Genomic DNA, 271360 nt, shown 5'->3' with positions numbered 1-271360 from the left:
GAATGGAAATTATTGCAAAAAATTAAAGAAAAAAAACAACCAGAAAAATCTTGAAGGGATATTATTTCCATTTGCTTTAACAGTATCTAATTGAAGCAAAGAACGCAAGAATCCTCCGCTTCTACGCTCGGTAAAAGAATTTTTTCATTTGTTTGCATTTTTCCTACAAACATTTTCTGCGGGTATTTGTTTGATGAGACACATTGTACTACTAAATGTTAACATACGGGAAAAATATATGTTAAAAAGGAATTAAAATTGTTCTTAAACGATGATAAAATTAATAAGAAGATCTACTTTTATTTTAAATATGTACTATCTAAAAACTTACGCATGTCACACACGATAGGATTCAGACAACAGTTTTATCAGTTAGAAAAAAAAACGCAGCACTTAACGTGTGAGGCCTGAGTTTGTTTTTTTTTTTGTTATCAAGAATTGATGTGAAATTAAAAAAGAATAAATTTAAAATACGACAAACACAGTACAGAAGTACATCGGTCAAATAATAAAAGGCAAATTTTGATCGATATATAAATATGAAACATTTTACGTTTTCGAAACAATTTTATTTTCTTGTATCGCGTATCATGAAATGTTTCGACGGCTGTTATTGGCATCTGTCTGTTTCCTTTCGTTTGTAACGTATTTTATAAAAATTACGTTCAGTTTCGGTGTAAAATTTTTGGTTTTAATTTTAGTATAAAAGTGAATTAATTTAATAATTATATATAACACACTAGCTGTTTTCCGCGACTTCGTACTCGTGGAATTTAAAAATCTTAAACTTCTTCTTCACTACTTAGACCTTTACCGGATAAATTTGAAAAAAACCTTAAACATAGTACGTAGAGCGTTCCGAACAAACATATAGGTATATATATGAAGGTAAACATGACTATAATGGTGTAACAAAAAAATTACGATTTTCGCAATTTTTCCTTCATCTGCGCTATAAGATGTTGCTTCGTAGCAAATTTCAAGATTCTGAGTTCACGGCAAGTATCCTGTACGTTTTGGTTCCTTTGCGAATGTCAAAAATTTGTGGAAATTTGCATCATAAACGGCTATATCTTTTGATTATGTTGATTTAGAAGTTTGTTTTTGTTACATCTCCAAGGGAGAATAGACCTAAGAATTAAGCATAAATTCCAGCTTGATAGCGTTCCTGAGAAAAAAGATCTTGACACACAGACAGACAAGAAAGTAATCATATAAGTTCCAGTTTTTTCTTTCGATGTACGGTACCCTAAAAACATTCTACCTATTAATAATTACAATGACCCTAACGATATTTTACCATTATTATGTCAAATAATCTATTTAGAGATACATCAACCCTTTGATATAAATCTGTGTAAGTTTTCATGTGTCATATCACCAATAGAATGTACATTACAGTAATTAATATCAAATTATGTACCAATGACTTGAATTAGAGCGTGAAATGTGTCAACAATTGTGGCACTGCTTTATATTGTGGCATTCAGATATAATTCTGATTAAATTTAATTCATTAACATCGCTTTCACTATGTCATTATCATATATTTTGATATAGTTACTTAATTTGTTGTAATAAACAATAAGTTTTAACTGAAAGATATGTGATACCTGTCCCCCACTGATCCTGAAAGTCCTTTGTTTTTAATTTTACCCGGCCAATTGTCAAAATCCGGTAAATTGCTAAATATAACACGTCATTTTGTTTCTCAATTCCCGAACCTTTACTATTTGCCAAAAAGTATAGCAAAATAACAGCATTCACGATCTGTTGGTGAAATAGACATAAGTAATTGGGCAATCAAAATTACGAGATATTCAAAATCTGGTCTGTCCTTTCTAAAATGTCCACTTTTAACTAAATAAGTTTAGATGATCTTAAGTTAAAATTCTATAAATATATTTTCTAATTTACAATAGACATCGAATACGGAATGTATTGTTAAATTGATACATAAATGTTTGTAACTCTCCGGCGTTCAACTGAAGCATTTGAATTCAATGAATATGAAAGCCCCAATAGTCTAATGCACTAAGCAATTGAAATGTTCCGAGTTTCAACTAGTGCAACCGAATTACTTAAGCCTCTCTTACTAATGGGAAAGGAATTTAAAGCCTTTTGGTAGCGGTAGAGTAAGACGATAGATTTAATTACTGTCAAAACTCAAATATTACTGTAAATATAAAAAAAACACTGCTAGAATATTCTTTTAACACACCTTAAGCTCATATTTCTTCTCGAGCGACATTAAGATATATAGCTAGTAATTCTTTAGTTTTAGATTTTTACAGTGACTTTTTTTTAAATAAATAGGTCTAAAAAACATGAAGAGGTGTTACTATCGGTAACAATCAAACGGCAACCGTATTATACACCGATTTTATATTTCATTGAGGTTTTTCTTAACCCTTATATAAAATATTTAGGTACAAACCCCAGGGAACAGTCACGCACGAATATACCGCCCGTAAAGATTTACAATGGAGTCACGCAGCGGCGGCAACACGCACCGACCTCTCAATTATGATCCCAGCGTGACAAGATCGGGACAGTGTCACGTGTCACGCATCATGTCACGCTCAGCCCGCAGTAACGGATCATGATAACTTCGTGTATACGTGGCGAAAAAAGTTTTACTTAATGAACTTACGAGATCATTTGCGTAAAGGTTAAGGGGACAGACTACCAATGTGGTCTTGGTCGGTTGTTTGAATCCTCTCTTTTGATTGGTGGGAATTATATCCTAGATACAAGCTTATTGTTGCACAATGTTGCCCAATATTTGCACAATATTTTAATCTATTATTTAAAAAAAAATTCGAACAACATTTCAGAATACAATCTCGATTACAATTTTTGTCATTAAATATATTAAAAATAAAATTACAAGCTAGATATTTTCTTGAAAATGTTCACGAGTGCAGTCTTGTACTTGCGAAATTTCAGTACAATGAAATATACCCGCTTTGGCGCGATTCCTTATGAATTTATTCATATATTAAATAGTTCCCATCTTAGTGCTGCTGAGTGTAGAATACGAACATTTAATACATCGCAATTCATAGTCACATTTAATAAGGCTTTGGAATTATTTGAAATACCTTTGTCAACGATACATAAAAACATCAATAATTAATATTATAAAATAGATCTGGATGAAATTTTTTAACATACACAAAACGTGTTATTTGCTTTTAAGAATGCATTACAGGTTATATTAAATCCCAAAATGCATGTTTTTTCACGTGGACGTAGTCGCATGCAATAGATAGTATCGGTATAAATTAAACATTTTCAATTATTTTAGCTTAATTATGTCGCTACATCCTATTTGTATTTATTTGCAGTCATGCGTAAAGTGGAATTATTTGAATCAAATAAATTCATTGAACCATAGATCCAATATCTAACATCGGATTCATTTATTTTATTGAACACTAGCTGCCGCCCGCAACTGTGTCTGCGCGGAATAAAAAACTTGATAAAAAACCTATGTGTTCTTCCAGACTTTGTTCTACATACGAGTATGCCAAATTTCAGCGAGACCTGTTCCAACGTTCTGGAGATACCTACTAACAAATACCCATCCATCTAAACTTTCGTATTAAGTATATTAGTATGATGCTCTATTTTAAATAAATTAAATAAATAAAATGAATATATATTTATTTTACAATATATGTTTTACAAATATATTCTAAATTTTTATTTTTATTCTTCTCTTATAAATAAATGTCACTGAAATTTTCGCTGATACAACACGATTTTTACCTGCAAAATAAGAACTTCAGATAAATTATAATAAAAAACACATTAGTATGTCAGGGATTGAACTCGAACCTTTAGATAACAAGACAACATTGATTTAACTTGCAACAGTTGAAAATCCATTGTCCTCGTCAATAATTGTCATTGTACTATTTGACCGCATAGAATCGAAACCTCGTTAACATGACGCTAAATTTGCTAAAAGCTCTTTATCAAAGGCAATAACCGGATCACTGTGACGGACAGACTAACGTATTTTCGTCTAATTATTGTTTTACTCTGAACTTTTATCTCCTATTCGAAGTTATCGTGATAAAGGATACTTTAAAATAAAACATCTAAGAAATGTTTCTAATATTATTAGAGAATATTTTACATGTATGAATATTATTAGAATACATTGAACGAAGAGCCGAATGCATAATAAATAAATGTATTGAGACAGTAACACGGGGCATAGCGAGACTGTGAAAAGATAAAAATATAACTTTAGGGAAAGTACAAGTCGTTTTGCAACATTTTTATATTTTCATAATATTTTAAGATTTCGAAAGCTTTCTGAATATGAATTTGTATTTGTGCGAATATTTAAGCTACCTTCTAGAAGTATTACTAATATTATTTAGGTTATTTTGTATAACAAATGTGCACAGTGAAAAAAATATAATTATGAGCTTTATCATCTTTAAAATTTCTTCATCACTTTATTAAAGGAATAAAGTCCTAAGATATTATTTAAAAACCACGCAAACTTATCTGCTCCAGTAAGAATGGTGTTGTTTTTGGGTTTGCTCATCTATAAAATATTTGCAATTCGCCATAGAAAATGACACAAGATATGACGTGACAAGGTGGCTATAAACCAACAAGGATATGAGGTCTATGCTATTGTAATTTTTTTTCTTGTGCCACGTATATCTATAACCCTAGCCTAGCTTATCACACTATAATGCTTCTTATGCATTGTCAAATGATTCTCTTTGACAGTTGAATTACTTATTACGTATAAGCGACTGCTCTCAGGCTGGACTAATGGTCCTTTGACCCGGATGGCACGAACAATCGGCTGCCACGCCGCAAGAGAACCATTAAATCCATTCAGCTGCGACAGAACAGCTTAGTCTAGATCTAGACCACTCATCTGGTCGAATTGATAAAGTAGATTACAGGAAATGAAAGATCTCGAATCGCTTGACTAAGAAGTTGACTGTCAGCAACACTTATATCATCTTATCATCGTTATACGTGTACGTTATCTCTCGTATGGAGTATACACACACTGTATATTTTAAGTGCAGAATGTACTTATATATTTAGACTTGTATATTACAGATACATAACTTTATTATGAACATAACGGAATACTTAACTTTACGGAGTACTTTTATTTAATTATGTGGGGTTGCAACCACCACGATTTTTAATTAAATAAGTAATAAATCGCATTAAATGCTTTTATCCACAGGTTCCTTTTCGAAAGTAATAATTAATTGAATACTTATATGTTAAGGAATAAGCGAAGTTTTTTTATATATGTTCCAAAATATTTATTGAACGCATCTATATCTAAAATACTAGCTGTCGCCCGCGACTCCGTCCGCGCGCATTTAAAAAAAAATGAAAAATAGATGTTGGCCGATTCTCAGACCTACTGAATATGCTCACAAAATTTCATGAGAATCGGTCAAGCCGTTTCGGAGAAGTACGGGAACGAAAACTGTGACACGAGAATTTTATATATTAGATTGCTAATTTTAATATATTTTCACTGTTTAGACACATGTACTAATACATATTGTTATCTCTATTTTTATTTAAAGAGACTGACAAGGACTACTATATATTTTACCAGTGTCACCAGTGAAAACTGGTGGTAATATTTTGAGCGCGAATGTACCACAAACATCGTATTTGATTCAATCACGAAGTAAGTGAAAACAAAACGTTATTGGAATTGCGAAACGATACATTTGTTTACATATGGATGTTATCAGAAAATATAGGAAAAGTTATTTCACCATAATATTTTCTATTTAAATACGAAGGCTTCAAGTCAAGGTTGGCATTTAATAAAGACAAAGCTTTATTTTTCTTAAAATAATAAAAATGAAACGTACGCACTTTTGTTTTGTTCTTTTATTTATTTATGTGAAAATGTTATAAATAAAAATATTGAAGGATTAGTAATAGAAGTAAAACACTGACTTATATAGAAAATATATTTCTAACAGGTTACAAAATACAAAATTAAAATACGTAACACTGCCAGTTGGAAACACAAAAAAGATTAAATTTGTTCCAAAGCTTTTCAGTAAGAGCATTTTATGATAAAAACTTTGTGACAACTGCAGTAATTTTTAATTAAAATAACAGGTTTTTAATGGAAACGTTACTTTATCTGATGTGTGTTTTAGTTAAAAATGTTTTATGTTTGTATTTGCTTAAATCTTAAAATACATGCTGGCATAAAAAAAATTTTTTTTTTTTTACTTTTTATGATTGTTCTAAAATGTAAACATAAACATCTTAATTATTTTTTATTTTATTTTAGTAAAACTAAACTTTATGAGGACATTAAATTGTCATATTCCCGAAATTAATTTCCATTAAAAAATAGGAATCCAAATCGCAAAAACGGATAAGGTGAGTTTGGAGGTGCTGGGATTTGAACCCAGGACTTTCAGCATGCGAAGCAGACACTCTACCACTGAGTTACACCCCCGATGAAAGTGACACCGAAATTAGTTATCAAATTTTTCAAGATGCACTCAGCTCCTACAAAACACAATTAACAATCAATCTGCATACATCTTCAGTACGTCAATTACATCATCAGGTTATCCATGAGGTATAGAAATTATAATACTAGCTATCGCTCGCGACTCCGTCTGCGCGGAATTAGCAGAACTTAATAAATAGCCCATGTGTTCTTCCAGACTATGCTCTACTTCTTTGCCAAATTTCATCAAGATTCATGCGGCCCTTCTTGAAATGCTTTCAAACAAACATCCATCCATTCATCCATCCATCTATCTAAACATTCGCCTTTATAATATTAATAAGATTTAAGTAAATTTATTTCCAAGAATAAATTCACAAAACAGCACATTTACAAATAAATACTGTTATAATTATGTAACATAAAATAATAACTAAACCAAGTCACTGTACATTTGACATGCGTTTAACTTAAACTTAAGTTCATAACTTGGCTTCTAGCTATAAACTTCTGAAGCTGCCGCGTCAAATAAGCGTTGCAACTAAGATTAATACAAGTTCAAAATGTCTTAACCCAATAGCAGTCTGAATTATGTACGTTGACTAAATCTTGTATTTATATAGACTAGCTGTCGAAACGCGACTCCGTCCGCGCAGAATTTAAAAAAACATAATAAGTAGCCTATGTATTCTTCCAGACTATGATCTATATCTATGCCAAATTTCATCGAGATCTGTTGAGCCGTTCTGGAGATAACTTCAAACAAAGATCCCTCCAAAAATTCGCATTTATAATATTGGTAATTTTAAATTATTGCTATTCCAGACTTCATTAGCGTCAAATAATTACATATTTATTTAAACCTACTAAAAGGGATACGTATTTAAATAAGCCATAATACGAGTAATCTTTTATGTACAGACGCTCAATAAATTTTATGTTCAAGAAAGTTTTATGATTGTTAAAAAATCGAACCGTTGATTTCTGAGACCAAAATCTCAGTATAAAACATATGATCAGTGTCATTATCTTTAACAAAGCAGATATAATTATCTTTTCAACGGGATTTTTAGTCTCAAAAACCCACGACAATTTATGTTAACTTACTTCGTATTCACAGTTGTAAGAACTAAATAGCACATTTTGTTTATTTTGCTCTGGTTTCAATTGACTTTCTATCCTTTACAATTTACGAACAGTAAAGCGACCCGCGCGTCCAAATGCGATGCTACGCGATTCATGTGTTAGGTGTCATTCAGCAAGTATTTTATTGTAATGTTCAGTTTTGTCGCGTGTTCTTACAAAACATATTGTACTGTATCACTCGTGACATGTTAATAACAAACAAAAGTTGTTATAACAAAAACAGGCTTTCAATGTCACATAACATTTCTAGGTGGTTTAAAACATCGATTGAAAAATAAAAGTCAAATTATTAAGTATTGTTAAGGATTAATATCGACTGTAATTCGTCGGAATCGTCACAGGGGGTGTAACTCAGTGGTAGAGTGTCTGCTTCGCATGCTGAAAGTCCTGGGTTCAAATCCCAGCACCTCCACAGATTTATTTTTGTTGCGAGTACACTTTAAATTTTTGCCCACAAAACGAGTAAATGTGGTTAACATAGAAATAGAATTTAAGACCTTGCTATCTTCCAAATTTTTTTTATGTTATATTAAATAAAATAACTTTTATTTCGGACCAGTTACATCCATAAAATGTTAGTAGAAAATAAAATTAAACAACAGATCCTACGACTATGTTAGTAAAATAAAACAGTTCATATTTAAATTATTTTGTTACTAGGTTATTGTTCGAAATGCATCTACGAACAATTCCTAGTAACAGCGGAGAGTCAAATCTCCATGCTATGGTGCCCAGGATGGAGTTGGAGCTAGCTCTCAGTCTGCAGAGCAGCGAAGCAGACTTTTTTCTTATAATGGCATGGCATCCATCAACTCCTGCCTGAGCGAGCATACCAGATGCAGAAACGAGGCAGCCCCATCAGCATCCTGAATCCATTATTGTATTGGACGCGTAAAGCACTGACAGCCCGCTGCGTATAGTTGGTCCAAAGGCTGCACGTATAGAACACTTGACAGTAAGCTTTGAAAAGCGTTACTTTTACTTGCTTGCTACAACGAGCAAACCTTCGCGCCACCATATTACATCGGACTGCCAGCGCCCTACGCTCCCTCTCTATATCCACTTGATCCTTAAGGTCGGCAGTCACATAATGACCTAGATATTTAAATTGATAGACGCGTTTTAGTTCAGTACCATTCAGTTTAATTACAGGTACGACCTCTGGATATTTACCACCACCTGCCCCAAAGACCAAGTATTCACTTTTTGCCACATTAAAGTTTAAGCGTATAACTCTTCACAATTACAAGAACTTGTGACTGCAATAATTTGGATAAATTATAGTAAGATATAAGATATCTCTTTTACTAGTTTCGAAATACCAATCACGAGGACGCAATCATGTAACGTAAAGCGTGTTGCACCGCCGCGGAGGTAATTAACTGAGGTCTACTTTTAATGAATAAGTGAAAGGCCAATGAATGTACGCTCGAATATAGAATGTTAATATTGCACTCACTCTACGTAATATCAGAACAAACGTACAAGAAGACTGAATTTCCACTCACAAAATATTAGTACAATAAAATTGGCAACACAATCCTCACACAAAAATGAAAAATTACAAAAAAGTTTTGGAGGTGCTGGGATTTGAACCCAGGACTTTCAGCATGCGAAGCAGACACTCTACCACTGAGTTACACCCCCTACATACAAGTATTCGAAAAGTCTTATCATTCTTAATACATGTAAATCTGTCTGCGAGTTCGTTTTACATTTACCTTCTTAATAAAACACAACAAATGCTTACATAATATGTAACTTTCTTAACATTTATAGCAAAAGGAACTTCAACTTCCGTACGTTTAAATGACACTTAAACACTCGCTTTAATAAGAGAATACACTAAGGGGCTATTCAAAGTTAACAAAGGAAGTCAGAGAAATAAAAAGGAACCAATATGAGATGCAGTGGTACGGAAAACCACGTACACAGTTCGTGGCAACAGATGTCGCATATTGAAATGTTAACCAACATTCTCATCACAGAATAATATTACATTTTTCCTTGATATCATAAGGAAACTGTCTTAAGGAAAAGAAAATTATGTTTATAAGTGGGTTAGAGAACCTACTCGTTATGTTCAAATCTTGTTATTAACAAAGTAACTAAATTTCCCGTTTGGTATATTTTTTTTAGTTTTGCAATATCCAATTATTAATTCATTAACTTTTCATAAATTATTTCTTTCCTTCATTATAAATCATCTCATCGGCTACGCTCTATTTCTTTATTAAAAATTGAATTACAAAATAATAAATAGCAAAACAAATACAAGTGGTTTGTTAATTAATAAAAAACAGAAATTTTTAATCAATTGGAGTAGAGTCGGGCAGCGCCCCGCGTCCTACATTCAGCAAGTTATGAACTCCTAACATAATATCAATATTACAAGTTATATACTTTATTGTACATCGATATGCCAAATACGTACTACCAGTTGAGGACGATTAATTCAGTGAAATTTCATTTAAGGCCCATCGTGCATAAAATAAAGTAGATGTTTAAAAATCCGGCATTTTGAGCCGCTAAGCGACTTAACCAATCTCAAGTCGTCGACATTTTTATCTCTCATTAGCTAAGATAGTCGCTATCAAACTTTTTGTCACAATCGTCGTAAAAAAAAGTCACTGCAATTTTCAAGATAGCGGAGTAAATTTATACGGTTGACATGTAGTCGTTATGCATGTACTGACCGAATAGACAATTTGTGTCAATGATTCGACGTTGTGTGTACGGAGCGCACGCAACTCGATTCTCGCGACGCGACGCAACCATACAATATTAGTTTCGACGATTTAATTTGACTTGTGTACGAAGGTCCTAAAAGGGTCTACAGATCGACATATTGTTTTAGAGGGTGATGGATTCACAACCTGTAAGCCTTCTCTAAATTAAATATTATTTATTTATAACCTACCATTGATATCAAAGTAATCATTTATAAATAAGAAAAGGAATCTTTTAATAATTGCTTATTTTACGTATCTAAAATAATCCAATACTTGTGCAATAAATCGACGCCGCGTTTTTATCGGATGGGTCGGCGTCGGCGCGCGTGCTGGCGCATACTAATCCATCGGAAGCGTTTTAAAAATAAAAGAACAGACTTTATTGATAGCTGTGGAAAGGAAAGGAATATCAAAGTATGGTAATTTACAGCGGAAATATCCTGATTATCTTCACTGACTTTACAAGAACGCTTCTGAATAAGATAGATTCAGTTAAGTAAAAAGCGACCGTAGATTATAATGAAGAACCAATTTTAAAAGCAACAAAGCTGGCTGACTATAAATTTCTATTGATGTCTGGCCTCACATACAAACATCTTGTTATCTCTCTCATTCTTTTTGCAAAAACAGAGATGACTATATTTTTGAGCAGGTTTTTTAGCATTGGAACTTCATGGTGACTAACATTATGGGGAAATTTATTAATTCAAATCGGACTCTAAAAAGTTAAACTACTATTTAACCTCACGCTATTTTCTCATATGTTTTAAACTTTCCTTTTGAAATTTGAAATTTGCTAATTTTTACTAACGAATATCATCACAACAATAAAACGACTCAAATGGAGGTGGACTGGCCACACACTACGCGGAGCGGATAAATGGAGCAAAGTCATTAATTACTGGTATCCTAAAAACGGTAAAAGGAAACGCGGAAGACAGCAGAAGAGGTGGGAAGACGAAATAAGAGCTACAGCTGGAAGGACGTGGTCTAGGAGGGCAAAAATAAGGGAAGAATGGAAGGGATTGGAGGAGGCCTGTGTCCACGGGGCAAACGGATAATATATATATTATGTAAATATAAATGTATAATAAATCAATTTAAATTAATGTCACGAATATTGTATCCGAATAAAGGCTATATTATTATTATTATTATTATTATTAATTTTTACTAAAGCTTTATTAACTACGTAGCCCAATATATCGATCATAACTGTTGGATGTCATAACAAAGTAAAAGGCACTCGATAGTTTCTCAGCAAACCGCACGTACCCGATGGTCGTGGCTGTGCATATTAATTTGACATTACCTCTTTAAATTGAAAGAAAGTTTATAAAACGTTTACACTATGCAATCTTCATTTTTATCGGTCAATCTTTTTAGAGGTAGTCTTCTAGAAGGTTACCGGTGCGTTCCTATGGGGATCTCAGAAGTCTACATAGTCGCGGAAGATGGCATCGACGGTGTTTTAGCACACATAAACCTGTATTCTTCCTGAATACAAGGTATTTGTTGAAGACATCCCCTACCAAAGGAAACACACAAAGATCTTATAATAGAACAGATTTCAGTGAATCGGAAATATGCCATAAAAATATCTGCGAAAAACTTGACCCTATTTTTGGGTCAGTTGGGTAATAAGTAATTGAAAATGATGGACAGTTGTTGAATTGGCAAAGCGGTCAAAAGACCCTACCAGAAGTTCCTTACCTGTCACCTTTCTTTGTGTAAAAGTAAGATCTACGACCGTCACGTACAACTCTTTGGCCCAGCGATTTGTAGCTGAGTCACGCAGCGATGCCCTCACGCGCCGACTACCTAATTATTACAAGTGCCGTGAAGCTGTGACCAAATGCGTACAAGAAGTGATTTCTTGCTTAAATAAATCTCCGGTCGTTATTATGAATTCCAATCGGTTTGTACCAATACTTTTCTGAATTCGGAAGCGATTTCGATATGAAAGAGGCCTCCGTATAATAGGCAACTTAATCTCCGATACCTGGCGATTTTACTCTTTAAGTGACTTATGCATAATACAATGTCATAGGGGTTCATGCACAGGCACGCATCGCCAACGTTTTGTTCTTAAATCGCCAAAACCTGTCGCTCGCGATAAGTATGTGTCTGTTATGCGTGTGCTGTGTGCCTAATATGTATGTATGTAAAACAGAAAATTAAAAAGGGTATTAGTGAAAAGAATCAAAATGGCATTTTTGCCTGCATTCAATTTTTAAAGCGCTTTCACCGCGCGAATAAATAAACTACTAGCAGACTGGCAATTTTGAAAGTAGTTGGAGCGGTAAATAAATATTTGTTTAATGCAATTAATGGATTCGTTGCGATCACTGTGTCTCCCTGTAGATTTTATCTGCCAATTTAGAAGCGGAATGGAATATATGCCAAACGTATACAGTAACATTTCTGTAAATAACAGCATGTTTAAATCATGCCAAATTAATTATTTAAAAAGAAATGTGCCTAATTCTTAGCTCTCAAGTGTGTTATTATCATCATCATAAACAACCTTTATTTGCCCACTGCTGGGACCTTTCCCAATGCCTTCCACAGTACGCGGTCCTCCGCCTTCCGCATTCAACGACTTTACCTTCTGTATATTATTATGCAATGTACTATTTAGCGAATATATATGTCTTACATTTTCGAGTTTTTTAAATAACAGTAAATCATGATCAGAGGAGAAACTACAGGGTGTGAAAAATATCAAATATCGACGGAGATAAAGTTACACAGAGTTAGGAAGTGCCGCAAAACATCGTGTATGATATATTTATCAACGTACGAGCCTGTCAGGAGTTGTCAATTAATCTTATGACGGAAATAGAACGTTGCATTCTGGAATAAATATACTAACCACATTTAATGTAACTTTAACATATTAAAACTACGCATCAGCGACTTTGGAAATAAAAGGACATTACCACTACAAAAGAGTAAATTTCAAACACAAGTATTTAAAAGACTATTGGTTTTGCTACGATATTTTTATAATTACAAACATAAATTAGTCCATTAAAATTTTCTGTATTTATTTTGTTACTTTTTATAACGAATAAAATAAGGCTTGACTATAATCTCACTTAATATTACATGGTGATATAGTGGAAAGATTGTAGGCGCTAGTTTCGTAAATACCTAATATTGAAGACACCTAGGTGGAAGGAAACACCAATGCCGGCAACTCAGTGTTTCAATTACTTTAGCGTTCATTTTTGTTATTACTACTAACAGACTCTACAGAAATTGTTTCCAACAAGTGGTCTGTAGAAGTCAAAATATAGGAAGGAAAAAATTTAAATTTAGAATTTAAACATCCTCGTACTATTTTTCGGTTTTCTTGATTACTCATTAAGGAACAAGGATTTTCGGCTTTGTTGTTAATTAAAAACAAGGCGAAGAATCGTTTAAGATTCGCATGTAACTTTATGTAACAATATTAGTCCTAGAATAACCGAACTCGTAAAGAAGAAGTCAACAGAAATAACATAGTTAGTAAAAATTACAGAATTTCATCGTGAAAATATCATTTATTCTTTTTATGTAATTTTCTATTGCGTTTTTATTAAAGTTTCACTTTGGTTATTACACCTACGCAGTAGTCCCTGCTAACAATGACCACGTAATGATCAAGGAACCCTTGCTCTATAATCTACCAGAATTAAAATCTTTTCTTAACGTTACCATGTTTTCTGATACCGTAATTTACTTCTGTCATACTCTCCTCGGCATAATAAACTACGCCTTGAAGGTATTAACGCCGCGGCCCGCGCGGAACATATCTTAACGAAAGTACTTCGACAGAGTGCAAAGGTTATGAATATTTCATATCTGGTAAAAGCCTTCATCAAATAAAGACTTTGTAAACGAAGTTAAATGGTTTTATAAAAGTTTGATGTCAAGTTGTGGCCACTAAAAATGAGGCTTAACTTAGTTTTCTTAACGTATTAAAGCAAATGCTCTTGCTGTAATTAGAACCACAATCAACTTACGAAGATCAAAAATGGTTTAAGTTACATTAGCAATGGTGCCCTTGGTCGTCCTTATCATCGTGTTGTCTATGTTAAACAATAAACAAATTTAATAATATTTTTGGCTGTGCTTTAATTTTATCAGTTTATTGTTTATTTCTGTTTTCCTGGCCCCACCCGGTATAGCAGTTAGGACGTAATACAATTACTAGTTTATGAGTCTGAAGCATGTCGTTGCGGCCTCAAGAACGGAAAATTCACAACCAAAAAAATAGTTGCTATACATATAATTTTTGTAAGTGCTTGGTAATATTATCCCGTACTTATTAAATGCCATTATTTATACTATAGTACATGTTACTAATTATATCATAAATGCGAAAGTTTTGATAGATGGATGTATGGATAGATGGATATTTGTAACAAGGTATCTCTAGAACAGTTGCATGGATTACGCTGAAATTTGACATAGATTTACAGCATAGTCTGGAAGAACATATAGGCTACAAATTAAGATTTTTTAATAACGCACGGACGGAGCTGCGCGCGACAGCTATTAGTACAACAAAGTAAAATACATTTTGAGATCAATCTAATCAAATTTACAAAAGCAAAACTAGTTTAAATGACAACATGTTGAATTCAGCATCTATCAATCTGTCATTTGGCAGTTGTCAGCCGCCATGTTGCCGCCGCCATATTTGCCGCGTCATCTGACAGCGTCGGTAACCGAGTGGAAGACGAATGATGGATTATCGAATGCGGAAAATCGTTAATAATGTTTTATCGTTTATTTATCGATGTAGTTCTCTCGTTTGAGTTTACTTTTATTAAGATAAAATGCCTTTAGTTGAGTGAAGGGCAAGATAACGCTGTACGATATTTATTTTCAATAAAAATAAGGTTTATTTGAACATATTTATGGTATTCACTTGCTTTTTATGTGACGTAACCATTATTTTTTAAAACAGAAAGCATAGCAATGCATCTTTACATATATCTCTGAGTTGAAACTTTTAAATTTCGAAGTTTTTAATATTTATAACTTGTGTTGCACACCTTAATTTTTGGTACGTGATGCTGGCTGGTTAGAATATATTGTGCGACAATACAGTAGCAGCATACAAAAGGTGGCTCTATACTGCAGCTACGTGAGCGAGGTTGTTGCACCGCTCTGGGATGAGCTCACATGCGCCAGCAATCGTCTTACGTGACCTTATACAGCCACTGTTTGTTTGCAAAACGAGGATCGTTCATATGCAGAATATCTACGCCTATGAAAATAAAATAGCAATAAAATAAATCACTAAATTTTAACGTAATATTATCCGTTTATATAGCTAACCTGTGCATTTTAGATTTTTATATTTATATGCGGAATCGATGCAAAATTTACCGATTGTTTTTTTTTAATTTTACAAAGTTTTTACAGGAAATCAATATATATTTAGTTTTTAAATGTAATATTCTATTGAATGCAATATGTTTTCAGTGAGACGAAATGGGGGGGTGCCATTACAGCGAGCACTGTAGGTTAAATATCTGTTAAGGCCATACAATCATACAACTTAGTACGGTCTAGTTTAATAAAGTTACAAAAGAAATTTCTCAAAAAACAAAAGAAAACAAAAGATTAACACAAGAATATTGTTCTAAAAAAATAAACATACAATTATGTTAATAAAATTATATTTAATCTTTAATTATAATTTGGATTGGAAATAATTCGATCAATTAACTCTGTCAATACAAAGAAAGCTTAAGCTAAGCTACTATTATATAAAAATGGTTTGTCAATCATTATATATTACTAGCTGTCGCCCGCGACTCCGTCCGCGCGCTGTTAACAAAAAACTAAATGGGGGGGTTATGAAAAATAGATGTTGGCCGATTCTCAGACCTACAAACCGTTTCGGAGGAGTTCAAGTTTGAACCCCGTGACACGAGAATTTTATATATAAGATTTTGTTTTACTACTAACTACTACAAACTTTTATTATTTCCTTAATGAAATGGTCACCTCTTAAAATGATGTTCTTTTATTTTAACGAGATATGAAATTGAATTCCGCGTCACTGGAAGCGGGGCCGAGTACACACGAGTATACCCGGTCGTGGCGAGACCGGCTTTAGCCGGATATAACCAGATATAACCGGGTATTGGATGGAATTGACGGGAGACGAGTCGTCTACGTGATTGCACGTCATGTTCACGACTTCATTCAAGCGCGGTTGCTATTCAGTAGGCTAAAATTTATTGAAGACTAACTGTCGCCCGCGATTCTGTACGCGCGTAATTTAAAAAAAACATAATAAGTATCCTAAATGTTCGACCAGGCTATGTTCTATATATGAGCCAAATTTCATCAATATACGTTACCCAACGTTCTTACGGTGTAGAGAAACATCGTGATGCAACTTGTACATATCTGAGAAGAAATTCAAAGATATGTGTGAAGTCAACCCGCACTTGGCCAGCGTGGTTGACTATGGCCTAGTCACCGCTAACTTAGGTTAGGCTCAGAGCTTTCGGTGGGGACATATAGTGAGCTGATGATGACGTTCAGCCGTTCCGGAGATATTTTCAAACAAACATCCATCCATCTAAACATTCCCATTTATAATATTAGTATGGTGTGTTATTATTTATTACTCGAATTGTATTATCTACGATTATAATGGAAATATTTTGATAACTATAATAATAGATTTTGGTAGTTGGGTTAACCACATTTAATCATATTTTATGAACAAGCAATTTTATTCTTGGAATACTGTTGTTTAACAAAAATTATCAAAAGCTATCGTAATAATTTAAAACAGCTTGTCTACATATTTGTATAATTTACAACAAAAATGTATTAAAACTACGAAAAAATTTCTTTTACAAATAAAGTATATACAGAAAAGTTTTAAATTAATTGATAAAAGCAGGGATTAACCGAGGACCCGATACGTAACTCAGTGTCACAGACAGACGGGTGAGCAAGACTCCACTGTAAATGATCTGACCTAGTTAGTAAGAAGAAAACTTAAGTGCTCTCAATATAACCACTTTCTATATTTAAATAGTTTATGATCTACTTCCTTAGAAAGCTTTAAAGGTATTTAAGACAAAAATCCTTTACAAATATATACATAAATATTCGATTTCTTTTATTCATTTCATCTTTAATTTACATGTACTTTACGGTTTTTTTTTTTAATATCTTAAGGTAGTAAATGTGCCAGCGGTCACTTGAGTCCGCCTAAACAGCGAAGCGACCGCTGCCCATACACATCCGAAATTGCAGATGCGTTGCCTACCTTTAATCGTCATATGGCTACCTACTTTTAGTATCACAATCGTTATGGATAAGTTTCTGTCTGGTCTAAAATAAAACAAAAAAAAAGTTTATAAAAATTGCATACTTTGTATAATAAAGACAACCACTGTGCAGATTTCTTAATCTTATTTGCTTTAGCTTTGTTCCAACAATGGAATCATTGTCACATGCTATTTGTTGCATACTTTGACATTTTATAGACATATGCTGCATTCTGTATATGTAAAATTGAATGGCCCATCGAACTTTATTAATAACCAATCAATTATCGCCTCACACTGGTTATGATCGGAAGCACTTGGACTAATTTGATTGGACATTTTAAGCTTCCTGTTTAATAATATTATATACTCTGTAATATGTTATTTTCACAGATTTCAATTGCGCCAAATGGAAATCCGGTGATCCGGCCTACGGCGCTTGTGCTGTATTTTGACCGCGATTATTATGCTGAATATGACATCACACTTATATCACAAAAATAACTATCCCTCTCATTCTTTTTTCAAAAAACAGAGCTAGCAAAAGAGTAAAATTTAAAGCTCGAAGTAGGTGGCGCTAGTGTCAAGAGTGGGTTGTCATCTGTCAAATTTCTATACGTCATTCTGGCAAAATAATAAATTTATTCCTTTTTTAATTTTTTTAAATAAACAATTAATGAAATTTGACGGAAGTCGTTACCATGACTACAATCCACAGAGTACTTTGTATATAAATTAAAGTGTCTTTTGTATATCTGTGGTATACTTGCACTCTTGATCATGTTGACATCTAGTCAGCAAAAGGCACTTTTTCTTTCGTGTAGACGTAATTAAATAGTACTTACAACTAAAAAGTTTTGTCGTCTGTACTTTGTACGAAGCCGATACGCGTACTGGTTAAATATAGTTTAATATTAAAATATCCACAAGGGAGGCCTCGTCCAATATGGCGCGTGTCGAATGTCGTCACACGTGACGTCACGCTTGTCAATGTTCTCTAACGTCCCTTGTGAATATTGAGTTACGCTGCCATTGTAGAATTACTTCGTCTCACTTCTGATATTATATTGCTTTTCTTATATTACATTATATACATAACGAACATATCGAAGTTTAAAAAGGTTTAGTTATTGGTAATGGTTTCACAACTACACTATTAGCGAGTATTTTCCTTGAGGGTAGGACACAGATCACTCCAGACAACCGAACACAACGAAGAACAAGCAAGCTCGATTTATATATGTATATTTTATCCAACCAACGTACACATATCTGTGAAGAAATTCATAGATATGTATGAAGTCAACCAACCCCTACTGGGCCAGTGTGGTTAACTACGGCCTAGTCACAACCGACTTAGGGTAGACTCCTAGCCCCTCAGTGGAGAAGTATAGTGAGATGATAATGTAACTTAATTATCATTATATTTCAAAACATTATAATTTATTCTGAATATGTACAAACAGATCGTTTATATACTTTATGCTAGAAAGTATATTAAGTAAAGTCATGGTGTACACAATTCGCTTGCACTTCGCGCCCGTCTCTGCCCACCCATATACTATTAATCATATGCTAATCTTCAGAGTGCTGTTGATTTTACGGTCGGTTACTTAAATGTTGGTACAAAAGTTTATTTTTTTTTTCCCATTTATATGATGAATGAAATGAATGAATGAAACAAATTCTACTTTCAAGTAAAACAGATTTACTTGAATGTAGAATTTGTTTTTTTACCTTTATATTACCTTTTTATTACCTCTGGGTAATTACAATTTATTTGTTTCCGTTAATTACGATTCTTGTATATTTATCAAGGTTTATTTATGTAAACATTAAATGATTATGTGTACACAACTTTTTAATTAAGCGACTCCAGTGGAAATGAACGCAACCAGTCCCACGGGTTACTAGTGGAAAAGAGGTTTTAATGGACCTTCTACATTTGTTTATATCGAATACACGCATACTTCATTATGTCGGGATTACCAACATAACGTTTTCACTATTGAAACATTATGACATGTAATTCTTCGTTCATTCTTAGGAGTCGTATATAATTGTAAAAAGTTGCATTTAAAAAAAAATAACGTAAACTTACAACATAAAGTTTTATATTTATCGTTGAAACGATATCAAGTTACGCGAAGTATAAGCGATAAAGCTCGCGAACTCCCTCAAGAAATAAACGTTGATCTTCAACGTCGACTTAAACAAAGATGGAATAACTTTTAACTTGAAAGATATAAACCTTTCGTCTGGAATCAGAAAGGATTTACAACAAAGTATGAGTTCTGTGAGAGATCCCTCAGCGGCAAGACACCGTCAGATTTATTGCTGCGAGCTCCATTAACTTGCACGAAGTGTCCAGTATCGGTTTAATTGCGGTGCATTCTGATTTGACTCATAATAAATTTACGAACCACTGTTTCATCAGAGATAAATTTTTACTGCCGAAAACAAAACACAGCTTTTGTACAAAAAAGTTATATTCTCAAGCATAGATTGTCTACATTTATAGAAATTGTTTAAAATGTTTTTTTGTTTAAGTCTAAGTTAAATGTACTTACTTTTGACGTCGAGTATATAACTCGTATATTGTCTTACATGCTTCAGCTTTAAGACGTTGTCCTAAATCCTTAACAATCCATCTAAGCTATAATAAATTGGTAAGGATTAGATTTTTAATGCGTCTTAAGGTTTCATCCTGATTTATTAGGCGGCATCGAAAAGCCTTTGTTTGAATGAGACTCGTATTTAATGTGATTCAATATATTTTAAAGTCGGAACAACAGAATCCTACATTCATCCCCAATTGTGTCCGGGGGCGCTAGGAGGGGGCGGGGCGGGGGCGGAGGCGCTGGCGTTTGTTTTGGATCGCAAATACGACGCGAGGATTGTGTCTTTGGGCACTGTTTGAATTGCTACTCTACTCGAATATTATTAAAACATCAACTCTTCTAGAATGCATATTGTGAACTTTTAAATCAACCATTATTTTTAGTTTGAATATAATATTCAGCAGTGGATATTTAAACTCACTTTAAGCAAAGAATCGTGACTTTAATTTTCCATAGTTTAATTAATTAATCATAATTTAAATTAGAAGACGACTTTAGAAGAGGATTTAACAATAACAGGAGATTTAAATCGTCTAGTAAAAGAAAATATAAACAATTTTGACTCGCTCAAGTAATGCGACACATACAAATGGTGCATCACATTAAATCTCGGTTAAAATTCAACGAGTTAAACCCGGCTGAGTAATGGTGGTCGGGCGCGGAGAGAACGTCTGTTATGTTTCGCAAATAAACCTCATAAACAAACGACAATTTGTGAGTTCGGAACTCACGCCCGCGCCGCGTAGCTGCCACCAACGTAGACCTCGTTTATCAGGATTTACTTCAAATCTATAGACAATGGCCGAGTTACGAGATCTTAATACTTCCTAATTCTTAATAAATCGTTAAAATAAAAGACTAATTAGGAAACTATGATTCCAAAAAATTAAACCTTACTTCACTAGGAAAAACATCGAAAGGAATAAGTTCAGAAAGCCTAACGATAAGTTTCCATGTGCAAGTTCCAAACTTATATCAAACGTCACAAGTATGGTTTTTAAACACTATTTCGTTGAACAACGAGTATTATCTATTACTCACGATTTCATCAGCAGTATTTATTTATATCAAAATTACATACAATTCTAAAAAAAATATGGTGGATGCAAATAATATTAGGATGTTTAAATTACAAGTTATGCAAAAAATATTGATGGCCTCCTTCCATACATTATAATACAATTATAAAGGTTTTTAAACACTTTAAATAAACAGATGAGTTAAAGAAAAATACAAATCTACATCACTAGGAGCACAGGAAGACGAGAAAGCCAGCTAATGTGTCTCGCGTCATTACACGCTATCTCCGTCGCGTCGCGGTGTTTGCCTTTACCACTTCTTAATGTCCTAGTAAATCTGTGCAAATGCAATAAAACATTTACCAGAATTAAACTATTACTCGGTCATCGTAAAATGTGATGAAATGAGAGCAATAATTGTGTATAATCTTTGAACTACTATAACATAACAAACACATTTTTTACTAAAAACTAGTTTAATTCTTTAACGTAAGTAAACATAGTAATCGTACAGCGATCGTCTCACTATCCGTGGGTTTCTGAGTCATTATCTCTGACAAAACAGAGTAACAATATGTTTTAAATAGACATTTCGGTTTCAGAAATCCACGGTGAGTTTCGCATGTTTTAAGGATTATCTTTTGTTAGTACGAGGACAAATATTCCCGTGCGGTTCGACCATTTTGTTAATTGCTTTAGAATTAATAAAGGGTTTGTTGTCATCGGGTGGCCTTACATCGAATCCCTTGCAGATTTCATGGATTCAACTAAGCCTTGGATTACGAATTTGGTGCTAATTAAATACCCTATTAGAAATGTTTGTAAATGTAATCCTTTAACAATTTGTAACATGCATAATTTTTGTTATTATGTCAACAAAATTAAATACTACTTGATGCGAAAATTTCACTTCCTTTTATTACTAAACAAGGTATCGCCCGCACCCGCATCTAAAAAAAAAACTAATTAAGTAGCCTATGTGTTCTACCAGACTGTGTTCTACATCTGTGCCTAATTTCATTAAGATCCGTTGAGCCGTTCCGGAGATGCATTCTTATAAACATGTATTTAAACTTTTGCATTTATAATGTTAGTAAAACTAGGTAACCACGGATACTGTTGCCAATTTCGTATACTGCGATTTTGGGTCAATATGTAATTACAGTAGTTTAGTACCAAAACCTACAGCAACAACCAGATTTTAGTAATAGTAACTTAAGCAATCTGTTTGAATAGATATATGCTCAGACTTAAATCTAAACTAGTGATCTCCATTAGCAATTAACTGAAGACATTGAGTATGACAGTTAATCCCGGAAAGATATATCTATCCGGAACACTATTAAAATTATTCTTTATTTTTTGAAATCTTTAATAATCTACCTCACGTCCATCGAATAATTACCGAACTAATTTCCGTGAAGCAGTCGCTGCACGTTTTATCAGAACATTAATGCAATTTCACGTTCGTGTGAAAAATGTAAAAACCAAATTACAGTTGACAACTTTAATAATGAACAGCGGAATGGAGAGTTTTTCCACACATTCAGTTCGGTGAAATGAGTATGGTATCATTTAATTTTCTCACAATAGTACTTACTTACTTAACTATATGGTTGAAATCTTTTTTGTTTGAAAAATAAAAATAAACATTATAAAGAAATATTTGTATCAAATATTAAAAACGAAATTGTTTATATTGTTTTATTTCTTAAATATATGAAACATGTTTTAAAAAACACTCCAAACCGATGAGAGTAGATATATAAAGAGGCGAAAGACTGGTTCCTTCTTTCACGCGTTTCTCCTTGCCAAATCCATAATTTCAACTCTCTGTTGTTCTCTGTTGTCTATTGTTTTTTAAATAATTCACGTAAAACATCTACAAAAAGTAAAAAAAAGCGTCAACAACAAGTAAATAGTGTCAAGACGATGTGACATGCAAAGTAAATAAAGAACAAAGAGAAATATTGAATTACACAAGTTGTCCAATAAACAGAGAAAGTTTGAAGGCGCGGGATAGAGATTTGTAATTTTGTATTCCGAGAGAATATCTGCCTCGTACAAAGAATATTTATTAGAAAAGTATCAGCTTATTACCTGTAAGATATAACCAACTCTTTATTATTTTTTTTATGATTCTTATGATATTACTAGCTGTCGACCGCGACTCCGTCCGCGCGGATGAAAATGAAAAAGTTGCCCATGTGTTCTCCCAGACTATGTTCTACGTTAATGCTAAATTTCATCGAGATCTCTTGAGTCGAAATCGAGATACCTTCTAAAAAACATCGATCCATCTAAACATCCACATTTATACTCGTAATATTAATAAGGTTTGCCTTGTGTCATATGTTTTTGGTCATTCCTTTCAATATTTTAAGGTCAAGATTGCTTTGACATTATTCTATTATAATCTTTAAGTAATCTTTGTACTACAGCTATTTCACAAAAAATCTATGTACATATTGAATTATTAGTTTGGTTAAGTCCTAAATTTGAAGGCAACGTGTCGAAACAAGTTGTTGCATAAGTCAAGTGGTAGGTCGTAAGTCTTCAGACCTCGTCTTGTGAATTGTTAATTATTTAGCTCCGCCTCAACCGCCGTAGACTGTGAGGTGTGAGGTATGTCAAAATATTCACCTAAAACGAGGTTCTCTAATCAGGTAGCAGCGGTTTAGTTTACATGTAGTTACACGTTACAAGTTAAGCTAGCTTTTTCAATACAAAAAAAAACGTAGAAATGAAGATAGTAATTCGAGGATAGTTATTTAAACAAAAAATTAACCCCTGTGACCAATATTGACAGCGATTTTCTTAATAATACAACTTCTGTAATATTAATCGACAAGCTTTCGAACGCGGCTTCGTCCGCGCGGTATTTAAAAAAATAACAATTAGTAGCCTATGTGTTCTTCCAGACTATGCTCTACCTCTAGGTCAAATTTCATCGAAATCCGTTGAGCCGTTTTGGAGATACCTTCAAACAAACATGAAATGAAAAATGAAAATGATTTATTGGCTTAACAATACATTGTACAAAGTTAAACTAGTGTTGGGAATTCCATTTAAGTATCCGGTAGGTACTTGTGATAGGAAGTCCCGCTCTTCCATGTAACTACATTATGATGGTAACTTAACCTGTACAATCTAAGAATTATACAAAAACAAAATATAATGAAATAAGTAATGTGTGCGAGAGTATGTGCGTTGAGTGTATATGAGAGTAAATTTCGTGTGTGTGTGTGTGAGTGTGTGTAAGTTTGTACCTATGTGTCAGTGTAATAAGGCGCAGATTTCATATTGTTGGTATTGTTTGAATCAACGTTTCAGTCTCATCATAAGTTTTAGTCATCAACCAGTCAGTTACAGTCTTTTTGCATTTTGAGAATTTAAGGGGGTAAATGTTAATTTCTTTGTTTATTAAATTGTATAAATAAGAGGATAGTCGTGGGTATTGTCTAGCAGCAAAAGTAGAATTTACTTCGATAACATTTACTACATTTCTTCTTCTTTTTTTATCTATCTTTGGGTCATATTTTAATGATTTATGAAATTTTAATATAGTTTGTAAGATAAATAATTTTCTGACAGTCAGAACTTCAGCAATTGTATAAAGGTTTTCTGTTGGAAATCTATACGGTTTAAAATAAATAACTTTTAGGAGGGATCTTTGGGACCTTTCAACTTCCAGGAATTTAACCTTGGATGCTCCACCCCAGATAGGTAAGCAGTACGTTATAACTGATTGGGCAAGTGAAATGTAAATCTGTCGTAAAATATCTTTTGGGGCTACATGTCTTAAGGTCTTAAAGGTCCACATAAGTTTCCGCAACCTGCACAAGATAAGTTCTATATGATCATGCCAAGAAAGGCGCTGGTCAACCATCACACCAAGATATTTAATACGCTTAACTTTGTCAATGGCTGTGCATGTACATGTGTGGTTATTAAAATCTGAACACTTATGAATTTTTATTGTAAAATTGTCTGGCGGTTGGGTTCTGTCATATTTGGTAAAGCAGACGTAGCTTGTTTTTTTGGTGTTTAAAGTTAACAAGTTAGAGTCCAACCAGCCTGCTATCCGCTTTAGCTCACATTCAGCATTTGTCCGCACACTATCCCACGTTTTACCGTAAAAAACTAGAGCCGTGTCATCTGCGTAGGAGAAAATGTGTCCATTATGAACCTTGATATTGCAAAGATGATTTATGTATAGGAGGAATAAAGTTGGACCGAGTACACTGCCCTGGGGAACCCCATAGGTGATGGTCTCCGATGAACTAATGAACTCACCTATTTTTACCTTCTGTTTACGATTAGTCAAGTAGTCATTGAAAAGACTAAGAGGTTGGCCTCTAATGCCAATCTCCTCCAGCCTGTGCAATAGTATGGAGACAGAAACAGAATCGAAAGCGTTTTTTAAGTCTAGGAAGACACCTAGACATTTGTCACCATTGTCTACTTTGTTAGTAACAAGAGAAGCTAGTTGCAAGATAGCGTCCTCTGTGGACATGCCTTGCCTAAACCCAAATTGTGATGACGATATGATATTGTTTTTACTAAGGTAATTTACTAGTCTAAAATTAATAATTTTTTCTAATATTTTTGAAAGGGGCGTTAGAACTGATATCGGTCTGTAATTTGTTATAACCGTCTTGTCTCCACTCTTGTGCACAGGGGTGACTATAGCTTGCTTTAATGCAGAAGGAAAAATACCCTGCTCAAAGCATAGATTGACCAGGTAGGTAATGATTGGGACAATAAGTTCATGTGCTTCTTTAAGAAAAGCAGTAGGAATGTCATCCGAGCCAGAGGCACTAGTTGACTTCAAACTCATCAGAACATTGCGCACCTCCTGATCATCGGTATTAAGAAGAACAAACGATGTAGTGGGTTGGGTTGAATTTTGAATTTGTTTATTAGTTGCTTGTGGTGAATGTTGTAGTGAAATAGCATTAGCCAATTTTTCGCCAACCATAACAAAATGATTATTTACTGTAGATACTACCTCATAAGGGTTTTTTGCCATTTCCAATAACTCAACGTTTTGTGTCTTAACTTGTCTCCGATTAGTAACTTCATTAATAGCCTTCCATAGCTTCTTAGAATCTTTACGTGCTGCAAGTAATTTTTCTCGTTCGTATTTACGCTTAATTTTTTTAATTAAACAGTTGCAATAGTTTCTATACCTTTTAAATGTAATTTTAAGGATATCGTTATGTGGGTCAAGTTTCAGCTTTTTTTGGATTAAGTTTCTGTTACGAATACATCGCAGTAAACCAATAGTCATCCATGGTTTTAGCATTTGATTTTTTAAAGGTATTAGTTTTTTAATAGTGTGGATCTTGAGACATTCTTGTATAGTTTTTATTAACGTATCTGTAAGTAAGTTTGGATTTTTTAGAGTTAACAGTTCAGGTAGATTATGTTCCAAATGATCAAGTGCATTTTTTGTATTTAAGGTCGTTTTAGTTTTAGTTTTAATTAATTTATTAGAATGTATTTTATTAGTTATTTTTAAAATATTCATGAAGTGGTCGGTAACAGTGGTATTAGCAATAGCAATAGTTGCCGTGTAATTTTCGGGTTGCAGCTTTAGGATGACATGGTCAAGACAGCTTGGACCTCTAGTTGGAAGTGAGTGTCCTGGCAAAAGTCCATGCATGGCAAGCATGTTTAGATAACCTAGTCTGTTTAAGCGCTCGTGTGATTTTTCTTCTACTCTATAGATTAAGTTGATGTTTATATCACCAACGATGATTACATTTTTGTTATTTTTAATATTTTCTAAATATACGTCCAGTGACAAAATAAAGTCATTTGCATTAGCAATAGAAGGAGAGCGATAAATAGAACATTCATAAACATAAAACATTCATCCATACATCCTTTTAATCATCCGCATTTATAATATTAGTAATTAAATAATAACAATAACATTTTAAACATAATTACACTTCGACTTCATAAAAAAATAAAAGTCTAATTCGATTCAAATAAATTTTGATTTGATCTCGTCACAGAAATGTCGAATTTCGGCGCGAGAATTCATTCGTTAACAAATCGGCAAATTGAGGCGGTTGAGGTTCTACGGCGTAGCAGATGCGCTCGTAACCGCACGCTACGCTCTGACAAACATTACGAACGAATATAACGTATAAATTAAATTGGATTCAAATTTTAAAAATATACTTTTAAATATTTAATGGATTATAACATAAATTAAAGAATTATTTTTCTTTTTAAATCCGATAACGTAGACTATACACAAGGTTCATTTATAAATACTATGTTGTCTACTGATTCAATTTAGTTGGTAAATTATTAACGACCATATTTCTGCTTCAAAAGATAAGAACTCTGTGATGTGCCTAATCCAAGCTCAGAGCGGCTAAGCTTAGATGATGCCTTTCCAAATAATTATCTTGCTTTGATTTTATAAAAGTATTAAAAATGGATTTAAACATGTTCATGAAAAAAGAAATCCCTTGAACATTTTTTTTATACTGGGTTAATTGTAAGTCTTTAGGCTTTAGGCTTTAAAATCACAATTCGTTTCGTAATATATTTTTTTTTGTTTTTTTTCAATGGCGTATCACCTTCTCAAAGGCCGTCGAAATCTGCGATTCCTCTGGTATTGCAGATGTCCATGGGCGTCGATGAACACCTTGGTGGTCCCGCTGCTCGTTTGCCCCCTTCTCTTATTAAAAAAAAAAAGTAAACTTAATGAATAATTTGAAGGATAATTCAAAAAGAGACAATATAAAAAATATAATTACAATAGAAAATTTTGAACTTCTTTTTAACCTTATTTTTATTGAACAGTTAATATCATTACGAATAATTCTTTAAGCGTTAATATACCAATGTAAAAATATATGAAATAAAAAATTATTTTACACAATCATATTAAAAGCTCGTCTGAAGTGGTGCGAATTTATTCAATTATTTTAAGCTGCCCATTTAATTTCATAACCGAATATAATTGAATCGGACAAAAAATTTTATCCAACTTTTTTACCAACCAATTCACAAAGATCTTTAACAAATCATCACATTAATATTACATTTTATTATTTGTTAGTAATTTTTTCTAACTTGGTAATTTTTATTTGTTCCTCGAGTACTCCATGAAAAGTAAAACTGAACGTGTGTAGCCAGCTTTAGGCAATAGACATTTATAATGAAACGGTTACACATGAGAAACATAAACCGCCTGTCTGTCGGACACAATTGTATTAATACTTAAGTTCGCAAATGTTTTTTCTATTATCTACGAACAGGCGCCCAGGGCGCTGAATAGACAGGGGCGCCCGAAATCTGCGAATTACACAGTCTCACAAACCGCCCATTCATGGTAAAGTAGAGCTAAATCCTTACTGTCTATGAACTTACTTTATTCTTAGTTTTTCAATTACATATATAACAATTTTAAAATCTTTAAAGTTCATAAACGTCACCATTAATTCCGCTCTATACAAAGTTAGTCCGGACAAGTTCGGGAGAGTTCACAAGTCGTGCATCACGGCCGCGGGCTTCGACTGGATTTATTGCCCCTCTGACGTCACTCTGGCACGCCGCTGTCTTATGATTCATGCTCTATTGCCATCTTAGAGTTCCACGTAACTCACTCCGCAAATATTCATGAGCACAGAGATTGAGGAGTACAACCTCGAATATAGCTCTTACTAAAGATAGACGTCTTTATTGCTTGATGATGCTATATTTTTAAGAATAGATTATCGTATAATTTCAAATAAGAAGTTCATAATAATTACAATTGATTTAAATATACCATTGAATCTTCAAACACCAGCAGTAACAAAAATAAGCGTAATAAAGTGTAATATTTTATGTTATAAAAATCTTCAACTTGTTAATATTAAACGATATTTCTCTAAGGAGATCAGACCTCATCAATTATTTCTTTTTCTCGTGCCTCTAATTAATTAAAATTTTAAGCCATTTGCGAGAAAAAAATATAATTAAGAAGATTACACATTTTTTCTTGATAGTAACACTCATTATCAAAAGAAAAGGTTAAAATAATTGGCCAAGATTTTCTTGTTATTTAATTTTTTTCTATTGATTCAATAGATCTTTTTATATTATATTCAATACGACCATTACGAAAAAAAATAACATGACGACAATGAAATTAGCATTATAAACACAATGCAATAATTTCCCTCTTACGAGGATCACAAACACGCATCATTATTCTCCACCTTTTATAGTAAACCACCACTTGTATAGACATATACTTAGTAATACTGTAAATACGAAAGTTTAGATGGATGTATGGATAGATGTTTGTTTGAAGGTATCTCCGGAACAGCTGAACATATCTCGAAGAAATTTGGCACAGAACATAGTATGAGTAACTGATAGGCTGCTTATTACGTTTTTTTTTTATAGAGAGAGATAGAGTCACGGGCAACTGCTAGTGAAATATAAATATTGAAATGCTTTTCTACAATATTGTGCCAAAAATTTGCAACAGTAATTTGGCAAACAGTTTGCGTTTGACAACAATTTATTTCTACAAACAACTATGGTGAAGTAAGTTGCGATGCCACATATTTTGTTTCAAATATTCACGATTTTGTTTGTGTTATTTTTTATTAATAAATGGCTATTCTTTGATATACAGGTGCTCAATGACTACGTATTCCTAAAAATATAATATATATCCCTCTAGGTACGACTTTATTCAATAAGAGACGAGGTAAATGGTAAGCTAATACACTCACATAGAATAATTGATAATTACCATCGCTCACCAGTCTGTTATCAATCAAGCTCCTTCCACACGCTTTAGCAAATAAGCAGACGGCAAGGAAACCACGGATTCGGACCTCTATAATATTAGGTAACCAAAGGTGGGCATTAACTCGTTAATCCGTTAATCGTTAATTAACGAAGTTAACATTTTCCTTAACGGATTAACTTTTAAGTTAAATTCAAAAAGTGTTAACGCTCTTGTTAACTTCCGTTAAATTCTACTTCCGTTAATTTAGTCCGTTAATTGTTACAATAGACACTTATTGACGTGTTGTCATTTTATTTAAATTATGCATCAGGCTACATTCGTAAGTTCGGCTATGTTCGGGGACCGTCGGCGAGTCGAATGGTGACCGAGAACGAGAGAGAACGAGAACGAGCGAGTGCGAGTGTATGTAGGTTATACAATACACCGATCGGCCGGGAAAGACTTGATCAAAAGAGTACCGCAGAATCCTTGTTAGAAAATAGTGACGATTTAAACAAACTTATCTCTTTCAAATATTGCGAAGTTTAGGCGCTTCAAAGTTTAATAATTATTTCACATTTACACAAATATCTCGAAAAGTCTTTATTACATTTTATTCACATTAAAACTTGTTTTCATTTATTTAACATCACTTTTTTTAGAACAAGACTTTGTTATAAAATCAACATAAGGTTCGAAAACATTTTACTCTTAATACAATGATTGTTATACGTGAGACGCAAAATCTATTAAAAAAGATAAACTCTGCGTTGAAATAATCGAGTGTGCATTACTCTTCAACGTCGTACCTAAAATACAACTAAACTTTGTTGCAGACAAAAATGTTTATTTTAATGTTGGAGTTTAAAGACAACAAAAAATATAAAAAAAAATAATAATTTATGGTTCATTTGAAAAAGCGTACAAATAGGATTTTTTTGTCATTGCGTAGATAAAAAACAAACAATGAAAAATAAATTTAAAAATTCGAAAGACGAAATGTGCACGCAATAAACGTTCCTCAAAAACAAAAGGGATTTAGGTGTTTATTACCGTCGTTTGTTTTTTTGGGGCTTCTTCATAGTCAACGAAAAATAATTTTAACAACAACAAAAATATGAACAAAGGATCAAATGGACAGCCGCACAGAGAATGCGATAACGAACTCGATGGATTTATGGCCCCAACCCTTCTAATTGTCGGGGATGCACGTGCGCTGCGCAAAGACAATAGCGAAGATAATTTGTTTGTTTACAAAAAAAAGTATACGACAAAACGAGAAAGAATGAGGAAAAAGATAAAATAATTATGTTAGTGAAATAATGTTAAACTGTATTATACTAAATTTAATATATGAAATGTCGCCACAAGTGACCTTTACAAAAAGACATCGATTTTTTTACGTATATCGAAAGTTTATTTTAAAATTAATCGAATATCGTTGAAAATAATTCAAAACCATATTCTTACTAATTAACTATAACGATTTTATAGGTGATAAGAAAGAGAGAAGACATCACCCGCGATCGGTTGTTTTCGTTATGTCGTGTAACTTATCCTCTATACACTGAGAGTAATTTAACTTGATTTAACATATAACAATAGATCGGACGATAGATCATTAGATGATAGAAGTTATCAAAGGCATCTCAGTTGTATAGTTTGATGCGTTGAGATGTATCACTGGATTGGTTATATAGTTTATTTATCAATGTTATAATAAGTTCCCTCTGATGTTAGAAGTTTTATTAATAATTCTATATTAATAAATAAAAAGTACGTAAAAAAGATAAGTCTGTTCGTGGGTCCTTGGCTAAAATAAAATAAAAAAATATTACCAAATTATACATAAAATTAAATGTTCAGTTGTTGAAGTAAGAGCAAATGAATATCCGGGTGCAAATAGTAACAGATAAATGTAAATACTGCACAAAAGTTTTGATTGTTTTCTTTTGAATATTTTCACATGTCTTACTGTTTAACAGAAAATTTGTGTTGTCTAAATATAGTTAGCTCTCTAATTCCGTGACGTCGGTTTGTCGATAAAAAAATTGACTGAAAAAGTCAATTGTCCATCATTGTCAATGTAGTATATAAGTGTGTGTAACTAGTGCATGCTATGTCATTATTATGGTACAGGCATTAGTACATCGCTCCTATTGTTTAACTTATATTTTAGTATATTATATAACTAAACTATAGATAGGATTAGCGATCGCCCGAGATTTCTTAAGCGCAGTAAAAAAATAGCCTAAGTTCTATTGAAAGTCTCGACAAAATCAGTCCATATGATTCGGAGATTATTCGTATGGCCATTTCCCGCTTGCGCCTTATACTCGTAATATAAACAAAAATTAACTTTAACTGTTAACTTTAACTTGCGTTAAATTTTCGTAAATTAAACGCTTTAACGATTAACGAAGTTAAATTTTTATTTAACGAATTAACGATTAACGGAGTTAACTTTTTGATTAACTGTGCCCACCTATGTAGGTAACATTCTATATTATTAGGTAGTACCTATAGTTATAAAAATAAGCTGAGAATTTTTTTAAAACATTCTTTAGTAACATAAACTAAACACCTATCGGATATAAAAAAATATTTTCCCGTTCATAAACTAATTATTCAAAAATATTTTACTTGTTTAATTTGATTCAACATTAGAACGCCTTTAAATGGGAAGAATATTATGTGTAAAACGCAGGTAAGAATAAAAGATTCTTTTTAACGCCTAAGGATCGCTGGAATTGGAAACATTTTGTCAATATACTCGTGTAATTATTACATGAATACTTGATAAATATTTATATCAAGAATCATGTCGATTTCTTAGTGATAAAAGCTAGCTAACGACGGCGGGAGTCATCTATCAACGCCCCCCACTGCGTCTCGAACGCCCCTACCCTCCTGACGTCAGTTAATCAGAGGACGCGCAAACAAAATGGCGACGACGCGTCATTTGCCGGATGTGTGCGGTGTAACACGAAACCCGCCGTATGCTTTACTACACGCAATTAATTCACATCTAAGACATAATTATATTATACGTATATAATATTTGCTTGTTTCCTGCGTTATATGTACTCTGTTAAATAAGAAATATTAAACGTCTAAGATACCAATTTGTCAATGAGAGCACTCAATGAGTACCACTAATATTATGCATCTTTTTCTTCACGTCTAAATCATAGACATTAAAAATAATTCTATGACACTGCCTTTACCTTCTCGTTTAAATAAATATTACTCTTATTAAAATTTTATTACTTTAACGTAATGATGTTTTTTTAAACCAGCTTCATTTTTTCTTATTTGTTTTTTCCTTATTAAAATATCAACGAAAAAATTTCGGGGATCATTTTTACAGTATGCGATGATAGGAAACTGACGACATACGAGAAACTGACAAGCCATGACTCAGCTAGGGGCTCGGTAAACACACGCTTCCTCTCTCTTCTACATGACGTCTTTACTAATATCGGATTGCACGATTTTTTTCCTTTTCAGCTGAAGGATAAAATTACTTTATAATATACTTACTAGCAGTTTCTCGCGACCTCAACGCGAAATTTAAAAAAAATCTAGTATTAAATATATAGTGTAGTTTACCAACAGTGAAAGAATTTTACTATCGGATCAGTAGTTATGGAGTAGGCTTATATTAGGATATAGAAAAAAACTATCAAATCTTCCTTTCCTTTCTTATCTTCCTTTATAACATTAGTAAACACACATGTTAGTATTATTTAATTGTAAAATTAGCCCTATTTTGAAGTAGCAATCATTCCCTCATTTCTAGTTTCCGACAACTGAACTGCATTGTGGAATCTAATACAACTACAAATTTCCTATGAAATCTTCGTAAAATTTCATTTGCTACGAAATTCTCATATTGCGACCGACTGTACCCTAGTACAGTCGGTCGCGATATGAGAATTTGTTATTCTGAACATGCGGGGGTTATTTACGAGGCGGTTGTACAGAGATGCGGTATAGAGCTCCGGATTTGACCGCTTTTTATCGCTTACGTGTCGTTAAAAAAATTACACATACACTGTGTTATATTTACAACTATAATTTAATCGCCAATAGCCTAGTTAACAGTACTACCGTTCTCCCAGTCGTAGGTACGAGTCCCGCCATTCACCTAATGTGAACTATATAAGTAAGCTTACGGCTCATTTGAATTGGTTACATTAAATATAATAATTTATTAGTAACTTACTATAATATGCTAATGTTTTTTTTAAAAAAGCGATTTCATCTTATATATAAAATTCTCGTGTCACGGGGTTCGAACTTGAACTCAGTAGGTAATATTCAGTAGGTCTGAGAATCGGCCAACATCTATATTTCATAACCCCCCCCCCCCCCCATTTAGTTTTTTTTTTTTTAACTGCGCGCGGACGGAGTCGCGAGCGACAGCTAGTATTTGTATAAACCAATGACCTCAAGGATGGCAATTAGGATTGGATGTCGAAAGTTTATCTTCAGCAATGGTCTAAAATAGAGATTCTGTTGATAATGAATACAGCTTTACATAAGATATGCTTACAAATTAACAAAAAAGATTCCACAACTGAAACAATAACTAACTTCTGCTCTCTGTTACTGATTATAAAATAGGTCGAGTTGAAAATTCAGCAATATCCATTTGACGGTAATTTGCGATGTGAGGTGGAGCAGGGGTACGGGGGACGGAGGCGCTCACCTGTGCACATATTGCCCCGCGCTCGGATTGCCGCCACATCACTTATCAGATGGCGGTATACTGCTATAAACTGTAACTACTAAATATAAGTTAGGATACTAAGATTAGCATTGCTTCTAAAAATATATCCACAGAACAATTTTGATGTGAAACATCTATAGGATCACTTGTAAACCGAATCGTTGGCGTGGCGACGCTTGCCGAGGCGACGGAATTTTTATCATTATTATCATTATCATTATTATCATTGTCATTATCATTATTATTATTATTATTTATTTATTTATTTAATATTTTATGCATATTACTTGTACGATGTTTCACATCTGCCAGGCGTCCCATGACGGCTCACATTTTTATTTATTAAAGACAACACGTGAATCTGTCAAGTATATTTAGAAAAAAAATAAAACAATGGTTCTTTTCTATCCCGAGGCAAGAGGTGTAGAGACAGCGCACAAATGAAATCGGTCATCGCTGCCTATTCCTCTGGGTTATTGGTGTTAGCTATGTTTTTTAGCTTCCTTTCTAACATCCTTTTCTTATGCTGCTCTCTTTCTAACATTATAACTAATATAGATTATTTACCATTAATTTTTGCCATTCCAGTTGCAAAGAACATACACACTCTAAAGATACTTTACCCGATTTGTAAGTTTATTCACGCTATCTATTTTGTGAATAAATAACATGATTGTACAATCGTCAAAAAATATTATTTATTCAACTTTCGATACAGATACTGTTTGTACACTTTTTACATTTCTAAACTGTCAAACTGTGCTTAGTTATTCGCCGCTCAATTTTGATTGGAATAGTACGAGTCCAGTTTATTGGAATAGGCTTCGAAAAAAAATTTTTAACTCCAGCCAACTGTTTGTATGCGAGTAACGTAATTTATTTATTTCTAAATGTGTTGGACACAGCTAGCGGTATCAAATATTCTATCAAAAAAAAAACTAACACTGGACAACTCCATGACACATCTGCTTGGAGTAGATAAAATTATCGGATTCTAAAAAAAATTTGTTAAATTTCATCTTTACACTAACATTGTTAGGCTATAAATCGTGATATTTTGTGCTTATTCGATCTTCTCCATTTTGGCGCTGATGGTTGCGGTTGGTAGCGGTGGTGAAAATTCACACTATTAATAGATATAGAATTAATTGTCAGGAACTTCAAAAGGCACGTTTAAGTTGGAACGACACAAAAGCTGTCATTTCTAAGTAATGACCTATCCAATTACAGAAATAAATGCGTTTTTAGCTATAATTATATTGAAGTTATAAATGACAAAGCTTTTAAAAACTAAGTTAAAATATCCGTATAACATTCAAAAATAAAAAAAATCTTTTCATTTATTTTAAAAACGGACCTAATATTTTTTTTGGCACAGGTCTTCAAAATAATTTTCTTTTTAATGTAAAAACTTAACATCAACCTATTCCAACCTCAATTGTTCATTTAAATAAAAGTCATATGCTATATTCGTTGTTACGTATCTCGCGTGTTCGAAATAAATATGGGGGCTTATCCTGATGTCGTGTGCGGTGATATTCGCTGTACGTTTTATCGCACGGAATGCATTTTTACATCTACCCCCGCTCTGGCACGTAAATGACATTAAGGTGTGCAGTAGAGAAGCTCGGAACTCTGTTATTTGCTGAAACTAACAAAAACTAATGCCGCGCGCGTCTCCACGGACATTTTGTTCCTTTTTTTTATTGTTACTACCTTTTTAGATGTTTCTTCGAGTTTAGGAATAGGATTTTAAGTTGTAAACTTTGAATGTAAGCTTACTGTTAAGTTTATTTTGTTATTTGTACATTAGAAGTACAGTCGAACCTGGATAACGTTGTTCAGTCCCGACGGATGACCTCCATAAGCGCGATACTCAGGGAGAGAAACCTCTTTAAGCGAGAAAAATATGATGTTCCCTTGGAATATCGCTTAACCAGTTTCGGCTCTACCCGCGCGCATTTAAAAAAAAACATAATAAGCCTATGTGTTCTTCCAGACTATGTTCTATATCTGTGCCAAATTTCATCAAGATCTGTTAAGCTGTTCTTGAGATATTTTCAAACAAACATCCATCCATCCATACATTCGCATTTATAATATTTAGTAAGAAGTAGAATAAGATTTAACAATCAATTCTGAAACAACGTAAACATTATTCAGATATAATTTCGTTAAGTAAAAAGTAAAAAACTTAGAAGTAAAAAAAATTGTTTTAGGTTTCAGATAAAAACAAACAAATTGTCATTTTATATTTTTATTAAAATAAAGTTTAACAACATTTTTTATTTCTCTTACTTAATAAAAATCTTATTTGATTACAAAAAATATGTACAATATCTAAAAATTAACGCTTGTACGTCGAGTGATTCCTTCTGGAAAAAAAAATTAAAAAATATACGTAAAAAAATACTGGAAAATTTTTTAATGAGTGAGGTGTCATTTAACATACTAGTGTCATTCCTGAGTGTCATAAGCGTAAGTAGTTGTTAGTATTTTTTATTATCAACTGGTTTTATTCCAATAGTCAAAATTGGATAGAAATTACTTTATAAAACAAAAAAATATGTAGGTAGTTTTAAATTTTTTTAAATTTGTTTTTTTTTTATTAACTGACCTGATAAAAATTGTTCTATTGCAATCCCATTGAAGAACTTCCCCTTCATATCAGGATTGATCTGCTCAAAGAGCTGCTGATGTTTTGCCTCAAAGTTCCACATCACAACTCTGCGACCTTCCTTCTCTAACTCTAATATCACAGTTATAATGTCCTACAAATAAATAACATAAATTATTAGACTTTTTACTATGAAAAAACCTAGAAAAACCTAATGCTAATAGTGTAATGGTTAAGTACTATCGATTTAGCAAGTCCTGGATTCAATTCCATCATTAAACTATTGTAGTTACGAGTATCTACAAAATAAGTTATTAGTTTTAGAGAACAGTATTTTTTTTTAGTATATTATCTTTAAATACAAGTATAATTTAATATAATTAAAAGAATATTAAACTTTTTAACCCTTCCCCTCCCCTTCCTCATCTTCTGGTGATAATCCGTGATTAGTCCTAAAAACTCCTTCTCTCTTCAAAATTTAAATGAATAGAGGATCCCTAAGATATGTCGATCTTTAAGAGCCTCGCTGGCTCAGGAGTTAAGCACTATGACTTGTAATCTGTAGGTCATGAGTTCGAATCCTGCCATATAGAAATGTTTTTCGATGATTTACATATGTACATTTATACGACGTTCTTACTGTGAAAGGAAAACATCGTGATGCTGCACATATCTGAGATGAAATTCAATGATATGTGTGAAGTCAACCCGCACTTGGCTGTGGTTGACAATGTCCTAGTCACCCCTAACTTAGGGTAGACTCCGAGCTCAATGGGGATGCATATTGAGCTGATGATGAAGATATGTATAGTAGATATAAACCTCAGCAACGCCGATATCTATGTGTCTGAGATGTTTGGCATCAAGAAGCAGCAGATGTGAGGTCTGAGTCCGCAGCCTCCGAGCTGTCCTCGTCCCGCACATGTACTGCAGCCGCGCTGGCAACACTGCGCGAGAGCACACCGCAGTACCCACCTATACCAACTTTTACTTAAACCATTTTTAAGATGGCAATTCGCCGAAATAGCGAAGCGTCCATTACCAACAGACATTCGCAACTGCAGATATATTGTCTACCTCCAATCACAGGGACGCACAGAAAGAGAATATTTTCTCCTTTCTGTCCTATCCTCCGTCAAACCCACTTTCCCTTCCCTGTACCTAATTTACACTGTCACCAACTATTTGAAAGAGGAAATATAATCTCATTTAAGATCAAATAACCGAGTGGTAAAAGATGACAAGCGAACAAAATATCATGTCTAAAAGTACGATCTCATATCTTCTCTATACATGTATATTCCACTATATTAAATAGTAAAATGTGTTCAGTTATTCAAAAATCAGCTGATACAAGATTATAATGTAAAGTTGATGTAGTCACCTTGCAGGGCTGCAGGTGTATGTGTGGGCGCGAGGCGTGGGCGAGAGTGCGCACTACGTCTGCGCCCACGCCCGCCGCTATACCGTACTCCAGCCCCACCGCCGCGCCCACACACAGAGTCAGCGCCCACACAAACACCTCGCTCTCTACATACACACGGAAAACAATGTTTAACACCACACTCACAGTTCTTTAATGGTCACTTAATGTAATGTTCTCTTACTAAATCCACACATTGTAAGAAAGCTATAGTCCGGTCGCGGAGCACGAAGAATTTCGTACATTGAACTCGCATTACCTGTCTCTGTCACTCCCGCGTAAATACAATTAGTCTCGCTCGCACAGAAACAAAGGCCGCCGTCCTCAGGAATTGTAAACTTTTAGTTTGTTTGTTTGCATAATAAAAATTTTATGGGCTCCGTTAGAAGGATTACCGAAAAGGTTAATTATTGGTTAGTTCGAAATGAACAATCGAAACGAATATTTGAAAGACGAAAGTGCAGGCAACATCATCTATTTTATTGCCGGCTTTCCGATAGTTACTTTTTGGTTTTAAAATATTATGCAAATGAATTCTTCACTTCTCGAAATTGAACAATAGAGCAAAGTAACAGTTACTCCGAAACAGAGGAATCGGATTCTGATTTTTGATTTTTTTATTATTAGATACTTGTCTAGATTTTTATTACTTGTATTATTAAATCTAAATAAATGATTTATATAATAATAATAACTATATTTTATAAGTTGGTAATTTTTCTTTCTCCTTCAAATAATTCATGTAAACCGCACTAAATACAAAAATGTTTGTAACCTCTGTCAGTAGGTAAAGAGGTACGAAATTCTTCGTGCTCCGCGACCGGACTATACCTCATTTATATGAACAATTTGAGTACAGTCAGAGTAGTTCGCGGTTGTACAGTTACAGAAAAAATATCCTTTTTCTGCTAAAATATTAGTAAAAAAAATCTTAACTACTTCATCTCCGGGAGCCTCACATAATATGTATCAACTCACTATTATTGCGCCAGAGCGTGGTAAGTATGGAGAAATCTATAATGGAGAGCATTGCCACCATGATGACGGCGGCGAGGGCCGCGCGCGGGATGAAGAAGAACGCCTCCGACATCAGCGTCACCGCCACCAGCACCAGGCTCGCTGACACACAACATACTGTACTTAAGTACATCCGAGAAGTCAAATGAGGTCAGAACCCTCACAAATGATAAGACAACATACATAGATATAGTAAAGAGATAGCCAGAGATAGAAAATGAAGATATATAGAGTCCATCCATGACATACATGATATCTGTACTTAAGTTTTTAAATGGCAACTCTAAAAATTGTGTCGCATCCCTTTCTAAAACTTATTTTGTGTAAAAACAATAAAGATTCTTTAAAATGTGTCATTTCAAAAGACGTTATTTTTCGGTACGGTACTAAAAAGTAGAAACCTTACTAATATTATAAATGCGAAAGTTTAGATTTCAAGGATGGACTATAACAAGAGAAAGAATCTCGTTAACATTTGGACTAGATGTAAAACATAGTCTGAAAGAAAACATAGGATATTAATTAAGATTCTTTAATTTAATGTGTAAGAAATCCATCATTGGAAACATGTATACCTTTGAAGAATGCACCCGCAGGTGTCATGACCCCACTGGCATGGTTGAGCGCGGTGCGAGTGAAGGAGCCAGTAGCGGGCATGCTCTGTGCGAACGATGACACCATATTGCAAGCACCTAATGCCAACATCTCCTGTGTGCCATCCACTGCTTTACTGCCCGCTAAAGATAAATCTCACTTAGGATTCTTTTATTAACTTTAATTAAAGATTTTAACTTTAATTACTTTAAATGCATAACCGACAATGACTTTCACTGTACTAACTGTTTTTTAAAGTATAACTTTCAGATAGATTTTAAAGATCGTATATTGATTTCGGCCGTTATTTTTAATTAAATATACATTAGTAATATATAAAAGAAAGTCGTGTTAGTTACACCATTTATAACTCAAGGACGGCTGAATCGATTTGACTGAAAATTGGTGGGCAGGTAGCTTAGAACCAGGAAACGGACATAGGATCATTTTTACCCCGTTTTCTATTTTTTATTCCGCGCGGACGGAGTCGCGGGTAAAAGCTAGTTAGTAATAGATCTAGTTACCAAATGCCTTAGCTATAGCAATGCTCTCCAATATAGCGACCAGTGGCATCGCGAGACCTTCAAAGCCGAAGGTCTGCAGCATGTCTGAGAATCCCAGGGTCTGGTTGTTGACAACAGTGCTGAAAGGAGGTGGACCGAACGTAGGCAGACCACCTTCTATCTTACCTAAAAATTTTACAATTATAACTTAAATTGTACAATTTTGGTTCCCAAAATAGTCAATAGACCGAACAATAAAACTATTTTGAATTAATAGATATTATTTCGAATTTAAAACACTTGGTCCTTCGAGCAGGATATTCAAGAATTAGTTTACTTAAACTTTACCAAACGACAATTTTAATTCAACTCAACTTACCAGTTAATGCAAAAGGTGTAATACCTCCTTTATACAAGAAGTAGGCGAGGAGTGAGGTGATGAAGACCAGCAGAGCATTCCTGCCTCTCACTACGTACTGACAAACTCCGGACAAATGACCGCGGACTTTAACACGCTGTAAATAATTAATAATAAATAAAATATCTAAATATCAATTAAATCTACTCTGAGTACCCTTAAACGTACCTTTAATAACAACAGGAATATAATAGACGCGATACCGAGCACGCTGTCCCATAAATGTACCGTCTTTATATTAGTAAAGAAGTTGATCAAGGCCTGGATGAAAGTGTTGCCTGAAGATCCTGACAACATAATGTACAGTTAATCTTTACTTTGTATCAACTAGCTGTCGCCCGCGATTCCGTCCGCGTGGAATTAAAACAAAACGTAATAAGTAGCCTATGTTGAAATGGCATCAAGATCTGTTTACCATTCTGGTGATACCTTGAAATAAACATCCATCCATACATCTATATATTAGTAAGATATAAGTACTAAATATAACATTGAAAGTATGCGACGTTATTTTAATCTAGTATTCAGGAATCTCTAGTATTATAGAAATTAGTAAAGGGCACTTTAATAAAGGTAAAAATGATACCTGTAATCCTAAACAATGACTTAAGCTGAGATGCAGAGATCTGAAGCGCAGCTGCCGTCGTGAATCCGCTGATCACTGGCTTCGAGATAAAGTCCAGCAGAAATCCTACAACAATAATACTATATTCAACCCTGAACATTTAAGAAATTATTTTTTTATATTAAAAAGTGGCAAAAGAGCAAGCGGCCACATGAATTCGCCGAAATGGCGAAGAGACCGCTGCCCATAGACATTCGCAATTGTAGATCCGTTGCCTACCCTCAATCGACGAAGGAGAAGACGCTCAAAAAAGAGACTATTTAACCTTCCTATGCATCTCCTCCTCCAACGAATCCACTTCCCCTTCCCATCCTTTCCTTATAAGAAAAGGGTGGGAAGGAAAAGAGGACTAAAATAATCCTCCGGTACCACACTCATCAGACTTTACGCGGAATTGCTTTCACTTGACGCCTGTCTTCTGCGTGGTTGTGGTATTGCACCGGTCGACCCGACCCATTTGTGTACCCAACAAATATTATTGTTGCGGGATCTACCACTGTTAAAATTATCATTAAAGAAGTCTGTTAGGTTTGACTATGAGTTTATACTGAAAGTCTCGTTTAGTGACGTCATAGTACAACAGCAAGTGTGATAACCGACCTAGGTATTGCTAGAAGGATATAGTAAAATTAAACCTGCCTGAGGTCAAACACGTCAAGTAGTAGCAATCTCACGTCTCGTGTAATGAGTGTGTTTGTCGGAGGCCTAATTTTAGTCCTCTTTCCCTTCCCATCTTATACTTGTAAGGAAAAGATGGGAAGGGAAGTGAATTGAACAGAAGATGCATTTGAAGTGAAGGTTTTAAGTGGCCGCTTTCTCGTTTGCCACCAAAACTCGCTTAGTGTTCGTTTTATCGCACTGACCTAGCTGCAGCAAGCCTAGCAGCATTATAACACAGCCGGAGAGGAAGGCGGCGAGGTAGGCGAAGTCCGGAGACATCGCTACGTACTTGGCGAGGAGAGCCGCCAGTATGGCCGTGGGCCCTACTGTCACGTCTTTACAGCTACCGAGAAATACGTAAACGAATCCTGGGAATATGCTGGAATATAAACCCACCTGGAATTGCAAATACAAATTTATTGGTGATTTAATCACAGGTCAAGTACATTTTGGGCGGAGGGATCTTCAAAAGGTCAAAAGTCTCCTTCCGGGTGAAAGACTGGGGTTATGTGAGACTTGACTGACTAAAAAACTAGTTTCTTGATAATGTCTCTGTCTTCCATCTAATGCAGACCAAATATCACTGTCAAAGATTATTTAGATCTAATCAAGGTAAATAAATGTAGTGTATATATAAAAGAAAGTCGTGTTAGTTACACTATTTATAACTCAAGATCGGTCGAACTGATTTAACTGAAAATTTATGGGGAGGTAGCTTAGAACTAGGAGACGGACATAGGAACGTTTTTATCTTGTGTGCATTTTTTTTTATTCCGCGCGGACGGGGTCACGGGTAAAAGCTAGTTTAATATAAAAATATGTGACTTTAGTTCATTTGCTATTCTCTTACTTAATTAACATACCTGTGGTGGCAAACCGGCTACCATAGCATATGCAATGCCTTGTGGAATGGATGTAAGACCAACCGTAATACCTGGAACCGAAATTACCGAAAAAAACATATATTAAGTATCAAAACTTTAATTAAAAAATAATTTAGTATTAAATAAAATAGTACTAGGTATATCAATTAATAAATCAATATTGAATAATTTAAAATGATCTAAATTCTAAAAATACGTTTTATGTCTCATATTAAAAGTATACTAAGGGATGGCCTTAGCATACAATTAACAACTCAGAAGGCGTCGGATTGGATTCGAACGCTGGACATCAATATGCAGAATTCGCTTCAATCTTACTAATATTATAAATGTGAAAGTTTTGATGGATGTTTGTTTGAAGGTATCTCCAGAACGGCTCAACGGATCTTGGTGAAAGTTTGCACAGATTTAGAACACAGTCTGGAAGAATACTTAGGCTACTTATTAAGTTTTTTTTTTTAATTCCGCGCGGACGAAATCGGGCAAAAGCTAGTTATGTATTAAACCTGTCTGATGACTTTCGTCGCCGTAAACAAATTCAATAAAGATTTCACTTTCATTGATTACGACAAAACTGACAAACAACTTTATATGTATACTAGCTTTTACCCGCGACTCCGTCCGCGCGGAATAAAAAATAGAAAACGGGGTAAAAATTATCCTATGTCCTTTTCCTGGTTCTAAGCTACCTGCCCACCAATTTTCAGTCAAATCGATTCAGCCGTTCTTGAGTTATAAATAGTGTAACTAACATGACTTTCTTTTATATATATAGATGTATTATCTCACAGTTATATAATAACACCAGTTGCCTGCGACTTTGTCCGCGCGGTATTAAAAAAAATCTAATATTATACATAGCCTTACTAGTTTTCACTCGCGACTCCTCCCGCACGGAGTTAAAGTAAAAACTTAATTAGTAGCTAGTTATGTCAAATTTCAGAAATATCTGTTTAGCAGTTCTGGAGATATCTTGTAACAAACATCCATCCATCTAAACATTCGCATCTATCTATATATATAAAAGAAAGTCGTGTTAGTTACACTATTTATAACTCAAGAATGGCTGAATCGATTTGACTGAAAATTGGTGAGCAGGTAGCTTAGAACCAGGAAAAGGACATAGGATAATTTTTACCCCGTTTTCTATTTTTTATTCCGCGCGGACGGAGTCGCGGGTAAAAGCTAGTTTATAATATTAGTAAAATTCTACAAAAATTAGTTACTATTTCAATTTAATTATAAATATTAATATGAAAGAAACATTGTTAGATAACATTCCGCATGATATGCACAAGTCATTTGAAGAGATTACAACTCGACACTTAAGAAGCTCTCATGATTAAAACTACATAATTGATATGTGGAATTAAAAGGAGGTCAGAATGTACGTAGTACTTTAAAATCGTAAGCATCATTCAATTCAAAAAAGTTTTTATGGTATACACCAAGGGGAGTGTTGTTAAAAGGCTGGCAACGCAGTTCCTCTAGTGTTGCGGATGTCCTCATCAAATTGCTTAAGTCTACGCACAGCACGTTTTATCCCTTCTCATAAAAAAAAGAATAAAAATGTATATTTTCATAGGTAACAAACCTGCGATGGCGTCCCTGCCCAAACAATGGAGGTTGTACGTCGGCAACCAGATGGTAATGGGCACCCGCCTGCGCCATGACTCCAGGCCGCACAGTTTACGCGCCACACGACCCACCCGGCTCTGACGCTCGTGACCTGCACAGTACGAACATGCTTCTTTAAACATAAATAATAAAAATATGTCTAACACATAGGAAACTTATATATTATATCCAAAATAAATAGAATAAAGCAATATGGAAAGACTAATATCACCAAAAAGATTCACAAAGATTTCAGGTCAATCGAGCTTCAATACAGTACCTTTTTGTAAGATTCAACTTTCCACATTCCTATATTCAGCTACAGAAATACATAATAAAAAGGTCAGTGAAAACATAGTCCTAGTTAATTAGCCACTAAATTAGATGCCATATTACAGAGCTATGAATTAAATAGAGTCGAACCTAGATAAGTGAGAAACGTCTACAAGCGAGAGATTTCCCGACGGACGACTTCCTTAAGCGAGAAACTCAGGTTACAGAGATAGAGAATTTTCAAAAAAAACAATTTTTTTTTGTTATATCTAAAAGGACATGTCCTTACCAGGTGTTAACATTGGGTACTGATTTTATGACATTCGTTTATATAATTCAAACAAAACTCTATACTAATAATGTGAACACAACACACTTCACAAGCTACGTTTAAGACGTGTCTATCATTGGGAATCTTGAACACGACTGTCAGATATGCATGTATCACACAACAAGACTCACATGTAAAGTTTAAAATTTCGAATGGCAGAATGAAAGGAAGTTCTTTCTTTGAACTACAAAAAAAAACATACAATTTCGTCATAATTTCTCGACTAAAATACATTAAATATTAGACGATCGGTGGTTGCGCCAGTGAAAATAGATGTTAGTCGTAAACCTCTATCCGCTAAGTGGAAATTGGATCTTAACATTTCAATATATTATTGACACATAATTGATGTTTCTAAAGAAAAAAATGGTTATTGTGAGAAAAATAATAGATAGATATATGCTATCGCGTACTTTTATTGAGCACATTTAAAGGGCTACAATTCTTCCATACATCATTATTATGAAGGTCCTATAGTTTAGCCTACGTAAGCGCTGAAAGCAAAAATGTCCCTAATTTTCGCAACACATTTTGAAGCTAAATTCAAAATCTACTAGTCTTCTAGTTATTTAAGAAAAAAACAAAAAAAACGGGACCCATCTGCAAGCACTTCCTTTCGATTAAAATAATTTTTATCAAAATCGGACCACCAGGGGCGGAGATTCGCGGTAACACACATAAAAAAAATACAGTCGAATTGATAACCTCCTTCTTTTTGAAGTCGGCTAAAAATGTCTCTGAAATAACTTGACCAAGGTTACTTTAGATCGCGCTGTTTGTTGTGATAGGTATGGATGATATGATACTCTTTGACCAACAATTAAAATAAAAAAATAAATTTATAATTACCGTTATAATCTCCCATTACAACAACCTCCAACTAAACACAACGTTTTAATAAAAAAATTTCTTGTGACATAAAAACGCAAAATAACACTAAACATCCCACGCAAGAAACTTATGACACGTGTAAAGTGTGTGCACACTGCAAGCGAGGCGATATTTGAGACGAATTTATAAAACTACACTTATCGTTATTTACTGTTATGCATAATATTAACAACATATGCATATCATTGAAATATTTTATTCATACAATGTTTGTGCTAAAACCGTGAGTCATTTCGGATCATTTGTTTTTAGTAAACTAAAACAAAATTTTTATATTTATCTATACTAAAAGATTTACTTTTATACATTACAAATATTATAAATACAAATGTTTAGATTGATGGATTTGTTTGAAGTTATCACTGGAACGGCTCAACGGATCTTTGGCACAGATGTAGAACATAGTCTGGACGAACACATAGGTTATTTATAAGGTTTTTTTTTTATTTCGCGCGGAGTCTCGGCTACAGCTTGTGTATAATAAACTCAAAAACAACTAATTCGAATTCAAAAATTATTTTTCAATTAGAAAGCTACATTATCCCTAAGTAACATAGGCTACATTTATTACTATTTTATTTCATTCCACGCGGACGCTATTGCGGGCAAAAAAAGCTAGTCAGTGGCTTGTCTTCAATACTGATGTACAAGGCTAAAATGATAACGACAATGAAAATGTAGATTTAAATATAAAGCCTTCATATTAATTAGATAAGAACTACACAAAGCTAAGCCTCTTAAGCTATTTAATCAAAATCTTATACCACAATTAATTTCTCCAAATCTTACCGAGTCAAGGAGTTTCTACATAATATAATTGCAGACAAAAACAATGTACAAATTAATATTTTAATGTTGGTAGAAGCTTCAAGGCCGACAACATATCTTGCTTTGATTGCTTTTCCTCTGTTATGGCAGATGTCCATGGGCGTCGATGTACACCTTGGTGTTCCCGCTGCTCGTTTGCCTCCTTCTCTTATAAAAAAAAAACAATAATATCTGTTGTCAAAGAAATCATCACATAACATTTGATGATTGACGTGTTAGAGACTTAATTCTAATGTGAATAATTCTATACCACACTATTAAAGAAAGGATGGGAAGGAGAAATGTATTTAATACAGGAAAGGGAATGGATAAGTTGGAAAAATAAAGATATCATACAAATTCACATCCAATAAAACTAAAGGTAGTTATTCAACAACAATACATATTTAAGCCCAAAAAAATTAAAAACAGTTTCATTTTCATAAATATTATGACACTACCTGTAGCCCAGAACTACATTGAATAAAAAAACTTGAGAGGTGTAAAGGGACACCCGGATGGAACGAAGTTCCTTTCAATTAATTAGTGAAGGAACCAATGTTTGTTCTATGAATAAAAAACTTAAGTCTTCACAAGTACATTTTATTTCTATGAATTTTCGTTATATATTGTCACGTCGTTGCCATGGTGAAGTAGCGCCCATTCGTCGTTAACATACCTACTATAGCAAAAAGTGTCGTGACAACTTATCGTAAGAATTATTTCCGTCTAGCCCCCTTTCACAACGCGCGATAAGGAACTTCGTTCCAAAAAAACTTAATTATTAGCCATTGTGTTCTTCCAGACTATGATCTACATGTGTGACAAATTTCATCAAGATCAGTTGAGCGGTTCCAGAGATACCTACAAACAAACATCCATCCATCTAAATATTCACATTTATAATATTATAAATAAGAAATAAATACATAAACATATTGTTAATGCTTCAACATTCTTTATTTAAATTAAGGTGAATGTACTAATATAGATAAGAAGTACTAAACTAAATCTTATACTTATGTTGTTGTCTATAACATAGTGTAAAAATTCTTACATCATAATTTAATTAAAATATTTTAATTTGTTTTTTTTCAATTAAGGGGGTAATTTGGCTTGATGATATTTTTAAATGTAACTTCCAGTAAAACTATTGATTTTATCTTTATTTTTGTAAATTTTTAAAATTGTACCTGGTTTTAATGTATTTGCATAAACTAAAATGTTCACACACAAACACCTGATTTCATGCACGAATAAATTTCAAATTAATAACTAATAATGTAGTTTATAATAAAACCTAGTATTGATATACATACTCATTTATATCTCATAGAAGTCTGAAAATAGATATATGAAATATTATTTATTATATTTAATAAAAATTGACTTTTATGACACCAAAGGGTCCAAAGGGATCTTCATCCCCAAGGGGTCGATATCGAACTTAAAGCAGTGCTAATTCTCACTCTGTCTTCTTCTATTGACCTAAGTCATAATGAATAATAATAATAATAATTGATCTTAAAGTAGGTCATTTGGTAATAAACAGTTCATTTTGGAAAAGGGATCACTTGTCCAAAACAGTTTGGGAATCACTGCTCTACAGTTTTTGTCACAATAACTGAACTGTCACCAAACTCTAAACTGGATTTAAAATAAAAATTACAAACATATTGCATCGTCCGTAAAACCCTTTACTCAATACCGAAGTCGATTAACAACAAAAAAGCAGCTACATAATATGTTATAAAATATTTAATGAAACACAGACATGACTTATTTCCTTTAAATAAAACGGACATCGTACACAGCGTGTGATTTTTATTCATTTTCACAATAAAACAATCTCTTCATAAACATACCTAAAAGCGGCGTTCGCGGATCATCGCTGTCCATGTCTTAGGCAAGTCTGTATTCATAAACGTAAACGTAAACAGGTTCATTGTCGGGCTCAGTACAAAATAGTAGTATGTTACGTAGCATTAGAGCATTGCTATCGATTGTTATTACTTTGTTCTGTTATCATGATTATTATTTGTTTTTGCATAAAGTGGCAGAAACAGAAACTACCTATTTTATTTTACTGTCATTGTCAATCTGACACTGACATAAAGTTGTCAAAGGAAATTGGCAAATATGGCATAAATTAAAAGTTTTAATCTTTCTGCCACAGAAATCATAAAAATACTTTAGGCTTTTATTAAACCAAAATTGTAAGTTATTGCCAATTCATATTTTTTATCAGTTTTTATCACTATATGAATAAGTATAACATGTTTGATAACCATGATACAAGTTTATTTGGCAGTGGATGCCCACAGTTATGGCTTTTTTTTTTGAATATAGAACATGATGAATAGGAAAATGGTTAATTTAAATTTTTACATAAAACTTGACTTGTTCAATGTTCAAAATTAAAGTCTGATAACAAATAAGTAAACGAATTCAAAATCTGTGAAAAGTTTATGAATATAATGTAATATTTTTTTATTGCGTCTGTTTTCAGCGAATATAGCGATGTAGTTAAACAATGCTACATATATAACACAAAGACAACGTAGAACAACACAAGCACACAAAACCTGTGTCGTGTCTTTTCGCATAGCAAGAAGTATCGAGTCGTAGGACAACGAGTTAATATCCTGTGCAAGCGTTAGGGGAGGACACGGTTTTGCGACCACCCACGGAACTAGCCAGAAAGGTGCGCCACAGGTTTGCGAATTACACAGTCTCGCATAACTAAGTAACCCAAGAAGTAATGATAAAGAAGGCGTGATTTATACGGCGGTAATAAAGCTAGAACTGCATCATTTTACATGTACATATTTTTTGTTTAATGCAAAGCAATAATTAAAATACAGATATTAAAAAGACGCACAGATAATGAGACGTTCAAGCTAACGATCTTTAATTGGGCCGATTGCAAATCTGACGTGCGTGACAGATAACCTATTGAATATCACAAATGAGTGCAGACCGCTTACAAGCGGCTGATGCCGACTATAACATTCATATTTGGTTTACACGTGTTTAAAATAACTAATTGCCTAGTATATTTTTCCAGGCGTCGATAAAAATTTCGGAAAATATGCATTTTTCAATTGTAATTAAAATATAAAGATACTATTACGTCATTTTTATCAATTCTTATGAAAGTTTATTATAAGCACGAAAAAAATAAAGTAAACAATAGCAACATTGTTGCAATTAGATAACTTATTGTAGATAAATTTCGATGCGTTGTGCCTATTGTAAAAATAATAAGTTTTCTTCGATATCCTCTCCCCGCGTCATATTGTTTATTATAAATTAAACAGCATAAGACGTACTGTAACATTAATAGACCAATTTCCATTCATATTTAGTAACAGTGAGGGAAAACTGATTTTTGTTGACATGTAAGTCATTAAACAAAATATATAACAATATAATTAAATAAATAAATTTAATGACATGCGACACATATCGTATGTTTAGATAAATAATTTAAGTTGTAACGTAAACATGTGCATGTTAAAATTCCATGATTTTATAAAAACAAACGTCATTTACGGATCGACTTTTCGCCCGACTGGGAAATGTTTTTAACTAGTATGTACATAAATTTCCTGGTATGTATGTATGTTTACCAATGTAATCCTCTTACATCGCTTTGCAGTAAACTTCTAAAATAATTTCATCATACATATTGGTTGTTGACGAAATTTTATAGTAGTATTATATATATTTATAGGGTTGTCAACGAATAGTTATAGGAATAATCTAATTCTTCTAGCAATTAATATTTTTTTTACATGTTTTCCTTTTTTAAATCTTAATACATTATATACTTTTTATGTGCTTACGCAACAAACATTGATATGCTTCTGCAAAAACAAATATATTTAAGGCTTAATGATACCGAAATACCGATAAAAATGGAACTCGTTTATTTATAATTGAATTTTCACTATTTAAACACGTGTTGAAAAACATATTGGAGTCTATTTCTTAAAGAGAATTACTATAAAACGACGTTAGGAAAGTCTTTTATGTTTCTAAACATAAATAAACACACGCGCTCGCGGCACGCTGAGGTCGCACGGTGCAAGACGATCGGCTGTTGCATCATGCTGTCACCAATGCCAACCATTTCTAATGCTCACATCACGTGAATGTCTAATGATTTATAATCTTTATTAAAATAATTTTAAAAAGCAGTTTCTTGAATAACTGTATCCTTAAAACAATCCGGATCAATTGTCACCCTACTCTGCAAAATCGCTGATAGCACGAGGGCAAACGCAACGACATATTATGTTCATTTTACTAATATTATAAATGCAAAAGTTTAAAATGGATGGATGGATGTATGTTATTGTGTATCTCTAGAGAGATTAAACGGATCTCTCTGAAATTTACCATAAATGTATTACAACCTAGAAGAATACATAGGCTGAGTAATTAATTTTTGTTTTTTAAATCCGCGCGGACGAAGTCATTGGCAGCTAATATCTATATAATTCGCGGCAATTATCCTAATTACAGTCTAAAACTCTGTAAAACCTAATTCAATCAAAATAATCTAATTTAATCTATACCACAAACAAAAAATCCTTTAAAATAACTTGAAACATTCCGAGTACAAAACAAAAGCCTTCATAATTCTGTTAAAACCCGCGAGAAATAAACAACACTTGTTTATATCGCCGTCCCTTTCATCGGAAGCGTTCACGCAAATCGACAGACTAGTTTCATCATAGTCCATGTCCAATTTAACTTGATCTCCATACACACCTTTCTGTCATATTGCCGTTATGGAAGTTAAAGTTTTCAGATGTTTATTTATATTAGTTACAAGACCGATCTAGGACAATATAAAGTATTACGTAGTTCATTAAATTGCTTCACTATTTGCCAAATATAAAATAATAGACCTGTTTAAAATTATAATAGTAAAACACAAATATAATTATTAAAAATAATTAAAAACTTCATTAAAATACATTTACTTGAAAACTGTATAAATAAGAAGCCTTAAATCGATTTTTTTTTTCTAATTTTCGACGTAAAAAAACCAATGGCGTGTTGGACCTATGTAAAAAATATTTTGCCATTGGTAAAACTACGTTATCACTGAGTAACATAAGCTATATTTAGTAATAGATTTTTGGTTAATTCCTTGCGTACGAAGTAACGGTAAAAAGCTAGTTTGACATAAACATAATATATTTAATAATAAGAGGCAAGGCCAATCGTTATTGTACCCGAGCAAAGATATCGAGAAAATTTCTTTGTTTCATACAAAGCGCTTCTTTCAATCTTTTTTTTTAATCTAGTATAAAGTGCAATTTGTACAAAAATACAAACCGTTAAGAACACTAAATTACACTAGGTTTGAAACTTTTCTAGGGAAAAAACGAAGACTATAACCATCAAACACTGTTCTTTTTTCAAAACGGAAAAAAGTTTGTTTCGATGTGTGTTTTTTGTTTCCTTCCTTTAATTTTAATTAAAACTGGCATAATATAATACATTTTATAATGAAAAAACTAAAAAAAAAATAAAGCTGTCATAAATAACGCTTGCGTGTTTCTCGCGCGACATAAAACCGACGCGAAAGGAAACTTCGCGCCATTTACGTTGCGTCCGTCAACACAACAAAAACAACTTGATCTCATATTGTTTAATTGACATTTAGATATTATCCAAGTATTACTTTGCGTTCTAGTGAGGCAGTGAAGTGCAATTTTATTCATTTTTTTAAGAAAACCAGGAATTACCTTTTAAAGGTATGTTTCAATTGTAATATTTCTTTTAAATGTATATTTGAAGTAATAAAATAAGTTTTTAATTAAATTATATTTAATAGAATGAAAAGAAAAAATTATATTAAAATTAATGAATACAAATTCGAACTTTAGTTCTCGGGTATCGAACCACTGAGCTATTACCTACAAAAATGCATCTTTTGTGACTTATTGTTTCCGTTTCATCGACAATTTTGTGATAAGTGATACTCTAATTATTTTTGTACAACAACCGCTGTTTACCTTGAAAATTGTAAAAGCATTAAAATTCACAAAAGTTATTTATACAACGACACGACAAAAAAATCTTTTGAAACAATGATCGGATCTCGAATGTTGCACGGGTAGAGTAAGGGTCCCATATTGTATCCAGGGAAAAACCTACCAATAATATAAGCCAGATAAAAGAGCGCGCAAATCCGCCACAGTAGCAATAGCCTCGCCATTTTGAACATGACAGAACTCGTAGGATCTACGACAGTATTTCGGCAACTTTTCATAGTTGATTATATTAAGACTAGGGATTTTGTGTTTTTATTCGTTTGAAGGACATTTGGCTATAGCCATTTTAGTATTCTGCTAATTGTTTCAGGGTTAATTCGATGCGTTTCTAAAATAAATTTGAATACACATTTCTCCTTATTCTTACCAATTTATTCCAGAAAGTTTTATACCATAAATACTAACTAATCCACAGATATGAGTAATAATTAAAAAAGAAAAAAGTCTCGAGTGTCAATGATAAAAACAAATTTTATCTAAGCGTTGTGAATTCGCTATTGCAACATGTCATCGACCCGCCATCTGACCATTATGTATAGATCTGTCAGTCAGCGAGCATTCTTACGACAGATCCCTTTATCTGTACCAGTTTTACAGCTTTCAACTCCAGATCAAAGGTCAACACATTCTAGTCACTGTATTATAAAATTTAACTAAAAGTCTAGAAGCATCTTTAATTAACTTATTAAAATGTGACTCCTTGACATGAAGGTTAGAGATTTCCGATTTCCGAAATAGATTTGTATGGTTTAGTTTTCATGAGCAATACATGTATCCAAATAATCTTAATTCTAAACTTATTTACCTCATTAACGTTAAATAGTATTACCACTAATAATCCAATACTATACTAGTATTTAAATGATACTAAGACCGTGTAATAGTTGATAAATAAATGTAACGTAGTTGTGTCAAGGTTACTAATGATTTTATTGAGTGAGAATCAAACCTGGGATTCAAAAGTATAGTTTTGTACTGCGTAGATAATGACAATTGAACTTTATACAAAACGGGAAGCGATATAGACAGGTTCAAAACAAGACCTTTAAATGATAGGACTACTTTTATTGTTATAAAACCTTGATATTAACAAAACATTTAACTATGTAAATATTATAAACTAATTCATGTGTATCTAGATGATAAATGAATTTGTATTACTACTGTTATACTAAATTTAGTGGATGCACACATTATAAGGTTCATATTACGCTACGTTGACACCTAAAGACACTCAGTTATCGAGAATTTCCTCTTGTATTAAAACTTTTTTTTGGAATTCATAGAAATAAAATGTACTTCTTGTGAAGACTTAAGTTTTTTATTCATAGAATAAACATTGGTTCCTTCACTAATTAATCGAAAGGAACTTCGTTCCATCCGGGTGTCCCTTGACACCTCTCAAGTTTTTTTTTTTTAATTTTTCAATGGGATTGGCATAAGTTCATCTGGTCGTATTCGGATTTATCTGGATATGTAAATAATATAATACGAGTATTAAGTTTAGTATAACAAAACATATCATAAACAATAATTAATTTGATTCTTAAAATATTCTCACCTAATCTTACTAATATTATAATTGCGAATGTTTAGATGGATGGATCAACGGACGTCGATGAAATTTAACATAGATGTAGATCGTAGTCTGGATGAACACGTAGGCTACTTGTTATATTTTTTTTTTAATTCCGCGCGAAAGTAATCGCGGGCGATAGCTAGACTTAGAAATAAGTTGATGAGTCGGCTTTTTTGTTCAATATAATATCGTCGAGACTTTACAAAAAGATCACAAACAAAACTGACCAAGTGAAAGATATTCTATAGTGATATTTTGACTAAATGAATTCAAACAACGAAAAGAATGATCATTTATCGAACCTAAACCCCGCGAATCTTAGCTCATTGTCAAGTGGCCACTGTTGTCAACCACCGATAACCGTACACTACTAAACCAAGGTCAAAAAATATATTACTCTTTTAAGATTATTATGTACAAAGCAATCATTTTACAACAATGAGAAGAACACTTAAGATAAATTAAATAATTGGATAAATTATTTATTTTAATATTAAACCAGATAACCTCCAAAAGTACGTGATATCTAATAACTAAAATTTTAGGAACATTACTTTTAGAACTTTCTGGGTAATAAAATTAAAAGTTCTTCGTAACATGATTTTGTCAGATAAGAAAAAAAATCGCTTGCTGAAGGAGACCCTTTTTAACAACGCGGTATAAAAAACAACTGATGTGGTGTGACTTCCTCAGTGCAAACAACGTAATATAGATAAAGTCGGGGCAGGCGAGTCAGGGCTGCGAGATTAGCCCTTAACGGCACAAGTTCGACACCCGCAGTTATTGTTGGTTTTATTTACATTTGTTTTACCCTGGGTTTCTGAGACCAAAACAGTTTAAAATTTATCGTTATCTTTGTTTTGTCAAAGATAATGATAGTGTTGACGATATGTTTTATACAAACATTTTGGTCTCAGAAACACACGGTTAAACGCCTATCTCTATCCAATACTAAAATTCTAATTTCTGACAACGTTTTAAAAGTTAAAAAAAAATAATTTGCGTTAAAACTTTCTTATTTTATAATCCTGGCTCAACTTTAGGAGGAAATGGAGTTTTTAAAGTGACATAGTGCAAACAACCTATGCGTAAAATAAAACTTCCGAGATTTTTTAATAATCTTCAAGAATGAATCAAGAAGAGATAAGAAAATATTCCTTACCAAACAAGGCTCATGGTTGTTTCCTTTGTATGCAGATTCTTCCTAGAAATTATGCCTTATAGGCATTTTTATGTTTAAAAGGAATTAATCTACAAATGTTATTTGCAAGTAATATCTAAGTTATCTACATTTGTAACTAACTTAGTAAAGTTTTATTAATTTTTTTTGAAAATGAATATTTAGTTAGTTACCAGTAACTCACTAAAATTCTCATTCACACTAAGGTTTACATGTGTGAAGCAGATCAGTGAGCCGGCTCGCAGCTCAGCTCAATTTGTAACCTGCACAGAGTGATTTGCTTTTCGAGTCACCGAACAGGTCGCTGCTCTTTGGATTTCTTAGTTATAGTACATCGCGATGAGCCGTGATCTAATAATTTCGTTGTTAACGGATCAAGTTTAAGTGACCGGAACTTTTGAACCGATTCAAAGCAGATTTAGCCGTTCATGATTTGAAAGAGATTTTACACCAGTTTAATACGAAAAAAAACTTGAGAGGTGTCAAGGGACACCCGGATGGAACGAAGTTCCTTTCGATTAATTAGTGAAGGAACCAATGTTTATTCTATGAATAAAAAACTTAAGTCTTCACAAGAAGTACATTTTATTTCTATGAATTTTCGTTATATATTGTCACGTCGTTGCCATGGTGAAGTAGCGCTCATTCGTCGTTAACATACTTACTATAGCAAAAAGTGTCGTGACAACTTTTCGTAAGAATTTTTTCCGTCTAGCCCCCTTTCACAACGCGCGATAAGGAACTTCGTTCCAATAATTCAATTTCTAGATTAAATTCGAATTAACACCTTAGCTGCGGCAAGTAAAATCTTAAACCTTCGTCTGGTGCGGCGGCGGGCCAAAGTGTGCCCCCAATGATTTTTCCGCCAGTGCGTGGCAGGCCTTTCTCGACCCACCAGCATAAGGTTAGATTAAATCGCTATAACATTGCGAAAACATAATATAGGTGTGTACTTTTTGGACTGTTAGAATAACCTTGAACCCACCTTCTTTAGAGTTGATTCGCCCCGGGATCTGCCAAACAGGAAATGAGAAATGAACCAGGGAAAGTGGCGGGTCGATATCGACCAGCACCGCACTAGAAAGTATTTTTAGTAGTGATGGGAAAGACAAAAATAAGGAGATATCGAAAATAAAATAGAATTGTAGAAAAGAAATGAAAAATAGTTTATTTAATTATTTATTTATGCTTGTCTTTAAAACATTTCGCACAAAGATTTTGTGTGCACATCCTATTTTTTATTTTTCTTGAAGGAAAATATCTATTTTTTTCTTGAAGGAAAATATCTATTTTTTTTCTTGAAGGAAAATATTTCCTCACTGCTGTCACTATCACTTTTATCTGCCTCGCGAATTAGTTTATTTTCCAAAATTTGTATTTTTCTTTTGTTTCCTGCCATCGTGCGTCGTTAATTTTACGAAAAGAAAAAACGCGACGTACAGTTCAGTGAGATGGCTCAACACTAACTAGCGAAGCGGGGCGCTCCGTGCGGTATCGGGTCGCCAACCGCCTGTTGGGACGGCGGGCCGCGATAGACCCCTGCCGCACCGAGTTGATATTTTTCACCGTCAGTGCGTGGTAGGCCGATAAAGGCCTGCCGTGATTTTTTATGAGATAATCGTTCCGCACCAGTGAGAGGGACATAGTTTTCTTCGTCCGCACCAGCTGAAATTCCGCGGCAGGTCGATCTAGGCCTGATCCGCAGTGAACGTGTTAACAAACAACTTAAGCTTGTCAATTATAAGTCTCAATTACATATAGTTATGTAAGAAGCGGTTGAAACCAGGTCCAGCGTTATCTTTCGCTTTCGCCTCGCAATAAATGGGTTATATCTTATCACATGCAACACGTTCTCGCACAAAATCCATACTTTTAATTAGCAATCGGTTGTGAAATCTAAATTAACTTTTACTAACCTAACAATACTACATACATTGCTTTATGGGCTTAATTCCTATCAGAAATGTTTACTTGTAGACTTCTTACTTCCTCTATTTCTCCTGCTATTCAGTCTCCTTCAGTCTCTTGCTCTTTCCCTCTCTCTCCACTTTGTTCTTTGTATCTTTCTCTTGTATGTCTGTGCAAAAGAAGTACCAGGATATCATAACCCTCCTTGTATTCTACAGCAATGGCTCGAGTGTGCGTGATCGGTGCGGGAGCCGCGGGTTTGTGTGCGGCACGCCATCTGCTGGTGGAGCCGTGCGTGTCGCAAGTGGACGTGTTGGAGCAGGCCTCGCAACTCGGCGGTACCTGGGTTTACACAGAGACAGTGGGATACGATGACTTCGGTCTGCCAATACACACCAGCATGTACAAAAGTCTCAGGTAAGTTTCGTTCACACGATCACTGTAGGTTTTTTTACAACTTATTTTGCAAATAAGATCAGAGCTACTAACTATCAAGTATTGATTTAAAAATTCTGCTTTGTTTGACGAGAGCAAACAAGACTCAAATATTATATACATAACTAACAAGTTTGTACTGAAGTCTTTTATTATAAATTCTACGTTGAAGCTAATTTTAAAGCATTAAAATGAAAGCTTTATTCTCTGTGTTATCCACCCAACCAATAATGTTGAAACTAGATACAGGTCTAATACAGGAATTAACATAGCTTATAACTCTTTGATAACAATTGCACTCAGAGTTTAAAGGTCAACTGATCACGTAATTTCATTGCATTTCGTTTTATCAATGCAATTATTACGGTATACTATCAGACGCATACAAAGTTGTAACGGTTTTAGTGAAACAATACACGAATTGTGAGTGCGTTATGATTATAACGTTCTTACTTACTTTAAACTACCTTTAATTAACGTGTTTTTATTACTTTTCCATTCCCATCCTTTTCTTATATGGAAAGTCTTCTTCTTCTTCTTCTTGAAGTGCGTCTTCGACTAGCGAAGGTTGGCGATCATGGAAAGGATGGGAAGGGGCAAAAGGTGGATTTGACGGAGCAGTGGACGCATAGGAAAAGGAAATATTATCTTTCTGTACGTCTTCTCCTCCGTCGATTAAAAGTAGGCAATGCATCGGCCATTACAGATGTCTATGGGCAGCGGTTGCTTCGCTATTTAGGCGAATCAAATGGCCGCTGACAGAACGTATTTGTTTTTCATCTTTTAACTATTTAACATTACATCTTATCTTAATAATATTATAAATGCGAATGTTGAGATGGATGGATGTTAGTTTGAAGGTATCTTCGGAACGGCTAAACCGATCATGATGAAATTTGGCACAATAGTAGAACATAGTCTGAAAGAGCACATAGGCTACGTATTAAGTTTTTTTTTGTCTCCGCGCGGACGGAGTCGCTGGCGACAGCTAGTATGACATATATTTGCAGTCCATATTTCCTAGGTAAAGCAACATTTGATAAGAACCGGCGTAACCATATTGCCAGCGCTGGCAAAGGTTATCGAGAAATAATTAGTGCAATCCATCAATACGTACATAACAAATATTTATATTTTCTTATAAATTGGAACTTCTAGAGTTATCGGGGGATCTCATTGAGGATGCGGCATATTGATTATGGAGTAGTTCTTGTTTATTAAACATACTTCGTGTTTACTATGAGAAATCTAAAATAAAGGAGCTTATGTAACAATTAAACGACTATGGGTGATGACAATTAGTAACAGAAACCTAAAGTCAAAACTCCCCAAACTATGTAAACCTTTTTTAGTATCTCCATACATTAAAGATTAACATCTTTTGCTCACACAAAAAGATACTGAATTTTAACATGTGTTTTGATCTCCAGAACCAACCTGCCGAAGGAGATCATGGGTTTTCCAGACTTCCCTGTACCGGAGAGTGAAAAGTCCTACCTTCCCGCCAAGGACATGCTAGCCTTCCTGCAGCTCTACGCAGACAAACATAACGTCACGCCTTATATTAAAGTAAGACATTTTGAATTAATTACCAATCCATGATTTTTCTCGTAGACCACTATCAAAATTTTACTTGTCTTGGAGAAGCCCCTAAAGCTAACTGTTTTCTAAATCTTGTGATCATCCTCGGACTTCATAAGGTCCATCTGGACTATTTGCCACGTCACCGGTGAGGAATGTACACAAAAAAAAATCAAGATTTAACTGACTCAGTTACTTATTTTGATTACAGTTCAAACACCACGTGCAACTGGTGAAGCCCAAAGCGGGTCCTAATGGCGAGCTATGGGACGTTAGCTATAAGGACCTCAGCACTGGTGTTTCAGTGACACGCGAGTATGACTATGTGTTCGTGTGCAACGGACATTATAACACGCCCTTTATACCTAATATACCAGGACTTAAGGAATTCAAAGGTCAGTACTTTGCTGACTGTCTATTTCCTAGATGACAAGTACGACGTGGGGGTACTTCAAGAGTAGAATGAATAGACCACATCATCACTTCATCAGGTGGGATCGTGGTCAAGCACTAGCTTATTCGGTTAATAAATGAAGACACTTATGGTCGATATCTGCATTCGATCAGCAGTATTTTTGATATATTTTCTGTCCATCTTGTTGTTAATCGATTTAATCCCAATGGTACTCAAAAGTATGGTGATTTAGAATACGATTCTATAACTTTTGTTCTCCGTTACTAATTTATCAGATCAATATCGAATACTGATTTTAGTCGTATGTGAATGATTAGCGAAATTGTCCAAACCTACTATTTCTTTTACAGTCTATTAATTTATTGCGCGCTCAATTCTAACAATAGAGTCTGAGCAATGCTACGAATGCTGACATCATCTTACTGAAACCACAATAAAATATTTTTTAAATTAAAAATGATCAGGTGACGTGATGCACAGTCACGACTACCGAGTACCGGAGATCTTCACCGGCAAGCGCGTGTTGGTTGTGGGCGCTGGTCCTAGCGGTATGGATATCGCGCTGGAGGTGGCCGGAGTGGCGCATCGGGTACTCCTCAGCCACCACCTCAGTGAGAAGCCTCGCTCCGTTTTTCCTGACAACATGCTGCAGAAGCCAGATGTGGTCCAACTGGACGGGAATACTGCCATTTTCAAAGATGGCACAGAAGAAGAGGTGGACGTCGTATTTCTTTGTACCGGTAAGTAGTTTTTTTTTAAACTTTGAACAGCAGCAATCACAACAGAAAAGTAGATAACAAAAAGATTGAAGAGTTATAAAATTTAGTATCATGCGTTAGGTGGAATTTAGACTTATATCTATTTTACAATTTTCAGTTCTCTTCGATCCAGTTCTCTGGGGGGGGAGGCAGGCTGCCCCCCCCCAACCCAATCCCTTCCCCCTCCCTCCCACTACTTTCCCCCTCCCCCCTACCCTCCATCCTCTACCCCTGGCGTGACCCATATCTCGACTCACGTTGGAGGTCACTGTTTAATAAAGTCAATCGGTACAAACAAGAATGACTTATATTTTTGCTTACAACTTTATATCTTTATCACGATCTATCCGCGACTTCCAGTCTTTTATGAGATCCTAGTACTTCATTCATATTGTATATCCGACTGGGCACGGGCTAGCACTCAGAGTTCTTAAATGCTCCCTAAGGGAGACTCCTTAAGAGCTATGAATGCAGCAGTAAAATGTTTGTAGGGTATTTATACAACTTCCCGTTCCTGCACGAGTCGTGCGGTATCGTGGTGGAGGAGAACTGCGTGGAGCCGTTGTACAAACACCTGGTGAATGTACGTCACCCCTCCATGTGTCTCGTCGGTGTTCCGTACTACGTCTGCGCATTCTCTATGTTTGACTTACAGGTCTGTACGATGCTGATATCTTAATTTTTACTAATATTATAAATGCGAATGTTTAGATGGATGGATGTTTGAAGATATCTTGGAAACGGCTGAACGAATCGTGATGAAATTTGTCACATATGGAAAAGATAGTCTGGAAGAACATATAGGCAGTAGCCTATATGTTAATAAGTATATTAAGTTTTGTTTATTTCCGCATAGACGGAGTCGCGGGACAAAAGCTAGTTTATTATATCTGGAGTTTGGTGAAAAATAATCCACATGTCACATGACTTTCCTTCTAGCAGAATTTCTAGATTCTATTCATTCATTTATCTAGATTTTTAAAGATATAAATTTGGCAAGTTGGTTTTCTGTTCTTTAGATTAGTGAAAGTTAGTGTGAGAATCCCAAAAGTCAAAAGACCTCAGAGTAGAATGAAATGAGCCTCATTTGAGTAAGACTGGCAGCAAATATACTAGATGATGAATTTCGGAGTGAGAATTCTAACCTTTACCTCCTAGAAAATGGAGGTGATTGATAAATAAAGTTCAACGTTTATGTCAGGTACGGTATTACGTGCGGTCGATGAATGGCAGCTTCAGTCTCCCCAGCAGTGAGGAGATGCTGCACCACTGGGAGCAGGAGAAGCTGCAGCGCGCAGCTCGCGGGTACACGCGCAGACAAGCTCACATGATGGGCCCCGACCAGGTGAGATGTTGTTGAACTCTATGAGACACTCACCAAGTGAACACTAAATATGGTTTTATTAGGTCTTTTAATGCTTGCATTTCATTTCTCTTACATATAAATACTAATATTATAAATGGGAAAGTTTAGATAGATGGATGGATGTTTGTTAGAAGTTATCTATAGAACGGCTCAAAGGATCTTGATAAAATTTGGGACAAATGTAGAACATAGTCTGGAAGAACACATATACAACTTATTAGGTGTTTTTTTTAATACTGTGCAGACAAAATCGTGGGCAACAGCTAGTTGTCATATAAAGTGCGACAGTGTAAAGTGAATGTGACAGTTATTGTTAAATACAACAGAAATTCAGACTTTTGTGAGATTTTTGGTCCTTCTAGTTGGACAAGTTTAGTATTTTCTGAAATACTTGAATTAAGCCTAGTAAAATTACGCTTAGACAATTCGATGGCTCCTACGAATAAGGGCCAATGTACAAATTGACAACTTTACAGTAGAGGCTTTCAAAATTTCAACCATATAGGAAAAGAGGCCGCATACGCCCTTTTACTTCAGTAAAAAATCACATTTACACCTGTAAATGTTTGTGTTTAGTGCATGTTAACTAAATTAAGAGGTAGTTTTTAACATAAAAAAGTAAAAATCATTATTTTTTTACTTTGGTCCTTATACATAAGACCCAAGAAGAACTATTTTTGCCCTTTAACTACGACTAATAGATAACTCAGATTACGATATTGATCTTTATTTATAAACTTGTTCAACAAGATTTTACAGCAAAATAAAGTCAATAAAACTTTATTTACATTATAGAGCAATACCGTTTAAGGTAAAATGTTGCCAACAGCTTGTACTATTTCTATATAAATTAAACATTTTATTGATTTCCTTATTCCTGCATTCTGAGCATAAAAAAATAACTTACGCAAATTCAATTTTCCGGTAATTTTTTTTAAAGGATATTCTTGCATTGCGACAACCTTTGATTAGCTTGCGCGTGTATTTTTGTATAGACCCTTGTTTCACTAATGTAATTAATCAGATCAATGTAATGTGCGATTTAAGCACCACTTCCACTGGTAGTACGTCGCATGATTAGTCGCTTAGTGGAAAATGGGTTATATATTTAGTCGGGTTGTATTAGGGCGGGTACTACAGCGAGTTGTCGCTTGAGTCGGGCGCCGCGCCGCTGCCCGCCGTGCTCACGGCCGTGCACAACGACAGTAGCGGCAAGTTCCTGCACAATCTGCCCTCCTACAGGCGGGACAGATACCGTCTTATTGACGATAATAACTTCATATGCTATTAGATCCCTAGTAGACATTATATGGTTAATTAATCAGTCCTTGACTCTAAATATATATAGCAAAATCAACACTAAGCGCAGCCCTCAGTAACAGAAATTATATAAATGATAAGATTTATAAAATTTTCTTGTAATGAAACGAATAAAATGTATTCATTAATATTTTCGTATTCTTTTTATTACATTTTTTATTTAAAATAATAAAAAAAATAATTATAATAAAAATAACTAATTAATTCATTTTGTATCTTTAAAACCATTTTACCGTAAAGAAATTTACAAGATCAATAAGATATGTATTTGATTAAAAGTAACTAGTGTCTAACCGTGAGTTTCTGAGACCAAAAACTCCGTTTAAAACACATCGCAATCTCTATTTTGTCATCGATAAAGATAGGGACGATATGTTTTGTACATAGATTTCAGTCTCACAAACCCACAGTTAGTATTCTAATCTATATTTAAACTGCAACTTCGTCCGCGCGGAATAAAAAAAATGCACACAAGATAAAAAAAGTTCCTATGTCCGTCTCCTAGTTCTAAGCTACCTCCCCATTAATTTTCAGCTAAATCAGTTCGACCGATCTTGAGTTATAAATAGTGTAACTAACACGACTTTCTTTTACATATATAGATTATAGTTAATTTTTGTTTCAATCATTTCATTTCAAAATTTATTACTATTACATTTATCTTTTGACAGTTCATATAACTGTTACTAAGATAAATTATTTAAAAGGTATGTTGTTTACCTCGATATTCCAAGTTCCGTGAAATACGAGTATGAATATTGCGTATTCCTTGTCTATCAAAGTACCTTTACTTATCATAACCAGGAATTATTTTATTCCACTCGAATTACGTCAGTTTTTTAACCGTAGAATACGACTCTATTTTCAAAGATAGGGAGTAGAATTCTACAGTTATGTTACGACTGTAACTTAGGGTTAAATAAACCCTAATACTTTTTGTTAAACTGTGCCACTCAGAATAGTTTGATAACGCCTTTAGTGGCAATTACTTAATAGGGAAAATAAAAACAAGATAAGAAATAAATTTATTAAATAACAGGAACATATACAAAAAATATATGCTATCTTCATGTCACCAACAGATTATTAATTTCGTCAGTTTGTAATCAAACTAGGCATATTATTAGATATCAAAAATTCACTGCATATTTGAACTGCCCTAAAAAAAATCAAACCGACCGATTTTTTTTTTCGCCATATTAATTATCACATCACTAATATAATCGTTTCTACTACAGAAACACGTATAACAAAAACATATTGTTATCTCTGTTTATTTAACAAGAAAGAAAGGGATGACACTATGTTTTTCTGCAGGTGTTTCAACAGTGTAAACTCACGGATAGACATAAAACATCACATACCGCGTCCGCACTCTCTTAGCTCCGTCCAGTTTATGCAGTCCTAGTACATTGTGCGGGTTGCTAGTGACGTTATCGTTGCCCGTTCGCCTTGATCCGGACGATGACATTCCGATATCGCCTACAATTGCCCGTTTCTTTGATTAAATTATTCATAATAACTTTCTAGAGTTTTTTTTAGATATTTTAAGTGTTATTCACATTAGGACTTTCTGAAAAAAAATCTGCCGATTTAGTCGTAGGTTCGAATCCCTTCATTGGTTTATTGTCATGAACCCATCGTGAACCATAGTCTAGCGTAAAGTTTAGAATGGTTACTAGAAACGTTTTTTAAAAAGCTCCAGGAATGATGAAAAGTTTTGAACAGATGTTCCAGCACGAGAATCCCATGATTACTTTATTAGTCAAACTAGCTGTATCTCGCGACTCTGTCAGCGCGGAATTAAAAAAAAAGTTAAATAGTAGCCTATTTGTTCTTCCAGGCTATGTTCTACATCTATGCTGAATTTCAGCGATATCAGTTGAGCCGTTCTGATACCTTTTAACAATAATTATACAAACTTTCGTATTTATAAGTAAGATTAAGCTACCTTTATATTGCCCTTATTTATCAAAAGACATAGTTTTCTTCTTAAATCTGTTAACTTATTTCCAGGACCGTTACTACTCCTCGTTAGCATCAGAGGCGGGTACCAAGAACCTACCTCCAGTGGTGACGAAGATCCGTGAGGAGAGCTCTGTGCGGTTCCTCCACAACTTGCAGCACTACCGCCGCGATATCTACCGCATTATTGACGACAACTCCTACGAGCTGATCAGTGATGGCAAGAGACAAGTTCTTTGTTGACCCCAACGAGGTAAAACAGTTTAGTGTCGGTTTCCATTGATGAAACACAAGTACAAAAATTAACATCTCTCATTGTGAATATCTAACCGAGGGTCAATAAAACATATTGATATCCCTGTTTTCTTCAAAAATAATGACAGAGATAACGATATGTTTTATTGAGAGTTTGATCTCAGAAACCTACGGTAAATGGTCTGACATTTGTATACAAAATCTGCTGTTATATTCAAATATCTAGCGCAATGAGAGAGGCGCTGCTATCGCGGTTCTATTCTGTCTGAAAATATTTATAATAATAGATATAGTATAAAGGATGTTTTGATCTTTGAGGGCGCTAGTGAACTATCAAAATTTAGTTTGACTTATGACCTGGTCAGATATTCTTATCAATTTACACCAGGTATTCTCAAAGTGGTCAAAAAACTTAAAGCATTGCTAATTCTCACTCTGTCTTCTATTGACCTAAATCCGAATGAAAATAATAATAATAATTGATCTTAAAAGTAGGTAATTTGGTCATGTGGGGGTCTGAGGTAATGGTTCATTTTGAAAAAGGGGGTCACTTGTCCAAAATAATTTGGGGATCTCTAGTTTACATAATTTTTTTCTTTAAATGAATGTAAAGGTTAGCAATATTTTAATACGACTGTGGATGCTCTCATATTATCTTTGGTAGAGATAAAACTATTTTTTTGTATCTGTGTTTGGTTAATAGAAACAGTTAACTCTTAAGTTAGATTTTATTTAAGTTGCATATTGATATTTATAAAAAAAAAGAAAAAAAATGAAGCAACTTTTAGTGTACAGACGTAATTTATATATTATACAAATGCAAAGAATTTTTTAATTTGAAGTTTTGAAGATAGGCTTACTTTTATTGAAGTCGGTTTGCAAATACTATTAATTATTGAGGCTTTATTCAAATATTTTTTTCTAAGGGAATTGTGAAGTTTTGACTAACTTTTAGTCGAATTACTATTTAGTTTAAGATTAATGTATCTATTTAGTTTATTAATAGACATAATAATAAATTGAAATATATGGTTGTCTCTATTTTTTCAAAGAGATCGTAAGGGATGTCAATGTGTGTTAATTTAACTGTCATTGCAATCCACACTAAAGATATCAAATTATGTCACTTTACGTAGATTATATGTTCAAATATTCCTTTTATGAAAAAATGTAACATTCTGTATAATTAAATTCATTGACATTTGTACTATCAGCAATAAAAGTGTTACACAAATAAACTAATATTTTAATTCCCTTATTAAACTTGAGTATGACAACTCACTGCTCTATGTTATATGGAGTTGATAATTGTCTACGTGATTGTACAAGACTATAAAGGATGTTATAATATTCACAGGGGGAACACTTGAACATTTATTATCCCTTTGGTTATATCTGACGTGATGGGTCATAGTTACTGACAATGTATATTACTATATACTTACTTATAATTATAGTTAAACATAAATTTTTAAGTTACGTATGAATTATAGGAAAATATGTCAATTAAATTATATTTTAAAGTTATATAATTTGAAATAAAACACTAAATTCAGCCAAAAATATTTTTATTTAAGCGTATTTATAATATTTATATTATCAATGCTTGATATATTATTAATCTTTAAATCTAATAATTATTATTTATGGCTTTCCATCATTTAACGTTACTAATATTTTGACATCGGCTGAATAATTTCAGCCATTTTCGTACAAACCACAAACTTTGTACTTATATTCGCTTCGCATTAGATATTTCAAAATAAACACTACTTTATAATAATACAAAAATACCACTCTGAATATCGTTTAGAAATTTTTTGTAATTTTTTTTTCGTTTCGTATCTTGTGTCCAAATTTAATTTCAAGATTTAAAGTTTTTGATATAATATTTTTTTTTTGTATATAAAATTAAAAAGATCTTAAAACTAGAACTTATTGTAAACTTAATAATAAAGCAATTCGATAACAAAAAAAAAGTACAATGCGGGCAAAAAATGTTAGAGTACGGTACGTTAACTATTCACAACAGAAATGTACTTATAAAGTCAACTCACAATGTTTCCTATAAAAGTACATTCGGCGACAAAATATTGTAAGTACTTTCAAACACACAACGCATTATAAAAAAAACTTAAACAGTTTCATGGTTTTACGTCAAATTATTGTTTGTAGAAGAGTTTTTAAATCAAACGGATAAAAAAATATTTTTAGTATTTATACTACATATATCTGTCGCCGAGTGTACCTTTTTCCATGTACAGTCAGCAACATTCGAGTGCCGCGGGATCATTCCTTCAGTTTTCTAACAGACACTTTTGGCAACGCCTCGTACAAAACCTACCTATCCTTGTTCGACCTACCTATATCCCTGTCTTTTCAGTACCTTTATTTACATCCTGATATGAAAAACATTACCAGCAGGGTCCAATAGTACCCTGTAAATTATACGCTAAGAAGAATAATAATAATAAAGTAGAAAAAATGGCAACATTAGTGCACCGGCCGTCTTGTGTATATACAATCTTAACTACGCCGAAATAAACCAATAGTATCAAGCGTTCTAGCACCATTTCCATATAAATTTTATAACCTCAAATATAAAATTATCAACCGAAAATATAAGAAGAATCATCGAATAAAACAATAATATAACAAAACATTTGCCCCCCCTAAATAATTTGCATTTCAGAAAGCCAATTCCCTGCCCCATTTACACTGGTTAATTTGCAATTAATATACGGACTAGTCGAAACAGTATTGCAATGAAATAATCATATAACTACACAATTACAGTGTTAGAATTAAATATACAAGAAGTACTAAATCAACTACTTACTGACATTAAGATCTAGATTATAAAAAAATAAATCACATATCACCAACTCTCTCGATCACAACTCCACGTCTCGACAACATGAGCCAATGGAAACTGGCCCAACAACACAACAACCGCAATAACGCCCCCAATCATAACGTAACAAGGGTAACTATAACTTAAAGTACCTTAATGCCCCAGCTGGGACAATGTCGTAGTATTGAGCCTCACAATCTACAATTGTACTTTATAAACCTGTATGTGGGTCCTCGCTACACGGCTACGGGGAGTGGTGACTACCGCTACCCTAACACCGAGAGATAAGACAACACTACGTGAAAAGAGTGCCTTATACAGAACCTCAATATATTATACATTGGATTTCAACTGCAACTGTCTCTATTTTTTTTACAAAGAATGTAAGTCACAAATTCTTCAATCGAAACCCATTATAATATAAAATGTTTGTACATTTTTATAGATAAATGTGAATTTTATACCATCTCTAAACTATCGCTTCTGAAAACATTTTGTCAGTTCAATATAGAACAATATAAATACCTAAAGAGCTTAAATGTACTTTTTCAAAGTGTATATAATAAATGTAAGAATTGTAATCTCTCTGGGACCAACAATCCCATTATGAAATGTAACTAAAGTTTTATTTGTCAAAACTACACATAAAAATTTTGTTCAAGTAGAAAATATGTAGAAATATTTTCTGAATAAATGATAGTAACGACAAATACAAATACAAATCCCTACAATTTTAGTTGACCTGGTTAAAGTCCTTTCGTAGATTTTTGAGTGACATTTTTTCATAATGTTTTTTTTTTTGGATTGGATAAGTTTTTTAATAAAGTTACCTTAGTAAGGTTCTTTTGTACACGGTCAAAGTTTAGAAAAATTACAAAAACCATACACGTAAATTATGACCCGGTCAAGTAAAATTGCAAGTAAACATATGTGTCATATTTATTATATGACCTGCCTGTACCCGGTTAAGTAAGATTGCGAGTATCATGGTCTCACTTGTCATGTACCAGGCGCACATGAGACGTGCAGGACTATGGAGCGGGGTCATCAGCGAAGGGCACATCTGGCTGCATGGAGAGCGCGCGCTGCGTTGGCTCATAGCGACCGGCCAAGTAGTAGAGGTCGTTGTTGTCGTCGGCGGCGCGCGCCTCCGCAGCCATGCGCGCCTGGTACTGCGCCAGCGGTACCACCTCGCACTTGTGCGATATCGTCTGCACGTCGTTCTCGTCCGTGTGCGGGGACTCGAACAAACCGCCCTGTAAAATAAACACCAATAATAAATAAGGATAAAAGGATAAGGATAATAAGGATAAAAGGATTAAAAATATTAAAAACCATTTTCCCAATTCAAGTTAGGAGTAGAAATTAACTTGGATTATGTGGGTTTGTTTAAAACTTGGTTCTAACAACTATTTTTAACGGTATATTTTCGAAGCGTGTCCACCGGTAGGTCAAATGAGGCAACGCAGAAGTAATATTAGGAGCAATGAAAAGAATAATTTTCCATTGAAGATTGGGGAACCGGGAGAGCATAACAAGAAAGCGTGCGTACCGGGTATTTGAGTGGTCCGCGGCAACCGACGGTCTCCTCGGGGTGGTAGAACCACTCGACGCGCACGGCCATGGCGCCGCGAGCTTCCCACAGCGCCACTATACGTCCGATGTACGGCCGGTCCGCGCGCCCCGTGGACAGAAACACCGCCGCCTCACCCACCTGCATCACATCATTACTCACAATTAAAAACCAATTATAATGCGGAAGAGTACATTTTGGAGAGATTATGCATGAAATTTGTTCAGTTTAGTCTGTCCCTACTTGGTACAGTAGTGTGGCTCCCTTTTGCCACACTACTGTACCAAGTTTGTGCCTTGTATGATGTGCATGTTTTTTCTTTTTTGGTTTTACATATATTCTTTGTGTGGCAATAAATGTTTTTCTTCCTTTCTTTCGAAAATTGGTCTCAGTAACCCTAGTAGTATAAGATAGACGACACGCGACCACTTTTAAGTTTTTTTAACCACTTGTAACCGCTTACGGAGCTAGTTCAAGAGTACCAAGGCTACATAAGCTATAGGTGCACTCACATGGAGGGTCTCCTCGCCGCGCTGTATGGCGCGGTAGAAGAGCTTGCGGTGGCGGGGGCGCGCTGTTCGGCGGTAGGCGGGGCCGAGCCAGCGCCACAGCGCGCCGCCCGGCAGGAACGCGGCCATCTTGCTCACCCCGGCCCCGCCCCCGCCACCCCCGCCTCCCCCGCACGCCGCGCCGCTGTCCGTCGATGTGGACGATACCGTACGCTTCTTAGTTTTCTGCAATCCCAGTAATGACACTTTTAAAACATGACAGGATCCTTTTAAAAATCATTTAACAAAAAAGAATACAGGTTTAGGTGAGTTTAGGGGAAAATATATACCTTTTTTGAGGCATCCATAGAAGTAGACGGCACATCCACTTCCAGTCCAATTCCACTGTCTTTTAGATTATCTTTAACATCTTCGTCTTTCTTCAAAGTTATCCTCCCGAGATTGGTAAAGTCCAAAATGGCGTTCTTCACAAGAGTTTTCTTTGACAAAACTGCTTTCTTGATGACCGTCTTCATTTTCTCATCGGGAGACTTTTCGACCGCAATCAGAGTGGACAGCCTGTCATTGGAGTCTCCGGAGTCCTCGTTTGATTTAATAGAATCGACATAATCTGTGGAAGACTTCCTCTTGAGGTGATCGTCTCCCGACGAACTCGAATGTTCCTTGCAACTCGAATGATGTCTTTTCTTATGTTTCCTGTGATGTTTCTTATGATGTCTTCTGTGCTTGCAGTGCTCCTCGCAACACTTGTGTTTCTTCTTTTTCTTCTTCACGTATTCGGTGGAGTTAGGATCTTCTTCGCTGGAATGGAGTCGTTTGAGTTTTTCCTTTCGATGCTTTTTAAGTTTCTTTCTATCTCTGTGTCTGTCTTCTTCTTCTGCTTTGTCTTCTGTTACCGTCTGCGACGGGGGTGCCGGTTCAGTTTTAACTTCTGTACTAGTCGACGGGACGACTGCCTTTTTATCTTCTGTGACACTTGTGTTTCTTCTTCGCTTGCCGAGTGTGAATAGAGTGTTCTCGTACTCTGAAAGTTACGAAAGTAAAGTTACTGTAATGCGATGTTGCCGTGATGAAGTACCCTGAACATCAATCAAAATGGAAAGACAAAATATAAGTTTCGACTCACCAACAATGGGATAGTTTGGTTCGAGGAAGCGTATGTCCTCTAGTGCGATGCGGCCGGAGTCGCCGTCGTCAAACTCTACGGGCACGAGGTGGTCGTGGCGCGGGTCGGGCGAGGCCAGCGCCACAGTGCCCGGGTACAGGCAGCGGTACTGCTGCGACCAGTACGCGCACACCCGCGTGCCCGACCCCAGCTCAGACACAGAGCGTGGACTCACTTCCAGAATCTGAAAGTTTAGGGTGGGACTAAAGTTAGGTAATGCTAATCCCATTAGTCACAAACCATTAAATACAAAAAAGACATACTTGATACAACTGTAAATTATTAAATAGGGTCAAAAAATTCAAAAAGTTACTCACAGCATCTCTTAAAGTCTCTTCCCTGGATAAGATATGGGGCTTGTTGCCTCTCTCTCCATCCAGCGTGATGGCGTACACATCGGGCGCCTGCACCGCGCTCAGCTTGCCGGCGTAGAACAAGCCGCCCATGGCAGTCAGCACCCGCGGTGATGAGTCCAGCTTGTCCTCGGTGAGAGTGCAGCGCGACACCGCCGGCGCCTGCGCACTCTCCTCCTTCGAGCTCTCACTCGGCCTCTCTTTCGATTTGAGACTCTTTCTCCTCTTCTTCGCGCGACGCCGTTCTTTATCACTTTCGCTCGATGCGCTCACTCTTCGTATCGCCAGCTCTATTTCCGGTAAATCGTCTCTAGAATGTTTTCTGACAAGACGATCCACCTTTTCCCTGTTCTTCTGTCGCACCTCGTTCAGACTCTCCATCGAGGAGCTGGCGGATCTGTTTAAGGACCCATCCACCTCCTCCTCCTCGGAGTATACTTTAAGTATCGGTTCCGCTTTCAGCTTAGGTCGGACTTTACTCGTTCTGTTTTCGTCTCTAGAAGGTTCTCCTCTGCTGCACAAAATGCCGCCTTTTAGCTTTCCTTTCGCTAAGAGATAGCCAACTAAACTGCTCTTCGATTTCGGTTTCTTCGCGACTATAGTCTCCGTTGAATCCGGACTGGAAACCTTTCTAGGCCTGCCAACCTTTCTTTTCTTTGAAGAACCTCTGTCTGAATTGGGAGACAGTGCCGGCGTGGATGGCGTGGGCGGTGTGGAGAGCGCCGGAAGAGGCGGCGTCAGGGCGTTCAGCTGCGCTCTCTTCTCGTCGCACTGCCTCTGCAGCTCCTGCAGGCGTTCCCTCATGTCTTTTTCCATGGCGTTGACGAGAGCTTTGGCGGAGGGCACGGAAGACGAGTGAGTGCACGTCATCGAGCCGCACGGACAGGCCGTCACACGTCTCAGGCTCGCTTCCAACTCTCCGCCGCTACCTTTCCCCCCTTCTCTGTCCTTCTCCCGCTTGTGACGGCGCATCTTTTCCAACTTATGCCTTAACCTTTCTTCCCGGTCCCTACTCCTTTTTCTTCTCCTTTCACTCGAAGAGTCGTCCCTGTGTCTATTATGTTTGTCTTTTTTAATCAATTCTGAGGATCTCTCCAACGGCGGAGGACTCAGCAGCGGTTCAGTTTTTATAAACGGTCGAGTGGGCAGTTGGAGGACAGGCGGAGGACTTTCCTCAACTTCTTCCATAAACCTCTGTTCAGCCAACGCGCATAAAATATCTAACCCATCTAGGGAAGGTTTCGTCCGTTCACCGGCAATAGGTTCGGCGGCCGGGAATTCAAATCTCCTGTGCGGTTCGGCGTCGGTCCTGGGAGGTGATTTAGGTGAAGTTTTGATCATAATGTTCAACTTAGTCGTCGGCCTCGTATCGATAGTTAGAGGCGTCTGATCTAATGTCGGCATGCTGATGCCCGGTGTAGTTCTCTCGAACTGCTCGATGCTGTTGGATAAGAGCTCGAGGCCGCTGACGTCGACCAGCGGGCCGGCGGGCTGCACCGCCGGTACCGGTGAGCTGACCGACGTATCGATCACCAAGTCGTGAGAGCCGCCGCTACTCGAGTTGTCCATCGAGTCGTCTCTTTCTATCGCATCTATCGCTTTCTCGACCGCTCCTACGACCGTCGAATTGGCCAGCGCTTCGGAGGACGACTCTTCTGCACTGTCTATGGGTGGCGGCTGCAGCTGGTGGCCGTGCTCCTGCAGCTGGAGTGTCGACGATTCTTCCGGAAAGTGTGCAACTCCCACACACGCGATCTCTCTTTCATCTTCATCGGCGTGATTAGGAGAATCCTCGTAGTCATCAACGTGATCGGTTTGATTGGAGGCGTCCTTGTGCGCCGGACCCTCGGCCGCGTCGGGGGGCGGAGTGGGGGGCGCGGCGGGCGAGGTGGCCTGACTCCTGCACGCCTGCTCCGAAAACTCGGGCTGATAGTAAAGATGCGTGAGTATCGGCTGCTGCACCGGCTCCGGTGCAAACGTCGGCGGAGGCTTCTCCTGCGGCGGCTCAGGCTCGATCTTGATGAGCGCGTGCGGCGTGATAAGCGGCTGCATGATGGGCTTGCGTTTGTCCACAGTGTGGGCGGGGTGAGGTTGCGGTGCGGGCGCGGGGGCCAGCGTCACCAGCCGCGTGGAGTGTGTGTGCGTGTGCTGCAGCGTGGCGGTGGAGGCGAGCAGCTCGCCGGGCGCGTGCAGCAGCTGCAGGTGGTGCGGTGCGTGAGGCGCAGGCGGCAGCAGCAACGGCGCGGGCGGGTAGGGCACGCCGCCCCACACCACCGTGTGCGGCAGGTCGGGCGGCGCCGGCAACAGCAGCAGCGCGCCCGACGTGGGCTCGCGCACCAGCTGGTAGCCACCCACCGCGCCCACGCCGCCGCCCACACCGCCCACGGAGCTCACGCCCATGCCCATACCACCCACCATCATGCTCTCCATTGACACTTGAGCTGAAAAACAAGCATAACATCATTAAATAATTAAATAACCCTTCCACATGTAAACTAATTAAAAGCATATCAAACTGCGTCCCGACACCAAAACTAGAAACGAACGTGAGACGTTCCAAGATAATGAATGATTCATTGAGTTCAACTTCATTCAACATACATTAATGCACTTAATCCAATTAAGTTAAGGTGTAAATTTGCATATCAAGTGGTAAACAGCCGGTCATGTATGTATTCCTGGTACGGTGGACAGCGGGCGCATTTGTATGCCGCGTACGATGCTTCCGGCCGGGACCAGTGTGTACTTGCCCAGCGGTGGGAATAAAAAAGGCGCCTTTTTGTATAATTCGATTAAATAACCTAATGAAGATCCGTTCCCAGAAACAAACCGGTTTAACCGATGTACCGATGAATAATAAATTAACATTTAACAGCACGTCTCTTTAAGTACGATAGATTTTAATTCTTTACGTTCTAATTGCCACCCTCAGTGTAGATTACATTTGAAAGGTTTTGTTTAAGTAACTGTTATTCGATTTGACTTCGGCAGTGAAAACTTACTATCAACTTTTTTACAAGAGAAAAACAAAGTTCACAAGAAATGACTTCTTTGAACATTGTAAAAATATAATGAGACGTCCTTATAGTTTAAAAAACAATTATTCCAAAAAAAAAGGAAATTATTTGACTAATATGAGGAACAATTGAATAACTTATAATAAATCAACATTAAGTAATGCATAAATAATTAACTGAACGATATAAAAACACAATTTGAATACAATTTAAAATACGATAATCGTTTCTAACGACCGATTCATTGCACTCGAGTGTAATTCCTGGCACGTACGTAAGACAGAGACAGCTATATGTAATGTATGTGCGTGAGACAAGGATGGATAGTTGAATTAAAAAGACGTCTGAAAAGCAAATCGTTTTAATTTGAGGGTCGCAGGAACACGACCTGCACACTACCACCCTTCTAATAAACCTTTGTTTAATATATATATAATTATAATTTTAACGTAGCCCTTTTATATTGGCCAATAACATACAGTCAGTTCGTAGGTTCTACTTTCTTACTAATATTATAAACTTCTTTTACCCGCGACTCCGTCCGCGCGAAATAAAAAAATATAAAACGGGGTAAAATTATCCTATGTCCGTTTCCTGGTTCTAAGCTACCTGCCCAACAATTTTCAGCTAAATCAGTTCGACCGATCTTGAGTTATAAATAGTGTAACTAACACGACTTTCTTTTATATATAGGTATATAGATATAGATAGATGCGAATGTTTGTTTGAAGTTATCTCCGGAACTGCTCAAATTATCTTAAAGAAATTTGGCACAGATGTAGAACATAGTCTGGAAGAACACATAGGCTGATTTTTAAGTTTTTTTTAATACCGCGCGGACAAAGTCGCGGGCGACAGCTTAAATGTCTTCGAAATTTAAATAATTTTTTTGTAATTACGTTGATACTCTAATTGTCTGCATTGATGAAAGTTTCCTTTGTTATAAGTTGCCATAGTAACGGTATTTGTTTTGACAATACGAACTTGTGACCAATTATTTCTTAACTAAATTACGAGAAAGACACTAGTGTCAGCTATATTTGATAAAATGTTGACATTTAACAACATCAGATGATTGCTGTTTTTTTTTATTTAGGTAAAGGTTCCTTTTATGGAATTTGACTACAATCCACCAACAATCATACTTATTACTTTAAAGTTAAAAACTTTAGATGTACTTTTTTATATCATAAGGTGATAAAGGAGCTAACGGTCACCTGAATTTACCTAAATAGCAATGCGACATTCGCAATTGCAAATGTCTTTAATCGACAGAGGAGAGGACGCACAGAAAGAGGATATTTCGTCTTTGTATGCATCCCCTCATCCGTCAAATTCATTTCCTTCCCGACTTTTCTTTATAAGAAAAGGATAGGAAGGGAACGTGGAATAAAATTAGGACTCCCGCACCACACTCATCAGACGAAACGCGTAATTGCTTCCACTTTACGCCTGTCATCTGTGGGTACTTACTGTGAAAGATTAAATTTTTCATTTAATAGGTATATTTGTTAGATTTATTTAATCGTAGCTTTGTTTGACGCCTTTTTCCATATCTATATATATAAAAGAAAGTTGTGTTAGTTACACTATTTATAATTCAAGAACGGCTGAATCGATTTGACTGAAAATTGGTGGGCAGGTAGCTTAGAACCAGGAAACGGACATAGGATAATTTTTACCCCGTTTTCTATTTTTTTTAATTCCGCGGGAAAGAAGTCGCGGGCAAAAGCCAGTAAACTATAAACAAACTGTGTGCAAGAAGATTAACATTTAACTTTTCAGAAAAAGATCTTATATCTATTATCTAGCTTGCGTGAGTTCAATAAACAAGTCAAATATATTTAATGAATGCTCAATTACTCACTACTTACAAACAAAGTACTAAATCGTGCTTCATTGCATTCTCAAACCGCTACGATTCCTTTTTTTAACATGGCAACTATCGCGTGAGGTGTCAAATTCATTACCGTAAACCGTTAAGAGTGCGAGTAATCGGTAAAAAAAATTGCAAAAACTAATTCACAACACTAAAATTAAGAGGCGGGGCTCCCTGCGACCACCTGGGCGCGAACGCAGCGCTCTGATTGGTCGAGAGTTCGCGTGGGCGGAGTTAGAGAGGCGGAGCATTGTGGGCGGGACGTGTTGAGTAGTGATGCCCACTTGGCCTAAGTTATCGGTAAATGAGTTTTATGATTTTTTTTACGGTTTATTTTTTTCATTTGTGATGACGGATTATTTATGGCAGTTAGACGGCAGCCGGCGTTTGGAAGCCGTTAGTGCTTGAGTGTAATGTAGAAATGACAGATAGACCGAACACAAACGATTACTTGATTATTTTTTTAATAATTTGAACAGAATTGTTTTGTACTATTTGTACATTGTTTGTGACGATTTTGAATTTAAAGTTTTTACAGAATATTTGTTTTAGTTTCTTCTTTCGGTACGTAAATAAATAAGAAAATACACGATTGTATTAAATGAAAAAAAAAAAAAATTGCAAAAATTACAATTTTATGAAGTTAACATAGATTTTTTGTTTTCTTTAGGCATTTAATACAAATACTATTAATTGTAAACTTTTCGATTTGTATTTTCGAAGCATTATTTCTTGACTTGGAAATGACGTGACATGAATTATTGAGCATTTTTAATACAAAAAAAGACGTAACACGAAAATTGTAAATTGAAAATATTATTAAAGATGTAGTAGCACAATCTAATTAAAATCTAAATTAAGGAAAGTAGGTTTTCAGAGATAAGACCTATTCAAGAACGATTTCAGTTATCAGAATAAAATGACCAACTAGCTTTTGCTCGCGACTTAATTAAAAAAATAACTGTTTAAGTAGCCTATGTTTTCTACATCTGTGTCAAATTTCATCAAGATCCGTTGAGCAGTTCCGGAGATACCTTCAAACAAACATCCATCTAAACATTCGCATTTATAATATTAGTGATAAGTGTGGTAGATCCCGCAACAACAATATTTGTTGGGTGCACGAATTGGTCGAGTCGACCGGTGCAATACCACGACCACACAGAAGACAGACGTCAAGTGGAAGCAATTCCGCGTACAGTCTGATGATTGTGGTGTGGGAGGACTAATTTTAGTCCGCTTTCCCTTCCCATCATTTTCTTAACAGGAAAAGATGGGAAGGGGAAGTGGATTTGGCGGAAGAGGGGACGCATAGGAAGGAGAAATATCCTCTTTCTGTGCGTCCCCTTCTCCGTTAATCAAAGGTAGGCAACGCATCTGCATTTGCAGATGTCTATGGGCAACGGTCGCCTCGCTATTGTGGCGAATCCAGGTGGCCGTTTGCTCGTCTGCCACCTTGTGATATAAAAAAAAGTAAAATAGACTTGAAAAATCTTTAGGTTGCTTTATAGTTAAGTTTTGACTAGGTATAACAATTTTTTGACTTAATATATTAAACGCAGAATTAAATAACAAAAAAAATCAACAGGAAAAAGTTTGAAAGTTCCCAATAAAACCGGTTCCTTTTTAATCAGTGAAACCTATTTCTTTGATTGATAAATAGCGAGGCGACCGCTGCCCATAGACGTCGGCAATTGCAGATGCGTTGTCTACCTTTAATCGACAGAGGAGAGGACGCACAGAAAGAGGATATATCGTCTTTGTATGCGCATCCCCTCCTCCGTCAAATTCACTTCCTTCCCTACCTTTCCTTATCAGAAAAGAGTAGGAAGGAAAAGAGGGCTAAAATGAGGACTCCGGCACCACACTCATCAGACTGTACGCGGAGTTGCTTCCACTTCACGCCTGTGTTCTGTGTGGTCGTTGTATATCACCGGTTGACTTGGCGCATTCGTGCACCCTACAAATATTTTTACTGCCTTTGCTGTTGCCTACGAGTGTCTCCTACGTTAAAAATAGTAACTTAGTAAAGCAATTTTTACACAAGATAACTTTAAACATTGTTACAATTATGTAGAGCATAAAACAACTTAGAATAGACAACCAAAATACAAAATAATTATTTTACTTTAATTTCAAAAGAACACAAACATTTTGTAAAATGTCAAAATTGTAATACACCATTATTTACGTAGGAAATCAAGGGGAGGACTAGCCGATGATGAAGGGGGGGGGGCTAATATTAAAAAATCTTATTTTATTCCGAAGAGAATGCGTATCAAGATTTTTTATTGAAAAACTGAGTAAATTTTGAGTTAGGTATATACGTAGATTTGTAGGGATTATAGACACCTAAGTATTTCGTAGTAGTTTATATATTTATTTTTTTGTTTTATAAGAGAAGGTTACGATTTAATTTAATTTTTTGGATTCTGAAGGAAACAAGAGAGCAGCTGATCCCTCCATCCTCATCCATGGTAGGAGTCATCGAAATTTTTTACTTGGAAACTTTCCTAAGAGTTCCTAAAACCTGACAACATAGTCTGTAAACTGTTCAAGCCTGTTTTTAGAACGCTAAAGTATAAGTTATGAAAACAAAATTGCTTAAACTTAAAGTTTAGATGACTGAACCAGATGATCAAATTAAAAAAAACAACTTTGTCTATTCCTAAACGTGACTTAACAAGTCACTGATTGTAAATATAAAAACTGAAACTGTACTTATTATAAACTAGTTTTACGAAATGATTAAAAAAAAGTTGTTTTCTCCAGAGCAAGGCCGCTTTGATCAACGGTACACTACGTGCAAAATGTTAGCCGTATTACATCGCGGCATACAATGCGGCTCTCATTACATTGGCCATCTAACGTTTTATTTGAATTACCAGCGTATAAAGAACCCCCGTTATTCGGTATTAAGTATTTTATGAAGCTCAAATTACAATAGACGTACTCGGAATATTTTAGTACCAGTGTAATGTGAAATCCCGCGCTACGTCTTTACAAAGCGATAAGAGATCTTTTTATATTGGAATTTTATACAGCCATTGATAAAACCATCACAAGTGGAACTTGTTTAGCTGTTGATTTTTTTTTTTTTTTTTCAGTTTCGTAATGAATGATTTGTTTCTTTTTAAAACTTATTTGATTTTTTGTCGCTAATTTAATTTTGTATAGATCACGACATTAGCTGTTTTCCATTAAACGTTTTAATAATTATGAACCTACTCCGGTTCCCTATTGTTCGTGTTAAGATTAATTCTGTGGTAATATTAGGTCCTTACATATGAAATTGGTGTTTTGTATGGGAGGAACAAAAAGTCGAATATTTTTTAATACAATATATTTAATTATTCAAAGTATGAACCATTGTTTTCTATGCATTTTTGCCATCTCATAGGTAGTTCATTGATCCCTTTACTAAAAGAACCAGTCGGACGGGAATCAATAAAATCTTTGAAGGCGATTTGGACTGCCCCATCGGAGTTAAATTTTTTCCCTTGCAAGAAGTTATCCAAATTTCGAAAAAAATGGTAATCTGTTGGAGCAAGGTCCGGGGAGTACGGAGGATGTCTTAGACTTTCCAATTGAAGCTCTTCTAATTTAGTAGCCGTCTGTTGCGCAGTGTGTGGTCTAGCGTTGTCGTGAAGCAGCAGTGGCGTGGAGCGATTGACCAGCCTAAGTTGTTTAGCCGCTAGCTTTTCCATCATGGTTTGCAATTGCTGACAATAGACATCAGCCGTAATAGTCTGGCCAGATTTGAGAAAACTGTAATGAACAATACCGGCACTAGTCCACCAAACGCTTACAAGTAACTTTTTTGGGGTTAATTTTCGCTTGAGGCAGGATTTGGCTGGCTGGCCAGGATCCAACCATTGCGCTGAGCGCTTCCGATTATCGTAAAGAACCCATTTTTCATCACAGGTAATGATTCGGTTTAAAATACCTTCATTATTGTGCCGGTTTAGTAATGTAACGCAACAGTCGACGCGCGTTTGCCGGTTTGCTTCAGTCAATTCGTGAGGTACCCACCTTTCAAGCTTTTTAATCTTCCCAATTTGCTTCAAGTGAATTAAAACAGTTTTATCACTAACATCGCAGCCTGCAGCTAACTTGGACGTGGTTTGCGATGGATCCGCTTCCACAATAGCCTTCAACTCTTCATTATCAACTTGAGTCTCAGGCCGTCCACGGGGCTTGTTCTGCAGATCGAAATATCCAGAACGAAAACGTTGGCACCAAAAACGAACTGTGTTTTCTTTTGCAACACTACCGCTATACACATCATTCACCCTTCGAGTCGTTTCCGCAGCACTAGTGCAACGGCGGAACTCGTACTCGTAAATAATGCGATATTTTAAGTTTTCCATTTTGTGAAATGAGTGACGCAAACAGAAAAAAACAGAAGAAAAAAAACAAATGAATGACGGTCATCGAACCACAAATACATGAGTCTATAGCTGTACAAATTTGAATTTGGAATTCCTTACCAAAGAGGAGAAATTCGTGATTAAAGTGGCCAGTACGAAAAACGCCAATTTCATATGTAAGGACCTAATAAATTATTTTTTAATTTTAATTTGTTATCCAAAAATCATGTGGTTAAAAAGTGTCATTATAAATAAACTTTTTTTTTGTAATACGGTTTATAAAACTTAGGATAAACAAAAAAGCAGGCACAAAAAAAGCTGATTAAAAACAAAAAAAAGAAAAGCGCGCGAGAGAGGACGTAAGCGGCGAGTTGCAATGTGGGCACCAGAGCGACATGAACGCGAGGAGGTGCGCGGCGCCGTTGTGTTGGGTAATGCGGGGACGGCGGGGGGCGCGGCGGGCGGGCGCCGAGCGTCGGCGGCGCGCACTTGGCGCGCAACTACCAGGCTCGCATGCGTCGGGAGGGACTTACCTGGGTATTGCCAAAGCGGTGCGGGGGGTGCGGGAGCGGGCGCCGGCCACGCCAGCGGGGCGGGGCGCTCGTCGCACAGCACGTTGGCCACGCCCACCGTCATGGCCGCCTGCGCCGCGTCTGCGGTGTGAGAACAGAATGACGTGGCGCCTGCAATGTGTCGCACGTGTTACTCACAACCACTACCTCCCCTCTTATGATGTTTTGGTCCTAAAATGTCAATTACAATACAACGTGAAATTATAAAAAAAATAGTTATTTCCAATTCTACGATTTATAAAATTAACACAGCCAGCTAAAGTTAGCAAGCAAGCTTAGTTAAGTCAAGAAAAAACTATTCTTCATTCGCAACTTATTTTTATTATACAAGCATAATTTAAGTAAGATGATAATTACTTAATCTACAACTACTAAGCATATATCAAATACGAAACAACTTTATATATAGTCCTGTCTTATAAATAACATTTGCAATAAATACAAAAGACATAAAAAGCCTTCGTTTTGTGTTTGCAGATAAAACAGTAAACTCTGTAAAAGCAAATATCTCTATTTAAACTCAATAATTTTATCTAAATTCTACTTCGTTCTGTTCTATTCTATTCATAAGTCTACATAAATAGTGGGAAGTAACTTTTGTTGGTGTTTTGTTATCACATGTACAGTAAGAGCCAATCGCGGTGTTCCACTTACAGAAAAATTGCGTGAAATTCTACAACTTCATACAAAATAACACTTCACGTAGCAGTATGTTGTGCGAACGATTGCACAATAGTAAAAATCAATTAGTCGTGTATCACTGACAGACCTTTCATACGGATATATTTAAGAGCTGAGTCTTAATGGATATTGTGTCTGCGTCGTTATTTACGCAAAGTTCAAACGAATGTCGCTCAAGGTGGAATAGCGTCAGATTTCCCTATAGTACCTACATGCGTAAGGTCCATACTATCATATCATAATTTAGAAAGTATAGGGTTTCTTTTGAACATGAACGTATCTTAAACATTTAAGAATTATATTGACATGTAGGTACTGTAAATAGTCAGGTTATTCTTTCGAGGTAAAGATTCCGAAAAACAAAAAAAATAAATATTTTTCGCACAATTGAACCAAAACACCGAGAATAACGTCGATATTTTGTGACATAACTAATCGCGATCGCCTCTGTCAAAATTCTATAAAGATATCACGCATGAATCCACGTTCCCTTTCCACCCTTGTCTTATACGGAAAGAATAGAAAGGGAAGTCGATTTGATGGAGGAGGGGACGCATAGGAAGAGGATATAAGCACTTTCTGTGCGTTCCCTTATCTATCTTATAAAGGTAGACAACGCATCTGTAATTGCGGATGTCTATGGGTAGCGGCCGCTTCGCTATTTAAGCGTATTCAGCGATGAAACCGATCAATTTGTATGAAACGGAATACAAAAATGAATCCATCGTCCTCTAAAGAAAAAACGATGTTTTCGATTTATATATCGATCCTTAGAAATAGTTTGAGATCGAATATGGATTTCAATACCTAGGTATTACCAACGGTGGAACTGGTCCAACCAACCGTTGGTATGAGCTATATTGTGCTATGAGCTCCTAGTATTATCGCTCGTTTCTCTTTCTGTTGATGAGGTAACCAAATTTTCACAAGTATTTTTTTATTCCATTTGACCTTGTTTAGTTAGTGGTTTTGTGAAATTTTAAACTTTTTTTTAAGTTACCACATTCCTACTACATTCATTTTTAAGTTAATGTTTTGATTAGGCTTTATCTTTCTTTATTAACGTTGATATATTAGTCAAATCTCATTTGATACCCATGTTAGGGTCGATTTATAAATATTTGTCATCCTCTATTTGGCGACAATGACCATTTGGATTTTCCTGTGTACCGTACTCTGCTCTTCAAGCCATTTCATTTGATGTCCTTGTTGAGTGAGTGCTGCAAAAATATGTCATTCGCCATTTTTTCGCGGCGGCCATCTTGGATTTATAATGAAAAAAGAAAAAATCCATTGTCATCAGGACTAATGGTGTGTGCCGAATATCGGAAAAATGTAACAACAGGTCTAATTTAGGTGACAAGATTTAAAGCTACCTAATCCTAAATACGTGCCGTTCGCGTGACATCACTTTTATTTTTAAGCAAGGAAACTTTTTCACTACTGAAACAATCACTTAATGATCGTGCGTGATCGATGATATTGACGCGGCATCAGTTTATGACTCGAGAAATATTACGAAAGGAAGCACGTGTTAATAATACTAACCCATTCTTACACATTGTTTATTGTGCATCTCTCTTCTCCCGCATCATTCGTCATAATAGTGAAGAGCAAAAAAATACCTTGTATTTACTATGAAAGTATAAAATTTAATTGTAAACTCCGTAAGTAGGCTTTAAACTAAAACACTGCTTGAAATTACATATTACAATTACATATACGGAAATAATAAGAAAAAAAAAACATTACATTCCCTCTTTTTTTCCTTTTTGTAGAATGTAAATAAATTAATCTAACGGTTCAAATGTTTAATGAATAAAAAATGCCTAGAATAAAATCAAAATAATATTTAAATAGGTCTGGTCTATCTTCCCGTTATCTGTACTCTGTGTCGCGTCGCGTATCATTTGACCTTCACCGCGGCGTCGTCTGTCCGTTGCATTCCAAGCGTGCGCCGTCTCGCTCGCACTCGTAGCGGATCGTGACGCGGCGCCTCGATGTAACTCCTCCTAGTTTCTGATCGCCTAGTATCACGCGCGCTGAAGAAAAGGGTTTATCCGACGCCAAATGACCACCGGTGAGCCCCTAGGATTTTCCAGCCATACTAGTTTTCCGCCATTACAAAATAGAAAAAAGCTATGTAAAATAAAAAAGCTAAACTAATTCATGTTTTAAAGTTGAAAACATAATATTGAAAATAGCTGAAGCTAAGTAGATTTGCATTAGCTTCATTTATTTGCTTAACTAATCCATAGTAGTTTTGTTATTTTGATGATAATATAAAATCTAGGTCAAAGATAAAACGCTATCCTAGAATAGAGTCGCGTCGCTTCGCGTGATGCGACGACGTAGACTTTGCCGTGTAAATATAGACTCGGCCGGCCCCACGCACGCCAACATTTACTACGGCTGCCCTAGACAACAATTCTTGTATTCTCGTCATTTTTTCCTGGTCAACCTCAACTATTCCAGAATTATTTATTTTTTATTGTTTCATCCTATTTAAAAATTAAATTACCATAACTACAAATAAAATCATGCCAAAATTATGAAGTAAGAGATACGACTAAGTTTGCAGTTGAAACATACCTGCCAACAAACGCGCAAAAGTTAAATTTAATAAGTTCGTTTAAATAAAGTATGCTTAAATAATTTATGATATACTTTACAAGTACAACAATAAGCAAATTGATCACTATCTATAATTGTGAGTACACAAGACAAACAATGCTGACATGCGCGCGGTAATGGCGCACTCCACAAAACCTATTTTTATGCAAACAAAATATATGGGATAGCAAGATAGCGAACCCTTGTTTAAACACCCCTTACATAAAAACTTACATTTTAACTGTTACAAGGAAATTCGTATTTATTGACATTCAGTTAAAGCTCAATTTCTCTTGTTGCAAAAAACAGGGGTTCCTAATACATTTTGATGTCAATTTTAGGCGTGCATTTGGCAAATTGAAAAGTTTACGGTTGGTGCAAACGCTGCGTAAAGTGGTGAGCTCGCCACGTAATATATTTACGTGGCGAGCGTATTCATTAATGTTACGAATTACGTTATACTCATTATTTGTACTAGGAAAGAAAAAGCCAGATACTTTATGAATTCATTATTCCTTTTAAATACATAAATATAAAATTTTATTTTATTTACTTTTTTTTTAATTTGAAGTTTGAATCGTGCATAGTTGTTAATGGTGTGATTTTTCAAAAACAAGTTTTGACAGCTAAGTTTAAATCTAGAAACCTCTATCTTATCGTAAGTCGCATATCAATTATTTTTTCACCTTGGAAAAAACCAGTTCAACAGTGGTTCGGTGCACAAAAGTATAATTTACTAGGCATGTTAGTGTGGCGAATAACATTATATGAAGCCGTAGTCTTAACATTTACGACCGCACGATAGAGTGTAACGACGTCAAATTACACACTCCTACGACTTCAAATTACAAACACGCTGGCCAACATTCAAACATAGACTTGCGGACAATGTTAGTCTCGACTCTGTCTTTCAGAGAACACCATAGCATCTTCTGATGGCTCCTTCTCAAACTATCGTAACTTGATAATTAATAATTTTTGTTGTGGTGTAATCGTAATAATCTTTAAAAGTTTTGTCTTGCAAACTTTCTACAATTGTTTGTTTACGTAGGAGCTAACGCTTTCTTACAAACAAAATCCGCACCAAATAGAAACTCGATAGAACCGTCACGGGTTGTACCAGGGGCGCAGCGCCGGTGATCGGTGAGCATTCCCTCGGCCCTCGCCAGCCGGGGTCACGTGGCCCGGGGAGAATTTTGTCTTACGCTCTCTTGTTTAGGGTTGGCGATTTTGTTTGTAATAATTTTCTTTTATTGTAATCTTGCCGATATGTCTTACACACAAGAATTTATGTCACCTTTACGATATTTTTAAGCATTGGCTTTGCGTAGCAAACTTACAGGCAAATGTCAATATGTCATCCGCCATTTTTTATAATGGACATCTTGGATATAACATAGTGTTCTATATTCTACTAGTGAAGGCCTTTTATTCAATACACATGTGACGGCGACATGAGTTTTTGATGCTTTCATGATTTGATATTATTGTCTAATGTGGAAAAATCCAATTCAAAACATTAACTAAAACTTAAAAATTAATCACTAAAAATATGCACTATCTTAGGCACAGCCCTGTGAGTGTGTAAAGCGCGCCAAATGTTTACAGCGGTTGTAAGCGGGGATAGAATTGGCGGGACGTGATTAGAAATACTGCGACTGCCCACCCCTGGAGGATTGTTATGTTCGCTATGCAACTGCTAGTCGTTTCTGATTCATTAGTAACGCAGTAGCACCAATAACGCAGACTATTGAGGAATAAAATACCTCTGAAGATAGTGTTAAAGTTAAAATGCAACTAACGTTTGTTCGCTAATTTAGGTGTAACGCGTACAAAATCCACCTTCGGTCTTACATTTATTAAGAGCTCAATCAACGTACCAGAATTTATTTTGTAAACCGTTTTATTTTCCAATCAATATAAATTGAGTGTGTTATGTAGAGCCACTTTATGTGTGCTATTAGAATCATTATAGACTCGTCAGTCATCGTCAGATAGCGATATGGTGGATGCTTGTTAACTTTGGCCTGCGTATGCGTTCCCGGTTACTTTCGGTGGTGTACATTGTAAAATAAACTTTACCACATTGGTTTAAGGTACTAAATTGTATGTGTTGTTTCATTTTTTATAGACAGCGATAAACGAAGATTTTTATCGGCGGTTTCTTTTCTATTTCGAGACGAGAGATTGGTGAAGGGATTTTTTAAATTAAATAATTGAACTATGAAAGTGTAAAATGAAATCTTTGCCTCATCTCCCTAATAGTTTCAAACATCATTTTGTAGCACAAGTAAAACGAAATACAGAAGATTAACGGCGTAGGCGATTTGCCAAATATTTATTGGTAAGTAGGGTAAGTGTAAAGGGTAAAGAGTAAATACATTTACAAATAGTAATTATTTTCCACTCATAAGCACAAGATGACTTAACCACTTGACTGCATCATGCGGGCGGCCATACTTTGATAAGATCCGAAATTAAATGTGACCGTGCATTAATACCAGAACCGAAAATCAATAATAATATGTCGGTGGCAATGGCGACCCTCTTCAATATTTGAACGCAACAATAAACACATAATTATCTCCCCCCACAGGCAAAATGCATTCTATTGTGAATGTTGTAGAGTTGACATTCAAGTACCAGGGTATTATGAATTAGAGAAGCATTCAGTGTTGCTTAATAACAATGTGACGTATGTCAAATGACGGCGCAGCCGAAAATAGTTACTGCCAGTAGCGAAATAATGATGACAATCAAGTGCAATGCTTAAAGGAAATAACGTAAAAATAGAAATAAAAGTCGCAAGTGGTCGAAAACTTTAGGGGATTTTTGATGACAGATAATATAATAAATATTTTTGATTTGTCCACTATCAACTTGTACCACGGGAAAATAATAAATAACTTCGAAAATAGTTTCATTTTGGCCTTATACTCCTATAGATAGAATACCTACGTTGTGCGAGTAGTAATAGTAATTACATTTTTTCAACAAAGGTTTTTAGCAAAAAAAATAAAATAGAAAAAAACTTGTAACAAACAAAATTTTCGAAATAGGTAAACATAAATTAACCGATGTAAAATACATTTGCTTGACTACTAGAAAGTTTGCATGTCTGTACATCATAAAGTAGTACCAGGCACGCAGCAGGTGACTTACAAAAAACCTTTAAAAAACAATCCGAAGCGAAGTAAAAAGTGCGCGCGATATGAAAATTCATTGCGGCGTAAATTGCCACCGCTAGTTCTAATCAACGTGATTAAACTAATTAGTGCGTAATTAAACACTGCAAGTTTTGAACTCTGTATTTTGTATTGTGGATTTGTTTAAATTAAAACTCCTGACTGTTGTTTGCGAATCTGAAATATATCGGGAACCGTATTTTAATTAGGAATATCTAAACATTTATGGCAAGTTTATAAAATTATAAAGGAAAACTGATGTGCCAATTCCAATTTGTTTGTGGTAAAAACGCGTTTCCATCAAATGCCTAATGCTGGGCACAAAACATTCGCTTACTGAGTTCGTTAGTCGCGCTTCCTCAAGAAAAAAAGTTTGGAAAAAAAATCAATTTCGTTCTTAATTTTCAAATGAGTGTTTTCTTCCGTTACAACTTGTTTTTCTTTTGTATGATATACATTATGTAATTTAATTTAATAATTTCGCAGATCAAATGCTAATTGGATTTAATTTAAAACAAGTTTTATGATCAGTTTATAATTTGTTTTATAGTCAGCAGGTGAATCCAGGTTATTGAGTATTGTAAAATTAAACGACATTGCTTGTGATTCTTCATTTATGAATTATCCTTTTGTGTTTTTATTCTAAAATATTACTAAAGTAAGGCTGTAAAATGCAACATTTTAGTAAAACCCATTCTTCATCTTTGACTAGTCGCATTTCACTAAGTGAGAAGAAAACAATTGATGACTGTATTATTTTTCTACAATTACATTTATTTTCATTCATTCAAGCCCCTCATTGACATGAAATAGTTATTCAGTTTTCCAGTCACGGTGGACGTTGATTAATAATTCCAATCAGATACGCAAGTCGTGAAACTTGTTGTCATGTGTTAAAACTGGTTTTCTTATGTACTTAAAATTTATAAATAAGTGTAGTTTAAAAATATATTTACAAAGTTGGTCAAGTTGTTTTCTTCAATGCCACTACATCGAATATGTACCTTATTTTGTAAGCCGCAAAGCTCAAATTATGTTTGTTTATTTATGGAAGATTTACGTTTTCCAAGTTAACGGACTCGTAGTAAATACATGATAGTACTAGGCTAGCAGATCCGATAAGGAGTTGTACAATTGAAACTCAGACGTTCTTGCGCCGAGATATCGGTTTAAAAACAAATTGGATGCAAAAACAAATTTATTTACATTTCTTATGTTTCTGCGCATGGAATATGACTCGTGTGAAACTGAAAAACAAGGTCCTTAACGTCAGCTCACTTACATTGTAGAATTGGAAATACATATATTATGCAATATAACCAAGAAAAAAAAATTAAAATTTTGTAAAATAACTCACCAATGTCATGTAATCGCTGGTTGTCTTTCTGCGAGAGCGCAGCCAGTAGGCCCGCGTCGCCCACGCGCTGCCTCGCCACCGCTATACCCACGGGAATCGAACCTGTCACGAACACTAGGCGATTTATTCATCTTGCTAGAGTTACTTTACAGCCACAACAGCCAAAACGACCAGGCAATCAAAACCAGTTTAATAGCTACAATGCACTAGGAAATCATGAATGTTTTATTCCAACTACAACAGTGCTAGTGCGATCGTCAGTCCAACGCCACAGTCACAGTAGCAATTTAATAATGTTAACTAATTTATTTCGTAATTGAGTGTAATTTACACTTTTTTATAATATGAATTATGAATACGTTGAAATGCGTACACAAATTTGAAAATATTGAAATCATAGTACATACAACCTTCTTTTTTAAACAAGTTTTAAAATTGGTACTTTTTACGCCTACGTCCGACTCTTGCGATTACGTATTATTACTGCGCCACAGTTACCAGGCAAACATAAACATATGCGTTGTATATATGTAGAGATGTAGTAAGTACATGTTATTACCGTTGTTGAGCGAGGCGGGTATGGCGGGCATGGGCTGGTCGGGCTTAGTGCCGGGCGAGGCCTGCTCCAGCTTGACGGCGACCAGCTCCGACACGTGCATGTGGTGCGGCTCGCGCTTTACCTGCACGTGCACGTTCTGCCCAACGCCCAGCCACGTGACCGGGTTGGTGCGGCTGCACCCGCCTTCCGCTTGCACCACCTGAATACACCGCTCGCTGTTTATGTCGCCCTGGTACACGAGTTGCGACTTGTTTACATAACTTTTCCATTGTACGTTTTGACCACTGAACCTATAAATACTACGCAATTCGATACGGCTAAATTCATTTTAATTAACAATGTCCTTGATAATCTTTAATCGGCTTGTATGTGTTGTACATTAATTAAATTACCCAAGTTCGTATTATATGTTCTACTATATAATCGATTTTGTTTGCTGTTCAAAATAAACTATTTAAACAGTTCAAATTATTATTTTCTAGACTAACAAACAAAAAAGTGTAAAAAAAGGTAACCCAACGAACCTTTTTAGGTGAGTTGGTGAGGCAAGTATTGCAGGTGCGTTTTGCCTGCTCAGTCTTGATGGTGAGCGGCTGCAAGACGTGGCCGTCCGCCCGGTCACCAGGACAGCAGAGTTCTGGCAGGCACGCCTTGCCCAGCTTGCCATCTTCCATCTTGTTGCCCTCCCTATTTAACATACAAAGATTTAATAACTTGTCCATTTATGCAGTTCCTAGTACCCACACGTACAGATTTTTGACCACAGTTTTGGCTTTTGACAGTTTGTTCTAATTTTTTGAATATTAACAGTGCAATTATTTACTACAATTACAATTACAATTTAAAATGGTAAACCTAAAAATAACAACACTATTCCGCGATATAACGAATGCCGCGTATTTCCATTAAACCGTTAATAAAAGTTTATTCCGCAGGATAACCAGTGGTAGTTATTTGCATTAAGGAAAACAAGTATTATTTTTATAATAACTACGCACATAATCGACCTCACAGAAAATGCCACTTTAGATTTTGGATGCCATACAATAAAGATCTTTGGTCGAGACTAGATCAATTTGATTATGTTGTCACGACGTTAGTTACAAGAATACTTATGAACTGCCTATTCTGCCAATGTTTTTGCCGATATCAGATAACCTCTAGGAATTATATCGGGCGCAGGCGCCGGTGTCAAGATTCTCAGAAGACTGCGAAGTCTGTTGACGTTATGTTTTTTGATACGATAACGACTAACAATGATGCAATTGAAACTTTATACAGGTCAAAATAATGGACTTGGACACGTAACGGATTTGATTTGAGCCTTCCACGATATATACGTCTTGGTCTTTGCTTTTACAACTGCTGGGCTCATAAAATCAATGATAGTAACGGAACAACCAATCAAAAGTTGCTTTTTTATGCGAAATTCCATTTATACGCCTTAAATCGGAGATTGCAGTGGTTCATATATGAATTAATTTTTTTGCTTTTGCCATCGGCAAATCGTGAACACCACCCTTTGCTTAAGTAAATGTTGTCCTATGGTATGAAGGTATGTTGTGTGTACTGACTTGTCAATAAGTAGCCGCTGCGAACAGGCGAGCAGGTCGAGGGGCAGCGGGGAGTAGGGCGAGTGCGGCGGGGGTGTGGGCGCGCCCAGCGCCAGCGACCGCGACACCACGCTCTCAGAAACTGCGCACAAGTAACATAGCATCTTACTGACAAATTATCACCAAATACTTGAGTTGCCATTGATATATATATATATATATATGATAGGAGCGAACAGTAGCAATAGAACAGTAGGTACTAGGACCTTAGAAGTAATCAGTAGATGTAGAAATGTGTTTAGTTTGTAGCTAGGGCGCGAGCTCATAAGACGCGATCCAGCGTTGGAATTCCCGGGCTATACCGGGCCATCACATCCTACTTCTAGCGTTACTGTTGTTGTTTTTTATTCCTAAATAATAGTTGTACAATATACCTAACATTTTTTCCACATGTTCGGTGTAAGTTATTTAATGTCCGGAGAGCTTGTTAAATATTAAACCTTGGATCTAAAACCATCTGTAATAAGTTATAAGAAGCAAAGCAGTCGTACATCCATCGTCGGATTATGATCATTTGGTGCGGTGTCGCGGAGTGACGTCAAGTTAGGGCTGGCTCCTGCCGTTGAAACATAAATAGACGTAATGCCCGGGCAATGCACAGCGACGCAAGCAAGAAACTTTGTAACCATACTACATTTTGTAACCATACTATCGTATTTACAAAACCTTTATTGCATTCCTAATTTGCATTTAGAACTGTTTAATGGTCGCTAAGGGACTACCTTAGTGTAGATTTGATAAGACAAACTGACTTATTTCTAATAACTAATTTCAGTAGTTAGCAGGACAATCATGACTTCAGTTCGACATATTGTTGTTTCTATTTTTTTTAAAGAGAACGTAAAGGATGACAGTATTCCAAAACTCATGGTAAAGATTATTAACCTTAACAATCTTGATACTTGTATCAATGAGCTGCATTTAGTTTTTAAAATGATTGCTACTAAGAGATAATCAGGGGGTCCTTTGAAGTGTTGATTAGTGCAGTTCTCAGCTGAGGGTCGTCCCCTCCGCCCTCGCTATCGATTGAGGCGTTGCGAGGGGGGCAGATGTAATGTGTTAGTACGGTCACTCACAATCAATAACCAATATACTACCGCACTCAGAGATATGATGATATGGTCGCTAATATTATAGTTACTGTGTGAAATCTAACCAAGCTACTGTTTAACCGAGTTTTGAAATGCCAATAGCCTTATGGTTTAGGATGCGGATTTCCGATCACGTAGTCGAGAATACGAGTCCCGTCTTTTGACTATTATCATAAATCATAACTTAGTACAAACCAAAAGTTTAGTTGGCATGGTACAAGAAATATTAGTAAATTGAAAAAAATCTGCAAATATTTTGTAAAAAAATAAAAATTTGTAAATAAATGACGTTAAACCCCCCTCTCCTCACCACCAACTATTAAGTTATGATGGAAATTTTAAGAACTCAATACCTATAATTTTAGTCCTGGAGCGTTTTTTATAAGAATTAATACAATTTCTTACGTAAAATTACATTTACATTTGAAGCATAAACAGTTAATGAACTCAAAACTCTGCGAATTAATAACTTTTTACTGATCAAAAGCTTACGAGCACAGTCGGACAGATGGCGATGTGTGCACTCGGCTTGTAATGACAAAGCTGCTGTCGGCCACGCGTACCGCCATCGCCACCGGCTAGCTAGCTGCTCATAGATCAAAGGGATATGTTACCAGCGTGTTATGCTCTCCCGGTATAAAGAATCCTACACTTGTGTGTCGGTTTGTCGTTGTTTCGATGTAGGTTTATTAATAGAAAAAAAAACATCTAGTGTTTCTGGAATATTCTAGAAGCTTTATGGGAAACTTTACCTGATCTTAATCCAAGATGAAAGATGGGACGACAATCAAAGTCCTAATTAATATAAAGTGAAGAAATAAATAGAATTAATTAAGTGCAGAGGGAATTTTCTATCGTAAGTAAACAAAAAGCTCGCTAATCAATATTTAACCTATTTGTTCGAAGTTTACTCATAGGAATATTAGATTTAGGGCAGTTAGCCTAGGACGAATTTTTGTGACGATCGCCTTCGTATCGCCATCGTCGATTATGTCAAAATTAGTATGAGATTTTTGGTGTACTTTACGCCCGATAGGGGGCGCTGCACAAATTTTAATAAAAATTTTGTTGTTGGCGATTGACACAAAATATTCATGCTAGAGCCTAGCACTGTTATTGCTTGTACGTTCAAAATATCATAAAGGTACTATATCAACGTGTTACATGTCTAGATAACAAGTAGGAACAGAACGTCGTGCAAACATGTGCCACCCTCAGGAGCTCGAGGCGATGTCGGTTAATCTAATGCAACCAAAATTAAGGGGTTGCTAGGAATTTAATCCAAGCATCCTAATGTGTACTCGCCTTAATATATTGTCAGAGTAAACTTTACTATTTCAAACATTACTTTTATCTGCATTTATGATTTAATTTTTTTTTGTTACCATCCAAAATATTCGATCCTTGAGATCAATTCTAAAAACAACTAACGTATTATTTATATAAATAATTGATCATGTTTTTTTTCGATTTGTTGTCTTTAGATCGGTTTAATTGATTAAACATGTTATAAAAACCTATACCTAATACCGAAAACCTAACTAAACACCATCATCTCTCTGTACTTTCATACTCTATGTGGGGTCGGAATACCAGATTTTTCGTCTTCCAGATAGATCTATGTTCTATCTCAGTCTTCACTCGGTCATGTCAACTTACACGCAATCCATCCATTACTTCCTAGGCTTACCCCTAACAAGCTACCCCTCCACATTCATATTTGAAGCAAACAAACATCGAGATTGAATATTGATTGGTTTGCAAACCCTTATCATACATTTTGAGTTAGTCACGGTGGGCTATCTTTATATTTGGGATGCAAGTTGTTCACGGCTGTCGCTCAGGGCAGTGGCAGGCGTCACAATGTAACCCGGTTAAGCGGAACGTTATTCGGTTATCATTTTATTTGATTCCGACTCGACGTTCCTTCTCATTGTTTACGCCCGAGGACATTAATTGTTTCATCTCGTTGGATTATAAGCTGTATGTACTCTTAGATATTCTGTATCTGGTGTAATGATCTTTTTTTATTACAAAGGAAAGCTAGGGATAGGAAAAATTAACAAATTTTGAGTTATCTATGTGGATAAATAGGAATATGTAAATATCCTTAGTATTTCGAGGTAGTTTTATATCTATTTTTTCGATTCTCTAGAGAGGGGCAACTGCCTCTACTGCCTTTACCACCCGCCACGCCCATGCTTCTGCGTGTCGCTCAACCTAAGCCAAAAATTTGCGTTTTACTCTTTATTTTATGTTTTTTTAATTCACTCAATAAATACTAATTTCTTTACAAATTTCTAAGCAATGTTAAACAGAAGAAGAACTATAAATTTTGTTGTATTTTCACATTTGACGCGTCGTATTTATTTTTAATTTTAGTCTTGTAAAATTTAAGTTTTAAACATACGATAGTTTACATCGGAGCCATTGAAATATGGAAATTGTAAGCAAATGTTAAAATAGCTAACTATAATTTCTCTAAAGAACTTATAGCGATAGCTGTCTTTGCGATTATTAACTCAGTAAAGTTAATTTATTAGAAAGGTTATAACTATTTGGTAACCATATAAGTACAGTAAAATGTGTGTTATAGACAAGATGGGAGGTCGAAGGAAAAAAAATATTTCATATGTTATACGTAAAAGAACTTCAATAAGGCTATGTAATTTGTAAAGTGCAACCAATGCGATGTTAAGCCCACTGTATCCGGTATCAATCCCGTATCCGCCGCGGGTGATGGGCAAACAATAAGCCCGCATACACTCTCACACTCGGACAAACTTCTTGTCGTTGCTGCATCTCTACTTATCTCACTGATTATAAAGCCCTCATTTTACGGCTGAAATAGATATTTCGTCGTTCTTTGAGATCGATCGGTAAATTTTTAAATCCTATGTAAAACTGAGTATAAAAAATTTTTCAACCACGACCACTATTACGAGCTTAGATCGGTTAAAAACAAATGGATCAAAACTGGTAATTAAACATACCACAGATAATCAAAAATGGTTAAAGATAGTTCGTTATAACTAACGAACTGAATCAATATTATTAGGCTCTAGTTTTCCATTGATTGTTGTTTACACCTTTAGCATAGGAATCTTTACGTAAAAACTAGAAATTGACTAAATGTTAGCTTGATAAAAAAGTACTGACCTTTGTGAACGGTTTGTCTATTTGTTTGTGTGGGGAACAGCGAGTACAGCGGGAACCGGCTTACACCTGCTGATCATAACACGGTTATTCCACTCCAGTTATATTGCTCGGTACTTATGTAGTATTTCTTTGTTTTTTATGCTTAATATATAACTAATTTGTCCACTGATGTCTGTTGATCTACGGCCGAAATCAATATACGATCCTTGAAAGCGTTCAGTATAACTTTAATTAATTTTCATGCAACAGAATACAAAAATAACTAGATAGATAATGTTTTTTGTTTGCTTATCGATCGACTCTGATCAAATTTGAACCAAATGTATTGATTACGACCGTAGGTGTTACCCAATAGCAAAGTTAAAAACAATTAACCAATATCTCCAAATCAAGCCATTTAACATCTGAGATTCATATTAGTTCAAAATAAAACTGCATTTAGGTCATCACGGCTTAAACGCAAAGGTAAAATTGGTTTTTGAGAGCTTAACCACAAAATTGGGCTGACGTTCATATTAATTAAGTTAGGTGAGTACCAGGGGATCATACCTTGCTGGAGGTCAGCGGGCGGGCGGGAGCGGGCGCCCCCCGCCGCCCCGCCCAGCATCGCCCCCCGCGTGGGCCCACCTCACCGCCTGTGGACAAACATCATTTAATTAAAACACAGAAATTCTGCAATCATACAACTACACAAATACGTGTATGGATGGATGTTTCAATGATACATTTCTACAACAAGGTATCATACAAACAAAATATCTATCGGTTATAGATTTTTTGAACGTTGGTTTTGATATCCTATCCTATAAAGTCTCTCGTCTTTCTTGCTGTCGTAGGTGACATCTTAAAAAGATATCCCACATTGGCTAAACCCCCTTCTCCTGCCAGTATTGTCTTTTATCTAGGCTAAAGTTTATTGATAAAAACATAAGAAGCCAAGTCAATCACAAGTCAAGAATTGACATTTAAACATAGCGTAAAGGTTACTCGTCCCGTACATCCCGTAAGGTAGGCCTGGGGTCAAATTACTAAGCGCAGCTTATCAGCTTCTACAAGCAAAAGCTTTTAGTCCGAGCGCAATATTTCCTTCAATCAATGCAATGCTCACGGCGCGTACAGTGCGATGGAAAAGCACATTTTAATATTACTCTTCTATTAAAAAGCTATCATTAATATTTGTTTTACATTTCTCTCATAATTATTTGAGTAACTCCACTTAGCAAACTCTAAACGATACTGTGATCGTCTTCCCTACCACTTTCATTAAAAAAAAAACTTGAGAGGTGTCAAGGGACACCCGGATGGAACGAAGTTCCTTTCAATTAATTAGTGAAGGAATTGTAATAATTTTTTTTTTTTTAAGTCGCGACACCACACTGTTCAATGCGAAATAGAAATGAAAATATCTGGCTTGCTTTCTATAAGAGAGAGAGAGACAGACAGAGAAACATGCGACGCCGCACAGCTTACAATAGCTCACTATAGCAAAAAGTGTCGTGACAACTTTTCGTAAGAATTTTTTCCGTCTAGCCCCCTTTCACAACGCGCGATAAGGAACTTCGTTCCAAAAGGAATTGTAGTGTCCCCCCCTATCAATTTAATTCGTTTGAACTTACCTACTAGAGAAAATTATACAATTATCGTAAAAAATATTACTTACAACATGAAATAATATAATTAAGGTGTCACAATAAATTTGAACGTGACTGTTTTCAAGTCAAAATTATCGTAATACTGTTGAGACTAATTATATGAAATTATAGCGTAGGTGTGACACAAGCACGGCGAGGCAAAGCGCTCCGCAAAGGTCACGCTGTTATATTTCACTTCGTTACGATTAGCGTTTAAATGACTTGGTAGAATCCAATAACCGTTGAGACGTACCTATCAAAAAACATATGGCCTCAACCCTATGGTTCAAACACATTCTTGTATAACACGCAACATGAATTCAACTCTATTTGTTTTGGCATAAAGTTTAGAATAGAATTTCAGTACGTGTCTATACGTAGGCGGTTCATCGGAACAGACAGACAGACGAAAAAAAAGCTTATATTGTTCCGCGTGCTATTAACGAGTGAGAGATGTTAAGAATAAATTACGTTAACCCATTTCAAAAGTTTTTAGGGCTCGAGTTGTAAACGGGATTAGAGCCTTCGGGGAATTTCGATGTCGGGCTCAACTCAGAAATTAATCCGAAATAAATATAGAATTTACTTTTTTAAAGTTTCGTTTGAAAGCCAGATATTTTGCTGTGTAGTTTGACTGATGTGCTGTTTAGAGAAATATATTTTCATGTTACATTCGCATACCTAAAAATTAAAAACAATCTAGTTATAAATATAGCCTAGGAGATCCAGGGATAGTATAACTTTCCAACAGTGAAAGAATGTTTCAAATATTTTCAGTAGTTTCGAAGTACATATATTCAATACAAACAAACAAAGATTTGCAATGCTTAAGTAGAAAAATCACGTCTCGACGTTAGATGTATAGGTATTATACATCAATCATATGTTTATTGTATACTAGCTGTCGCCTGCGACTCCATCCGCGCAGAATTAAAAAAGACTTTTTTAGTAGCCTATATGTTCTTTCAGACCTTGCTACATCTTTGCCAAATTTCATCCATCCATCCACCCATCCAAATATTCGAATTTATAATATTAGTCTGATTAAACGTGTATTTGTGACCAATAAACAGTAAAATTGTATGCGAATTACTGGTAGAAAGTCATAACTTACTATTCTTACTTAATTATAAACACGTAAGTAACTCTATCTGTCCCGCTTTCACTCCAAAACTACTGAACCTATTTAAATGAAATTTTTTACACAGATAGTCTAGAGCTTGTTAAAAGACATAGGCTACTTTTTAATGTTAGTGTGGAAATTTTAATGGAAGGTTCGTCATTTTTACATTTAAAAGCTTGAAACTTATTATTTCGGCTGTTATTTTGATATTTCGGCTGTTATTTTGATATTATTTAATTAACTTAAGTCATTAAAAATGCTACCTGTATTTCACACGGACGAAGTCGCGGGCACAGTTAGTGTTTATATAAATTTAGATGGAAATCTTGTTATTTTTGTATTTGTTTATTCATAAAATAGCATTGTTTTGGAAACAATGGTCGATGTGAAACGCTTTTACTTTGTTGCGCTTTGTTTAGAATTTACAACAGAATAAAATAATACATTTCATAAATGTACATTTTATTATATTGTTTATTTCTTTTTTATGTATTTACAATTAAGAAAAATCTATGCAGTTACTATTTTCAGATTTTATCTTAACAAAAAATAACATTTAATATGGTCAAGTAAAAGTCAATTTTGCTTACTGATGTTAATTAGCGGGTTTATTTTCTTTAGTTTGTTATAATTTTTGAAATCAGTAAATCTTCTGATTCTTTTTAAATGTAAAAGCATTTATTCCTTCTCCATGAAAGCCTCATAATACTTTTTTTGTCAATCGAAACCTTGAGATAGATGAAGAAGAACAACTAAGAACAACATTACTGTTGAATGTAGAAACAAGTTTTTGTATAAAAAACGCACTTAGGTACTTTAAAGATTAAGTTATCCTTCTGTTAAAAACATTAATTATACAATTCAAGTAATATTAATAACTGCCTGTCGCCTGCGACTCTGTCCGCACGGAAAATAAATCTTAATTAGTAGCCCATGTGTTATGGCTATGTTCTACATCTATGTCAAATACCTTCAATCAAACATCCATCTATACATCTAAACATTCGCATTTATAATATTAGTAAGATTTTAAATAACCTACAGAGATTGCAAAACTCAGTATAATATTTGGAAGAGATATTTTATCCTGAAAATCGAAAAATTTCTAATAAAACGCAGACAGAATGCAATATATTTAGGCTATACTTGTTCCGGCACGCGACATCCCTCGATATTAAAAATGTCTCACTGTTACAACTACAAGAACTTTTATATATCATAAAAAACTTATATATAAAATTCTCGTGTTATGTTATCATACTACTCCGAAACGGCTTGACCGATTTTTATGAAATTTTATATGCGTATTTAGTAGGTCTTAGAATCGGCTACTATCTATTTTTCATATCCATATTCAGTTTTTTTTAACTGTGCGCGGGCGAAGTCGCGGGCAACAGCTAGTAATACATTAGATATAGTTGACTCAGCCGTTGTTGTGACAAATTAATGAACTTTACGAATTTTAAAATAACTTTAATGTATTTTTTTCATCGCGTGAAATACATTTATAAAAAAAATCCTTTATTTCTGTTTCTTCAAAGAAGGTGAGAGGGTTAATTCAACTGTACAAATTATGCGAATCTAAAATTTTTAAGAACTTTCTAAGATCTAAAACTAAATTTCACTTTAAATTAAATATGACATCGATAATGTACATAATATAAAAAGAAATAAAAAAAGGTTCATTGATAAAAGTTTCGCTTCGCAAAAGATCTGCAGACGCGATGTAACTTGCGGCCAAAGTCGGAAATTCAACTCACTTTTGACGTTCGACGAAAGCAGGAAATTATTTCACACTTTATAATATTTGTTTATTTGTTGTATTTGGAAAGCAACGAACTTTAAATGTTTGTAATAAACAATTTCTTGCAGCTTTTCTAGGAATTATCAACTTTGTATTGAACCAACTAATTTTTATAAAAAAAATGCTAGTAAGAGCAACATAAGCACGCTATACGCCCGCATTGTACCAATTAAGTTATTTCAAGTAATGAACAATTGCCGCGTAAATGTAAATTAAGTAGTTAAAATTGAAGGCGGGACAATTTCATACTGACAGGCGTCTCATCTTTTTCCACTCAGAGATGATTACATACAATCTCACGTAAAACCGGATGAACGAAAAGTTTTTTTTTTCATGTTTATCACAATTTGAGGATCCGTTTCCGTCGCAAGCTAACATAATAAATGACAATCGCATACAAAATCATTGAGTTCCATCCTGTTACATATAAGCAAAAAATTCAAGCTTTTAGACATTATGGCGAAGGATTTTTAGTTTATAAAATACAAAGCTTTGCGAGCTTCTTCGTGTGTCCAGAATTCTAGTAATAAATATAGCCTATGTTACTCAGTGATAATGTAGCTTTCTAATGGCAAAAGAATTTTTGAAATAGGTCTAGTAGTTTTGAAAATTTCATCACAAAGTAATTTAAATTAAAAAACGTTAGGTTAGAAAGTTACGTTAGTACCTACATTTAAATATTTTTAGTTGCAAAACGAGACGATTTATTTACAAAATGGCAGCCAACAGGAAAATTCCCTTAAAAAATTCTAATTGTTTTACGCAATTACAAAGAAAGAACATTTGAAACATTACCGTGATGAAACGTTTCCAAATCACTTGTATTATATTATTTTCTCTGTTCTTTTCAAAGCGATTGAGAGGGATAGTAACACTTTTTGTAAAGGCTGTGATAACCAGTTACAGAAAGATATGATAGTTTATTTGTTCCTTGGCACAAATGTGTCAAATCTTTATACATTTATGCGGACCAGCCGCGGCCAGTCGAATGCATGCATCACTAATGTAAGTTCAACAGCATTGTTCCACCAAAGATCGAAACAGAGTAAAGTGTGTTAAAGGATATGCGGAGGAAATTAAATTGAGCTAGAAGTTTTAACGCATTATGTTACACACTTATTACTGCTAATTTTAGTCCTCTTTCTAGAAGGGAAAGAATCTACTTCAGATTTAGCGAAAGAGGTGACGCAAAGGAAGGGCAAATATCCTCGTTCCGTTGATTAAAGGAAACGCATCTGTATTTACGGATGTCTATGGTCAATCTCGCTATTTCGAAGAATTCTGGTGACCATTTGTTTATAAAAAAAAACACAAATCCGACTCGAAGGACCATTTGATACACCTAGGAAGTATGTAGCGCTGTTCTCGCTTGAAATGATGCGAAGTCACAGTAACATAAAACAGTCAGAACACAACAGGAAGGAAAAATTAAGCAATGATAGAATTGCTATAGGTAACATAATTGATAAAATATCCAACAATACGTAGAATAGAATAAACGTTTTTTGCCTAACTAAACAAATACAAAAAAAAAATGGGAATGTGACAAAGGCCAGCTCTGGTGCAGGGACAGTCTTGGCCATCCCTGCGCTGGTTTTCCGCAGGCCGCTTTACTCTCACAATATTTGCACTTAGGTTATAGGGTAACTGAACCTAAGTACAACAACAGTTTTACAAATTAGAAATACAGAAGTAAAATAAGTAAGAAACATTGATAACTATAATAATCTGGCAAAACAAGAAATTTAATTCGTAATTGCTTCAACGACCTTTGAATACGTATCCACCTACGGATTTTTATGTAAATTTATTTCACATAGTAAGATTATGTAGGGCCTGGTATACCTTTGAAATCCTAGCATCAGCAGTATAAATCACTTTGTTAAGATAACGGCCCACTATTCTCATCTCTGTCGATCTCTAGCGGTCACGGAATGGACATATTTTATTGGAATGTCCTGAAAATTGAGGTTTGAATAACAATAAATCGTACCTTTCTGTCTTTTTTTTAGGATGGGTAGACGCTTTAGTGACTGTATTCGTATATACGATGTGAAATTGAACTTAAAAACGAAATGTTCCTTTAATGTCCGACTTCCTAGGAAACTATAAATACAGAGTGTTCCAATAATGCTAATTCCAGACAAAGTATTTGAAATTTTAGAGAAAATTTAAATATAATCAAAGATGTTTAATCAATCGCATCTTTAAACTGGAAATGAGTCTCGTAATGTTTAAAAGTGTTCAATTAATTTACAGTTCTCGTACATTTTAATTTGTAATGTTATAGTCGGAAATGAAAATCCCTTTTAATCTTTAATTTCCCTTCTATTATTACTTCCTTTTTCCTGCTTGTCTATTATCTATGTTAGTGAGAAGTAGACGATGTCACTGAAAATAAATAACTATCACTATGCCGATCGTTTTATATAGGTCTAGAAAAGAAAAAGATACTGTTATCTCTGTTCTTTTCAATAATAATGAGAGGGATGACATTTTATTGTATTTTTTTATCACAAGATCACATGCAAGCAAAATGCAATTAAAAACTCACTACTTGTGTATACCCATTTAATTATAATGATAACTTCCTTATGTAAAAACATAACTAATTTGATATATAGATCGTTAATAGATGCTTTAAGTATATCCCGAAGTTGCATAACTTGCCGACAAAGTTGCCAACATTCTGAAAGTTCTGAACTTAAGTTTACGACATTTTGCCAGACAAGTTTCGTAAACAAACTTAGTTGCACAAAGTGGTCGTACAAGTTTTCTTACTTTTTTATTTGTAATCAACACTTAAAGCTAACTTTTTATTTACTTTCGTCACAATTTATATTCATATAAATAGATATAAAAATTAATACGAACGCATAAAGCCAATTTATCTTTGAAATAAAACAGAAAAATATGCATTTCTATATGTTCCTTTCATTGAAACCCGCTGTTATAATGTTTATATTTTATATGTTATAGCTTGTAATATGACTATGTACCATGCTGAATAAATGATAGCACTCTGATCAGGATACCAATTAGGCAAGTTAATTTAATAAAGTACTGAGTCCCCGCAACGCGGAGCACGGGATGAGGGGCGCGGGCAGTGGATGGGCTTTAATTGGGCCAATTAATTTTTGTACATTAACAATGAAAGAGACACGCTTATATAATCTACCTATATATTTTATTTTATATAATCTGTAAGTCTCTATTGCCTTAAACCTGATTTACAACAATATTATGACCACTCTAATACTCTTTAAAAATAGAGTTAGAACTAATATTACACACGATTGACAACTGAAACTCTGGGCAAGTATTCCTTGTTTACGTATAGGAGATTCGGTGACGCAGTTGTTAAGCGCATGACCGGACCGGAGCATTCTTCTTGTCCATCTTGATGTCCAAATCGATCCCCCCATGTACCAATGTATTTTGCGATATCCGTATTTTATGTACATTTATCCGTTCTTATGATGGAGGAAAACTTTGTGATGCAACCAGTACATCGATGGGTCCTATGTATAAGGGCCAAAGTAACAAATTGATGATTTTTACTTTTTTGTGTTAAAAGCTACGTATTACTCGTAGTCTACTTAACAACATACACTAAATACAAATACACATTTACAGGTTTAAATTTTTTTTTTTTTGCTGAAATAAAAAGGCGTATACGGTCTATTTTCCTGTATGGTAGAAACTTTGAGAGCCTCTCCCGAAAAGTTGTCAATTTCTACATGACCCTTATTCGTAGGAGCCGTCGACATATCAGGGAAGAAATTGAATAAATATATGTGAAGTCAACCAATCTGCACTGGGTCAGCGTAATTGAATAAGTCATCCCTAACATAAATTAAAATCTGAGCCCTTCAGTAGGGACGTATAATGAGCTGATGACGTTGACGAAACTTGAAACAGATTAAAAAAAATTGTCCATTTTACAACTTAGATAACTTCGTTTGACTTCATCATATGGACATCAGAATGAAACATAGATTCAAGAGAACATTTTACACCGTTGTTGTATGCGAAACTAACGCAATAGCAACGTAGTAAAAAGCGTTCTCTAGCACGCCAGCGCCATCTGCGGCGCATTATTGCCTTGGTTATGTTTTTACGCGAACTGCGCCGTGTTATGAGTGTACATCATGCAAGTGCAATGGCTTTTTATTAGAAAAAAACAGAATGGTTCATACTCACACTACACACATAAATCTCTGTTAGTTTTAGACATACTACGAGCAAGTATAAAGAATTAAATTCGCTTACCACTTAGAATTGAATTAGTATTACATTATGCCACCATAACAGATATAAGAAATCACGTTTTGTTGCTGAAATATACTGAAATGGTATAGTTAAAAGATTTATTTCTGGTTATCAAAATATCTAAGCAATAACTTAAGCATCCAAGTAACGACCTTAGCTATGTACACATTTTAATTAAGCTCTTAGGGTGCCTCCACCCTATCGAGTCGGGAATCTGAGGGATGTAACTTTAATAGACGTTATAATCTATTTTTTATCATCCCTTAAAATAACAAACGCTAATGGAATGATATAGAACCTTATTTTAGTTAAATAAAGACAAAAAATATGTAAAGATTTGCTTAATCTCTTATCTAATTAAAAGGTAAGTGTGATCAAGTGCAGAAATAAAATACTATACTAAGCAAATGCAACCATTAAATGATTCTGAGTGGCGCTGATAAACTTTATACTAAATGTTAGCAACTGAACTTTAAAATTATTACGTATTTAGCAAGAGAACTAAAAAGTATTATAGTAAAGAAGAACACGACTATGCTCACATACACACGGATCGCAATTTTGTTTATGTTCCGTTTTTCTGCTACTTCTGCTCTATGCCGCCCTGGTACCCGCTGATATTATTTGTGACTGAAGCGGGGACGAACATTATGATAAAAAACTGACTGGGTAGACTGTGTTTTTTATCTCGAGTTAATTTCATAGAAGTACTAGCTATTACCCGCGACTCCGTCCGGAATTCCGGAATAGAAAATAGAAAACGGGGTAAAAATTATCTTATGTCCGTTTCCTGGTTCTAAGCTAACTGCCCACCAATTTTCAGTCAAATCGATTCAGCCGTTCTTGAGTTATAAATAGTGTAACTAACACGACTTTCTTTTATATATATAGATATATAGATTTAGCAAGAGAACCAAAAAGTATAGTAAAAAAACTCTTTCTCTTTACATCAATCAACATACATTTTGACACGTAAATAACGTGTTGTTTAAAATGCGTTTATTTCGCTTCCAGGCAACTTCGAGGTAACTTTGAAGTGATTACGATATAATCACATTACAATGATATTTTATTTTTCTTTTGTAATATTATTATTATTTATGCAAAAAATTCAATATTACGAACAAATTTAGCAAAAATTTAATGTCATTTTTGTTGACAAAATTCCATTTTATTTATAGCTTCACAGAACATTCTTGGTCCTCCTAGCATCGGAAAAATAATTAGTTCAAAAACTTATAAACCAATTTTTACATGATCTTCATTAAAATTAATTATTAATAATTAATAAGACCACTATTCATTCACAAATTATACTATTAGCATATTAAACTAAAAAAAATAATAAAAATAGGCTTAAAGTATTTTCCACTAGAAGTCACAGTATACGAGTCAACTGTCCCCAATCGTCAGTTAGGATAAGGCAAGCGTCGATCTCCGGCCGTTAGACAAAAAAAGCCAGCGAGGAACAAAAAAGAAAATCTCAGTAAATAAAAAAAATTATCGCGTCTTACGGAAGTGTGGGTTATGCTCCCAATATCGATACTTCTCAATATATCGTATCACTTGAACCAAGAAATGATCAGACAAATTTAAATTGGAAATACTTGAAGTGTATTTTGTATTTACTTTAAAACGTTACTTCAAAGTATTTCTAATTCAAAATATTGTCTTAACTTAATATCAAATAATAAATTCTTCAAATAGCCACCTAATAGTCGAAATCGTTATTCGAATCTTGGGTTCGATCTCGAAAATTGTTTTATTTTGTACAATACATGTTTGTCGGTTGCAATTGATAACTCACGCCTGTAACCCAGAGTGGTAGACAGAGATCACGGACCTCCATTTGACGCGATCCTGACACTCTCGCTTCTACATTCATACATCTACGCATTCACATCGTTTTCGAGTGCTCTTAATACCACCCTTCTTGAATACTTCAACGATCTAGTTAAGTTTGAATCAAATATATTAAACATGTTAATCAAAAATAACGCTGATTAGCAAAAATGGTTCATATTGCCTTCATGTTTACGTGAATATAGCATAATAAATGCGTCAATAATCAATATGAATTCAATCTTATTGATAGCACTAATTGACAATAATTACACTTTTGTATGCCGCCGATAAATGTTTAACGTTTGTTACAAAAATCAACCATTTCAGTGTAATTGAAGTAACATCAAGCTGACAATCATCATCATCATCTGGGGCGCTACAGCCGCGGGTGGGCCTGGGCCTGGTCAAGTAAATTCATCCACACTGGTCTACTTTGTGCTGTTTGCGTCCAGCTCTTAATGCCGATATTTTTAAGATCGCGTTCGACGTCATCCCGCCATCAACGAGCTGACAATACTACGGAGAAACTTTTAGTTGAACATTTAATAGTAAGTAAGCCCATTTTTAGTGTACATTAGTGATACTTAAACGAAAATAAGATATTGAAATAAGCATAAAACGATTCTAAATGTAAATAATGATTAAACAGTTTTTATGCGAAACTTTAGATTATTTTTTGTGATTGTCCGATTCAAAAAACTTTTCCTCCATTATGCAACAAATCATCTAATTTTATAAAAGCACTTTATAAAATAAAAATAAAAATAATATAAGAATGTCGACATATTAGTTATATATGCGCATCACTAGTGCCGTAGTTTTAGGTCGGGCGCTACCCGCACCGCTACCCGGTGCCCGCTAGCCGCTACCTGGCGTAGGTAGACGGTTCCGAGAAGCCTGACACCCGAGCTCCGATGTCTTCCTCGCTGTTCTATCGCCTATAATACCCATTTGCCAACAACATTCAACTGATACCAATTCTGTGGCTCGGTCGTGATATCAACTGTTTCTTGGATACTGTTTAACAGTACCCAAAGTAGTTTAATCGTCACACTAGGGTTACTCAAATAAAGCTGCATTTATGTGGTATTTAGCAAACGTATATTGTTTAGTTACTAAACAAATTGACTATAATTGTATACGTTATCTAAAATTTCGATTTCAAACCAAGTATAATGTGAGCGTAATCTGGTAGTAAATAACTCTTTGTCTTTATTCAGGGAAGAAATTCAAGGAGAACTTTAGTAAAAAAAGGCTCGTCAGTATGTTCAAGGATCGTAAGTTCCGTATTCCAGTAATTATACATGATAGGTAGGAGCGCGTGGCAACAGCCCTCTACCCCCCGCCCCCACCCCGGCGAGAACGGCTGCAAAACGAATTCGCATTTACGACACGCACCTCGTAATGTGCTAATAAGGCTGCGTTCACCTCTAATTACAACCAACGCAAACGCAAGCCAATTACGATGCAATCTCTTCGGAGAAACAAGTGAAATAAATGCGTGTTTCGCGTGCACTTCCCGCCAGCTTATGATAAATTGATTTTTTAATTGCGCATACTGCAAATTACATCTTAATTGTAAATACATTTTTGCCATAAAATTTGCTATACAATGATAAAAGACGAAAATTAGTTTTTTAGCCGACTTCAAAAAGAAGGAGGTTATCAATTCGACTGAATTTTTTTAAATACCAAGGCATAAATCCACAATGTTTTGGTTCCGCAAGTACTTATTTTGATGTTACCGAATTTTATCACGTGAAGGATAATTTTTTTACATCATGTCCGATAACAAAAGAGCTATTATACATGCTTCAAGTTTCTAGTAAGTCAAATAAAGTTACGACAAAATATATTACGCTACAGGTTTAAGTGAACATGGGAAAGCTGTAAGGGTTCAGAGGTCAACCTTCATTACCAATCAAGTTAGAATGCAGCAGACTACGAAATTATTCTCTCGTAACTTATTACACGGTTAAGTTACCTTTCTGATAATATAACTTAAATATTGCTTATACTAAAATGTTCTTTAAAACACTTAAAAAGTGTTTTTGTCAAATTTTACGTATTTATAAAGTTATTTAATCGTTTGCTTTAGAAAAGTTTTATATTACTAATATTATAAATGCGAATGTTTAGATGGATGGATGTGTGTTTGTTTGAAGATATCTCCGAAACGGCTCCACAAATCCTGACGAAAATTGGTACAGATGTAGAACATATTCTGTAAGAGCACATAGGCTTAATATTTCTTAATATTTTTTTTAATTCCTCGCGGATGGAGTCGCTGGCAACAGCTAGTAACTAATAAAACAAATTTGACAAAAAATTTCATCGTTTAGGTACTAGAAACGATTTACGGAATCATCAAATGTTTTAAAATTGAACCTTTAACAAAGTTATTATAGTTACTTTTTCCGTATTTTTAAAAATCGTGGTATTGTTGCGGCAAATTTGTTCATAATTTAAGAACTGTCGTAAACCAAACACTAATAATAAATTAAATTAAAACTAATCTAAAAGAGGATAGATACAATAAAGATCGGCAACCGCTAAAGGTTTCCCGCACGACTAAAAGCTTTACATCTTTACTTTCATCCCACCTCGTAAAAGCGATTGTCTACGATTCCCTTCTAACATATAAACCTTATCTTTATAGATATACAGTTTGAAATCGCGTGACAAAAGTAATGTAAAAGTTTTCTAGTCACCACCATAGACTTGTAATGCATTCTGTTTCATAGACACGCCGCGTGTTTGTTATTCAAACGTTTGCTGCAACAGCCGTGATCTTTTATATACAAAGGTCTATAGAGCAAGAATATGTAAACTAACTTTATGTGTCAGAAATTTTAATTTGGAAACGAATTTATAACAGATGCTCAGACAAAAGTTCTTTCTCTCGTTATCTATGAAAAATTAAAAATAACAATCTGTTTTTGTAGATGTTTTAAGCAGTGAAAACTGCGACAAGTCAATAAAACATCGGCGAAATATTACCAGGACTTCAGAAACATCCGGATGTAATTGTTAATAACACGTATGCGTAGACATCAGACGTTCTCCAACATATAATAACATAACATAGATTTATGTTATGTTATCGCCATTTTATAAACTCGATATATGAGAACATTAATTAAATTATTAAAAATGTTAATTTAATACACATATAATTATAAACAATAAAAAATGATCTAACGCTGGTTGTAAAAATACAGAAATTTATTGCGATTTTATTTTTATTTATTTTATTTAAAAATTTATGACACTTAATAGCCAGATAGCGCTGTAATTTTAGCTTAATTTTTCCTCTTCTTTTTATAGTAACTTGTACGCTAACGACATTGCGCACAATATTCTTGGAAATGTTTACAAAGTTACCGTTTTCTGTTAAACAATGCTTTGTATGTAAATTATGAGTAAAATCTACTTTTAAATATACTTCATTGAATGATATCTCTGACATATTTACTAACGTAATCCTTTCATGAAAATCTCAAGGAATTTAAATAATCTGTTTGCGACGTAATTCAATTTTTCTATAACTGCACTATAAATAGAAAGTAGTTTGATTGAAAAATAGGAAATATTAGCGTAATTTTAATAAATTAAATAAGTTTTCAAGAAATACATATATAAGAGATGATTTACGAGGAATACAAAGCTTATAACGCATCATTATTTAAAGTGGGGAAATGTGATTTGTTTTAAAAGATTTTTGGCACTTTGCCGAATGTAAGAAATAAAAATAACATACACAAAGAAAAGAAATTATTGTTTAAGGATCGGTGAATATAGCACTAATACTTGTAGCAACTTGTAACAAGTGCCATCGTATCGTCACTGAAAAATTTGTATTGAAATTTGTGCACAATATCGGACGTAAAGTGCACAAAATACCTCATACTAATTTTAACTGAATGTCCGAATTTTAATAGAAACCGTTTGTCGCAAATATTCGTGTTAGGTCCCTGAAAGAAACAACTTGTTAACAGAAATAATAACAAAAGATTGGAAAGCATTGTCAAACAAACTTGTCTTGCTTGCAAAGCTTGAAATAATAGGTAGAGCCAACAATATTTGTCAAGCCGGTCAAAAGCCACAGTCACGGTATTAGTAAAGAAAAGAAACAAATATTGAAAACAATATATTAAGTAATCTTATATATCGTGGTACATAGCTATATGTTGTTCGCAACACACGCAAGCAGGATACATATAAAACGTAACATAATATTTATGCAGCGAAATTTACTACATAAAATATATAAAGCTGTAATGATGCTCCAACGGTATATAAATAATTTTGCAAATATGCGCTACCGGAGCTTTTATGTAGATATAACATAGTTGATTGCGATTGCATCATCAGAGGTTAATTATATCAACTTATTTCAATGCAAAATTATTGATAACATACGAATTCAGAATAAAACATCGGAAAAAATAATATATTTATCTATATATATAAAAGAAAGTCGTGTAAGTTACACTATTTATAACTCAAGAACGGCTGAATCGATTTGACTGAAAATTGGTGGGCAGGTAGCTTAGAACCAGGAAACGGACATAGGATAATTTTTACCCCGTTTTCTATTTTTTTATTCCGCGCGGACGGAGTCGCGGGTAAAAGCTAGTTTTAAATATATGCGTGTTAAATCTTGAAGAATAAAAGTCAAAAGCTTTGTGTAAAGAAAGAAGTTTGCGCTGAAAGTGCATTTATTGTTAAAGAAGTTTGATTCTCTCGGATCCGGAACTCCTGGTTCTGATGTTAAATATGCACGCGGAAATTCTGTTTGCAAAATAAGTAGGTACTTCGGAATATTTCTAACTGGTAGGGAAAAAATTGAATTTATCTGTGCATATCTGCATAAATGAGTTTTATCGATGCTATATAAATATTGGAATTATCCACGATTACTTCGTAATGTAACAATTATTGTTGCATACCCTGTGACGCGCCATTCAGGCTTTTTGGGCATTAGGGCGCAGTTTTACTAGTCACTAGCTGTCGCTCACAGCATTAAAAAAAACTTAATAAGTAGCCTGTGTTCTTCAAGACAATGTTCTATATCTGTGCCGAATTTAATCAAGATCCGTTGAGCTATATCGAAGATACCTTCAAAAAACGACAATCCATCCATTCATCTAAACATTCGCAATTAATATGTAAGATTGCTAACATGCGTTTTGCACGAGATTTCTGGATCACGGATGCCATAGCACTAGCATGCGCGAACAGTTTTCATTAGTCGTTAGAGCCCGTATGTATTGGCGAAAATCCTTACTTTTACTTACTGCGCATTATCATAAACGGAGTCCCCGAATGACGCTTGCTTTACATCGACCAATCATTTTTATTAGTTGTTAGCCCGTCCGTATGTGGGGACTCCCCGCATATTGTATAACGAACGAATTATCGACTAATGAATTTGCTCACTTATTCAATTTGAAATTAATAAAAACTAGCTTTTACCCGCGACTCCGTCCGCGCGGAATAAAAAAAAAAAAAAAAAAACTGGGTAAAAATTATCCTATGTCCTATTCCTGGTTCTAAGCTACATGCCCACCAATTTTCAGTCAAATCGATTCAGCCGATCTTGAGTTATAAATGGTGTAACTAACACGACTTTCTTTTATATATATTGTTAGGACTGTTGAGGGTAGTCTCACAAAAGGTTTTATAAGGAAGCGTGCGCTGCTGCTCGAGGCAGTCTCTTTCCATCGGTCATTGCGGAACGTCTGACATTTTTGTTTGTTTACGTTCGGTTTGAGTTTATACTACAGCGAGGATTATTATGAAGTAGAGTTAAATTCATTATTTCGCTGTTAGTTTAATTCTTTTAAAATACTTTTGCATCAAATATCTTACATCAGAAGTGGGATAGGATCCACGTGATTCTATCCACTTTGCTCACTCTGTGTTTGTATTTGCATTTTCGTGAAAATAAATGCAAAGAGAAAAATGTCAGATCGTTACCGTGATAATCGTTGTAGTCGCAGTAAGTTGAGTCGATATCAAAGTCGTACCAGTGTTCGCGAAACAAGGGTAGCGTGGACCAAGCCGTTTATTCTGCATGGGAATATGTGGGCAGTGAGGCTCACGCGCTGTCTGTGTATTTCACAGCAGACAGGATTGTGGACGCGATCTATTCAATTTGTACTGCGGTAAGATCGAACCAATATTTTTATATTTCAAGTTTTGATGCCAAATAAGTCAACATCAGACTTCATTTAATTTAAACATGTGTTCTTTACTAAAGACTGAAATTGAATACCTCGATCAGTTTATTAGTGAGGGTCAGGTAAAGCCGAGTCGTGGCAAGATTTAACACGTTACATGCCAACATGATTTTTTCATTTTAAAGTGAACTTGTAAGGCTAGTCGGTTGCGCTGAGCGTGTTAAGCCATTACCTGAGTCAGACGTATGTCATTATGTCATAATAGTCATTGATGCCCTTTATTAGTTCAGTTTGCTTTGTCCATGTATTGTCGAGATGCTCTGCGTTGCGTAGACTGCGGGATACCCAACTGCAGAAGTGAGATTGTGAACGGAATGTGAGACGTTCTGTATCAGGAGATGCTTCTAGGGTATTTTCAGGACTGACAAACTGCGGGTTGCCATTAATATCATGTAGAGGACGGACTGCGGGACGCTTGCCCTACATGGTGCCACGGTGAGGGGAGTGGACTCCCGAGACATGCTCTGCTTTTTTTTTAACGGTGAGACATCTTATGTTCGTATGACACGCAAACGTCGTGCCTATGTTATACGAACGATTGTGTGATACTACTTGCGTATAATAAGCGAACGTCGTGCCTATGTTATGCACATGTAGATGACACATGATATGCGAACGTCGTGCCTATGTCATGTGCTGAAGTCATTTGTGTAGATGAACTATGCAAACGTCGTGCCTATGGTTCACTATGTTGTTGTAAATGAACTATGCAAACGTCGTGCCTATGGTTCACTATGTTGTTGTAAACGAACTATGCAAACGTCGTGCCTATGGTTCACTATGTTGTTGTAAACGAACTATGCAAACGTCGTGCCTATGGTTCACTATGTTGTTGTAAACGAACTATGCAAACGTCGTGCCTATGGTTCGCAAAGTTGCAAAGAAGTACAGGAGGACGAGGACGTCCTCCAGTCAGGAGAGGCCGTGTTAGGACTGTTGAGGGTAGTCTCACAAAAGGTTTTATAAGGAAGCGTGCGCTGCTGCTCGAGGCAGTCTCTTTCCATCGGTCATTGCGGAACGTCTGACATTTTTGTTTGTTTACGTTCGGTTTGAGTTTATACTACAGCGAGGATTATTATGAAGTAGAGTTAAATTCATTATTTCGCTGTTAGTTTAATTCTTTTAAAATACTTTTGCATCAAATATCTTACAATATAGATAAATACTGTATCTCAAACAGCAATTCGGATTTCAGAACCTGATCGAGATGCCCTGACTGAATAGGGCTAAATAAGAGTAGCTTCAGTATTCCAAGTATTACACAATGGTTTATAATTTTCTCGGTACCAGGCGGACATGAGTAAGAAGCGATGAGCGGAGAGCGATTACCAACGTTTAGATTTAAAGGAAACATGACGTAATAGCAATGATCTTATCAACTCAATATATATACAAACATGTCTCACCTGTCCGTCTGTATACGGGCGCATATCCTGTGTGGAACCTTCGATATGCTTTTATGTAAATGTCAAGGCTGTTTAACTAGAATGCAATTTCCAGTTAATTCCAGATATAAATTGTTTACTGCATTGACATTTGATTTGTTATTGCTGTTTATTTAAACTAGCTTTTTGTATCTGAATTTACAAAACTTTATAAGCCAACATGATGCAGTACCATATTTGTAGTACTGTGTAATACATTGTACTATATTTACTACTCGTTAAATATGTCGCATTGTAACGGAGACAGATTTGATAATTATTATAGGAAACGATAGATCACTTTTTTATTTTAATTTGACTCCTGGAAAGTGTTTCGTAGAATATAACAATTTTCAATTTGTCAAATTACGTTTAACAACTGATATCGTCCCATAGCTCAACACCGCATAAGTCATTTTTATCAACTTTACTACTTACTTACTATTTAGAAAAAAATCGGTGTTTTTTTTGTACTTTCTTAATAAATAAGCTTTTTAGCGATCAAGAAATAATTATTTCTTTAGTTTTTGTCGATTTTTTCTATTGTAACTTTTTTTACTCTCAATTATCATGTGATCAATGGTTAGACGAGTAATGAGCAGCTCCATCTAATGGCATTAAAATGTGAAAATCACCAATTTTAGACTTGAGCGGTGTTGAAGTTAAGGGACGTTATCTGTCCTCTGGTTGTCAGAATGTAGTTTAAACATACGAGGGCATAAAAATTGATTAATGTATCAAATAAAATATAAATTGGTGTAAATTAAATGAAACATGCTTTAGTAAACCTCAAGCGATGTAGGCCGGATATAAATTAAAATACATACTCACATATTATATACATATATGTACATAAGCGATAAATTAACATTACAAATTCACCGACACGGCGACGCATCCGCTCGCATACTCCGCCTAGTAAATATAAAACACGCAACGATATGTCCGTATTATCAGATTATCTCAACATTGTAATCGTGACTTGTATTGTTTTTATAATGCAAATAATGCGGTGGTTAGTTTTAATTATAAACATCGTGAGCGATACCTCGCTTCGTCTCCGGATATTACCTGCAATCAATAACATGCAATTAGATGTGGTATACTTTGAAATTATTATTATTATTTTTTAAATTACAAGGTGGTAAACGAGCAAGCGGCCACATGAATTCGCCGAAATGGTGAAGCGACCGCTGCCCATAGATATTCGCAAATGCAGATGCGTTGCCTGCAATGGAGGAGGAAACGCACAAAAAGAGAATATTAAACCTTCCTATACATCTCCTCTTCCATCAAATCCACCTCCCCTTCCCATCCTTTCCTTATAAGAATGCTGCTCATATCGATTAGATTATCAGTCATGAATCAAGATAACCAAACTAAAGTGACATAAAAATAATGACACCGTTGCTCTCCAGGCTGGAGGAAGGGGCAAGGGAAGAGAGGTAAACGTGCACGAACCGCCTCACTTACACAACCGGTTACAAATTATTGATGCAGTCTCAAAAGATATTTGTAAAAAAATTGTTTGATAACGGTTAAGATGAGCCAACAATCAATGTTCACATGATTTTGTGATTTTGTTTAAAGGCAAAGGTCATGGCTCTACCACGAATGTAATTAGCTTGTAAATAGAAAAGAACATGTAACCTCTATATCGACCAAATAAATTAGAGATGGCATTGGAACTATCTTACTAATATTATAAATGCGAAAGTTTAGATGGATGTTTATTTGAAGGTGTCTTCAGAAAGACTTAATGGATCTTGATGAAATTTGAACACACACATGTAGAACATAGTCTGGAAGAACACATAGACTACTTATTTTTTTTTAATTCCGCGTAGAGTCGCGGGTAAAAGTTAGTGATTTGTAAAAAGAACTTATTAAGGATAGAGGTTTCGTAGCCAGAGAGCATTAAAAGTGGATCCGTCAAAAGTTAGTGGAAATTAAAGCCATTTAAGAATCCAATATGTATATTCGAGATTAAAAATAATTAATTTCAAATTGACATCGTCAAATTGTAAAATACCTTCGCTATCTGTTTTCTGGAATACGTCAATACAAAAGTATTATTGCATTAGCGATAAGTATTTCTTGAAATTGTACATTTTCGGCATTGAGTAAAGTAAACTTGCTCTAAACTCAACAAATCGTTGTTATCAATCAATGTTTGATAACATAGCGATTGTGTATCACCGCACAGGATGTATCAGTTGTGTCCGCGGCAACTTGTGACGCTGTCATTAATGAGTCATCGACTTTACTTGTCACTATATAATTACTAGTTAGCGCCCGCGACTCCGTCCGCACTGGGCCCGAATGTATCTAAACTACCTAAACTAATTTAAGGAACTTAAACGGGCACAAGTTATACAAATTCTAATAAGTATGTTAGATCCTGTACACGGGTATCTGCCTTGCTGCAAAGCTATGCTTAGATTTAAATAAGAAAAACAAAGGATATGGGCCAGATAAACCGTGTATGGTATTTCTGAGTGCATTACGAGATTTACGTAGTGGCAAAGAGGTGGCGCTGTTACACAAGTAGTGACTCAGCTCCAACAATGAGCAACGCGTAATGACTCACGCTCTAAGACATAAATTCAATGCTAGTTTTACTCATTTTTAACAGGAGCAGTAAGTTTGTAGCTTATTGCTTGTTCCAATTGGAAATGGAAATTTTATAACAATGAGGTCTGAAACAGAGATGTATTTACGGTGAAACTCTTTAGTTTTCAAATATTTTCGGAAAAATATTATTTTCCCGTTGAAATTAACAATTCAGATTTATGGTATACAAAGTTGTATAGAAAGAAAGGAATGTTTATTATAGAACCGTTGTTATTTACTTAAGTCTTGTATTATTTTATAAGTAAGTTATGCAAACTGGCTTAGGAATTGCAACCGTCAGCTGACAAGGTCGTTCTGATCACTTTGATGTTGCTTCTAATAAATCAACACGTTAGTGGTAAGTGCGTAAATGTTACCTTGGAAAAGTTGTTGTCCAGCAAACGATAAACAATCCAAATACTATAAAGAAAATATTAAATGTAGCATTAACTAGCTAACAGGCTATGAGACAAAGAGCTGGGTACAAGATGGTGTCTGCCGTAGTCGCCGGCGCCTCCGTACAAAAATAAATAAAGTAGAGTTAATGCGTGTAATTGAATTTGCCACATGTTCGCGCGGCGTGTTTGTTTTTTGCTCGGGAATAGGCACGCCCCGGACACGGACGGATATGTTTTTCAACGCTCAGCCACGTTTAAAATCGATTCCAAACTTTCTAATATTATAAATGCGAAAGTTTAGATGGATGGATGTATGTTAGAAGGTATCTCTGGATCGACCTAACGGATTGGAAATATGGCGCAGATATAGAGCTTAATCTGGAAAAACACATAGGCTACTTATTAAGTTTTTTTTTAATCCCACGCAGACGGAGTCACGAGTGACAGCTAGTAGTTGTATATACTCTTTTTTGGATACATGTATGTGAAAATAGTAATTTATTTTACTTTTACGTTTTTGCTGAAAACTTTGAGATTTACAACAAGTTAGTTTGCTTTAAAAAGTTTTTTATTTCGTAACTCTAGCTTATTAAACTTTAGGAGAAAATGAAGCGTGAAAAGTGTGCTATTTAATTTTGATGTCGAGTATACGTATACTATGTCCACCATAGATAGTGCGTTGAATAAGCGTGTTACGCTTTCACACTAAGCATACTTTTAAACATCCTTTAGTTTCTATTAAACTAAGTAAATAGTAATTAGTAATCGTGTCGAGTATAATCTTACTAATATTATAAATGCGAATATTTAGATGGATGTATGTTTATTACAAGATATCTCCGGAACGGCTCATTAATTAAGGTTTCTTTTAAATTCTGCGCGGTCGTAGTCGCGGGAGACAGTAATAATAATAAAAATAATCACAACAACGGCATTAAATGCAGGATATCGTAATGCATATGATCGTATCATAAGCTCTATTTGAATAAAATAATTAACAATAAATCTCTGTGAACCGCCACCGGCGTAGTTTATAAATGCAATTAGATTAACAATTGCCGTTTCAAATTTATTCAAGGTGAGCCGTCCCTGTATTGAACAACTAGCTGTCGCCCGCGTCTCCGTCCACGCGGAATAAAAAAAACTTAATAAGTAGCTAATGTGTTTTTCCAGTCTATGTTCTATATCTGTGACAAATTTCACCAAGATCCGTTCCGGAGATACCTTCTCACAAACATACATCCATCCAAACATTCGTATTTATAATATTAGGTAGTAAGAGCAAAATATATAGTAAGATAATATATAGAAAATCATCATAAAAATATAAGGATAACTAGCTGTCGCCCGCGAATCCGTCCGCGCGCATTTAAAAAAATCTTAATAGGGGTATGAAAAATAGATAGTAGCCGATTCTCAGACCTACTGAATACGCATATAAAATTTGGTAAAAATCGGTAAAGCCGTTTCGGAGGAGTACGGTAACTAACATTGTGACATGGAAATTTTATATATAAGTATGAATGCCCGACAGGCAATCCATTGAGCGCTCGGTGGGGGAACAGGGGAGCTCTCGGGAACACTTTCCTTTTGATATCGGCCACTGACTTATCGACTACCTACCAACCATTGCTTATGCACTTGAAAAGGCGCTGTTTAGAAATGACGATAATGGTTTTGTAATATGAACGATTTCAAAGTCTGGAAACAGTTCGAATTTTGTATAACTTTTTTTTTATAAGAGAAGGGGGCAAACGAGCAGCGAGAACACCAAGGTGTTCATCGGCCGCCCATGGACATCTGCAATACCAGAGGAATCGCAAATGCGTTGCCGGCCTTTGAGATGCACAAAAAACTCAACTTAAAACGAAAATATACTGCATTGATCTTTATGGTGCAGTATGAATTAATCTTTCCTTTAATATATTTTAAATAAAAATAAACATTTGTATTTCGTATGTATGTTATCCATAATACTTTTTTTCATATATATTATTCCGTATGTTTTTGTATCATAAACTTATGATTGTATTTTGAACTTTATAGACTTATTAATTAGGCAATTACATTGGTAGATATCTACCGGAGTTAATTAAAAATATGGTTTTGGCGAGAATTTCGATGTTCGACGTTGATCCCTTTCCCTCTGAACGAGTTGAAGCGAGACGTACTCTCCTGTGCGAAGTAGAAAGGGAACTGAGGTGACACAACGAAGGTCGCAGGTGTAACTCCGGGGTTCAGCGCGCATGCGCAGAAACCTACCAATTACATCGATAACTTTTACCGCGAACTAACCACAAGTCTAACGATTTTGACCCTTATTGCATAGGACATAAGAGACTTAAAAATGTTTAGCAAGTGATTAAAATGATTGTACTACCCTTCGTAGATGCGCCATGCGAAATTCAGATAAGTGGCTGTTTGGTATTGTGATCGTGTGTTGAAATTGCAAAGCCGCACACCTATTGAGGTGTGTCGATGCATACGATTATAAACTCAATATCTTTGCGTTAACAATGAAATTCGCTTGCAGATGAGCGGCAGTCAAAAGATTACGAAGCTCAGAGGTGCGTAGTGCTCAGGCATCCAAATGCAATTTAGATGGTTTGCTATGTTCTGAGGAAACACGACTCAAACTGAATGTGTTGAAAGTGTAAGTGATGATACGAGCGGGGTTTTAGTTTACAAAGATATATATTTCCCGCCATTATACAGTGAAATTCAAAGTTTCAATTTCTCGAAGAATCACTACTATATAACCATTCTAACACCATTTGAGTTAATCTCTCCTGACGAAGATGACGGGAAATTTAGTTTTTTCTCTCAGATCGATGTTTCTTATTCTATCCTGCCGTGTCGCATGTGTCATACTCCTTTCCATGCTCTTTGGCACTTATCTAGCTTTTCTCGGAGTGTTTTCGTAAGTGACCATGTTTTACAGCCGTAAGTCAAGTATGGAAGAATGCAGGTGATAAAATTTTTGGATTACTTCTTTCAACGACCAGTATTTTTTCCAGCCTAGTGCAGTTCTCATGTTTATCTCACGGGAGGACTGTTCGTTTATAGAAATAACTTGACCCAGGTAAGTGTACTCATCCACATATTATTATTTTCATTTCAACTTTCTCGCTTTGATTGCTTAGACTTTGAATCATGTACGTCAAGTTAGCAACATACGTATGTCATATACGTATATAAGAGAGTGAATATGACAATATTCATGCAGAAAAATTGGTACAATCTGTGATTGAATGCAATACGTAGCTTTTGAAGTTTGTATCGATTTTTGCGCCCGTACGAATCATTTCCTAATTAACTCCTTACCAAAATTCCAATGCATTCGCATTCGAAAACTGATCTGTATTTCTTGAATAGAGATTTTTTAAGTACATTCTGGTTAATTTAAATTTAATAAGCTTGTTTATTTTATGAATTACTCTTATTATAAGATAATGTACAAAAAAAATTTAGTTTTTTCTAACTTACATAACAACCATTCTCTTAATGCATTATCCATACATCTAAATATGTTTGTATTTATTCACAGCACACATTAGTATGGAAATAACTGTATCTAAAGATTGCGCTGCGATTGTAAATAGAGCGTTAACGAGGCGTTACATCTCGATGTTTATGTCATAATATTACTGTGTAAAAATACAAATATGTTTTAATGGCAATAGAAACCTATACTTATACACTTAGGACCTTCGTACAACGTAAAACATCGAAACTAATATTATTTAGTTGCGTCGCGTCGCGAGAAATGCGTTGCGCGCGCTCCTTACACACAACGTTGAAAAGTCAACACGTATCGTCTATTTGGTCAGTCCAGGCATAGCGACTACATGTCAGCTGTATAGATTTGCATCGCCATCTTGGAAATGGTAGCTACTTTTGTTACGTCGATCTTGACAGATTGTGACCGGCTTTGGCGATGACACATAGAAATTTCGATGACGCTCACTGTGGACGAACCATGGCTTCATATTGGGTAAGTCGCTCAGCGACTTAACTCGCCGGGTACCGAATACTATTGCTTGTGTACGAAGAGCCTTAGAAACCCACTTACAAATCAACTCGGCATATTTTATTATAACTACCGATTTTTTTTTAAATATCTCTAGCTTTATATTATCTTTGCAGTTGTAGGTTTGGAAGTTTAAATTAGGTCTCAATGCATCGTTGTGGGTTAGAATATAAATCTAGGTCTTAATAGCCAAGTATTCACAGAAGCTCTCACTCCAGAACGATCTCAGTTTAGCAAGAAAATCCAATATAAGAAAACTTTGGGCGACTACTAAAACTTTGGAAATTATTCGCTGCGAGTTTCTATTTAAATTACCGCTAGTAAAACTTAATGGGGTTTCTCTCATTTTGTTTTTTCCTTTTTTTCAGATATTAAATTTTAATTGTTAGGTTGTTATTTATTATTTGATCAAGCTACGGATAATAAAAATATCATTGAAGTGTACAAATAGGTACGTCTTTATCAGACCAAATATTTAAATTCAAGATAATTGCTACATTATTCTTTATTTAAATACTATTAAAATCACAATCATCGCATAGTCAACGTAAGCTATAAGTTTAATAAAAAAAAATCAAATACAATTACAATGAACTGGGAAACAATTTGATACCGTAGGGACGTGTTACGTTCAAAGAACTGTGTACGTAGACCGATGTCGGCGTTGTCCCAGACTATGACGTCATCGCCGCTGAATTGTGACCTCAGCGATATCATCGACGCATATCTAACGCGCGGCCCACGCGCAAACACCACGCACGTGCAGAGTGACACGCCCGGTTTATACCCACGACAATACGCTCTCTGAGAAGTTGCAGTTGATGGACAGACTACTAGAGAATTTTATTTTTGTAAAAACCAAAATAAAATTTATATTGCTGTTATAGAATTAGTGCACAATATAGAGGACTTTCGGTTGCTATGACAACGGAATACTATAAAATAATATTATCATCACAATTTTCTTCAAATAGATATCGAATTGCAACTACTGTAGCAGACATAAATCGTTCCTACTTACAAATAAACGTAATAAACTTCTAGTTATAGTATCTGAGATCAACTTCGTGTCGTCAATATTGTAATGAGAGCGAATCGATTCCCGTCACGTAACCGCACTGTCTCCTCTGACATCAGCACTCTTTGCCAAGTAATCTCCATACAATGGTCGGGGGCAAAGCGCGGCCGATAGCAGAGCTTATGCTAGTTTCACATGAAGGCGAACAGCGAGACTGAGCAGTAATTTACTATTATTTTATCGCACACTTACTGTCAAAAAAGTACTGTTCTGAGTCTGCGTTTAGTACTGCACTATTCTACTGCTCTGCTTCACTGTTCTGCTCTCGTGTGAACCTAGCATTAGCGCAAAGCCGAGCCATCTCTGACGCAACCAAAGCCCCTAATTAAACGTTATTAGGTCTGTATTTCAACGATTATACGGGTGAGAATATTATTACGATAGTGGTATGAATACTCTGTTTTGTATTTAAAATAATCGGTGCCGTCACTGGACGATCAAACGTAAGTTAAACCGTACTTAATTAATTTATTAAAAATCATTGTTTGACCCAAATATATTAAAATATAATATACTATGTGTATATGTTACACTAGTGTTCGCCCTCGACTTTATTAACGCGAAATTAAAAAAAAAAACGGCCTATAACATCCTCGTGTGTATCAGTGTAGTGTACCTTCACGTTACACTCCCGTCAAAATCGGTTCAGCCATTTTGGAGATTACCAGAACAGACGTCGATCTGCGGATAGACATACAGACAGATTGAAATTTGAAAAAATTGGTTTTTCGTACATATCTTGTCTTTTGTTTTGACTACAATAGATACCGAAGATAAAACTTTCAAAAGATTGTAAAACTATTTTTTCATTCGTTCTTGAAGGATTCATCAAAGTCGATTTTGGAAAGAGGCTATACGCATAGTAAAAGAAACTTGGTAGCTCTTTTGTTGCGACGATCTCTGGTAATACAACAAACGCAGTAACGAGCGAAGCTAAGCTCCCACGAGGGCTCTTAAACTTAGTCTTAGGTGGTTCAAGCTAAGCACACTCGCCGCTGGCCACTTTCCTCAAAAAAAAGTTCAAAGTGTGAAATTGTGTGCATGTCACAAGGTAAAGAATGACGTTCTTTATTTACTGGACAGAGAAACTTTTGAATTATATTTGTGGTCATTAAATTCATTTGTAAATATCCAAAATTCCACTGTAAGATGTATATGAAGGGGCAGGAGGGCCTTCATCAGAAATTATATTGTGCGAGTATAAAAGCGGGTATGTCGGCAGGTGGGCGTGAACAGATTACGAGTCCTTGTTGCAATCGCAGTTGTTTAATAAGGGTTAAGTAACCAAAAATACACAGTGGAATGAACACTGTAGTGTCTAACCAACGCGACATCAACTTAATTAAGCGGTAGATTTAATTTGTTAATTAGATGCTAAGCGATTCGTCGCAAGCGTGGTGCGCGGGCGCCGTCTCGAACAACACTGTTCAATGGCCGCCCTCACAACCATCGACAGTGACGCTTCGCTCGGCTGAAAAAGTCAACCAGTCATTTGACTTTGGCGGATACGCCGTCACGGCCGGACTGACATTCGACCGTCCTCGGGCGATTCTCTGAAACAATGAACTGCAGTTGTACCTATTCCGTTCGGCATCCTGACGGACGACTCATTACAATCCTCATATGATACTTAAGACTTAAGGCGAGCGTCTCGTAACAATTAAGTCAGATGACACCGCCTTGTCACTCAACAGCATGTAGGTTAACTGTTCACAATCGGTACCATTGGACAGGTCAATCCTTTGGTGGATGTGACCCGGACGACAACATTCGTCTAACCACAATCTGCAGGGCATCCTGAACAAGTCGACCAACTTAAAGGGCTCTAACTCGGACGACAATAATCGTCTTACCACAATCTGCAAGGCATCCAGAACAAGTCGACCAACGTAAAAGGCTCTAACTCGGACGACAATAATCGTCTTACCACAATCTGCAAGGCATCCAGAACAAGTCGACCAACGTAAAAGGCTCTAACTCGGACGACAATAATCGTCTTACCACAATCTGCAAGGCATCCAGAACAAGTCGTCCAACATAAATGGCTCTGACTCGGACGACAATATTCGTCTTACAAAACAAAAGAACAGAGACAAGTCAATCTGATACTGACTCGGACAACATTTTTTTGTCTGACTATTTAACAATTTTTCTGCATCCGATTTTGGTGTTTCTTGCTCGATTCTAGCCCCATTCGATCATAACTCTAAATCGGAATGCTTCCATCACTGAATCGAGGTACCTACGTACCCCGTGAATGGCATCCACCACCCCTTACAGCCATCCCTATCCACACGGTCTGAATTTCTCTGATAAATATCAACAAACAACTCACCGCAGTGATACATACACAGTAATATCGCATATAAACTGTATTTCTGATATTAATGGAAATTGTTCACTCGCTTACCAACTGTTTCTCTGAATCATCGCTTACCAAGTGTATCTCTGAATTAAAACTGAATCGCGATCTCCGTCTGCCTTTTTATAGTATTCAGCCAAAGAGAGTAAAACATTACGCTCCATAATGAAAATATTCTAATGTTGACAGGAGAAAAATGTTACTAGTTCAAATACTTAGTTTCTTACCGAACTACGAGTAATTCGCGTGCGTTCGCGACACTGCCGCCCCTAGGCAAGGGACAACATCATGAATTAATGTTAAAGTGTAATGAAACAAAGTTTAAAATCACAGGAGTTTCTTAATGACTTTCTAATTGGACTGCTAATTTTGTTTATCAAGAACCAATTCTACTAAAATGTTTACACCACAGGTCAACTACTATGGCTGACTATTACTATGGCTGTTGTGAAATTAATTCTATTAAAAATATCCATACAACAGCACACCATGTTTTGAATTAACCAACACTTGTCAAGATTTGACCTTTGAACCTTGAATTCTTGTCTAACATTTTTGAACAAACAGATATTCAACATTATTGTTCTGACATCTTAATGGATTTATCAGATTTTACATTTGTGTTAAATCTACTGGCCTGGTAAACATGCTTTTCAATATCAACTAAAATTATCAAATGATAAAGAAACATAACATTAGGTTAAAAACATATTTCTTGGAAGCATCTTGATAGTCATAATAATGGCAAGGTTATCCCTGCAACCCTTTTATCAAGTCACCAATATTATGAGTATTGGCAACAAGTGTAACAACATAAATAATTATGTAAATCTTGATTCTCCAGTGCAAGGTGTGCAACTGCACATTAAATGTCATGTAGTTTATTCTATAACCACACAGTTGACTTAACAACAGATTGATATAAAGCAGTACAAATTACCAAAGAATGTAATTTTGTCTGATGATAATTTCAATGTACCTAATGAGCTTTCATTACTTTTAGGAGCTGATTTATATTTTAACATACTTTTGAATGGTAATATTAAATTGTATAATGGTCCTGTCTTACAAAATACACTCTTTGGATATGTGGTGGGAGACACTGACTCTAATAACTCATCAAGTAAAAATGAAGTTTAGTGTCAAATTTTGCTATTTGTAATTCTGAAAAACTAGAAAACATTATACAACAGTTTTGGTTGAATGAAAAGTGCCAGAGGTATCAATGTGTAATCAGGAATAAATACCAGCAAAAGATATTTCTTTTAAACACAAACTAAAACATCATCATTAGGTGACTATACTCATTAGACATGTACATTAAACTGTGACCTGTATCTTTACAAATTGGTTAAAGATATTCATTTGTACTTTAAGGCTATGATTTTCTAATAAGTAGTTATAGGTATAAAATGGATTGAGCTCACCATGTTTCCTATGTTATAGTCATCGTCTGATAGTCATCAACATGCTTTCTGTTTTCCTGCTTATTAAGGAGACTTACATGACAGGAGCGTCGTTTCAAGTTCGGTTGCTATTTACTCACAATTCTTCAACCAAAAGTAATTCCATGGAGTCGCTCAACATCTTTTAACATGTCTCTCATGTTTAGGGGTAACTAAAACTTATACAAAAGGTCCTATCCCACTTCTGATGAAGGGGCAGGAGGGCCTTCATCAGAAATTATATTGTGCGAGTATAAAAGCGGGTATGTCGGCAGGTGGGCGTGAACAGATTACGAGTCCTTGTTGCAATCGCAGTTGTTTAATAAGGGTTAAGTAACCAAAAATACACAGTGGAATGAACACTGTAGTGTCTAACCAACGCGACATCAACTTAATTAAGCGGTAGATTTAATTTGTTAATTAGATGCTAAGCGATTCGTCGCAAGCGTGGTGCGCGGGCGCCGTCTCGAACAACACTGTTCAATGGCCGCCCTCACAACCATCGACAGTGACGCTTCGCTCGGCTGAAAAAGTCAACCAGTCATTTGACTTTGGCGGATACGCCGTCATATATTTTTAATAATTATGCATGTTATGTCCATTTACGATCATATGACATATTTCTATTTAATAATAGATAATCTTACTAATATTATAAATGAGAATGTTTTGATGGATGGATGTTTTTTGAGGTTATCTCCAGAACGGCTGCATGCATCACGGCTGATGTAGAATATAGCTTGGAAGAACGCTTATTAAGTTTTTATTAACTCCACGCAGAAGAAGTCGCGGGCGACAGCTAGTATTTGATATACTGACATTATCACATAACTTAGAAATACCATGATAAATTGTTTTGCACGATACACTCAGAATACAATAGTTTCTTCGTGCATTTTGCTATTATCAACATACCTACTAGTTAAACGGTAGGCAACACATCTGCTAACGCTGTCTATGGACAACGTTAATTTCGCTATTATCGCGAAGTGGCAAGTGGCCACTTTTGTTATAAAAAATTCCTACTTCATACATTCTTAGCAAATTATTCTGTGCTCTTTGCACTTTATCAACAGTCCTATTAAAAATATCTTTTTTTTAATACTTCTCCTGCATAATTTTTAACATAAATAAATTAATACACTAGCTTATCCATTTCGTACTATATCAATCACATTTGCTTTGTCCTCTCTATCCATACAAAGCAATACAACAAAGAGCGAAATAGTACGACCAGTGTTCGTAATAAAAACTTAGTTTCCACGCCATGTTTTGACCATCAATTACACCGCAATTTGCATTTAACACGATCCAACAAAGGCCGCGCCAATACTAATGAATGCTCTTTTACTTATGTTCATAATGCGAATCTTCATATGCCTATCTCATATCTATAGCGTTTCCGCAACTCACGCGCGTCAAATAAATCAATGGCTTCAAATTCTGCAGAAAATTCTTATTTTCTGTTCTTATTTTTTGTTATTTTATCAGTAGATCTGTGTGAATATATTGTTATCACACAGAGAATAATAATTTTATTTATTATTCCAGTCCAGTCGCTCGATTATGTGAAGTCTCTAACAAAACAGTATTACACATTGAATTGAGATGGCGCCTACTTTTAATAAGATTAGCATTATGATAAATCAACTTCATTTAACAGGATAAAAAAAACTTAATAAGTAGTCTATGTGTTCTTCCTAACTATGTTCTACATCGATGCCAAATTTCAGCGAGATGCATGCAGCAGTTCTGGAGATACCTTGAAACAAACATCCATCCATCCATCTAAACATTCTCATTTATAATTTATTTTTTTATATTCATTTATTCACTTATTATCTATATAATACATTTTATAAAAAAAAATTAACAAAATATATTATATAAAAAATAGTATACCACCGGCTGCGGAATCCCATTACTCAAACAACCAGTGGTGAGGACTACAGAGACAGGAACCTCCTAACTATGCGCGCGGTTTCTAATCATAATAATAAGATTAATTATTTCATTTATAATATTAATAAGATTTTTTATTGTATAAAACAAACAAACAATTCGAAAAATAATAACGCAGATTCAGTACCTATTTACTAATCAAGCAAAGTAATTTAAAAATGATGTTCTGCTGACCGTAAAACACAAATGCAAGTAGACATGAAATACGATACCGTCAGCAAAGCACTGTCATGTGTCGGATATTGCGCAAGCGGGCGGGTCGGTCCGGCTCGAGGGACCGATCTCACGATAACTTACGTACAAAATTGGGTTAAAAACGTCGGAGCGACGCCCGCGATATTAGGCTATGTTCCCGAGGGATAGCGCTCGGTAAATTATGAACTAACGAGTCGACCAGATGCCCTCTTACTCCGGAATCATGTTGACAACCAGTGTAACCGGCTGATATTCGATTGATCACTACTGTTTAGAATAGGTAAAAAATTAGTGTACATTATAATTTTATTTCTTAACGCTTAAACATCGATCAATTAAAACAGCACAATTTAATTGTAAATGTATCTAAGTTAAAATATAATACAAATGACTATAACAGTTACTTCACATCAGTCAAGATAAGCCTTTGTTGTCAGACGTCATGTACAATATCAGCAAAATGACATTTCAATAGTGAGCTGACGTGACAAATGGAAACCTGATTCCACGCAGTGATCACTTTGGAGTCGTCGTGTAACACACAACGTCAACTAGCGCCTTCTAACGAACCCAAATCATACACGATGTGTGGTTATTCTGTCCTTTTATCGTTTCTTTTAGTACTAAGACGCGAACAACGAACACTAAGTGATAATTAGATATAACGCCAAGTTAAAACATACACCAGCTAAGTTTAGAATTTGTTTTCAATGTTATTTTGACGCTTGTAAAATTATTTTTTGTTTCACAAGAGAAATCAAGTGCATATTTAAAGTATATGTTTAAAATTGATTGAATTCTTACATAAATAATATGTTTTCTTAAGACATTACGAATTTTTTTTTATATTACAATGTGGCAAACGAGCAAGCTGCCACATGAATTTGCCAAAGTTTTTTTTTTTAATTTCACGCGGACGGAGTCGCGGGTGACAGCTAGTCTATTATAATTTTATCATTTAGAATCGCAGACATGACAAGAAACATGTGTATTTTCTTAGATAATAACACACTAAAAACATTCTCAAAGTCATTTCCAACATTGTTTGCTATGGGGGGTAGCAAATTACTAGCGGTTTCTTGCTAACAGCAATCCAGGCATATGTCCATCCACATATAATGTATGTATTAACTCTGATGACTACATGCATATCGCCTCGCCAGCCAATATGAGAGGTCGACGTTTTTACAACTTAGCGTTTTAGTGCCCACGGGGCTTGAAAACTTATTTACTGCTAATATTATACAAGACATAAGCGACAGCGATTAAGAACTGCTATTTTAGATGACATTTTAAATTATATAGAAGTAAATTATTCTGATTAAAAACGCTGGACTATATCTACACTAAGGGAGACTACTCAACGAATCTGAGTACGGCAGTAAAGTTTTTTATATTATAAGGAGGCAAACGAGCATGCGAACACCTGAATTCGCCGATATAGCAAATCGACCGTTGCCCACAGATCTACAATTGCAGATGAATTGCCAACCTTTAATCGACGGAGAAGGGTACACATAGAAAGAAGATATTTCCCCTACCAATCAAATCCACTTTCCCTTTCCGTTCTTTCATTATAAGGAAAGGTTGGGAAGGAACGAGGACTAAAATGAGACCTTCGGAACGCACACATATCAGACGACACGCGGCATTACTTCCACTTTACGCCTGTCATCTGTGTAGTCCTGGTATTGTAACTCCAGTTGTTACCGAGTTACTACTACTAATCGTTAACTTGAAGATTTAAATGGACGATGATTCACAAATCGCTAGTCTTTTGTAACTTGAAACACCTCAATATGTCCCCCAGGCCGCGCCCGCATCAGCGTTCACTGCCGTATACGTATAGACATACCTATTTATATATTATATTTTATATTACGTATAGTATAATCATTTAAAAATCGGAGTTTGATAGATTTCCTTGCGCCCCAGACTATCGGTTTTGATAATCGATGCCAATAATTTCTCAATAACAAAATTTTATACAAATTACTAGCTGACCCGGCAACGTTGTTTTGCCGTATGAATTATTTCTAGGGAATATCAAGTGTTGAAAATTTTTGTCGAAAAAATGTTAGGGGTGACAACCCTTATCACTTAGGGGTATGAAAAATAGATAGTAGCCGATTCTCAGGCCTACTGAATTTGAATGTAAAATTTCACAAAAATCGGTAAAGCCGTTTCGGAGGAGTACGGTAAAAAACATTGTGACACGAAAATTTTATATATATAAGACTAGCTGTCGCCCGCGACACCGTCCGCGCGCAATTAAAAAAAACTTAATAGCGATGTGAAAAATAGATAGAAGCCGATTCTCAGACCTATTGACTATATAAAATTTCATAACAATCACTGTAACACGAATTTTTTTATAAGAGATATTAATTCAATGTTTGAATAATTAAATTTATTCGTCTGTATTTACGTGGATATTGTACCTAAAATGTATCCCCGTTATTGAGATAACCAGATACTTTTAATTTAAATTAATTAGAACAATGTTTATTACGTGTTTCATTTAAATTAACATCAGATATACAATTTGCTCTCCCACCGTACAACGACATTTGCATAATAATTTACCATTCCTAATAAAAAGAACTTCCCTTTATCTTCATTATTTGGAGGGAGTTTATTTTTTTAATATTATGAAAAGAAAATCTAATGTTCAAGAGAAAAAATTGTATATTTTATAAACATATTGAATAGACACGATTTAGTTTAATTTTGAATCCAAAACATTAATAAAGAACAAAGTTTATTAACGATCCGAGTTCAAAAAACCTTAATTAATTATATCAATTTAAATAATTCGATACCTTTGAAATAAGATGCTAATCTTAAAAAAATGTTGTCTATAAAACAAGACGTACGAGTATGGTAACAGATGAAGCGACCGTGGTTCAGTTTCGGGTTATCTTAAAACGATCTGAATTTAAGAAATAACTTCGCCAATACAATCAACCGGTTAAAATGTCATTAGCAAATGATGGGCAATAATCAGCCGTAATAGCCGAGGAACTACTGTTTTTGTCACACAAACCGATACGTCGTTTTAACCGGTTGCTATTGTATGAGATAATTAACCGTTTAATTTCTAGCTTACAGTAAAGTTTATTGACGAGATTATTGACATAGTAAAAATATATTAAAAACTAATCTTACTAATTTAGTTTGGATGGATGCTTGTTTACAAAGGACCTTTGAGTCCCAGACCAGTGAATAAAAGCATATAAAAATTCTGTTACGTGATAAATAATTGTTAACTTCAAGTTATTGCGATAAAGAAATCCTACATCTATCACTTTTAGAAAATCATTAAAACTTGCATCCATATTAGCTTGTTAATTATTGAATATTTCACAAAATAATCATCAAGAGCTCGAACGTTAAAACCAGGAAAATCCGGTTATGATAACTGGTCATAAATAAACAATATAACGCATTCGTATCGCAATACTTTTAGTTTCGTAACGTATTTTTTAATGGAAATATTGTTACAAAACTAAACTTAAACAAAGCGAAAAATATCAACCAAATGACATGCAACAATCTTACTAATGTTATAAATGCGAATGGATGGATGGATGTTTGTTTGAAGGTATCTCCAGAACGGTATCACCGGATCTAGATGAAATTTGGCATAGATGTGGTGTCTGAAAGAACACATAGGCTACTTATCATGTTTTTTTTAATTCCACGCGGATGGAATCGAGGGCGACAGCTAGTCAATTATAAAGCAAACTTAAAGTTATCAATGACAGTAAAATCATAACTTAGATACTTTGTTAAATGTAGTTATTGTCAATTAACAAGCGAATTTGACTCTTATCACAATTGCAATTAGATTTATAGTTCCAAGTTTCAGTATGGATTTACAACTTGACGCGTGTGCCTAACCCAGACTTCCTGTGAGATAAGGTCCTGATGGATCACTTCCTACGGATAAGGGATGACGGCTCGATACCCAGTAATACACCACTAATAACCAAACTCACTGATCTTTATAAACTAATCATATTTTATATCAGAAGTCATACAAACATTAAGGTGAAAATCGAATTTACGAAAGACGTGAATAAACCTGTAAAAAAAGTGAATAGAGCTTTTTCTTCGAAGAATGACGATAAGAGTCTTATCTTAGCTATGTTTTTACAAAGCAGAAACAATTTAGTTACTATTTTTTTGTATAGTAAAACATATTGGAGTCAACAACAAAGTTGATAAATATGACCATTAAAATGTTATACTTTTTATGGAAAACGCTATTGTATTGCTATAATTATATCATATTGTTAGGTGAAAAACAAAAAGCCCATTATAAAAGTGTTTACCAGTTAACGTAAACAGCAATGACGCAATTCCGGTAGAAGTGACAACGGCCGTGCTTTTTCACTCTGTACAACCAATTCATATGAGATGTGAATCATTTTGTCACACTTTGTCTATTAATAAACTCTATTCTGATAGACATAGAGTTTAAATTTGCTTACTGAATTGATCACAATTTTTTTTTCTTAAATATGTACATGGCTTTATTTCCATAAATTTACGAAACAACTAAACTTATAAGCTATTCGATGAGCAATTATACTAATAAAATAAATGCGAATGTTTACATGTATGGATGTTTGTTTGAAGGTATCTCCGAAACGACTCAACGGATCTTGACGATATTTGGCACTTTAGAACATTAGTCTGAAAGAACACATAGGTTACTTATTACGTTTTTTATTTAATTCCGCGCGGATGGAATCGCGGGCGAAAGCTAGTAAAATATAATTTCTATAGTACCAATATTTGAGATTTTTTACGGGTTTCGGTATGTGACAAAGTCTAGTACTTAATACTCATAGCCTAGATCTCTTAAACGGAATTTGAATGTGTTGTAATCGTGTAATATTAGAACGTTAGCTATTTTGTAATTATTCAAAGACAAATTGAATTGATTGTTGAGGTGAGGTTAGTCAGCATTTTTGGTCGGTACCAAATGTGAGCGGCAAGGTCACTCCACACAATTACGACAGTAAATTTAACCCACTGATTAACTGTCGTCCTGAATCTCGTTTATATCTTTTATATAGTAGGTGATAAACGAGCAAGTTGGCAACTGATTTAGATAAAATAGTGAATTGACTACTGCCTATAGATCTTTGAAACGGGTTAAAAGGTTGCACATGTGTTTCCATTCTAATGAACTGAGTAGGTTAAGGAAAGCTTGTATATTTTATCAATATAAATAAAAATTAATGATTGTAAGTTTGTTTCGCGTTTTAAGCGTTCCTAAAGCAAAGGACTGATTGTTACATTTAATTAGGTTGCTCTAAGGCCAAAGAAGGATGGTGTCAAAAACTTCATATCAAACCATTTATCCATTCGGCTACAATGTGTCTCAAGGTCTATTAATTAAATTATTTGACAAGGAATTCCTGGTATTACATACATTATTATAGTGATTACAATTCATTCGGAACACATTATTATGTTTTGTGAAGATATTTTATAAAATAGTTACCATACTAATTCGATAGAGGGACGCGTCTTAAAATTATTTTTTTAAAACGATATTGTTTATCGAGTAGTTATATAATTTTCACTGATATCGCGTTTATTACTTGAAAGTAAGTTGATAATATATCGAAGTTTTTTAACAGAAATCATTTCCTAGCAAGTATCTCGTTTTTCGAGGATTTTATAGAAGCTCAGTGTGTGTCGCCGGCGCGGGGAGTGACGTCACGCGCCCGGGGGGCCGCCTGCCCGAACAGCTGATTGCCTGAACACCATAAAAAACCATACCGAACATACCACAGTCCGAATTTAACCTTAATGCTCAAGTTATACGAGCTATAACCACATTTCACCATACACGACCCCTCCTCCGCTGTGTTCAAACGATTTTATACTCTCAACTCGAGTGATATACTTAAAAATCGCCCGCGGCCCTCGCTAAGCATATATACGCAGTGTACAAAATAGAATTTTAATTATATTTTTTAATATTTTAGACTTTATTGCACAGTCAGAAGGTTAAAAATGAATCGCAGTGCGTAGTTAACGAGATAAAACCAAATGTGTTTTGTGCATTTGAGCCGTTCGGGGCCTGGTTCGCTTGCAGCGTCGCTACGCACCACAATAAATGAAAATATTCTGAGCTCGGCTCGACTCTGCGCTGCGTAATTATCTTTCGTTAATATTTGATAGGCGGCCATTACCTGCCTCGCTCTCGCATTGAATTGGGGATTATGTGAATGTGTCTGATTGAATGGGATTTAGATTATTATTACGCAAAACATATGCGTATTGGTTAAACAGAATTAATTCAAGACGCTTAGTAAACAATGGTTATGTTAGAAAATCACGAATTTTAAACCGAATTTAATTTAATTAGCTGACTAACAATTTAATCCGTTCTCATTAAATTTGAACAGTGTTGGTGAATAAGTCAGAATAAACCTGCGCAGGCTCCGAAGGCTCTCGAGGGTGCGCTTTGTTCCCAGAGGTTCGTTTAACCTCCTCGATAGCCCTTTGCCGCGCCCTCTCTGCTTCACAGCTGACTTTGATCTATGTGTATTGTTAATTAAAATACAGGGTTTACAACTACTCTAGGCTATGTCGGGTGTAATCCATTTTAATTAGTAATTATTCGTTAATAATTATAAGCACTAGAAAGTGCAAAACTGACACTAATAGCTACTAAAGATCATCAGATTGTACCTAGCCTTAACTTTTGGTAACTAGCAAACATCTTGTAAATGTGGTTACATGGAGTTGACGTCTTTTTTCCAAATGACTAGAGTGAATTTCAGATTTATCTGAGGCTGAATCATAGGTATTAACTGTTAACATTTAGTATGTCATACAATGTTCACAGTTAACTACTGTGTACCAAAGAGGCGTATCTGTTAACGAAGCGTGTCGATGTAACAAATTTATTGATTGCTGCGTAAAATTCAAAATGGTGGCCGGTTGTGACGCAATGACGATGCAAAAAGCTTTGCGAAAACCATGTTACCCGAATATTTGAATGATGAAATTCAAATTGTATTTTTCATCAGAAATATAACGAGTGATAACTACGAAGGTGATAGTAAACTTTGCAAATATCACATTGTAATCATTCTAACTATAATAATCCAAATATATAATTCTAATATTAAGAAGAAGAAAGATTTTATTGTTTGTTTGTCTGTAATAGGCTCTGAAAGTACTGAACTTATTTGAACAATTCGTATACTATTAGACTACACTATCCCTGGGTGACATAGGCTATATTTGATTTTTCCGCGCAGACGTTGTCGCTGGTAACTACTTCTTTAAAAATAAATCTTAAAACCACCATAATAAGTAGCCTATAAGTTCTTTCTATGTTCTACATCTGTCATATTTACAACACATAACTTGGGAGTATTAAAAATAGCAGAACATTCTCAGACTTACTGAATATGTATATAACATTTTATATAAATCGGTCAAGCCGTTTAGGAGGAGTATGGTAACTAACAGAGCTGGGTATTAACTCGTTAATCCGTTAATCGTTAATTAACGAAGTTAACATTTTGCTTAACGGTTAATCCGTTTTAAGTTAACTTCAAAAAGTGTTAACGCTTTTGTTAACTTCCGTTAAACTCAACTTCCGTTAATAAAAGTCCGTTAATCGTTAAATTTGGAGAAATTTGAAACTTGAAGACGTGCTGTCATTTTGTTTAAATTACGCACCACGCCACGCTCGTAAGTTCAGCTATGTTGGGCGACTGTCTACTCGAATGGTGAACGATCGAGTTGATAATTGATACATGTGAAGTGAAGGACAAAATGAAAAAAAGGTTCGAAATAGTATATTTCATTACGAGTATATAAAAGCACGAGTATGTAATAGCCCACATTCCGAACGCTTTTCGTCCCTGCAATACGCCACTTTTTGAGAAACTGTATTAAAAAACTTTTTTTACTCGTTCTTTAGCTTTTTCAAACTCGTGCGTTCTCTTTCACAACTGTCAAAATAATGTTTGCTATAAAGAAAAACCAACCACTAAGTTTTTACAAAAAAAAAATCATTGAAGTTATATGATTCATGCAAATATTTCTAAAAAGAAGCTCCTAATTTGTTACAATATCAAATTTAATGATTTGATTCAATGAATTAGGTTAGGTTTCATTTTATTTCATCTCATTAAATTTAATTTTCATTTCATATCAATAAAAATAATCTACTGAAGACTTGGTTGTTTGGGCATAGTTCCCTTTGCCTACCCAGAATGGGTGAAGAAAACAAAAAAAAATCTCTGTTTGTATTCTTTTACGGTTGGCGATATTTTCCAAACATTTTAGTTAGTTGAGTTTATTGTGTTTTTATTATTCTATTAAATTGCTTCATTTTTTCGCAACTGTATCAAAAATATTTGTTTAGTACACGTGAGAAACTGTCATTACAACTTGTTCCAACTGTCAACTTGTAGACATTTGTCGGAACTCTTTGCAATGACAGGCTTTCCGCACTCGTAATGAAATATACTATACTGCATTCATACTTGTCTCTAATACTAATGTGTTATAGAATATGTAGTCAAATTACTATTTTAAACAAGTGTCGCCACATAAGTGTAAAATTAGTATGTATAATTTTGGTATGGTTAACTGTTAACGATTAACTTTAACTTGCGTTAAACTTTCGAGAATTTAACGCTTTAACGATTAACGAAGTTAATTTTTTAATTAACGAATTAACGATTAACGAAGTTAACTTTTCGATTAACTGTGCCCACCTGTGGTAACTAACATTGTGACACTAGAACTTTATATTTAAGATTTATTAGTATGAAAAATCTACTAAAGAACTTCCTTAAGTATCAATTAATTAACAGTAAGGTAGCTACTCTCACTTCATTACTGTTATTGATTTAAATACAATAAGATTCACATTTTGTAACAACAACACTTGAGCTTGATTGTAATATATATTAGTCAAACTTCAGTGAGGCTTCATAAAATAATAAATAACATTAAATTGCACATCAATACACGTCGCAGTTCAAAGCTGTGCGGATACACTGCTCGTAAATCAATCTATAACACAATATATCTAAAGTAAGGATGTAAATTAAGGTTACACATTTACAATGTACTGTTTTGATTATTTACTAGTTTATAATTCAATGAGTCGTAATGAAAATATTCTTTAAAAAAAACCTGTCGTTTATTATTCCAGTTTATCTATGACCAGTAATGTTAGATTGTGTTGCCATCTAATTAAAACAACATTTCTGGATAAAAAGAATTTTTTATTAGATTTTTTTTAATTGCACATTGGAAAGAACTAAAATAATGTAAAGGTAATTCAGTGATGACTTCGTGTACTTAATTATTTTAAGTAAATAAACAGTAACCCGGTTGCAATTTTAGTATTGAATTATCATAGAAGGATTGCATACAGGTTTTAGAAAACTAAAAGTGCATCGTCTGGGAGAAAGTGGCATGTTGCGTCACGCAACTCCGGCCCCGGAATTGTTCACGCTCCACGTTGCTGCAACACAGCTAGTTGTACCCAGTTTACATTGTTTTAAAAAGTATAACAACAATTGGTAAAATGTAAAACTTACAAAATACTAACGAATTTAAAATCATTAGAACAATGAGGGACACGTTTAGATTAAGTAAGAGATTAACTTTCGCCTGCGACTTCTTCCGCGCGTTTTTATAAAAAAATACTTATTCAGTATAGCCTATCTGTCCATCCAGACAATTACATCAATTTCAAATTTCATTTAGATTCAAGACAAATTTCCATTCATCTAAACTTTCTCATTTATAAGATATAAACACAAAATACTCTAAGTGTGGAAATTTAATGGAAGGAAGGAAAAAAGATTGTTAGTCGACTCTTGTAATGTAACCTGTAGGTAGGTCCTGATTATGACTTCGTTAGTATGATTTAATAAAATAAAGTGACAAATTTTTAACATCATATTTTCACTTAGATTGTGGAGTACTTTAAGATGTAGTGGTCAAAAACAAGTGATCTTATCCGTTTACATCTTTGAAGAATAATGTTCAAGTTATAAATAATTATTTGTAACTCTAAATTGAAAGTTTTAGAAATAAAGATTAAACCTTTCAAGTGTATACCAGTTGAGTTGGAGTAGGAAATCGTTTGGAGCGATTGCAATCGGTCAAAGATCGGGTGTGAATAGTTTCGTTTAGGACGAGAGGCTATCGAGAGAGAGCACCCGCCCCTTACCACACCGCACGCCCCGCGGCGACCCATTCAATCGCTCACTATAGCTAACATCGATTTAGCGAGAGGGCTTTTTTATATTTTATTTGAAGCGGTCCCGAACAGAATATAACAAACCGACTAGTTTTAATTTGAAACTGCAACTTTTTGTGTAGATACTGGCTTCATCATCAATTTATAAAGCTAACTAGTTTAGTTGAACCACAGTTCTGTGACTACAGTTCACGGGTATGTATGGATCTTAATGTTTTTGACGCTAAGTTAACAAAAACTTATATACTACGATAAGCTGTAAAGCGATTTCACAGTTAAAGTTTTCAGTCGCACTAATGTGTCTATTGCAACCACCCTAATACCTACTACAAACTTTACACGGATGGTTACTTATTGTGGTAGCTTATTACATTTTTACACACATAACAGTCGAAGTACAAGTTGAATTTCTTTGTCTAACATTGGGTTTTTGACATATTATTATATCTATTTTATCAAAGATAATAACAGGGATATGTTTACAGAGATTTTTGTCTCAGAAACCCGCGGTAAATGTTATTCGTGTAACTGGCAATCAATAACCGGAACCGACGCGACGGCCAAAGCTCGTGAATAGGCACAGGGCGATAAAGTAGCGGGCCGCAATGTCGGCACGTCTGAGCAGCTCTGGCCTCGTATCTCATATCCTATAGCTGCGTAAATCCCAACGGGCGGACAGTTTTCGTCCAACGCCCGATCGTAATTAACTAAGAAGTAAATAGCAATGTTAAAATATAGTATGACGTTATTTATTCGTCCTTTTGGCTATTATTGAAGTTACCAGCTGACACGCGGCTACTGCATGATCTAGTCGAATGACTGTCATACATACTATATTTTTAATACTGCACACAAAAAGTTTTCACAAAAAATAAAATTTGATAATTTTGTGGTACCGGAGGCCTAATTTTAGTCCTTTTTCCCTTCCCACCATTTTCTTATTAGGAAAGGATGGGAAGGGGAAGTGGATTTGACGGAAGAGGGGACGTATAGGAAGGAGAAATATCCTCTTTCTGTGATAGAACAAAACCCAATTTTTTAGCCGACTTCAAAAAGAAGGAGGTTATCAATTCGACTGTTTTTTTATGTGTGTTACTGCGAATCTCAGCCTCTGGTGGTCCGATTTTGATAAAAAATATTTTAATCGAAAGGAAGTGCTTGCAGATGGGTCCCATTTTTTTGTTTTTTTTTTTAAATAACTAGAAGACTAGTAGATTTTATATTATTTAAAAGTGCTATTTTGATCATATAAAGAGTGTAAACTAATACCGGTATAAGTCACAGGCGTGTAGAGTCTTTACGATATTCATTATAAAATATGTTAATTCGTTCATTAAGTATTTTATTAGAATTATCTAACTTGTTCTATACAATAATTTATTTGTAATCTTTTCTTGAAACTCGAGTATTTTTCAAAGCTCTAACACTTTACGGTAGAATTCAATGTAAATGAATGGATGGATGTTTGTTATAAGATCTTCAGAACGACTAGGATGAAATTTAACATAGATCTAGAACATACTCTGAAAGAACTAATAGGTTTTAATTCGGGCTACTGCCAATCTAGTAATAAAAACTATGTAATCCGACGATATTAAAGAAAAATAATCTTCCAAATCAACTAAGTGTCTAGTTTCGGCGCCTATTCAATGCAAACATCTTTATCGTCTTAGTATAATATAATTTCAGAATGTTAATTATTACTTAATATTACAGTGGGTTTCCACTGGCGAAACATCTTACTAATATTATAAATGCGAATGGTTAGATAGATGAATGGATGGATGTTTGTTCGAAGGTATCTTTAGAACGGCTCAACGTATCTCGATGAAATTTGGCATAAACATAGAACATATACACGCGGACGGAGTCGCGGGCGACAGCTAGTTTTAACATAAACACACTGCTATCTCAATGTCTACAAATAGAACGAGAGGGATGTCAACATATTTTATACATATGTTTGTCACTAGCAACCCACGCTTAGCTTGACATTAGACCAATGGCGTCATCATTTCGTACCTAAAAGCGACGTACAATGAAATATAGCCGTTACGAGGATTTTCCGGACCGTTTCTAATATCTGTTTGAGGGACTTCAAACGCAAAGTAAATGGTAGACTATTAAAATTGAAATTATTACGATTTGTTTGATATTTAAATAGTTAGCTGGCTTAATTAGCAGTTAAAATATGAGATAAAGATAACATAAGCAATTTAGCTAAGTCTATACCTACTAGGTTTGGTTTCGTTTGCAAACTGTCATGATTATGTGTATGACTGCCACAACAGTTTTTGTCATTTGAACCAGCGATGTAGTTAAATACATTAAGTACCATTTAGAAGTTTTTGCTCACCTTTTTGGAACGAAGTTCCTTATCGCGCGTTGTGAAAGGGGGCTAGACGGAAAAAAATCTTACGAAAAGTTGTCACGACACTTTTTGCTATATCACGTGTGTGTCCCTTGACACCTTTCAAGTTTTTTTTTTTATATCATAAGGTGGCAAACAAGCAAGTGGTCACCTGAGTCCGCCTAAATAGCAAAGCGACTGCTGTCCATAGACATCCGCAATTGCAAATGCGTTGCCTATATTTAATCGACAGAGGAGGGGACGCACAGAAAGAGGATATATCCTCTTCCTATGTGTTGCGTTCCTCCTCCATTAAACCTACTTCCCCTTCCTATCCTTTCCTTATAAGAAAAGAGTGGGAAGAGAACGTGGATTAAAATTAGGCCTCCGACACCATCTCATCATACTGTACGCGGAGTTGCTTCCACTTCACACCTGTCTTCTGTGTGGTCGTGGTATTTCACCGGTCGACTTGGCCCATTCGTACACCTAACAAATATTGTTGTTTCGGAATCTATCACTTGAATAATATTTACTCGGGTTATTGTAACGAAAAGTTTTTAAAGCCACAATTCATATGGAAAACATTGCCACTATTAAAAATAAAAAAACAGAAATGTATTAATTATAATATAATATACCTATACGATTGCTCATAACAAGAGCATCCAGTTGGAAAATATTCCGTTTGAAGAACACAATTTTAAAAACATGTTCGTGTTCAAACTCGTTTTTAACGAGCCTTATTATTCAAAAAACGGTATAAATGTATGGTTTAATGTTATTGCCTTAGTTTGTTTGCATATTTTAACAGTTTTCTTTGTGTACGGTGTCTTATTTTGCCTAACTATGTTTCTGAATTATTTTTTTTGTGAGAATTTATAAAATATAATTAGTTTCATTCATCAGAAACAGAAATTGGCTGAAATGTTTTTCAATGTAACATCCTATTCATCTTTTTTCACAATACAATATTAAATTTCTCTCATTATCTCCGGACACGTCTTCAAATGTTCAGGATCATAAATAGCTAAAAGAAATATTTATAATGTGGAACTGTAATTAACATCAATCAAGTACTAATCAATTCAGGTGGCTTCTTGCTTGTTTCATTATCATCATCATCAGCTCACTATACGTCTCTACCGTGGGGCTCAGAGCCCACCCTACTTTAGGGATGACTAGACGATAGTCAACCACACTGGCCAAGTGTGGGTTGGTTGACTTCACTCGTATCTTTGAATTTTTTCTCAGATATGTGCAGGTTGCATCAAGATATTTTCCTTCACCGTAAGAACGTCGGATCAATGTAAATATGTAAATTGAAACTCGAAAAACACATTGATACATGGGTTCGAACCCAGGAACTGCAAATTGAAAATCAAGTGCTTAACCCCTAAGCCACCGACGCTTCAAACAATTAAAACATTAGTAATTATAGCGTTTAATATATAAATCTCAATATAGAATAGATCTGAGTTAACATTTATAAAGCACGTGTAAGTTTAAACACTCATTATGTTGTATGTAACATATTACGTGACTTTAGATATAATAACATACTAAAGGCTTACGTAACAGATCATTACATCTTACTAATGTTATAAATGCGAAACTTTAGATGGATGGATGTTTGTTTGGAGGTATCTCTAGAACTATTCAACGGATCTTGATGAAACTTGGCACATATGTAGTATAGTCTGGAAGAAAACATAGGCTACTACGTGTTTTTATTCCGCGCGGACGGAGTCGCGGGCGAAAGCTAGCATTTATATAAGTAAGAAAAGATTCAATTTGTGTCTTCTTTACGAAAAATTCTGCTTTTCCATTGCTATTGTAAAACTTAAATGTGTTAAATCTGAAACTATACTTAGTACTTACTTACTATTTAGTTACTTCTTACTGATATTATAAATGCGACAATTTATATCGATGGATGGATGTTTGTTAGATGATATATTCAGAACAGCCGCATGGATCTCGCTGCAATTTGGCATACATAAAACATAGTCTGGAAGAACACATACCTAGGCTACAAACCAACATTTTTTTAAATTCCGCACAAACGTATCGCAAGCTACAAGTTATATTACAATTATACTAGTAGTTATTATAGTAAGTACTTCATCAATTTGTTATTAGGAAAAGTTGCAGTACCTACACCAGGAACTCATAAATCACATGCAATACGCAAAGACGCACACACAGACATTAGTTAGTAAAAACAAAATTATTCATCCATTCATGAGTAATACAAGAAAAATAAATTCAAAAAAAAGTAATTTTGAATGGTTCGTGTATTTACTTTAAATGTTAATCTTTATTTTTATAATACAGATACTTTATTAAAAGCGTTTACCTATTTTTACATCGACTATTATTAAAAAGAAAATTTGTTTTTGAAGATGTGTTCCGGCAGTGGGAACTCAAGATTGGTATTTTCACACAATAGGTATATTTGTCGTCTGTCTGATGAAGCAAACGACTGAATCATAGACCTTTCAGTGACTGTAGGTCAATGTGCAATTGGGGACGTAACGGCCTAAAGCGTTCCCTCGCCGAACAACTGTGTCAAGTAACTCTTTATAAAGATTTAGGCTAAATGCTTTCAGCTCACACCACAAATAGTAACTATGAGACAGAGAAATTGACGTTTGAAATATATTTGTAAATGTGGGTTTCTAAGAATAAAATCTCTGTATAAAACATATCGTCATCCCTCTTATTATATTTGTCAAAACAAAGATAATATGTTTTAAACTGATATTGTGGTCTCAGAAACCCACGGTAAGAAACTAATTTCGATACTAGTTATCGCACATACGTTATCCGCGTGGAGATAAAAAAACTGTGTCTATGCGCTATTCCAGGCCGTTATCTAATTGTTACCAATTTCATCCAGATACATTCTGACATTTTGAAATAATGTATTAATTAACATCTGTTTATCCATCCAAACTTTCGCATTTATTAGTAAGAACTAGATATTGTCCGTGACTTTGTCCGCGTCGAATTAAAAAAAAACTTGTTTCTACATTGTATACTAGCTTTAGCCCGCGACTCCGTCCGCGCGGAATTTTAAAAAACTTGATCAGTAGCCTATGTATTCCTTCAGACTATTTTCTACATCTGTGCTAAGTTTCATCAAGATCTGTTGAACCGTTCCGTAGATATCTTCAAACAAACATCCATCCATCCATCTATTCATCCAAAGATTCGCATTTATAATATTAGTAAGATATGTATTGTGACTATGTTCTATGAGTATATCTGTGTCAAATTTCATCAAGATCCGTTAAGCCGTTTTAGTGATACGTACTAAACATCCGTCCATCCAAACATACACATTTATAAAATCAGCAAGAAGAAGTTAAAATACTATGATTGAGAAAAATCCAGATTAAATTTATATAAAGTTACAATTTAGTTATCTTTATGAAAATGCTTTCAGATTTATTTTTAATTTTCCTTACACAAATTAAACTTCTAAATGGAAACAATGCAAAGATTACATTAAAACATCTTTGCTTTAGAAGAGATTTACTTGACTTTAAGAAAGTGATCAGTGAAAATAATTACTTAACAGACAAGCGCTACCTTTCTGTTTACCCTCATTATATTTACTATTAGAAAATACCTAACCTTTGTATAATTCTAAAGAATGTTTAATATTAAATTTTTGCCTCTTATATTCAGCCGTCTGATCTCCCCTTCGTCTGGAATTTCGTCTGGTACGCCATTACTAGTCTTGATATTTAAATATGTTTATTTATTTTGGTAATAAACGAAATAAATGAAACTTTTTTTTACTTAATGTTTGATTTGGTGATTATTTATATATTATTTAAAATTTAAACGGGAAATATAATAATTTCGACAGTGCACACTTTTGACTTAAAAATATCGCCGTTATTTTTTTTTACATCAAAAAGAGGACAAACGTATTATATGATGTAAGGTTAGTATTTTTTTACTCAAAACTCTAAAGTAATAGGTATGTAACTATGAATAAACTGGTATAATACCTAGGTACACTCTAATACCTAGGTACTATAATTAAGTGAGAATGGACTTGATCATCAGCATATTACAAAATACAACAACAGCAGTAATCTATAAAACAAAACAACTATATTTTTTGTGTATGGGTTTGTTAACTTATCATTCATATGTTTGAGTAATTCTAAGTATGTTAAGTTACTGGCTGTCTCCAGTAGTTATTTCACTTGTTTTGACTATCGTTCTTCTTTCTGATCGGCTCCTTATGGTGGTAACGTAATGTTAAATAGTCTAAAGTCATCTTGAATGTTTGAGCTTTAGTTATTCAAATATAATTATATAAATCCGACTGATGTTTCCTGGGATAAATTTTGAACATGGTGTTTCAAATTTTCTTATAATATATTAATATTTTTAACAGTATTTATAAATTAATTGGTGTTTTTTCTGCAAGTCTCAAGAGAATTTTGTTCTCTTTATATGAAGGAAAAAAGTTTCTATTGACGAAAAGGATTTATATTCTACATCATAAAGAAACAAGGATATACTCTAATTATTTTAAACGATTACAGATAACAAATAATTAACTAACTACTACTTTTAGGATACCCGAAAATAAAATTTTCATTAACTTATCAAATTTGTTTTTATTGTTAACAAAACTAAATATATTTTATTTTTAAATTTGTAATTATTTCTGTTTTATATTTATTCAAACAAATGTATAGTTACTTAAATTAAGTTTTTAACGTTTCATAGACTTATAGACTTCGCCGGTACAGTTAGGCCTACTCCCAATACGGGAATAAAAAGCGCACACAAAGCAGCGCTTAAGCGCTTTCAAAACGTGTTAAAATTACAGTATTACATACAAATAATTACTTTACCTTATTGACCGTTTGATATCCACAATCCACGATGAAAATCCAATTATAGGAAATCACAAAAAATCACAAAATCACCGACACTTATTTCCAATACTTCGTCTCGTCAATTACACCACAGTAAATTTTAAACTACTTTTTCAAGTAAAACCGACGTGTGTTTTAACACTTCACAAAAATTACACAATTTTTGCAGTAAAAAGATAATTCAACGCTTTTTTTTGTAAAGTTGATGAATGATTTTAATGTTTAGGGCATCACTGTTCTTATACGAAAGGAATATTTCAGTATAATTCCGTTACTGTGTAGCAAATATCGTTGTTTAGGGGAGGCGACGAGTCTCTTCCGCATCCCAAAAACAGCTGTTCGGTAGCTTCGACGTTAGAAAATCAATAAGAATCACATGGGGAACCAGTACAACCACCATACCACTACACACCACAAAATTTCTTCACCATTCAATGAACTGATTCAAATTTACAATGCATCACTGTCAATGCAAATGCTATGTAATGTTGTATTTGTTAAAGTTTATTAATTGTTAGCTATAAATAAGGAAAGGAATGGTTTAAATGTGATGAACGAATGTTTTTCGAGCACTGAATTGGTAGTGTTTATTGTTCTCCGAGCACATTAGAGAGTGAGGAATGGATCGCACGCGGGCGCGCTCGGCCGGCGACTGGCGATCGCGGTGCGGGGCGCGGGGGTGCAGGCGGGCGGGAGGCGGGAAGCGGGCGGGCGCGCGCCGAGGAATGCTATTGTAGGCGAACTTGCCCGCCACTTTTTTCTCTCAGTTCTGGTCAAACAAGTTTCGAATACAACCTGCATTGTAAGGATTCCGCCATACTTCCACATCCACACAGCCAACGGTCTTTCTAAACTTGGAGGAGCGTAAGGTCTCGATTATTCTCAGCTCAGCAATCTATGTCAGGATTTCTAAGTTACGACTGCTTTCAACTAAAATAACTTAAAAACTAACTTTTTACGTTTCCACATAAGTAGTATTAAAAAACGTTACAATTTTTAAAATCATTAATCTTGTCACTATTTAAAACTGATTTACTTTCTGGGTTCCAAACATTTTAGAAATTTCGATCTGTATACTTGCATAAAATTGGTTAAAGAAAGGAACACAAAAATTAATTCTGAATGAAAAGGAATTAAAGCAATAGACAGTTTTTAACCTTTCCCTCGTGCAAGCAGTCATGGTATTTATAAGATATCAAATAGAACCACAAAGAACGATCATCGTCACAGATTAAATTACGAGTGCGAGTTAGTAAAGTGGAACTTTTCTTAGAACAGCTATAAAAAGCTGCGATGTCAATCTGCTCGGTGACGTCACCAAGTGTTGCCAACACAAAAATACATCAATAGTCAAAAAAAATACGTTAATACGATCGAGGTAATAACAATCAAAATGACAAATAGCACTACCTTAGTAGAGGTACACGTTACACATATATATTGGAAGGTCACTTAAGTTATGTTTGATAGCAAAAAAAGCTCGATACTCTTTTAGATCCTGTACAAAAATTTTAATTGGTTATACTGATATATGTAATGCGTACCAAAAATTATCCATGATGATTGGATTCATAATCATCAGCTCTACGTCCCCACTGAGGGGCTAGGACCCTACCTAAAAGTAGGGGTGACTAGACCACAGTCAACCACGCTGGCCCAGTGTGTGTTATCTTCACACATATCTTTGAATTTCTTCTCCTTTCTTTTCCTTCGCCGTAAAAACGTTGGATAAATGTACATATGTAAAATGAAAAGGGAAAAACACATTGATACATGACAGGATTCGAACCTAGGACTTGCAGATTACAAGTCCTTAACCCTTGAGCCACAGCGCTCTTACTAGATCTCTTGATAACAAAAAAATGTTGAATACTTTACTATAGCATATTTCCGTACAACAAATCGTAAAGATGAATTTACTATGTCCTCAAGGATAGATGTTTAATAACTTTCCAATTTATTTCTCTACGTGCAATTTAAGAAAGGGAAATGACTACGTGAAATATAAATTGATTGTCGATATCAACAGCAAGAAAGGTGTAGTATATTTTTAATGTAGTTAACTTTAGTTTAAATAAAGACGTACGAATTAATATTTCGTAATTCAGAGGAGCGAGTTTTCGAATCAACATTTTTCTTGAACTTCTTCTCAGCCACGTAACGCCCACTGCTGGGCATAGGCCTCCCCCAAAGATCTCCACCATGATCTGTCCTGTGAAATCCGCATCCAGGATACTCCCGCAACCTTGGTCATATCATCGGTCCGTCTTGCAGGATGCCTGCCCATGCTGCGTCGAACTATCTGCACTAATCCCAGCCTCTATACCCTCTATCTTACAATTTCAAAATTACTTTTTAAATTATGAATAACCGCTTTCTAGAGTGATTAGTTTACCTAGATCAAGTCTTCATTTAGAATAGACTATAGATACTTGGAAATACACTTGATACGGTACTGGCATAATGATTGAATAACTTTCCAGTTGCCAGAGCATGTATTTCTACACTAATGTTGCGATAACTTCTGGAAGTATTAATTAGTCAAGTGATTAACTATCATTTATGAGACCATAATCTCTGTATAAAACATCGAGAGATAGCAATATTTTTTAAGACTTTGGTCTCAGGAACTCACGGATAATATATATCTAAAGTTTATTCCAATATTTTTCTTATTAATTCACTTTTAGACATTTGGTAAAATATTAAACTGGTCATTAATAACAATCGTCTTCAGATAAGCTTATGTTAGAAAATTATAGAGATAAAGACATAGTGACAAAGACTTGCAACATTTGTTCTAATGCGAGAGTTCTTTGCAGTAATGTTGGTGTTGCAATGGATTAGGCAAGATATATGCGAAATTCAAAAAGGTCAAATATTTGATACCATTCCAAAGTGCAGTGCAGTGTGAAGATAGTGCAGTGAGAAGCAATACAAAACATCTTAAATATAACCAAAGGTAATATAATTGAACGTTAAGATAATAAAAGAAAATTAATCCTTTTTCAAAATGAAATGTAATTTAACTATAATAATACGGAAGGTTTACTCATACTCGTAGTAATCCTTAGAAAAGTTCTCTCAAATGGTATTAATTAGAGATAAGTTTGGGACAGACAGGCAAAGTCCTGAAGGCCTCTGGAATTCCAATATTCAAGGTTAGAAGGAACTCCAAACTAAGTATTTGAAGAGCGATAACCGCGCGCCATCCACTGCGATACCCTCGCTCTAGACAGAGACGACATAATTAACAGTCCCGGAAACCAGAAAGAGATGCATTGATATATTTTATTTATTACCATATCAAGTTTCGTCGTTGTGTGAGAGAGATAAATATATTTCTAGTGATGCACGCTCAGGAGTTTATTTTTATTTTTTATTGTCTATTATTTTTGTGGCCAGTATTTAAATGGTATAATTAAAAAATAGTTTTAAAATCTTTAAACGTGCAACTTATAATTTCTGTTTATAGATATTTCGTAACAAGCTCAAATTTCTCTAGCGTTTTATTTTTTCAAACTAAGCACATTCGTGTGGCGGGTTAAGTACAAAGTTACACAAAGTTATTCTGAACCAACAATGACTGTTGTTACTCGTTGGGCGGTAAGAAAAACTATTCAGCCGGTATTTATAAATATTCATTGTTGTGAATACATTTGCAACATAAAGTTTAAAGAAAGATACAATTATGTACCCTTTTATAATTATGTAAAACATGTGATAATAAAGTGCAATAAATTTCTTAAAGCAATTAAAACTCACAATTAGGCAATAATTCTATGGAGTTATCAAAATCAACTTTCTTTGTAATATTAATATGAAAAGAAAGCTTAACTATTAGTTGAATAGATGCTCACAGAGTAACTATTTTGTTTTTTTTTAATTTTAAAAACCGATTCAGTTAATTTTTTTTATATATCATAAGGTGGCCTGAATTCGCTAACATGACGAAGTGACCGCTGGCCATAAACATTAGCGATTGCAGATACGTTGGTTATCTTTAACTGGCAGATAAGGAAAAGCACAGAAAGTGATGAGATCTGAACTCACGGTCTTATTCAGCAATCCGGATTGATCATTGGGATATTGATGTTTCTTAAATTGGTATAATTCATTTCCGGGTTTGATTCTTACCAGTTCCATCTATTTTCCATCACAAATGACTATCTATATATAAAATAGGTTAGACAATTTTAGCACCTATATTGGATTCTGTCAAATAAATAATTTCAAGTGTATGCGTTAACTAATGAATTTAGATACAGATAATAGTGTAAACAGTGTTGAAGTGTTCGCGTCCGGCCCCGGGAACAGTTCCCGGTAACAGCTTGTTGACATGCTATTCTTTGGAACTAAATAACCGGTTGTTTGAAATGCCATCGCCATCTCCGGCCACACTAACAAGCCGAACTGGCGGTGAAGAACAATCTATCGTCAACGCAAATTTTTATTGCCCTCTATACCAATAGCAATCTAATTGTCTATTTAGATGTTAATAATCTCTGACATGGAATAAATAGACTATAAAATTTTTCAAGTTGTATTTACTCTGTCATGGTTTTAGAACTTTAATTTTTTTTGTATTTTCATTTAATTTAACTTTATAATCAGTTCCTATCAACTCATTAGTACCGTCATTTTTCCTTATTTATTTCAAACTAGCTGTCACCCGCGACTCTGCGCAGAATTAAAAAAAGGCGTAGTAAGTAATTTATTTGTTCTTCCAAACTATACTCTACATCTAAGCCAAATATCATCAAGATCCGTTGAGCCGTTCCGGAGCTACCTTCAAACAAACATCCATCCATCCATCCAAACATTCGCATTTATAAAATTAGTAAGATTTTTAAAATTTAACAGTATCATTTTAGCTTACCTATCTTAGCCCTAGCCACAACAATATCATCTAGAATAAAAACTAAAATCGCTACCATTTTGAATTTTACAGTATTATGTGCTTTTAAAATATATTCTAGTTTACACAGTATAAATATGAAAAGTTCTAACAACTTGTTATCAAAAGTTCAGCTGTATACATCTGTCTTACACATAGCCATTCACAAAATTATGTTTAGATAAAGTCTCAGTATCCCAGTTATCATTAGATGCTGTCCCTCGGGAGATAACATCCAGCCGTAAAAGCTTATCTTTATACTTCTGTTCTGATTACATTATTATCAGGAACATGATCACTTTATCTAAATATAAACTGATGGCTTTTTGTAATATTATATTGAATGGGTACAATACATTAGTATCTTAAGTCCTAGCTTGTATTTTTACTGAATCAAACCAAACAGTTGAATTATACATCTAATCAGCTGATGTATCATCGAAGCTGACTTTAAGAAACGTAGTCAGTGTATAAGATCAGAGAGTTAATTTTTGTTTTTAAACTCTATCGGTCGTCGGATAGGACAATAATTGACTACATGCGTTTTACATGTTACAAACTTAGGTTGAAATTGTATGCAATTTAAAAAACATACTTAAAGACCACTATCTTAAATCCTGAGCGTTATATAATTATTACCCGTTGTGCACCCTGTATATGACGGTATGAGCGATCTCACTTAGTTGCTGTTTAAAAAAATTAATCTAAACTTACCTTCAGTTATATTTCATAGCGTAGTACCAAAGTGTCTGGACAAACCCACGATGGGTTTATAGACACTTTTAATATAACTTTGTATTTTGTACCCTGTTTAATATAAATAAATAAAAAAAAAAAAATTGTAGTATTTCTCAATATTGACTCTGGAAAGAAAATTATTTAATTAATTCTGTGTTAAATTTTGTTCGTTTTTTTTTTTATAGTCTCTAATTATTAATTAATTTTATTCATGAAGTCCTAGATTTAAACACATGACAATTGCTCTGTAAGTACCAACTATTGTATACTGAAATTGAGTCGGAAGCACAATGAGCGACCATCTATTGCCGAATACAAAGAGAAGACAAATCAAGAATCGCCTCTGGCTGTGACCGAAGTTGTGTCAGGGGCTTCCCCTCTTGTAAATATAACAATGAATGCTCATTTAATTATCCCCAGTCAGGGGAAGAAATGATAAAGTTCAGCTCCTTTTTTGTCTCAGAAAAATGGTCAGGGTGGTTTACAAAAAATGTCCTTTGTCGAAATTCCTAGACGTGAATAGAAAAAGGATTCTCACAGAATAATTATTTATTAATTATTACCATCTTGATTAATTGGTCACTGTTAGTTCCTTGAAGTTTTAGCCTAAAATTAAGTCTTTGTTTTGCGCTCTAAACCTATTTAGGATTTTAAAAAAAAATTAAGTTAAAAAGGTTCACAAAGTGTGAATCAACTTTATGTAATTTCATGAATAGAAATAATAATAAGCTCATTTTGTAAATATTTTTCTAATGAATCACATATTGAAATGCGCTAAGTTGGCTCTTTAATATTCCTCCAATTGTATCAATTTGTTACGGGTATTACAAAAACACGTTTGAAGCCCACACAACTTGGTCGATATGATATCGTTTAGTTGCATTCGTTATTGCCTAAAGTAAAATCAACATGCAACTGCTTTATAAGAGAAATATTTCAAAGGTAAATTTGTAAATAAAAAATCATTTAAAATTAGTCAAAAAAGATTCTACAATTTGTTGCAAGTAGTTCATTAGTGAAAAGACAGTTCGAAAAACGGTCTAACTAAAAACCGATAATGAAAAAATCTTTCGTCAATTTACGGTAATTAAGCTCGTAGTGCTTCACTATTACGAGTGGAGTGAAACCTGTCTCTGTCGCGCGGGAGAGGGATCGATTCCCGCGGCGCGGCGGCGGCGTGCGGTGCCAGCGCGCGTGATGCCCGCGCGGCGTTGCCAGCCCGCGCCTGTTTTGTTTGGGTTGCTGCGCCCCCCCCCTGCCCCCCCGCTTCCCTGTCCGCCCGCAACCCGCGCTCACAGGGCCCGCGCCGCCGCCAAACCTCGCGTAAAAACTTTCGATTAGTGTTGCACCTTGTTGACGCCAAACTTTTAGTATTAATAGGAAAAAGACCTAAAAAGAATAGGAAATTTTCAAAGATAAAGTAGGATTGACGGTGCTTGAACGAAATGCATACAATTCACATACATTTTGTAAAAGTAATGTCGGCACTTTTTGAATTACTGTTGCGTATAAAACATAGCTGCTTTCAGTTTGTCTCCAACTTCAGACATTTTTTTATAAGATTAATTTCATGAAAATTTTAGTTTTCTCTCGATACCTTAATTCACATCACTAGTAAAGAGCTCAAGAACTGTTAATACGTGTGAAGTTACGATTGGGAGGGACTTGTTGGCGGAAAAATCAGAGTTTGTCTGCCCGTGTGCTAGACGCGACGTGTGTAGCCACAGGTGACTGCTAAGTTAATAAATTTCGACTTGTCTCAGCTCACTCCTAAATCGGGAGTGTGTGAACTCGAGCCCTCGCTATATTAAATTCTTATTTTATTTATGGCATACTTTTCTCGGTGAACAATTTTCTTGAGGTGGTATTTATGATATGATTTCTTTTGTAATGTAATCAAATTTATGCATTATTACAGAAGCTCAACGATTTAAAGATAATAACGACAACATTTTGTATAGTTCGAATTCATTGTAGGAGAATAAACTTTATATTTTTTTTTTTCTAAAATGTCGCAATAATAATAGAAATCCACAACATCAGATAAAACTTCTAGTAATACTTATATTTGTTCAATTCATTCTCAAACAATAGGTATCTCTGGTAGCCAGTATAGGTAGCCGGACTCAGTGGAAACGTGGCCTACGTAGCTCAAGTCGCGGCTATAGTCAAACAAAATTAGTAACGGCGTCTCTATTCAGACGACCTTTATGACTTTATGTAATTATTGTTAGACATTGAACGTACTGTTGTTGTTATTGTATAATACTATATTTTTAGTAGGTAATGGTGTTTGTATTGAACACTACAGTAGACGACTCGTGTAGATTCAGCACAAAACGAATAATATTGGTTACCCAATAGGTACTTACGTATAAAATATACTACAAACAACACAGAATAGAGACAGCAATCACATGGATTCGTGTATCTCAGCCTTATATTCGTCATAGGAGAAGTACAAGTATAGTCAATTCCAGACTCTAAAGAGTTTGCTACTACGATTGCTAACGTTTAACTTAGACTCAACAAGACACTTGAGTGTTCAGATTTGTACTAATCCAATCTCCCTTTGCTGAGTTTGCCTGTGTCAAGTTTTCGTTGAAATAATATTTGGAGTCACAAGCAATATTGCTAGAGATTTGTATAATCATAGCATCTTTTTAAGGATAAAAACCCTCATAATCTTGGCAAATAGAGGAGTGTGTTCGAGACGTTTACATATTCGTTTCGCGAAACTTGTTAGTACAGCCGGCTGTGTGGACACCTTGTGTATTTGCCTGCCATTTGTATTATTGCATCTAACTATTCGTGTAGGCCAGAGACTCCTAAAGTGGTCTCTGTTGACCTAGGTCAGAATGAAATATAATAATAATTGATTTTAAAAGTAGGTAATTTGGCCATGGTCTGAGGTAACAGTTAATCTTAGAAAAGGGGTCACTTGTCCAAAATAGTTTGGGGGTCCCTGATGTAGATCGCCACTTTATATTTTTTTATATTTAAACACAACAATTTATTTATTAAGCAAGAAGTTCAACTTTTCAATAAAACATTAACATCATTTTAAGCGTATTTTTATTAACAAATTGGAAGATTATTAAAACATGGAATGTAATTTTTTTTAATAAATACAACAATTTTTAGATTACCTCTAACTATCCCACAAATACTTGTGAATACTCACTGTAGAAAAACTGTCAAAAACGACATCATTGCCTCCCATTTTTTTTATAAAAAAGATAAGTTTATATATCAACAAATGTTTCGGTGGTGGAAAATCGGTAAACTGCACCAATCTTAAACAGTTCTTAATTCTTTAACTTTATGTTGCCAGTCGTTTGGGCAGTGATCTCCTCGATTAAAAGTTCCTGTATTTTATTTCTGACTATTAATTTCCTTACTGGTTCTAAATTTTTGAAGAACGGCGTGAGCGATTTGAGGAACATTTCATCGAAGTCGTCAGAGGTACTGCATCGTTTCTTAGGCGGCGACGGGTCGTAATCTGAAACGAAGACTTCTTCCTGTTCCATCTGCACTGGCTCACACTTCACCATAACTTCACCCTCCTCAATTGTAGCTTCATCATCGCTGTTGGCGAAGCTTCGCGACGCCGCTTCTTCGCTGCTATAGGCTCTGTTGCGCGTCGAAACAGCTTTGTTAAGGAACCACATTTTTTGGAAATGCTGCCATCCACCCTTGTACTCCCGGACGTCCTTTATGTTGCCCATCCTTAACATTCTTATAAAGAAATCCCGCAAGCTTTTCCATTTTAGTCGGAGCGTGTCCACTATAAATAATGAAAATACGTTTTAATACGAATTTATAATTAGTTTTAGTTCCAAACAACATTCATAGATGGCATTGGTACTGTTTTTAAGCTAGTGTAATCTTAAACAAAACCAAGTTGAGAGTTCACAATATTACCGGTAGATGTCACTATTTTGATATGTCACCTGGAATATCCATATCGTTGCTGATCTCTTGCCAAGCTGCAATCATTTTGTGTCTATCATTGTAGTGTTCGTAGTCGACATCCCAAAGGCATGGTCGGCTCTCGATTCGTTCAATAAACCTGGTAACAGTTTGTGCGTTAAAGTTTATTTTCCGTTTGGCCATGTTGTCAATGTCGCGCGTCCAATGCACACCGCTCGCCGCGCGTCGGGGCGTCACTTGCAATGCGCGCGTCTACTTCGCCCGCGTCAACTGACAAAACTCCGCCATTGCTGGTGATGTTATGCTTGGGAATTAAAATAGCTTAAGTTGATATTTTTTTGGAAACTTCAATACAATGTGTAAAGAAATATTTTCATGTTAAATTTAATTTGATTTAATAATTTGTATTATTTTAATATTTTATTTCATTAATAACAACAATTGTTAGTACAGATTCTATTATATTGCTATTTTAACTAACAGTTTTTATTTTAATTCATTTTTTTAATTTAACTTCAATATTCATATAGAACAGATAACAAAATGTAATGTATTTTATGGTCAAGGTCATTATTTCGCTCAGTTTTTTATTTAATCGACAATCACCTCAAGCAAAGTAAAAAAGATTAATTGAATTTGGATGGAAATAGGGAAAAATATATATGCTGGCAACATTATCACGCGATGTGGACTTATACTGCGTGCTGGAGCGTGTAGTCGCGTTCGCGCGTAAAAGCAGCGTTGCCATGTTATGCCTAGTACTGTCTGTATTATTAAATTACGCAAATCAGTTCATTGTAGTTTTTGATTCCAAAAAATATATTATTTACAGGATGTGCGACACTGAACAATCTTACTAGTTTTATAGATTTACTAATATTTATAGTTACATAATTTTCAATTTCCAATTTTAGTGAATTTGAACAGCCAGGTTTTAATGTGAAGAATTTATACAGTGATATCTAATTCCATTACACTGATCGCTATAAATTGATGGGTCATTGCTAGTAAATGACAGTTTTTGCTTCGTACTAAATGGGTACTAAACGCGCCTATTGAAGTTCCTGATAGTAAATTCTTTTTTTTTTTTTAATTTGAATCTACACAACCGCTACCGATTGCAGCCGTCAGCGCCTAAGAAGCGAAAATCAAATAGGCACAAAGTACAATAGTTTATAGCCTGTCTACGTACATCTTTGTTAAATGTTCATTGATTGATTAATAGATGGCGCAATTTGTTATCAATCCCAAATGTACAGAAATTAATTTTAAAAGGTTTAATTATTTACTAACAAATATTGTTAAACATTTTGAAATATTTAGATTATTAAGAGCGTCGGTGGCTCAGGGGTTAAGCACTTGACTTGCAATCTGCAGGTCCAGGGTTCGAATCCCGCCATGTACCAATGTGTTTTTCGATTTTCGATTTACATATGTACATTTATCCGACGTTCTTACGGTGAAGGAAAACATCTTGTGCAACCTGCACATATCTGAGAAGAAATTCAATGATATGTGTGAAGTCAACCAACCCGCACTTGGCCAGCGTGGTTGACTATGGCCTAGTCACCCCCTACATTGGGGTAGGCTCCGAGCCCCTCGGTGGGGACGTATAGTGAGCTGATGATGATTTTGAAATAATATTTTATCTAAATTAAATGACTATAAATAGATAAATGAATAATTTCGTATAAATGGGTATAAAAGGAAAGGAAATAAAAGCACATTAGATCCGTTCACATTTTATTTAGAGTCATCGGTATAAAATATATGAGATATAAAACAGCACAGTCGTAATTTAAATTAAAAGTATATCAATATCCAAATATAAAACACGTCAATATTTAAAATTATATTACGGTAGAGACTAAATGTAGTGTTGCCGCATGGGTCCAGATATGTTCCCGATTGTGCGAACTTACGAACTGCGTGCCACTACATCTGTGTCGATCACTACGATTGGATCACTTTCCTTACATGTCTTATCGTATCACGAGTCACAAAACGCTATTTTTTTGAACTCGTAGGACCCGAAGATTGAACGAGTCTTTTGATTTTGATCCCCACACCAATAGGTCATGAGAAATAATCGATCGACACAAATGTATTGCGCGCGAGGTCCCGGCTCCGGCCACACGTAACATCTACACAACTTAACCGAAGTCTATGAACGTACAAGGGATGATAGTTGAGTACATGGATATGGAAATGGAAATGTAACGTATTCACTGTGATATCCAAACAGCGCGCAATTTTTAAATCAAGAACGCCTCGCGAACGATCAAATTTTGTCTCGTAAAAACCTTCCCAAACTTCAGTAAAATCGACCATACATAATTATAAGCCTTACATTTATTATTTATCACAGTGAATAGAGCTTAGGCTTTAGGTAGGGTGACAGACGACCTAGGGGAGGCCTAAAGGGCCTCTCTTCAGGTACTAACAAAAAAATCCTTTGAATCTTAACCACATACCATTTAAATTTATTCGTTAATACATCTATGTCTAAACATTTAGTACAATGCGATTGAATACACATAATCGATTGGCGATTTCGAAGCGTACAAAGCCACGGAATGTCGGATACTCCTCTCGGCGAAGAATACAATAATACATAAAATACACGGCCACAAAACTACCACAACTAACAATAAATAGAAATCCCGGATACAAGCTTTGTTTGACAGATGCTACACTTAATATAAGGATTGAAACTGACGTCAATTCCTTGCTAAATCCCTGAATTAATGTCAGAAATGAGTATATTTTTATTTATTTAATATTTATGCGATTTATAGAAAATATTCTCTAAACTGCTAACTAAAGACGGTACTTTAACATTGGCTCAATGTACCTTTGGCACGGAAATATTAAAAAAAGCTACAATGCAACATATTGACATTGTCATTATGAATATAATTCGGCTAAATTAACTCGATAATTATGGCAACACTGAGTCGATGACGTCAGTGACAACACGTCGAAAATCTTTGGCAAAACTAACAAGATATTGATAAGCATTTAATGGTTATTGTTATTATTATTTACTTATTCTATAACACTGAAGGATTAACTTGTAATATACACTGAAGAAAACAGTTTTACGATGATTAAATAAGAAACAAAGCAATAAGTACTTTAAAATTAAATAATATAATGTTGGGTTACTATACGCAGAATTAAAGTTTTTTTTAATATTCATTTGATTAAAATAATGTTTGAAGTATATTACGGTAATAAACTATGGCAATAACTTATATAAATTAACAAATTATACACTAATTTTGACAAGAAGTTTTCGAGATCCGTAAGTTTATGGCCCTAATTGGACCCGGGTTACAATGAAATGACTAGAAAAACAATGTTGTGTCTATGCCAAGTTCAGGAAACTGTGGAGTCCAAAAACTGCTACGAAAAAGAAAATGTTGGTATTTTAATTTAGAACACTTTTCAGTCTCTTAGGATAAAAATCGTTATATTTATCAAAAATCAAAAGATATTTATCAAAATACAAACGGAATTCAATGTATGTATGGAGAATGGATATTTTATAGGAAATGTTAGTTGAATTTGATATTTGAACGCTTGCTCTAAAACATTATTAAGTAAAACATCGATTTACAACACCTACTTATACGTAAAAATCTAATTTAAAGATCCTATAAACATTGATAAATTCACAAACATCTAAATATCGGTCAAAACAAGAATTTCTCTTGTTTAAATACCAGCTCGAAAGAGAGTTATTGAAGATATTTGAAAATTATTAACAGTTTAATTAACCACATAGCTTACTAACTAAAATACCTTCTGAACAATATACTAATAAAATATTAATCAATGTATCCGAACGGATTTTTTTTAAATCTCTTAAAAATAACGTAACAACGAATTCACAATTCATAGATCATTAAAGGAAAGTAAATAGTATAAAGAAAAAAAAGATAGAAATATACACAAACTTAATATAAAGTAAATCACAATATTTGTAAGCTCAAACACCAGAGCTGGGCATTAACTCGTTAATCCGTTAATCGTTAATTAACGAAGTTAACATTTTCCTTAACGGATTAACTTTTAAGTTAACTTCAAAAAGTGTTAACGCTTTTGTTAACTTCCGTTAAACTCAACTTCCGTTAATATAAGTCCGTTAATCGTTAAATTAGAAACTTGGGGACGTGCTGTCATTTTGTTTAAAGTACGTGCCACGCCACGCTCGTAAGTTCAGCTATGTTGGGCGACTGTCTTGACTTGAATGGTAAACGAACAGGTTGATAATTGATATATGTGAAGTTCACGTGGAAGTGTGATGCATCAGAGCGTCCGGGAAAGACGTGAACAACAGGACAAAATCAATAGAAGGTTCGAAATAGTATATTTCATTACGAGTATAAAAAAGCAAGAATATATAATAGCCCACATTCCGAACGCTCTTCGTTCCTGCAATACCCTCCAATCCCTTTTTTTTTAATTTATTTATTTATTTTATTTTTGAGCAACTTTATTAAAAAAATTTTTTACTCGTGCTTTTTCTTTAGCTTTTCCAAACTCGTGCGTTCTCTTTCCCAACTGTCAAAATAATTTCTATTAAAAAGAAAAAACCAACCACGAAGTTTTTACAAAAAAAAATCATTGAAGTTTTTATGATTCATGCAAATATTGCTTATAAGAAGCTCCTAATTTATTACAATATCAGATTTAATGATTTTATTCAATGAATTAGGTTAGGTTTCATTTTATTTCATCTCATTAAATTTCATTTTCATTTCATATCAATAAAAATAATCTACTGAAAACTTGGCCGTTGGGCATAGTTCACTTTGCCTACCCAGAAGTAGGTAGGTGAAGAAAACAAAAAAAATCTCTTTGTATTCTTTTACGGTTGGCGCCATTTTTCAAACATTTTAGTTATTTGAGTTTATTGTGTTTTTATTATTCTATTAAATTGCTTCATTTTTTCACAACTGTATTAAAAAATAGTTGTTCAGTGCATGTGCGGAACTGTCATTAGAACTTGTTCCAACTGTCAACCCTCACCTTCGGCTGCGCCTCGGCTTGGGTAGACATTTGTCGGAACTCTTTGCAATGACAGGCTTTCCGCACTCGTAATGAAATATACTATAATGCATTCATATTTGTCTCTAATACTAATGTGTTATAGAATATATAGTCAAACTAGCTGTGCCCGCGACTTCGTCCGCGTGAAATTCTGTCTTCGGATAGAATTTTTTAAGGCTAATTATTTTACTTAACCGACGTGCTATGATTTGATGTATGGATGTAGAAGAACATAGAGAGAGGTGTGCCAGGACCGTGCCAAATCTCTAAAATATTCCCAAACAAAATTTCATTCCCTATTTTTATTTAGCACACTTGAGGGTAACATTTCTTCAAACGTTGAATTTCATATTTATTTACATCAAATTAGAAGCCTTGAAATTAAGATTCAAGCTTCTAACTGTAAAAATGACGATAATTCCATACAAACTTTCACCCCCACTTTCAACCCCTTATAAACCCTTTTTCGCGTTAAAATGTGCCCTATGTCCTTCCTCAGGCTCTAGACTAAAAATTGGTAAGGGTGGTAGCAAAACATATCAAACAAAACATTCACCAAAACCTCACATATTGCCAAAAAAAAATTTCATCCCCTATTGTTATTTAGCACCCTTGGGGGTAAAATTTTTACAAAAAAATTATTTCATATTTATTCATATCAAATTAGCTGCCTTAAAAATAAGTTTCAAGCTTCTAACTGCAAAAATGACGATAATTCCATACAAACTTTCACCCCCACTTTCAACCCCTTACAACCCCTTTTTCGCGTTAAAATATAGCCTATGTCCTTTCTCAGGCTCTAGACTATCTGTGTACCAAATTTCATTTAAATCGGTTCAGTAGTTTTGGCGTGAAAGCGAGACAGACAGACAGACAGACAGACAGACAGAGTTACTTTCACATTTATAATATTAGTAAGGATTACTATTTTAAACAACTGTCGCCACAAAAGTGTGAAATTAGTATGTAAAATTTTGGTATGGTTAACTGTTAACGATTAACTTTAACTTGCGTTAAATTTTCGAGAATTTGACGCTTTAACGATTAACGAAGTTAATTTTTTAATTAACGAATTAACGATTAACGAAGTTAACTTTTCGATTAACTGTGCCCACCTGTGTCAAACACCAATTACGTTCGAAGTGACATGGTCTCATACATGTGTTGTCTTAACTCTATAAATGTATTTGATATAAGTTATATTATGCTATAAAATAAATATTATTTTTTGTAAATATAGCTTGTTAATAAACCATATTGGAAATGAAATATCGTCAAATGTCTAATCTGTGAGACATATTTTTCTATTGTTTTTTTTTTTAATTTTATAAACCCTATAAAAGTTATAGCTTTCTGAATATTTAAATAATTTCGTTAAAATACGACTATTCCTTAACTTTGGTCGTTTTCCGTAATTTTATTTATTTTTAATATAATCTTCATACGTACAATATTGTCTAGTATATTTTTATTATTAAAATACTTAACAGAAAAGTGAAAAAATTTCCCACATGATTTAAGAATTTTTATTACGATTTCGTTTTATTTATAGATTTTATAGTTTCATATTGATTTTTATTCACAGATTAAACAAAAGACGATTTCCAAAGCGTGTAAAATGAACGTTAAATTTAAAATTCAACGTTCATTGGACACTTATCCAAACGGACGGCGAAGCATGGAATTAAAAATGGCGACTTTAAATAAATTGCTAAAATTTCGTAAGCGTGGTCCGGGAACAGATATAGAATATTAATTTTTAAATACTTAATTGCCAATATATCAAAGCAAATATAAATCGGGATTTATTTTTAATTGTAAATATCTCAAAAATATATTTAAAGTAACGTCACAAAATATAGTACAGTTGGAACATTTTGGATGAATTTTGAGTTTAATGAGTACGTATAACAAAACTGATTAAAATCAGCGAGTTATAAAAAAAGATAACCTAAAAAAATGACATGTAAAGGACATTACATTGAATCAAATATACTTAGAATTTAAAATGGTAAAATTTTAAAGAAATGCTTGATTAGTTCCAAGTATATATTGAATAATAGATTTAAACACTTAAAGAGAGATAAAATAGATTAATTTGTATGATGTAATGATTACATATATAGTAGACACTTATTATGATCTATATTTAGACATGTAAAATACACATACGTCGTGATATATTTAAGTTATTTTTCCAACGCACAAAAATAGATAGAACATACAGTTATGGTAACACGTAGAGTGCTAGTTCAGAGTATACATTCAAAACATCGAGTACAATATGAATGAGCGAAGTATTTCAATATTAGACTAGCTTATACCAACTTTGTATATTTATTTTTTAAATGCCTCTTGTACACATATTTAGAGTATTCCTCTGTATGCCTCTTTGATATTGTTACTCTATGATCATTGGTCTGACTGACAGATATGTCAAATGTCATTTCGCTCGTTTGTTCTTGTTTGTTTTTTGACAGTTTTAAATGCATCTAGATCTCTTAATATTGATGTGCAAAAGACATTCTGTAGTGATAGTATCATTGATATGGAGAAGACAGTACCTCAGCCTACATTCGCTCGAGAAAAACATTCAGATAATAGACATCGAGCACACGTTACTATATACAATAAAACATCAAATCTTGGGCTAAGTAGTTGCCCAACGACGGGCCACAAGTATCCGCATTCAATATTAACATTAAACAGCGGTACGACATGTATTATATCGAATTAAGTTAATCGATAGACAAAGATTTAAGTGTCGCTGGCCGCCGACGGTTGTTTAGCTAGGTCGAGGTCGCGGCCGACACTTGCCTGAGTCTTGAGTTTTGGCTTCTCGTTCGCCGTCTTGTGATCAGCTTTGTGGTCGTTGTGGCCGGTCTTTTGGTCGTTGTGGCCGGTCTTATGGTCATTGTGTCCGGTCTTGTTGTCATTGTGGCCAGTCTTATGGTTAACTTGTCCGGTCTTGTGATCGACGTGGCCATGCCTATCGGCGACGCCGTTCTGGTGCGCGCCCTGCTCCGAGACATCGTCTTCTTCTTCGAATTGACGTTTATACCAATGTATACCGGCACATCTGGAACATGTCAATTATTCATTGTTAAATAATTAACAACTAAGATTCCAATGCTATACATAGCTAAGTTTAGTTTTAGGTATGACAAATTCCATTTATTTTTGTTACACAGAAAAACTGTTTTAGTTTTTACATTGCGTATAACCTTCAATTGCAAATGTCAAAATTCAAAAGACAACGAAGGCCTTCGCTATTGGCTGAACATTGCCGTTACCATGGCAACCTTGCTCCGTATGTCTCGTTCTTGCATAACATTTTTTTATTAACTCACTGTCTGTATTTAATGGCGTCAAAACATATAGTCAAAACAAACAAAGTGCGTCGTAAGTATAGGGTTTTTTACTACAAAAATAAATATTCAAAAATATGCCTTCATTGCTACGATTCAGTGTTATAAAAGTGTATGTTTATGCTTTACTATAATAGCATAAAGTATAGAATTGTGAAAACATTTACATATCATGCTAACAAATTCTTCTGGGGAGTTAATATCAAAATGTATCAAAGTCCGGGCAGAAGTCAAACAAACGAGAAACTGACGAGTGACATGTCTTTGTTCTTACAGATGTATTAGAGAAAATCAGATGTTTTGTGAACTAAAATCATTTCAAAATGATAACTATTTTGTTATTGTTTGGCTCAGCTGCCGTATATACAGGAGGATGTCCGGAGATCCGGAGATTGTGGAAAATCTAAGACAAGAAAACAGTATTGAAAATAAAAAAAACATTCTGCTTTTCAAGACAATATATAATATATAGCTTTTACCCGCGACTTTGTCCGCGCGGAATATAAAAAAATGCACACAAGATAAAAAAAAGTTCCTATGTCCGTCTCCTAGTTCTAAGCTACCTCCCCACCAATTTTCAGTCAAATCGATTCAGCCGTTCTTGAGTTATAAATAGTGTAACTAACACGACTTTCTTTTATATATATATATATATATATATATATATAGATGATAGAGATAAAAGTGTTATAAAAATAGCCTCATTGCGCTCAGGTGGCTCGTGCGGTGTCAATAGCGGTAACTAAAGCGATCTTAATATATATAGCCTATTAAAATAATGATAAAAATCTATTAGAAAACAAGTATAAATGCACTATCAAATGTAGCCTAAAACCCTCTCCCTTAATTGCACTATTAAAATGTAAAATAAAAATAATTCTTTAAATACGTTTGACACTTTTTAAAATAAGGGCACAAACATACTTTGCCCTTATTACGTTTTTATAGACGAGAAGTTTTATTTCAGTAGATATTTTATTGTACAGGTTAGTGTGTGTACGTGTTTGAATGTATGTTGTGAGCATACCGCAGCAGGGAGAGGGAGACTGCGAGTGCGAGCATGGTGCCGCCGGTGCCCATGAGCGAGTAGCGATGCTGCGCGGCCTCGGCGCGCGGCGACAGCTGCACCAGACCCACCACCAGAAACACGATGCCTAGCAGCGAGCAGCACACCACGCCGTACAGCGCCGTCAGCTATTCAATCAATTAAAGCCGTTTACACACTAGACGCATTACGTAGTACTGAATCGTCAATGTTATGTATTTATCTGCCACGGACTATAATCTGGCTCGTTGTAAGCCCCAACGTGAAAACATACTGAAATATTTATCAGTGACTACGCCTTGTGCGATAGTCCTATAGTGTCAACAAAAGATGACAACAAATTCCGCCATTTTGTGCGTACTAATCATACTGTTCTTTTCTTGATGGTAATTAGGTCATAGTAATTGTTACCTTGAGGATCTTGTATAGCTCGGCGCGAACGCAGGGTCCCCCCACCTCGGCGTCGTCATCGCGGCCAGGCAGCGTGCTGGCGCGACGGCCGGCCCGCTTCTCCGCGCGCCGCCGCTCGTGCCGCACAGCTACTGCGGGCATTGCGCCGATCATCTTCGCTGTAATATGCACTTTATCAACCTCTCACTAACAACCTGAAGTAACAGCCCGAGCCGAGGCTCCTGAGGGGGCCCTCGAGCCTAATTATTCTTAAACGAGGTTTAGGCTAAGCGCCATCTGCGCCCGGCCTAGAAAATGCCTTCTCAAGGCAAACAGTGACTACTCAGTCACAAAAAAAAAACACTAACAACCATAAAGCTTAACCTTAACTTCAGAGACGTTCGTACTGCATGACTCTAGAGTTAGAAAAGTGATTGGTAGTTATAGAGTTACTCTAAATAAAATGTGTGGCTAAGAGATTAGGTACTCAAGTCTTTAGAATGAAGGTCTTGTCCCCCGAACTGCAAATAATACGACATTGACAAAGATGGTTGTTCTCAATTTTCCATTATTTGTTACTAACATAGCTTATTGGATCATAGTATATCCCGCATCTACTACTAATCTAGGTCAACATAAAAACAAATATAATGTCATATTAAAAAAAGAAAAATGAGAATGAGTGTACAAGCGAAGGCTCCTTTGGGACGTTGTTGTCTCTTTACGACACAGGATTCTATTTGCATTTAAAATGCTCGCTTTTGTATTACGTATCCACTCTCACAGTGACGTCATATCATACGAGTGAATCGCTTGAAAGACATACATATTTACATATTAAATAAAACTCTCTCCTTTTTTACTGGACAAGTATTCTTGTCTGTACTTACTCTCATAGAAGTTAGCTTTGTTTTTGTGTACTTACATCGCTGATTATCTCTTGGCTGTAATAAAGACTGGAGCATATCTGAAAGAAACAAGAAAAAAAATTACATTTATTAATAAAGTGTTAAAAATGAAGAAAAGCATAAGTCGTGAAATTTAATCATTTGACGAAGACCCGAGGCAATGTCAGTTCTCACCTTTATGTTATCCCCATCCATATACTTTATTTATCACCAGGTATTAACTTCAAACTTTCGTGGTTTTTACTAATATACTGTTCGTAAGAAACGGGATTCTTACTGTAGGCTGTTTGAGCTCTCGATATTTCGACACAGTTGCATGCGCCATGTTCACGGGTTGACTACAAACAGCCTCATCGTGGTAAGAATCCCGTTTCTTACGAACAGTATACCAGGTATTAAGTTTATCTTTTGAGCAAATAATCTTCCAAATCTTAACATGTAACGAACCTTTTCATATTAAAAACAAATTGATAAAAGGCTATGAACAGTAACGTCCATGTCTATTACTTTACCTAACAACTTAAAATACGTTCAAATATATTATAAAATGTATTCCTTTACAAGTAGAACATCAACAGCGAGTTAATATAAATATTACATTACAGAGTTATAAACAAAATTTCCTACAAACTGAAAGACACGACGCAAACATTTCATTTTCCATTTGTATTGCCAAAATCTTATCGATATAAATGCATTATTACTTTATACGATATGAGATATGTTTATACAAGTTATATGCGCCTTTACGTCATATTTGTTTATTATTTTTGCTCTAATTTCACAGAAGTAATGTAACAACTTGGAATAGACACTATTAGCCTGTTAATTGTAACAAGTTTTATACAATTCTTTTTCGTAGTGTTATAACGATACATTGAGTGCTTTTGTATCTTTAAATTAATATATGAAGAAATAGCTGTCGCCTGCAACTTCGTCCGCCCTGAATTAAAAAAAAGGTAGTCTATGTGTTCTACCAGACTATGTTCTACATCTGTGCCGAATTTCATCAAGATCTGTTGAGACGTTCCGGAGATACCTACAAACAAACATCCATCTATCCATCTAAACTTTCGCATTTATAATATTAGTAAGATAAGATGTAATTTAAATTGTCAACATATTTCAATGGAGTCGACGAAAAGAGTTTAATTTTTCTAAATATCTTTTAAGAGATGTAATTCTTTTTTAGTCGACTTCAAAAAGAAGGAGGTTATCAATTCGACTGTATTTTTTTTTATGTGTGTTACATAGGATCGATTTGAAAGAGTTGTGATATAGATTTAAGGGAACATTGCAGCATTCGAGGCACGAACATAATCCACGTTTTATGAAACGCAAATATCTGTCGCCGGGTTTCGATCGATGTTGTTCGCTCAAATTGAAGTCTGAGCGGAATTTCATATTGCCAGTCGCACGTGTGTACACCACCTACAAACACACCAAATTAAAATTTCCTACCGAATACTAACATTCTCTTAATAGTTTCTGAAAGGAATATCACAGGTAACACTATGAAATAAATTTTGTGTCAACATAAGATTGTTAAGTGGGAAAAGTTTAGTTTAGATGAATTTGCTTATAAGTGTCTAAAAATAACAAAACAAAAATCTCCAATATTTATGTTTCTAAATAACGTTTTATTTGTTTATTTCTTTGGTATGAAAGTTCGACTTGTAACATAATTTTCGAGAAATGCTTTCAGAAAAGCTAAATTGAATTTATGTTATCAACGTCTCGAGGGATTCCGGAACCGCTCGGATATTTGTAATTGAGACTTATTGCTGTTATTTATCTACTTAATTTAATTTATTAACACAACGCAAATATATATATATATTTAATGTATACAGGTACAGTAGATACTATACAGATTTCTTTGCATTGTTTAGAAAATACGAGTAACTATATCTGCAATTATTTGTTTAATTCAGTTTATTTAAATTGGTGTGGTTTATGATAGTTATCTAAGGAAATAAAAAACTGCTGCTTTGGAACAGAAGTTTAAAACCATGTTTTCAAAGTAGTAAGTATTTTGATAACTTTCGTTCTATTTAAATGGATAAAATAGTCCTCTAAGGTAATGATGTGACAATTTAAATACGCTGTAAAGAAGAGCAATAATGGAAACCTATCATCAAAAACTATAAATCACTGAATTCTTCAATAGTCTCACCGTGAGTTCCTGAGTACAAAATCAATATATAAAACATATCGTCATCTACAATATGTTTTAAGCGAAAACTTTGGTCTAAGAAACCAACGGTAAGACAGTGACTAATACTTTTGCATAAACAAAAAAAATTTAAAAATAGAATTCTATAGAAATTCCGTTCAAATGTTAACAGCGTTCACAATATCAGACTTAGCTTTTCCACTTTGTCCGAGTGTCGCCGCTAGGGGGCTGGCGCGGCGCCAAAGAGCATCATTGAGCACCACTCGTAGCAGCTAGACCGACAAGCGACACTAACTTCCTCTCAGATTTATAGCAGGCTATATTTTTTTACGTGTATGGAATGACGAGTAGATACCGAAATCAATATTCAATAACTTAATAGGAAACGGAGAATGTACAAAAATTTTATCGCCCTCTAAACAAAAGATCTCTTTTTACACTGTTATTGCTATATTTAGATGATTAAAATTTGAAGTAAACAGATTATGTCAATTTAAATTATAGTTACTGCGGAGAATCAAAATTTTTTTATAAGAAAGGGGCAAACGAGCAGTTGGAACACTAAGGTGTTCATCGACGCCCATGGACATGTGCAATACCAGAGGAATCGCAGATGCGTTGCCGGTCTTTGAGATGGTAATTCGCTTTGAAAATTTTGTTAGTTTCACTAAAATTTGAAAGTTCTCAGTAAACTTGCAGCGCTGAATTGAAACCCACTAGACCTTTAAACTGATACAAAAATTCAGTTAATTGTCCAAAAAGTCTGGTTTGCAATTTCTGCCTACACTTTTTACCTAGCGGGTGATTGTGTTATTATGTATTATTTATATACATTATTATTAAGTTATTAGTTTAGAAATAAAATTCTTTTGTTTATTTATTGTTTACTATAATATTAAGTGTAATAAATTGAGTAAAAATAAATACATGACTAGACTAAATTTGGATTGAATGCAGTGAATGTTAACGTTTTTTTCATTTACTTAAGCTCGCTCTTTATGTACATTTTGTTTTTCTTTGTTAATAAAGAGTTAATATAGAGCTTGTATATATAACAATGTTTATAAACTCAACAGAATAAATCAGTTTGTTTAGTGCTAGTTGATGTCGGTTTTGCTCTCGTAATTTCATTATAAAAATTTCTTAGGCAAACATTTTTATTATTATTAAACGAAACATTCACTAAGTGCTTTAGAATTAAAATATAAATATTACAAAAGGTGGTAAATATAACTACACAGATTATCAATAGAAATTTGTTTGATTAACTGTGGGTTTTTGAGACCAATATCTCCGTTTAAAACATATTATTATCTCTGTTTTTTTCAATATGACATAGAACAGGGTTATAGGGATGACGATATGTTTGGTCTCAGAAACCCATGGTAACAAAAACTTTGTTTATAACATGTTGTTTGAATCTTTTAAAGAGTACTACGTTGATTTTCAATGCCGAAACTTCTGTATAAAAAGTTTTCATTCTCTTTACAGATACTCAGATTACAATAAAATATTGTAGAGTTGTTTAAGCAATGGAACACTTCACTGATAATATTGAAATTAACTAAATATTAATTTTAAAAAATTGTCAGATATTTTTTTCGTAATTGGTATTTGTTTAGTTTTATGGAAAATATTATCACGAAAATGACAGAACTAACAATAATATTAGTGCAAGTACAAAGTCTTTGAAAATGGCGCAAAAGCGTTTACATATAAAACTTTCACGACATCGAAATTGCATAAAAAAATCACAACAAATACGATTGAGCTTTTCACAACATCAAAACTGTAATAAAAATTGTGAACTACAGTGAAATAAATGACTACAGACAATATTTAGCTAAAGTGTATATGAAATCACAAGATTAGGTAGACAATATTACCACTTATTTACTTTAAATATATAGATTATATAGATATATAAGCCTAACAGCATGAAGCGTGCTTTAGGCAATAAATACATAATTATTTAAAGATATTGCACATTTAAAATTATACCAACATAATAAAACTTATAAAAACATACGAATAAATATATCTTAAAATTAAAAAAAAGAATCGTTATAAAGACAACATATATTATAGTATTTGATAGGAACTTCAGAAAGAATATAGAAAATGAAATAAATTTATAACCAAATATTTTAATTAATTAAATTATTAATGTGCAATATTATTTTAATAAATATAATTTTCTAATAAATATTTTTGATGCAGGTCTCCCTCAAGTATCAGAATATTAGGTCAATTTTTCTGTCTAATGGACTTTGACTATATATGGGACTCTTGCGGAACCAAGGGTTCTTTCCAAACCTATCAAGATTCTTACGTATCTTTAAGCAAACTTTACTATTTTTATTTACATGTTGCGGATTTTGGTTATGTAATTTTTTTTTTGTTTTTTTCATAAATATCGACCAAAAGAAGTGATAAGGCTTCTCCCAATAATTACCCTGAATCATTATCTCAACATTAATCAGATCCATCTTGTTAGAGGCCTACATCAATATGTTGTTACTTTAGAACTTCATTTCGATTATCATCTATATAAAATGTGATAAAGTTATAAATTGCTGAGAAATACGTGATTATTTACACGTGATCCTTAAAAATAGAATATATTAAATTGAATTATATTTATTTATACTATCAAAAATATCTAGATATAAAAGTATAGGCACGAGAAATTTCATAATTAATATTATGTGCAACGACTGTTATAATACCGCTAGTTACAATAGTGCAGACTTATATTATGGCTTTAGTTAAAAATCTTGATAATCGGAGCAACTAACTGCTTTTGTAGGGTAATTTAAAATTTGACAATGTACAATATTTTCATCTTTTAGTATGTATTATTTGGATTGTTTAATTAATATTTTTGATTGGGAAAAAGATTTATCAAATCTGAGTAAATTTTATGTAGGAAACAGTTAGTTGTTCTGGTCACTTACGAGAGATTACAAACGCTAACGGATGCGCTGAGTGATTTTACAACATGGCACAAAACATACCCTTCCTCATTCGGATATTTGTTTTAAAATCAGTTCAGAAATTTGTTAAACAGATTATAGAAATTAGAAATACATTTTAATATTTAATTTAATATTAAATCTACATATATTTTGTGTTTATTATAATTAATTAAAACTGTGCATTAAATTTTACATAATAAATATTATATTTATATACGATTAAAAATTTTATATTACCAAGAATAAGAAAACTACTTGAAATTGACAAAAAGAAATCCAAATATTAAAATTTAATACGTACTAATATTACCATTTTAAATAACATCTATTATTTTAGCAAATTAGCTCAGGATTTTTTGTGCAAAATACAAAAGTTCTTAAAGAATTTTAATACGTAAATGAACCTTTAAAATTACTAAGACAAAATATATTAAAAATGAAAGAAGGAAAGAAAATAAAATGAAGGTACAGAATTACTCATGGTCGTCTAGTAGTCACTAAGGCCTAACCTACAATAAGGTATGAACCTTTAGTGAAATTTTCCTCCATTAACTCTCGTAACAACATTTACTCAGAAGCTAGCTCGCATTAGAAACGTAGAGATGTGGTATTTTATGTATTAGAAAAATATTATTTTATTTATTCTGTTGACATTTAACATTTTTTTTCTGTTTGATTAACATGATAAGATTAGATTATGTGATAAGTTTACACATTTCTTTTCATTAAAGGCTTCGGAAACAATACCGGTTGCCATGGTAACAATATTTGTTTTGTCAATATCAACTTTTTCATTCATATTATCTCCGTTCGCGCGGAGTAAAAAAAAACTTATTTAGTAGCCTATGTGTTCTTCCAGACTATGTTCTACATCTATACCAAATTTCATCAAGATCCGTTGAGCCGTTTCCGAGAAACAAACATTCATCCATCCATCCAAACATTTGCATTTATATTATCAAGTAAGATTATCAAAATTATTTTACGTGGAATCAAACAAATATTTTCGTAACTATGGGGGGTATAAAATACAGAAAAACTTTACTAAAATTTTACATTCTGTTTTATATCTTTTACTCGACTTTTACTCAATAGTTAAAAATATAAAAATTATGTCTCATTTGACTATATTTTGGTATCTAAATATTTTTCTAACACATAATACATTAAAAAAATACATATTACATAAAATATAGTTGGTACACATCAAGTAAACATTGTCATTAATTTTAATTTGAAAATATTTTCTTGAAGTATATGGTGCAGTTATATACTAAGTTATATATAAAGGATAAAGTTTTAAGGCATTTTACAAACAGACTTAGCGCCAGTTTGACGTTTCGGTGTGACCAAAGACGTTAAAGTATCAATAGACAGGACATTACGAATCAAATCGAACACTAACAAAACTGTATTATTGAGACAGTTTCTTAGTTTCACATCTGTGACTGTGACATATAGCCCTATTGACATTTATACTTCAAGTATTTGTAAGAAGTGTTTGTAATGTCCGCTCTATAGCTACTATTATATTTAAATCTCTATGGGCGAGACATTGTTATATTGATTTTTGATGAAAATAATCCAAACTATGAAATTGTACAATTAAAAAAAACATTTAACATTACAAAAAATATAAATAATTTAGAATAAGATAAATGTATTAACAGTTTAAATTAAATAATAGCAAGTTAAAGTTTGTAGAATCAGTCCGCACAAATGGACACAACTGTTACATTTAGTTATTTCAGTAATTTTTATGTCTTAAATTTTTTATTATATTTAAATAGATAAATTAATCCTTCGTGTTTTAAAATCACACATCAAAATTTCGGAATGTCGGTAACGTGATAACTAAAAATGAATTTTCACAGCCAATATACAATCATTGAAAATGAGATCACTGGAATATATTGCAGTCTTTGTAAAGAAATTTAGTATTATATATAATAAATACAATGTATAGTAATCAAACATGTGTTTGTTCGTAAAGACAAATGAACAATTATGTATACAACTGTGTTGTAAGTGTCGTGTAATATAAAAATGGTTGATGATAGCTAAACCTAATAATAAGATAAACAAAGTATATATAACAATCAGTCTCAAGCAAATGTATACAGAATGTATCAAATAAATATGTAATCACGTAGACATACAAATATATATTGCACTTTTAAAAGAAAATGTTTGACGACGACCTAAAATAAACTAAGATAAATAAGAATGAAGAGACTAGCTACAGATTGTGTTTACATTCGACTTCTCAGTACAAAGGGCTATTACATCAAAAACTTACGGCTACAATCTACTTAGATTTGGTCCGTCTGTTAAAATATTAGAATAGGGAGGCGACCAAAAAAAGTTAAAGTACTAAAGAAGCCTATTAGAAGAAGATTTTATAGCGAAATTAAAATCAAATTTTCTACGATTTGCTAATCTGCTTAGAAAAGTGTCTTTGGATTTACTATATTCACATTCATTTTATAATTTATTCTAAAGTGGAATTAACGCTTCATTAAAACCGAAGTGTAATAGGTTAAGCAGGCTACAGTGATGGTGCATGAGGCGCTAGGCAGGCGGGGCGGGGGCTAGCGAGGGGCGAGCGGGGTGGGCCTACATCCGCGACATGATCATGTAGCGGGGGTCGGCAAGCAACTCCCGCGTGTCAGAGGGTGAGCCGGGGCTGAGACTGGCGGCGGCGGAGGCTTGCGAGCACGAGTCGCGGGTGTAGCCGCGACGACGCTCCGCCTCCGATGCCAGCGAAGTCTCCTCCTCTGCAATCTGCTCGAGCGGCTGCGGCAGGTCACCGTTGCCCGCCAGCGCGTTTACGAAGCCGTGCGCCGGCGGCTCCACGTATGTCTCGGTGTGCGCGACGTCGGGCACGGGCAGCACCTCGGAGGCGCGCGCGCGCCGCGCGTGTTTGGTGTGCATACCGCCCGTCTCTGCGTCGCGCTCGAGCCGGTGGCCGGAGCGCGAGCGCGTCAGCTGCTTCTGCACGTAGTCCTCGAGCGCCTCCTCCTCGCTCTTGGTGAGGTACTTGTGCAGCGCGATCAGGAAAATGCCGATTCCGAGCGCGAACAGGCCCGAGCAGACGAGCTCGTTGAACCAGCTGACTGAGCCGATGCTGCTCCAGGCGGTGACGTCATCGGGCAGCCACCCGGATGCGACGAGGAACACGCCCAGAACGAGGAATACGACGCCGAGGTGTAGCATGCCCACCGAGGAGACTACCTCGTTGTCGGCCGTGCCGGCGCGGCGTCGGCGGCGGCGCTCCAGGCTACCGGTGGAGCAGTGCGGCGAGGTGAGGCCGGACTCGGTGGACTGCAGCGAGTAGCGGCGCTCGCGGGCGCGCTGCTGCTCGGCGCGGCGCCGACGCTCTCGGCGGATGGCCAGGGCGGAGTGCAGGCCCACCGCGTGCATCCTGCAAGCACGGGCCGGGTGAGCGGGCGGCGGCGCGGGGCCGGGCCGCCGCCGCCCGCCTGCCCCGCGCCCCGCTCGCCGCGCCGCTCAGCGTACAACGCGCATCATAACCAGAAAAATACTTGTGAAAATGTTGAGACGTTCTGATAATGTATTTCTTAAAAAAATTATTGTACACTTTCTACCAAAATCACAAAACACTTCTAAAGTTCAAAGCAACAATAAAACAAAGCAAAGATATTGATCTTTGTGACGTCATTATTCAGTTTCACAAATAGGTATTTTTCTGTTTATTTTGCAGTACATTGCACACTTTCCTCCGTTCGTGCAAACATTATACTCTTGTCTATTCTATCTAATTCTTAGACTAAGCATCTTTATAAACAAGTTATTTAGATTTAAATGTATGAATAACCAAGCTTAATTATATAGAAATTAATATTTTTACATAGAAATATATATCTTTATGCAATAATAATTTTAAAAAGTTTCTATAATTTAAATATATATCTAGAAAGATAAAATGCAATATCGCACATGAATACTAAACTATGTAATGTATTGATGGTGAGGCAGAAAAAGCAAGCTAATGTCAGACAATAATATTGATTCGAATAACTTTGAAGACTATGTAGGTTTAGTGGGTTCAGATTAGTGATGCAACGGATGTCTGTTTCCGTTTCCGCAAGTGCGGAAGTTCCGCGTGCTTTTCAACATCCGTTTCTGCTTCTGTTTCCGCAACTTTTATAACGGAGATAAAACGGAACTTTACGACGGCTGAGAGATCCAAATGCGCGTCGCGAGACGCGCAGTCCGCACGCGGGCTTTCGGCACTTGTCGCATTTGTTTGTTTACGTACTTTTTCGTGAATTTAAGCGCGTAATATTTTCTGCTGCTGTTTGAAACAATCAGTTTCTCTTGCTGGAGTTAACTGTCTAGTTGTTGTCCATATAAAATTTGACAACTGGTAAATACTTACGAGTTATTAAATGTACTTTTGAATAAGTGATAACCATGTAATATATCATCATCATTATTATCATCAGCTCACTATACATCCCCACTGAGGGGCTCGCAGCCAACCCCAAATTAGGGGTGACTAGGCCATAGTCAACCACACAGGCCCAGAGTGGGTCGACTTCACACATATCATTAAATTTTTTCTCAGATATGTGCAGGCAGCATCACTATGTTTTCCTTCACCATAAGAACGTCGGATAAATGTACATATGTAAATCGAAAAACACATTGGTACATGGCGGGATTCGAACCCAGGAGAGATTGCAAGTCAAGTGCCACGAGCCACCGACACCTAATAATTATATCTTTTTCCTAATCTAGATTTGGTGTATTTGATACTTAGCACATTCACTGTTTACAAAATAAAAAAAGGTAACAGCTGGGAGCCAAAACTTTTTATGGTGAATTTTTATTTAGTATCTGGGAATGTTTGAACATATATATAAATTAATAATGTTATTATAATTATTTCAATAACAAAAACACATTTTTTGCATTTGAGCGCTAGGGATGGCAATGGTTTAGTTCACTAATATGTAGATATTTGTTCCACGATCGCATTTGCTTCAAACGCCGTCGGCTTACTGGCTACTACAAAGTGAACGGGCCTCTCGCTCGGATCCGAGGGTGAGGCGCCGCTACTAATAGCTCTGCCCACTCGGATCCGAGTGGTCAGCAGTGAATGTATTAATCAAGAAATATATTTGTAAAATGGTTTTAATATTTAAAAGCCTCCGTTTGTCAACACGTATTTTAACTTTTGCAGCACAGTAAAAATACATACATTGAAGGCTAAAGGACACCGATATCCAATGCCTCAATAAATTAAAAACGAATACAAACTGTTTTTACCAAATAAAAAAAAAAATTGTAAATATTTTTTTTTTCATTATTATTTACACTTCTGTTTCCGCATCCGTTTCCGTTTCCGCTTCTGCTAAAATTTATTTTTGACATCTGTTTCCGTTTCTGGTTCCGCTAAGACACTTCCGTTGCATCACTAGTTCAGATCACCGGCCTGACCTGCCTAGACTTAAGTGCTCTTATATATTTTTGATTAATTATTCATTAAACGCGATGTCCTAGTATCAAGAACTGTTAGTCATATATTTACTTGACACGGATCTAAAACTTCGCGTAATAACCCTCGATGTAGGTTAAACTATTTTCTACGTGTAGTACATAAAACTGTTTAATGTTAAACACTACAATTTAAGTATACATTATACAATTTATTATGATTGTTTTTGGTCTAATTTAGTTTTTAATTGTTTCGTATGTCATTTTGTATAAATAACTAGCCGTCGCCTGTAAATTCCATCCGCGCGGAATTAAAAAAAAAACTAAATTAGTAGCCTATGTGTTCTTACAGAAAATGATATACATCTATGCCAAATTTCATCGAGATCCGTTCAGTGGTTCCGGAGATACCTTCAAACAAACATCCATCCATCTAAACATTGGCAATGATAATATTAGTAAGATTTATGATTCGATTCATGATTTGCCCACCCAGAGGGCGCCGCCCTATGCGCTGGACTGACCAAGTATGCACCGCACTCGACTCCAGCATACATGTTGATATTGCCATCCACAGCGCCGAAAACCGCACAGAATGGAGAACCACCCTTCGCGAGATGATCAAGAGGAGAGGTCGCGACCCTCAGGAGTGAGGAAACGATGCACAGAGAGAGAGAGTCATATTATAATTTATCGAAGTTCCCGACCGTTCAGTGACATGCACAAATTATGTATTGCATAAACTGCATTTAGAAAAATGTAGTTGTCATGTTGTGCTACGCGCTACAATGTGATTTCGGTCAATGTTGATCATTGGCCAACTAGGGTTATCGATAACGATATATTTCAAAATATGTTAAATCTCCTCCAATTGGACTGAAGCCAACACAAACGCAGAGTGCAGCGACATCTGGCGAGCGCACCTGGCATTCGTATGTACGAATTTATGTTGACCTGGTGGTCGACCGCGGCTTCGTCTGTGCAGAATTAAAAAATGGTAGCGTCTATAGACAGACAGACAGACAAAAATTTGGAAAATTGTTTTTTCTTTATTAGCAACGCAAATACATCGCGTGTACGAAATATGCTTTTTTTTTGTTATTAAATACAGACGCTACAATTTTATTGATATGTATCAAATGTATAAAATACTATCAATGAACGGGTCAACAAACTTTATTTTCATTGATGAAAACATTTTTGTGGCTTTGTCAGTTAACCTGTTTAGATGAACAAGAAATAACGTCATTCATAGGTTTTCAAGTCTTTTTTTTTCTATTCTTTAAGATTCTATTACACAGTAACTCTTAATCTATACATATTAATAAAATTGGAATGTCTGTATTTAATATCGAGAAAAAAATCATATTTCGTATAACTGTTGCCGATAACAGAAAACCTGTATTTAAAATGTTTGTGCTAGTGTTTGTCTTTATGTAATGTCTGTCCATAATGCGGCGTTTGTTCCGGGTAATCTTCGAAACGGCTGGATGGATATTGACAGGAAGATATTTTTAAGTCTCAGGCGACCTCTAGTGATAAAATAAAATTTAGTATCAATCGCTTAACATTAATACGTTGCTGGCACAATTGTGTGTTTTTGTTTCTGTGAATTTGTTTTACAAGAACACATTCACGAAATCGTACATTATACACCTTGAAGAAAAATGTTTGGAAGTCGTTCATTTTATTGAGCAATAAAATGATGTTCAGAGCGCTGGGGTAGAGGCCAACAGAACGTATTGAGTCACGCGGCCCAGTTACACGAGATGGGGCTATTGGGACATATTATACGGTTAAACTTTTACAATCGAAACGTGAATATAATCTCAGGTGAAAAGGTGTCTCGGTTATACAAGAATATTGATGAAAAAAGGACTTCTGGCTTAACTCCAATAAGGTACACCACACTAGACATATCAGTATGCGACGTGGAAAGTTTGTCTCACGTTGAGTTTTTGCAAGATGGTCGCGGTTTTGAAAAAGCTAAGCTTTATTTTACCTACTTAACAAGGAAAGATAAAAGAAATTGAATATAGAAAACACCAAAAAAATTCATTGAAAAATACCGCAATGAGTCTATTCACTCAATAAAAGTTATATCATATTGTACATGAACACTAACGCTGGTAACTTCTTTTTATATTCTTCTAGTTGGCAAAGGAACCCGCGACTACTTGAGTTCACCGAAATAGCAAAGGGACCGCTGCTCGTAGAGATATGCAATTGCAGATGCTTTGCCTATCTTTCTTTAATCGACGGAGCAGGAGACACACAGAAATAGGCTATTTTCACATGGCGTCCGGAATGCAGACTGAGGCGAAACACGGAATTTCTTTCACTCGCCGCCCGTCTTCTGTGTGGTTTTGATATTGCAAGGGCGAGCCGGTACATTCGTGCACCCAACAAATATTGTTGTTGCGGGCTCTACCATTCTTGATTTTTTTTACTTCGAATATGAACTAGATTTATAACCAAGGGCATAATACCTTGTCAGGTCCAGTCTCTATCTATTTATGTTTGTAATGAGTGGAAACCTGAGCAGTATGTATCAAATGCAATGGGATTTTATCAACCTCTGTGCGGCTTCTCGGGTAACATTAATTAAGCTAGTTTGAACCGCTAATAGCCGGGAACTAGTTGTGAGACTCTTTTTCCACTGGCGACTAGCCGTATTTACAATACATTTTTCACTAGCGTAACGGGACAGCCATAGATATATCAGTCGCTCTAATAAAGATAACGTCTAAAAACCAGTACTTATTAAGTCAAGTCAATTAAGTCTTATTACCGCACTCAGAGTGGGAAGGGATCTCTCTAAGTGTAGATATAGTATACATCTACACTGAGTGAGTAAATTCATACAAACTAATTGGAAACACTAGTACATTTAGCATAATTTCGCAGTGAACGATGATGTCTTGTACCGAAAATTTAATATAGGAAAGAAGCTTTCCGTGTAGTTTGTTGATTTGAATTGATAACGAAACACGAGACGAGCTAATGTTTAAATTGCAAATTCCTTCATACATAGAGTTCTAGTCACTGAACTCGTATTATTTTGATTAATAATATATGCAAGGAATATTTAACTCGCTCCTTTATTTTCCTATACTACACAACGTGATGAGAATAAGTTGGAAATTATTCACTCGTATTATTCATAGTATTTACAAAATAACAGGTAACTTTAAAATAAATGTAACAAAAAATCATTGTGTTCAAGTTTTTGTACATTTTTTTACATTTTTTAAGTAGAGACTTGAATTTCAAATTACAGAACGACCGTCTGAAATTATTCCCTTTTAATACTTACCTGGCATAAATCCAACATTAAGAGTTAATCTGTGAACTGCAAAACTACCAACATTCATTCCTCTACGACATAACATGCAGACATCAACACGCACGGGGCAAACATTTACATATATTTAGTACCTGTTTCCACATAGCGACTAGCCGAGCGACTCTGATCAAGCTATCATTTCGTACAACAGTCGCGGTCGCACCACCAGAACATACAACATACAAATCACAGTTGCGTCCGGCTAGCCGCTTAATGATTTCAACTTAATTGACTACCATTATCAACGGTATCGGTACTGACATAAAACACCTTCTAATACGAAATAACATAATTTCCTATCATGGCGTTCATTTTATCCAATACGGGCAATTACTCACGGCCTCGTCCGTGCGGAATTAAGAAAAAATCTAGTCATAAATATAGCCTATGGCACGCGGGGATAGTGTAGCTTGCTGACAGTGAAAGAATTTTTCAAATCGGTTCAGTAGTTTCCGAGCTTATTCAATACAAACAAACAATCAAATATTTCGTCTTTGCAATATTAGTATAAATTTACCACGTAACAGAAATTTATTTAAATATTCCGTAGTAGTAGCCTTGGAAAGCTACAAGTGTTTTCGCACAGGCACTTGAGTTAATGTAACACATCCCAACTGATTGAAAATGATTACCAATGAGGGTTCCACATCGTCTGTACTCGGAGAGATGGTCTGATATAAATTATCTCTACATCTACATCAGTTACAGACTTTACATAATCTTAGTTTCTTTTCTTTGCTCTTAAAATCACAAATAAAATTGATTCAATTTGTATTTTATTCGTATATTAATGTTTTCCTTTTTACTACAACAATAAAAGCGTTACTATTCAACACAAAACTACACAAAAACAAACATGCAAATTGTTTCAATGTTTATAAATTTGTCGACTATTACGTCATTCCATATCCGGACGTAGATGTAAATATTCCAGCGAACTTATCGATTGCGCGTAATACATTGCTCGTCCGACCTTATGTATGTAAAAATAACCTGATAAGAATGGCAAAGACGGACCTCTAATAGACCACGTGCGTCATCCGAAAGCTAACAGGATAAAGGTTCGTTTGATAACATTGTTTTAGTTTATTTGTTTCGTGATAATGAAATAGTCTGGAAGAACACATAGGTAACTTATGAAGTTTTTTAATACCGCGCAGACAGAGTTATACTCTGTTCCTCAAAGATAGATATAATTTTTAATTAACTGTTCGCGTTCGAGATGCGGGCAACCCTACGAGCGGTGCGGAGCGGCGTGCGGGGGCAAAAACGTCACATTCAAATTCTCGACCGGCTGCCGATGCATACGCCCACCGAATAATTTGTGTTTTTATCAACTTTGTTACCTTCCTTAATAAACCATTAAAACCAATCAAGTGTGTTTGGCCTAAACAATTAACAAACAAAAAGATCGTTCCCAGTTATTTGTCTAATTGTAGTGGGTGTGGATAGATAGAAACGTTCTGAATTAATTAAATATGTCCCTTGTGACTGGATAATCGATTGAAGGTAATAATGGAATTTGTTCGAGCAAAGCAACATCAATTCTAAGAGTAAAGAAAGTTCAATATCTTATAGAAAACATTGCTACATGCAAAGAATTATATATAGAAACGAAATTGAGAAAAGAAACAATTTAATTTTACATCACAAACTAGCTTTCCACATCTAACCTCCTTCATGTGAAGTTATTAAGTCAGAAACACCCAAACTGTAATACCATACTCATTGCTTTTTCGTATTATGTTTGTGGGAAATGTGACATCGACCAGTTTCGTAACGAGATCCCGGCTTATGTTCATCCGTGTGAGAAATAGATTCGCAATCTTTACCTAGTAGAATGCGGGTTTTACTTTCGCTTGCGCTAAACATAACTTTGTTGGTTTTACGGATAATTTTATAATATATCGATATTAAGACCCCTGTGATAGACACATTAGGGTTCAAATGTTATTGTTTTGGAATTCTGGGCCTTACCATAAAAAAACTTACTGTATTACTCCAAAAAATACTGTTAGAACTTTTGACTGCCGCTGATTCGATATTATTGACGTCAACGCGTGTTGTTGTTATCAACGTCGCGTATGTTTCACCATAAATACGTATTACCACAGTGTTTAAATGGCGTGCTTACGTTATGTACTTCTGTGCTCTTCTTGCCTCTTTATAACAAACAAAAGCCTACGCATAATCACCTTATGCGTAACGAAGTGTGAAAAGGAATGCAAAAGTAAGACCATAGTGTATTCTAGTTGAAAAGAGATCACTTTGTTAAGGTCTGAGTACGGTTGTACATTGCGGCTCAGTGTACAGTGTATTGTACAATGTGGCGTATTGTACACTCGAGACAGCTTGAGTTGAGTCGACAACTGTGGAGATAAGACCGACGGAAACATCGCCACATCCACATTTAAAAGCCGGCGCATTTATATATCGGCGTGACCATCTTATAAAAATATCTCACTGTTGAAATTAATTAAATAACTCTTGTAAATACGTTCTTACAATCGATTAATTGATTAAAAAACTTCATTTATTGTAATTTTTAGATTAATTTACAAACGATTACTAAATTCAAACACTTTATTGTAAGTCTCATGAGGGTATAAATAAGAATGTTCCGGCGGCACAGAGTCAGTCTCAGTACGACCGCCGGAGTATTCAGAGCTCTTTAAGGAGGCAAAAACTCTGCTGAGAAATATAAGGATATTCATCAAAGGCTGCGTTTCATTTAAGGATGGGCAATGCTAAAAATGATGTTAGTGGTGCTACCACCACTGACGTTGTGTGTTTCTCAAACACTTCGGGCGGTGCTCATCCGACATCAGAAGTGGGATTACAAGAGCTTTCAGCCCACGAATTCACTTCGGTAGCTCATCCGCCGCCTGATGAAGTAGAACAAAATTCTCAGCGATGATGGAGATGATGCAGAAGATGTCCGAACGGCGCTCCACCCGCAGAAACAAAAATCAAGATCAATGATATCTACCTCCCATCGTTTGATCCGGATACAAACGTCGGTGTACGAGAGTGGTGCCAGCACATAGATCAGGTAATCAAAGCTTATAACCTTAATGATTTAGACATCCGGATGAAGGTGTGTAGCCTGTTGAAAGGACGCGCCAAAATGTGGCTAGATGATTGGATGGTGACCACTTTTAAATGGGAGAACAGTTGACCGTATCGGCGGAGAATGAATCTAACCCAAGAAGGTGATACTGTTTCAAATCAACCTCTTCCATCAACCTCTCGAGAAATACGTATGCTGATCATCAAAATAAAATTGTAAGTACACATTTTATTACTATTAAACTACTACCATAAAGACCCTACGAGACCCTACGAGACCCTACGAGAACCTACGAGAATCTACGACACTCTACGAGACCCTCCGAGACATCTATGAAAAATCTACGAGACCAATGTTCAGAACATTCATAGTCATAACATTCATGATTGTTTGTTTAGTAATTAATTCGCAACATACACTGTTGATTAACAATAGGTTACTGATTAGTGACAAGTTGCTTACAGATAGCGAACTCAGAGAAATACTCTTCAATGATTACAGGTGAACAAACAGGTTTCTACGAGGCTGGTGCAGAGCGCGCACCGCCTGTCAGCATGGCCGTATCGGCGTGACCATCTTATAAAAATATCTCACTGTTGAAATTAATTAAATAACTCTTGTAAATACGTTCTTACAATCGATTAATTGATTAAAAAACTTCATTTATTGTAATTTTTAGATTAATTTACAAACGATTACTAAATTCAAACACTTTATTGTAAGTCTCATGAGGGTATAAATAAGAATGTTCCGGCGGCACAGAGTCAGTCTCAGTACGACCGCCGGAGTATTCAGAGCTCTTTAAGGAGGCAAAAACTCTGCTGAGAAATATAAGGATATTCATCAAAGGCTGCGTTTCATTTAAGGATGGGCAATGCTAAAAATGATGTTAGTGGTGCTACCACCACTGACGTTGTGTGTTTCTCAAACACTTCGGGCGGTGCTCATCCGACATATATATTTAAACGGTGAATTTTCTTTATATAAATAATATATTCAGCAACTTTATACATTTGCATTTTTATGCTTACTCTATGTAATAGTATTTTTGTATTTGAAACGGATCTTGTTTTAACGAAGGCGTTTGATACATTAATCACTTGTCAATTCAAAAGCAATAGATCTGAAGAAAACTTTTATATTCATGGATTGATTGACGGTTATAAATATAGCTCGAATACGTTAACATAACAAGATATGTACGTCCTTTTAATATGTAGTCATACGATGGAATGAAAAGGAATATCACTTACTAAAGCATATTGGGAAAATTTAATATTAAAAATGCAGATTTTTAAAGTGTTTAAACCTTAAGTGGAAAGTTTATTATTGTGAATATTACGATTACACTTTTCTTATATCATTGTTATAATACTACCCCTCCCCCCTTTTTTTCCAGAGAGTATTTATTTGGGATTCTCTTCCTTATTAGAAGCATACCCACTAAACCTCTCTGTTTCTCCAACGCATCGGGACGAGACCACGGGCAAGCTTTCGCTTTCGCAGCTCCCTCGCAGTCCATAGTGTCCCTACTGGAACCAAGTTTTGTATGCAGCCTCGGTTACTGCTGCTATTGCTCATGATATTTGTGTCTTCTCATCAACTGTCCTTACGCTACTTGACAATATAATTTTTTTACACTAAAAATTACAGCGAATTTTTTTTACTTGATAATGTGTTCCTTTTAACTTTACTTGTATAAGTACTGTGTATAAAAATATGAATCATTATTACTAATTGGAAGTCTCTAATCTCTGTCATGACCTCTGGTTTACGAACGTGAGTTTTTTTTGTAAAGAAATTTTAAAACAAACCTTATGAATTAGGCTTTTGTTTTACCAGTATTCAGTAAGCAAAGGTTTGGTTAATATAAAACAAATGCACTACGTCAGAATATTAGACAAAAATGAAATGTGTTAAATAGTCACGTAAATCTGTCTTACATCAGATATCACTTGGAAATCTGCCAATTCTCACACAAAGAAAAGCTAATGTGATTATCACTTTGTCAACAATATGTCTTTCTGAATATACAAAAGAAGTAAAGCAAAAGCCTTAAAGATCCCTTTTAAAATTAATTTGTATTTACTAAATACATACGTAAGTTATGAATTAAATTGGTGAAATAAATGTTACTAGAAAGTGACCACTAACGTCCAAATGCAACAATCGATCCTCACCTTTATTTATACCCCCGAATACAAAATTAGTACACTTTCTAACCGATGGATCAGTTTTATCTATTACTAATGCTATTTAATTTTTCTGTATTCACGTCACAAATAAATAACGCTTATAAAAATGTTTCATATATTGCCTTGTATTAATAAGGTATTACATCTTTAAGTCCGTAATGTTCTTGGCAGTTTAAAGGTTTCAGCACAATGTTTTCTGTACGGCAAAAGATATTAATTTATTAAATACTTGCAGTATATTGCGAGCGCTCGCCGCAATTCAACTAATTATGTCAGGTGCTGCGGCTACTTAACTCTGCAAATTTAATCCAGGTCGCTAATAAGTTACACTGCGCTAAGACCTTTTTCCCCTAGCGCGTCTAGCCCATTGCGCCTTCTCAAATGTTAGTGCAGCCGCGACTGTAAAATAGCAGTAATGAGGTTAGTCGCGCTTGAAGAAAAAAGTTCTAAGTGGAAAACTGATGCAGGCTATAAAGTTCTATGAAAAACAAGCGTACGCGCGCAGAAAGTAGGCAGCGGATAAAATGCTTCAAAGTTTTCCGGACGCCATTTTTATTTATCTTGTTTACGTTAGCCTCAGTTTATTGTTTTCATAGCGACTGTTATATTACTTTTTTATAATGAACGAAGTTTTTTAACTAGGCTTACAACTTATCAATTAATTTAAATTCCGCTCGTTTGATTTGAAATAAGTTTCGATAATAAGTTAATTAGACGGACAAAGCATGGCAGGCAGCTTTCGATTATCATTTTTTATTTTTAAAAGTTATATTTCTTTGCTTGATGCTAAAATCATGTTTCTGAGTTCATGTATACATACTACCAAAGAGGCTTAAACAATGGCAAGGCTTAGGACGGCCTTACATACGAGTGGCCGGCCCTGATAAGCTTCCTATTCTACATGAAAGCTCTTTTCATTTCAATAAAGTGACCGTGTTATTAAAGGAAAATGTAACTTTAATCTTAAACAAAGAACGAATCAATTTGACAAACAGAAATGTCATGACTAGACTTTATACTAGTAAAAAAATGGTTATTGTGAGAAAACTATAAAAGATAGATATATGCTATCGCGGACTTTTATTTAGCACATTTAAAGAGCTACAATTCGCCATACATCATTTTGATGTAGGTCTTATAGTTTAGCCTACGTAAGCGCTGAAAGCAAAAATGTCCCTAATTTTCGCAACAAATTTTGAAGCTATATTCAAAATCTACTAGTCTTCTAGTTATTTAAAAAAAAAAAACAAAAAAATGGGACCCATCTGCAAGCACTTCCTTTCGATTAAAATATTTTTTATCAAAATCGGACCACCAGGGGCGGAGATTCGCGGTAACACACATAAAAAAAAAAAAATTCAGTCGAATTGATAACCTCCTTCTTTTTGAAGTCGGCTAAAAAGTAACTTGCGTTCAATTTCGGCCTAAATTCGCCTTTGCTTAAATCATATTAACATTGTGTACGCATTTAATATTACTTACTCTATAACTATTTTTATATAGAAACAAGATTTGTTTATATACTCTGAAATTATACTATGTACTGGACTCATATTTATAATTATTTGTCGGAAAGATATCTTTTTGAATCGTAGTAACTTTACCTACTATGGATTTTTGCTAAATCGTGTAATAACTTAAGGAGTCATTTATTTATAGTCAAAAGAACTTAGTGTTAGATTCATTAGTAGTTAGTATATAAATAAAAACGTTTATATACTTACTAACTTACCTTTATTTAAAGTCATTAAAACTGTTTAATATTAATATCAATTTTTAGAATACCACACAAAAACAAAAACATACTCACTGGCATCTGTTTTTTCACTTCACGAACTGAAAAAAAGTAAAAAAGAAAAATAAATGAAACTGCAAAATAAACAGAAAGCAACAGATTCAAAATTTGGTTCAATTAAAAATATCTTTGTAATAAATTAAAAATTACTGATATATCACAAATGTTTGGTTAATTGAGGTGACGTAAGCAAAGAATTTGCGGTTGTTACGTAACAGTGAATGACTTGTATGTAATTTAGTTCTGGAACAATGTTCGTTACTCAGTTGTAAGCGGGGAGTCGCGAGGAGGGAGGAGAGGGGGGAGGAGAGTGAGTCACGCGCCAGTTTTAAACCCTTTGCCCACACAAATAGTGTACTACCGTGTTACTTACCGTACGTGTACGTGTACGTGATTGACGTGCACATTGGTATAAATACAGAGTACAGAATAGGAATCCATATGTTCTCAATTTTAGGAGTACGTTATTACATTAAATTAGATTCTGGAACCGAATTAAACAAAACTGATTTTGATTTTTTAAATAAACTAAAAAGGGTGACAATACCGAAGTGAGCAAAGGCAATGATTCTGTCAGATTAAAATTCTCAAGAAAAAAAAAATTAAATGCATAATCTGATTATAAAATCACTAAGTTTATAATCAGTTGGTGACTAATAGAGAGTTATTCTCCTATAATCCATTCAGAAAGAAATCTAATATTATATAAATGTCTGACAGTTTGTCTGGCGCAGAATGAATCATCGCCGTGTGGAACGACTGTTATTGAATGACAAAGAAAATCTCCGCGAACTGGGAACCGACTGTCAACGGTATGCTTGAAGTTTATATAATCTGATGAGACAAAATTTAAAGCTAAATATATTTTATATTTTTATAGCAGCGTATCTCGGGACCCCGACTGGCCGCCGACCTATCGGCCGACCTAGATACCGCTGGCGTGACGCTGTAGAGCTAGACCTGATGGAGCTACGAGCGCTGGACTGGCAGGAGAAGGCACAGGACAGACAAGTCTGGCGATCTCTTGTGTCGGAGGCCAAGACCCACTTTGGGTCGCTGCGCCAGCGGAGTAAGTAAGTAAGTAAAGCTCAAGATGTCGTTTCATGATATTTTATGCTTATTTGTCTGTTATTTGGCCATTAAGTGTCATGACCAAAATGTAAATCGTTCAGAATTTAGTCACTTCCCTTATTATATTTATGAAAATTAATAGCAAATGCAAACCAGGGCCTATTGCTGCCGAAAACTTTAAGTCAAATGAGCATCTTGATTGAGAGGAAGACAACATTTTACACTTGAGCTTTTAGTGACAGAAATATACTTGCAGTTAAACTCAATATAAAACAACATGTAGCAAACACTTATCACAAGTGGACGACAACTGACAGCGCTCAATCTCTGCAAATATAATATTATCTATATTGATATTGATTCAGTCACGGCTCTCCTGATACCGCGCTGTGACATCAAATTACTTGTATAACCATAACTTTGACAGGTAAATTCGACAGTTTTTTTTTTATATCATAAGGTGGCAAACAAGCAAACTGCCACCAATACGCCTAAAAAGCAAAGCATTCGCTGCCCATAGACATCCACAATTGCAGATGCATTGCCTACCTTTAATTGACAGAGGAGGGGACGCACAGAAAGAGGATATATTCTCTTGCTATGCGTCCGTCCCTACATAAAATCCACTTCCCCTCCCACCTTATTCTTATAAGGAAAGCATGGAAGGGAACGTGGACTAAAATAACGCCTTCCCGTGCGTTTGCACGTGGAAATCCCATGGTTGAGGTATTAATGTGTAAGAGGATTATTGATTTAATATATGTGAAGTGAATCATATCCGAAAACATTAAATTTAGTTACCAACTAGCATTTTGGAGTTAATTGAGAATCACCCATAAAAAAAAACAATGTTCAATGTATAAATACTTGATTGTTAAGCCGTTTATATATTAGTTAATGATAATGTCACGTCTCACGAAAGTTTAAATAATTTAATGTTACATATGTAACTAGCGATTAATGAAGTATACAAAATTCGCCATTGTTCTGCCATTAACGTAATACTTTAGTTACGAAAGGATGAGAACTGGGTCAAGAATCATTACTTGTAGCCTGGATTTTTATAATCTGGTAAAAGCAACTAAAAGTTAAATTTCCTACATTATCCAATTTTTAAATTTTATCGATAACCGGATATTGTGTTACAAAATGTAAAACGGATTTTGTTTTGCCGTTAAATAGGATATTTGTAGATTATGATGACGTTTAGTTAGCTCGTAAATCATATGTTTGTGTACGTACGGACTTAACGAAACGTGTAATGGCTACTCGGGCTGCTGTATCCGTTGGTTTGCGTAACTGTTACAAATTACATAAATAAATGATTTAAACTTAACTAAGGCGAAACCGTGGCCTAAATTATGAGTATATATGATAAAATAAGAATTTTTTTTTTTTTCAAATAAATTTTAAAATATCATTATTTAAATCTAAATGGAATGGAGGAAATTTATACAAACGTAAACTATTTATGTTGAAATGTTATTTTCAAAAAATGTTTTAATTTTAGAATGAGTACTGAAATTTAAGATTCAAGAATACATTTTTAAATTATATGCGATTAACGAATGTTTTATAAAGTATTTTTATAAATATGTACGGTCGTAATAAAAAAGCTTGGATATAAAGTAAGCATATTGGTAACAAAGAATAATAACTCATGAATATTTTATGACTTGTTTATATTTTTGAAGATAATACTTTAGAATTTGTTACAATAAATTTCTAAATAAGAAAAACTATAGTGTTTTTCTTTTGCACGGAGCAAAGTCTGGGCGGTGCGCTAGTATTATCAATTTTAGTTTATTTTCAGTGCATTTCGAGGCATTACAGACGTTGCTTTGAAAAACAGATTTATTAATGTTCGTAATGAAATCCTTAGCGCAGACGATCGTTGCAATTATTTTCATTTTCAATCTTATTTCTCAGCAATCGAATCTATCAACGTATATTTAAAGAATAATAAATAGGCATGTGAACTTCAGGGGGTTTATCACGAAAATTTGCGAGAAAGTATTACGATGACGTGACGTTACGAACACTTTCACGCAAAATTTCGTGCTAGGCCCTCAGAATTAACTTATAAGGTACTTATCGTTTCTAAAATTGTGTAACAAAATCAAAACTACAACAACTTTCTTACTAATAACTTTCTAGCAATTGTAAAAATAATGTACTAAAGAGCTAAGTAAAGAGTTAAACGGCAATCAAAGTTGTCTAATGATCGCTAAGGAAGCCCTTCAGGATTCAATTTGAGAAATCTACACTAAGAAGCTCCCTTAGTGGGGTTATTCCGTTTAACAACTGGAACAATTGTAAATGTGCGAGTTGCCGTGAAGTAGGTCATTGCACCTCGACCGACGTGACGCGGACTGGAGAGCGCTGCGACACTTTGCTATAATGCATTGTACTCAACATTTGCTGAAATGATGGGAAAAACATATTTCAATGGTAGAATTATCTTAGGGTGTATGGTAAGTCGTTGCACTAAATTGTATCACAATCTTTATTACAACTAGCTGTCGATTCCGTCAATGCGGAAATTAAAAAAAAAACTTAAATAAGTAGCCTATGTGTTCTTCCAGACTATATTCTACATCTATGCCAAATTCCAACAAGATCTGTTGAGCTGTTCTGAAGATACCTTCAAATATCCATCCATCATCCATAAAAACATTCACATTTATAATATTAGTAAGATTTGATTTCAATTAGTATTTCAATATTTGTTTTCAAGATTTACAAATAAACACCTATGTGTTCCTGTGAGCTGTTCTCCCTTGATGATTGCGTATCATTTCAGTGAATTAAACATACATTCAGAACAAATAAACAAATATGAATCAAATCTGAAAATACTTTCATCTGAACAAAATAATTTTAAACAAACATCTCTAGAATACTCAAATAATAATCTCAGCAGTTAATCCCAGTGGCAACGACCTCGAAACAGAACCATTTTATACAGTAGAAATAAACAAAAGAATAATTTCGGAACTATATTCCATATGTCGACAGCATTCAGCGCGAATAACGCGACGTCCGTGTGTTCTTGACGTCTTGATGGCTACCTTAACAACATTTTATAAATGAGTGTTTATAAAAACATTATAAAGATCAACGGTGAGTCCGAAACGTTACGGATTTATTTATTTACACAGCGCTAATTGATTTAAGCATTCACTTCATTGCTGCCAATAAAATACGATATATATTTTTAGTTAAATGTTCTAAACGTTTAATTTGAAATTATGAGAAAATGCGAATAATTTTATAATGGTTTATTTTGAATACAATGACAAAAGACGTAAAATTGTAAAGTATAGAAAGATGCCAACTTCACGCTTAAGTTTTGTTTTTTTAATTTGTCTATTTTTCCTTCACACGTCTGATGTAACTTTACGATTTGTTTAAACTATTGCGGCAGTTAAAACTGAAATGTTTGTACATGAGACCATCTCGTTCATTGAAAGTGAATGTCTTTTATTGTACAGACAACCGGACGGTACGATCAGACATTAATACAAAATTTACGGCTATGATTTCCGGCGCGCGCGCTAGATGGCGTTTTGATAACAAACGAACGACGATATTGTGGGTAGTTTTATTTTGTTTACGTTTTGGTTCTTTTGAAAGTTTTAATGCGACTATGAGAATGTAGGTGTAGCAAGATTTACCAGAAAATAGGTGTCTCTTACTCATCAGTTTTACGTTACGTAAAGACGTAGAATCAAGTACACAATGTTTTGAGAGCCATTTAAAACGAACAACTAATTCTGTTTTTAGGCACATAATTATAACTACGCAAAGAGATACGGCATACGTAAATTATTGTTTGTTACAAGAATGTGAATTTCTTTGTTCAAACTGTAAAGTGACCCTAACCAAAGTGATATAAAATTAAGCTACTCATATATTTTAATTCTTTTATAAACTAAGATTGTTCCGTAGATAAGCTTACGTAACGATCATAGCCTACGTTTGTCTTACTTAGATTAGTAAAAATAACACAAAAAAGGATTTTAAAATGTAAATTATGTAATATGTAAATGTAAATTTTAATATGTACGATATTGAAAAAGATTTCTAGAGTTTATTTATCTTTCTTTGTAATTAACTAAATTTGTTTTTATTGGAAGGCTTATGGGGCGATATGGTCGCATTGCGACAAAGCCTCTTAAATTATTAAATAAAAAAAAATAAAAAAAATTTGTTTTTACGTGTAACGTCATCGACAGTATTTACAGTATATTACGATACCTGCGTGAACTTGTAGCTCATGTTGTTTGCAATAAAACGTTACGGCCGCAATAAAATGTTTATTGAACGTATTGATTTCTATTTGTACATGCAATAAAATTAATACGTAAATTAAAATTCAAATGGAAAAACGCACGGGAATGTTGATGTTGCCTGGTCTCTTTGTATCTAGCTATAAGTATAGTTTAAAATCCATATTTTTTTACTAAATGTGCTGAAGAGCTTTTCGTCAGCTTCTCAGCTTGTTAACTTTAAATAATCGTCTATTTTAATAAATAGCTGATAAGTATTTCCTGGAATTAGCATGTTTAAACAACTTGTCAGCTTCATAAATCGGAAGAATTTGTTTGTTTTTATATTTTATATACAGAAAACTAACACATAACGTCATCGTAAGTGTTATAATTTTATATGTCGCTAAGGAACATGTTTCCATAACCCTTCGATCAAGAAATTATGTCTAGTCGTAACATCTTGTAGTTTTCCAATAGAGTTAGTCACATATCAAAGAGCTTATTCGCTTCTTATTCACTGTAAGCTATGACCTCCTGGTAGATATTTTAGGTATTACAAGATGAGCTTCAAATCGTTTATTATGACAACGGTAGCCAGCGCCTTTATCTGTGATTACAGGCACAATAAAGCCGGTCGAGCTGACGAAGCGACGAGCGCATTTCAATGGCGAGTCAACAAACAGACGAACCGATGGCCAAGTATTTATAGATTTTGTTTGCACTGGACGCTTCCTTTCCTACCAACGTACGGTTTGTCTCTGTTGTTTTACTACTGGATTATTTTACAATGCAAAATTTTCATCTACTTCTATAATTTTTTCTTTTATCTGTGGCAATCATATATCCGAAACACGTGTTCAAAAACATACAGTATAAACGCATGATAGAATGTTTTCATACAAGTATTTTAGTATTGAAAACTCTCCATAAATAAAATAAAACACTAACTGTTTAGTAGAATATAATATTACTAAATTATGTTACTAATTTGTTTAGTTTCATGATAAAAAATACTAATAACAGTAACCATTTCATTAATGAAAAAAATGTATAAAAATATCTGAAACTACACAAATAGAACTCACATTCTCGTTAAAATTCTATTCTATTTAAATAAACAACCGTCATATTTAAAAACAAAATAAAAACCAACAAAAGAGTCTAAGCACATCACTAGTTTGGCGTGGCGACGTGTGGGCTAGGCATTGTCCGCGCTGTCATCTGTCATATTGCCAAATGATGTATCATCCGTTTCGTAACTATTCTGCGAATTATACGTGTCTGAATAATTTGTAACCACATTGTATACGTTAGATTTATTTACAAAACACTTTGATTCAAATAAAATAAGGAAACGACGAGGAATATCGTAAGCATGTGAGTTTCTTAAAATTGCAACAAAACGAAAAGGAAAAAGCTTGTTATGAGACATAAGTGCATCGGAATGTAAAGGTATTTTTTTTATATTCTGCTCATTTGTGCGTACCTTCCTCCGTCCTCCTATTGCGGATGTCTATGGGCGGCGGTGGCTTCGCTATATCGGCGAATTCATGATATAAAAAAAAAAAATAATGGGATCTTGGGATAATTTGAAAATTCCCTACATGATTATTCACCAACTGACGAGATCTAAAACGAGAACATTTGAAATTGTTAAATTTCAACAAAGCGTTGTTTGCTTGGTGGGCGAACAACGCGGGTTGTCTGAGATCCAGGGCTGCCACAAATTCCCCAGTGCTATTAATTCGTAAAAGGAGTATTTTAAAAATGTCCACTCCGTGCCTCAAAGCAATTACTGTGTAATGTAAAAAAGTGACTTACGTTAAAATGTTCTAGAACATTTACTATACAGGATGTCTATAAGAATACTATTACAAATCTATATATAAAATTAGAGTACGTATGTAACAAGAAAATTAATTTTTAAATAATTTTCTATTTCTGTCTGTCCGCAAGTCCGTATTTGTGCTGGGTAATCTCTGAAACTGTCGAATCGATTTTGTAACGCCTTTTACTGTAGGTCTTGAGTATTCTACGCTAATGAATTTGCGGAAAGCGTATTGTATCTAATCTTCTATATATATAAAAGAAAGTCGTGTTAGTTACACTATTTATAACTCAAGATCGGTCGAACTGATTTAGCTGAAAATTGACGGGGAGGTAGCTTAGAACTAGGAGACGGACATAGGAACTTTTTTATCTCGTGTGCATTTTTTTTATTCCGCGCGGACGAAGTCGCGGGTAAAAGCTAGTTATACATATTTCTACTTATATCTTTTCATATAAAATTATAATTGCTTGGTTTTTCTATTTAGCTTTTATAATTGTCTTGGTGAGAGTTAGACATATGGAGTAAAGGACAGTAAAATCAATATATGTATTTAATTTTATGTCAGTTTAATATTTATTTCCATCATATATATTATTTAATGTACTATGTTAGGTTTATCGATACAATGTAATATGTTTTATATGTTATATACTATGTAGTTAGCCCTTTAAAATCGGTTTTTGCGTAGAGATTAGAGAAAGGGGCTCTTTGTTCTGTAAGCATTGACTTTTTAATGAGCCCTTCAAAGTCTGTAGACTAGTAAATAATGTTTTACCTTTTATCTAAAATGCTGGATGAAAATTTAATTTTTTAACATCAACAAAAATAAAGTTAAACAAAAAAGTAAAGGAAAATTGTATTGTCAACTTCACTTAGTGTCGACCTAGAATCATAGTCTTAGGACGTAGCGATTAAGAGTTTTTTTTTTTTTAAATTTAGGTGCCTAAAGCAATAAAGACAAATTGAAAACTTAGCCACGGATACTGACGACATACATATTATGTAGTTTTACGTAGGAACTATTCAAACATAATAATATAAAGAGTTTAGTGCGCGATGTCGTGCGGATGTCTGGCGCCTTGTTACCAGCAATTATCTTGCCAGTAAATTACATACATTTAAAGGTCAAGTTCATACCCATATTTAATATTATCTAGACTTTACAATACATGTATAAATATAGACTTAAAAGTAGAAGCAAATTAACTTAAGATACTGAGACATTGTGTTCGTTATCCATTAAATATTAAAAAGCTATTATAAGCAGAATATTCTACATTTTTGCTGGTTTAAGAATAATTTCGTTCTCATATATTTTTCTATAACATTACTCAGTTTTCATGTTTTGAGTATATAATTATCTACTCAGCTATAACAGTTATGACTGCAATAAACAATAATGGGGGTAGGTAGAGTCATAAATGCTGACGTGTGATACTTGAAAATTCAGTCAGGTTCATACCATTAGTAGATTGCGATAGCATATATGTTGATGTGACGTCATATTTTATGAAATATTTGAAATATTCATCGATGTATTGCTTATTTATTGATACAATATTTGCAAAAAGGTCACTAAGTTTTGTAACACCTTTAAAGTAAAAAAAAAAAACAATAATTAATTTATCATAGGATTAGTAATCTTTGCCGATTGAAGAAGGTAAGAAACAAAAAATAAATAAAAAAAAAAAAAAAAAGAACTGTCACACCGAACGTAAATTTTCCTTTAACCGGTTCTCTTCATCCTTTGCCAAATATAAATGAGTAATTTCAATGAAAGACACTACCAGTGATGACGTAAAAGTGTATAATTATTAGTGCTTAAATTTTATATCGACTTATACCTACAAAATAATAATCACAAAGTCATTAAAATAAACGATCATAGAACTTAAGTTAGCTACGAGTAGTTAAATAAACGACAAACCATTAGCAATGACGTCAGTCATATTTGAAAAACGTCACGTAGTTATCGTAAATACTTCTGAGACTTTATTTGGTCTGGACAATTCAATTTGTAGAGATAATAAGCGGTGTTATCGGCGAAGTGGTGCGGCCTATTTTTTCTGGCCTGACAATTTTTCGACGTTGAGGATGATTGTACTTAATAGCGTACCATTATTCTTCAATTTTTATAAAGTACTAGCTGTCGCCCGCGACTCCGTCCGCGCACAGTTAAAGACAAAAAAAACTAAATGGTTATGAAAAATAGATGTAGAAATAGAGGAGTTCAAGTTCGAACCCCGTGACGCGAGAATTTCATATATAAGATTTTCAGTCAACAAAACATTTTTTCATCTTGAAAAGTATACCGTTCCTTTTAATAGTAAAATTTTGAATATCATCTAAAATAATAAAAGGATTGTTGATGAATAAAAAAAAAAATAAAATTAGAACTATTAAGAAATGAAAATGCAAGTAAAAAAGAAACACAACGACATAATTCGGTGTTTGGAATTTGAATCTACACTTCCAAGGCCCTTATCTGATAGTTGAAGGGCGAGGGACGGCCCTTTGGGATCGAAAGGACGACAAGATTTATGAGGCAGATAAATATCATATATTTTGACGAAGGACGAAGATGATATTCTGAAAGCTGGATACGTTTGCCAAATATGATACAAAATATCAGTGGTGTTAAGATATTCTTTAAGAATCGAGAGTTCCGTGCATTTTCAATGTCCAAACATTTACAAAACATATTGTTATCCCTCTCCATTCTTCTCACAAAATAGAAATAGTTATATGTTTTAGTATACATGTTTCAGCAGTGGAAACCCTCTACAGAAAGATATTGAACAATAAAACGTCAAGTAGTCAATTATTTTGGCGTCAACAATTGAATTATTGGAAAGGAATTATTAACTCGTATCAGCAATAATTTCGATTGGAAATGTATCAAACAAGAGAGCTAACAATAGCTCAGTCAGTCGAGCAAATAAGCGCTGAACGAATGAACGTTCAGTATTGAGCGAGTGAACGCTGAGCGAGTGAGAACTGAGCGTTGAGCAAACACTCCACAGTCCGCCGCTCATTTTTTCGAGTGGCACATTAGTTAATGGGCTCCACTCGACTGCGACTGTTAATGATACAACTGCATCATATGTTACTCGTAAGATTGTACAATGTTTAATGCTTTTAATCCATTTTAAATGTACGATAAAACGCCGCAAGTTTTTTTTATGATAACAAAATTTGCTATGTCGGTGACTAAAATTTAATACGTTCGGAAATCTATCTGTAAAATAAATCAATATTGATTTAATTCCGAGCTGTGCCCGCGACATCGTCCGCGTGAAATACTGTATTCGGGTAGCATTTTTAATGACTTGTGAAGTGTGAAAGCGAGACAGACAGTCAGAGTTACATATTATAGAGTTATAGAGAAATATTTGCAGAAAAATTACAGTTGTGTAGTAATGGAAAACTTTTTCACTTATATCGAAATCTTCTCATAAAGTAATTGAACCGAACTTTAGGGAACATAAAAGCGTCGTTCATGTCAATGTCAGGTAAAAGCAAACATAATTTGCGTATTAACGATGATTTAATGGCCCTCTCATGGCGCCCTCTGTCGCTGAGATCTGTATAATGATTTAATTTAAATGGCTATGATTCAATAGCTATCGATTTTAGTATGATATTGAAGCTTCAATGAGCATTAGAGATAAATTAAGACTGCAAATTATATTCGAGGTAAGGATACCTCATGTTAATTTGGATTTTATTGCAATGTAAAATAAGATGGTGTATAAACACCTAGCCATATTGCCCGGAACTCCGTCTGCACAGAATTAAATGCGCGACTAAATATGAAAATCAAACGTATCGCACGAGAATCGCACACATTTTCTGTATTATAGGTAGCTTAAGTATTCTTCCAGGTTGTGTTCTGTATACATATCAAAATTCCTAGTGATTCGTTTCTCTTTTCGTAATTATTACACGAATAAGTAGTAAAAAGTTAAAGTAAGAAACAAATAGAAGTTATTATAAATTTAATGACAAGTATAATTTGGAAGAAGCAACATTTCCGTCCGACGAATAACAAAGGCCTCATAAAAATATGCAAATATCGACATTGCCTCCGATGATACGATAAAAATGCAAATTCTTTCTACATGGAAAATTTCTTTGAACATCATGTCTTACTTGGGAGAAGTACTTTTTTTAATTTATTAACATACTAGCTGTCGCCCGAGACCACGTACGTGTGGAATTAAAAAAATAATTAGTAGCCCATGTGTTCTTCCAGGCTATGTTCTACACCTGTGCCAAATTTCATCGAGATGCGTTGAGTCGTTCTAGCTCTAACAAACATCTCTAGATAGCTTTTAAACATCCATCCATCCGTCCATCTAAACATTCGCATTTATAATATTAGTAAGATATGATTACAATACGTGTTTCATGAAGAAATAAAATAGTATACAAATGTTTTAATATTATTGTTAGAACGCTAAAAGAGTGCTAAACGTTTGACGTTATATCGATGTCGAAACGCTTCACAATGACGCCACACAAAATTTATGAAAGTATAAACGTCAGAGCGTTACCACACAAACTTTTTGAATCAGCTCCGACGAATAAATCCAGACTCATTCAGCGTCGCATATTAGCTTAATAAAAAATAATGTACGACTGCAATGTCCTTATTATGTTTAAGTACAGACTTCAGCCGGTTGCCAGATATGAAAGGCCTCAATCATTTACATCGGTACCGGATGTACTGGCGCCGGAATTTATTAGACTGGAACCCAGCAGGAAATATATCTGAAGAAATTTTACATTGACAGGCGAAAGCGGGAGCGATGTAGCTTAAATGCTGGTGACTTTTAGCGGCTGCTAACTCACAGATTGCCAACTATGATGGTTAATAAAAACCCTTTTGAAATGTCTCTCTGAAGGATAAATAAGTCTAGTTTTTTTGTTACTTTTAAGTGAACATAAGTAAATCATACACTAAAATATTATTTTCAGTAGGTATTGTATATGTCATACCGCTACAGCGTCCGCTATCGCCTGTGTACTATAATCAAAGCTTGTAGGGAAGGGCGTTAAAAGCGTAGTGCGCAATTCCTACGGCGTAGCGGCTACGACACAGTTAAGTCCAACTGTTTGTTGAGTCATTGGCTAAGTATATGACGCAGTTAGCTTGAATGGCACAGTATTGACCTTTAGTGTTTTAACTTATTAATATTTTGTAACATAACACAGAAATTAGTACCATTATGTTACTAGAGGCTCCTTAGTTTTGCATCGTATAAGTTATATATAGTTTCATAAGAAGGCCTTTCTTAAGTTTCGTCTAAATTATTGCAGAATTATTTTGTAATAATTAGGTAATATAATAAGAGAATTCGCGTCATAGTCAAAAATTAAAATAATTTGACTATACACATCTAACCATATAACTGAAAATTTACTACAATTTACACATTGCTTGTGTGTTTTAAATTAATTATTGAAACCGAAATATTTAAATTTGGTAATATTTTTAGAAGAATTTATATCAATTCAATAAACCAAAAACTACCTTTTATTGCAACATTTTTTTAATAAAAGTTGTGTATAAAGTATTATAGGGAAATTTGATATATTGAATCATTTTGCGCGGAACGTGAGTGCCATATTTGTACTAAAACGCGGGTTTATTATGTGACGAAAGCTTAACGCCCTACTGACTTATTAGGCAAGGAGCGTATTTTGTGCGCACAGAATTTCGCACGCTTTGGTTGCTCTAAGAGTGGGATTACTAACTGCGAATATAATTAATGTATATTTTATTCAACTTGTACTCTTTTTCCTTACAATATAATTTTTAATCTTGAAGAAAAATCAGTGTAAAACTCATGCATAAAAATACGATTTATTTTCTAAAAGCAAATGGCGGAGCAACACAATGCGATCGCAGCAAAAAGTTCTGTTTTTAACAAAATAAACAAGCTCCGTTGTAAAGAAACCATTCATTTGACACAAGCGCGTCATCTCTAGACGGTTGAAGAGATAATAAAAAGGCGGGAAAACAAAAGCGCCCAGCCAAGATGGCGAAATTATAATGGCCGACCCTTTTTATGGCTTTTCAGAAAAGTCAAAGAAACCGACGCTTTCCGCTTATAAAATGGTTGTAAATTCCTTACGAAAATGTTCCATTTTCAAACATTTCATTGCAATACTTCTGTAAAGGTATACAAGTAATTATTTTACGAGTTTGTTTTCGTAGTTATTTGTTTCACATTTTATTAGGTTAACTGTCGAAATGTTCGAGTTTTCCGCATACATTATTAGATAGATAAAACAAATCGTAAATTTACATTCATACATGTCTTGGCTTAATTAATTTTTATTCGTTTGTTTTTCTTCAATACAATTTCAAGTGTACGAAGTTTATTAATAACTATGTTCGTAGAAAATAGAAAATGTTTTAAAAATGATCATTTAGTCAGTAGTTTTTCGTTCAGAGAATTTAAAATCCAATTAAATTAAATAAGATTTCTTTTATTCTTTGTATTTGTTCATTTAAGATGGACTACATTAATCAATATTGAAATATTTGTTACAAAACGAGCATTTGCATCTAAAAATCATATTGCAAATTGTAGATTATAAGTTTTTAAATCATAGTGAATTTAAAACTGCAACTTTATCCAGACTGTATAGACAAAACCTTGTTAAATTTATTTTTCCAAAAGCAAATTTTAACGTAAATGGAGTATTGAATTGGATTTTATTTGAAAAAATAATATCAAAGGTTTTTCATATTTAAAACATGTTTATACATCTTAAATTGCTACACGCAGAGTTGTTAAGTGGTGCCCATAGTTTAGATTTATAATGATAAATCTACACTGACAGTTTTCTTTAGTGATCAATTCTGAGTGCGATTGTAAAACCAACTTGTCGACTATTCTCCAGACATAGTGGCAACTAATGTTCGTGGTTGTACACTCATTGTACACAGTATACATGTGTGTACATGATGTACACGATGTACACAGCTCGCTGAGTCAACGTACGTGATGTTGCACGTTTTACAATAAACAATCGAAAATATTTACGCAGTACTGCAATATGTTTGTTTCGCATTATTTGAAGTACTGGCAATAATTCAGGAATATCTAAACTGCAGCTTTCTACGTTGCAACTTAGTTCATAGAAAACGTGAAGAACCATTGATTTGCGGTAATTTTCAACGTAGATAAAATTGGCCATATAGGAACAGCATACGCCTTACTTTCTTATCTCTTGGTCACTCTTAAACACGCAAAAGATGAATTTATTTATTGCGCATATAACGCATGTTATTTATGTTTATCCTACATCCGGAATATTACATACTATAGCAGGATATCATATCGATGAGATGTAGATATTGTTTCGCGAAAGGATGCTGCGTAGTAGGTACATAAGGTTTCAGATTTCTGTTTAGAAATGTTGTAACGATTCGGAATGTTGTTGACATTCCATCAGAGTCACTTAAATATTCCTTAAAAATGTACCTGTAGTAAATATATATTCTTGCAATAATAAGGGACATTGAAAAGTTATTTTCAATACAAGTAATTATTTATAGGCACCGATATTGATAGGTATAATGATAAAAAAGAATTGGAAATTTCAATTGAATGTTTCGATGAGCCAATTGTTTTTGTAAGCCAACGAAACTAAAATCAATTTTGTACTTTAATTAGAAGCAAATCCTTTGTTCAACTCTCAGTAAGTAGATACCTACCTAAGCAGACTTCGTTGTAAGAACGTGTCTAGAATTCGCGAAAACTTGAAATTGCGACGCAATACTAAAGATCGATGAAGAACTTTATAAGAACCATTAAAATAGACTGAAAAAGTTGATAGTTCAAATCTGGTGATTAATAACGTTATTTCTAAGTTACATATAAAATAAGTTGAATTATTGTTTGTACATAACTTTATTGTAAAATATTGCTAATTTTTCAATAAAACAATTCATCAACTGGTAAGAAATAGAACAATTGAGTCAGGCAACAAACAGTTAATGTTACGTCCGCTTCAAAATTAGCTGAAGCAAAATGAAAACTATTTGGATAAGGCTAATGGCTGCATTATAAATAAGACGTTGAAACTACTCGTGAAATAAACTATCCACATACTGGGTTAATGATATCAAAATAGACGTTAAAAGAACAAACAATAAAACAATCACGTCGAAAAAAACACCTTATTCTTTTTAGCGTAAGATATTTTCAGCGAAGAAGAATGTTGTAAAACGCGTGAACTTTACGTCGAAAAGCATGTAAACTAAATAATGACAAACAAACAGACACGCGCTAAAATAAACATGAAGCTATACATTTACATATATATAAATCGTAAATTCACCTGAAAATGTGGTTCTCACTGCGGCCAGCTTCGCACCGGCTGCATGACGGGATTAACAAGGCGCGGGCCGCAACGGGCAGCTGTCAGATATACACACGACTGCACTTAAACGCGGGCGTAACGCGACTGGGACTGTCAGTGGGAATGGGATAGCCTCGCCCCAATCGATAGGACGTTCTCCCGCGCCCGCCGCCCGCCCACACCCCGCATTCGCCCTCCACTCACCGACCATACAACAGGTTGCGTGCGTGCGCCGACCACCGGCCAGTAAACACCCATCGATGCAAGACCGATGCAATTCCTTAGAAGTTTTCCACGATGAGAAAATTACAGCACGTCTCGTAGGAATTGTAGGGCACGTTACTTATATGTTGTAACTATATAAGACGCCGACGGAAAAGTACTGAAGTGATATACTAGCCCCAGCGACCGACGATGACCCCAAAAGGTCGTCTGGAATCAGTGATTGCTCTCTTATTGTCTATACAGTAATCGTTAAATGAGCTGTTTTCAATTAATTTAATTAGTTTCTATTCATTTTTCATGAAACTAGTATACAGAAGACTTCAGTTGAGAATTTTTTACACATCATCATCATTTTATACAATCAAATTAGTCGGCTACAATTTCAGATTTTCTAACTTTAAGATTCTACTCCAATCGGTATTCTCAAACAATCGACGTTGATCTCGATTTTCGAACATTTTCAAATCTACGTAATATAATTTTATTCGTGTAATTTATATATTTAAATTGGTAGAAAATTAATTTAAAGCGAAAAAAGTGTACATATCTAAAAAAATAAATTAAAAAAAAATTACAGCATATACTCTCTCTATTTTGGAAATAAAATATTTATTTATGGGTTTCTTTTTAAACTTCTTCAAATTTATTTATATAAAATTTATTTTTTTATTTATACATAAATTTCTCATGCATTTGTTACAATAGTCTGTGTTACACATTCCTGTCAGATTAAGCTGTAACATATTCAGAATTCTAAGCATGCAACGCTGAGACAGATTGCATGAATATTGCCCAGTAATCCATGTTATAACTTAGTTATAAGATTGCCTGTTGTAAGTGTTATAAATAACTAGGTTTTGCCTGCGACTTCATCTGCGCCGAATATAAAAAAAGACAGTGGCCTACGCATTCTTCCAGACATTGTTCTACATATATACCAAATTTCGTTTTGGAGGTACTTTCTAACATACATCCATCCATCCATCTAAGCATTCATATATATAATGAAAAGATTATTTACATTTTTACCCGAACGGCCTTTTTGGATAAAAAAAAAGGTTAATATAATATGGTCGCAATTCACACTCCCCTAAGTCAATTAACGTAGGTTTGGTAAAATTAAATGGAATAAACGTTTTATAAACGCATGACAGCGTCGGAATAAAGTTGACCTATTTAGCATTCGTACATTTCATTTACCTTACAGTCTCGAGCTTTTGTGGTTTCACATTTCAGTATTAATTAGCCGCCTGAAACAGGACTGAATTTAGAAGCCGCCATCTTTGAAATTACGGAATACTTTGAAAGAGTGAATGGAATCTTTTATCTTTTATTTGATCTTTTTTTTTAAATTTTGAGTACTAAACCAAAGATGAGTCAATTAATTTTTTACCCAGAATAAAGTTTCTTGAAATGTTATTTATTTATGATTAAGGCGGGTGCGATTATTTTTCTTTCCGTCTCATCTGATATTTATTTTAACATTTATTTTTCACAATTAAAATTATTTTCCGAAACCTAATTGCCTTGATTTTAAAAACAATCAAGGTATCTGAGAAAAAAATTACACGTCATAAGTTGCATTATATAATTTATATCACATACTTTACTTTTGAAAAGTGTCAAGACTTCTTGATCAATTACTGAGACATCTTTTCATAATTTAACTTAAGACGGCGGCGTTGAGTAATAAAGTGGTTATATTATAAATAACATTAACATACTTTTATACAGTAAAAATAGAAATTTTCGTGAAAATACATAATTAAAAATAAGTACCACCGAATGGCTTCTGAACGTCATAAAATGTTTAATTAAATGCAAAATAATATGACATGCTATTCCTTCGTATTGAAGTAATACTACAAAACAGAAACATTGGAGGTGCTGGGATTTGAACCCAGGACTTTCAGCATGCGAAGCAGACACTCTACCACTGAGTTACACCCCCTTCACTGAGTATAACAAACTATTAAGTCACGTTGATGCGAGAATCTGCAATTTACGGATCGGTACATGAGTGATTAACATTGACAAAGTAGCTCGGTCTAAGTAGTTATTAAAGTATTAAATTTACGTATACAACAATGAAATGCCATTAAATGTTCATCTTACAACAACTTGTTTCCAACTAAAGGGTCAAGCAGAAATCTTGAACAGAAATGGAACAAGACGTCCCAAGTTTTACAAAGTTTCTGTTATACTTTCAAATGGGTTATTACGAACTCTGTCTGTTGATCGCATTTATATACTTTGTTTCGAAAATAAAATTCAAAAATAACAAAAAACGACGATGTTAAATTTGCTAAGATATACAAAGACTAGCATATAGAACTTAAACATGTAAAATAATGAAATCATATATATAAAATTCTCGTGTCACAATGTTAGTTACCATACTCCTCCGAAACGCCTTAACCGATTTTTATTAAATTTTGTATGCATATTTAGTAGGTCGGAAAATCGGCTACTATCTATTTTTCTATGCCCTTATTAAGTTTTTTTTAACTGCGCGCGGACAGAGTCGCGGATAACAGCTAGAAGGTGTATATTATAACTACTAAGAGTAGGTTTTCACTGTCAACCAACTTGTAAAACATAATTTTTTCTCTCATTCAGTTTGAAAAAAATATAGACATAGTTACACAGTAAATTCTGACTCCATTGGGATTTATTTTCTATGTGAAAAGTAACTCGCTTTTATTGCTTATTGAAATATAAGCACTGTTTCAGTTATCTAAGGTCGATATTCCCTTGATCTTGTTAATCACATAGTTGTCGTATTCCACACAGTTGGCTGACGATTCATGTATATGCATGGATTCTCTTTGACAGGCGCTCGTATCGACTGCCTTCAAAGGGTTGTGCACTCAAACAACTCATTACATGGACTAAAGCAATATTAGTTAAGGCATTAAAAAGGATTACTTTAAATTAAGTAGGTACTAATCTGTACAGTATATTTCTTTTTACTTAAGATGTAAAAATGGAAAGCGTGAATTTAGGATATAATGATTTTTAAATCTGCAAATCATTCAGAACTATCCAGATCTTTATATTTAAATATTTGATGATATTTTTTTTATATTACACGGTGGCAAACAAGCAAGCGACCACATGAATTCGCCGAAATGGCGAAGCGACCGCTGCCCATAGACATTCGCAATTGCAGATGGGTTGCCTACCTTCAATCGACGAAGGAAGAGAACATTTAACTTTCCTATGCTTAGCTCATCCAACAAATCCACCTCCCCTTCCCATCCTTTCCTTATAAGAAAAGGGGTAGGAAGGGAAAGAGGACTAAAATTAGGCCTTAGTTATTAGTAGGTAAGTAAAACTATAAAACTTGTTTATTACATCTATCAAAAGAAGTCTTTTCTTAAAAATTATCTTCAAACTCTATTCAGTTTTCACATCATTCATTCTGATTTAAATTATAAATCAATAATGCAATAAATGATAAGATCATGATACGTAGAGCAACAGAAAACAAGATCATAATGTGATGTTTATTGGCAACAGTTGCCAAACTTTTGATGGCCACTCATCTAAAGTCACGTAAGCGCTTACTTCAGTTCAGGAGCACTTATGGTCAAGTTACGATGGATGTCCGTGGAATAAGTTGCATTTTACTTCTTTTCCGGGTTGAAATTAACTATTTTGATAAATATTAAACACACTCACGTCTCTTTTTAATGTTTATGTGCAGTACAAGTGGCACGCGAACCTAATACCTTATAATTTAACCCTAATACCTACCATGTGCCATCATTATTATAACTTACAACCTCAATAATTTAGTTAGGTTAACAATATTATAAGTAGTTAGTCTAATCTGGCATAATTAATCAACACATTTTTTAGTTTAAACTTTAAAGTAAGCACTAAAAGTACAAAGTTGTTTGTAACGAGATAGAACTGATTGTTGCGGCAACACCGGCCCCGGGGTTGAGTGGCCAATGCGCACCGCGAAACCTTTTTTGTACATTTATTTTTCTTTCTTTTTTTTATTCTTGACATTATTCATTTCAATCAATAAAAAAACTTGAGAGGTGTCAAGGGACACCCGGATGGAACGAAGTTCCTTTCAATTAATTAGTGAAGGAACCAATGTTTATTCTATGAATAAAAAACTTAAGTCTTCACAAGAAGTACATTTTATTTCTATGAATTTTCGTTATATATTGTCACGTCGTTGCCATGGTGAAGTAGCGCTCATTCGTCGTTAACATACTTACTATAGCAAAAAGTGTCGTGACAACTTTTCATAAGAATTTTTTCCGTCTAGCCCCCTTTCACAACGCGCGATAAGGAACTTCGTTCCAAAAACAGTCTTATAAAAAAGTTCTTTTTTTTAATGTGAATATATAAATATAGCTATCGAAGATTTCAGCTTATAAACACTGATACCCAGAGTAGTTATAACTTTGTAGACAACAACTAACTAACTATTGAACTTCGACGACTATAAGTTAGTTAGTCATCTTTTATTCCAATCAGAGAAGAAGCAATCTTCTTTTAATCTACTTTATTAGATTTCGGTTCCCCCGTGTTCGTCAGTCTGAGTGCAATTAATATCAATTTCCGCGACAGAGCTGTCACAAGTACAATGAACTTGGGATGTAAGTAAATTACTCAATCGGATTAAAATACATAATATTTGTAATAATTTTTAGCGAGATTTGAGTCAGAAACGCAGAAAAAGATATCTATTTGTGATATAGACTGGCTAAAGTAAACATTATAACTATCAATTTATTATAATTTCGAGCAATAAAATTTTTTCGCGATTTAAAGGAATACGGAAAGTCCTTGATAAGAGAAAAAATGAAGGTTCCTTATAATAAAAGCGGTCCTTAAACGTCGCTTAAACGACACTTCCGCTAAACAGCCCTTAAATCTTTACAGGTGCCATCAATTTAAATAAGTAAAGAGCAGCCGTAATAAAATAATTTCTGGCATTTTTATAATATTATAGACCTATTGAAATCTAATATAAATTAAAAAATAAATTCAAGGAAATTGGGTATTGGTGGACTAGGTAAATGAAACTAAAATTTTCTTGATGTCATTTATTCTACACATCTGATAAACTGTGTTCGTATGAAACAAGTTCTTTAAAAAATAAACATTTAATTATCCTATTATCCACATGGAGGTTTGCAACAAAGCGCTAATACTGCAGTAACTTTATATCTTGTCGCATCAACTTACTTTCTTCCGTGTGAACAGCGCTGTGAACTTACCCGCCTCGTATGTCGGCATAAACGGTAAATATGATGTCCATTTCCATCTGAAAGTTTTGATAATTTTACATAAATATTAGGTTTTTTAATTTAAGGTGCCAAACAATCATGTGACCACCTAAATTTGCCGAAATAGTGAAGCGAGCGTTGCCCATAAACATTCACAATTGCAGATGCGTTGTCTACGTAATCAACGGAAGAGGGGACGCATATTAAGGGGAAATATTGTCTCTCTACTCATACACTTTCCCTTCCCATCATTTATAAGAAAGGGGTGGGAAGAGAACTTGGACTAAAATTAGGCTTTCGGGTTAAATGTACTTAGTGTAAATTGGCACGTAATAAATATAAGGCTGAGTAAAGTACTGCAGTGCTGTGTACCTGCGCACGAGCGCCATGCCGACGGGGAAGTCGTAGGTGTCACCGAGCTCACTGGCGCCTGCCGCCTCCAGGGACATCTCCTTAGCCCAAGCCTTCAGCCCGCGCTCCTCTTCCGTCCCTAAAAATGCCATAAATACAAAATTAATGTCATAACTTAAAAGATAAAGTATCAAGTAACCAAAAGAAGTAGTCAAACAAACCAGGTATCAAATTATCGAGTAGACATCCAACAATCCCGCCAACCAGAATAGAAGTGGACAGCAATACTTGCAGCACCGCGTCCAGCGCCTCCACGCCAGTGTTAATGATGCCGCTGTGAGCAGACATCCAGCGCGTCAACACCAGCGGGAAAAACAGGCTGAACCCGATGATGTACAGGTTGCGAGAGCTATTCAGATCCACGTACTGCAGCGCCGACAGACCTGGTAATGCAGACAGTTAGGTATGAAGCAAAAAATTGAACACCGTATGACAGAACTTGCCTGATCGGAAAACTATTTTGACTTTGCAGAAGATAAGCGAAAAACGTTACTAGTTTGGTATTTCTTTTAAAAAGCTATAGGAGTAGTAGTAGTTCTCACCAAAAGCAGAGATCATGCCGAACATAACGCAGAAGAGGCCGCCGACGACTGGCTGCGGGATGATGATGAAGACGGCGCACAGCTTGCCCACTAGCCCCTGCACCACCATCAGCGCCGCCGCCCACTGCACCACGCGCCGCGAACCCACCTAAATGACACAAAGAATTTTTCTTTTAGATAAAGACTCACGGAGTTTTTTATTATTGTATTTAATACCTTTAATCTTTTTTAATCTGTCAAGCAGTTAACAACTTGCTTACTTTAGTAACTCCGATAGCGCCGACGTTTTCGCCGAATGTATTAGTACCATTCCCGGAGCCCCAGAGCCCGGCCAGCATGGTGCCCAGTCCCTCTGTGCCCAGTCCGCGGTTGATGGCGTGCAGAGGAGGTGGGGGAGCCGCTGCATATGTACAAAAATACTAATAATCCATGGTTCTTTCAAACAGATGAACTAAAAATATTAGTTAATGATGATCGGGTAAAAATTTAAGCTCACACAATTTTTTAGAATACCCAATACTATGTATATGTACAAACATCGCATCCTCTCATAAATTCGACCAAGGTTTAGACCTAAGTTTACTCATTTTTAAAAATTATATAATTTCTAACGGAATTTCGTCTCTGATACGTAGATAGATAGTGAATGTTATAGAATACGGTCTCGTCTGTTTATTCAGTATACTGACCGCACATCCTGGCGGTTGTGGGGTAATAGCTGATGGACTCTACAGTGCAGGCCAGCACGCCTGCCAACATTCCCAACACGCCCGCAACGCTCACTGTCGGCCGACCCCACTGACCTGAGGTAAAACAGAACAGTAATGCCACTTATACTTATTAAAAACTAGCTTTTTCCCGCGACTCCGTCCGCGCAGAATAAAAAAAAAAAAAAAAACGGGGTAAAATTATCCTATGTCCTATTCCTGGTTCTAAGCTACGTGCCCACCAATTTTCAGTCAAATCGATTCAGCCTTTCTTGAGTTATAAATGGTGTAACTAACACAACTTTCTTTTATATATATAGATATAGATTTATAATTGTGATGTGATGTAAATGTATCCATAATTAAATAGTGTGGTACATTACCGTTTCAACCTCTGAAAGACCAAGTTTTTTTTTGTGGTATTGCAAATGCACCTATCCAATGGTGACAGTCTTACAGCTTTAGTATGCAGAACAAAATATATGGACGCACCTGGATATGGTATCCTGAACCAGGGCGCATCTCGTATAATGTTGAGTTTGAGGTCAGTACGCGCGGGGTGTCCGGCCGGGAACACGTCCGTAGCCGTCAGCACCCCGCACACCGACCACATCAGTACTATAGTCAGCAACACCTAAAAGCATAACTTAAAAATGTTGCTCAAAATTTACAAAAACTACATAATATTTTATAATTCCTAAATCTAAATAGTCTAGCAATTGAAATCCAGTGAATAAAGGAAAAACGGAACGTATCTCTGAACAAAAAAGATAGTTGTATATGCAAGACAGAGATAAAGACATTATCCATGTCATAAAGAGAATTTTGCTCTTGTGTAAAATTGTTTAAAAATTTGTTTTAGATATATTTAAAATGACATTATTGTTTCGATTTTACTGTTTATACCCAATAAGCATCAATCGATTATAAACAATTAGTAAATCAACTCACTGGGAACAATTTAAAAAGTGGGAACCAGATGACACTGAGTCCGGAGCCGCGCTTGTAGGAGAGCGTAGGTATTTTGACGTCGGTCATGCACTGCGAGAATATCGTCAGCAGTGTGAACGTTCTGCAACAAACAACAAGTTAAAAACTATTATTACTATAATAAAGTTATATTTGGTACCGAATTTAATACCAGTTGTTGTCCCTAAACTTACATTTACTTGATAAAAAACACAAAGAATATCCTATTTACCGATACTGTATATTGTAAAGGTAATCGCACACTCGTAAACTCCTCGCCAACTCCGCATCGCCCGCCTCGCGATTCCTCGCCGTCGGCTCAATACCCGATTGCCAAGGATAAAGATATAAATTTGTTTGCAAAACGATAATATGTCCTTCTCGATTGCATGGGTTGAAAGCGCGCGGTCGGCAAGGCGACGCCCCGGTTTGGACGCGGCGATTGCGATGCGGCACAGTGCCGGATGGGTAAGGAGTTAAATGCGCTATCACCTTTAATTTAGAATTGTATTATTTCTAAATTATTAATTCTAAAGATAATACAATTTGTTAGCTAAAAGTCTTTCAAGAACAAATTACTTTAAAACTTTAACGTGAAATTACAGTTTTTCTGTTTCATATACAAGCATGTATTTTTCAGTGGAAACCCATCTTTATGAATGCACAAACGTGGTACGGAATTGTATTATCCGACTGAAAGCACACAGACCGATAAGGCTCGGACATCCGTAGAGCGTTGGTTTCCATTGGGAAGCCTTTGCCGTGTCATTGTCAACACACAAAGGGTAGAGTAGGCAGGACAAATCATGACAATGCTTAGTGACAAGGGTTGTAGTGTAAGACAGAATATTGCATAAAATTGTACAAAAATTATTTATATTAGTTGTACTTAATGTCATGTGTAAAAGTAAAAGCTGTATACTTTATTTTATGGATATTTCGATCGTATAAAGCATTTAAAAAAAAAGTGAGGGGGAAAAGTTGCTTCTATTATTAGAATAGACATGTAGTTTGTTTGAACAAGTCTACAGACTAGGCGCTGTATTCAAAATAGAAGCATTTTTTCCGGCAGACTTTTCCAGCAACTTATTTCTTTATACTGTGCATTTTGTTTAACCTACTTGTCTGCTCTACATTCTAAAGGTTGTCATTGTTTAAGAACAATTTTACTGTCGTGTTATATTGTTTTTTTTTTAAAATATAATAGAGACAAACGATTAAGCGGCCAACAGAATTTGCCGAAATGGTGAAGCGACCGCTGCACATAGACATCCGCAATTGCAGAAGTGTTGCCTACCTTTAATCGATGGAGAAGGAGACGCACAGAAAGAGAATATTTCCCCTTCCTATGCATACCCTCCTCCGTCAAATTAATTATAATAAAATCTCATATCTTTAAACTATTTAATTTACAATAACATGTAACTAGGTGAAGTTCTTTCTACAATTTTAAATCTTACTGTTTATCATGGTATATTGTTCGAGATTTAATTTGGCACGTCAGAAACAACGGTATTATTTTGCTCAACGTGCCAACTGTAGTATCGCACATAGGCATACTATAGCGGGAATTCCTTCGTTGCAGATAAAAGCATTGTTTGGGCACAAAGCTATACCGACACAGATGTGACACAGCCACAGCCACGTTTGAAAGGAATTCAGTGGACGGAGAGATGGGAAATTCATAATTCCCAGTCACAATGTGTTCTTTGACGAAAAACAAGCTGTATTTCGAGCTTTGTAACATCGATTACGGGTGTTTCCCGTTGGGCCGAATTATTGGTAGACCGATCGGCCTAACAGGAAACATACGCGTTTACCTATACAGTCATTGTAAATTTAGTAACTTGTAGTATTTAGTTACTCGTAAAATGAAAGTGGACTAAAGTTTATGGCTTTAACCAACGGGGGTGTAACTCAGCGGTGGAGTGTCTGCTTCGCATGCTGAAAGTCCTGGGTTCAAATACCAGCACCTCCAAATATGACTATATTTATAGTCGGTACAATATTTTATAACTAAAATATGCAAGTATGTTATCTAAAATGTCTAATTTATTTGGCTAGATTAGTCGACAGTGGAAAATATCTTTGACCTAAAAACCCCAATAAAGTTTTAAATGAAGTCTTAGGTAAATATGATTACTTTTTTTAAGAAAAATCGCAAAACAGAATCAGTGAAATAAGATAATATTTTATCAAAGAAAACTCAGATGAAAAAGTTTTTAATATCTCTGCGTTGTTTTAAACGTTTATGACAAAGTTCGAATAAACTAAACGAGACAAACATTTCTTGGATTAAATGCTTTTAATCCAATGTTTGAAACGGGAGAAGACAATTGAACTTCAAAAAGTGTCAAAAGTTTTAGAACAATCTTGAAGTGTCAGAAGCACAACTTCCTATGTAATTAAAAATCTTGCTTTTAATTTTATTTAATTTTACTTTAACCTAACCAAACGAGCTGTTGCATATGGTTTTGCATGAGTTAATTTCAAACATAAGTGATAATAACCATTTTGTTAGGTAGGATTAACTAGAGATTAAGTTGTAACAATTGACTATTCTTTTAAAAACCAGACATAAGTACTGCAAGTAATTTTCTACACAAGTTAAATAGATATTTTTCCGCCTCATTAAAGTATTTCAAATAGTTTTCCGGATGAAGCTAAAATAAATGAAATCTAATAATGTTATCGCTCCGGCTACCTATTGCCAGGGCAACAGCATTTCCAGGTTAAATCGGGGCTGTATATAGGTCACTATGCAAAATCCAATAAAGCTCGCACGGGCGCATCCGGGATGCAGATGGAATCGATACAGCGCGGACTTGTTGCGAGGTCGCCGACCCGGTTGCCATGACAACACCTACTTCACCCGGCCTATGAGCCCCTGGTACTTCTTGACTTGAAGAGATATTTTAAGACAGTGCATAATAAGTAGGGAAATTTTCTCCCGTTTAAAACTACTGAAGGCAACCATCGTTCACATGGCAGATAAATTTACTGAGTAAATCAACTGCAAGATCAAACTTAATGTTGTTATTTAGAGAAGAAAATAAAATATAGGTACAAAAAGAATGCTTTGACGTTAGCCAAACTATTTTAAGTATTTTTTGCTAGAATGTTGTAGTACATTGATCTTATTTACGAACTAATTTTTAAATAGCTTTCATTAAGGTTCATTAGTAGGGCTATAACATAACATGTAACTTTAAAAAATAAATTGTTTCACTTAAATAATAAAAGGTTGCGAGGGAATATTATTTTATAGCAGCAAGATCCTTTTAATATATTATAACATAAAATTAGATCAAAGAAGGCAAGTTATAAAATAGAAAAATAAATTTTTTAATAGGTCATGTATATATATACATATAATGGGTAATGAAATCAATAAAGCTACGGCAGGCGGTCGTTGACCTCCCGACCTTTCCGCCCGTGTACTATGCGCGTCAAAAATAAGACTCTATCCCAGTTTTCACCTGTATACATCAATACTAGCTTTACCTTTTTTTCCTAAACAAAACATGTCTATTAAAAAGTGTATAAGTAGATATAATTGTGTGGATAATGTAATAAACATTTATTTTTAATTTTCCCCAGTAAGTAGTTTTGACATTGGTTGAGTAATGGATTGGTAGCCACGACTTAGTGTTTCAAAACTCGTATTTTATTCACAGTGTAAATAAGTACTTAAGCCCTTCGTACACAAGGCTATCGTATTTGTCGTAAACATCGCGTAGCGCGCAGTCCCTATGCAACGTTTCATCGACGCGAGTCATTTATTCACCATGGCTGACACCAATTTACAAAATATCCACTGTATAGATTTACTCCGATATCTTGAAATTTGACTAATAGCTAGCAAGCAGGTTGCGGCGACGAAAGAACAAAATGTCGGCGACGCGTGCCTGTGTGACATTGTACTGTTTAGAGATGAAAAACACAAGATATCGTAGGTTTACGTAGCCTTGTACGACGGGCAGTTTTACTATAGCAAACTGTAAACTTACGAAAGTAGGTTTTTTTTCTTATGTCAGTTCATTAATTTCTAAAGTTATGCTTATGGATTTAATTATTATTTCAAAATGCAAGTGCCCTCTCTCGCAATCATTGTCACATTTTGAAACCAACTGTAGCATATCGCAATTTAATAACATTACTTCAAAATATAAAAGTTAATCTTCTGTTGTTTGTTTTACACCATTTTATTTAACTCACATCTTACTTATAATTTACATATATTTTTGAGAGAACATTATATCTATGTATTAAGTTAGGTTTAAGTCCTCGTTGATGATTGTAGGTAAATCAGCTACAGTAAATTAAGGGTAACTATGTCCACATATCATAACCTAGGGTCTTGATAACCAGATTGGCTAAGGTCAGTGCCGTCACCGGCCTGATATTGTTAACTCCCGCCCGCCCCGCCGCCCCACCGCCCTGCGCAGCCCCGCCGCCCCGCGCACAAGGCGGGAGCAATAACCTCCAGTGACCCCAACTGAGCAAGCTTTTAGTGTAAATTACTAGTAAAGCTCCAATATTAGTTTAATTCGTTTTAATACAGCTTTTAATTAATTAATAATTTCAACGCTTTTAACTATATTACGTGACCATGGCTATTTATGATTACGAAAAATTATCAAATAAATAATGTTATGAATCGTTATGTATCCTTATCTATGGGTAATTAGCAACGTTTACCCTGCGGCGATGCCCCACTGCTGGGCGGCGGCCTCTGCGGCGTGGTCAAACAGCGTGAGACCCACTAGCGCCACCGTGGGAGCTATCGTCAACGGCGTCACAAACCGCAGCAACGATCCAATGATACCGAAGTAACCTGCACACATTACAATGAACATCTACCTATATATGTAAAACCCCCTTTCCACTAAAACGGTTTGCTGCGCGCAAGTGGAAAAGGGGTCTATGATCATATTCCACTTTAAATAAGTATTTACATCTTTACTTTCGTATATCTTTTATTCAACCAGGCCATATAATATGATCATAAAAATACGGCCACAAATAATAAATTGGAGCTAGATCGTTTACTAGAATCGTTAATTGATCACTAAGAGAGAACCTCAGTGAAGATTTCTCACGCTGAAGTTACAGTAAGGGCACTTAACGTTAGTGTCAACGTAACAAATATAGGTTTACCACAAAACAGTTGAAACAGCGCCGAAACGGCGATAGCGCCGGACAGTTCGCACATCCTGGAGGTCCAGACGTGTCTTCTCTCCAGTTCAGTCATGGCTTCCAGCTGGTGCGGTTCCGGGCAGCGCCACGCCGGCAGCCCCAGGATGGCCAGCGTCGGTACCAGGAACGAGATCGTGCCACCTTGCACTATAGGCAGCCGGCATCCGAATGTGCATTGCAGCCATGTTATTAGACCTGTATAAAATATATACATATGCTTTAAAATTAACTTATGATAGAATTCAATATACCTTGTCATCATCATCATCATCTCCCTGGCCTTTTCCCACTCACGTAGGGTCGGCACACAAGGTTTGACAAACCTTAAAGTTTTGGCTTAATTTTTTACGGCCGGCCGCCTGCCTGTCGCCAACCCTAATATACCTTGTCATTTGGGTTGTAACTCAGCTGTTGAATGCCTGTTTCGAATGCTTAAATTCCTGGGTTCAAATTTCAGCACCTCCACAATACACCGTTTAAATTTGTATGTTATTTATTTTCTTTTATTTTCAAAGTTATTAATTAGATTAATACTGGTTATTGATAAGATAACCTAAAAACTCAAATGTTATCAAATAAATATAAATTTAAATGTAGTTTATCTTTGGAAGATAGAAAATAACGACAATACTAGACACAAATCTATTTATTTCCTTTGTTACTCTTCGTACCGTACAGATAAAAAAATAATTCGAACAGCACTTAGTTAATTACCTATTGTTGAGTTGATAAAAGGATTTCTTGTGTTCTATTAAAACATTATTTAACTGATAACTGATAAGTTGGTGAACGAACTAGGAAACACGTGTATTGGCTTTATTGTGAACTAGTGGTTGCCCGTGGTTTCGGCACTGTAGAGTTAAAAAAATAGAGGTTAAAAAATAGTGTATAAAACTTTATTTGTTTGATTTAGCATACAGTCACTTCAAATTTATTAATAATATATAGATTTTAATACGATGCGTAATAAAATAAACGCAGTTGTAAACGAAAATAAAATAAAAAGTTGTAAATAAAATAAACTTTCCACTATCGAAACAACAATTTAATAACGTATTGCATTATCTCTTTCATCCGTGCAAAAAGTAAATTTTGGAGGTGCTGGGATTTGAACCCAGGACTTTCAGCATGCGAAGCAGACACTCTACCACTGAGTTACACCCCCTGTGAAAGCTACTCTTAAATTATGCTATCTATTTTTATGGAATAAATTAATTATTAGAACGATAAAAATCATTGAACATTTTAACCGCCTCCAATACAATCATTTGCGCAACTATTTCTCCAGAAAACTAAACCTTCATTACATACACTTAAGTTTTCTATTCGGTTAATAGTTTCACTACGTTGCTAATTACATTTTATTAATATTATTTTTGGATAATTAATATTTGAATTTATTTAAATTAAAACTAACAGCAACAATTGATGGGAAAGCAATAAGTAGGTTGATTCCACGTTATCTCAAACTAGTCTTGTTAAGAAGTGAAAGTTGTTCTCAACTTTAAGTTTTTAATACCTTCAATTAGATACTGTCGTCATAGGCGGTGTAACTCAGTGGTAGAGTGTCTGCTTCGCATGCTGAAAGTCCTGGGTTCAAATCCCAGCACTTCCAAACCTAATTTTTATATTTCTCACAACCCTATTCATTTTTTTTAATAAATTTTCAACATTTATGCCTAGGCAGTGAAAAAGAAGATTTTCACATAAAAAGAGTTTTTCAATATAAGTACCATTTGAACATTCCAAATTTATAATTATTATTAAACATAATTATCTTCTACAATAAACAGTAAAACGTTGATAACATTTCCCGTGGGAGACCTCGGCTAACTCGGCTCTGCCTGCATTATGTTATTAAAGGAATAACACAACATTATTTTTATGACAAACTAGCGGTCGCCCGCGACTTCTTCAACGAAGAAAAAAGTACCCTCTAATATGCCCGCGTATATCAACTAGATATTTTTATTCGATATTACATACAGACACTTCAATTTTATTAATATACATGGATACAATATTTATACATATAGTTATTGAACTAGTATTTAACTACATATTTTCAATTTCAATTAGTACATTTTGGGAACAAACAAAATCACGTTTTCCATTTATATTATGTAAATCCCTTGTCAGTCAGTGCGACTAATTAAACTAGAGGACACCATTTCTACTGGGCATTAAATTGATTATGATTTTGCACATTGTAAAGAGATTCGAAAAGTGAAGTGATTTTTAATCTTATATATAAAATTCTCGTGTCACAGTTTTCGTTCCCGTACTCCTCCGAAACGGCTTGACCGATTCTCATGAAACTTTGTGGGCATATTCAGTAGATCTGAGAATCGGCCAACATCTATTTTTCATACCCCCCCCCCATTTTTTAACTGCGCGCGGACGGAGTCGCAGGCGACAGCTAGTAATATATATGATGAAGGAAGATAATTTGTAGTCGACTCAGTCCTGCGTAACCAGTCTTGATAAGTGATAACGTGATTATAGTTTTAACAGCCTTTGATAAGGTATCTTGTTTTGTAAACATAGGATAAAAGCAAGCCTTTATACGCTGATCTGAAGTTATTTACCAACATACAAATCTGTACATTATTCTTAAATACCTCTGTGGTTAAAAACTCTAATTACAGTGACATTTATTGCAGCACCCAGAGTCATTTACTGGTTACATAATGGTGGCCATTAAGACTCTGAGTACGGCAGTATGTGTTCACAAAACAAAATGATCACTTGAAGATTTTAAATGTCCCATAAATATATGACCTTTAAATTGCGAAACACTACAACATAGAAAAATACACGCACTATATTTTTTATATAAGAGTTTTGGTAATGTAAACCCTGTAAGTTAGTCCATCGAACTATGTCTAGATAAAAAATAATCTAAGTATGTCTATAAATGTATTATACATACATACTTACCGGTGACAAAAATCATAGTAGAGATGATGTTGGAGCGGTCGGGATCAGTCTCCTCCATGCAGAGCGCCGGGCAGAGGATGAACGGGATTGCCACAATCGCTCCGATCATTGTCAGGTAATGCTGTATATAAGTTATCGTTTCACATGTCACTACTTTTATCTGTCTGTCATACTTAGCCTGAATCAGTTTACTGCTAGACTTAGGCTTTACTCGATGTCTTCTGGTATATTTACTCGCTTTTCACGTATCATGTTTATTGGTTCATTAGCCGTCGCACGAGTTTCCATCGGAACGGAATTAAATAAAAACTTAATTAGTAGCCTCTGTGTTCCTTGTAATTATGTTCTATGTGATATGTTTACTACTGTTCTTGAGATAAGAAGAACGAAAATACAATGTCTATTAAAATTAGCAATGTCTAGTGTTTTACAGACTTCAAAGATTAGGCCTGAAGTGTTTATATTTTTTTCTTTGTTACCTCAGAACTTTATTCCTGGTGGTGCGATTTTGATATTTTTATTCGAAAGCTATTGCCTGCAGGATGGGTTAGCATTAGTTACCTGCAGCGCCATGAAGATGCAGAGGTACCAGGGCGGTGTGTCATCGATGCCATACGACACGTTACCTTTGCGCTCCTCGCCTTCCTTCCCAGGCAGCACATCCTCCCCATTCTGAACACAACATAAAAAAAACATATGTACTTATTGTAATAATAATAGGAAATATAATAAATTATTTATATTTCCCTCAAAAATAGATCAAAGAATAGACACATCAACATTTCATAACAAGTGTCGGCGGAATTTCACAGTAATTTTAAACATATATCTTATTCTTATATACAAAGTAATAAATAACTATATTAAAATAAATCATTATCTACTTGAAGTCACGAATCAACTAATCCACTGTTGACTTTGTAATTTATGAAGGAGTCATAAGTTTAAATCAAAGACGAGCATATTTAATGTTATCTGAAAAAAAGACTAATTAAAACATATTGGCATCTTAGATTTCGTTATGGTGTTTTAAATTGACGACAGCCCCACCTAGATAAATGAAGAGCAAATATTTAATGAGTGCTATTTTGAATTATAGTCAAATCTCCGCATACGCAGGTGTCCCGTAATGATGCCGAAAAAGCTACCTAATAATTCGACATGAATACGGAATTTACTTACAATTTTTTGCCCCCGATGTTTGAAACTGCGATTACGAGTAGTAGCGGATGGCGAATAAGGAGATTTGACTGTATTTTTTACATTTGTGCAACATTGAAATACAACACTATAGCAGCATGACTAGTAATTAAGTAAAAACAATAACAATATGATGATTAACATAACGTTGTTTTATACGAATAAAGATTTTGTATGAACTTGTATGTTACCGTTGACTCAACAAAAAAGGTATATGGAAAAAAATATCACATTTTAATAGTATTTATACAACACACAATACAACAATATACAACATGATTGCCAAAGCGATCACGACAACTGTCTGTATGAAAATGTTACAATAACATAGTACTATTTAAAATGTTACATTTTAGTACTTATTTTAAATAATAACTTAATAAAACTAAGTAGTAATAAAGATCACGATTCAGTCAAGTGCTGGAATTCCGAAGGTCGTATCACTTAAGTTATTCAAGCGATAATGTTAACATTATATATTATAGGTTATGTGTCAATTGTAACTGTTACGTATATGTATTTCCGTCCATTTTATAAATCACCACGTGTCATATAAATACCGATTTATATATAGTTATGATATAATAATACAAATAGTAAATAGTGTTTTTGATCAACTTTATCGCTAATGAAAATTATGTGATTTTTAAATACTAAATACATTGCTCTACCGCTCTGTGTTCATATTTTAGAGGCACAAATAAATAAAAAAAAACGCACCATAACGGGAAGCGCATTTGCCAGATGTGGGGACATACAGGAAATGGAAATAACCTTATCTATATATCCTCTCTGTTCATTGAAGGCAACATTTTAAATTGTTGCAAGTAATCGCTATTCCAGCGAAATATTATGACCACGTGGTCGTTTACAATATTCAACTATGAACTACAATATATGTATACTACAGAATATAACCTAAAAATGTATGTCGTTATTTCTTACCGTGTTAATAACTGAGTACACACACTTTACAGACATTGCTATATGTTACAGGAGAGCATTTGATTTTAACTAAGTTCTATACTGTTTCACTTCAAATGCATATGTTTCATATATGGAATTTTGCTAACTCAACCAAACCAATATATGTGCTGAATCTATGCTAAGTCTAAATAAACAAGCGAACATGATATATTCGATAAAATATATATGTTATTTTTTATCAAAGCGTGATTAGAAATCAGAGTGAAAGAACTTACCTTTCACTCCTATTTCTAATCACGCTTGAAAAAAAACTTAAATATTCATACAATAGAGTTTTCGATTGTATGGAAGTAATGCATCGTAGATTTTATTTATATGTATTTTTTTAACGAATTTTAGTGCTTGATATTGAAGAAGGTATTCTAAAACTGGGTATCGAGGGCACAATGAAACATGACATATTATTAAAAACTAGCTTTTACCCGCGAACCCGTCCGCGCGGAATAAAAAATAGATAACGGGGTAAAAATTATCCTATGTCCGTTTCCTGGTTCTAAGCTGCCCACCTAACCTGCCCACCAATTTTCAGTCAAATCGATTCAGCCGTTCTTGAGTTATAAATAGTGTAACTAACACGACTTTCTTTTATATATATAGATTTCTTTCTGTTTGCTTGCTTTTCTGTTTTTTATTAAAATATAATCATTCTTCAACTTGTATCGTCGTTTTATAATTTACAGAGATTAATTTGGTTTGTTCATTTGATAAAGATAAAGTTATGCAAGGCTTTTACGCATTGACTGCCTCACTCTGCGTCGTTATTCTCAAGTATTCTCTCTGTGTAGATATTCCACGTTTCATCGGATTAGTATGTGAGTTGGAGGCTTCATTTTCTTCCTCTTTCCCTTCTCAACCTTTTTTGGGAATGGGAATAGTAGGTGGATTAAACGGTGGACGCAAAGGAAGGGTAAATATTCTCTTTCTGTGCGTTCCCTCTCTGTTGATTAGAAGTAGGCAACGCATCTGCAAATGCGGATGTCTATGGGCAGCGAATACTTCGCTATTTTGACGAATTTAGGTGGCTGCTTGCTTGTTTGCCGTCTTATAAAAAAAAAACTTATGCTAAATCTTTACTTAGGCCCTTCAAAGATCTTTTACTTAACAGTCAGCCCAACCGTCTCTGACTTGAGCGTCAGTTAGAGATACGGACTACCGATCTTGTGGTCGTGAGTTCGAATCCGCCATTTATTTTAACATAAGCTTATTTGGAATGGATAAGTCATATAAGTTTTTTTTTATTTCCATTTTTGAAAAGAACCTACAGTTTTGTTTTACTACCACACAATGGAATCGGTTTATCTCAAATTTCATGACAGTTACTGATAAATATTATAAGGTTACTTACCAAATCACTTAAAACATGGTCTAGGCCTATGGTTATATTATTGTGGACCATTTTGGAAACTGAAACAAATAATTAAAGCAAATGAATCGAATCTGTAATGATTGATGTCATATTTTTTTTATATATAAAAATTTATTAGGAGATTTTTAAAATTTACAAGCGGTTATTTATATTTATATTTTCTTATATTTTCAAGAATCATGATGAAGATATAATAACAAAGTTCAACAAATTACAAGCAATTGAGAGAACACTCGCATTAAGTAACGCTTACGCAAGTCAATTGAACTTCTAACAGTAACATTATTTAATGTAAAATAATAACTAAATAACTCTTATTACATTCTGAGATTCTTGAAGATGATAAATAAAACATCAAGTAAAGTGGGTAGCCAGAATATTTAACCTTATTTTAAACGACATCTACAGTCCATTTTTTTTGCACATTTTATGTCAAACGCTCGTAGTATTTTTTACATATTATATCCCTTAATTCTGTTTTTTTTTATTTACAAAAAAATGTTATCATGGAGGTAGGTGTATTACAGAACTTTAGTTAAAATCTTAGTTAGTTAAACGTAACCGTACTTATTTAAAGTAAAAATTCAAAGTACCACAAATTATAATTTTAATTCCGTTCACTGTCATACATTGTTTTTATTTTAAACTGTATTTATATTTCTAGCCAAAAAAAAACTATCCTAAATAATAAAAAAAAATACAGTCGAATTCATAACCTCCTTCTTTTTAAAGTCGGCTAAAAAGGAACTAGAAATCATAACTCACCTTATTCCTCAGATCATATGTGATTTAAAAAAATAATTAACCCATTCACAGTTAATATTGTCACAATGAAACTTGCGTACCCATCGATATATAAAAGTTTGTATCACGTAATATCGCGAGATCTGTCTGTCGCGCTTCGAGCTGTACTGTTTATTGACGGCTGCTAATAAATACCTCGTTTAAAACCAGTGACGTATTACTTCAGTCAGTTCTTTGTTTCTAACAATTATTTATAGCATGCCTCGTTGTTTATCTAACTTTTTACCCGAAACAAATTACTTGATTTGATGTAGCACAGTAATTCCTAAAGTGGTTGAGGTGGTCCACGAAATATCCGGCTGGGGTGTATTCTGGCTTCAAATAAAATTGAAGATCCACACGTTGGAGGAGAAATGCAGCAGCCGGCAGAGGTTCGCTGAAACTAGTATAAATAAAAAGGGTATACGAGAAACAAGGTTGCTAATTTGTGATTTAACAGAAGTGTATTTTCTTAAGTTGCCGTAAAAACCAACTTTCATGATTGTAAGTGATAGATACCATCACGTACAACGTGTTTAAAACTATTTTTACCTATTTGTATGTTTGATGAATATGAGCATCTTTATATTTTCCTCAGCCGCTGTACAGGGCCGGTTTTACCATTTCCAGCGCCCTCGGCAACATTTTTTTTGGTGTTGGGGGAAAACTAATTACGTTAAACTAAACGTAATTACGCTAAACTAATACGGTAGGGTATCTTGTTAGGCACCTGCGGTACCCTTCGCACCGCAGGCGCCAGAGCCGGATATAAAGAGGCGCTTATACTAGGCGCCCTGGGAGAGCGCCCCACCTCGCCCTACCCTATCCTATGGCCTCAATTGCCGCTGTAATCTTATAAGAGTCTGAATATTTTCGTCGAACGATGGGACGAATAAACAAGGTCATGTTTGTTGTAATATTTAGCATATCTCGTGTCTCGAGCGACGTAAGTTTCCATTGCCACATCATGTAAATATAAATATATTGTCGTCTTTCTTTCTACTAGTCTTCTAGTTATTTTAAAAAAATGGGACCCATCTGCAAGCACTTCCTTTCGATTTAAATAATTTTTATAAAAATCGGACCATCAGAGGCGGAGTTTCGCAGTCGAATTGATAACCTCCTTCTTTTTGAAGTCGACTAAAAAGAGGAGACAATATGTTATTGTATACATGTTTCTGTAATGAAAACTCGATGTAATATTTGTTCATTTACTAAGTGTTAAAATCAGTTTACAACTTCGTGATTATGTCGTAAAACATAAATGGATACATAATACGGATATATAAGAATGATTTTTTTATGTCAATAATGCTGGCTACATTTACAACTATACTAGGAAAAGATAAAGATTTATTTTATTTACATTTTATTTAAAAAAATAAAAAGTGACCTACAATTATACTAACATCTTTCGAAAATGTTTTAATTTTTTTAGTTACTGAGGTTAAAGAATCATTTTTTCCTTAATATAAATGTAACAATACTTACTTATGGATAATATTTACACAAAATATTCACAAAATATGACGACGTGAGTAACGAAACTTAGAAACAACAAAGATCATTCTCGAATTGCCTCTCGGAGATATGAACACTAGACGTTGCACATTAAGTATGTGTCCTTCTTGAATAGTTTACTGTTTTAGTTTTTAATTTAAATTTTTTATAGTTTAATTTAATTACATTTTTATTTAAATCACTTCATCTATTTCTTTTTTTTCGTAGTATTTTAATTAAATTTTTACCATACTAAAATATTTGTCTAATAACTGTAATAAAAAATAAAGTCAGCCCTTTGATCTGTATAAGGACCGCCTCTAGCAATGAAAGCCTTTTCACCATATTCTTCCATATCATCCTGTCTTAATTATCTAGTCTAGCATTGACTAGCATTTTTAATTATGTCGTCGCACCTTAAATGTGGTTCAAGTTTTCTATTTTCACCACTAGCGAAATTATAGACGTTACATTTTGTGGCACAACAATGCCTCCGCCAGGAGAGCATAGTCTAACCAGTGTCTTCTCGAAGCTGCTCTAAAAAGCTTCGAGCTTCTTTTGATAGGAGATGATTAGTTGATCTTGGTAGTTACACGACCTTTAATTTTTTTTTATTAGAAATAAAAAACAACTAAGGCGAAAAAAAAAACATTTTTAAGTTCGGTATTTCATTTATTTGTATACAATACTTAGCCTATACTCAACTTGAGTCGTTATCTGTTTTTACAATAGCCAGTATTAATAAAAATATGCATCAAAGATATGATTTAAAAAAGATAATAAGCTCTCAGAGTTTTTGAAAGGCAACAAATTGCCAAATATAAAGATAGGATTTTAGAAAAAAAAATTCAATGAATATGGCACTATTTTAAGTACGTCTTAATTTTAAAGTGATTTCTTTACAAGAAACCAAAAAAAAAACATGTATTTACTGATGACGCCTACATTTATTCCTAGGTTACATAAAATCAGCGCTGCTTCTTAAACAATTAAAAACATATACATACTTTGTTATTTGATTTGAATGCCAATTAAATATGGAAACAACAATTCATTACATTTTGATATATATTTTTTAACAAATACAAAAGGAAAAAAAAAAACAATAAAAATCATATTTACTTTTGTGCGCTAATTTTGAGCAAAAACTTGAATTAACGTATTTAACCTAACATACTTAAATTGGTTAAAAAAAAAAACTTACGAATGTAAAAAAATAATTTAACTTAAACTGTTAAATTTAAACTACATTACCTAAACAATAAAAGTAAAAAAATTTTAACTTTACAATGGCAACATTTAAAGATCATATTTAGGGCATGACAGTGCCCCCACCGAAGCAAACACTACCGAGCATCCTAATCACAAATTAAAAAAAATTTACGTTTTGGAGATTTAGCCTCAATACAGTATATAAATATACAACACACAATAATACTATATTATGTACTTTAAATTATTTAAATAACTTCCTACAAATAATATTGCAAACGATACAATCCTGAACTACCATATGTCGGTGACAAGGAAGTCGAACTCCTTCAAAATCTGCAAATAAAATGGAAATGCAATAAAAAAATTACTTTATCTTGTCTAATAAATATAGCAACCCTTATTTAATCTTATACTTAAGTATCAAAATTAAATTAAACTAGAAAATTAAATCAATATACGTGCAAATCAGCTCATAGACTTGAACTGTTGAGCTGTGGATCATAAACTGAATTGGCAGTATGCGGCTTACTGTGATATGCTATAACTAGGCCAATAATTATGAACCAGCCATCAAATCATAGAATGACTTGGCTTGTTAAAACAGACCACACAAACTACATGTCATAATGCCTGGAAATTCGTAGCTCAAAACAAAAATCGTAACTACACAAGTACAAATTGAGATGAGCTGCAAATCAGTTCCCTAAATGACTTCATAAATGCCAACCATGAGCTGATCTGCAGGTCATAAAGTATAGTTCATTTACCGTAACTAGCAATCTTTAATACTATATCAACGAAATCAGACGGATTGTAATCAAGGTGAAAAGGTAAGCAGAATCATCTAGTTTAAGTTTACATGTGAATATTTAAAAAAAATCTTACCATTGTTTGCTTTTATTTTTTCGTAAGTTTCTTCAGTTAATTGTTGCATTTTTTCTTTAAATTTACTTCTTTCCAAGTACTTCTTATAATATAACTCTGCCATAGATGATGGTTGATAAGCATCACTCTTTGGTTCAGACTTGGGACTATCATTACTATCTCTTATAGTTAACTCGGGAGACTTTTTCTTGAATACAAAAGCACTGGCTTCTGTAATCAAACCTTTTACGGATATATCACATTTGTTATTTGCTTCCAATACTTCTGGACTAGATTCAGATTTTAAAACAAAATCTTCCGGTTTTAATAGTTTAACATGCTGTTCATTTTTATATTCAATTTCATTATCCTCAAGACTCATCAAATTACATTCATTAGAAATGCCCTCTAAAATTGATTCGATGGTAACATTTCTCTGCTTTTTTTTATTTAACAACTTTTCGATGTCATTACTATCTTTAGTAACATTTGCATTTGCTTGAGTATTATTCTTTTGAGCAACATTTGTAAATTTGCTTATTTCTATTACATCTGTGTCTTGTGAAATTTCTGTGTGTGTATTTCCACCTTTCACCTGGAATATCAGAGATAAAGAAATTGCTTTTACATAGCATTTATATTTAAACATTATATTCAAATCTACTATAATTGAGTTATGAAATAATTAAAGTAGAAGGTCATACAATATTTGCTATATGAAGCCAATGCACCTGCAAATGTGAATGTCTATGAGCTGCGGCCATATATACATTATTTAATCACCAGAACTAATATACTATGCTGTATACTAATATACAAGTGTAATGTACTTGCCAGATGTAACATTTGTTGTATGAACTCTAAATTAGGTCCACTCTGGAAGTCTTGATCACAACTGACATTGTTTTCTAATTCTTCTGAACACCGGAAAATATTAAGTTGGTGTTAAATGAACATACATATCCTACAGATTAAATGCACATACAAAAAAAAATTAAAAGCTATCACAAACTTTACGGGTTAATAAAAAGTATAGATAGCACAGTTTAGAATTTAGTTTTACCTTCAAAAACGTAATTTTCTGGAGTCTTTGTGTTAAGTACATTGTAAATGTTTATCGGTTTGTTTCTTTCTTGATCATTGTATATACCGTCAATTTTATTTTCATCAGTCCAATGAGAATCCATCGCACTGTTAAAATAAGAATTAATAATATAAACAAAACAATGTTTTATGTTTTGTTATTTCAATCATAATTTGACTCTAAACGCTAAGGTTGACATATGAATGACAGAATGTTGACATTGAGCAAGTAGTGTAAAAAATGTGCAAATCTTGATTTCATCTATTGCTGTATTACCGAAGATTTATTTGGTCCTATAGGATTTCATTAAAACTGTTTTTATAACCAATGTATATCATTCCTAAAAAAATTGATTGTAATGTACAAGTTCAAGCGTCAGTGGTGTCATGACACCAATATCATTTTCCAATCATTGACAAAAGTAGAAACGGAAAGCTAGAACATGGCAATATTAATTCCAATGCCTGAAATTTGATACATATACATACATACATTTAGTTTAGTATCCGACGGACGCGCTCTTACGGTGAAGGAAAACATCGTGAAGCAAAACCTGCACATACGTACATACACATACATACATATATACGTATGTATGGGCACTAAAGGTGGTGGCAAGGGTTAATAAATTTAAAAAAAGCACTAAAACGCTGGTACAATTGGGTAAAAACTCGGAGACGTAAATATTGTATAAGAATAATAAAGAGTCCTGTAATGCCGTGTAAACATGATGACAGTAGCGCATGCTTTGCATGGCCCGTATGGCAGTTTATGCCAGTTGTATAGCAGCACTGATTTTGTGCGCTACTATCCTAGTATACAGTATACAGGCATAATGTGAACCGGCATATGTAAATTGTACGTAATGCAAAATATTGAATTACATACATTGTTTTAAAATAATGAAACACATTGAATATTCAAAATTATTTATTCAATTCAGACTTAATAGACATTTGTTATTCCCGCAAGAGCAATATTAAAAATATGTGAAAACACATAGTGATAATATCCATTGTCAGACCTATTTATACTCTCCCTTACATATTTCATCTCTAGAGCACCATTTGCTTACTTACTCCTGCCTACAAAACTACATATTTACAATAACATTATGAATGAACCTTAAAAACTACTTTTAAAGAGTACCCATAAATTATTTGGATTAGTAAGTAAAAGAAAATCTGAACTGGCATGATTTTCAAATACCCACCCATATATTCCCGAACAGTATTTGTTTAGGTGACATGTATGTTATTTATTGATCATCATCATCATCATCAACAGCCTTTATCTGCCCACTGCTGGGCATAGGCCTTTCCCAATTCCTTCCACAGTACGCGGTCCTCCGCCTTTCGCATCCACATTTATTGATACTCTTACATTATTTTTTTTGTCTTCCAAAGACAATAAAATACTTCAAATTAATCAATATTTTAACCTATAGCATCCCATGCATATTACTTTGGTCACAATTTTTTAGACACCCTTAAAAGTTTTTAAAACCACGAAAGCACATTTTGAAATTGTAATTTTCCTAACATTTAATTTCCAAAACTTTCCGTTTTACATTTAATTTTCATCAAATAACCGAATAGTCATAATTTCTCCACCATGGGGACCAAAAATATGAATTAATGGATATGGAAATGTTGCCATAATGAGCAATTAGTTATGTATGGACATCACAAGGTTGCTTTTAATATTATATTTATAAAATATAAATATATCACTGCACATTTCACATTACCCATTGATGCCTTTACATATAAATAATACTTATATATAAAAATTTTAAGCTCGTCCTTGGTTACTTAATCTTGAGCTAAAACGTAGATAGAAGTTTCAAAAATTGAACATATCTTACAAGTACAAGTAGTTTTAGGAAGTCTCTATAGTAAAAAAACTAATTTTCTTAAATAAAACTTGCTACCTTATCAATATTAAACATCACATTGTGAAATTGTCATTGGTAGCTACGTAACAGACTAATGAAGTTCGTCTTGATGTTATTTTCTAACCTATGTCTTTCATATAGTATTTATTATCTTACCTTTGAAAACGCATATGCGAGGGAGTATAAGATGATGGAATATTCTGACAGTAACTTACGGTTGTATATTTTATTGACTAGTTGGCATGTTGATGTCTGCGACGTCCATGACTCTTTGTGTTAGAGCCGGCTTGCAGATTCCTTCGTCTAATATCTTCATCCTTTGCTTTCAGATCTCTCTCGAGTCGAGACCACATATCGAGGTTCCGCTCCTCTTTAGCTTTGACCCGCATCTTGTATGTCTCTGTCAGTTTCTCGGCGTACTCTGTAGGTACATATGACGGAGAGTTACTTGAGGTCTTCTCCGACACATCAGATGTTGGAGTTATTGGTTTAACATTTTCCTTCTTTTTAAATGTGACCGGGCCCAAGAACAAAGCTTTGGTAAGGGTTTTCGGTTTTTCATCCATATTTAACCAACTTTTCACTTTTGCAACTGAATTATCAACTTCCTGCTTCATATTTTCATCCTCTCTTGTTTCACACTCATTTACAATTTTCTTTGGAGGATTCGTTGAAGATGTTTGTGAAGCATCATTGCCTTTTGTGTCATCTACATAAGGCTTCTCAAAATGTTGAGGTGTGAGTAGTTTTGGCTGTTTTTCACTGACACCACTGGTTTCCGGAGGATCTGAGTAAAGCTTCAAGAGTGAAGCAATTGCAATATTTCTTTCACTTTTCATTTTGATACTAATATTTTCATTAGTTGGGCTAATTATTTTATTTTTTAGCTTCTCAATTTGTTTAATATGTTCACTGGTATTAGATGATGTTTCACCTTTTTTAATTCCATTTTTATTAACTGCTTCAACATTTTCTGGTTGTTTGTCATCATCTGATTTCTTCGGATTAAATTCCGGTACATTAGGGTTTAGTTTTGATATAATAACTGTATTATTATTATCCTGTACTGTGCATTTATTTTCTTTACTGTCATCAAAATCGTCAACCTGGAGACAAGTAGATTTTGATTATGGAAAACATTTCTTACCATATCATTATATACTAGTAAAACTAAAGGACAACTAAGGCTTTAAATGCTGAGAAACATTTTGGAACACGCTTTTTCTATTCAGATATACTACATACTTAGCTTTCTTAAATTCTGGGAACTATGATTAAAAAATATATGCAATGATTACCATTCGTAACATTTCTGTTATTCCCGCCAAATCGGGCCCATGCTCCTTGTCATCTTGTGCAAGTCCTTGCTTTAATCTTAACAATAATTCATCATCATCTACAACAAGTTATGTATACAATTACATTTAGAAGGGTAAAAACTAGGCCCATGGTTGTGTGTGTTCACAACACTCATTTATATTTTCATCAATAGCAACACTTAGTTTCTCTTTATTGTTCTATTAACATTAGAAATTATAAACCATAGTTTAATGTGATAATATTAAACACATTCATATACTCCAACCTTTGCAATCAAAATGCTGACGTGAATATAAAGTACTGGCATTATTGCTTTGTCAATGTTTTTCACAAGGACAATATAAATACGTCACACCAATTGGCCTACTTAGTTTTTTTTACCGGACAAAGGCTTAAAGTAGTAGACCACAATACTAAGAAAATAGAAGAAGAAACATGAGTTACCTTCAGTCGTCGTGCAAATAGGCGGCGGTTGCTCACCAACCACAATATGCTGTTCGTCGATATCTTTGAACCTACCTCCCATCGCTTGAGCAAGGTCTTTAAGTACATCTTTCTTGGAATACCAACTCATTTTAACCCCTTGACTTGACGTTATCTGAAAAAAGCAATCATATGCAAAACAGTACTTATTCAAAACAAGCACCAAATTCAACAGCGAACACAATTATACTTATATAACATTTATACTTACTTCTACTAAAAGATAAATGTAAAGCAACTATTTTCATGGAAATGTTGGACGAATAAACGTCACTACACGTAAACATCAGGATTCAGGATTCAACATGTTTCATGTTTCATGTGTTTTATGCTGCTGTGCTATATATGCGAGTGCGGTGCCTTGCAGTGTGACCAGATTTAAATCGAACATTTTGCCAGTTACTCGTCTAAATTCTGCTAATGGTTTTTGTAAATAATTTTAAAGTTATGCTAATTAGATTGCAATTTGTACGAAGATTTAAAAGAAAAACGGCAATTTAAGACTTGATTTATTGATTGTTTGCTTTAGTTTATATCTTATATTTATTATTCTTTGTCAAATGAATTTAGTCTTCAAATGACCTACTGCTACATTTGCAATTCTACATGACAATGTAGAACAAACAGTTTAACAGAGTTCTTCTCCTTTTATGTAAAAATTGTCTTATCTTATTGTAAAAAGGGTCTGTTGAAATATAAATAAATAAAGTCAAAGATTATTTAACGATGATTTCTGCAACACAGATTTTTTACTGTCATCATTAGAAATGAAATGACATTGACATTGACATAACTGGACAGGTATACTGAAGCAAGACAAGGACAAGGTGTATAAATTGCCAAAACTAAAACTTCAATACTCGTACTAAATAATAAATACATTTTTATTTAGCTATAAAAGTTTTACAGCAGTAGTTTCATTTCTTTAACTGAATATTTATCACATTACAAATACCTAAATAGGCATAAAAGATTCTCCTGTAATTTTTTCAAAGTTTAGTGTGAATTGTTATTAAATTAAATGGCTGATGAAAAACCAAGTGATGATGTACCCCAGACAGAATTATCTAGTGGGGTAGAAAACCTTAAAATTGAAAACGGACAAAAAGAAAATGGTGATACGAATAAAACAGATAAAGTGAAAGGTAAACAGTTTTGAATTGCTTTTGTTACCTATTTTTTTTTTAATGGGCGGCGCTATGCCGCCCTCTCGTTCCCCTAACATGTTTTTTGGTCATCATGGACCTTGGGTACAACCACTTCTTTATTTCGTTATTTCAAATTAATAAAAACCAAAACATTACAAAATTTTTTCATACAGCTATTGTCACAAAATATTATATACTAGTTTAAAAAGTCAAATTAAATGTACATAATAAAATAAATAAATAATTAAAATACTACACTATGTTTTATTTCTATTTATCACAGTCTTGGCCAAGGATCCACCTTTGTTTTGTTACCTATTTCAAGACATACTCTAATTAAAATATTTCTATTTAGTTCATTAATATTACCAAGTAATTCCCATCGTAGCTTTTGATGATAGGAAATTACAAAAATCATATTTAATTTTATTTCAGTTGATATCTTACTGAAGGCGACAGGAGATGCCCCTATCATGAAGAAAAAGAAATGGGCTGTAGATGCTGAAAAACCTATAGGATGGATCATAGAATTTGTGAAGAAATATCTTAAACTGGAGCCAGATGAGAAACTGGTAAATAAACAATATTATATACAAAAATAATAATTATAAAGATACATCTATATCTTATATATATAAAAGAAAGTTGTGTTAGTTACACTATTTGTAACTCAAGAACGGCTGAATCGATTTGACTGAAAATTGGTGGGCAGGTAGCTTAGAACCAGGAAACGAACATAGGATAATTTTTACCCCGTTTTCTATTTTTTATTCCGCGCGGACGGAGTCGCGGGTAAAAGCTAGTAATTAATAAATAAATTGAAAAATGTCTAGTAGCTTTATCTACTATTAATAGTGTATTTGTAAGAAAATATTTCATTCTAATATATTATGTGTTTTTGGTTAAAGTTAATTATTTTTATTTCAGTTCTTGTATGTGAATCAAACATTTGCACCATCACCGGACCAGATAATCAAGAATCTTTATGAATGTTTTGGGACGGATGGTAAATTGGTGCTCCATTACTGCAAGAGTCAAGCTTGGGGCTGACGATAGAAAAAAAGTTGTGGCTGGTTCCCTCGTCATAACATCAGTTCTTGTGTTCTTATGCATTTTCTGATATGAAACAACCAAAAATTAATATGTTTGTAAATAAATCCAAAGAAATTTATATTTTTTTTGTACTTAGATGAAAAGATATATTAAAACTGAAGCTTTATTTGAATATGAAGAGCTTCTAATGGTTTTAATTTAGCTCGTAATGTAACTGTGTGTTTATTAAAAAAAATTTTTTTTTTGCTTTGGTGTATTATTTTTCTAATAATATATTTTTTTTAATTCCGCGCGGACAAAATCGCGGGCAACTGCTCTGTATTATATTCCTGCATTTAAACAGGAATAATTAAGTAATTTTTCTGTATTAAAAATGTGATAAGTTTAATATGCTGGCAACACTTAGAGTATCCCTTCATTTTGGATAAAGTATTTTGATAACAAGAGGGCCAGAATTTCAATATTAAATTAAATCTAAACTTTATTGCCCTTGTGTAAGGCTCAAATTCAACAATTTTTTATTTTTTCAGTCCCAACTTAATCTCTTTATTCTGTGGTATGCAGATGAAACTTAAAATAAAAAAAACTGAATAAAAATAAATTTAATATAAAAGACTAGATGTATTTGTTCCAGTACTATGTTACATATATAATTTTATTTTCTGTCTCCACTTCCACTGATGTAGTCCTTGCTTGTAGTCCTTGTGGGGAGATTATCTGTAATTAAAAAAGTTTTTTAATAAAATTAAAAAAATATGTTTCTACTTACTGGTGGTAAAAATGATTTATTTTATTAAATATATTTACCAATGGCTACATCTATAAGTTTTTGCCTTTGAAATTGTAGTAAATCGAATTGATTCATTCATATTGTGGTTCTGTGCTACTGTGAAACCAAACCAAAAGTCTGGCTAATAAACTTTATTGTTATATTTTGATATGTCTCTCAAAGAAGTTAATTTTTCCACAAGTCGTACACATATGAAATACAAAAATATAATCTTAATATATATTTAGTAATTAGGGGCTTTGGATTTCGCATAAATGGTGGGTATTTTGCGTTTTTGAATACTGCAGCCAGTCCAGCTCTCAAGAACCCCAGCACCGCGTAGGCAAAGTATTACCTGGTGGTCTACAACACTTCTTTGTTTCTGCCTTGACGGGTGACGTCACTTTGGAGCCCTGGGGCTGCGTGACGTCACACGGGCAGCACGAGTGCACGCTGCTCCGGGATGTGTTCATAGCTTCTATTTTTTCATCCTTTATAATTAAGAGCGAAAAAATCATTACATGTAATAATGTAACAAAAACTTGTAATTAGATCAAACAATATTAATAAACAAAATAACAAAAGTTTATTTGGTATCCGGTTTGAAGGACCATTTACAAATCGCAGTCCCAGATTTTGTATTAAAATTTTTTAAATGTTTTGATATACTGTACCAATTGTGATTAAATCTTTTACTCACCTTAGAAGGCGCGGCTGGAACTTTGAACTGTCGTTCAGTCGCAGGTTTCTTGGTTGTCTTATCCTCGAGAGGCAAATGTAGTTCTTGTTGGAGTGTCTTTGGGGATTGAATTGGCTTCTGGGTAGCCGATGGTGGTTTCTCTTTTGATAGATATTGCTATACATATATAAACAGCAATTTAAATAAAAAGAAAATAGATATTAAGTTATTTAGTCAATGGATTTCTAAAGAAAAAATTCTTCTATAGCCGAGCACGGTGTAAATTGACTTACTGGTACCAAGGTATCGAGATATTTCGCAATCCACTCAAGTACGATTAACAACCTCGTGGAGGAGGAAGCACATTAAGACTACCGACACAGTCAGCCCAAAGCCATACAGTTTGTAGGAAGCCTGACTATGTTTTGTAGTACGACATACATCGGGCACGTTCCAGACGACGAGTCCGCCGGCGGCGCACGCGCTGACCACGTAGCGCGAGTCGGGGCTGAAGCGGCAGCAGGTGACTGCGGCCGCGTGACCCAGACCCATGTGTGTGTATATGCCCTCCTGGTACTTCCACAGCTGTGTAACAAAAGAACAAGTTCAAGTATTTATTTTGCATGGTATCCTTTGCATCAAAAAGATTTAACACGTTAAAAATGTTCTTAGTAGGAGTGGTCATAAAAAAGGCTGAAGCCGCTTTCAAAATTAACGGGCTTATTTACTTATCTCGGTAGAGCCCTGAATCTCTGCCTCTCTCTAAGGCGTTTTAACAGTGCGACGTGGGTAAACCGTTGAACTAAACAGAGGTAAAACAATTTAAAGACACATACTTTAACCATTTGATCGTTTCCACCGGTCACAAAGAGCTCCCCGTCCTTCGTGATGTGTAGCCCGTTGATGGCTCCTACTTTACTGGCCTCTAGCTGTTGAAAAGTAAAGATAATTACAAAATTAGAATAAGAACTTCAGTAGAAGAGTTAAAAGAAGCATTCAGTAGTTGTCCTCATAGTGACATGAGTGGCACTCGTTCCGCGAGATGTATGTGTTACCTCCCTGGCGAGGTTCCCGCTGGCCGTCTCCCAGTAGGCGACGCGGCGGTCAGTGCCGCCGGTGAGCAGCTGGCAGCCGCGCGGCTCGTAGCAGATACACATGAACAACGTGTTCGCGTACATCACCTGGCGGCGCGATAGCGAACTGCGGATATTTTATTTATCTGATCTGAACTGCTAAACGAAAACACAACTGCTGCACGCGACTTAAGTACAAGCAAAAGAAGTAAGATGAGCGTTAGTTACATGAGGTCCCATATGATGGCGGAGCCGTCAGTGCCCGCGCTGACGGCCTCCGTATCGTTGGGGGACACCTGTATGGCGGACACGGGGCTCTTGTGCTCCTTCAGCACCTTCTTGAGGGACTGGCACTCCGGGCGGATGTCCCACACGCGCACCTACGACCACGTACACTATCACATTATAAATCAACAAGTTAATATTAAAGCATTCCCCGATATTTACATGCTAAGTAATTATTATTTAAATTCAAACGAGTAGTAAATCACTTATATTATAGACTTCAGCGAAACTTTCGTTATTATCGTCAGGACATGGCAACACAGGGCTCAAAGTTTCTAATTTCTCCCTTAAGATGCACGGCATAAGTACTAAAGAACGTCACCTGCCCCTCGCAGCCTCCGGAGATGAGGGTCCGTCCATCGGAGGTCATGTCTATGGCGGATGTGCCCTTGTTGTGCGTGTTGAAGATGCAATAAATCAGCCGGCCAGTCAGCGGGGTGAACGCACGGATGTTTCCGTCGTTCCACGCTGCACAAACTATACTCTTTGGCACTGTCTATGGCAGGTCACTTCCAAGACTTAATTAAAAGATTTTTTTTACAAACTGCTCTACGCAGAAATAATTGTTAACAAATGTTAGGTAGTAGTAGGTGGGTAGGTAGGTAGTAAACTAGATTTCTAGAAGAGGAGAAATACTATAGGAGTATGTTACAGCATTAAAATTATTAACCCGACACAATGGACTTTCCGTCGCCGGAGAAGAGCACGGCGGAGCAGGAGAAGTTGGGCAGGGCGATGCGCAGCAGCTCGCGCGCCGTCTGCAGGCACCACACGCGCACGCTGCCCGCGCCCGCCGTCGCGAACACGCCCGACATGCCCCTGCAGTGCCATGACGTCACATCATATTAGTACATTAACACCCCGTAACCCACCAGCGCGCAGCGTCACTCTGACCGAGCACATTTATATTGCCGTGGCCGTAAATACGATTATATCTTAGGAGACCTGGGGAAAGCGATATCATTGATGGCGCAACGATGGCAGGTGACGACCAGCGTGAGGGTGAAGGTGGCCATGTCGATGGAGAAGATCTCGCTGGTGCGAGTGCCCAGTAGCAGCAGGCGCTGCCCGCCGCGCCGCTGCGGCGACTCCAGCAGCTCCATCGACGTGATGCAGCCCGGCACCTTCACGGTCCTCAGCTGCAAATGGCCCACCAATGTCATTTCAGAGATTTATAAACTTTTTTTTCTTCTATAAATGATATGTATTCTAACAGCTTTGAAATGTGGCTTGTTGGGCGCGGCGACCTTCGCCTTCGGGAAGTCCCCCTTCCAGTTGATCTCGTCCAGCACGTCCACGGTGCCGTCACCCGCACCCACTATCAGGCACCCGTCGTCCATTATGAGTATTGCTTCTATACCTGTTAGATAGCCCATTGTTTAACGATAGATTATCCAGATCTTTAAAAGTCCAGCTTATAATGATTGATTTTGATTCCGAGAGTATTTTTCAGATGTCTTACCCTGGCTGTAGCAAATGGTTTCCGGGGCCTTGTTCTTCTTCCATTGCCCACACTTGGCGAGGCAGCCGATCAGGCTGGGCTTGCAGTTCGTCACCGACGCGCTAGGGTCCGCGGGGAAATTGATTGAGAACTTTATCATGTCGCCCGTCCTAACAAACAAATTATTAATTTAGTTTTGGAGTGGTTCGATTTGTGCCAGATCATGTCAGCTGCGTACAGGCATTTGTTCAGTGTGCGATGTGCGCTGTACTTACGTGGTACCAGCGTAACCATAGGCGTCGTCCTTGCTGATGGCGATGCAGCGCACGCTGCGCCGCAGCTTGCCCAGCGACACGTCCAACACTTCCAGTGTCTTGCTCTCTGCGCGTACGTTCCACACGCGCAAGTTGGCTGGCACACAAACGTTCATACTAAAACATCTGTAATGTTCTGATTAAAAACTGATGAAACAATATGTGTTGTGAATGTGTAGGCATTGGAAAAATATTGTTATAAGCATAAAATACGACCAATAATCCATTGATTCTGTACTTGATTTTAGTGATTACGTACACTTCATGCAGAAATGTTGTGGTAATTTGGTACTTATATATTAAATCAGCATGTCTTACAATCGCCACCGGTGACGAAGGCGCTGTGCCTCAGGTTGAGGGGCGCGAGGGTGACGGCGTCGCCCGTGGTGAGCTTTGAGGCGGCCGTCGTGGCCGTGGCGGAGCCGCCCGCGCAGTCCCACAGCACCACGCAGCCGTCATCGCGCCCACCCAGCGAGATCATGTAGCGCTCGTCTGATGAAAACGACAGCGCCTCCACACGCACCTGCTCGAATAACTAATAGTATGCGGAGCAAATACCAAAGTTTCAGTTATCATTGCCATTTTCAGTCAAAAAATGTTTGTTTAACCTTATGTAATTCGTGGCTGCCAATCATAATTCTCTTTTTGAAATCCCAAATCTTGGCGGATGCTTTGAAGCCGATGTGGTTAATTTGTCCGGAGCCAACGTAAGTTCCCTTGGGAGAGACAGCCACTGTTGACACGCTGTTGGTGTGTCCGCTGAGGAAGTGCATCTTCTTGTTCTTCCATTCTTGAATGCAGACCTTGTTGCCCATGGGGTATACGATATGATCTCCATCAGGGTGGACTTTTAGCCCTTTTATTGCTGATCCTGAAAGTTTTTAAACGTTGTTAAGTAATTTTACTACGTTTTTCGACCATTCTTAAAGTATTGGTTTCTGCTTGCTTTCTTAAATTCACGGTGACAAAAGGTTAACACCTTTACTTCACGCACTAAGTTAAATGGAATATAGCCACACAACCATGCCACAATAATTTTTCATTTTTTCATTTTTTAAACCAAACCTCGAGAAGGGTTGTGGGAATTGGGAACCCATTAATATTGTGAATCGACTTTTCACCACGGAACAAGAGGTACCCGTGCCTAGAACGTGGATCTGTTCTTGATGGATGGATTTTCACATGTTTGCTTATAAAAAAACAGGAATTTTACGTTAGAATTTTTATACCGTCGAATCCTATAATAGCGTAAGGTTCTAAAGTCTTCACGTCCATTATCACCAATTCAGTCTTATAATTTGTATATTTTATAAAAATAAAGATTTTTAAACTATAAACAACAGTGCTTTTATTAAAAGTTTTTGTTTGTTGTCAAGTTGTTAATTGCTGTTACAATTTACGGTTGCTACGCAACGTTGGGTTGTCTCTAGTTTACCCTGGGTTTCCACTGCCGAAAAACTCGTAAAAATATCTCATTCCTATTGTTCTTTTTGAATCTTTGGAAGACACAGATAGAGATAACATATTTTTGATCAGGAAAAGAGTAAGGGTTAGTTTCTACTGTTGACATACTTATTTAAAAAAATATTTTCAAGTCCTAAATACTTTTTGGAAAATTAAACATTATGGTGACATTCGATTGCCATGCCAACATTGAACATTTATCGTTTGCGCGTAAGCTATTTGGTAAAGTATTATATTACCAGAGCTGGGCATTAACTCGTTAATCCGTTAATCGTTAATTAACGAAGTTAACATTTTGCTTAACGGATTAACTTTTAAGTTAACTTCAAAAAGTGTTAACGCTTTTGTTAACTTCCGTTAAACTCAACTTCCGTTAATAAAAGTCCGTTAATAGTTAAATTAGAAACTTGGAGACGTTCTGTCATTTTGTTTAAATTACGTGCCTCGCCACCCTCGTAAGTTCAACTATGTTGGGCGACTGTCGGCGACTTGAATGGTGAACGAATGAGTTGATAATTGATATATGTGAAGTTCGCGTGCAAGTGTGATGCATCAGAGCGTCCGGGAAAGACGTGACCAACAGGACAAAATTAAAAGAAGGTTCGAAATAGTATATTTCATTACGAGTATATAAAAGCAAGAGTATGTAATAGCCCACATCCCGAACGCTCTTCGTCCCTGCAATACGCCACTTTTTGAGTAGCTGTATTAAAACACTTTTTTACTCGTGCTTTTTCTTTAGCTTTCCCAAACTCGTGCGTTCTCTTTCCCAACTGTCAAAATAATGTCTGTTAAAAAATACAGTCGAATTTATAACCTCCTTCTTTTTGAAGTCGGCTAAAAAGAAAACCCAACCACGAAGTTTTTACAAAAAAAAAGCATTGAAGTTTTTACAAATAAAATCATTGAAGTTTTTACGATTCATGCAAATATTTCTAAAAAGAAGCTCCTAATTTGTTACAATATCAGATTTAATGATTTGATTCAATGAATTAGGTTAGTTTTCATTTTATTTCATCTCCCTTAATTTCATTTTCATTTCATATCAATAAAAATAATCTACTGAAGACTTGGCTGTTCGGGCATAGTTCCCTTTGCCTACCCAGAATGGGTGAAGAAAACAAAAAAAATCACTGTTTGTATTCTTTTACGGTTGGCGCCATTTTCCAAACATTTTAGTTAGTTGAGTTTATTGTGTTTTTATTATTCTCTTAAATTGCTTCATTTTTTCGCAACTGTATCAAAAATAGTTTTTTAGTACACGTGCGAAACTGTCATTACAACTTGTTCCAACTGTCAACCCTCACCTTCGGCTGCGCCTCGGCTCGGGTAGACATTTGTCGGAACTCTTTGCAATGACAGGCTTTCCGCGCTCGTAATGAAATATACTATAATGCATTCATACTTGTCTCTAATACTAATGTGTACATTCTATAAATGTATAGTCAAATTACTATTTTAAACAAGTGTCGCTACATAAGTGTGAAATTAGTATGTATAATTTTGGTATGGTTAACTGTTAACGATTAACTTTAACTTGCGTTAAATTTTCGGGAATTTCACGATTAACGAAGTTAATTTTTTAATTAACGAAGTAACGATTAACGAAGTTAACTTTTCGATTAACTGTGCCCACCTGTGTATATTACTATGGATTATATTTTACATTTTTTTTTGCTTTTATTATTTTCTAAAAGATGACGTTAGAAAAACAGAAATACCAAAGAAATAAAATATTCTTTTATTTGCATAAAACAGAATATTCACATCTAGAAATAAATTGAAATTAGCGCGCCAAAACCAATATCTGAATGAGTAAGTTTCTTAGTAGTGTACCACAAAGCTATAAAAATTATGAGATAGTATAGGTACTAGGAAGTAGTTACATACTCTGGTACAGGTAGTGATTTTACTAGAAGTATGTGTATATGTTGGTGCATCCTTTTAGGGAACGTACCCATACTACGTGACCCGTTTAGGGGGGGGGGGGCGGAGTCTTTAAAATACTACGGTCAGTCACGGGAGGGGGGGGGGTGGTTCAACTTTTTGTCACGTAGTCGATTTTAATGAGAGAAATCTCGTATTTTTTCGACCTATATTCGAATATAGCGCGGTGTTTAGCGCTTTGTAAACTCACAGTTGGTGCATGGTGGTGCAGTGGACAACCTGTCTCGCGTGCGACCTCTGCGGATTCTATCCAGGAGGCTACAAGAAGTTTTATGTGTTTTGGAAGTCGTCTTTATTGCAGTCTTATGCAATAAAGACGAGTATGAGTCAAATTATTTTTTTTTTCAATTTTTGCCTGTGAAATGATTAAAAATCATAATTATGAATTACTACGTGAAAACTAAAGGGGGAGGGGGGGGTCTTGGCATATACTACGAATGGTCACCGAGGGGAGGGGGACGAAAAATTTTAAAAAATAGGTCACGTAGTATGGGTATGTTCCCTTACCTCTCAGTATAGACACAGAAGGTAATCACTCCCTATCCTCCGTGTACCTGGGATATAAACAACAGCCATAAAAATAGTTGGTGAAGTATAGGATATAAATCACAGATAGGGGGAGTTAAAACAGCCTTTGTTCTAGTTCAGATTCATGGGTTTAGGCACACTAGGAATGACTGAGGGAATTAGGTATACATTTTGAAATTTACTTTATTAAAGAAAATAAAAGGGGAATTTTGTTCAATACTTTTATTAAATATACATTATTCTAAGATACATATTTAACAATACTAAAATTATCTTAATTGTCGTCCAGCATTCCTATCAAAACCTAAAGAAATTTCAACATATACCAACTGCTTGTTTTTCAGTGAAACTGAAAAATTCCAAAATATTTATGAAAACATACTTTTTCTCACATAACTATCTACTATAAACTATACATATTTTACTTCACTTTATTTCACAATTCTTATAAAATAAATTTAAAAGTCAAATTTGTAATAAAAGATGACATTCCTTAGATAGAGATGTATGGAAGAGTAGTACATATTGTGCCGACCCTCCATAGGGATAATGGCAGGTTGTTGATGATGATTCCTTTTACTTTAATTCGGTATTGGATTGAAACCAGCAAAACATTAAAGTAGACACACAAGTGATGTAGAAATTGTATTTTCTATCTTCTTCCAAAACACTTCTTCTGTACAGCTTTAGCCTTTTCATCAACCTGTTCTTTGGCTACCTCACTTAACCTTTTTATTTCATTAATCATGTATTGCTTGACAACTGATAAAAATTCTGATAGCTGAAAATATATTTTTGATTTACAAAATAAAACTTATATTGTCCATTAATTTGAATGTGCACAAAAATATAGTTTAAAGATAATTAAATCTCCCTTATTCTTTACTTGTATGATTAAAGATTATGACTAATATAGTATGAACTACATTAAAAATATGTATACTATCGCAACATTCCACAGGAAAATGGGTGAGACAATGTTTGTTATATGAAGGGGAACCAGAGGGATTGAAAATGTGAGATTCGCAGCTGTAGTATAAAAGTATCAATTAGAAGTAATCAACTAGTATTTTCATTTAGAAATGGAAAACTACATTTAGGAGAATTTGTTTACAGATTGTGGTGTATAATAGCATCTTAGGTAATTTACTTTCTCTTTAATTTTTGACCTGAATCTAAATTTATAAAATTTATTAATAAGCCGGTATTCATAGACATAATTTGAACATACCAGAAGGTCGTTTTCGTTTTTTCCAAGTTGTACATAGGCACATTTGCCTGCATGACTTTTATGCTCTGCCCACGGATCATCATCAGCTTCCCAGCCGTCGAGCTCCTTACCACAAAGGAAGCATTTTGCTGCATCAAGATCATCAGTGCCAGTTGCCACTGAGTAAAATCCAGCCTCGGCCATATTGCGAACGTTGCATTTATTTTTATCGGAAAATGGCCAATTCTTAAAAGTTTTCTCCCTCTCTTCGATTAAAAATAACGGCCGTATTTCCATAATAAAGAACAATCTCCTAAAAATAATGATAATAAACTTTTCAATAAATTCAGCAAACTTAAATACTGCAAAACAAAACAAATCCGTTGGAATTATTCAAATCAAATTTTGACATGTGTCAAATTATAAATGTCTATTATCTTTTGAAGACTGGCAAACAGGCAAACAAAACTATTTCTTTTTTAATTTATTAAGGCATTGGATATCGGTGTCCTTTAAACTCTATTATTAATTTATATTATAGTGTTAACCTTGGAAATACAACAACGTCCCACAAAACTGTTTAAAAAAATTTGATTGCAGGATCAAAAATTATTTTTAAATAAATAAAAATAAATAAGTTAATTGAATTTAAATTAAAGTAAATTTTAGGAAAATATAAATTAAATGAATAATGAGAAAAGAAATTTTATGGTAATGAATGTAATGTATTAAATAATTTTTGAGCTTTTTTTTAAATACTACTATACTACTACTCTTTTATCAAGTTGCAACACTGAAAGTAGCCGCATGTTCTTTGCTTTCTCTGCTTGTTTGTGGTTCCTACAGAGTATATTCTGTTTCTGTGGTTTCTGTATCTTTCTTATATACTCTTTGCCATATCCGACCTTCTTTCTTTTCCATTTCGTTGGCCAATCGCATTCCAGGAAAGTTCGCTTTTAGTTGAGAATTCGTGAATTCAGCACCTATCATAAAGTGTTCTTTACTTCGTTCGTAGTAATTGATAATCGAATGAGTGTTGGTGAAATAATTTATTTTTTGGTTATCAAGCAACGTATACCTTGCAATTTTAAACAATACACATTTGCCTTAATATTAATATAATACACTAAGTCATAAAACAAAACGCTGTTCTTCCAAAACGTAAAGAATCGAATCAAGTGCCTGTAACATTTACACGCTTTTGTTTTTATTAACTTAGCTATTAAATCGTTATTATCGAGTATTTCGTGTTTTCGTGCAGAACTTGCAATGGTCCGAGCTGTTTTCTAGCATTGTCCAGGCCGATACAACTTTTTGGTAAGTATTTTTTTAATTACATGTGTAATGGTCTCTTACTGTGTTCTAAAAATAAAAAGAAAAGTTTAATTAGTTACTGACTGTATAAATTATGTTATATAAGGAAAAAATATTTATGCGTCATAATTACATTTTTTTCTGTAAAGAAGTAAAACTTTGTTTTAATTATAAATTTGTATATACATAGATGCACAATTCCGGAGAATTTCAAATTTGTGATCATAAAATGGTACAACCATTTAGTACAGATTTCATAGATCAGACATCAGCCTGGAAAACGTTTAAACTAAGATCTAAGACCAAATTACATAGTTAAACTCAATTAATTAAAAAAAGACTTGAAGAAATTGAAGACTACATTTTTTTTTATTTTACTTTATTGGGAGTCTATGTGTTCTTCCAGACTTTGCTCTACATCTATGCCAAATTTCATCAAGATGCGTAGAGACGTACCTTCACACATCCATCCATCAGAAAATTTGCATTGAAAAAATTAGTAACATTCCTATGTTATAATGTAATTTTACTTAGGAAAAATACATTTAATAAAAATATATATAACCAAATATATAAATAGCTATTTCCTTTCTGAATCCGAAAGAATTTTTTTAGCGTTATTCAAACCTTCATATTCATTTACTTAATGGACCAGCTCAACTAGTCTAATACCATGACCACACACAACAGGCATAAAGTATAAGTATTTTTTTGTTTTGTCTGATGAGTGAGGCATTGAATGTCCAATGACATCGGAGACTTGTTACTGCATAAAAAAACAATGTACATGACTAATTCATAACAATGTATAATTTCTCATAGCTGCATAGTGTTGTGTTATATTACATCATAAGAGCGTTGGTGGCTCAGGGGTTAAGCACTTGACTTGAAATCTGCAGATCTTGACTTCAAATCCTGCCATTTACCAATGTGTTTCTCTTGATTTACTGCGAAGGAAAACATAGTGATGCTGCACATATCTGAGAAGAAATTCAATGATATGTGTGAAGTCAACCCGCACTTGGCCAGCGTGGTTGACTATGGCCTAGTCACCGCTAACTTAGGGTAGGCTCCGAGCCCCTCAGTGGGGACATATAGTGAGCTGATGATGACATAAAATCTTGTTAATTACCTTACATTTTACTGCTACTGTATTTATTTCTGTGATATTATAAAAAAAAACATTTTCAGTGGTACATTTGTGTATTGTAAGGATGTTTTATGTTAACTCTATACTTTAGTTCCTGTAATGTTTGCTTACCGTTGGTTTCTAAAACAAACTAGCTGTTGCCTGCAACTCCATCTGCATAGAACTTAATAAGTAGCCTACATGTTTGTCCACTCAATGTTCTACATCTCTGCCAAATAAATTACAGCAAGATCAACTGAGCCTGGAGATACCTATCTCCAGAACGGCTCCAACAAACATCCATCCATTCATCTAAACTTTCAGATTTATAAAATTAGTAAGATGAACCATTGTTTTATATATTAGAAATTATTATTATAGAATTATTTAGAAAGTCGTGTTAGTTACACTATTTATAGCTTAAGAAGGGCTAAATCGATTTGACTGAAAATTGGTGGGCAGGTAGCTTAGAACCAGGAAACGGACATAGGATAATTTTTACCCCGTTTTCTATTTTTTATTCCGCGCGGACGGAGTCGCGGGTAAAAGCTAGTTTACATTAATTAGAAGTAGATATTTTTAAATTATTATCTTAATGGATTAAAATAAATAATTGAATATTTACTAGTGGCAATACTGATTAAAGCCCTTAATTCATTTTGATACTATATATGTCAGCAGTCGTGTCAATTGTTTTCTGTTGTAAATTGAAGAGTGCAGAGAGTTTTATTGTCACAGAAAGTAGTAAAACGACAAAGATTTGCGTCACAAGGTTACGTAAATCTTTGTGACTTTTCAAAGGGTATACAACAGCCTCTTGAATCTATATATAGGCGAGTGGTGGGTCAAACGAGCTTCAAGTATCTGAAAAATTATACACTAGTCTAGGGATTTTCCATAAAGAAGTACTTCATCATACTTATGATAGATGTGTTTAAGACAAGTTTGTAATATCAGACAACTTTGAAATAGAAGTTGTATTAAACAATTAAAGAATATTTTAAAACGATACATAGATAAAAACCTGCGTGTTGACGTTAGAACTCTGGAGTTACATTGTTCCGTTTTGCACATATTCAGATCAGTAATAGCACGTCCGTTGTGGAACCAAAATTCAATTTAGGTCGAGAGCTTTGATTGGTTTCAATTAACGCTCTATCGAAATATCGCAGTTTATTGACACGTGTCCGAAGCACACCTCAATATAACACGTGTAGAATAATCCTTGTACCAATCTCTACGTTTTTGAATATAAATAAAATTATTATATTCTCTACAAAAATTATATTCATCGTCACAAGGCAATCCTATATCTACATACATTGCACTATAGGTAGAATATAGCAACTAGAGGTATTTTAATGAGTAAATCCTTTCATATATCAAGCAGCGACAGCTATATAGAATAAAATATAAAAATGGGTCAAATATAAAGTACAGATAATCCTGGATAGAAAGGCTGCAGACAAATTCGATCGATGTTGTCGCACTGCGCATTAACGATGCTTTAACACGATCACACAATTGAGATGTCATTATGACCAGAAAACATACTACTTACAGGTATCTTACTAATATTATAAATGCGAATGTTTTTATGGATGGATGTTTGTTTGAAGGTATCTCCGAAACGGTTCAACGGATCTTGACGAAATTTGGCACAGATGCAGAACATAGTATGGAGGAACACATAGGCTAATTATTACGTTTTTTTTATTCCGCACAGACGGAGTCATGAGCGACAGCTAGTATGTTATCGGTAAAATACTCATCATAGTAAAAAGTAACCTTATTTTCTCATAATTGATACATAAATTTAAGTATATGTTGGTAAGAATTGCGAGATGCGTTGGGTGGTACAATGAATTGTCATAATGGGTTGATTTGTTTACAATACTTCTGGTACATTCCAGGCGATTGAGCACGCGTTCACCAATTGCCCTTAATTATAATTCATGTAATAGTTATTGGAAGGTCGCTTTCGTATCTTGAAGGTTTGAATCTTACGAAGCTAATAAGTTACTATTGTGTGTTATTCGTTTTTGTTATAAGTTAGTTTTTCTGTTGATTCTTAAATTAATTTTTAGGATTTAATAATAATAAAAAAGTCAGAAAATAATTTACAGCAATAAATTATAATTAAATATGACATGCAATTTGGAATAAAAATATTATTAACTACAGTATTCATAAATAGTGTTTGTTGCCTCAAATTGCGGGTATATAGGACAGTTATTTTCAGATGTTCTTGGAAGTCAATGGCTGCGACTTTCAGTCTTAACAGTTACCGTATTAATTCTTGAATCGTCTCGATGATAGTGGATTAATTTGAAGACAGCAAAACGTCTATGGTACAAGCTTCATCTTTTTCATTTAAACTGCTCAAAGTTGATTAATAGTTACTTATACATATTTAGTGTTGATTTCTCATACAAAATCTACTCGTAAGTCTTTTTCAACAATTTCTTCAAATAAGTACTCCTAGTTGAGAAAACATGCCGTCAGAACTTTTTGTTTCTAAAGTCGATTCAGAAAGTTTTCTGAACTTTTCTGCCAATACCAACTTTACCAGTTAATTAAAATTCAACAGTTTATTTGGTTTCTTAGTTAATTACTAAAGTTAATAAGTTTTAGATTAATTTTTGGTTATTAGTTTGTCTTGAAGATTTTTTTGATTTTAAAATAATTTATTTATCCCGTTGTCACGTCTAAATTTTCTTTATTGTTTTTTAATGTAGTCATTGTAGGATTGCGTAGTTTAACTTAAGGTTCGTAAGAAACGTAATACGGGTTTTTCGAGCTCATCGTCATCGTTACAGGCTGATTACACTGATGCGGCAGGTGTGAAAAAATTTATAGACAACCATATTGGTATTTTTTCTGCAACTGCGACCACTTCTATTGGTCATGTTCTGACAACATTGGTTACTTTGTTTAGTTATAGTTATGAGATTTACATTGTGCATGATAATGATCCTTATGCCTATAAGACGGTTAACTGGATTACTAGAGCGAGGCCCGATGGCACACCATTGAGGTCGGCTTGATTGTAGCGCTGGTGGAAAATATTTCACTGTCAAAGTTAAGTAGAAATTATTACTGCTAATGTAGCTGCTTCTGTTTTACTCTCTACTGTACCACTACTGACACATCTGTACAGTCATGTCATCCTAGCCCGGGAGCCAGGTGCATTTTCGGTCAATTATTTCCTCTCGAGCGAAACTTAGTAAAATGCATAAGGGACTTATTATGACTAAACATGGCTTGCAAAAAAAAAAATTTTTTTTCTCCATGTTTCAGTGGGAGGCTGCCACTGCCCACCCCACCCACGTAGTCGCAGCTGACGGTCGCGAGTATTCATAGTATAAGTCCCTTATGCATTTTACGAATTTTCGATTGGGAGGGACTTGGTCATGAAAATCTGTCGCTGGCTCCCGGACCATCCCTTTTATTCTTTTTAAAAAGATACAGTATATGTTTTTATACAAGTGTTTTGACAAGGAAACCTACTGTTATCTTTAAACGAAAGAGCAGTAGTGATATTTTTGTTTAAAATTACCAGCTTTTCAAATGATAGGTAGATATTAATATAAACGTATTTTGCTAACGTTAACATCATAAAAGATAAGTAAATACTGTAAGCATAACCTTTCTACTTTATTAAACAATCTGAACGATGTAATGAAATGAAAGTTGACGTGTCTACGAGGGAAGTGGAATGGATAAATTGCTGCCACCCCACGGCATCTATGCGGCCCTTTGTACGTGACCGTAGCAGATGCTAGCTAGTCTAGACATTGTGTGACGTAAGGATACCCAATGTATTGTCTCATGAGACTTAAGTTTATTGAATAAATTAGAATAATGCATGAATATCCGCTACATGAAAATATATTCACCATATTTGATATTTATGCAGTCAAAAATGTAAATAAGATCTGTGTATTACGTGATGATATTTCAGTAGGTACCTATTAAATTCTAGTTGTAACTAGAAGATATTTAATATTGTAGTCGTTTCGTGGAGTATCTCTCGATATTAATGAGTTGAGAATAGAGTTGTTAGAAAGTAATAACAGATAGCACGCGACCTCGGCCTCGTCTCGTCGGCAACACAGTTTGCAAACACGTGCACTGTTGAAGAACACAATTATAAGTATTTTTAATGAAAAAATATAGAATGTTACATTTACAAAATTCGTAAATAAACTAATTAACTAATGAGATTAGTTTGTCAAAATATATTTGCAATAATGCTAAATTAACACGTTTTACAAGCATACCCGTAGGTACAAAATTATATTGTTTTAACACAACACATCTCTTCAAACAGATTTAATTTTGTCTTTTTTCTTTTCCTATGTCCTTAAAAAAATCTTAACACACTTCAGATACGCGTGAATATAACATGTGTGCTCGTAAACAATCTGCTGTTGCGTAGAGTATTAACATTGTTTGCGCTTTGATCCTCTCACGCGGCCACGTGTCTATGTCTCGCATGCGTCTTACATAACACGCGGAGAAGTAGTACATATGTACTAGCTTAGACAAAAAATATTGTAGATTATTTATCATTTATTAAAGGGGCTTTGTCGTAATGCATATATTGCAGTTACGAACAAGTGCGAATTCGAACATCTCATTACCATATTATCGTTCCTTCACCTTAGCTTTCCTTTTTAAAAACGTTACACGTATTTTTTTTAGTAATATATATGAATTTAGTAATTATATTGCTTGGTCATTTAGTAATAAATAATTGGTATAGTTATTTATCACTAGTTGTCGCCCGTGACTCCGTCCGCGCGGATTTACAAAAAAATCTTTGTAAGTAGCCTATGAGTTCTTTCAAATTATGTTCTACATCTGTACCAAATTTCATCAAGATCCTTTATAGCCGATCCGGAGAAACCTTGAAACAAACATCCATCCATCCATCTAAACATTCGCATTTATAAATATTTGTAAGATTTTGTGGCGATCAAATTTTACTTACGGAAAGTTACATAACACTTGTGTACTCGGTTACCAGGATACCATAAGAATGCATGCGGTGAGTTGTGATTAAACTGCGGTAGCCGCTATCCAATACGGGCGATGACGTCGTGCGCACGCTGGGGGGCCTTAGTGACGCTCTGATAAACACCAAAGGGATGTGACTTATCGATACATTGTGGTTTATCTATAACAAAAACTTGCTAAGATTTATTGATATTCATAGATGCATAATAATTTTAGAAATTATTCTTGACTCCAAATACTTTATTAAATAATTTCATTTTAAACCGCGCAACATATAACAATTTTAAAAAAGCCGTTGTATGTTTAGTTTAAAAAATTTAAAGCCTCACTTCAGTCAGCTATTCAGATTAAAAAAAAACGCGGAATGTTTAAGAATTTTTTATAAGCTACCGAGGCGGTTAGTGCTTTAAGACAAAGCCTGCTAAAGTGATAATAAAGATTAATATAACTAGCAGCCAGGTTTCAGGTAGCCTACTTTAATATTTCATCCATTTTACTCTCTTCGGGTTTCATTCCATTATATTGCTAAGGCCGTCTTTAGCTCCGATTTCAATGTAGCTACATTTATAATGAAAAGTGAGACATTTTTTCTCATATTTTTTGTATTTCGTCTAAAGTTTTAAGTTCTTGGTAATCTGAGCCATGTTTATTCAATGTCATCATTAACGTATGTCATGAAGGGTCTCATTTAAGATGTCAACATTTAAAGGCGTAATAAAATTAACGTTATAAAATGAGTAGGTACTGGACGCTTTCTAGGATCATTGCCTTGTGTCGCTCAAGTTGGCGTCCTTCAAATATCTCTGCAATGTCCTTGTCTCACACGACCTCCAACTTATTCAGACCTCAAGCCCAATCTGAACTACGGTCGACTACAATAAGCGAAATTAAACCTTATTCCATTACAATAGAAGGTATACGAATGTTGTTGAATGTTTGAAAGGGCTGTCGCTTTCAGTAAAATGACTAATCATATTTGTAAAGTTTCGCTTGATATAAGTGAAGGTAATTAATATCGTCTACTTGTCACGTTTAATTCGCTCGCTTAGTAATTTTGTTAATTGCTTTAAATTTCAATACAAGTAGCAACTTCAAAAAGGTGAACTGAACTACAAAATTGCTACGTTTAAGAAGCACAGTTTTTAGTAAATTGAGATGGATTTTAGTCAATTTTAATCCAGAACTGGCGTATTTAAAGTTATTTTTAAAACGAAAAAGAATTTAAAGCAAGTCGCATGGGAATTAATAGCCTAGTTCTACAGCTAGGGTAAATGCAAGACAAGTTGGCGGTAACCAGGTCAAGTGCCGTGTGATAGGTTTAGGATGTTTTTTAATACAACGGCTCGCTATATTTGAAGTCATGAAGTTGTTACTGCTTTTTATTTTAGTGAGTCTTTGAAACAAGTGAATCTTACTAATAAATACGAATGTTTGGATGGATGGATGTTTGTTAAAAGGTATCTCCAGAACGGCTCAACAGATCTCTATGAACTTTGGCATAGCCTGGAAGAACACATAGCCTACTTATTAAGTTTATTTTTTCAATTCCGCAAGAACGGAGTCGTGTGCGATAGCTAGTACTTGATATTTTGATTGAAAATAAACGTGTGAATTATTTTTTGTTTGATTATTGCAGACTTGTAGACAGTAAAATTCATGAAGTTTTTATCAGAGATAAGAACGTTATCAAAATATTCTTGGTTTGATTAAAACATATCCATCGTTTTTCTTTTTGTCATACAAGAAAATAAAAATCGGTACAGAATATTTATTGTGTAATCCAGAAAGTTGTGTAATTGTTCAGCTTAAGCGTCATTTAGACGTAAACATGAAAGTGACAGCTGCGCTAATGCCCACGCTTGCAGATTTACAACAGCCGACTGAATGAACGGACAATATCCAGTCCAGCTTACCTTTTTTTGCATTTTCAAGGAATAGATTATGTAAAAGTATTAAAACTTTTTAGTAGAACTACCTTGAAATTTAATTGTAATTATGCATTTATGCCGCATGCTGCCTGCAAATGTAACAAGATAATGACAACAATTATTACCATTTTAAAATTAAAATAAAAAGTGTAATAAAAAATATGAAATATTCATTAAATGGTTTAAAATCTGAATTAAAAATACCGTGGTTACGAAACAGTAATCATTTTCAGCAGTTAGTACATAACAAGGGCTCGCATAAATTATTTTACCTGTGTACGATTCAAAATCTAGTATAAATAGGCACGATTATTTATAACTATTCGCAGGCCAATATAGTGATACGCGCAGCTAGCCACAGCATACGCAATGCAGAATCCCCACTCCACTGCAGATCGCGTTGCGTATAAACGTTTACACGTGGTATTTTACGCGTTGAGAGCGTCATGGGCGTATATAGGATGTTTTCGAAAGTTTTTAAATGCAAATACGAATTATATACATATTTGGTTTTTAAACCTGAGACTATAGCAACATAATTTCTGATTAATTAATGGTTCAATATTATGTTTCGAATGTGTCAAATAAGGTTTTTTTATCGGTTTCGAAGCGAATTCAGTAATCAAGGTTCGTTAGAGTATCCTTTAGCAAATAAAGCTTAATGTTTGTTTAAACAAGGGTCAATGACGAACCTCTGTAATGTCCGCTAAGTTCGTTGGAATCTCGATTGTCACAAAAAAGTGAAATAAACATTAATTTCTACTAAATTAAAATAATATAGAAATACAGTTGATACTGATACAATACTGATTATCTGAACAAAAAAAAAGAGATATGGAATGGTTTTAACTTTAATAGAGTGAAAGCCTAATTCTATATATCTAAAAGTGTATTAAGTTGTAATAAGTTACGTATGATATGATAACTTAAACAAAAGGTAATTGTTTAAGGCTGTATTGTTTTCTTTTTCGGATGGACAGCGTTTTTTCTGTCTTACAATGGTTAAATTATAAAGATTCATTATTTGTTGACCGTATTTTATTAATGCCATAATAAAACTGGTATTATAAAAACTAAATATTCTTTTTTGTCTGTCTGTGCACTGCTTATGAAACTATTGAGTTTTATTTTGTCCTAAAATATTAAAAATATAATAATCACGGTACATCGCGATAATTCAAGTTATATCTGATAGCATAGATAATCAATATATAAATTTGATTCAAAGTTTCCTTTATATTAATAACGAGTTTTATTCAATAAAATAGTAAAATCTTACTGATATTATAAATGCGAATGTTTAGATGGTTGTTTGTTTGAAGGTATCTATGGAACGGCTGAACGGATCTTGATGTAATTTGGCACTGATGTTGAACATAGTCTGGAAGAACACATAGGCTACTTACTAGTTGTTTTTAATTCCGCGCGGACGGAGTCGCAGCGATAGCCTAGTAATAATATAATAACAATATATGCAATAATGGATAGTTGACATTTTTATTTGTTACTAGTATCTGCAAACATTTTGATGATGCATTCGTATTCCTCCTTGAAACAGATAAAAAATAATATTCTGAGAATGTTTGAGTTGTTTACGTAACCCTGTCGATATTGGTCTGCACCAATCGGTTGTTACGATAACTGATAAATTTATTCAATTAAATCACAGTTTATTTCTTTAAATTCTATCTTTGATTACTATATTACGACAATGACTAAGTTTTGTATAAATTGGGTTACTGAGATTATGGTTTTTTAATACCTTTTCGATTAACAAAGAGACGAACTAATTACACGAGCGTTGTCCAATTTATTTATTTAATTATTCTACTTATAAATCCAAAAGACAGACACGTTTTATTATTCTATTTGATAAATCCAATTTAGTCTTGTTAAAATTACAATTTTTATTTAGCACGATTTCGTCTCAAAGTCTCTTAATTTTGTGTTGAACGTGCAGTCCAAGTTATGCTGGTCTGTCTTGAGTTGTCATACAAATTCCATCAGCGTCGGACCCCGGAGACGTATCTGTTTGTCGATTAGGGTCACGTCTTTATGTAACTAACTCCATTTGAACTTGGGACGTGACGTCACAATGTTGTTAAAATTTCACGCCGTCCGATTTATTTTCAGATACAAATATGATTGATTTTGGGGACAAGTAACTTCTTGTTTGTTTTTGTGTTATTTTAGTACCTTGTCCAAAATTATAACTTTGCTAATAATTCTTGAAGCCCACCCATTCACTTGAAGATATTTTTTCTTTGAAGTTTAAATACAGTGATTTAGATTGCCACTTAGTTTTTGAAATGTCTATACTTATGGTTCTAAATATTATATTAACACTAAGTGATAACTTAACTTGTGCTTATGTTCTAAAATCAATTTTAACTAATATAATGCTTTCAAGCGATCCATAGCCAAAATATTTTCGGTTCACATTGTGATAAGTACTTAGCATCGTATTGACCGAGGTTGCCTTAATAGATAATCTTTTATCTGCCTATTAAATAATGACTCGACTCAGCGGTCGGCGACCACTGGCCGGCCCCTCAGTTGAGCGACGAACGCGCGTTCGAACATGTCGCTATGTCGTTTGTTTGCATCTACAGATTGACATGCTGATTTTTTAATCTGTGACAATCGATAGAGTTAGGCAGTGTATATTCTGTGGCAATAAAAGTAGCGCTAATATAATGACCAGTGTTATTTTTTGAAATTTAAAAATAGTGTAATAAGTGGTTGTGTTATCAAAATTGAGGTGGATAGTGCGTTGATTGTGAGTGAGCTTGTATTTTGGCGATATTTGAGGAATGCAGTGAAATCGGCTGCGGTTTGTTTTGGCAGGGGTGAGGCGCGAGCTGCCAACATGCCTCGTTTCAAGGTGCTCACTGTTATTGTTTACATTGGCTCTCGTTAATACGTAAACTACTTTTGGGTGTTGACAAATAACATAGTAGCGTCTTAATTAGAGTTGCCGAGCTGAATAACTAACGTAACCAACAGTACTTAAGCTAGATGTTCAGCCAGAAGGAAAGTGCTGAACATAATCATTACCTTCCTGTCAACTAGGAAAAAATATAGGACAATATGATGGCAATAAAAACATTATTATGGTTGCTGTTGGATTTACTTTGAACCGTATGAATTCGTTCATAGGATTTATTATTGAAAAGGTCATCGTTAATTTGTGAAGAGTTTCCGTACAATTCTGTGCGGTGTTGATGTATGGTAGGATGACACCCATTGTTTGTTTCTGTGAAATGTCACCGGTGTCAGTATCCAACCGCCTAGGCATTGTGTAAATCATAGCTTCCGATCGTAGGTCAATAATGGATATGAAGTACTGTGTAATTTGTTCCTTTAAAGTACTGATGTTTTACTTGGTTATTCTCTTTCTTAGTACTGTGTATAATTTAATAGCTACACTATCTCGACCACGTGTTAACTAGTTATATTATGTTATTATTAGTTGAACAACAAAGTATATATTGAAAATCTTACTGAAGTCACGTACGTTATTTTATCAGTTATGTTAAAGGCAAAAAGACAGCTACGGTTAGTAAATTATAAAAAAAACTAGCAATCAATGAACCTATATGTTTGTAGTGTTTGCTATAATCGCTGTGTCGTGCTCTTGAGGCATCAGAAAAGAACACCATTATCACTTATAAGAGAAGTTCTGGTGTATAATTTTTGAATAGATAAAAAAAATGTCCTTCTATTTATCCCCTTTTCTGACTTCATACATCTTCACCGAGTGACTGTAGCTCACCCCGGAGCGTGGAGTGAGATTCTCTTTTCTACTTTTTTTTTCTATATAAAGTCTTCCATAAGTCAATGGTACCGTGACCCATGACCCCTGGGCCCAGTGATAATACGCTATCGGTCCGTTACCCGCGATAGATACAATTCTATAAATAATTGTTTATTTTAACAATTAACTAATTTGTACTCGTACAACAACGTAATGATTCGTTTAAGACTAGTTATTTATGGTTAAGACACGTGTTAACTTGAAGCTATGTTTTTAATGTGAACAAACAGCGCTTGTCCATAATCCCATCTGATGCTAAGCGGTGATGTTACGTGTTAACTTGAAGCTATGTTTTTTACTATGAACAAACAGCGCTTGTCCATAATCCCATCTGATGCTAAGCGGTGATGTTATCGAAAAATTATACACGTTAGATTATTAAAGACTATTCACTCTATTCTAACTACTGTTGGTTTTGTATTAATGTTTTTTGTTATAATTTCATCAGAAGAGCAGGTTCCTCTTAATAAATTAGTTTTTTTTGTGACTGAGTAGTCACTAACTTGAAGAGGCAACAGCTTCATCGGGCTTGAGGTGGCCGGGCGCAGATGGCACTTAGCCTAAACCTTGTTTAAGAGGCTAGGCTCGAGGGCTCCCTCATGGGCCTCGGCTGGGGTTTTTACTTCGTTATTATTACCGGATTGGAGAGTTTAGTGTGTATATTACTTTGAATGCTATATATTGTAAGATAAATACGATGTGTGAAGGAAGAACAATTTCCTAAATATTTCTCAAAGTTAAAAATTGTATTTTTATTTAATTTTTCAATGTTATTAGACCAAACAACGTTGTACAATCTAGCTGATCTAATTTCCTATGTCTTATGGATAATTACAGTTTGACATTTCGCCTACGTAAGTGAATCATTCACAATGATCTTAAATGTCATATTTTACGTAATAAGTTTAGTGTTGCCATGTACACTTTGTTACATAAGTATGGGCAACATGAATAATATATTATTAGCGCTGGGTAACCACGGTCACAAAGTCTTGTCTTATAATCCATTAAGTAAATGGAATCTGAACAACGACGCTGGCATTTTGCCAGATTAGTTAAAAACCTTATGCTAGGTTAACACGAGGGTAGTATAGTAGTGAGACAGAACAGTAGTACAAAATAGTACTGCTGTTTGACCGCACTCGCTTTAGATAGACCAGTAATGTTTTCGCAATAAGTGTACGTTCAGACGATAGTAGTACTGCACAGTTCACTGCTCTGCCTTCGTGTGAAACTAACATTACATTTGAATATAGACTACATGTCTGCGAATTGCGCCTCGTTTCGTTTAAACTTTCAAAAGCCTTTGAATAATAAACGTAAATGTGTTAATGTAAGCTTACATGAATAGAGCTTTTTTACGTGAAAGCTTTCAATTTTTGTACTAAGTCCATGTAACTGTAACTTATTCATTAGTATTATTTTAGCGTTATTCAAACTGGATTTTTTTTAATGTATTTCTAAAATATCAATGTTACGTAAAAGGTAATTTGTTTTAAAATAGCCCACAGCAGTAAGAAAATATGATCGATTCATAGAGCAAATTATTCAGTTGAAGCGTTAAGTAGAAGTAAGACAATTGAATGACGGGTGACATCCGGCAAGGAGTTAACTGAATGATGACCGGCGAACGTGCGCCCGCTGGCGCCGGCGTTTGTTCAAAGAGGGAACGAATGACTTAATCACTAAATGGTCTTTTTAGGTCCCAGAGGTCGATTATCGTATCAACTATTTGAATTTTTGATCTAGTATGTAACGAAATGTCTGCAACAATCTTAAGTCGATAAACTAGAATATGACACATATCTTTATCATATTGGATAAGAAAGTATGGTCAAACTGCATGTGATGTAGAAAATGTATGGAAGAGAATGAACAATGTAGTTTTATCTTCATTCTGTGTTGTTGAGAATAGTAAAGGACTGTGCCAAATTTCATCAAGACCCGTTGAGCCGTTCCAGAGATACCTTCAAACAAACATCCATCCGTCCGTCCATCTATCCAAACATTCGCATTTATAATATTAGTACGATAATTATATTCCAGTTTAATAAATCTTGCAGAAAATATTTAAGGCAATTGGTCAGTATGTATTTTTTGAAAAATGAATTACGCGAAAGGAAAAAAAATTGCCAATTGACCATTTTCTGCCAACAGATGACGTATGGAATATTTAAAACGTGGAATATTCCAGAATATTCAAAGTTTAAAATAAACATCGTAAACACCTACTTACGTATGATGTTTACGACGTACTTTTAGTCCTGTCTGGTTTTTTTTACCAGAATTATACAACCCTGTATAAACAACTTTGAGGAACCTACTTAAAATTTGTTGTATATCGACTCACTAACACAGAAACGGTATTAAACTTTATTACTTCTGTAGAGAAAAAATAAATACGTTTTTCGTTAGGCAATCATAAATAAAGACAAACCTGGAAATTGAATCTCTTGAACTTTTAACTAAATGTTTAGTGATTAATAATCAAACTTTATTCAGAAAATTTTCTACAAAATGTTATTCATCTACGTTGTATTTTAATTAGGAAATTTTCACAAGTCTGGTGCGGTCCTGTTGCCAAACATTGGAATTATTTATACACTGTGACGTAGAGACGAGTCGCAGTCTGGCGGCCGGCCAGTGTCGGACACTCCCGGACACCCATTAATTTCCCTGTCCATATGCGCCTCACATGTTTGGTAGTTTTTCTCGATTCCCCAGATATTTGGCATTGGCTTCATACATCTCAAGTTAATTTGGACTCGATCGTAAACGTTCATAAATAGGTGAAGTCTCAAACATTTGGTACCTATGCGTATTGCAGATGTATGTCATTTGTTTTTGTGGTATTTTATAACAGCGACTACGGAATACTATATACAGAAACATATACCAGTCTTTTAAATTAAATACACAGATAGATGTTTATCTCATTATAAAAAAAAATGGATCATGCACTTTAAAATAAATAAAATTCCTATCAATTTTGACAGCTAAAAATACTTTTATTAATAGGAATCCTTGTTTATCAGGAGGATATTTATCTATACTTTTGATGCTATCAATTTCTCGTTTCTAATCTCATTGATATTATCACTACTACTGATAAGAAAACAACGTAGAAAATGTGAGATCTCGTCATAAAATCATATAGAAATATAGTAGCTGGGTTTATGTAATCCCTACAGTTGTTACAAACTAAGATGTCTGTCTCACTAGGAAGTGTGATTTAAATGTTTCATTATAGATTAGAGGACATTTTGATAATGTTATCTGCGTTTTATTTGGCTAGTTTTATCGCTTCGCTGAACCAATATTTCTGCCATCATTTGATTAAATTATTTTATACCAGGAATGTAGTCCCTATTTTAACTTATAGCGGCTTGCACGTTTGCCGTGTTTGCGCTAGAAAAAAAGGCGAATTTTGGATGATTTGCATACTAACTGTATTATAAAAAGAATAAATTAACAATCATTTCATTTGATTGAGTAAACAAATATTATTAAAAAAATTAGCGACATAAATTGTGGACGAATGTAATGCACGTTGTTGTCTTACGGAAATGTTTCCAGATATTGTCACTAGCTCTTGGTGACTCGGCCTCGGTCGCGAGGTTGTCTTTGACCTCGTTTTTATAAATTTCGTACTAAATACTTATATTAATATTACGACATGGCATGGATTATTTTTTAAATCAGCGATTCATGACGAAATATCCTGCTTTTAGTCTGATCATTGAAACTGCATGCCAAATTTTTTTTCTATGGTAAACTCATACCTATTGTTAGTAACATATTCTTACTAAAATATTGTCTCATTTCAAAGAGACAATGACGTGATTTATCACTTTGTTTTCTTGCATAAAAGTGTTGCGATAATGTAAACCCAGAGTCAATTAGACAACCTCAAAGTATCAAAAACAATCGAGAAACATGTCACTCACAACCCTGAGTTGTGTTCCTGAGTGCAAAACTTGTTCGTTATCTGTGTGCTGTACAAATACGTGCCCCATCCTCGTCCCGTATTAAATGATTTCCCTCGGGAGTTCCAGTGGGAATGGCTGCTTTTTATATCATGCCCCCAAGGAACTACAAACCCTCTACCAACTTCGTATTTTTAAATTCAGCTTTATCACACAATATGCAACACATTTTTATTTAGAATAACATGAAATAGGCTGAAACATTTTTCGTCTTGAGATAATGATCAAACCCCTTTTCCTTTCTGTTACCTACGAACGTGCAACAAACCTCCCTTGTCTTCCACCTCGTTTGTGTACACCTAGTATAGATTTCAGTCTCTTATCCATTCACTTAGTTTAACTGCTAATATTAAACGTACCTGAAGTTAATGTTGGGTAATTTTTTGCGGTAATAGTTACCATTAATTTTTTAGACTTGTGAATAATTTGGTAATGAGAGCTGCTTTGTGTTTTGTTCGCTCAAAATACCCTATTGTACTCTGAGTACATATAAATTTCCACTTACCTGCTATTGATTTTTAAATGCTAGATCACAAACTATCGGAGTATAAGGCTTTAATACTGCTTACGTCATTTTTCGAGGACATCGCTCTTCTAATGCATGAATGTTTCTGTTGTTGTTTTAAAGTTTTACTTTTAATTATTATTTGTGATCTCTCTTCATTGAAAAATATCGATTTGATAGGTAATGAATATATTTTAACTTAACCTTTTGAATGTTATCCTCTCGCCAGTGGAACGGATAAGTTGGAACATAACAGCACTGATTAAGTCAAAACATTGTCGGTTATTGCCACTTGTGACGCGGTGTGGCAAGATTGGCATTCTACTATTGATAGCCCAGTCAAAGTTCCCGGCTTATTGTAATCTCATCAACGTACATCTGGTATTCTGCGACGTTTTAACACTACGTACATCCTCTTAGTAATGCCGCGCATCCTCTTCTTCTAATGTGCTGGTATAAATTGTTTCCTGTTATGTCTATTTTTAGCAATTTTGCATTTCGTATTAGAGTTTTTCTGTAGGCATTCGTCAATAATTCGAGTGAATAGGGGATCGTCACATTCACACTGAATTGGTTCACATTGAATAAATGTATTCAAAACAATTATTGACGTTGTACGTAGCGATGTGTTAGAGATTCCATATGATGATTAAAATTCAGATTTGAATAACAATAATATAATTAGAGAATCTTTAAATATTTTTTTAAATTAACAACTGTTTTTTTATGGATTGCAGCATGAGGTCGCGGCGGCGCTGTGGTGTCCGCATGGAAGGCAGGCGGACCGGTGAGACCGCGCCGCACAAGCAGGCGCAGCACCGCCGCGTCCGGCGCGCCCCGCCGGCATGGATCGCGCGCGCCGCCCGTCGCCGCCGGAGCCCGCGCACCATCGGCCGCTCCAAGGAGGACCCGGCCAAACCCAGACAGAGGCCCCGCCAGCGGAGGCCTTAAGCGAACCAGAGACTTTGCGGCTCGCCCCGCGCGCGCTCGCCTCCATACCGGAGAGCGAACCTTTGCTTACTTGCGTAAATGTCGTCAGTGAAAATGTGCCGAGGAGACCTGTAGGTCGGTTACATGTGCAGTTTGACGCGCAGTCGCCGCTCGCCGCCGGCTCCGTGTCCGGCTCGAGCTCGAGCTCGAGCTCCGACGATGAGGAGCTATCAATCGCCGAGGCGCGGCCCCCGGACGGCGGCTGGGGCTGGGTCGTCGTCTTCGCCTCCTTTATGGTTAACCTTATCGCCGATGGAATCACGTTTAGCTTCGGAGTATTCTACCCGCATTTCTTGGAGTACTTCGGCGAGGGTAAAGGCAAGACGGCTTTGATCGCAGGAATATTTATGGCGATGCCCCTCCTGTCGGGCCCGATTTCCAGTTTTTTGACGGATAGATATGGATGTCGTCGAATGACTATTTTTGGGGCTATTTTGGCATCCATTGGATTTGTTATATCAGCGTTCGTTGATAATGTGGAGACGCTTTTCCTCACTTTCGGCATCATGGCCGGCTTCGGACTGAGTTTGTGCTACGTGGCGGCGGTCGTTATCGTGGCCTATTATTTTGAGAAAAAGCGTTCTTTAGCTACCGGTATATCGGTGTGCGGCAGTGGAATTGGAACGTTTATCTTTGCACCCCTGACGCACATCTTGCTGGAGGAGTACGGGTGGCGCGGCACCACTTTGATACTGGCCGGTTTCTTTCTCAACATGGCCGTATGCGGTCTGCTATTCCGCGATTTGCCATGGACCGCAACGATGAACGAAGAAAGAGCAAAGGAGAGGAAACGAAAGAGGGAACGAAAACGTAATAAACGCCTAGCGGCTTCGGCCGATAGCATTTCGGATAGCAAGAGCAGCGCCAGTGGCTCGATTAAAGTAGTCGAGTCCGGAGATATAGAGACGGTGTCGTCTCCGATTGTACCACAATTTAGTTCCCTAGTGGATCTGCCGACGTTCATGACGGGCGGGGAAGGCGTGTCTCTCGAAGTGTTCGAAATGATGTCCAACAAAGGCAGAGCGTACGCGATTATGGCTCAGAATTACCCAGGCATGATGTTACCTTCGAGGAGCTTCAGCGATAGCGGAAGGCTGCACGAGCAGTCCCCACCGCGAGCTTTGACGTCACCGGGCACCGCGTCGCCGGGCGCCCTGTCCCCGGCGACGCCACCGCCTCCGCAGGAGAACACCAGCAATTCTGTGCACCTCGGAGACAAAGCGGCCGTGGCTCTCTGGCTGCGACGACAAGCGGGCGGCAGCACTAAAAAACCTCCGGCGTTTTTGAAAGACTTGAGAATACATCGGCATTCCTTAACGTACAGGGGTGCGATGTTGAACATAAGCCGATACCGGCTGCGAGCTTCATCGTGTCCTAACATCTTCAGGAACTCTATGACCACCATTGCCAAAGAAAAGGTGAGTGTGTGCATTTTATTGAATTTTAATGGGTGTAAGCCATTTTGAACCGTAAACATTTTAGATTATAACTACGAATAAATTGACGTTTCGTCTTCACCTCTAGAAATCAGGATTAATAGCTTTCAGTAAAGTTGCATATGGCATGGCAGTTTTTATTTAAACAAAGACAATATAGCAACCGTGTACCACACAACACAAATGTGAATAAGTAAAAGTTTAAATCTATATTAAGTAAGAAAAATTGCCATATTCATTCAAGAATAGTAGTAGTTCAAGAATGTTTTTCCATGTTCTTAATGTCTTGTGATTTATTCATACGATAGTATTGGTTGCGAAGGCAATTGAAGTCATTGTTGTCAATCTTTAGAGGGTCATGAAGTGAACTACATTGGCTTAAGTGATTGCTAATCAACCTATTCAGATGCATCGAGACCTCGCGTTCTATCATTCAATACAGTGGGCCTAATACGAATATTTGTCACAATCGCCATCGATATAATGTGTATTAAAATTTGTGCCCATATCGGACGTAAGGTACACAAAATATCTCATACTAATTTTGACATAATTGACGTGACGATACGAAGGCGATTTCGGCAAATATTCGTGCTAGGTCCACTTATCTATATGTAAAATAGAAACGTATCTTTTCATTTCTTTTGTCTTTCTCTAGTAGCACAGTTGAAACAAAACAATTTCTATTGGATAAAAGACAAAAGATAATTATAATAACGACTGTTTTGTTTATTGCTTCTGTTTTGTTTGCGTCGCAACCATTGTATGGAAATCATAAGCACTGAATAGCTGATGCTCGTACAATGGTTTTTTACTGATTAACGCAAACAATCGTGTTATTTCAGTAACAAGTGCACTGTTTTCGTAGTAATTCTATTCATATAACTAATAATAGATTCGTCAAACTAATTACTTGAATTCTATGTATGGAGATAGTTGCTATAAACCATTGGTACGGAACAGTTCTTAGTATATAGTTTATTTACAGCAAAAATTAATCTAGTATGAAATTTAAACCTATAAAAGTTTTTCGATTGCCCTCTAAACAATAGATTATGTTTTTCGATTGTATTTTATTCAATACTAGCTTTTACCCGCGACTCCGTCCGCACGGAATAAAAAAAAATAATAGAAAACGGGGTAAAAATTATCCTATGTCCTATTCCTGGTTCTAAGCTACCTGCCCACCAATTTTCAGTCAAATCGATTCAGCCGTTCTTGAGTTATAAATGGTGTAACTAACACGACTTTCTTTTATATATATAGATATATAGAAGATTTATGAATATGAATTAAGAAACAATTGGGTTAAAAATATTTAATTACCGCGATTAGGCAGAAATGATTAGAGATCTATTAATTAAAAAAAAGAAACATTAAGGATAATTTGTGAAGCTTTTTTATCTTAATTTTCCAGGTTCAATGGTACGCTGGTCTGTGGGATTTCTGGGACTTGATAGTGGACGTGCTTGACTTCTCGCACTTTAGGAACCCGGCGTTCCTCGTGTTCACGCTATCCAACTTCCTGCTTTACATGTGGTACGATGTGCCTTATGTTTACATCGCTGACAGCGGCATCAGTCTCGGCTTCAACGAGTCGCAAGCCTCCATGCTCATCTCTATTATAGGAATACTTAATATGTTCGGAGAGGTCAGTATAGTTATCATTTTACACAGCCCAAAAACATGTACACTTAGTTGCATAAATATGCAGATCTGTGGGATTGTAGCCATTTTAACATTATTATTTAGTTTGTAGAAATATAAGAAAAAACTGTCATTGTTAATATCAAAGTATAAAAATGATTTATGAAATAAAACTTAGATATTTTCGTGTTAAGTAAATGTCTTTTAGGGTTTTAAAATAATAATAATAAACATTAAATGTCGTTTCTTTTTGCAACAGAAGGAACTCAGTTGAGGTTTATTATATCGTAAGTCAATAATGAATACGAAAACTTTATATGTTATATAACAGAAATTGTATTCTTTTTTGCCACAACTTGATTAGTGAATTTTTCAATTGTATCTTTACATAGACATTATTACGACATTTGAAGATACATATCTTCAAATGTCACTTTGCATTTCTTACCGTAAGTTTCTGAAACTAAAATCTCTATTTAACACATATTTTGGGCTCAGAAATCCATGGTTATATGTTATCATACATGTTATCAATATGTTTAAAGAATTGTGTTAGGAAAAGAGATTAACACTGAAGATGTTGTCATTTTTATTTGGCGTCATAAGTATTCCTAATGCTCAATTAGGCAATTGAAGATAACAGGCATCTTTGACCTCATGTCCAGAGATCATTGCTCTACAAAAATTATTTCTTACAACTTTACGTTATCTTATTGCTTTATCAAAAACTTCATACTGTTGAGAATATAAAATGACATTAATTCTGTATTTGTAAAGGATATTAAATTTTTATTGCGTTATTAAACATTACCAGAGCTTCCAGAAACTTCCGTAATTATATTGACATGGCTTTTGTACACTATTATGAAGTATTAGGATGATTGAATTGAAAATCATCTAATATGTTAATGATATAAATAATATAAATAGCGCCAGTTAATGTCACTCTGTCGGTCTGTCCACAAGACCGCGTTTATTTCTAGTAATCTCTGAAACGGCTGGACCGCTAGTGATTCAATAGTTTGTTTTCCCTCTCCTTCCTGTGTTGAAATGAGTTAACGAGAGTGCGCGGGCGCGGCACAGATCCTGCTGGGCTGGGTGGGGGACTGGGAGTGCGTGGACGCGAGCGCGGTGTACGCGTGCTGCATGCTGGCGTGCGGCGCGGCCACCGCGGCCATGCCGCTGCTGCGCGGGTACGTGTCTCTGGCCGCAGCCGCGGGCGCGTTCGGGGCCGCCATCGCCGCCAACTACTCCCTCACCTCCATCATCCTCGTGGAGCAGATCACGCTCGAGAAGTTCACCAACGCGTACGGTCTGCTGCTGCTCATACAGGGCGTCGCCAATCTCGCCGGACCGCCTCTCGCAGGTTGCTCACATTTACACTATTCATTTCTGTGCATGTCCTCTGTTGCGGCCTCGGGGTTTCTTCGCGCCTCCTTATATTTATTAACTTTTCTGATTTTTAAAATTTACTTTTTGAAATGCATTAAGTCTTGACGTTTTGGTTTTATCTTACATCTTGTACATTTATATATAACTATCTTGTTACTGTTTGTTATAAAATTCATAGTGAAAAATATATCAGTTCGTAAATATTGATATCATCGCGCATTATTCATTGATCCGACTCGAAGGACCAATGGATGATGCGTGAATTACAATAAACAAGACCCTCCTCGATCTATTAGAGATAGGCGAGGCATATGCAATTGCGGATGATTGTGTGTAATATAAATTTTTATTTTTATTATAATTGACATGTGTATCATAATTTACTATGATGTTTCAGGTTGGATCTACGACATGACGAACTCGTACGACCTGTCGTTCTACTTGGCGGGGGTGTTCATTGCGCTGTCGGGGGTGGTGTTCATCATCCTGCCGATCTACAACCGCGTCAAGCGCTACCACCAGCAGCGCAACACCTCCGCCTCCGCCTCCGCCTCCGTCTGCAGCGAGGAGCCCAACATCGCCAACGGACACCTCAAAGTAAATGGTAAGCTCCTCGTATGATATCACACTGGATAAAACATTATATTCATATCGGAATTTTAATTTTCACTAAGGGACTTTCTAAGTCATCTTTAAATTGACTCTGAGTGTGGAAGTTAATCGCTTTTAACTGTTTAACAATTGTGTTAAATTGACTATTTAAATATATAGGAATGACAGTATGTTTTTATACAAGTGTTTCAACAGTGGAAATTCACAGTTAAACTTGTTATGTACAAAATATGCGATATTTACTAAAATACTTTTAGTATATTATACGGTAGAGGAGTAGAAATAGTAATTGATTGTAGAAAACTTGATTGAAAACTTAGGGAAGAAAATTGAAACGAAATCGATTGGAGTTTAAATTTTACTATCTTTTATAATATTGAAAATCTTCAGTAAAACTTTTTACTAAAATAAACAGTAGTGAGATATATTGAGTAGTTTTCTTCTTAAGTAAATTAACTAATAAAGATTTCTCGTGTGAAAAATAACTATAAAACTTTTTTTATTCATTATAAGATTTATCTTATTTATTAAGATTCTTACAGTATTTTTTAATAAATAATTACACATACTGCATAAGTTCACTGCAAACTAAATCTAGATTTTTATAAACTAAAAGAAACTCTTTTTCTGTTAATACATATTTCTGAATGTTCAATTATTATAACCTAAAAATTACATTATAACCTTAAATTTGTCATCTAGTAGGGTTATTGGAATTTAATTATTTGATTTTTTTTATTAACTAATCATAGTTTTTGAGGTTGATGACGTTTTAAATTTATTATGACATTAAATTGGATAGAAATAAAAAATGTAGTCGATAGAAGTGAAAAATATAATGGATAGAAGTGGAAAATGTTGTAGTGGATAGAAATGGATAATGGCAAGCAATTGACTAACGCGTGAATGATTACTATTATAATTTGAAATAATCATTTGTATTTGAATAATATTTCTTTACACGATTTGATAGAAATTGTTGTAGATTGTGATTTTTTGTAATTTATGATCGAAACAAAAAATATATAATTGAAAAAACTAAAAGATAATGCAGATTTAGTGAAAAAATATCCTTGTTTTTGTATAAATATACAAATTACGAGTGAATTTCTGTAAAAAAATCTGCCAACATATGAATTGAATTGTGAACATACATACATATTACGATTGGTAAAAAACAGAATCAACCTCAAAGACTATTTCCTTATTACAAATGAGGGAAATATGAATAATGATTTTTTTCCAAGTAATGATAAATAATGATTTAATATAACGTCAACAATGATACAAATGATAAAGTTAGACTTTTTGTTAGATATTTGAACGTATTTATAAAAAGTTTGCGTGTAATTGATTGAACATTATATTAGAGTATTTAAAAATTAATAAATAAGCGAAAGTTAAGTTGCAAATACAATGTACTTGTGGAACTTTGTTTTGTAATTTTATAATTATTACAAATTATAAATCAGAAACGTTTTTTTAAATCGAATAAATAATGAATGTTTTAATTAATTTTTTTAATATTTAAAAAAAATATTTTTGATGTCGTGTTAAAAAATATCGTGCAAGTAAAATTACTTACCAAAATGTCATAGCTTTTTTTTAAAAAATAATTTTAGATTATCATTATTTTTAAGGTACGTTATAATAAAAATATCTTGAGGTCTTTTTCAATTAATTTAGTTTAAGAATCATGATTAGATTTTAAGTAGGAAATTTTTTTTTATAGATTTTTAATATGTTACGGCTTTAAACTTTAGTTGTAGTTACAGTAGAGTTATTTTGACAGCTATTATTTTTGTAATTTTGCATGTTTTGTTGAAATTATTTGCAATTGTCGAATTTAATTTAATATAACAAATTAACTTTACAAAGGGAATTGATTAATATATGAATAAGTAATTTAAAAAATGTACTCGTATTGACAGAAATCATGTGTTTTCAAAATGAAAAGCAATATTAATAATATTTTTCTATAAATAGACCAGATCTTGAAAATAGTTTTTTTGTGATAATAGTAAGATAGTAGTAGAATGTAAGTCAGGGATTCTCAAACTGGTCGATATCGAACTTAAAGCTAATTCTCACTCTGTCTTCTATTGACCTAAATCAGAATGAAAATAATAATAATAGATCTTAAAAGTAGGTAATTTGGTCATGTGGGGGGTTTGAGGTAACAGTTCATATTGGAAAAGGGGGTCACTTGTACAAAATAGTTTGGGGGTCCCTGATGTAAGTTGTTAGAATAAGCGTATTGTAAACGCTACAGTTATTTTCTTGCCAAAAATTAAATACCTTCATTAATCTATCTTAAAAAATTGTAATTTGCACATTTTATTAGTAAAAAAAATCACTTCACTGGATTTTTTTTGTAACTTTTTTATGATTGATATAAATTTTTTTAAGTAGTTTGGAAAAGTGGCTATTTCTTTCATACATACATACATTTATGTGTGAAAATATTTCATACGTTAAACTAATCACTTATTTATTTCCAAGCCTAAAGTGTATTTGCATTTCATTTTTCACAAAAAAAAAGAAAATCAGATAATTAAAATATAAAATAAAGTCGCATAAATTCTTTCATGTTTATTTAAAAATCATCTGATTTTATGAAACGGGTACATAAATGTATTATGTATATGTAATTTGCATGACTCTATGTTGTCTATGTCCGTAGTAAATATTTTTGATTTTATTTATTTTTTGTTTTATTTGTACCGCAAATTGAAATAATATCCAACATCCATTTCCCTTTACCTATACTATAATTTAGCAATAGAAATAATGTTGTAATGACTTTATTCACGACCTCTACCAGAATTACGAAAGCGAACCGAAACTAAAGCGAATTTAATTGTAATATGAATTTAATAAAAGATTGGTTTATTCCAGCGTACAGTTTAGCAACTAAACCAGTGTTTCTCAAAGTGGGCGAGACCGCCCCCTTGGGGGCTTTGAAACTTAGGAGGGGGCGATAAGGGGCCCAAAAAATGGGGGGCATTGAAATTAA

The 271360-nt window shown here is 34.7% G+C and overlaps 12 protein-coding genes and 6 non-coding genes across 25 annotated transcripts; 5 read left to right on the top strand and 13 right to left on the bottom strand.

Moving 5' to 3' along the window:
- Positions 1 to 6421: 6421 nt before the first annotated feature.
- Positions 6422 to 6493, bottom strand: Trnaa-cgc. Its single transcript has one exon. It is a non-coding gene; the product is annotated as a tRNA-Ala (tRNA).
- Positions 6494 to 7976: 1483 nt separating this feature from the next.
- Positions 7977 to 8048, top strand: Trnaa-cgc. Its single transcript has one exon. It is a non-coding gene; the product is annotated as a tRNA-Ala (tRNA).
- A 1163-nt stretch (positions 8049 to 9211) lies between these two features.
- Trnaa-cgc lies at positions 9212 to 9283 on the bottom strand. The gene has a single exon. It is a non-coding gene; the product is annotated as a tRNA-Ala (tRNA).
- Positions 9284 to 37088: 27805 nt separating this feature from the next.
- On the bottom strand, positions 37089 to 49545 carry LOC106713830 (sodium-independent sulfate anion transporter-like). 3 transcript variants are annotated; one of them, XM_045679653.1, is made up of 14 exons: positions 49319 to 49545; positions 45129 to 45263; positions 43514 to 43584; positions 42854 to 43046; positions 41952 to 42056; positions 41534 to 41652; positions 41327 to 41462; positions 40969 to 41133; positions 40426 to 40587; positions 39812 to 39952; positions 38795 to 38940; positions 38233 to 38385; positions 37411 to 37564; positions 37089 to 37168 (listed from the first exon to the last, which is right to left on the bottom strand). In XM_045679653.1, exons 1-14 carry the CDS (start codon positions 49350 to 49352, stop codon positions 37134 to 37136), a joined length of 1749 nt encoding a protein of 582 aa, XP_045535609.1. In that variant the 5' UTR covers positions 49353 to 49545; the 3' UTR covers positions 37089 to 37133. The 3 variants fall into 3 exon arrangements, with proteins under 3 accessions (XP_045535609.1, XP_045535610.1, XP_045535611.1); XM_045679654.1 differs by lacking the exon at positions 49319 to 49545 and adding an exon at positions 46605 to 46676; XM_045679655.1 differs by lacking the exon at positions 49319 to 49545 and adding an exon at positions 45714 to 45852.
- Positions 49546 to 50792: 1247 nt separating this feature from the next.
- Positions 50793 to 66346, top strand: LOC106713831 (senecionine N-oxygenase). Of its 2 annotated transcripts, none has more exons than XM_045679616.1 (8): positions 50793 to 50854; positions 58413 to 58611; positions 60060 to 60198; positions 60422 to 60605; positions 61090 to 61365; positions 61875 to 62038; positions 62585 to 62728; positions 66086 to 66346. In XM_045679616.1, exons 2-8 carry the CDS (start codon positions 58415 to 58417, stop codon positions 66275 to 66277), a joined length of 1296 nt encoding a protein of 431 aa, XP_045535572.1. In that variant the 5' UTR covers positions 50793 to 50854; positions 58413 to 58414; the 3' UTR covers positions 66278 to 66346. The 2 variants fall into 2 exon arrangements, with proteins under 2 accessions (XP_045535572.1, XP_045535571.1); XM_045679615.1 differs by lacking the exon at positions 50793 to 50854 and adding an exon at positions 53061 to 53227.
- Positions 66347 to 69880: 3534 nt separating this feature from the next.
- LOC106713727 (protein winged eye) lies at positions 69881 to 147431 on the bottom strand. The gene is made up of 14 exons (XM_045679763.1): positions 146770 to 147431; positions 97389 to 97474; positions 96840 to 96905; positions 92551 to 92671; positions 91501 to 91663; positions 90977 to 91175; positions 90418 to 90531; positions 82543 to 82692; positions 72708 to 75184; positions 72352 to 72574; positions 71555 to 72249; positions 71229 to 71450; positions 70696 to 70857; positions 69881 to 70399 (listed from the first exon to the last, which is right to left on the bottom strand). Exons 2-14 carry the CDS (start codon positions 97444 to 97446, stop codon positions 70175 to 70177), a joined length of 4875 nt encoding a protein of 1624 aa, XP_045535719.1. The 5' UTR covers positions 97447 to 97474; positions 146770 to 147431; the 3' UTR covers positions 69881 to 70174.
- An 8217-nt stretch (positions 147432 to 155648) lies between these two features.
- LOC106713789 (transcription factor Adf-1) lies at positions 155649 to 156665 on the bottom strand. The gene is made up of 2 exons (XM_014506650.2): positions 156382 to 156665; positions 155649 to 156215 (listed from the first exon to the last, which is right to left on the bottom strand). The coding sequence occupies exons 1-2, from the start codon at positions 156542 to 156544 to the stop codon at positions 155737 to 155739; spliced, it is 642 nt and encodes a 213-aa protein (XP_014362136.2). The 5' UTR covers positions 156545 to 156665; the 3' UTR covers positions 155649 to 155736.
- Positions 156666 to 163455: 6790 nt separating this feature from the next.
- Positions 163456 to 203893, bottom strand: LOC106713843. Of its 4 annotated transcripts, none has more exons than XM_014506730.2 (6): positions 203688 to 203857; positions 188169 to 188194; positions 167148 to 167189; positions 166244 to 166371; positions 165815 to 165981; positions 163456 to 164498 (listed from the first exon to the last, which is right to left on the bottom strand). In XM_014506730.2, exons 3-6 carry the CDS (start codon positions 167185 to 167187, stop codon positions 164177 to 164179), a joined length of 657 nt encoding a protein of 218 aa, XP_014362216.2. In that variant the 5' UTR covers positions 167188 to 167189; positions 188169 to 188194; positions 203688 to 203857; the 3' UTR covers positions 163456 to 164176. The 4 variants fall into 4 exon arrangements, with proteins under 4 accessions (XP_014362216.2, XP_014362215.2, XP_014362213.2 ...); XM_014506729.2 differs by having other exon boundaries at positions 166244 to 166374; positions 203688 to 203856; XM_014506727.2 differs by having other exon boundaries at positions 166244 to 166401; positions 203688 to 203855.
- Positions 203894 to 205812: 1919 nt separating this feature from the next.
- Trnaa-cgc lies at positions 205813 to 205884 on the bottom strand. The gene has a single exon. It is a non-coding gene; the product is annotated as a tRNA-Ala (tRNA).
- A 3124-nt stretch (positions 205885 to 209008) lies between these two features.
- On the bottom strand, positions 209009 to 224468 carry LOC106713745 (solute carrier family 23 member 2). The gene is made up of 14 exons (XM_014506593.2): positions 224275 to 224468; positions 223489 to 223547; positions 220518 to 220628; positions 219957 to 220077; positions 216978 to 217211; positions 216519 to 216654; positions 211800 to 211920; positions 211341 to 211482; positions 210831 to 210944; positions 210402 to 210541; positions 210142 to 210289; positions 209761 to 209982; positions 209561 to 209678; positions 209009 to 209226 (listed from the first exon to the last, which is right to left on the bottom strand). Exons 2-14 carry the CDS (start codon positions 223537 to 223539, stop codon positions 209139 to 209141), a joined length of 1746 nt encoding a protein of 581 aa, XP_014362079.2. The 5' UTR covers positions 223540 to 223547; positions 224275 to 224468; the 3' UTR covers positions 209009 to 209138.
- On the bottom strand, positions 218110 to 218181 carry Trnaa-cgc. The gene has a single exon. It is a non-coding gene; the product is annotated as a tRNA-Ala (tRNA).
- Trnaa-cgc lies at positions 218560 to 218631 on the top strand. Its single transcript has one exon. It is a non-coding gene; the product is annotated as a tRNA-Ala (tRNA).
- Positions 224469 to 227197: 2729 nt separating the features above from the next.
- LOC106713783 lies at positions 227198 to 229146 on the bottom strand. The gene is made up of 4 exons (XM_014506642.2): positions 228935 to 229146; positions 228706 to 228788; positions 227893 to 228466; positions 227198 to 227340 (listed from the first exon to the last, which is right to left on the bottom strand). The coding sequence occupies exons 1-4, from the start codon at positions 229056 to 229058 to the stop codon at positions 227249 to 227251; spliced, it is 873 nt and encodes a 290-aa protein (XP_014362128.2). The 5' UTR covers positions 229059 to 229146; the 3' UTR covers positions 227198 to 227248.
- Positions 229147 to 230895: 1749 nt separating this feature from the next.
- LOC106713764 lies at positions 230896 to 232989 on the bottom strand. The gene is made up of 4 exons (XM_014506621.2): positions 232867 to 232989; positions 232617 to 232770; positions 232151 to 232248; positions 230896 to 231958 (listed from the first exon to the last, which is right to left on the bottom strand). The coding sequence occupies exons 2-4, from the start codon at positions 232744 to 232746 to the stop codon at positions 231086 to 231088; spliced, it is 1101 nt and encodes a 366-aa protein (XP_014362107.2). The 5' UTR covers positions 232747 to 232770; positions 232867 to 232989; the 3' UTR covers positions 230896 to 231085.
- A 518-nt stretch (positions 232990 to 233507) lies between these two features.
- Positions 233508 to 234951, top strand: LOC106713781 (autophagy protein 12-like). The gene is made up of 3 exons (XM_014506640.2): positions 233508 to 233800; positions 234239 to 234375; positions 234731 to 234951. The coding sequence occupies exons 1-3, from the start codon at positions 233677 to 233679 to the stop codon at positions 234851 to 234853; spliced, it is 384 nt and encodes a 127-aa protein (XP_014362126.1). The 5' UTR covers positions 233508 to 233676; the 3' UTR covers positions 234854 to 234951.
- Positions 234952 to 235490: 539 nt separating this feature from the next.
- Positions 235491 to 240713, bottom strand: LOC106713724 (cilia- and flagella-associated protein 52; the record flags this gene model as incomplete). The annotated part of the gene is made up of 16 exons (XM_045679762.1): positions 235491 to 235573; positions 235981 to 236116; positions 236326 to 236481; positions 236746 to 236889; positions 237141 to 237233; positions 237360 to 237504; positions 237606 to 237757; positions 237985 to 238130; positions 238333 to 238481; positions 238608 to 238801; positions 238877 to 239022; positions 239125 to 239273; positions 239379 to 239514; positions 239736 to 239940; positions 240026 to 240288; positions 240647 to 240713. Coding segments are annotated over 16 exons (2343 nt in total), but the record flags the coding sequence as incomplete, so codon positions are not given.
- A 3233-nt stretch (positions 240714 to 243946) lies between these two features.
- LOC106713782 (baculoviral IAP repeat-containing protein 5) lies at positions 243947 to 244943 on the bottom strand. The gene is made up of 2 exons (XM_014506641.2): positions 244588 to 244943; positions 243947 to 244137 (listed from the first exon to the last, which is right to left on the bottom strand). Exons 1-2 carry the CDS (start codon positions 244861 to 244863, stop codon positions 244009 to 244011), a joined length of 405 nt encoding a protein of 134 aa, XP_014362127.1. The 5' UTR covers positions 244864 to 244943; the 3' UTR covers positions 243947 to 244008.
- Positions 244944 to 245477: 534 nt separating this feature from the next.
- LOC106707597 lies at positions 245478 to 268749 on the top strand. 2 transcript variants are annotated; one of them, XM_045679667.1, is made up of 5 exons: positions 245478 to 245883; positions 263005 to 264675; positions 266111 to 266344; positions 267424 to 267706; positions 268130 to 268749. In XM_045679667.1, the coding sequence occupies exons 2-5, from the start codon at positions 263113 to 263115 to the stop codon at positions 268351 to 268353; spliced, it is 2304 nt and encodes a 767-aa protein (XP_045535623.1). In that variant the 5' UTR covers positions 245478 to 245883; positions 263005 to 263112; the 3' UTR covers positions 268354 to 268749. The 2 variants fall into 2 exon arrangements, with proteins under 2 accessions (XP_045535623.1, XP_045535624.1); XM_045679668.1 differs by lacking the exon at positions 245478 to 245883 and adding an exon at positions 256528 to 256843.
- The last annotated feature ends 2611 nt before the right edge of the window (positions 268750 to 271360 follow it).

The sequence above is a fragment of the Papilio machaon genome, chromosome 10 (genome assembly GCF_912999745.1).
Source record: "Papilio machaon chromosome 10, ilPapMach1.1, whole genome shotgun sequence".
Classification (NCBI taxonomy): domain Eukaryota; kingdom Metazoa; phylum Arthropoda; class Insecta; order Lepidoptera; family Papilionidae; genus Papilio; species Papilio machaon.
The sequence above is the reverse complement of the archived record's forward strand: the minus strand, read 5'-3'. Positions and strand labels throughout refer to the sequence as shown.

Coding starts and splice junctions, on each gene's coding strand:
- LOC106713830 (XM_045679653.1), bottom strand. CDS start 49,352: ATGGACAGCGATGATCCGCGAACGCCGCTTTTAG. Junction 45,264..49,318: donor TCCGCGAACGCCGCTTTTAG/GTATGTTTATGA, acceptor CGTACTGTGCAG/GTCACGAGCGTCAGAGCCGG. Junction 40,588..40,968: donor TGCTATAGCTAAGGCATTTG/GTAACTAGATCT, acceptor ATTTATCTTTAG/CGGGCAGTAAAGCAGTGGAT.
- LOC106713831 (XM_045679616.1), top strand. CDS start 58,415: ATGGCTCGAGTGTGCGTGATCGGTGCGGGAGCCGCGGGTTTGTGTGCG. Junction 60,199..60,421: donor ACGTCACGCCTTATATTAAA/GTAAGACATTTT, acceptor TTTTGATTACAG/TTCAAACACCACGTGCAACT. Junction 62,039..62,584: donor TCTCTATGTTTGACTTACAG/GTCTGTACGATG, acceptor CGTTTATGTCAG/GTACGGTATTACGTGCGGTC.
- LOC106713727 (XM_045679763.1), bottom strand. CDS start 97,446: ATGCTGGGCGGGGCGGCGGGGGGCGCCCGCTCCCGCCCGCCCGCTGAC. Junction 96,906..97,388: donor GCCCGCTGACCTCCAGCAAG/GTATGATCCCCT, acceptor TATGATCAGCAG/GTGTAAGCCGGTTCCCGCTG. Junction 70,858..71,228: donor GCGGCGAGGAGACCCTCCAT/GTGAGTGCACCT, acceptor GATGTGATGCAG/GTGGGTGAGGCGGCGGTGTT.
- LOC106713789 (XM_014506650.2), bottom strand. CDS start 156,544: ATGGCCAAACGGAAAATAAACTTTAACGCACAAACTGTTACCAGGTTT. Junction 156,216..156,381: donor CAACGATATGGATATTCCAG/GTGACATATCAA, acceptor CATTATTTATAG/TGGACACGCTCCGACTAAAA.
- LOC106713843 (XM_045679745.1), bottom strand. CDS start 175,707: ATGCACGCGGTGGGCCTGCACTCCGCCCTGGCCATCCGCCGAGAGCGT.
- LOC106713745 (XM_014506593.2), bottom strand. CDS start 223,539: ATGGTCCACAATAATATAACCATAGGCCTAGACCATGTTTTAAGTGAT. Junction 220,078..220,517: donor GCATCTTCATGGCGCTGCAG/GTAACTAATGCT, acceptor ACTTATATACAG/CATTACCTGACAATGATCGG. Junction 210,542..210,830: donor CACAACCGCCAGGATGTGCG/GTCAGTATACTG, acceptor GTACATATGCAG/CGGCTCCCCCACCTCCTCTG.
- LOC106713783 (XM_014506642.2), bottom strand. CDS start 229,058: ATGGATTCTCATTGGACTGATGAAAATAAAATTGACGGTATATACAAT. Junction 228,789..228,934: donor AGAAAATTACGTTTTTGAAG/GTAAAACTAAAT, acceptor TCCGGTGTTCAG/AAGAATTAGAAAACAATGTC. Junction 228,467..228,705: donor TACAACAAATGTTACATCTG/GCAAGTACATTA, acceptor CTGATATTCCAG/GTGAAAGGTGGAAATACACA.
- LOC106713764 (XM_014506621.2), bottom strand. CDS start 232,746: ATGAGTTGGTATTCCAAGAAAGATGTACTTAAAGACCTTGCTCAAGCG. Junction 232,249..232,616: donor TATTTGCACGACGACTGAAG/GTAACTCATGTT, acceptor AACTTGTTGTAG/ATGATGATGAATTATTGTTA. Junction 231,959..232,150: donor TAACAGAAATGTTACGAATG/GTAATCATTGCA, acceptor ACTTGTCTCCAG/GTTGACGATTTTGATGACAG.
- LOC106713781 (XM_014506640.2), top strand. CDS start 233,677: ATGGCTGATGAAAAACCAAGTGATGATGTACCCCAGACAGAATTATCT. Junction 233,801..234,238: donor TAAAACAGATAAAGTGAAAG/GTAAACAGTTTT, acceptor ATTTTATTTCAG/TTGATATCTTACTGAAGGCG. Junction 234,376..234,730: donor TGGAGCCAGATGAGAAACTG/GTAAATAAACAA, acceptor TTTTTATTTCAG/TTCTTGTATGTGAATCAAAC.
- LOC106713782 (XM_014506641.2), bottom strand. CDS start 244,863: ATGGAAATACGGCCGTTATTTTTAATCGAAGAGAGGGAGAAAACTTTT. Junction 244,138..244,587: donor AAAACGAAAACGACCTTCTG/GTATGTTCAAAT, acceptor ATATATTTTCAG/CTATCAGAATTTTTATCAGT.
- LOC106707597 (XM_045679667.1), top strand. CDS start 263,113: ATGGATCGCGCGCGCCGCCCGTCGCCGCCGGAGCCCGCGCACCATCGG. Junction 264,676..266,110: donor CCACCATTGCCAAAGAAAAG/GTGAGTGTGTGC, acceptor TTAATTTTCCAG/GTTCAATGGTACGCTGGTCT. Junction 267,707..268,129: donor CGCCGGACCGCCTCTCGCAG/GTTGCTCACATT, acceptor ATGATGTTTCAG/GTTGGATCTACGACATGACG.